Source organism: Colletotrichum chrysophilum, assembly GCF_026319265.1.
Source record: "Colletotrichum chrysophilum strain AFK26 chromosome Unknown scaffold_40, whole genome shotgun sequence".
NCBI lineage: Eukaryota > Fungi > Ascomycota > Sordariomycetes > Glomerellales > Glomerellaceae > Colletotrichum > Colletotrichum chrysophilum.
Window position 1 is genome coordinate 26,702 of NW_026517327.1, and position 269,546 is coordinate 296,247.

At 53.8% G+C, this 269,546-nt stretch overlaps 79 protein-coding genes and 4 non-coding genes across 83 annotated transcripts; 42 read left to right on the forward strand and 41 right to left on the reverse strand.

Moving 5' to 3' along the window:
- Positions 1 to 1,568: 1,568 nt before the first annotated feature.
- COL26b_005737 (uncharacterized protein) lies at positions 1,569 to 1,860 on the forward strand (the record flags this gene model as incomplete). Its single annotated transcript, XM_053178576.1, has 2 exons — positions 1,569 to 1,744; positions 1,824 to 1,860. The coding sequence occupies 2 exons, from the start codon at positions 1,569 to 1,571 to the stop codon at positions 1,858 to 1,860; spliced, it is 213 nt and encodes a 70-aa protein (XP_053037396.1).
- A 23,805-nt stretch (positions 1,861 to 25,665) lies between these two features.
- COL26b_005738 (uncharacterized protein) lies at positions 25,666 to 26,568 on the forward strand (the record flags this gene model as incomplete). Its single annotated transcript, XM_053178577.1, has 4 exons — positions 25,666 to 25,771; positions 25,836 to 26,051; positions 26,112 to 26,408; positions 26,462 to 26,568. The coding sequence occupies 4 exons, from the start codon at positions 25,666 to 25,668 to the stop codon at positions 26,566 to 26,568; spliced, it is 726 nt and encodes a 241-aa protein (XP_053037397.1).
- A 3,764-nt stretch (positions 26,569 to 30,332) lies between these two features.
- COL26b_005739 (uncharacterized protein) lies at positions 30,333 to 31,763 on the forward strand (the record flags this gene model as incomplete). The annotated part of the gene is made up of 1 exon (XM_053178578.1): positions 30,333 to 31,763. The coding sequence occupies one exon, from the start codon at positions 30,333 to 30,335 to the stop codon at positions 31,761 to 31,763; it is 1,431 nt and encodes a 476-aa protein (XP_053037398.1).
- Positions 31,764 to 31,886: 123 nt separating this feature from the next.
- COL26b_005740 (uncharacterized protein) lies at positions 31,887 to 33,067 on the reverse strand (the record flags this gene model as incomplete). The annotated part of the gene is made up of 5 exons (XM_053178579.1): positions 31,887 to 32,301; positions 32,356 to 32,523; positions 32,629 to 32,809; positions 32,881 to 32,933; positions 33,027 to 33,067. The coding sequence occupies 5 exons, from the start codon at positions 33,065 to 33,067 to the stop codon at positions 31,887 to 31,889; spliced, it is 858 nt and encodes a 285-aa protein (XP_053037399.1).
- Positions 33,068 to 34,642: 1,575 nt separating this feature from the next.
- Positions 34,643 to 37,276, forward strand: COL26b_005741 (uncharacterized protein; the record flags this gene model as incomplete). Its single annotated transcript, XM_053178580.1, has 1 exon — positions 34,643 to 37,276. The coding sequence occupies one exon, from the start codon at positions 34,643 to 34,645 to the stop codon at positions 37,274 to 37,276; it is 2,634 nt and encodes an 877-aa protein (XP_053037400.1).
- Positions 37,277 to 37,872: 596 nt separating this feature from the next.
- COL26b_005742 (uncharacterized protein) lies at positions 37,873 to 38,335 on the reverse strand (the record flags this gene model as incomplete). The annotated part of the gene is made up of 2 exons (XM_053178581.1): positions 37,873 to 38,207; positions 38,260 to 38,335. 2 exons carry the CDS (start codon positions 38,333 to 38,335, stop codon positions 37,873 to 37,875), a joined length of 411 nt encoding a protein of 136 aa, XP_053037401.1.
- A 2,993-nt stretch (positions 38,336 to 41,328) lies between these two features.
- On the forward strand, positions 41,329 to 41,576 carry NOP10 (snoRNP complex protein; the record flags this gene model as incomplete). The annotated part of the gene is made up of 2 exons (XM_053178582.1): positions 41,329 to 41,503; positions 41,566 to 41,576. 2 exons carry the CDS (start codon positions 41,329 to 41,331, stop codon positions 41,574 to 41,576), a joined length of 186 nt encoding a protein of 61 aa, XP_053037402.1.
- Positions 41,577 to 42,012: 436 nt separating this feature from the next.
- Positions 42,013 to 43,365, reverse strand: COL26b_005744 (uncharacterized protein; the record flags this gene model as incomplete). The annotated part of the gene is made up of 1 exon (XM_053178583.1): positions 42,013 to 43,365. One exon carries the CDS (start codon positions 43,363 to 43,365, stop codon positions 42,013 to 42,015), a length of 1,353 nt encoding a protein of 450 aa, XP_053037403.1.
- A 2,737-nt stretch (positions 43,366 to 46,102) lies between these two features.
- On the forward strand, positions 46,103 to 47,895 carry COL26b_005745 (uncharacterized protein; the record flags this gene model as incomplete). The annotated part of the gene is made up of 4 exons (XM_053178584.1): positions 46,103 to 46,140; positions 46,192 to 47,066; positions 47,148 to 47,419; positions 47,470 to 47,895. The coding sequence occupies 4 exons, from the start codon at positions 46,103 to 46,105 to the stop codon at positions 47,893 to 47,895; spliced, it is 1,611 nt and encodes a 536-aa protein (XP_053037404.1).
- A 652-nt stretch (positions 47,896 to 48,547) lies between these two features.
- On the reverse strand, positions 48,548 to 50,153 carry COL26b_005746 (uncharacterized protein; the record flags this gene model as incomplete). The annotated part of the gene is made up of 2 exons (XM_053178585.1): positions 48,548 to 49,766; positions 49,846 to 50,153. 2 exons carry the CDS (start codon positions 50,151 to 50,153, stop codon positions 48,548 to 48,550), a joined length of 1,527 nt encoding a protein of 508 aa, XP_053037405.1.
- Positions 50,154 to 51,191: 1,038 nt separating this feature from the next.
- On the reverse strand, positions 51,192 to 53,615 carry COL26b_005747 (uncharacterized protein; the record flags this gene model as incomplete). Its single annotated transcript, XM_053178586.1, has 1 exon — positions 51,192 to 53,615. The coding sequence occupies one exon, from the start codon at positions 53,613 to 53,615 to the stop codon at positions 51,192 to 51,194; it is 2,424 nt and encodes an 807-aa protein (XP_053037406.1).
- Positions 53,616 to 54,868: 1,253 nt separating this feature from the next.
- CFD1 (cytosolic Fe-S cluster assembly factor cfd1) lies at positions 54,869 to 55,826 on the forward strand (the record flags this gene model as incomplete). The annotated part of the gene is made up of 2 exons (XM_053178587.1): positions 54,869 to 54,901; positions 54,960 to 55,826. 2 exons carry the CDS (start codon positions 54,869 to 54,871, stop codon positions 55,824 to 55,826), a joined length of 900 nt encoding a protein of 299 aa, XP_053037407.1.
- A 2,297-nt stretch (positions 55,827 to 58,123) lies between these two features.
- COL26b_005749 (uncharacterized protein) lies at positions 58,124 to 59,689 on the forward strand (the record flags this gene model as incomplete). Its single annotated transcript, XM_053178588.1, has 1 exon — positions 58,124 to 59,689. The coding sequence occupies one exon, from the start codon at positions 58,124 to 58,126 to the stop codon at positions 59,687 to 59,689; it is 1,566 nt and encodes a 521-aa protein (XP_053037408.1).
- An 802-nt stretch (positions 59,690 to 60,491) lies between these two features.
- Positions 60,492 to 61,760, forward strand: COL26b_005750 (uncharacterized protein; the record flags this gene model as incomplete). The annotated part of the gene is made up of 3 exons (XM_053178589.1): positions 60,492 to 60,734; positions 60,794 to 61,035; positions 61,088 to 61,760. The coding sequence occupies 3 exons, from the start codon at positions 60,492 to 60,494 to the stop codon at positions 61,758 to 61,760; spliced, it is 1,158 nt and encodes a 385-aa protein (XP_053037409.1).
- Positions 61,761 to 62,706: 946 nt separating this feature from the next.
- Positions 62,707 to 64,187, forward strand: COL26b_005751 (uncharacterized protein; the record flags this gene model as incomplete). The annotated part of the gene is made up of 4 exons (XM_053178590.1): positions 62,707 to 62,730; positions 62,791 to 62,973; positions 63,112 to 63,729; positions 63,777 to 64,187. The coding sequence occupies 4 exons, from the start codon at positions 62,707 to 62,709 to the stop codon at positions 64,185 to 64,187; spliced, it is 1,236 nt and encodes a 411-aa protein (XP_053037410.1).
- A 242-nt stretch (positions 64,188 to 64,429) lies between these two features.
- Positions 64,430 to 68,017, reverse strand: COL26b_005752 (uncharacterized protein; the record flags this gene model as incomplete). The annotated part of the gene is made up of 5 exons (XM_053178591.1): positions 64,430 to 65,003; positions 65,056 to 66,099; positions 66,148 to 67,050; positions 67,101 to 67,324; positions 67,379 to 68,017. 5 exons carry the CDS (start codon positions 68,015 to 68,017, stop codon positions 64,430 to 64,432), a joined length of 3,384 nt encoding a protein of 1,127 aa, XP_053037411.1.
- Positions 68,018 to 73,823: 5,806 nt separating this feature from the next.
- On the forward strand, positions 73,824 to 75,356 carry COL26b_005753 (uncharacterized protein; the record flags this gene model as incomplete). Its single annotated transcript, XM_053178592.1, has 1 exon — positions 73,824 to 75,356. The coding sequence occupies one exon, from the start codon at positions 73,824 to 73,826 to the stop codon at positions 75,354 to 75,356; it is 1,533 nt and encodes a 510-aa protein (XP_053037412.1).
- A 1,948-nt stretch (positions 75,357 to 77,304) lies between these two features.
- COL26b_005754 (uncharacterized protein) lies at positions 77,305 to 78,461 on the forward strand (the record flags this gene model as incomplete). Its single annotated transcript, XM_053178593.1, has 4 exons — positions 77,305 to 77,844; positions 77,926 to 78,079; positions 78,139 to 78,252; positions 78,316 to 78,461. 4 exons carry the CDS (start codon positions 77,305 to 77,307, stop codon positions 78,459 to 78,461), a joined length of 954 nt encoding a protein of 317 aa, XP_053037413.1.
- A 149-nt stretch (positions 78,462 to 78,610) lies between these two features.
- On the reverse strand, positions 78,611 to 79,695 carry COL26b_005755 (uncharacterized protein; the record flags this gene model as incomplete). The annotated part of the gene is made up of 4 exons (XM_053178594.1): positions 78,611 to 78,688; positions 78,739 to 78,902; positions 78,966 to 79,065; positions 79,123 to 79,695. 4 exons carry the CDS (start codon positions 79,693 to 79,695, stop codon positions 78,611 to 78,613), a joined length of 915 nt encoding a protein of 304 aa, XP_053037414.1.
- A 2,752-nt stretch (positions 79,696 to 82,447) lies between these two features.
- Positions 82,448 to 82,711, forward strand: COL26b_005756 (uncharacterized protein; the record flags this gene model as incomplete). The annotated part of the gene is made up of 1 exon (XM_053178595.1): positions 82,448 to 82,711. One exon carries the CDS (start codon positions 82,448 to 82,450, stop codon positions 82,709 to 82,711), a length of 264 nt encoding a protein of 87 aa, XP_053037415.1.
- Positions 82,712 to 89,943: 7,232 nt separating this feature from the next.
- Positions 89,944 to 91,395, forward strand: COL26b_005757 (uncharacterized protein; the record flags this gene model as incomplete). The annotated part of the gene is made up of 2 exons (XM_053178596.1): positions 89,944 to 90,028; positions 90,275 to 91,395. 2 exons carry the CDS (start codon positions 89,944 to 89,946, stop codon positions 91,393 to 91,395), a joined length of 1,206 nt encoding a protein of 401 aa, XP_053037416.1.
- A 777-nt stretch (positions 91,396 to 92,172) lies between these two features.
- On the forward strand, positions 92,173 to 93,093 carry COL26b_005758 (uncharacterized protein; the record flags this gene model as incomplete). Its single annotated transcript, XM_053178597.1, has 3 exons — positions 92,173 to 92,389; positions 92,451 to 92,559; positions 92,619 to 93,093. 3 exons carry the CDS (start codon positions 92,173 to 92,175, stop codon positions 93,091 to 93,093), a joined length of 801 nt encoding a protein of 266 aa, XP_053037417.1.
- A 376-nt stretch (positions 93,094 to 93,469) lies between these two features.
- On the forward strand, positions 93,470 to 93,557 carry COL26b_005759. Its single transcript has one exon. It is a non-coding gene; the product is annotated as a tRNA-Tyr (tRNA).
- Positions 93,558 to 93,721: 164 nt separating this feature from the next.
- Positions 93,722 to 94,739, forward strand: COL26b_005760 (uncharacterized protein; the record flags this gene model as incomplete). The annotated part of the gene is made up of 3 exons (XM_053178598.1): positions 93,722 to 93,766; positions 93,888 to 94,091; positions 94,143 to 94,739. The coding sequence occupies 3 exons, from the start codon at positions 93,722 to 93,724 to the stop codon at positions 94,737 to 94,739; spliced, it is 846 nt and encodes a 281-aa protein (XP_053037418.1).
- Positions 94,740 to 95,016: 277 nt separating this feature from the next.
- Positions 95,017 to 95,724, reverse strand: COL26b_005761 (uncharacterized protein; the record flags this gene model as incomplete). The annotated part of the gene is made up of 1 exon (XM_053178599.1): positions 95,017 to 95,724. One exon carries the CDS (start codon positions 95,722 to 95,724, stop codon positions 95,017 to 95,019), a length of 708 nt encoding a protein of 235 aa, XP_053037419.1.
- Positions 95,725 to 98,618: 2,894 nt separating this feature from the next.
- COL26b_005762 (uncharacterized protein) lies at positions 98,619 to 99,682 on the reverse strand (the record flags this gene model as incomplete). The annotated part of the gene is made up of 2 exons (XM_053178600.1): positions 98,619 to 98,999; positions 99,080 to 99,682. The coding sequence occupies 2 exons, from the start codon at positions 99,680 to 99,682 to the stop codon at positions 98,619 to 98,621; spliced, it is 984 nt and encodes a 327-aa protein (XP_053037420.1).
- A 715-nt stretch (positions 99,683 to 100,397) lies between these two features.
- Positions 100,398 to 101,475, forward strand: GCH1 (GTP cyclohydrolase 1; the record flags this gene model as incomplete). The annotated part of the gene is made up of 3 exons (XM_053178601.1): positions 100,398 to 100,743; positions 100,806 to 101,110; positions 101,170 to 101,475. 3 exons carry the CDS (start codon positions 100,398 to 100,400, stop codon positions 101,473 to 101,475), a joined length of 957 nt encoding a protein of 318 aa, XP_053037421.1.
- A 601-nt stretch (positions 101,476 to 102,076) lies between these two features.
- COL26b_005764 lies at positions 102,077 to 102,164 on the reverse strand. Its single transcript has one exon. It is a non-coding gene; the product is annotated as a tRNA-Tyr (tRNA).
- Positions 102,165 to 102,420: 256 nt separating this feature from the next.
- Positions 102,421 to 104,461, reverse strand: COL26b_005765 (uncharacterized protein; the record flags this gene model as incomplete). The annotated part of the gene is made up of 4 exons (XM_053178602.1): positions 102,421 to 103,339; positions 103,417 to 103,767; positions 103,823 to 103,894; positions 103,947 to 104,461. The coding sequence occupies 4 exons, from the start codon at positions 104,459 to 104,461 to the stop codon at positions 102,421 to 102,423; spliced, it is 1,857 nt and encodes a 618-aa protein (XP_053037422.1).
- A 1,344-nt stretch (positions 104,462 to 105,805) lies between these two features.
- MUS18 (UV-damage endonuclease) lies at positions 105,806 to 107,804 on the reverse strand (the record flags this gene model as incomplete). Its single annotated transcript, XM_053178603.1, has 2 exons — positions 105,806 to 107,113; positions 107,166 to 107,804. 2 exons carry the CDS (start codon positions 107,802 to 107,804, stop codon positions 105,806 to 105,808), a joined length of 1,947 nt encoding a protein of 648 aa, XP_053037423.1.
- A 6,890-nt stretch (positions 107,805 to 114,694) lies between these two features.
- On the forward strand, positions 114,695 to 118,141 carry COL26b_005767 (uncharacterized protein; the record flags this gene model as incomplete). Its single annotated transcript, XM_053178604.1, has 4 exons — positions 114,695 to 114,952; positions 115,006 to 115,888; positions 115,937 to 117,396; positions 117,452 to 118,141. The coding sequence occupies 4 exons, from the start codon at positions 114,695 to 114,697 to the stop codon at positions 118,139 to 118,141; spliced, it is 3,291 nt and encodes a 1,096-aa protein (XP_053037424.1).
- A 428-nt stretch (positions 118,142 to 118,569) lies between these two features.
- Positions 118,570 to 118,656, forward strand: COL26b_005768. Its single transcript has one exon. It is a non-coding gene; the product is annotated as a tRNA-Glu (tRNA).
- Positions 118,657 to 118,868: 212 nt separating this feature from the next.
- On the reverse strand, positions 118,869 to 120,398 carry COL26b_005769 (uncharacterized protein; the record flags this gene model as incomplete). The annotated part of the gene is made up of 1 exon (XM_053178605.1): positions 118,869 to 120,398. The coding sequence occupies one exon, from the start codon at positions 120,396 to 120,398 to the stop codon at positions 118,869 to 118,871; it is 1,530 nt and encodes a 509-aa protein (XP_053037425.1).
- A 1,506-nt stretch (positions 120,399 to 121,904) lies between these two features.
- COL26b_005770 (uncharacterized protein) lies at positions 121,905 to 123,262 on the forward strand (the record flags this gene model as incomplete). The annotated part of the gene is made up of 2 exons (XM_053178606.1): positions 121,905 to 122,231; positions 122,285 to 123,262. The coding sequence occupies 2 exons, from the start codon at positions 121,905 to 121,907 to the stop codon at positions 123,260 to 123,262; spliced, it is 1,305 nt and encodes a 434-aa protein (XP_053037426.1).
- A 505-nt stretch (positions 123,263 to 123,767) lies between these two features.
- On the reverse strand, positions 123,768 to 125,249 carry COL26b_005771 (uncharacterized protein; the record flags this gene model as incomplete). The annotated part of the gene is made up of 1 exon (XM_053178607.1): positions 123,768 to 125,249. The coding sequence occupies one exon, from the start codon at positions 125,247 to 125,249 to the stop codon at positions 123,768 to 123,770; it is 1,482 nt and encodes a 493-aa protein (XP_053037427.1).
- Positions 125,250 to 126,767: 1,518 nt separating this feature from the next.
- On the reverse strand, positions 126,768 to 129,128 carry COL26b_005772 (uncharacterized protein; the record flags this gene model as incomplete). The annotated part of the gene is made up of 5 exons (XM_053178608.1): positions 126,768 to 126,806; positions 127,050 to 127,347; positions 127,402 to 127,563; positions 127,627 to 128,433; positions 129,124 to 129,128. The coding sequence occupies 5 exons, from the start codon at positions 129,126 to 129,128 to the stop codon at positions 126,768 to 126,770; spliced, it is 1,311 nt and encodes a 436-aa protein (XP_053037428.1).
- Positions 129,129 to 130,079: 951 nt separating this feature from the next.
- On the reverse strand, positions 130,080 to 131,337 carry COL26b_005773 (uncharacterized protein; the record flags this gene model as incomplete). The annotated part of the gene is made up of 4 exons (XM_053178609.1): positions 130,080 to 130,232; positions 130,290 to 131,084; positions 131,137 to 131,230; positions 131,285 to 131,337. The coding sequence occupies 4 exons, from the start codon at positions 131,335 to 131,337 to the stop codon at positions 130,080 to 130,082; spliced, it is 1,095 nt and encodes a 364-aa protein (XP_053037429.1).
- A 137-nt stretch (positions 131,338 to 131,474) lies between these two features.
- COL26b_005774 (uncharacterized protein) lies at positions 131,475 to 132,079 on the reverse strand (the record flags this gene model as incomplete). Its single annotated transcript, XM_053178610.1, has 4 exons — positions 131,475 to 131,649; positions 131,700 to 131,746; positions 131,798 to 131,838; positions 131,899 to 132,079. The coding sequence occupies 4 exons, from the start codon at positions 132,077 to 132,079 to the stop codon at positions 131,475 to 131,477; spliced, it is 444 nt and encodes a 147-aa protein (XP_053037430.1).
- Positions 132,080 to 133,378: 1,299 nt separating this feature from the next.
- On the forward strand, positions 133,379 to 136,624 carry COL26b_005775 (uncharacterized protein; the record flags this gene model as incomplete). The annotated part of the gene is made up of 3 exons (XM_053178611.1): positions 133,379 to 133,958; positions 134,017 to 135,406; positions 135,469 to 136,624. 3 exons carry the CDS (start codon positions 133,379 to 133,381, stop codon positions 136,622 to 136,624), a joined length of 3,126 nt encoding a protein of 1,041 aa, XP_053037431.1.
- A 326-nt stretch (positions 136,625 to 136,950) lies between these two features.
- Positions 136,951 to 137,033, forward strand: COL26b_005776. Its single transcript has one exon. It is a non-coding gene; the product is annotated as a tRNA-Arg (tRNA).
- A 1,577-nt stretch (positions 137,034 to 138,610) lies between these two features.
- On the reverse strand, positions 138,611 to 140,442 carry COL26b_005777 (uncharacterized protein; the record flags this gene model as incomplete). The annotated part of the gene is made up of 2 exons (XM_053178612.1): positions 138,611 to 140,150; positions 140,213 to 140,442. 2 exons carry the CDS (start codon positions 140,440 to 140,442, stop codon positions 138,611 to 138,613), a joined length of 1,770 nt encoding a protein of 589 aa, XP_053037432.1.
- Positions 140,443 to 141,200: 758 nt separating this feature from the next.
- Positions 141,201 to 142,790, reverse strand: COL26b_005778 (uncharacterized protein; the record flags this gene model as incomplete). The annotated part of the gene is made up of 4 exons (XM_053178613.1): positions 141,201 to 141,548; positions 141,613 to 141,904; positions 141,955 to 142,387; positions 142,493 to 142,790. 4 exons carry the CDS (start codon positions 142,788 to 142,790, stop codon positions 141,201 to 141,203), a joined length of 1,371 nt encoding a protein of 456 aa, XP_053037433.1.
- A 1,163-nt stretch (positions 142,791 to 143,953) lies between these two features.
- COL26b_005779 (uncharacterized protein) lies at positions 143,954 to 145,686 on the reverse strand (the record flags this gene model as incomplete). Its single annotated transcript, XM_053178614.1, is given in 4 exon segments — positions 143,954 to 144,252; positions 144,361 to 144,593; positions 144,640 to 145,623; positions 145,637 to 145,686. 4 exon segments carry the CDS (start codon positions 145,684 to 145,686, stop codon positions 143,954 to 143,956), a joined length of 1,566 nt encoding a protein of 521 aa, XP_053037434.1.
- A 1,853-nt stretch (positions 145,687 to 147,539) lies between these two features.
- On the forward strand, positions 147,540 to 148,253 carry COL26b_005780 (uncharacterized protein; the record flags this gene model as incomplete). Its single annotated transcript, XM_053178615.1, has 2 exons — positions 147,540 to 147,597; positions 148,075 to 148,253. 2 exons carry the CDS (start codon positions 147,540 to 147,542, stop codon positions 148,251 to 148,253), a joined length of 237 nt encoding a protein of 78 aa, XP_053037435.1.
- A 3,999-nt stretch (positions 148,254 to 152,252) lies between these two features.
- On the forward strand, positions 152,253 to 153,146 carry COL26b_005781 (uncharacterized protein; the record flags this gene model as incomplete). Its single annotated transcript, XM_053178616.1, has 2 exons — positions 152,253 to 152,322; positions 152,407 to 153,146. 2 exons carry the CDS (start codon positions 152,253 to 152,255, stop codon positions 153,144 to 153,146), a joined length of 810 nt encoding a protein of 269 aa, XP_053037436.1.
- Positions 153,147 to 153,693: 547 nt separating this feature from the next.
- Positions 153,694 to 154,107, reverse strand: LCL2 (Long chronological lifespan protein 2; the record flags this gene model as incomplete). The annotated part of the gene is made up of 2 exons (XM_053178617.1): positions 153,694 to 153,887; positions 153,945 to 154,107. The coding sequence occupies 2 exons, from the start codon at positions 154,105 to 154,107 to the stop codon at positions 153,694 to 153,696; spliced, it is 357 nt and encodes a 118-aa protein (XP_053037437.1).
- A 333-nt stretch (positions 154,108 to 154,440) lies between these two features.
- COL26b_005783 (uncharacterized protein) lies at positions 154,441 to 155,400 on the forward strand (the record flags this gene model as incomplete). Its single annotated transcript, XM_053178618.1, has 2 exons — positions 154,441 to 154,636; positions 154,736 to 155,400. The coding sequence occupies 2 exons, from the start codon at positions 154,441 to 154,443 to the stop codon at positions 155,398 to 155,400; spliced, it is 861 nt and encodes a 286-aa protein (XP_053037438.1).
- Positions 155,401 to 156,293: 893 nt separating this feature from the next.
- COL26b_005784 (uncharacterized protein) lies at positions 156,294 to 157,001 on the forward strand (the record flags this gene model as incomplete). Its single annotated transcript, XM_053178619.1, has 2 exons — positions 156,294 to 156,870; positions 156,982 to 157,001. 2 exons carry the CDS (start codon positions 156,294 to 156,296, stop codon positions 156,999 to 157,001), a joined length of 597 nt encoding a protein of 198 aa, XP_053037439.1.
- A 1,805-nt stretch (positions 157,002 to 158,806) lies between these two features.
- COL26b_005785 (uncharacterized protein) lies at positions 158,807 to 159,240 on the forward strand (the record flags this gene model as incomplete). Its single annotated transcript, XM_053178620.1, has 2 exons — positions 158,807 to 158,888; positions 158,942 to 159,240. The coding sequence occupies 2 exons, from the start codon at positions 158,807 to 158,809 to the stop codon at positions 159,238 to 159,240; spliced, it is 381 nt and encodes a 126-aa protein (XP_053037440.1).
- A 207-nt stretch (positions 159,241 to 159,447) lies between these two features.
- COL26b_005786 (uncharacterized protein) lies at positions 159,448 to 161,140 on the reverse strand (the record flags this gene model as incomplete). The annotated part of the gene is made up of 2 exons (XM_053178621.1): positions 159,448 to 159,936; positions 159,989 to 161,140. The coding sequence occupies 2 exons, from the start codon at positions 161,138 to 161,140 to the stop codon at positions 159,448 to 159,450; spliced, it is 1,641 nt and encodes a 546-aa protein (XP_053037441.1).
- Positions 161,141 to 162,070: 930 nt separating this feature from the next.
- On the forward strand, positions 162,071 to 163,259 carry COL26b_005787 (uncharacterized protein; the record flags this gene model as incomplete). The annotated part of the gene is made up of 2 exons (XM_053178622.1): positions 162,071 to 163,120; positions 163,170 to 163,259. 2 exons carry the CDS (start codon positions 162,071 to 162,073, stop codon positions 163,257 to 163,259), a joined length of 1,140 nt encoding a protein of 379 aa, XP_053037442.1.
- A 1,189-nt stretch (positions 163,260 to 164,448) lies between these two features.
- On the reverse strand, positions 164,449 to 165,711 carry COL26b_005788 (uncharacterized protein; the record flags this gene model as incomplete). The annotated part of the gene is made up of 2 exons (XM_053178623.1): positions 164,449 to 165,338; positions 165,405 to 165,711. 2 exons carry the CDS (start codon positions 165,709 to 165,711, stop codon positions 164,449 to 164,451), a joined length of 1,197 nt encoding a protein of 398 aa, XP_053037443.1.
- A 1,326-nt stretch (positions 165,712 to 167,037) lies between these two features.
- On the reverse strand, positions 167,038 to 167,861 carry COL26b_005789 (uncharacterized protein; the record flags this gene model as incomplete). Its single annotated transcript, XM_053178624.1, has 4 exons — positions 167,038 to 167,112; positions 167,169 to 167,339; positions 167,399 to 167,501; positions 167,581 to 167,861. The coding sequence occupies 4 exons, from the start codon at positions 167,859 to 167,861 to the stop codon at positions 167,038 to 167,040; spliced, it is 630 nt and encodes a 209-aa protein (XP_053037444.1).
- A 1,925-nt stretch (positions 167,862 to 169,786) lies between these two features.
- Positions 169,787 to 171,357, forward strand: COL26b_005790 (uncharacterized protein; the record flags this gene model as incomplete). Its single annotated transcript, XM_053178625.1, has 4 exons — positions 169,787 to 169,913; positions 169,967 to 170,571; positions 170,623 to 170,856; positions 170,908 to 171,357. 4 exons carry the CDS (start codon positions 169,787 to 169,789, stop codon positions 171,355 to 171,357), a joined length of 1,416 nt encoding a protein of 471 aa, XP_053037445.1.
- A 149-nt stretch (positions 171,358 to 171,506) lies between these two features.
- Positions 171,507 to 173,501, reverse strand: COL26b_005791 (uncharacterized protein; the record flags this gene model as incomplete). Its single annotated transcript, XM_053178626.1, has 1 exon — positions 171,507 to 173,501. One exon carries the CDS (start codon positions 173,499 to 173,501, stop codon positions 171,507 to 171,509), a length of 1,995 nt encoding a protein of 664 aa, XP_053037446.1.
- A 3,003-nt stretch (positions 173,502 to 176,504) lies between these two features.
- Positions 176,505 to 178,376, forward strand: COL26b_005792 (uncharacterized protein; the record flags this gene model as incomplete). The annotated part of the gene is made up of 1 exon (XM_053178627.1): positions 176,505 to 178,376. One exon carries the CDS (start codon positions 176,505 to 176,507, stop codon positions 178,374 to 178,376), a length of 1,872 nt encoding a protein of 623 aa, XP_053037447.1.
- Positions 178,377 to 182,486: 4,110 nt separating this feature from the next.
- APM1 (AP-1 complex subunit mu-like protein) lies at positions 182,487 to 184,009 on the reverse strand (the record flags this gene model as incomplete). The annotated part of the gene is made up of 4 exons (XM_053178628.1): positions 182,487 to 182,567; positions 182,621 to 183,727; positions 183,778 to 183,906; positions 183,971 to 184,009. The coding sequence occupies 4 exons, from the start codon at positions 184,007 to 184,009 to the stop codon at positions 182,487 to 182,489; spliced, it is 1,356 nt and encodes a 451-aa protein (XP_053037448.1).
- A 6,328-nt stretch (positions 184,010 to 190,337) lies between these two features.
- On the forward strand, positions 190,338 to 191,817 carry COL26b_005794 (uncharacterized protein; the record flags this gene model as incomplete). Its single annotated transcript, XM_053178629.1, has 2 exons — positions 190,338 to 190,476; positions 190,532 to 191,817. 2 exons carry the CDS (start codon positions 190,338 to 190,340, stop codon positions 191,815 to 191,817), a joined length of 1,425 nt encoding a protein of 474 aa, XP_053037449.1.
- Positions 191,818 to 193,884: 2,067 nt separating this feature from the next.
- Positions 193,885 to 194,883, forward strand: COL26b_005795 (uncharacterized protein; the record flags this gene model as incomplete). The annotated part of the gene is made up of 2 exons (XM_053178630.1): positions 193,885 to 194,271; positions 194,329 to 194,883. 2 exons carry the CDS (start codon positions 193,885 to 193,887, stop codon positions 194,881 to 194,883), a joined length of 942 nt encoding a protein of 313 aa, XP_053037450.1.
- A 1,023-nt stretch (positions 194,884 to 195,906) lies between these two features.
- COL26b_005796 (uncharacterized protein) lies at positions 195,907 to 196,716 on the reverse strand (the record flags this gene model as incomplete). Its single annotated transcript, XM_053178631.1, has 1 exon — positions 195,907 to 196,716. One exon carries the CDS (start codon positions 196,714 to 196,716, stop codon positions 195,907 to 195,909), a length of 810 nt encoding a protein of 269 aa, XP_053037451.1.
- Positions 196,717 to 197,802: 1,086 nt separating this feature from the next.
- COL26b_005797 (uncharacterized protein) lies at positions 197,803 to 199,931 on the reverse strand (the record flags this gene model as incomplete). Its single annotated transcript, XM_053178632.1, has 4 exons — positions 197,803 to 197,957; positions 198,009 to 198,716; positions 199,539 to 199,760; positions 199,811 to 199,931. The coding sequence occupies 4 exons, from the start codon at positions 199,929 to 199,931 to the stop codon at positions 197,803 to 197,805; spliced, it is 1,206 nt and encodes a 401-aa protein (XP_053037452.1).
- A 2,518-nt stretch (positions 199,932 to 202,449) lies between these two features.
- On the forward strand, positions 202,450 to 203,127 carry COL26b_005798 (uncharacterized protein; the record flags this gene model as incomplete). The annotated part of the gene is made up of 1 exon (XM_053178633.1): positions 202,450 to 203,127. The coding sequence occupies one exon, from the start codon at positions 202,450 to 202,452 to the stop codon at positions 203,125 to 203,127; it is 678 nt and encodes a 225-aa protein (XP_053037453.1).
- Positions 203,128 to 205,838: 2,711 nt separating this feature from the next.
- Positions 205,839 to 206,831, forward strand: COL26b_005799 (uncharacterized protein; the record flags this gene model as incomplete). The annotated part of the gene is made up of 4 exons (XM_053178634.1): positions 205,839 to 206,120; positions 206,171 to 206,483; positions 206,574 to 206,705; positions 206,761 to 206,831. 4 exons carry the CDS (start codon positions 205,839 to 205,841, stop codon positions 206,829 to 206,831), a joined length of 798 nt encoding a protein of 265 aa, XP_053037454.1.
- Positions 206,832 to 207,062: 231 nt separating this feature from the next.
- COL26b_005800 (uncharacterized protein) lies at positions 207,063 to 207,629 on the reverse strand (the record flags this gene model as incomplete). Its single annotated transcript, XM_053178635.1, has 1 exon — positions 207,063 to 207,629. One exon carries the CDS (start codon positions 207,627 to 207,629, stop codon positions 207,063 to 207,065), a length of 567 nt encoding a protein of 188 aa, XP_053037455.1.
- A 1,684-nt stretch (positions 207,630 to 209,313) lies between these two features.
- COL26b_005801 (uncharacterized protein) lies at positions 209,314 to 210,465 on the reverse strand (the record flags this gene model as incomplete). Its single annotated transcript, XM_053178636.1, has 1 exon — positions 209,314 to 210,465. The coding sequence occupies one exon, from the start codon at positions 210,463 to 210,465 to the stop codon at positions 209,314 to 209,316; it is 1,152 nt and encodes a 383-aa protein (XP_053037456.1).
- Positions 210,466 to 211,815: 1,350 nt separating this feature from the next.
- On the reverse strand, positions 211,816 to 213,618 carry COL26b_005802 (uncharacterized protein; the record flags this gene model as incomplete). Its single annotated transcript, XM_053178637.1, has 1 exon — positions 211,816 to 213,618. One exon carries the CDS (start codon positions 213,616 to 213,618, stop codon positions 211,816 to 211,818), a length of 1,803 nt encoding a protein of 600 aa, XP_053037457.1.
- Positions 213,619 to 214,092: 474 nt separating this feature from the next.
- Positions 214,093 to 215,124, forward strand: COL26b_005803 (uncharacterized protein; the record flags this gene model as incomplete). The annotated part of the gene is made up of 3 exons (XM_053178638.1): positions 214,093 to 214,528; positions 214,641 to 214,867; positions 214,975 to 215,124. 3 exons carry the CDS (start codon positions 214,093 to 214,095, stop codon positions 215,122 to 215,124), a joined length of 813 nt encoding a protein of 270 aa, XP_053037458.1.
- Positions 215,125 to 215,433: 309 nt separating this feature from the next.
- On the reverse strand, positions 215,434 to 216,231 carry COL26b_005804 (uncharacterized protein; the record flags this gene model as incomplete). Its single annotated transcript, XM_053178639.1, has 1 exon — positions 215,434 to 216,231. The coding sequence occupies one exon, from the start codon at positions 216,229 to 216,231 to the stop codon at positions 215,434 to 215,436; it is 798 nt and encodes a 265-aa protein (XP_053037459.1).
- Positions 216,232 to 219,121: 2,890 nt separating this feature from the next.
- On the forward strand, positions 219,122 to 222,241 carry COL26b_005805 (uncharacterized protein; the record flags this gene model as incomplete). The annotated part of the gene is made up of 3 exons (XM_053178640.1): positions 219,122 to 221,447; positions 221,504 to 221,727; positions 221,783 to 222,241. The coding sequence occupies 3 exons, from the start codon at positions 219,122 to 219,124 to the stop codon at positions 222,239 to 222,241; spliced, it is 3,009 nt and encodes a 1,002-aa protein (XP_053037460.1).
- A 480-nt stretch (positions 222,242 to 222,721) lies between these two features.
- Positions 222,722 to 224,455, reverse strand: COL26b_005806 (uncharacterized protein; the record flags this gene model as incomplete). The annotated part of the gene is made up of 2 exons (XM_053178641.1): positions 222,722 to 223,349; positions 223,386 to 224,455. 2 exons carry the CDS (start codon positions 224,453 to 224,455, stop codon positions 222,722 to 222,724), a joined length of 1,698 nt encoding a protein of 565 aa, XP_053037461.1.
- A 3,000-nt stretch (positions 224,456 to 227,455) lies between these two features.
- COL26b_005807 (uncharacterized protein) lies at positions 227,456 to 229,591 on the reverse strand (the record flags this gene model as incomplete). Its single annotated transcript, XM_053178642.1, has 1 exon — positions 227,456 to 229,591. The coding sequence occupies one exon, from the start codon at positions 229,589 to 229,591 to the stop codon at positions 227,456 to 227,458; it is 2,136 nt and encodes a 711-aa protein (XP_053037462.1).
- A 4,158-nt stretch (positions 229,592 to 233,749) lies between these two features.
- Positions 233,750 to 235,392, reverse strand: COL26b_005808 (uncharacterized protein; the record flags this gene model as incomplete). The annotated part of the gene is made up of 3 exons (XM_053178643.1): positions 233,750 to 234,208; positions 234,266 to 235,258; positions 235,372 to 235,392. 3 exons carry the CDS (start codon positions 235,390 to 235,392, stop codon positions 233,750 to 233,752), a joined length of 1,473 nt encoding a protein of 490 aa, XP_053037463.1.
- A 5,146-nt stretch (positions 235,393 to 240,538) lies between these two features.
- Positions 240,539 to 241,261, forward strand: COL26b_005809 (uncharacterized protein; the record flags this gene model as incomplete). Its single annotated transcript, XM_053178644.1, has 1 exon — positions 240,539 to 241,261. The coding sequence occupies one exon, from the start codon at positions 240,539 to 240,541 to the stop codon at positions 241,259 to 241,261; it is 723 nt and encodes a 240-aa protein (XP_053037464.1).
- A 218-nt stretch (positions 241,262 to 241,479) lies between these two features.
- COL26b_005810 (uncharacterized protein) lies at positions 241,480 to 242,664 on the reverse strand (the record flags this gene model as incomplete). Its single annotated transcript, XM_053178645.1, has 1 exon — positions 241,480 to 242,664. One exon carries the CDS (start codon positions 242,662 to 242,664, stop codon positions 241,480 to 241,482), a length of 1,185 nt encoding a protein of 394 aa, XP_053037465.1.
- Positions 242,665 to 243,509: 845 nt separating this feature from the next.
- Positions 243,510 to 244,940, forward strand: COL26b_005811 (uncharacterized protein; the record flags this gene model as incomplete). Its single annotated transcript, XM_053178646.1, has 1 exon — positions 243,510 to 244,940. The coding sequence occupies one exon, from the start codon at positions 243,510 to 243,512 to the stop codon at positions 244,938 to 244,940; it is 1,431 nt and encodes a 476-aa protein (XP_053037466.1).
- Positions 244,941 to 246,353: 1,413 nt separating this feature from the next.
- On the forward strand, positions 246,354 to 247,001 carry COL26b_005812 (uncharacterized protein; the record flags this gene model as incomplete). The annotated part of the gene is made up of 4 exons (XM_053178647.1): positions 246,354 to 246,423; positions 246,547 to 246,762; positions 246,820 to 246,905; positions 246,960 to 247,001. 4 exons carry the CDS (start codon positions 246,354 to 246,356, stop codon positions 246,999 to 247,001), a joined length of 414 nt encoding a protein of 137 aa, XP_053037467.1.
- A 1,920-nt stretch (positions 247,002 to 248,921) lies between these two features.
- Positions 248,922 to 250,217, reverse strand: COL26b_005813 (uncharacterized protein; the record flags this gene model as incomplete). Its single annotated transcript, XM_053178648.1, has 1 exon — positions 248,922 to 250,217. One exon carries the CDS (start codon positions 250,215 to 250,217, stop codon positions 248,922 to 248,924), a length of 1,296 nt encoding a protein of 431 aa, XP_053037468.1.
- Positions 250,218 to 253,862: 3,645 nt separating this feature from the next.
- COL26b_005814 (uncharacterized protein) lies at positions 253,863 to 255,429 on the reverse strand (the record flags this gene model as incomplete). The annotated part of the gene is made up of 2 exons (XM_053178649.1): positions 253,863 to 254,463; positions 254,525 to 255,429. The coding sequence occupies 2 exons, from the start codon at positions 255,427 to 255,429 to the stop codon at positions 253,863 to 253,865; spliced, it is 1,506 nt and encodes a 501-aa protein (XP_053037469.1).
- Positions 255,430 to 256,111: 682 nt separating this feature from the next.
- Positions 256,112 to 256,778, forward strand: YAH1 (mitochondrial matrix iron-sulfur protein; the record flags this gene model as incomplete). The annotated part of the gene is made up of 3 exons (XM_053178650.1): positions 256,112 to 256,329; positions 256,381 to 256,487; positions 256,543 to 256,778. 3 exons carry the CDS (start codon positions 256,112 to 256,114, stop codon positions 256,776 to 256,778), a joined length of 561 nt encoding a protein of 186 aa, XP_053037470.1.
- A 316-nt stretch (positions 256,779 to 257,094) lies between these two features.
- On the reverse strand, positions 257,095 to 257,958 carry COL26b_005816 (uncharacterized protein; the record flags this gene model as incomplete). Its single annotated transcript, XM_053178651.1, has 1 exon — positions 257,095 to 257,958. One exon carries the CDS (start codon positions 257,956 to 257,958, stop codon positions 257,095 to 257,097), a length of 864 nt encoding a protein of 287 aa, XP_053037471.1.
- A 3,046-nt stretch (positions 257,959 to 261,004) lies between these two features.
- COL26b_005817 (uncharacterized protein) lies at positions 261,005 to 262,669 on the reverse strand (the record flags this gene model as incomplete). The annotated part of the gene is made up of 2 exons (XM_053178652.1): positions 261,005 to 262,130; positions 262,197 to 262,669. The coding sequence occupies 2 exons, from the start codon at positions 262,667 to 262,669 to the stop codon at positions 261,005 to 261,007; spliced, it is 1,599 nt and encodes a 532-aa protein (XP_053037472.1).
- A 3,223-nt stretch (positions 262,670 to 265,892) lies between these two features.
- COL26b_005818 (uncharacterized protein) lies at positions 265,893 to 266,568 on the forward strand (the record flags this gene model as incomplete). The annotated part of the gene is made up of 3 exons (XM_053178653.1): positions 265,893 to 266,096; positions 266,168 to 266,196; positions 266,451 to 266,568. The coding sequence occupies 3 exons, from the start codon at positions 265,893 to 265,895 to the stop codon at positions 266,566 to 266,568; spliced, it is 351 nt and encodes a 116-aa protein (XP_053037473.1).
- A 196-nt stretch (positions 266,569 to 266,764) lies between these two features.
- COL26b_005819 (uncharacterized protein) lies at positions 266,765 to 268,330 on the reverse strand (the record flags this gene model as incomplete). Its single annotated transcript, XM_053178654.1, has 1 exon — positions 266,765 to 268,330. The coding sequence occupies one exon, from the start codon at positions 268,328 to 268,330 to the stop codon at positions 266,765 to 266,767; it is 1,566 nt and encodes a 521-aa protein (XP_053037474.1).
- Positions 268,331 to 269,546: the final 1,216 nt, after the last annotated feature.

The following is a 269,546-nucleotide window of genomic DNA, read 5'->3' on the forward strand; positions in this document are numbered from 1 at the left end:
GGACGAACTCTGCAGAGTTTGAAATGGCAATCGAATGTGGTCGTCTGCTTCTGCCACGCCTGGTGCCACTTGACATATCCAATCAGCGTTACCTTGTCCGTCGGGATGGGATCGTACATGATGAAGAGCCCAACAACTCGTGTCTCACAGTGCTAGGCGCAGTCGAAAACTTTCTCACATACCATCCAGATGCAGTTTCAAGCTCCCGCCCTGTTCCTGAGTCTGATGGTTCTCTGGCTCAATTGACACCGCCTTTATCCACAGAACGCGAATGCTTTCCAGCAGCCAGTTCAAGTTATCGTCTTTCTCTGACACATTCACGCTGTGTTCAGTTTTATTCGACGGGAGATGATCAATTCTATGTCTCCCTAGGTCAACCTGACGTAACGGCACTCGGTGAACCAGAGAAATCCATCATCCTTACCCCTAGGCGTCCGAAAAAACACCTTCACAGCTCGGAATGTGCCCTGAAAATTCCTCTTCGATATGAAGGCCTTGAACCCTTCACACTAATCGATCAAGACGTCGTGTTTCTGTCGGTTCTAAGAGACACCATCGCGGCACGCACGTTGTGCCGACTGGCGGTGGAGGCATTCCCTGCTTCAGCAGCGATAATGATCGTCGAGCCCAATTACGCTTTCGAGGTTGCAATTTCAGAACTTGCTCAGGAACATGACATGAGGCTGTACGTGGTTACCGCACGGGAAAAAATGGCAAGGGTACTACCCGGACGTTGTGGAATCGCCTCTTACGTTCACCCATGTGTTTCAACTCAACGACTGAGGTCCCAGCTCCGCAGACATACATCCGGTATCTATGTCGATTGGACATCCATCCGAGACCCAGATGTCGCTTCCGGAGTCAACTCAGAGAAACCTCACTTTCTCCTTCCGAATGGATGGTTCGAAATTTTAGAATCACAACCCGTCGACGACAATTTGCCCCGGCTGAAGTCAAAACCTGCAATTGGTACAATGTGGACGGATATGAATTCTGATCAACCATATTCCATCGTTGACCAGAGTATATCCTTGGCCTCCCGAATTTTGCAGCTTCATCTGCAGACTTCATCGGACGACATCTGTCAGTTGAAAGCGCCAAAGCGCGTGGCAGTTTCCGACGCGACCATCTACCTACTGGCCAAAGATCCGCAAATTTTGGACTGGTCTCTGGCTGGAGGAGACGAAAGTCCTACGGGCCAACTCAGTAGTGCGCTTCTTCCCAATCCAGCATGTCTTTTCAGTCCCAAGAAAACGTACCTCTTTGCTGGAATCACAAGCGATCTAGGGTTGTCGGTTGCGAAGTGGATGATTCAGAACGGTGCGCGATCTGTGGCACTTGCAAGTCGAGCGCCCAATATTCCAAAAGTGTGGCTTGAAGAAATGGAGAGTCTGGGAGCAACCATCGTGCGTTCTTTCTCTATGGATGTCACCAACGCCCACTCAGTTAAAGACGTTTGTGATCGCATTCGAGACTCTATGTACCCTGTGGCTGGAGTCGTTTTCGGGGCCATGGTTCTCAACGACACTTTGTTAGAAAACATGTCGTTCCAGACACTTCAGGCAACAATGGCCCCAAAGGTCAGAGGAACTTACTTGGTTGAGCAATACTACCACGAGACCGACTTGGACTTTTTCATCTTCATGTCCAGCATGTCCGCGATCGTTGGAATCAGAGGCCAGTCCAACTACTGCGCTGGCAATATGTATGGACGCGCTGTTGTCGCCGGTCGCCGCGCTAGAGGGTTAGCTGCATCGACTGTCGATCTCTCAACAGTTTTCGGCGTTGGCTATTTCGCTAATGCAGGAGCATCAAGCCTGCAGACAGTTCACGCGAACCTACGTGGATTCAACACTCTAGCCATCGGAGAAGGAGATGTCTTGGATGCCTTCCATGAGGCCATTTTGAGAGGGTCACCAAACGCATCCGCTACTGGTGACGTGATTGTTGGTCTCGGGTCCGAAACTGCTGTCGCAATCGATCAGCCTCCTGTATCGGCAGCATGGCACAAAGATCCTAGGTTCGGGCATTTCACAGCCCGGGCGGGTCAGAAATTTGATGATCGGGCCGCGGGTGGGTCTGCGGGCGGCACCTCCGACATGGCCAAGAATGTACGCGAGAAATTATCGAAAACGACCACTGACGAGGAGCGACTGGCGACCTTGAGCAGCTGCTTCTCTGCGCAGATACAAGACACAATGCAGCTTTCAAGCTCGTCACTGCGCGCAGATGTACCCCTGATGGATCTTGGGATTGATTCACTGGTTGCCGTTGATCTAAGAGCGTGGTTTTTCAAGGAGTTGGAGGTGACTGTGCCTGTCTTGAGTATCTTGAACGGCGAGAGTGTCAGAGATCTCTGCAAAGTTGTTTTATCCCAGGTTTGAATAGTCCATTCGGTAGAGAACAGCTCGAAATTGCAAACACAAGCCTAAACAGTGTCACTTCAACGTTGGATGTGAAGGATGAGCGATGACGGGATTGATGAAGCCTTCATTAGGCAGTACCGTGTTAATCAAGTAGCGCCGTTTAGACTCATATTACTTTGTGTCGCGCGGCAACGTTCATTCACAAACAGGTTTGCGTCGCTCGTTTAATTTTACCACAAACACCATCGTGTCATGAGGTAAACTGTTTATTGTTCCAGCTCAGATTGCGGATTTGAGAGACTCGATAGCATTAGCAACGCAAGCGCTGCACTCCCTAGCCGCATCAAAAATATGCAAGTTTCTGCTATCTGGACCACAGCCCTCGTCGCTAGCAAGGCTTACGTGCAATTTATCATCTATCAGAGGAACTCGAGTTGCTTAATATGCATGAATCTGATTGTTTTCTTGCCCAACGTCATTTTAACGGCCTATGAGTCACAGGCTTGAACCGTATCATTAGTGGTCGTTTCTCCCAAACACCGTAAATCTTCAAACTTTGCATCCAATCAATACTCTCTGACATCAGTTCCATATCAAACTCCACAAGAATCTTAGCGAGCAGTGTACGAACTTCAGCATACGCCAAATGTCTCCCTATGCAGTTCCGTGGTCCAGTGGAGAACGGCTTAAAAACGCCCTTTGCATCATGCTCGTACTTTGGTTCCTTGTTTTGGACATTCCACCTCTCTGGCCTGAATGATACAGATTCTGCGAAATGCTCCGGCCACCGATATGCCGCCAGTTGATTTACGAATACCTGCGTATTCCCTGGAACGAAGTTCCCGCAGATGAAATGACCTTCAGGCGGAGTGGCGCGTGGGAGTGTTGTTGGAACTGGGGGAAACAAACGAAGCGTTTCTTCGATAACGCCATGGAGGTAAGGGAGGTGACGATCAGTAGTGGTGGTCATTGCGATCCTTGCTGGATCGGCCCCAAATGCTTCTCGGACCTCTACAGTGACAGTTTCAAGCGCATGCTTATTCTTGCAAAGTAGATACGTGGCACCGGATAATGTCATTGCTGTTGTCTCGGCACCCGCCATGAGGAGATTGGACGATGTCATGAGCATCTCATCATAGGTGATGCCCGTCGGGGTATTGAGATTGCGAATGACATGCTCCATGAAATCGCTGCGTGGTTCTTTCCGCTCCAGCCGACGGTTCAACTTTTCGATGAGCATAAGTCGATGTTTGTTCTTCTTCAAGGGCAGTTTATCAGAAGTCATGACGATGAGCAACAGCTTGTCAAGACGGAAGAAATCTCGCATGAATCCGAGAAGGAACATAGCTTTCACAATGTAATACAAATTCTCAATCCATTTCTGTCGTTAATAAGTAAGCATTCCACCAGAAACCGTGGAACTTGACTTACGTGAAGGTCGCGCGCATCATCGTTCATGCAGCCGATATCTTCGCCATACGTGAGATCTCCAACAATATCGAATGTGGTAAGTTGATACCACCTCATCATATTGATTGGCTCGTGGTCATCACTTGACCGCCGAATTCTTGCGACAAGCTTTTCGAAATATCCTCCTATGATATCCTCTTGGTCACGCAGAGCCTTGTCGGAGAATCCGTGTGAAAAGTTTCGCCTCAGCCGTCCATGAGCATTGTCATCCTTGACAAATACCAGCCCTTGGGCTCCGTTCGGAGGGCTTGTCGGCACGAATTCCTTGGCCTTTTTCAATTGTTTCCGCCCATCGTGTCGGCCATGGATATCCTCCCAGGCCTTTTCATCAATGTAAGATACCGCAGACGGCCCCAGACGAACGACGGGGCCATACTTGGTATGTAAATCTGCGACCTTGAATGCAAACTCCCCACGCAAAGCGTAGAATGTCTGCACAAGACAAGTGGTTGCCCAGAGCTTCGGACCCGGGTAATGAGCCAGGGGGTGGAGAGTGATGCGGTAGATCCATACAAGGCACCAGTAGATAACAATGAGTAAGGTAACAATCTTCAGTGTTGCCTGGTAGTCGATGTGGCCCAACTGAACATGTCCAGTTTGCCTCAGAGAAGCTGAGATACTGCTAGGCATTGGTGTAGACATTAGCGTGTGTGGGTTTGCGTGGTGGCGGTCTTGATTGGGGTCCGGAACTAAAGTGAGTTGCGATGTTCGAATTGACATGCCAAAACCGTTATTGCTGGAGTGTCATGACAAAGGCTCCTTGAACCATAACATATCCAATTAGTTGGACACAACTGTTACGTCCGCGCCATCTGGGTCGAAAGTCAAGGAGCACCGTCGGTCGTTTTTCGGATCAATAGCCTTGAAGCGAATTTTGTCACGACAATTACCCGATAGACCTCTGGTGAGCTCGGGCATTTGCGGTGTCACCGCGACGGAAATTCGCCTGAACTTTACACCGTTTGCACTGTTTACCGACAAGATAATGCCGCGATGTAATACATGTATAAGCTACTACATTATATGTTTCAATGAGAATCAATTACCCGAAAGCGCCCGTGATGGACTCATCAAACAAACTCGTACAGGTAGATGTCTCGTGGAGGCTGTCTGAGCCTAATGTAATTATTGCAGGATCTTAAGTAAGATTCACCGTTTCCTTTCAAGCTGTAATCCCCGCCTTGAAAGAAAGACTGGTCTCTAACCCGTCACAGCCACAGCCACAGCAATAGCCAAGGGAAAATACTCGTGATGCCTGCCCAGCCAGTCCCCGTCAGAATTCTCCTTATCGGTGCGTCCGGTTACATAGGTGGCTCGATTCTTTCTCACCTGAGGTCTGTATCAAACGCTGCCACCCTTCGGGTCTCTGCACTTGTGCGATCGCCTTCAGCTGTCGAAACCATTACAACTTCATATCCGGAAGTCCATACACTACTCGGCGACCTGAGTAATGAGAAGCTTCTCTATGACGCTGCAACGGTGTCAGACATTATTATATACGCTGCACGAAACACCCAGGAGGGCGTCAAATCTCTTCTAGCCGGTCTTGCCGCGACAAAGGCTGGAGATGGACATGATGAGCAGCATGATGTGGGTCGGCGCCCAACCCTCTTCATCATGCTGAGTGCTATCATCTCTCTGGCAGATCCTAAGAATCTTCGACTCGGAGAGCCTCCCAATGGAAGATCAATGAGCGATGTCGCGGATCTCGACACAATTATGGCACTCCCTACTCACCATTGGCACGTGGCACAAGAACGAGCTTTTCTTCAACTTGTCGCCGCAGAGGGCAAAGGAGATATCACTGCAGTGATTATGGGTCTTCCGTTCGCCGTGGGAAATGGAACAGGGCCAGTGCGAACGAGGGGTTTCGTGCACAACTACGTTGATGCTGTCCTATGTCGTCAAGACAGATGTCCATTTATGATGGGAAATGGGCGCAACACTTGGAGCTGGGGGTCTCCTCAAGACCTGGCGTCGGCTGTTTATTTCATTGTCGATCGATGGAAAAGAGATGAGTCGAGACAAAGCCTGGGTGGATACTTCTTCGTCGAGGCAGGGCAACTCGAGATGGGAGATTTAGCACGTCACGCGGGGGGCACTATTCAATCGGCTCAATCTGCCGTGAATGGGGCAGATAATGGAATTTCCAGAGGCATGGAGTGCGAGTCACTTCAATATCCCCAGTTTGCCGATCTTATGCCTGAACTCCCGGGACTTTGGGGCGTTAGTGCGCAGTGTCGAGCTGATAGACTGAGAAATATGGGATGGGCACCGAATCACACGGAATGGAAACTACTAGTGGAAGACTGTGTGATAGCAAGACTATGCCGCTGAGGTATTCTAAATAGCAATCGACTATTCCGCAACTGAGCTGTTTACCACAGCACAACTAGTGATAAATGTCAATATATCACGAGGGGATGTCATGCCACTTGAAATTTATGAGATCAAGATGTCTTCTTTAAATGTCCGTCAAGGTACTCACTAGGTACGCTACCGGCTTGGTAATGTTCCAATAGACCCCTCAACGAACGAGCGCCCTGCAGTCATCCATTAAGAATACTTGGTTGCCGATCCAGAAAAGAAGTGAGAAGCAGAGGGGAAAGGAAACCTAACCAAAAAAAGGCACAATGACATACAGGCCAGCTTTCCTCCTTATGATCCCAGTGCATCATGGTTTACTAAGTCGCATGCTTTAAGAATCCTCATTGCAAGCTTTGCAATTGGAGTTGGTGCGAGGATCTCGAAAATAGAAAGATCGACATGGAATTCCCGGTTGATCCAATTCCTCATCTCCGTTGCCTTCAGAGAATCGACTGTGATAATTGTTAGCAGTGGTAAAGATCGCTAGTGGAGGGAGCTGGCGCCTCGGATGGAACTTACTCCCATAAGATCCCAAACTCTTCTCCTCGTCCACTCCTTCAACATCTAGCGTCATAGCTTGAGCAAGTTTTGCTTTCAAAAGGTCCTCTACCACAAGCCTACCCGAGCTCAAGTCCTGTGCCAAAGGAAGGGCCTCGTTGGCTCTTAGCAAGCTCGCTTTCGGGGCCAGATCACCTTCCCACCCCGCATCGTCTCCCCATGCAGCTCGATGGTCGAATTTACGATCCAAAGACCAATAGTTCAAAAGCTCTCTCGATCGCCTGATTCGGGACGATATACCCACTACCAATTGTGGGGGAATCTGGAGCGGACAAGACGTCAACGCCGTATTCTGCTTATTAGATGCAGCAATGGCCATCTTGACGCTTGCTAGCACCTCAGCAGTGCTGACCACAACAGGAGCCAGGTGTCCAAAAACGCGTAGATATTCGTCGATGTTTTTGAAAGATGACATAGTTCCCGTTCCAAAGTGATTAGAGTCCGAAACAAGCCCTATATTGAGACTTACTGCAGCCATTCCATTGGCACGGCGGTGGTGAGCGAGGACGTCTTCAAATGTGTTTCCGGCGCAGTAGTTTCCCTGAGCGCTGTTCCCGATGACGCCCGAGACAGAAGAGAGCAAGATGAAGAAGTCCAGGTCCTCAACATCATTTTCGGATGAAGAACTTCCTTCGGTCATAAAACGCTGAAGGTTGTGGAGATTCCAGCTTCCCTGGATTTTGGGAGCTGTAGCTTTCTGCCAGTTCTCAAATGTCATATTCGCAAACGTGCTGTCTGCGAGGACCATTGCAGACTGGATAATTCCTTTGAGGCGTGGTCTTGACTCTTCGCTGAATTTCGATCCCAGTCGTTTCATGTCCTCCATAGAGGTGATGTCGCATGCAACAACGTCGACATTGCAACCGTTTCTCTCCAGGTTCATCAGTGCAGCCAGTATGTCAGATGAATTCGCTTTTCCAGACCTAGAGAGAAGCATCAAATGTCTTGCCCCCAATTCATAAAGCATGTTGGCCATGTGCAGCCCCAGAGACCCAAGCCCACCTGAAATAATATAGGTTGCGTTACTATCCAGCATCGTTGCATTGTCGATTTTTCCAGGTGGTGATGCTGGTATCTTCCTGTGCATCAGAACCTCATCTGAATGTCCTAACGAGACGGCAATCTTGGCATCTTCTTGTTCTGTACCGTGTGTGGTAGACTCGAAAATCATTGCAAGGTCATTGGCGTTGCTGGTTGATGCTTGTCTCAATGCGTCGGGCAGCGTGAGGGTGCCGGTCTCAACCCAAGTCGAAACTCTAGAGATAGCCATTCTATACTCTTCTGAGGCAGAATGATCCCATAATTGGAGATCGAATTTGAAAATTTGAGAGCTTTTGGGGCATCGATTGTCTAGGCAGTCTTCCTGCTCTCTTGGGTCAAGTTGGATGAGACAACCATCGGAAGACAAGGTGCTTATCAACATGTCGAGGGTCTCCTTCGTTCTGGTGGTAGAGACCACAGCCTTCACTCCATTCGCGAGAGACTGCAAGTACCTAATCGTAGCTCGGTTAAGGCAAGAAATTCGTGAAATAATGACGTCCTCCGGCCCATCTGAATGAGCATCTTTGTCGACTTGCTCTGTGAGTCTTCCTCTTCCGATTATAAGTGCTTTTCTGGCACGAAGGTGATGTGCTACCATGGCGAAAGCCCGTTCAAGCGTCTGGCTTTCTCCCACGTCTATGACAACATAGTCACCCTGTGAGACGCTTCCTATCACTGAGAGAACGTGATATGCCGTGGAAATCGGTCCCAGCCAGTAAGCAGCAGCTGCGGGTGCCTTTGCAACAGACTTGGGCAGCTTTACCAGCTTTCTGACGTCATGCATCGATTCAGGCTGGATTGGTTGGGGGGTAGTGTTCAGCACCCAGTCACCAGTGCGATAGTCTGTTCGACTTGAATGAACTTCGTTCAAGCCCGTGATGACGCCCAGCGTGTGAAACGCCATGGGGACTTCAAAGCCATTCTCCATTTGCAGTCTGGGGCAGGTGCCAGGTTTGACAGTGAAATGGGACGCCCTGATTATTGCCGAGGTTCTTTTTTGCAAGCCCATCAATGGACTATTTTCTCTCGTATTCTCAGTGGCACGTTCCGGAAGAACCCAGTACCCTAGCCGAGACTCAGCAATCGTCTGCGACCAGAGATGTGGACTTTGAAGCCGCACTGATTCCAGGTGATTGAATGATCCCCGGAAGGTTGGAAGGAGAGGATTTCCATCCTGGCTCGATGTCTCCGATAAAACGTAGTTATCGGCTTCTGTGTGTGCCATGATCCTAGGTATGAGGAGACAGCCACTCTGTTCGATGTACTCAGACTCGTAGATTTCGAAGTGGGTTTCCAGGCTGTAGGAGGTTTCTTCGCTCACTCCACTCAAACGTAACGTCTCTGAGATGACTTCCACTATGGCTTCTGGTGTGTTAGAACATGTGGCTTCTGACACATCCAAATGGACCAACACCAACTGTGGGTACTCTGCTCTGAGCGCTCTTAGCAGCCCCACGGTTGGCGAATAAAGAAGGCTTGTTTCTGAATACGGGCACAGGAGACCACCTGTTGTAAGCCAGAGAATGTGTGACGCCGAGTCTACCAATTGTTGGAAGTCCGCGAAGTCCTGATGACCCCAATCATAAACGAACGGCTGTCCCAGCTCTAACAACGAGATAATCATCTTGTCTTTGAACTGGTCGCGGAGTGCTATTGCTTGTCTTAGAGTTGCACGAGAGATGCGGAACCCCGTTGATGCCAGTCGGTTCAACAGCGGTGCTGTAATGTGGCATGCTGCCCTTGTGTTCCGGCTATAATCTTGCTCTAGAATGATGATATCGGTGTGTCGGAAGCCTTCTTTGATGACGTCATCAGCCTGAAGTGCTTGTTCTTGCAGTGCTTTGATGCGTGGACGAATGGAAATCGGCTCATCTCCAATACAGTAGATATCCACAGACGCCTCGGATATGCGAATGCCTTTGATTTTTGAGCGAGTCCCCACCCCCGACATGATCTGAGACATTGGAAGAACTGACTTCTCGTCGCCTCCGAGCAAGACGAACCAAGCACCAGCAGCACAACCCTTACTCAGGGTTTTAAAGAACCAGTCTGAACTTCTCTGTGGGTCGTCGTGTAGGTCTTCCTCCGCCAGCATGTTCTCGTCTAACAGGATAAGATCAAACTTCTCGGTCGTAGGGTTCTCTAGAGTTGATGAGCTGGAAACTCCGATGACTGCGCTCCATTTCTCTAGGGATGTGACCAAAGTGCAGCGATCGAGAGGATGTGTCCGTCTAGTTCCAGAATAATTGACTGCGGGTTGAAGAAGTCGTTCATGCAGCTCCGTGCTGCCAATGCATACGGCGTTGGCATTCGGTCGTTTGTGGTAAAATCGATCCAAGAAGAAGGAGCACCGATCCAACCTGGTTGTTTTCGACAATATCAAATCTTTCCACAGGTCGAAGTCCTGATCAATATCCTCTTTCCAGAGGAACTGGGCCGTGCGCTCAATTCTGTTTTCGCGAGCGTCACTCCTGCTGTCCATGACAGCCTCGTATCCCGAACCGACCGGTAACTCGCGGAGTACGATGCCATCGATCATGACTGCAGGCTCATCTAAAGTGCCGTCGGAGAACACCAGGCTCCCAATGATTTCTCGTGGTGCTGATTGACTTGCTTTCGCATCGCCGTCATACTCCGCGTCGGCCACACCGATCAGCTTTGAGTGGACACTTCTCGGCATTGATGACGCAATGAAGGCTCTCCGAAGCGATACGGGTACAGCAGCGTCTTTCATTCCCCCAGGACAAATGGCCTTGAGCGCGGCAAAGACCAACTGAAAGATGCCGTCGAGGGTTGCAGGGTGAATCAAATATTCACACTCATAGGCCCCAGGCATTGTAGACTGAGTGTCTGGAACCATAAGCTCGCCGTAGGCTTTACCAACCCTACAAGCTGTCGTTGCGGGCGTACAGCGGATCACATTGAGTCCTTGAAAAGTCGGGCCATACTTCAATCCAATCGCTGAGAGATTTGTATAAAAATTTGCCGGATCAACAACGTCAATTGTTGACCTCTGAACTTCCAGGAGCTGAGGACGTTTGACACTGCGCCACTCCGCTTCTCTCGATAAAGTCTCAAAATCGTCTTCTTTCTGACGTAGGACATTCGTGTTTCTTATACCCACAACGGTGCCTCTCACAAGTCGTCGCCATTCCTCGGGGGAGCTTGAAGTAGCGTATATGGTGAAGTCATATTCCCACTCATCCATAGCACGTGGTTTCAAGGTCAATCTGATGCCTTGCCCACGATTTGTGCTCTCCAAAGCACTCTCATGATCCTCCAGGGTCAGGCCTGTCTCAAACTGGACATCCAAGAGCTCAACGCCGTATAACGGATAATTCTTCTTGCGAGCGAGAGTGCGAAGTGCTTCCATAGCAATTACCAAGTAGCCAGCAGCTGGAAATAGGACGGCACCCATGACTGCGTGGTCCTCAAGCCAAGGTAGCTCATCCTGGCGAAGAACATTTTGCCATGACGGTTCAAAAGGGTTCTGTGGTGCGGTAGGAACACCAAGGAGGTCTGCCCGAGGTACAGTTAACGCACCCAGAGCTGTGGAGTTTGGAGACGTCTTATGCCAGTAAGATCTTGAATGATTCCAGGGATAGGACGGCAATATTGGAAGCTCGTTCAGCTTCAGCTTGTCGCAACGGGAGGACAGGTTATTGACCTTGTCCAAATCCACAGCTTGTCCCATAGCCCACAGCATTCCAGCCGCGGCTAGTGACGTATCCCTTGAGTCTTCCCCAGCCGAAAGTATTGACAAATATGAAAGACCCGTTGTAATCTTAGAATCGAAGGCAGCAGCCATTATTTGACCAACAGGCCCCGCAAGTGTTTTGGAAGGACCAATTTCGAGGACCGTGGTGTTGTGTATGCTTGGTGACAGACCATCTTGACCTTCATGCAATAAAAGATTGTGCAACGCCCCGGAAAAGCGCACGGATGAAGTCATGTTTGTGTACCAGTAATTGGCATTGAGCTCTGCCGCATCCAATATCAGACTCTCCGTCACCGAAGAGAACATTGCCACACTTAGAGGCCTGTGACGTAGCTTCAATGGGCCAAGAGCTTTCAAAAAGTCTTCGCCAACGATCTGCATGTCGGGAGAATGATATGCCACTCCGCCTGTTCGTAACAAGCGCGCAAAGTGACCGGCGTCCTTCAGACTAGCCTCAACTCGCGAGATCGATTGGGCGTCTCCGGAAAGAGTTACACCCTGCGGGCTGTTGATGCAGGCAACAGTGACAGTGTTTGCGAAATCGTGGCGTTGCAGGAACTCTCGACAGCTCTTCTCAGATAGACCCACCGCCAGCATTGCTCCTGGTCTCCCGAGGCGGCGGCTGACCTGGGTTGATAACAACCCGCGGTAGTATGCAACACGCATAGCTTCCTCGTGAGACACGGCGCCGGCAGCATATGCGGCTACCATCTCACCGGAAGAATGACCAATAACTGCTGCAGCTGTGACTCCCCAGTACCAAAGGACATGTACAAGCGCAATTTGCACTGCTGTGCACATAGGTTGCGAGAACTCTGGGTCGCTTATGGTTTCCGCGTCGCCATTCTTTAACAAGTCGATCAAATCCCACCTGCATCCCAAGTTTGACAAGTACGTTTGGCTGGTTGCAATACTGTTTCTGAAGGTGGGGCACTCCCTGACGAGCTCTTTTGCCATTCCTGGGCGTTGTGCGCCTTGGCCAGTGAATAGAAAGACTAGCCGTCGGCTCCGTGATGACCTGATTTTGAGAGGCTGCGCTTTCTCCTTGTTCACTGACAGAAGCTTAGAGACCAGCTCCTCTTGACTCTTGGCAGTGACAAAACTCCGGAATAGATGTGATGTCCGTCGAACGTTCAAGGTGTGCGCGAGTGATTCGAACTGGACAGGCTTCTTTTGACCCAAAAACTCTCCCAGAGATTGAGCAGTGCGCCCAAGACCCTGCCGATCGAACGACGATATCGCGAATAGAAGCTGCCTCATGTTTTCCGATGTGTCGAATGACTGATCGGTTGAATCTTGATTGCGATGTCCGGCCTTTTTTGTGATGTGTCTTCCCTTGATTCGCATCTCCTTCAAGTACGATCTTGCATCATCCAGTACAAGGTGGGCATTGGCGCCGCCAAAACCAAAGGAGTTGACGCTTGCTCGTCTGAGACCACTGCCGGGCCACGATTTTGTTGCCATTGGAAAGTTGATTAGATGGTTTTCGGCAGCTATCTCGGGATTGATTTGTTGCAGACCCGCGATTGGCGGTATAAGTCCAGCTTCGAGGCAAAGAACGGTTTTGATCAAGCCTGCCAAGCCAGCGCAGCCTTCAGTATGGCCAATGTTCGGCTTCACACTACCAACATCCAACCGCCCCATTCCAGAAGCCCGTCGAGCAGCACCGATGGTTGAACCTATTGCACGAATTTCGATAGGATCCTACCAGGCGAGCGTCAGTCGAGGGTATCCCTGATTCTTCCGCTCAAATGGGTACCAGAATGCATCATTTACATACCCCCTTTGGTGTGCCAGTTCCATGCGCTGGGAGAGTATCAGCAAACGTTCACAAGGTTTTCAAGGCCGTTACGGTTATTCTACCTTCAAAATAGGACGTTTGAGCCATGTCCAGTCCTGATCTCTCGTATACTTCCCTGATCAGGTCGGCTTGGGCTTCTTCACTTGGGACAGTAATCCCAGGAGTCTTGCCGTCAGAGTTAACTCCCGTGGCCCGGATCACGGCCCGAATGACATCGCCGTCAGCAATTGCAGTGGAAAGCCGCTTGACTACAACACCAGCCATGCCTTCTCCACGTCCATATCCGTTTGCTGAGGAGTCAAACGAGTGGCTGATTCCGTCTGGGCTAACCATGTGCATTGCAGAAAGTTGGGAAAAGAAATTCGGATTCAAAATAAGATTATGTCCCGTCACTAATGCCTATAGACGTTTAGCGCTGGACCGTTATCTGCAGCTATGTTCGTAATGGGAAAAAGGAAATGCACCCACCTGATGGCATTCTCCCGTTTTAATGGACTGGCAAGCCAAGTGCAACGCATACAAGGTTGACGAGCATGCAGTGTCGATCGTGAGACTAGGTCCGCGTAAATCAAAAAACCACGATATGCGGTTTGATAGCATCGACCGTCCAGTGCCAGCTGCAGAGTTGGTCCCTAAGGAAGACGGGTCCCCTTCTGCCAACATCTGGTAGTCATTGGTCATCACGCCACTATATACTCCAGTAGTGCTTCGTGCCAACTTTTCCATCGGAATTCCGGCTGTAGAAGTTAGCCACAATGACCAAGATTATATCTAGGTCATTCTTGGATGGCCTTCCCCGGGCTTGCATGGCGTGGGTGGCTGACCGTTTTCAAATGCCTCGTAGCCAATCTCAAGACCAAGACGCTGCATTGGATCCATGGATGCGGCATCATCGGCCGAGATTGAGAAGAATGGAGCATCGAAACTTGAAATATCGTCAAGAAAATGACCTGAAGTCGTGCAGATCTGGGGATATCTCTAGTGAGCAATCATTGCGAATAGTAAATAGGTGTTTTAGGGGGCAAAAGTCATCGCCAGCCTTCCTGGGGTTGCTGGGGCGAAATCACACAACGACGTACCTGCCCCGTCCGCTGCCTAGACGGATGGTACCAGGCTTCTGCATTCCAACTTCTCTCTGGAATCTTTGTCCGTCCTGTACGACCTGACGTGACGAGATCCCAAAGTTGGGAAGGTGATTCGACTTTGGAAAAGCGGCACGCCATTCCAACCACTGCGACTGGCTCATCATGAACTGTGCTTGGCGACCATGGAGCCAATGTGTTTTCGGGGAACGGACTCCGTCCAGCGCTGCTATCCGTTCCCAGGCCACTGTCGGAGTCAGATCCAACGATCGGTGAAAGACATGCCAAGTTCATGGTGCCCTGCTTCGCAGATAGAGAGATTGTAGAGGCCATAATACCGTGCTGTCAAGCTCTGGTGTGCTGTACGGTTGTTGGTCTAACGATGTAACTGTTTCAAGCCAGTTCAGCTATTGAAATGTCAAGAGACTTCACCACTTCCGGAACGCTATCTTTCTCTGGAAGAGGCTACATCATTAATTCAGTCGCCCAAGTTCTCCCATGCGTTCATGTTCCCAGGGATCCTAACGTGTTTCTGTCTTCCTTGTTTAACGTTATGTTCCGAGAAAATGGCGTATATTTCCCGCGCTGCTTCGTATCGGCGAATAAAATCCACGGCACTAACATCTCAGAGAAGTGGGGCAGGCGATTTTGCCCACCAAAAGATCTTTGCCGTTATTTTAATTTGTCAGCTTGGAAATCAGCTTCGGTCGGATGATCTAGGTTACTAATGGTCGGGCTTTTGTTCCTGGCGCTCCTTCTATCCCAGGATGATTGTTCGGCGGGAAACGAGATGTTCATGTGAGGCAAGGTTTCAAACAGCCTTTCTGCTTCGACTCGTCCGCGCGTGTGAAAAATGTTTTACTGCATCACATAGTAGGACATAGCATCCTCAGTAAACAACGTGGTATTTGAGCTTCGATTCTTGATCAGTGAGCTTATTCACCTCGCCTCAATAAGCCTCCCTCGCTTATACTAGCAAGGCGTTCTATAATTATTGGTGTGTGATGTGGTGAACTACCTGAAAATGTAGAAGATAGATGACAAGAGAAGAAAACCGACGTCTGATGTTCGTTCGGGATACATGCAATTTCTAGACTATGTTTTGAATCAAATATCACACAAACGACGATATACGCTAGATTTGGTCGATTGGTGGAGCAGGCTCTAGCTTGTACATATGACAGCCCGCCTTGATTGCAGCCCATGTGACAGGATGCATTTGAAGGATTCATCCTTCCTGCATATCCCATGCACTCTTGCTAAACTAAATTTTGTTGGATACTGCCGTTACGTCTAGGTTCTCAGACATCCAAACTGTCCGTCTATTAAGCGGTTCACTGACCCAAACCCTTTCGAGACTACGGACTACTCCTCTTCGTTTTCCCCTCTTCATTTCGCACCTTTCATGGGCAGCACAGACTCTAACCATTGCTCTGTTCCCAACATCAGATCGGATTTTAAGGCCGCATTGCCCAGATCACAAAGTTCGTCCGGTCGGGTCATGGTCGATCGCCTGGCAAGCATACGCCGAATGAACCTGGATTCCTCGGTGATTTCGGTACTTTCTTGTGATCCGATTGAACTGATGGTCTTTCCATCACCAAACCTTATCATTATCATCCGTTGCAATGTCTCTTGGCACTCTTTATGCGCGAGGGTTTGAACTTTCGTACACCAGGCAACTAGACGCTGCCTAAACAGTGTTGTTCCCGCCGGCTGCCACACAATGCCAGAAACCTCCCATGCGGAGGTGAGCCAATTACGATACGGAAAGGCACTGGATGCTTCTTAACCCATTTTTCAAAATTCACTTTCTCTTCATTTGGGGTAAAGTTGGGTTCATAACCGAGTCGTATCTTTTGGCGTCATGTGGCAGCCGATGGGATACCGCAGACTCGCGTTCGATTCGCAGAAAACCCTCCTTGTAAACCCCCCAGCACGCTTAACTGACTGGACCAAAAATCATAGACCGGGATGGAGCAGAGGAGACACCCACAGCTGCATGGACCCTGGCCAATAAGGTCCCTGTTGCAGCTTTGTGCAGATCTAACGAGAGTCTACGAACAGGATAGGTACGTGCGGTACGTTAAGCTACAGGGTTGTTGTGGCCGGATGCTGCCTCCGCTGCGGGGTCGCAGATGTTGCACGCACCGAATGCCTGGCTCAGGGTCCACTATGCGGGCGGGGTGCCGCCCTCGTTTCGTTCTCCGTGAGCCTATCGTGCCACGCAAGGAGGTCACTTCTCGGCCCACTCTTCCGTTCTGAACTGCTTGTTAAACCTTCTCGTTAAGCACATGATGAAAGACTGACGGACAATATCAAGCCCCCAGTGTAGTTTGACTCCAAAAAGAATTCTTCGTGTTGTGAATATCATGAAGAGTCTTGATCCAAAGTTGCAGTTTAGTTCTTCGCTAATGTAATTCAACTATGGCATAGGGTATTCTAGCAAGTTTGCCAAAGCTCTAGCATGCCAAAGAGAAACTCGATCTTGGAGTAAATATCTCCTGCTAGGCTTCTCACAGCCTTGTCGAGCGGGGATCGGGCATCGTAGTCCGTATCTTTCAGCGTGTTCCTCACGCGGTCCCTGATTCCTTCATGGTGAAAGACCTCCTCTAAGAGTAGCGACAGACGATTGAGTCTGGCCTTCAAGAGCTCTCGAATGCATATTTTCCAGAGCTCTCCCTCCAGTTGAAAAGACCCCAGGCTCAACGGAAGTGTGTCGTTCAGATCACCATATCCTCCAAGAGTGCCCTTTCCATTCGACCGTCCCGACACACCGTCAGCTCTGAGCTCTTCAATGCCAGATGCGGTCCCTTGCTTTCCTGGCAGGACTAAGGACTGGGTGCTTGAAACTGACGCCGGCGTTGAAAGACCAGGTAGGCCCGTCTCCAACGTCTCTTTCAGCACATCGACTAGCCAGTCGACGTGGAGGCAAAGTGTAAGCAATGCCCTCGGCGCGTTTCCACACACCCCGCATGAACGAACTGTTACAACTGTCTGGTATACGGCGTCGTCAAGAAAGACTAGTAAGTCGAGTGGCAATTGCCGAAGACGATTGTGGCCGTAGCGACGGTGTCCGGCCTGTCTTTGGGGAGACAATCGCGGGTGTATGGCCAGAAGTTGGAGCCTGCCAATGAGTGTTGGGCAAGAACATTTCTTGTCTGGTCCAAATGGACGAGACAATGCTGGCGCAATAGAGCCAACAACCCGCTGCAGCTTCGATGTGCCTGACATAATCTGGTTCCATATGTTTTCAAGGTCACCAATGACTGGGGTTTCCGACATCGCGTCGTCCTTCCATATCCCTTGCTGTGTCGAAGGTGATTGTGACTGAGGTGCGAGACATTCATTACTGGATATGAAATCGATGTCGATGTCGAAGTCGGGGTCCATGATGTCGTCAAATCCGAGGTCCATCATTTTCAAGTCTTCGTCTTGGAAACGGGTCGTGCCTGCCGGTGCAGAACTTGGCGTAATCACTCGAAGATCAAAAGCATCAAAGTCTAGGCCTTCCTCTTGTATGTAATCGCCATGTATTCCCGTCGGCTTAGTATTTTGAAACTTGCCGCTTACTGAAGTCATAGCTACCATGGAATCGTCCGATATTGGTGTCAGGAGATGTTGAATTCCGCTTGGAGAATCTTCATCACCGTGCGACGAAAGCCATGGATCTAGAAATATGGTTGTCTGTACCGATATACAGTCGTTTTCGTTACTCTCATGGGTTGATTCCTGGGATCGGATGTCATCTGAGCAGGCGGTCTTGAGATTATCTTTCGGCCGCCCCTTAGAATGACCAGAAGGCCCTTGGGTAGTATTCGTAAGGTCTTTGGTGGTTGGAAACTCATTGATCGTGGCACGGCGGTGACTCCTACTTGCTTTATTTCTTGCGGTGCAATGAGATTGGGCTTGGCCCGGCTGTGAGGCCGGTAGACGGGGAGGCCGTCCTACACGTCCTATGCGACTGTAGACACAGGACTCGTCCCGGTCGGAACACCGACCGCAGGATGGCTTGCCTCCGTCGCATCTAAGCTTGGATCGAGTACAAGAGTCGCACGAGGCTCTGAACCTTGGCAGTCTTTCGCTGCAGGTGCTGTTGTCCGCGTCGCGATTGTTGCCCTTGCAGCTACTGAGCGTTGTCTCCGGTTGTTGTTCCATGAGTGATTTCGAATGTCTAGCTGAGTAACAATTCAGGATGTGCTGGAGGACTTATGACTGTAGTTCTGGTTTTCTAGCAGTCTCAGCAGCTCTTATGAAAACATCCTCCAGGCCGGAATACGATTACAAAAAGTATCCGAATGCCGACGCCGAAGAGGGATGACAGGTTATGCAGGAACAGGGGGGCGAAACCGCAACCAGTAACTCTACTTTTGGTGGTTCGCTCGTCGAATCGTTCGCCAATCCAGCAGCCCTGGCGTAGGTGCAGTCGATGAAAAGTTGCCGTCTAGACTTCCTTGAGGCTGCATGGCAGGTAGCGGCCAGGGAAACATTTAGATTAGAGCTTGCATTTCCGCGACTAATGCGCTGCGTTGAGAATGGCGTTGTCTTCAACATATGGGCTTTCTCAAAACCCTATTGTTCTATCCGAGGCAATTTCTCCGCCACGCGTCGACCTCCTCTTAAGCTTTGGCGCAACCTCTCCTAGCGAGACACCGACTGAACGCTTGCTATAACTTTACGGAGAAATGGGGGAAAGGGTGAATTCATGACTCGCCCTACCGCTTTCTTGATGATGAAACGCCTCTTCCGAAGACCCAAGGATTGATTTCTTAATTTGGCTAGGATTCCTTCCCAAAGCCGTTCAACATCTTGTATATGTCTGCGGACTGCTCCGCAACTCCTCACGCTGATTCGGTGGGCAAGCCTCTGGCAGAACATTCACATCAAGTGGCCATCATGGGTACGAAAGACTCCAGCTGCTCTTGTCGTTTTGATCAGACCATGGGCGCCTTGAATATTGCATTCTACCGACCCCGGAACGAGGGCTTTCTCACCCTTGAACAAATAATCAGTTTGGACTGGAATATCTCATGTCTCATACAACAAACACGCGACTGCTCGCGCTGCTACGACGACTTGGCTGTAATGGCCACTATACACTCGACTTTGGAAACAATCCTGCTACTTTTGGAGGCAGCCCAAACAGCATATGCACATCGTGCAGATCGAGAGGGAAAACAGACGCCCCCTGAGATCATGAACGAACTATTGGATAGAAGATCGGATGGCAGAACCAAGGATGCTAGGAGTTCGCAATTTGTTCTCGGACGCGTTGCCCTAGGCGAAGACGACAGCAACATGATAGCACGTCGCCTGGTCACGACCGCAATTTCGCGCAAAGCCGGGGTAATCCGAGATCTGAGAGAGAGAATCAACAACTGTACAGGCGACCCGAGAGAATCGTCGCAGTCGGATGGTAGAGATTACACACTGTCTCGGCAGGCAAGGGACATGTATGATGAGCTTGATGGTAAGATGGCTTCGACCTCTGCTCGTGTTTGCTCTGCTGTCGCCAGAGCTAGCATGTATCAGTAGGATAAAGGCTACGAAAACGATACTGCATTTTCAATGACACATTTGAAACAACATATCAAAAAGGACAAGGGGCAGTTTGTTGTATTGCGCTAGGTCAAGATCCACGGCACTCAAGTTCCGCGTTAAGGACCTTTTGGAAGCCGACGACATGCTCTTTGGACAACGCTGTATAATGCCCGCCAGAAATGAAGTGGAAAGCCGCTCGATGACTCAGATCTTCCCAGGCCTTGATTCTCACCTGCCATTCTTCTTGTGATATGCCCCATTCAGGCAGCGGACAGGCCCAAAATGAGGTGTAAGATTCAATTTTACCTTCCGGGGTATATCCATCTGCCATGTGAGCCGTGCCAGAGAACACACGGTACCATGCCTCAAGCCTCTCACGCGTTATGCCCGCAGTCTGGAGTCGGGTCCGAAACCGGCGCATGACGAATTTGGGAAATGTTGCAGGGTCGGCATCGTGAAGTTCTTGCTTCAAACTAGCTTGTTCGGCAGTAGTGATCAGACGCCGCGTAGCGAGTAAGTCGATAATGAAAAATCGGAGTGCGGCAAAGCTCATCTGGGTGATGTACGGCGCGTTGTCAATGCCTCCAGTGAATTCAACAACTTCTCCCTGGTGTTCAAGCTCCTTGGCCACCTCGTACGCCACATTGCCTCCAAAACACATTCCTAATAGCGCGTATGGTCCTCGGCGTTTTACTCGGCGTATTTCCAGCACGTATGATCTTACCATTTCGTCAATGCTCTCGAATGCCGTTTCGCCCGGTTGAAGCCCACGAAGCCGGAGGCCATAGACGGGGCGGTTGGGCAAATAGCGGATTAGCTCAATCCAGCAATTCAATTCGCCCCCTCCAGGCGGGAAAAGGAATAACGGCGTCTTTGAGCCCTCTGTGGCGAACGGTAATAGTAGCCCGCGATTGCTTTGTATCGATGTTTTCATGATTTCGACCTCGACAGCACGCACCGTCTTGGCTGATATCAGCGCCGTTATTGGTATTGGCGATGGCAACGACAGTCGTTTCTCCAAAGCTGCCTTGAAAATAAGCAGGCCTGCGCTGTCCAGCCCACTATTGGTAAGGACCTCTGCAAGATCTGTGTCTGGCAAAACTTCCGCTTCAGGTACAAAGGAGCCAGCTTCCCTTAACGAGTTAATGATGGCATATTGCGTCTTGTTGATTTTGACCGGAACATGTTCGCCCGCATTAGCATCCACGCGTCCCTCATGGGTTCGTTTCCGTTGGGCGAAGCTGTTCAATGATTGTACCTCAACTCCGCGACGTGTCATGATGAAATTCAGAATTTGGAAGTGATTTTGGACGTTCCTAGGCGAAGATTTCTCATGCAAGATTGTTTATGGAACCAGCGAGCTTCTAATAAGATCTGGGTTAAGATTTGTTGTCAGTCACACTTTGACCAATTTCGTTAAAGTAGGACCACGTTCGCGTTGACTGTGCACACGGTTTGGTGACTTTCGGATGGTTTCTCCTTCCCACATGTACACCGGGCCTTTTTTTTTTCTTTTTTTTTTGTGGCACAGAACACAAACCGTTAGCTTCGAGAAGGTGTGGATGTGATACATCATCCTGGCTCGGTCTCAGCGTCTAAAATCTGCGATTGATCTTGTCACTCGATGGGAAATATAACTAACATATTGATTTCCGCGATTTGCTATTCCCAAGCACGTTCACCCACGTCTTTACCGTTTTGATGGCAACCGTTTCTCCCCCTCATCCGGCTGCAAGCTTCGTAGTCTCTATCCCATGGATGGAGCTTGAGCTGAATATCCTCACGACTCTGGGGGTTCTTTCTTCGACGTTGATGAGTATTTCGTGCAATGACTGCATGTACATTTTTAGGGATTTTGGTCTGGGTCATGCTTCGATGTAGAGGGGATATCGATCATGGAAGCTGTGTCTTTGACTGTCCAAGATGTTTGCACGAGACCTGGCAGCGATGCCTCCTTTGATCACCAGGTGCAGCAATTCATCTCATCACGATACATCATAAAACCACCTAGGAGTCAACACAGCAATGTTTCATAGGGAAGTCTGATTAGGTAGTTTATCCAACGATGCATAACACATGAAACCCATTGTTGGGGGTAACCCACCCAAGATCTGAATTGGTTTTACTAACAGCTTTGCAACTGCAGGTACACTGATCAGAAATGTTCCGAGGCCCATCACTCTCACCAGTGGCCGTTTCCTTCTGACGGGGTGCCAGGCTTCAAATCCAAGAAATGCTGAACCCAACATATGGCACTGTCCAGCCACACTTGAAGCCTGAGGAGGATCTTTCAAATTGCAGAGCGCGGAGGCTCGTGAGGCGGAAAGGGTTAGTGGATGTATGAGTATACATGGTTAGTAGTTTGTCGTGGAAGCCATCGCATTGATGATTGACGCCCTGTCCCTGAATCAGGTCAGAACAACTTTAGCCACGGAATTCACGATGGCTCCGGTCGCCAGATTGCATCCTGCTACTCAAAACAGTGCTTGCGGAGATCACCAATAACGGGTCTTAAAAGTTTCGTCCTTCGAAGCCAGTGACTTAGTAACTCCAACGCAGAAATTTCAGTGCATAGCAGCACACCAGAGATTACATGAAAAAGTCATAAGCAGACTACTTGGTGGTGAATGAACCACAAATCTGATCTCCTCACAGTGAATGACATTCACGTGGCCCCTGTGCTCACCATCTGACCCTTCAGCGTATTTTGCAAGGGCAGATGGCTCAGATGCTCCAGGTAATGTAGTTGAATCCCGAAGAGGTATTGTAGTCGGGTAATTAAGACAAGGCCTGGGTAGTCTATATCGCCGCATGAAAATGTTCCGAGGACCCGTAGGCAGAGCTTACGGCCCAAGCTTAAACTCAATACCGCTGAAACAGTAAATCCGCGGCTTTCACTGACTTCTACGCGCCTTTTTGTAGGCAAACGGCTTACCACAAAAGATTCGGTCTTAGTCGTTTAATACACCAGAGGCCCCTTGACCACAGCGTCTGCTGTCCACCGTCTGACCGCCAAAGCTTACTAGGTAACAAAGGACGTTACCAGCAGCATAGAGAAGATTGACCAAGAACACGATGCCGGTGACATTAGAAAAGCCATGCATGTGTCACAAAACCAGCGATGGACATAAAGCTCCAGCGTTCGGCTATCGTCGTGTTGCTAAGCACCGGTCTCTGCTTGGTCTTGTTCGCGGCTGCAATGGACAATATCATCCTTTTTCCGTAGTCAACATTGCAAAGCCAAGTATGAATCACTTGGCTAATGGACTGTCATGAGCAACGGCTATCCCGGGTATCAAGGATGATCTTCACCCGCTGGACGATGCTTGGTGGTGCCGGAGCTCGTATCCAGCTGTCCGTAGTAAACCACGTTACAACTTCCTTTGGGCAAATTTCACGCCTTACCTTACTGGTCTCATTACCTTTCGGGTCAGTTCACTAGTTTGTGCCCCTCGCTCGATAGCAACGATCGCCGGTCGTACTATTGCGGCTGTAGGAGGGGCTATGTTGTACTCTGGAGCAATTGATATCTTGGAGCTGGCCCTCCGATGAAGTTACGCCCCGTCTTGTTTTTCATGATCTCAAACAAGTATATTTGGCGTGGCATCGTTAGTGAGATCTCCTTTAGGTGGCTTATTGACAGACTCGGCCAGACTAATCTGGAGCATGGGTTTCTGGATCAATCTGCCCCTTGGCTCACCTTCGTTCTGCGTCATATTGGCTGGTCTTAGGGGATCACCCTTAGAGGCAGCAGTCTACCCTCCTGTCTCATACTCGAGTGGCGAGGCATCAAGCTCGGTGTCCGCAGATATGTCGAGATTGCAAATCGTTTAAATGAAAGGTAACAGCAACAAATCCGCTGCGGATTTGTTGCTTGCCCAGCGGATTATCCGCTGGGCACTGCCCTCCTGATACCTCCCATTGTGAGTTTGCCGCTTGCTCTTCAGTGAGATGAGATCATATATTCAAGGTCGTCTGAGCGGTTTTGTTGTGTTTTGCTTTCTTGACTGCCGCTGTCGTTCTTGTGCAGGTCGGGGCTATGATGCCTCCGCGGTCATTAAACAGGGTGCTGTTCCTGGGGAAGGGCTTCTGGTGACGTTCCCCTTGACGGCAATGTTTACGCGCAGCTTTTACTTGACATTCTACTTCCAGATTGTCCCAGGCCCGAGTACGACAGGCTCGGGGTTATTACACACTCACTACGTGGGGGCCTTCACCTTGAGCGACATTGCAGTGGGGACCGGGATGACTCGCACCGGCATTCACAAGCCATCCTCACAGACCAGCACAGCCATCTTTGTTGCCAGCGCAAGACTCTCTACTCTATCCGTACAGCCCGAGGCCAACATGGATACATACGTGGCTTAGTTATTAGCTCTCAGTATGTTAGCATCGGGGTTGGGGTTGCTTAGCAAGTCCCGTTCGTTACAGTGCAGCGGGCGCGCAGTCTAACCAACGAGGCTATTGCAAATGCGCATGGCTTTCGCCAACTGTCTGCGCCCAGAATGGCTTTGCGTCTACGCTCCATAGGTAACTCGTTGCAACTCCCGGTCTGCAGCCAGAGCAAGTGAGTATTGTGATTGCGAACACGGTAGACGCGGCCGAATTGAGAAACACGACGTTCCTCGCCCCAGACCTCTTGCGACCGGCGCGTTGCGTGCATTCAAGCATGCTATCATGTCAACTTTCATCGTGGCGATAGGTGCTAGTGGAAAGACATTTTTCTCCGGTTTCAACCTTGATCGAATACAGGCCATAGTAGGACAAGATCTGTCGAGATGCCAACGCACGAGCATCAATAGGAATCGGCGTGGGCGACTCTGGCACTCTGACGGGTCCAGGGGCAAGTGCTTTTGAAAACACCGCCTCCTTCCACCAGGATCGGAATGCATGCAGTCATAGGTATCCCTTGACCAAAGTTCCTTCACTGGTGGTTTGCTGATGTCGCATCCGTCGTGTTCCGCGTGCCCGTGCGGTGTCATGGCGTATGACAGGATGCTACCTCGCATAGCATACATAGCCTAAGCTTTTTTGTAGTTTATTAGACTTTTCGCCAGCGCCCAAGCTTCGCGGGCCGCTGCGGGACACATTGAGTGCGGACTTCATGGATGTAGCAGCTTCCAGGCCGCCATCGTACTGCGTACCTGATGGACTCGGGATATCTTGTGAACCGGCGGCATGAATGGGAAAAAATGAAAGACACGACAACGCGCGGGAGCAGTCCGAAAATAGAGCTCTCCGAAGTTACCGAGGCTTTTACCATGCTGATGATTACTTTCGAAAATGGTGCCATTGGCCAGAAAAAAACTTGGAAAGGGGTCTTTGGCAGCCCCGCTACCACCAGGCGATCGGGACAGCCCCTGATTCGGCATGTTCCCCATCATGATGTTCCTTGCAGATGCGATTCAGGGGTGGAGGTGCAATTTCATATCACGTATCGTCGCCCTGCATCTGTCACTACACACGGCTCTGGATACTAATGGGGAATCGCGTCACATTTGGTCACCTTTACCGGCAACTCCGCGAGCTGACAGCCTCAGTGGGTCATTTCTAGAACGGGCAGCGGCTCTGATCGACCACTGGGCTTTATCTACCCCACGATGTCCTGCCAGTTGCTACCATGGAGGACCCTTCTAACCACCGTTGCATCAAGCCCAGTCCTTCGTTCTTAGTTCCGGCCTGCTCGTTCCGTCTTTGCCAATCGCTATCCTCAAGTTCAAGATGATGTTCAAGTCCGCCCTCGTCCTCTCCGCTGCTCTCGCGGTGGATGCCTTCGCCGTGATACGTCGTGGAGCGAATGACTGGGCTCCTCCCACGTCCGATGACCGTAAGTAGACTCAGTGGAGATGGGTAGCTCTGGGGGGAAACACCCATTAATATTCTTTTGACAGGCCGAAGCCCGTGCCCGATGGTCAACACCCTTGCCAACCATGGCTACCTCCCTCGCAACGGATTGAACGTCTCCCTGGCCGACCTCATTACTGGCTTTACAGCAGCTGTGAACTTGGATCCTGCTGCAACCACTCTCGTTGGACAAAAAGCACTTCTTACGTCTACAACCGGGAACAACGCCACTTTCAACTTGGACGATCTTGATAAGCATGGAGGTAAGTCAATCTAAGGACTCGGACTTAATCCATACAAAGTGCTAATTATTACTCACCCAGTCATTGAGCATGATGGCAGTCTGAGCCGCAACGATGTTTATTTTGGTGACAACCACAGCTTCGACGAGGAAATCTGGGAGACCGTTGCCTCCCACTTCGTCAACGAGACCATCTCTATCCCTACTGCCGCCAAGGCTAGGGCTGCCCGCCTTCAGGCCGCGGCCGCCGCCAACCCCGAGTTCAGTCTGACTGCCGACGGTGTTCAGTTCAGTTTCATTGAGACTGCCCTTTACCTCTCCATCTTTGGCAACTTGGACGACGGTAACGCCAAGACTGAATGGGTCAAGGTTCTGTTCCGTAAGTTTAATGTCATGATATCTTGGGCAATCAAAGCTGATGTTCTACTCCAGAGGAAGAGCGCTTGCCGTTCGCTGAGGGCTTCGCTAGATCTAACACTTCCGTCACGGCTGCTGGAATTCTTGGACTTGTCAGCAAGGTTGCTGCTGCCAGTGTATGATCGATGAAAGTCATGGGTGATTTACGATCAGAAGTAATTAGAAAATTTGAGAGAAATTTTTCATCGTCACCCTTGGACTGTTGATTATTGCGGGATGTTTCCTAACTCAGTTGCAACTCCATCAGCCTTGTTCGCACGGAGGTCTTTCAAGCCCGCTCTACTTCGCTACTGAACATGAGGATGGTGATGAATACGCATTTTCTTCGTCTGCGATACGTTTGGCGACATCGCCCTCACCGCATCTCCAGAAATTTGGATAACCCTTTACCATTTCCATTTTCTGACTGCCGGGATAAGACCTTGTTTGTGGGTTTGGGAGGGGTGTGAGAGTGACATTCTTCCCATTCAAAAGCATTTACCTTCTCTCTTGCTTTTGTTGTTCTTAAATCTGGCTAGTTGAGGCGAAAGCTGGACACCGTTAGGGTTGACAACTACATGGGTGTTGACAGGAGAGGTACACCAATCTAGGTTTCCAGATAGACCTCGACAAACATAGCAACTTTAGAACTCTCTGAGTAGAGAATTGGTCTGCATTATGTGCTGTTCGATTGCGTCTTATGTTCTCTACTTACAGAGACACGTGTCAACTGCAGAATGATTTGCTTTATGCATTGTTCAATTCCACGTATGTCCCCTAATACCACTGATTCGCATAATCTCTTTTTTCCATAATGACGGAACAGGAAATCTTGTCGTGTCGCATACCAGACCACATGATGATTAATCGGGGATGTTCCCAGCATATGACAATTCTCGATTTTCGATGCGAAGTGAACTACGAACTGTTTGCACGTGCACTGCACATCTCATTTTTCTATGCATGACCTACAGAAGCTCCTTGGACTCAACCGAGAAAGTCAAATTCGTGAGCGCCACTCGTGATCGTCGATGTAGCCTAGAAGATTCTGTCAGCAGCATAGTAACCTGATCCCTGAGCGACCCGCTCAATCTTATGCTCGTAAATATCGTCATTCTCCCGAGGTCCAAATTCAGCCAAGAAACGAAGCACAAGCCATACATTCTTGTTTGTCATATTCCATGAAACAGACGAACATGTGAAAAATCTCGTGTATTGGTGCGAAGGTGAGGCATAAAGTCAAGTTGATAGATGCGTACTATATCCCCCGCAAGAGATTATTCTGTGTTGTCTTCTGGACAATGTTTCCATATCGCGATAACACGGCTGCTTTAGATGTTGATTGTTGCGATGCCCTGCGCTATCCACGGATCAAGACGCAACGCGTAGATCTTCCTCACAAATTATCTTGCTCGATCAGAATGCAGATCATCTTGAAAACACGTTGTCATCTGATATTTACTGGCGCGGCTATGCGAGTGCGAATGCCTCGGTCGAATGAAACAGTCGCCGGCACAGCCAGGGTCCAGGGAGAACAACGAAGACCCTGGCAGCGAACCCCAGAACACTCGGATGATGGTGCGTGAGGGGCAGGCAATAGGAAGTCCGTCTAACAACCTGACGTATTGTCCGAGCTTAACAGCTAGTATCAATGAAACACGTGAACGTGATAGAGCCGAGGGCGGCAATCAGACGAAACTATTAAATGAACCAGCCATCGTCCACGACTCCCATCGTGAATGAATAACCAGCCGCGAAAATTTTGCTTTGTGTGCCTAACCGCGAAGAATTTCCTCAAACTACCTCGTATTTTCAGAAACAATGAGCGAGAGCAAAGATCCTATGAAATCGACATGGCGCCTTCGCGATAGACGTCTATGGAAAGCTCATCATTGGATCATTGAACGACTCGGCCTACATCACGTGGACCTCGACAGGAAGGTCCCTATCCACGAGAAGGGCGATCCAGTCCCATACGTTCCGCACTGGCAGTTCCATCGATGGATTATCGTACACGCCTGTGCACCGCTCATTCTTCATCAACTTTTTGTGTCCTACACGGGGTATAATCTGCATCCTGTGGCCGCCTTTATCTTCTATAGTGCTTTCATCAAGCTTATCGCTATTCATCAAATTAATATCATGCGCGACCTCGGCCATATTCACGGGTTTCTGGATGGTGACAAGCACGAGCGCGACAGCGTACCGGACAGGAGCGTGAAGAAGGTCTTACGATCGTTGATTTCGACATCGACATTTCGGTCCATGATGGCCGTTATCCTTGCGTACCGGAGCTACGAGGCCCCAAATACTATCAACTGGAAATTGGTCCCCCTCGAGGTCGGTCTGTATGGGATTATCCTCGACTTTTGGTTCTATTGGTACCACCGACTTATGCATGAGGTCGACTCTCTATGGCAATACCACCGAACACATCATTTGACGAAACACCCAAATCCCCTCTTGGCTCTCTTTGCAGACTCCGAGCAAGAGTTCTGGGACATTGCCGGCATACCTTTGCTCACGTATGCGACTCTCAAGCTATTCGGCTTCCCCATGGGGTTTTATGAGTGGTGGCTGTGTCAGGAATACGTCATCTTCACCGAATTGAGTGGACACAGTGGCCTACGTATATACGCTACAACTCCGTCGCCCTTTGCTTGGCTTCTCAGACGGTTCAATTGCGATCTGCTCCTAGAAGATCACGACCTCCATCATCGGAAGGGCTGGAAAAAGAGCGGCAACTATGGCAAGCACACGAGATTATGGGACCGAGTTTTCGGAACTTGCATGGATCGCATCGAATGCCCCGATGAGACGATTGACTTTGAAAATACGGTAGTTTTTCCACTTCTTTGAAAAACAGCACTAGAGGCTTCGCTAGGTATTGCGCGGGGAGCTGGCCAACATGGGTTGGGTTGAGACGAGGTAGCTAGAACTCACCGTACGTTGATGCCTGTGGATAAATAAAGGAGATTGAGCTCACTGATTTCAAGGTGGTTGAGACGTGACTACATACTTATCACCCAAGAATATTTCCTCATAAGCTCCTCATTCTCTAAACGCCTCAGTTATGATTTGGAGGGTGACTCAGTATGATCCAAGTATGCCATGAACCCCTGCAGTGTTTTAGTAGTACGGAAAGGTGTCCAGCGCCTGCAATGGCCCTGGAATTAGGGCTGGATGCTGCTCTGACAAGGTTGTGCACAGAAAGGATCTTCAGCAGGGTTCCGTCCGAATGGACACCTGTCATGCACAACAACCTGCCGATGCTGTCAGCGAAACCATCAACTATTCGCCACATGACTTGACTTTCGAGATGACAGCCTCTGCTACATGAACACTCGATGCCGAGCCCTCGGAAAAGAGAAGAAAAACGTTGGTTGAATCTCCGAGTCGTTGCCCAGACCAGACGGCTGCTAAATTGCCGTCGGTGCCACTCCGCCGGCAAGATGGTGCCGGTCTTGTGCAACAGGCGTTGAGACGCGGCCGGGAGCAGGGGCCTGGGTAAAATTTTTAGTGTCGGATGCCACATCCCAATTGGCCTCAGCACTTGGCGTCGCACAAAGGTGAGGACTCAAAAGACGTTGGACAAGGATCGGCGACATCCAAGCTGACGACATTTGGACAATGGAGTCATGCCATTGGCAAAACAAAACGCCATCCAAGTGGCCTCATCCACGTGACCGCCCGTACAGGCAAAGAGTGGGCGAGTGCGTTTCGTTTGTTCCTTGCGCTGACCTCCGAGTCCTCCGACCTTCGCTATCATATCTCCGAGCCAACATTCCGACCCTGGACTTGAATTTTGAGCCTCCATCGACTTATAAGTGCCGGTATGCTGCGCGAAGGTTCGGCATTACAGAGACAGCATTCATTACAATTCAGCTAGACGAAACTCAAAGCCGTCATGTCGTCTGAAACGTCGTCTTGGCTGTCAAAGCTTGCTGCTGAGAGTGGTTTTACCGCCATTGCTCAATCATGCCGCGACACCAAGGTGCTCTGCTTACAGCGCTTCGTGCGACTCTTTGCCTACGGCGCCTCGTTTCTCATCCTTGTCCATTTTCTTTCCAGTCTTGGTTTCTCGGATGAGAGAATCGGTCTGTTCATGACATTGACTCTTCTTGGAGATGTTGTCATCAGCTTCTTTCTCACAACCATTACCGACCAAGTCGGCAGGCGCAAGATCTTGGCTGCAGGGGCCGCATTGATGGTTATGAGTGGCTTCGTGTTCGCGTACTTTGGCAACTATTGGGTCCTCGTTGTCGCCAGCATTGTTGGCGTTATTAGTCCCAGTGGGAACGAGATTGGACCATTTCGTGCTGTCGAGGAGTCCGTTCTGGCCCAGCTCACTCAGAGGGAGCACCGCAGCGACATCTTCGCGTGGTATACCCTCTTCGGAACTGCAGGTGCTGCTTTGGGAACCCTCACTTGCGGCTGGGTCGTTCAGATGCTCGAAGACAATGACTCGTGGACAACGAACGAGGCATACCGAGTTGTTTTCTTGATCTATGCGGCTCTGGGCCTCATTAAGTTGATGCTCATTTTGGGGCTCAGCTCCGCCGTCGAGGTCGGCTCAACTAGCTCAAAACCTGCCAACGACGAGACTCGACCACTTCTGCCCGACAACTCAGGCAACGGGGAAGACGAGAGCAGATTCAGCTCGCCCTCAACTTCAATTATCCAACGTTTGCGGTCTCTATTTCCACATATCTCTCCGCTCTCACAAACGATCCTCTTCCGGCTACTCATTCTCTTCTGTCTTGACTCGTTCGCCTCCGGAATGGCATCGCCCTCATGGCTCACCTACTTTTTCACGACGGTTCACTCGCTGCAGCCAGGATCATTGGGCATACTCTTCTTAGTGACGAACCTTCTCGCCACTATCTCCAACCTTGTCGCCCTCCCCCTCGCGCGACGACTCGGGCCCCTCAAGACGATGGTCTTTACGCACTTGCCATCGGCTGTGTTTCTGTCCATGATCCCCATCCCCGGGCCCGGCCCTTCTGGTACTTGGATTGCCATGGCATTCCTGTCCCTAAGAGCTTGCACGCAGAGCATGGATCAAGCCCCTCGACAGGCATTCTTGGCCGCTGCAGTCCTCCCCAACGAAAGAACTGCCGTTCTAGGCGTGGTCAACATCGTCAAGACTCTAGCACAAGCTGGAGGAATCGGCGCCGCCGGCGTCTTGTCTGGCAAGAATCTTTGGATAGTTGTTCTTACGGGAGCGGGAATTATGAAGGCTTGCTACGACTTATTGATGCTCGGAATGTTCCTTGGCCTGAGGGACCGAGAAGAAAGTACCGGAAAGTCTAGAACCAGGGACGAGGAAGAATCTTAACGTCACCTTAATACGGAGGAAAATGCTTCATACTGAATAGAATGCGTGGGCTGTTCAACTTATTTATAATCAATAGATTGCACATCGAACTATATCCCCCATGTAAGAATATACGCGTTAGTATCACTCAACTCTCTTGACCCCTTCCTTGCGCACAATGGCCTCCAGCTTTGGCAGCTCAAACTTCTTGTACGCAAGTTCATCCAAGAGCCATTCACCAAATAGCAATCTTGCCAACCAAACTGATCCTGCCATGCCACCAGCCCAGAACCAGTTCCTGGCACCGCCAAGCCAGCCTCCGAGCCAGCCTTCTCCCTTCAACGCTTCCGCCACCAGCTGACTCGCAAAGTCCTCTGTGCTGACAGTAGCATTGTTCTGGGAGAATTTCAGACGCTTTGCGTACAGGTCTTTGACGCGAGTATATAAAGAGTTGGGCGGGAGCTCGCGGTTAAGCTTAGCGATATCGCTCTTGACAGTGCCGGTCATGGATACCATCACTCGAACACCGAAAGGGCGCAACTCCTGGCGGAGTGTGCGGCTGTATGAATTCAACGCCCCTTTTGTTGCAGTATAGACTGAGCCAAAGACATACGGCGAAACTGATGACAGGGAGCTGATCATGATGATGAGACCTCGTGATGGGATCATGAGGGGTACGAAAGCCTGGACCATAGCCATGACACCGAACACGTTCGTCTCAAATGTCTGGCGCACCTCGTCCATATTGATGTCTGTAGCTGGGACGGTGTGGGTGAGGCCCCTATGCAAGAATTCGTCAGATATGTAGCAAGGCTTGGCGAATTTGTTCGCGCGCATCTGTCATCCGGCTTGGGGAAATTGCACTTCTGGGGTGGGATAGCCTCACGCGTTGTTGACGAGGAAATCGAGGCGTCCGCCTGTCAACTCCGTCACCTTCTGCTTGCACTCGGCAATGCTCTCGGCCTTGGTGACATCGAGAGCAATCGTTGTCATGCCTTTGTCCCCGAGGTCCTGGAGGACTTCCGGGCGCCGGGCGGTAGCGATGACATGAAGTCCTGAAAACGAAGCTGCGTGTGAGCATTCAGGCCGCCTATTGATTGAGGGTACTGGGGTGTTGGTGTGACACCAGACTGCCCACCTTTGGCGTGGAACTCCCCGGCCAGGGCGTGGCCAATTCCTCCCGGGGTGCAGCTACAGCAAAAAGCTTGTCAGCACTAGAGCCCTCTTTCGGCGACCATTCTAGCGAATCAGGCATGTCATTGGTGGCGGGCTGCGGTGGCATACCCGGTAATAAGGACCGTTTTCTTGTTGGCTGGGATGCCCATCTCTTCTGTTGGGCGGTCTGTTTCTGGGTGTTTGGTTGACGATGGGAGAAGCTTAGGGCAACAAAGATGCCCGTGTCGAAGACAAAACTCGAGAGGAACGACGATCACAGACCGTCTGGCCCAAATACCTATCCCGAGGCACACAATAATGGGGCTTTTTGAAGACAAACATGTGGGCCGACGGCGCCCGCGCACGCGTCCGCGGATTTCCCCCCAAAACCATGGAAATGCTTGCATGTAGCTTAGTCATCGCAGATTGTTTGTTTCTTCTTCATCCAAACCAGCCTGTCGTCAAAGCCTGTCGACACGCCGTGGTGGGTGGCTCGTGCTAGGCAGGAAAAGTCCGCCGTAGCAGTTAAACAGATTCATTAAAGCTCTTTGCCATGGTCGGGTGTGTGTGTTTCTGAAACCCCAGCGGAATCCATACATTTCGGCCGAGTACGGAGACATCAGCTGGTGCCCCTTGATCACGGGAGGCTGACCAGGGTGCTCGCTTTTCCATCTTTTCTGGGAGGACCATCGGTCGAATAACTCACTTTTATTCCTGCAGTTTCGGGAAATCCGAAGGTGTCTAGTCAAGAAACTCCAAATGGCGGGTGAGAAATCACTTGTCGGTCACGGGGAGTGTCGGCTCCGGGCCAAGCCTGTGCTGCAGGCTCTGGTGATGTGCTTCCTTGGCAGGATGGCCAATGTCCATACACGGTAAGATTAAACGCGTATTTCCTGTGGATACGACTCATCCAGGGACATTGCCGTATCGTTGAAGCGGTATTTTCACACCGTCTGTCAGCTGGTTGCATCCCCCCCGCACACTCAAATGCGGAGAAGCTGGGTCATGAAGCCCTGGCGTCGGGCTCTCCCCAACTACCGGCAACCGAGTTTGCGGGGTTGCCAGGTACTCAAGACTTCTCCGCGCTCCCTGTTTGTTTTGGCAGTTCATCCCATTGACTTCCTCGCTCTAGCTTCCCGGGAGCGCTCCCCTTCACTGGTTTTAAACATTCTACTTCCGATGAAGCTATGTGTTGAAGCCGTGAACATGTAGAAGTTACGAAATGGTCTCTGAGAGGAGAAGCAAGCAAACGCGATGTTCAAATAGTCTCGCCTCGATACAAAATCTCAATGGATCACGCAGACGTCGTCCCACCGGCACTGGTACCCTGGGCTCGGGATTTCCGACCAAAGATGCTGCCGCGCCGGAGATCATCATCCTTCTAAGCATATCGCCCCGTGGGGTTGGAGATCCCACCTTGTTGGTCTGGGGACCCCGCAAGCTAAACGGCCCGATCCCCAGAGATTTCGGGCATTGCAGGACGAGATGGAGGTTGGAATGAGCTCATCGAGCCAGCTTGAGCTCGTCTGCGGCACAAAGCCCACCGAAGATGACTGCCGCGAGTCTTCTCCGGGCTTGCCAACATCGACCTCAGGCAGAGGCAGCAACAAATTCACGGGTGAAGAAGGCCCGAGTTACCCTTGTTATTGTAAGATATATAATAATCTGCCATTTGGGAAAGCCATGTGAGGTCTAGTAGATTCCCAGGCGCAACTCCTCTTTGCCTTGCAGCTCCCTTCAATACAATGGCTGTCTCGATATCACAGCTATCTTTCGAGCACCACCGCCTGGCTCTTGGCATAGCCGAGTCAGAGCCTCGCATCTCGTGGAGGTTCGGAGGCAATGCTGTCGACTGGCAGCAGACTTCTTACGACCTCGAGGTCATCAGGGGTACCAGTGGCGCACCAAGCATTCACAGCGTCAACTCCTCCGACTCTCTGCTCGTCCCATGGCCCGAATCGCCTCTAAGCACGGCTGAACAAGCTACTGTGAGGGCCCGAGCCCATGGTCAATCGGGTCAGCCCTCGACACCGTGGTCCGACTGGGTCACTGTTGAAACTGGGCTCCTCAACAGCAGTGACTGGCTGGGCGCTGTTCCCATCGCCGCCGATAGAGACACCGAAATCGACGCTCCAAAGCGGCCCATCTACTTCAGAAAGACTTTCCCTGTGACGGCAAACGTATCAAGCGCTCGCCTTTACATCACTGCGTTGGGCTTATATGAAGCCGAGATCAACGGAAACAGGGTCGGAGATCTTGTGCTTGCCCCGGGCTGGCAATCATACAACTATCGGCACGTGTACGATACGTACGATGTTACTGAACTTGTCAACAGAGGGGATAACGCCATTGGCGTTGTCGTTGGTGAGGGCTGGTTTTCGGGTCGCTTGAGTTATGGAGGCGGCTTTCGTAACAACTACGGTGACACCATTGGTTTGATTTCTCTCCTCGTTGCCACTCTTGATGACGGCAGCACCGTTGAAATTCCCACCGACACCTCATGGCAAGCGAGCACCGGTCCGATTCTCACATCTGAGATCTACGACGGCGAGAAGTACGACTCCAGACTAGAGGCGGACCTGGAGGGCTGGTCTTCTGCGGCTTTCGAAGCCAGCGGCTGGCTTGCTACGAAGGAGCTAGATGCGCCCAAAGGCGATCTGGTTCCACCTGATGGACCACCCGTCAGGCGGGTTGAAGAGAAGAAGCCTGAAGCAATTTTTCAATCGCCCTCGGGAAAGACCATCATCGACTTCGGACAGAACCTTGTCGGCTGGCTCAGGCTTACTGTTTCTGGGCCCAGCGGGACAAACCTCACTCTCCACCATGCCGAAGTTCTGGAAGACGGTGAACTAGCCCTAAGACCCCTTCGGTACGCCACGGCAGAGGATTCCATCATCCTACATGGCAACGGTGACCAAACATGGGAACCTCGTTTCACATTCCACGGTTTTCGCTACGCTCAGATCGATGGTTGGCCGGCAGAGACCCCATTAACGCCCGAGTCAATCACGGCGGTCGTGGTTCACAGTGATATGGAAGAAACTGGTTGGTTCGATTGCTCGAATCAACTTCTCAACAAGTTTCATCACAATGTCCGATGGTCTATGAAGGGCAACTTCCTCTCTATCCCAACCGACTGCCCGCAACGCGATGAACGTCTTGGGTGGACTGGAGACGCACACGCATTTGCTCCCACTGCCAACTACCTGTACAACGCCGCCGGCTTTTTCAAGGGCTGGCACAAGGATATTTGGTCAGAAATGCAACGAAACGACTCCATGGTCGTTCCCTTCACTGTGCCAACCATCCCGCCGGAGTCTCCCGCCACGCCTGCTGCTGTGTGGGGTGATGTTGCCGTCGCTAATCCCTTCAATATTTACCAGGCCTACGGCGACCTTGATCTGTTGGAGGAGCAATATTCTCAAGCTCAGGCTTGGATTGATGAGGGTATCAGTCGCAACGAGGTTGGTCTCTGGAATCGCAGTTCGTTCCAGTTTGCGGATTGGCTTGACCCCAAAGCTCCCTCGGATGCACCTGGCAACGCTACGACTGCGAAGATTCTCGTTGCGGATGCTTATCTCATTCACATGACGGAGTTTCTGGCCAACATGTCAGCAGCTCTGGGTCGGGACGATGCCGCGACGGAATATCGCCGTCAACAGAACAACCTGACCGAGGAGTTCCATAATGCCTGGATTCAAGACGGCGCCCTCGCAAATAGGACTCAGACTGCGTATGCCATGGCTTTAGACTTTGGTCTTCACACCGACGAGGAGCAGCGTTCTGCTGCGGCGCAGACGCTGCGTGACATCGTAGCAGAAAATGACTACCTCGTCGGCACGGGCTTCGCCGGAACTCCTCCCTTAGGGTTCGCTCTCCGCAACATCGGAGCTACGGAGGACTTCTATCGCATGCTTCTACAGACTCGGGTTCCCTCGTGGCTTTACCAAGTTGTTCAGAATGGCACAACAACTTGGGAACGTTGGGACAGTCTGTTGTCGAACGGAAGCGTCAATCCTGGCGAGATGACGAGTTTCAACCATTACGCCTTTGGCTCTGTTGCCAATTGGATGCATCAAGTTATCGGTGGCATCGCTCCTGCTGAGCCTGGCTGGAAGAGAATCGCCGTCGCCCCCGTCCCAGGCGGAAACATCACCAGTGCGGACGCCAAGTTCATCAGTCCCTACGGAGAGGTCAAAGTTCAATGGTGGTTTGAGAACAACACGGAGGACAATGCTTTGCACCGCAACGGCTTTCATCTGAATGTTCAAGTCCCGCCCAACACCAGGGCCGACATCACGTTGCCTAATGGGGGCGCGACCACAGAAGTTGGGTCAGGTTATTACGAATTCCATGACCCCAATTACCAGCTGTCTTAGCAATCTTTACATTCTTTCACTTCCCCAGTATTGCGGGGCTTGTAATAATTTGATTCATCTGGTGTGATGAAACACAAGCTTTGCTTTCAGATGCCAGAACTTCGTGCAAGAGTGAACTAGGTTGGGACTTTTGTCAATGGAAACCCCCAGTGAAGCAATACTTCTATCCAATCAAACAGCTACATTTGACTTAAGCTCAGTCTCCGAAACCATGTAACAAAGGACTGTGCCTATTTATGTTCCATGTTGTTGATGTCCCTTCTTTATTCGGTCTCTGAGCCTTGGGAGCCGAAGGAGAGGTGACGAGTCAAAGTCAAGAAAGTCAACCCTGCCGCCGCAATCCTTTTCTGTAAACTAACATAGTCTCTAAACTCGCTAAAGATAGAGTCATACTCATATATGCGTCCATGTCTGTTTTTCTTTCGTCTGCTCGGGTCGGTGCAGTGCTCCTGTGACCTCAGCACTCTTCGGACCACGTCGGCGGGCGAGCAAACAGCGACTAACAATCATGAAACCAACGGCCTTGAACATGAATAAAATTATTTCCCTATAACTTTACTACTAAAGTACTAGTTTCCGAACCAGCAGGAGCTAGTTTACATAGGAAGATAGGACTCATCCGCACTGGTCTCGGCTCTCTTCATTGGCAGGTAAGATTCATCAGCGGTAGTCTCGGCACGCTTCATGGGCAAATACGACTCGTCAGCGCTGGCTTCGGCCCTCCTCATGGGATCGTAAGACTCGTCGGCACTGGTCTCAGCTCGTCGCATGGGATCATAAGACTCGTCGGCGCTCCTCTCGGCACGCTTCATTGGCAGATACGACTCGTCGGCACTGGTCTCGGCTCTTCTCATCGGGAGGTAAGACTCATCGGCACTGGTCTCCGTGCGAGCCTTCATCGGGAGGTAAGATTCATCGGCATTGGTCTGGGCTGTTAAGAGTCAATAGAGATCTATAGGGATTTCAAAAAGTTTCCAGCCCACCAAGTCCAATATGAGGTGCTGTTGGGAGAGAAACGACGCAGGCTGCTAGAGCTGCGAGGAGAAATGCGGTCTTCATCTTGAAGCAGCGAGATGTATGGAAAGCTTGATGGAAACTTCGAGAAATAACTTTGGCTCGAAGTGTCACGAGCTAATGAGATGTCAAAGAGGACTGGATTCATGAAGAGCTGGAGTAAGTGTCCGCTTGCCTCTTATGATGGAAGGCGTTTGCATTGGCAGCCTCTAGGGGCGACTGGTTCGGAGCCTAGGGGCCAGAGATAATGGCGAGAGGAACTTTCTCATAGGAGCTGATACCTTGCTTGCTGATCCAATGGATCAATCAGGCAGGTGACATGGAACGGCTTTGCGAGCTGACGAATCGCGATTCTTACCTCTGCTGCTAGAGGAGATGGTTGCACAAGCTATCAGCTCCACTTAGAGTCGGCCACGGAGTAAGCGTTTCCCAAACGTCGCAAGGCGGTCAATACAGGATCATGAAGTTGAAGGATTTTACCCCATCCGAAGTAGTCCTTTGGGAGAAAGAGTCACAGCTCTGATTGGGGGCGACCTTCCCCATTTACATTAGCTTGCTGACCCACAGCTGGGAGGATTCACGCATACCGCAGAGAAACCTGGAAAGATCGTGAGAGCAAGACCTTTTTGCAAAGTTTCGAGCAAGATGGGCCACTATAGATTTGTCGTCTTATTTAGTTGCAAAGCCTTCCTAGGCTACATGAAATGCAGGGAAACTCAAGATATCTAGCAATATGACAGCAAGATATTTTTGGAGCGACTGCGTGACAGACGCGCTCATCATTAACCATAATACTTCGGTAGACATCATTTCGTTCATGTACGTCTTCCGAACTCGATGCCTGCAGCAGCAAATGCTTATTTCAGCTAAGCTTGTACAAGGGGGATCGAGATGCAAATCGTGTGGCAAGCATGTTGTAGGCTACCTAGTTCAACGAATAGACATTTTCAGATCTTTCGAATGACCTGAGAGCTAGCATATCTGGTTTAGCTACTTTCTCGAAGGATTCGAGGACGCAGACACGGAAAGAGGTCATGCGTTTACAGACTGCTCCAGCCCAACTGGTTCAAAACGCCATCGTCAGATATCATGAGCGTATCGATAGTGACCTTCCAATTGCGGGAATAAGGATCAAAAGTTGAAGCCACTAGATATGCGATTGTCATCCAAGGCGTGATATGGATAGCAGGCAGGAAGCGTGGCTGCAGTCGTTCACAACCCCTCGAATCCTTCAGGATAGAACGGTGGCAAGTGACTGACTAGGCCATGTCCCCCCCCCCTTACTCTTGTTTCGTTCATTCGGTTTTTCATTCGGCTTGTTTACTAGAGACTCGCGTTCACATTTGGGTTTTCTGGTTCTTACCTCACGCCGGCAGCGTTTTGTGTAATATTTTATTCTGAAATTCTTGTGTTGCCTTTAAGATGGCCCGTCGAGAGAAGGGCTACACGCCCGTGTATTCAGACGAGCGATCCGCAACGAGTCTCGATAATGTTGAGGTCGAGCTGTCGGAAGCTCGAGCAAAGCAGCCGTCACAGTGGCACAGGTTCAGATCATGGACACTTCATGCTATCTTTATCATAGCATACTCAACGATATTCGTCATTTCAATGATCCGGGGCAGACTGAGTGCTGGAGTATTCAGTCAAATTGATTGTATGCTGATTAGCTTGGAGGCATTGTTTTGAAACCAAACGCTGATCTTGATAACAGCCCCCCCAAGAGCTATCGGCGATGAGACTCATCTTGAAGTCTTCCCCATTCAAGGACCTCCACATGGGAAATACACTGGGGAACCTCGACCTGAAGTTGATCAGGCTTGGAAAGATTTGCTGCAGTGTCCGTGAGTCTCTAGCTTATTCCACTGAGTCTATGCTGATCAAACGATACAGACAACAACATCAGAGTATCAGATGAATGGGTGCACCGCTGGGGCCGACAACATGAAGCTGTAAAGCTGCCAGATGGCGGATACCTGGGCATGTTGAGCGTTTTCCATGAGCTTCACTGCATCGTATGTTCTGCTCGCGGTTCCGAGTGTGTTAGGGTCGCTAATTTAGGGCATCAGAAACGGCTTTATCAGACTCTGTCACCCAAGTACTACTTCCCGAACGCAACGGACAAGGAAATCGCGATCAACAGAGAGCACAACCAGCACTGTTTGGAGGTGCTTAGAATGGGGGCAGCATGTCGAGGCGACATATCCATCATCACTCACATGTGGACCGACAAAGATGCCCAGCCCATCGTCAATCAGACGGCGCCTCACCAATGCGTGAATTTCAATCAGGTCATGGATTACTCGCGAGACAACGCCGTGGACGTTTATCAGGACAACTACATTGTCCATCCAAAGTTCGGTCAGTGGAAACATCTCATGAGAGGACAAGCATGAGCACCTGCTAATCACGCTGTTCAGGCCCCTCGTTCCCTCATGGGCATAGCATCAAACCGTTCAAAGAGCAGGCAATGGGACGTCACCACTGATAGACGCGATCGACGGTGTATTTGCGGGACTAAAATGGAATCCTGATGAGATGGAATGGAATGCCAAGAACGACCGAGGAGCCTGGTGCTTGCTTTTGGAGATGCCTTGTGTGAATGTCGCGTTGGTGATTGAGAATTTGAGATGTTTTCTAACAGCACGTAAAGTAAAGCAGAGGCGGGCAACATGTTACGAAAAAACAATATCAAAAGACTTAACAGACTGTGGTTAAAAAGATTTCAATCCCAAAAACAAGTGAGACAGACAGATATCTCCAAGAAAATGAAGAAATAACACTGGATGAGACGATGGCACTGGAGTGTTGACACTGATACCAAAAGTGGAGAACGGGCGGTGACCCCATATTTCGGTGAATATCCAATTCGTCCTTTCGGTTGAATCCTGACCGAGAGTCACGTGGCCTGAAATTTTCAGATCGCAGGGGGGAAAAAAAGTTCTTTGGCCTCCATAGCATCCACCCAAAGCCTGCGCCGGCCACCTTCTTCCGCCGACAACCACCACCACACTCACGCCAGTTTAAACGCCGACTTCAAGATGCATTTGATGTACACTCTCGACGAGGCGGGCAACCGTCTGTACACCTTGAAGAAGGTTGCCGACGGCAAGGTCACCAAGTCCGCGCACCCTGCCCGTTTCTCCCCCGACGACAAGTGGTCGCGCCAGCGCGTCACCCTCAAGCGTCGCTTCAACCTTCTTCTCACCCAGCAGAGTGAGTACATGATCTCTTCCCATCGTGGCCATTGGTTGCAGTGACTAATTACCCCTCCACAGAGACCGAGTAATTTCCTAAAACCAAACGAACGGCATCTTACCATCATATACCCGGCCGAGACACAACCGTTCCGACCAGCATCACATGACGGCGACGGATTGTTCGACTGGCAGGAGAGAGCGTCAGCACTGCGCAGCGTGGGGAAAGAGCATAACGGTTCGCGGGTGCTCCCCGATCCATGGCTCTGGCACATAAAAACTAAAGGCGTTGGGGGGGAAGGCTTGTGTTCATGGGGAAACCGGAGTCTGTTACACGGTCCGTTTTGGGGCAGACCGCTCTGCGATATCAAGCAGAAGCGACGCATTTAAGAATTCAACCTTATTTTGTCTTCCCAGTCCTATGAAGAGTGCCCTTTACCCATCCGTCCATCCTTTTTGAGGTCTATCATGGTATCATGCAGAACATTTAAACATCTCGTCGACCGCCACACAGCCAGACTATGCCGTCTACCTCTTCTTGCGCCCGTTCACGTTTCTTCCAGGGCCCAACCGCACCTTTCCGTTGTTGCTCGTACGATCACCCGTCAGGATGCTTGGTAGGTAATCCTCGTCCATGAGGTCCCTGCGACGGGCGCGACGGTTTTCACCAACAGCCTTCTCATACTCCCTCTGGTCCTCCGCAAAGATGAGGTTGGTACCCCAATTGTTCTTGCCGCCGGCATGTTTCGCCAGCTTGCCGCTGGAGGTTCCAGCGACCGGCTTGGGAATGCTGAAGACATTGCCTCTGTTGTTCCACTGGAAGTTGCGCTTCAGGTGGATTTTGAAGGAGCCGTCCTCCTCGGTGGTGCACGAGGTTCGCGTGAGCGTCGCTTGTCCGCAGCTGGGGCAAAACTGCTTGTCCATCTTTTTACAGACCTGGAAGCAGCCGTGGCAACGCAGAACCCAGGTCTTGAGCTGTGTAATGCGCGACATGGCAGGCGACAGCAGGTTGAGCCCAATTCTTAGGGCGACGTTCTGCATGGCATAGTCAGAGGTGAGAATGCCCACCTTGACGTCGACTGCCGGCTCCGTCGGTTGGAGCCTCTTGCTGTCCTTCTCCTTGTGCTTCTTGACGTTGGACGGCGTGATCCAGCCGTCCTCGTCGTCCGATGCGTCTTCCTTTGCGACGACTGCTTCGGCGGTACTCTCTTCGACCGCCGCTTGCTCCTCGTTGGGCTTGTCCTCTTGAACTTCCAGTTTCTCCATCTCTTGTGTGATGTCCGTCGCATCCGCAATCGCAGGCGGAGCTTGCGTTGCCTCGTCGCTTGCGGTCGCCTCAGTCTCGGTGCTGTCTGCATTCCCCTTCACCCCCGTAGAAGTCTCGTCTTCGACTGTCTCGCCTTGGACCGAGGACACCTCTTGGTTAGGCTTACCCTCGGCAGCATCGCTGGTGGCTGACTTTGGGGTGTTGGGGATGCGCTGATTGGGGTCCTTGCGAAGTCTAGAGTCGCCACCATTCTTCTCGACATCGAGCTCGTAGGTAAGAGCAAGCAGGTGCAAATCGGGTCTGCTGAGAACTTCGAGATCTCCAGTGCGGCGCGCAAAGTTGGTAACGAACTTGATGCTGTCGGGACGCGGGTTGCGCAGCTTGACGAAGGGCATGAGGGTAGTCTGGACGCGGGTGCGGGTGTTGACGTCGCGAATCTCGTCGATGATGGAAGGGAGCATGAACAGTTCGTCGGCCCGGGCGAGAAGAGTGCTCACGGGAGGGTCGTTCTTGATCAACGGACCGGTATCGAGGACGAGGGTGTGGATGGGCTTGCGCTCTTGGGTCGCCGCGGGGCTAGCGACCGCTGGAGCGGGCGCCGTTTCAATAGACATTTTGGCGGTAATGGATATTTCGCCAGTTACTCCAAGCAGTCCGGAAATATTATCGACAGTCGAAAACTTGCAGGGCCACTTCAAATGCAGTCGCAACGCGGGCGATGATTAGGAGAGGCGGCGAATTGATTTTGAAAGGTACGGGAAATTTCCTCTATCGCGGGGTTGTGGTGGGGTGTAATTTTTTTCGATAAGCCAGTGCTGCTGCGCCCGTACCTGTCGGTCAGTCACACCAGGTCCCCGGCCTCACCGCTCACCTCAGACCGCTTGCTCGGTGAACAGGTCGTACTCTAGCTCACCTCGGGTCCTCACCGCCCTGCACCCAAATTGCGATTGCAACATGGCCGCTCAGGTCAGGTGCAGATCAATTTGAACGTCACAGGGAATACCATGACAGCAGGAAGACGCCGACGCTACCGCCGCGTGCGCCGTAGGCATTGCTCAACATCTGCAAAGACCGATCACGACATCCCCAAGATCTGCGTCTCCTCAAGTCCGGCAATGGACAAATGACGGCTAGCTGATCCGCCTGAATGCTGCGGAAAAGTAAGATCCCGCCAACCAAGGTTGCGATGAAGCTTGTGACTGTAACTATGCCAAAGACACGTCGGCTGTCGGTCAGTGTTGAATGGAATTGACTCGTCTGTGAGGTGCATCTGTTGGCCAGAGCATCTCAAGCTTGCGATCAAATCAGAGTCAGTGATGGATGCTTTTCAACACGCAATATGCCTGTATCACATCTCTCCTCAAACCGTTCAGAAGAACAGAACGGTTCTATGAAAAGCAATCGGGCACATGTCAGATCAAGATGCTCATGCAGGCACCTCTGCGGCTCTCGGTGTCGGCTCTCGGCCAAACAGACCGACAGCCTGCCATGCGACAGAACAATGTGGAATATTTTGCGCTCTTCCCGGGTCTGTGTGTCGCGTGACCGTGCTCTCATCGGAGCCTCGAGTTTGAATGAAGCACCGTTGAAGTGATCCGTTACAAATGGTACGTGATTTATGTGTTCTAATCCAGCTGTTTCTTCTTCGGTCTCTGGTGTCTGGTGTCCAGTGACGACCGACTGCCGACCCGGGGATCTGGCGGTGGATGATGCTCCATTCAACACGGTGTAAGGTGAGTTCCTTGATCAAGGTATTCCTGACGTGGCTCTCAGTGGACCTGTTGGGCTTTTGCTTTCCGAAGCTGCCGTCAGGAGCGATGTGTGCTTCGTTAAGATGACATGAATTGTACAGCCTCATCTGTCCACCTAAGTAGCTATCAATGCCGAACAATGAAGACTCTGGGTTTACCGTGGTATGTAAGTTACCTAGGTAGTTTAGGAGCCAGCTCCGTCTCACTGGCTGCCCTGTCCGTTGCAGTCGGTGGCAATTTTCAGGGCAATCTTGACGAAGCTGGACCCCGTCATTCCCCGGAGAGTTTTTCGGGCAACCGAGTTGGGGGGACAAGGGGCCACTGTGAAGTACCTACTTCGTCGTCAGACACCCCCCTAGAGTGTCTCCGAAAGAGCCCCGGCTACCTACCATTTGTTGCTTTCGTCCGCGGGTAATGGTTGATGAAGAGAACGGTCACTCACTTGTGCCTGCATTCCGTTCCCTGCTTCCACCTGCCGTACTGCGTATGTACACAGCTGCTCATTGCCTTGCCTTGCCTTGCCATTGCTCCATTGCCTTGCCTGCCCCGAGCAGAAAATTGTTCTAGCTACGGATAGACCTCCTCCCATCACCTTTTGTTACACGTACAGCCACCGGCTACCTTGTTGTTCCCCGGATTTATCCTGCATGTTTGTACCTACCGTTCACAGTAAACACTCAGTCGCATACACACACGCGCGCGCGCGCAGAGAGAGGACTGGACACACAGGTCGCCGTGTTCTGAGTTGAGACCCACGCCGATTGTTCCCCGGAATGGGAAATCCATGAGCCCTTAGACCGAGCCTCATCCCTCTCCATGTCTGCAGCAGACGCCGCCGAGTTCCGGTGACAGGAATCGAGGCCGCGCCCACGCGTATTCGCTCGTGTCTGGGACAATGGCAGACTTATTCGGTAGTAGCAGCGGCAACAGTAACAATCACCCCCAAATCCCAAACACCATCAATCACAATAGCAACGACAACCTGGGACATCACCTCCGACCCGACGGACCACCGACAGCCGCACCCGCGACCACCACCAACAACATCCAGTCCGACCTGTCTGCTCCCTCGGCCTCAGCCTCAGCCGGTCCCGGTCCCGGTGCTGCCACTGCCGTGACAGCATCAGCCTCGTCCGTGTCTCCGAAGCCAACCAAGCGGTCCTCGACAACGACATGCGTCACTTGTCGAGCCCGAAAGGTCCGTTGTGATGGCCGCCGCGAAGTATGCAGCAACTGCGACCGTCTCGGCTTCAACTGCACCTACGAGGATCCCAACTCGGACCCCAATGGCCTCTCATCCGGTCCATCCTTCCCCTTACCCCGACGTCGCGTACGTCAAGCTTGTGAGAGCTGTCACTCCCGCAAGGCCCGGTGCAGCGGCGACACCCCGGCCTGCCAAAGATGTCGTAACCAGGGCATCGAGTGTGTTTACCGGGCATCCAAACGAGCTCGCCTGAGCATCCATCACGCTCCCCGTGTCGACCAAGTTGTAAGATCACCTACGACATCATCGGCTGCCGCTGCCCGTGAGCAGCAGGTGCGTCGGTCACAGTCTAGAGATGATGGCGCTCACGACTCCGATGCCGGTGGGCCGGAAGTCATGGCCTCCAACACCCCAAGTACTTTCAACCAGGAACTGTAGGCTGGCTCTCATTCAATTGAAATATAGCTGTTACTAACTATTCACAGCTCGGCGTCTGATCCCCAATTCGAGTCGCTCATCAGTCGAGCACTCGACAATTTCTTTCGTCATGTTCATCACATCCCCATGCTCTCATTCCTACATCGTGCTTCACTCATGCAAAGGCACCACGCCGGTGGTCTAGACCGACCACTGCTGCTCGCTCTCATCGGCATCACGAGTATGCTCACCGACCTGGGGCCAGGCACGAAAGAGTATGGTGAGAAGTGTGTCGATGAATCCGAGGCATTGATTCTGAAAAGCTTGGAGAACCCCTCAACCATCAAGGTTCAGACACTCGCCCTCATAATCAAATACCGCATCTTGACTCGGCGCTTCTCCAGCGCCTTTGTACTCGCCGCCACCGCTGCGAGATTTGCCATGGCACTGCGTCTTAATCACGAGAACAGCGACTTGTGCTTCTTGGCTCAGGAATCAAGACGTCGCCTCATGTGGGCGTTGTTCATGATCGACCAGGGCATGGCCGGCGGATACCGAGATCTCACCTTGTGGTCTCCCGAGCTCATCCATATCCCGCTTCCATGCAACGAGCGAGACTTTGAGTTTGATCTCGCACCACCTTCGATGCGAAGCTTGGTTCCTCAGCCCGACGAGTCCGAGAACGACGACATCGGCAGCCTCGCACTTCACGTACGTATCCTCTGGGTTCGCGGCCGGATCTTGAAGTTTGCCAAAAGAGCGGCGGCCTGCTCCAACGACGATGACCTGGCTCGCATGCGTGATCAGCTGCAAGCATTTGCCAAGGAGCTCTCAGAGTTCGCCGAAAGATTGCCCGTATCTTTCCGGTGGTCCGATAACAGCCTGCGGCTGCGAGCGTACTCGCCGCGACTCTGCGTGTTCATCATGATTCACATCTGGTGGCGTCAGTGCCATTGCGATCTGTACCGATTAGGACTCGTAGGACTGCGAGACTCCCTTTCACGCACTGCCGCTGAACGGCTAGGACCCGACTTTAGCGCCCAATGTCAACGGCAATGCTTCGAACATGCCCTGGAGATGTCCAACATGTTTACCTCCATTAAGCAGTTGGACCACTACCCTGTAGCAGACTTGGATATGCCTGTCTGTGCTTATCAGTGTGTCCGCATGCTATATTATATCTACCATCTCAACGCGGAGGAGTATGGTCTCACCCCTGACGTCCTCCGGAAGAAGGCTTCGATCTGTCTTGACGTCACTAAGGGTTGTTGTTCCGGAACAGCAGCAAACGCAATTGTGAGTCTTGCAATCACACTAGTTCCCTTCACCGCTGACTTCTCCCCCAGCAAACCGATCTACAGCGTCTCATGGACCACGGTCTCTCAATACAGGCCACGCCTAGCCGACTGGTCAGTGAAGAACCGCATGACGAGAGAAACGGAAACGGGCCGAAGCGCGTATCGCGACTGGGCCGGGCGAAGCAAGTGCAGCTCGTGGATGATCCGGACAGCGGTGCGCCCGCCGCCGACGAGCTCACCAATCGGCCTTTTGGCATCGGTGCCTGGGAAGACATTCAAGTCGTCGAGTCGGACAAGCCGGACGAGGAGATGTTGCCGGCGCCGCCGCCCGCTGGACCTGGCTCACTCGAGGTCAACAACGCTTTCGAGGGCGCGTTGGACAGCCTTGACTTTAACATGGAGCCCATGGGTCTAGAATCCCTTGCTTGGTTCTCCAACGAGTGGTCTCAAGGAGACTTTCAGGACTTTCAATGAAGCGGGGGATACTTCACAATCAGACGAAAAGCCCCGATGAGTTCGTAAACTCGGGTGAAACGGGAACGAAATTGCCGTCTTGCCGATGACAAAGGGGCAGAAACTGACAGCCGCGAACCTTGAGGTTGGTACTCGGCACGATATGACAAGAGTCAAATTGCAAAGTCAGGGATCTATCATTCATGTGTAAGTATTTTCTTATGAAGTACACAAGCAGCTTGCTAAAGGCGAGCCGCCAGATAAGCAGGATGTGCTACACACGTACAGCTAGTCTATTCCGTACCAATTATCCCACCGGCGATGGACCCGAAACCCTCGGGAGTTTAAGTGCCGCCGCGCTCTTTCTTGAGTCAATAACGGAGGCTTCGGCGGCATATCTCAGATGATAAGGGTCTTCAAATTACGCTGCAAACCTTGCTGGGAGATAGCAAGGTAACGTGCCAGACCATGAAGCAGATGGTCTGATGAATCCGGATGCAACTTGCGAAAAACCATGACAACCGGGTGTGGGCATTATTGGAGAGGCTTTGAATAAACTCATGAGAGTACTCATAGGATACATTCCTCTGTAACGTCTTAATGTATACCTACATCTCAAAAAGACACGCAGCGTCATGCCATTGTGCCAACATCCACCAGACCCATACTTATTCTACCGCCTGTGAATGCTAATGTTCAGTTCCAAGGGCTTTCTCAAGAATCCCTCCTTGGTATCCATGTAGTCTTGCTTCAATTCGACGCGGTAACGCCTCGCCCACGTAGCCACAATAAGCTTCATCTCCATCTCGGCAACATTTCTGCCCACACAGGCGCGGGGACCGTGGCTGAAAGGAATGAAGGCGTTCTTCTGCCTGGTCGTGACAGACTCCCATCTCTCCGGGCGGAAGTCGTCCGCGTCGGGGCCCCAGATCTCCTTGGAGTGGTGCATCGTGTACGACGGCACGCTGAGGACGGTGCCAGGTGGGAAGAAGTGGCCGCGGATCGACACGCCCTGGGAGTCGGCGGGAATCTCGCGCGGCAGACCGATACCGGATGTGGAGTGGAACCGGAGCGTCTCGTTGATCACCATGCCCAGGTAGGGCAAGTCGCGCACCATTTCGTAGGTAGGAACATCAACGCTAGCGGGAATCGCAGCGTCCAGCTCGGCCTGGAGCTTCTCGATGACACCGGGGGTTCTGGCAACGTGGAATAGCAGGGCGCATGATGAGTTGGACGTCGTGTCGCTGCCTGCAATGAGCTGCGTCAAGGCCTCGGCCGTGAGCTCCTCTCTACCAAGCGGCTGTCCCTTGTCGTCGCGACCCTCCATCAAGCGGGCAAGGAGATCCAGACGGTCGACATCGGGAGGGTTGTCCAGACGAGCCTTGACGCGAGCAATGGCCATTCCGGCGAGGTTCTGCACGGCCTCGAGACCTTGGCTGAAGAACGGGTCCGGAATGTACTTGGCCCAGGGCTTCATCTCGGGGTAGATTCCCAGCGTAGCAGACACCTCGCCACGGCGGTTGAGAATCTCAATGGCCGGGGCGTAGATGGGCGGGCTGTTTGGTGATTCACGGACCTCGGCAATGTCGGCACCAGCTGCCAGCATACCAAACGGCGCACCAAAGGCGAGGTCGCCGATCACGTCAAAGGCCAGATAGTTGAACCACTTGAGGCAGTCGAGCACGGCGCCCTGCTTGGCCGGGCTGTTCTGAATCAGCTCGTCCCACTTCTTGACGAAGAGCGCGAGGTTCTCGTGCATGTACGGCTCGAACTGGCCGATGGATTTGACAGAGAAGGTGTGCGAGACAATCTTGCGCTTGCGGGAGTGCTCATGGCGGTCTCGGGTGTTGAAGAGGCCTCGCTGGATGGAGACGAAGGCATCGTAGAAGTTGCTGGTGCGGGGTCAGCTAGTGTCTCTTCTGAGGAAGCATACGGGTGCGTATTGCTTTGCTCAGGTTCACATATACGTACGATTTCAGGAATCCATTTCCGTGTCCGTAGATAATGTTAATCGCATCGTCGTCCGCGATGCTCACGTGGTTGGGCTGGATCCGCACCACAGGACCCAGCTCCTTGTGAAGCTTATCAACCGTCTCGTATCTGTCTCCGCGCCGGACAATATACAGCAACCAGAAATTTGTGAACTGCGCCGGGAAGGGAGAGGGGATGCCACGCAAATGTGCGTACGTGACAAAGTACGGGTATAGGTAGTAGGCCACCAAGCCTGCAGCCAGCAGGGCCGGTGCCCATGGCGAGATGAGAAGCTCGATGAGGGCCATCGTGAGGGTCTGCTTTTCTCAGTGCGTCTCAATTCTCTCGGATCAGGAATTGTGTGAAGAGAAATATTGTAAAAATAAAATAAAAAAAGATGGGGAAGCGAAGAAGCGAGACTGATATAAACCAGTTGAGACCAGGTCATCCACACATCAGCAACGTTTACGGGAATAATCAAAAAGTGTCGAGACTGGGGCGCCGGGGCCTTCTTGTAGTCGTTTTGGTCCTCTCACATGAGTCTTTTTTGAAATAGAAGGGATGAAGGGGAAAATGCTAAAACTAGCACCGCCGAGACGGCCGTGACGCTATGCGTTAAGCTTTCTTCGGACCCTGCTGGGTGGATCTTGCGGGGATGCGCGGAGAACCGGTGTCTGTCCAGCCGCCGCCTCTCTGTGGCTCCTGGGCTCCTCTGGGCGCCTCCGAACTCGTTCTAGTGTAAGAGAAAGACGGTGCTGAGGCCAAGGAATGACCACGTCTAAACACGAAATGCCCCAAGACGCTCCCCTTGGAGCCCCCGCGCCCCCGCACCCGGCACTGAGCCCGGCAAGTACGGGCGAGACGGCAATGAATATCGGGATCACGACTCGGCCTACAACGGCGTTTGAAGACGGCGCGAGGTCGTCTTTCTTCCGTCTCTCCAACCGATCCCACCGCCTCAAGTGGGTTCGCTCCGTCATGCAGCTCGGCTTGGCCGCACGTCATATGCCCCCTAGACATGTGTCAGTCTGCAGTCACTGCGTGTCGTGTTTCCTCCCTGACGAGGCCTTGGAGATAGGAGAGGTTCAGTAATCGTTGGTGAAGTAGTGGTCCATATTTTTAGATTGCATACTAAACACGCCGTGAATATATCAACAAGCCACTTGCTAAAGCCCGTTTTCCAATGCCCCAAGAAACTCCGTAGCTGATGCGCTGAGTCTGAGTCGCATGGCTAAATGATGTGAAAATAACGAGAATATGAATGGCGCCGTGTCTCACGTCTTCTACGGTGAAGCAAGGCCGATGTCGCTCTCTTTCTATGTATAGAATCTCAAGATGCCCCAGTGTCATTTCAGCATGTATGATAGGTCAGGCAGATTCCGCAAAATCTGCTGCACCAGCTCAGAATCGTCGGTACTATTCCGCGGCTGAGCTGTGGACGGGGTCCCTAGGCCCGATGTTAGAGGCGTGTTCAGCAGCCCTCCCGCAGATACGCCGGCTTTACCATCGTGAGATGGGGCTGGCGGGTCGATCGAGTTTGGCGCTATGGAGATGTTCGGTGGTCGCTTCTTCACTGACGCCGGTCTGAAGGCGTACGTCGACTCTGGCGGCTTAATCGAACCGACTTGGCTATGGGGTGCGCCTGCTGGTGCAGCTGGTGTGGAGGCGGGGGCGGGGCGGATTACATTGCCAATATCCTTGACTCCTGATTTGCTCTCCTCCGCTGTCTTATTCCCGGTGCCGAGACTTTCGGGTCTGGGGTTGGAAGCCAAGGGGCCGTCAGAGGGCGCGGTCAGCAGTGCATCGGGTAGCGGGTTCGTCGAGAACGAATCCCAACTCGTCTTGGGAAGAGACGTCGAGTCTGTTGCTTCTGCAGTTGTCGGAGAAACCATGTCGCCCCATTCATCGTCCTCGTCTTCATCCTCTGCCTCTTTTTCAGACGGCTTATCGGCCGTTGAAGTCGCAGGCACGAATGGCTTAGTGGACGCAAAGACAGGCAAGGAGGCATGCGACTTTGGTGTGTTGTCAAAGCCTCGGAAACCGAGGGGAAGCGGTTTCGCGAAGTTAGTGCGCTCAGGTGCCTTTGCTTCTTCTCCTGCCTTTGTATCACCAGATGCAGTGCTCCAGCCGAACGAGGCCAGTCCTCCCCAATTGTCCTTGGCCTGAGCAGAAGCTGGCGTGCTCTCCTTGGACGCAGGAACCATGGGTGCCGTCGAAAGAGAAGGCAGAGCATGAATAGAGTGGGTAGGTCGATGCACGGAAGCTTGCCGCTTTGCTTTGCGTCCAAACACCCGATCCAAGTCAACTGGCGTCGACTCTGTTGTCGAGTCCCAGCCAAAGAACTTGCCGCCTGCTTTCCTAGCCAGACCTCCCCGGAAAGCGCGTCCTCCCATTGAGTCTTCCTCCATCCACCTGCGCACAATCTTCATCGTCTCATCTCGCATCGTGGAGTTCATCCAAGTGATACGGACATAATTCTCATCGTGTCCAACGTTGAATTTGCGAAGGGATTCGTGGCGCGACAGCCGATACCACATCTTGCGTTCTGATATGCCGGTGAAACTGTCGGTGATGATCCGGTCCGTCACGTCTCCCGGGTCTTCTGGTGTTGGTAGAGAGGTAGACTCAGGTACTAAGGCGTCTAGATTGCTTAAGTCGACCACGAAAGGATCGTGCTCTGGAACCTTTGGCTTTCGAAGCTCCTCCCATTCGTTTGCAACGTCGCTTTGAGTCTTGGCGGAATCCTTCTCAACGTCTTCAGTGGAGGATGCTTGCACCGGTCTTGATTCGTCGTCGTTCGAGGATATGGAGTCATCCAAGTCATGGATCGAGGCATCGTCTGTACTTGCGTTCAAATCTCTGCTGGCACTTCGCCGGGGGGGAGGCTGCCGCTCGGGAGTGACGGTTGTCCTCTTGGCTATTCCATCGTACATCTCTACCAAGGACTGGACCTTGGACGAGGCTTTCCTCTGTATGCTCTTGGCAATTGGGTTGTCTTCGATCGAAGTTATGGGGGAGTCGGCGTGTGGCACATCTTGAGGTTCGTCGTCGTCGTCATCTTCAACTTCGTCCTCTTCTCCAGATGATGCGGATGCTGAGGAAGGTGACGGCCCGTCAAACTGCGCAGGTTGATAGTCGTTCACGGGAATATCCGCGATGTCGTCGGGAGGCTTGGATATGGATTCGAGTATGTCTTGGTGGAAGTCGAAGATGGGGCGTCCGTTTGTTGAATTACTTTCAGGTATTATTTGTCTCGGGGTATCTGGTTCGAGCTCAATGGTGGGAGTGTCAAGTGCCGTCGACGGCACATCGGGTATCTGGGGCAGTTGCGCCAAAGGCTCGGGGTCGTCTTTGGTGAAGGAGGAAGCATTTGCCCATGGATCTGGTGAGAAGCGGCCTGACGATAGGCTATTTGGTGTAGTTGGTGCCCTCAGGCCTGGCGAAGCTGAGCGGCTCAAGGGCCATTTGGGAGTGCTGCTCTTGCGACGGGGCCTCGGCTCGTAGCTGGGGGTGAGCTGCTCAATTGGCGCAGGCTCGTTGCCCCAAGCCCATGGCGACGCGTTCGAAGCTTTGGCGGGGTCCGGAGACGCCCAATCGCCAAACGCATCGTCGTCTAGCCCCCATGGTGACTGGGCAGAAGGCAATGTCAGATTGCTCGGGGTGGAGAGGAAGGCGGCGGGCGGAGGTTCGAGGATGGTCTTGGAGGGACTGGTTGACGGCGCGGTGGGATTGTCGGAAGTTGCCCACGGGGAGCCCCATGGATCGTCCATAGTGTGGAACTACAGCTCATGTTGTTGTCGATGCTCAATCGAAGGGATCAGGCCTTCGCGCATCGGCGGATTGTGGTGATCGGAGTCCGAGATTAGATGGCCATGGTCGACGGTTCGCGATGCGCAGCTCGAGAGGTCGGTTCCTGGGGTTGGTGGCAATGGCTGAGGTATCAGCCTAGGTATCCGTACGGGATGACGGATGCGGCGTTGGAGGGGGGCGCAAATGTCTCAATCGGTCAGGAAACAGCGACGGCACCAGCGTGGAACATGGAAAAAAGGAGCTTCTGCAACGCAGGAGGGAATGGACTGTGATGGCAAGCGAGGACACTCGTGGAATGGACGGCTGCATGTCCCAGACCGCGACCAGTGGACTACCCATGTCCAGGGACTCCGGACCCACGTCCAAGACAACAGCGCTGTCTCACGGTTCCTCGGGAGCTTCAGCAGCGTCTATTTTGGCTGGCTGCGGCCGGCCTGAGCGTTGTCTTCAGCACCGGAGGATGCTGAGCTAAGCGAGTTGACTAAGCCTGTCACTGTCAACTCTCAGCTCTCATGGAGAATTATTTGCTTTCCAAGGTGCGTTATCGAATCCCAGGTTCTGGCTGCCTGCAACTTCACCCCTTTGTTTCGAGGAGGACAGCTCGAGTATCATCGCCAAGACGCCCCGGCAGTAGGTACACCGACCAAATGCAGGTCGCGACGTGGTATCGTTGGTTGGCTGCCCAGCCGTTTACTCGCTCAAAACAAATCGAGAGCTCGATGCCGAGGTTTAGCCAGCCGGAGGAGCAGGATAAGAAGATTAGATACGGAGGGGAGCAGTCACTGTCCATACACCTTTTAATTCACTACGGCCAGCGCCGATGACGGCATGTGAGAGGCGAAAAAAACCTTCCTTTTGGAATGGAAGTCTTCTAGAACGTGTCAAAATTCCGTTCAAAAGCAGCCTCACTGACAATCTGAACGGAGGCTAATCAAACCCTGATCAACCCAGCCACTGGCCAGAATTCCGTCTTTGACTGACCAGTGCTTACCAACCACGGCGCCGATTGATTGACCTGGCCGGCAGAGGCAGGGTGGGGACGGACATCGCAGCTTCGCCGTCTTTCGTTGATTTGAAATGTGCCGCCCTTGACTTGTCTGCATCCTCACATCTCAACAACCTTGGCTTCCTCCTGTGTAGACACAATATTGGAATACCTCGTCATCCGTGCCAGACATTCGACTCTTCTCTCCCTCGGAAACGTCAAACCAACATGTCGCTTTCCAAGGTCAAGCATATTGTGCTGGTACTACCCCGCCATCCCACTGTCCTCGCGACGATCGTACACTGACTGGCTTGTGCAGGTCTTGTCGGGCAAAGGCGGCGTCGGAAAGTCGTCCGTCACGACTCAGCTCGCCCTATCGCTTTCTTTGGCGGGCTTCTCTGTCGGCGTTCTCGATGTCGACCTCACAGGCCCTTCCATCCCGCGCATGCTTTCTACTGAAGCCTCCAAGGTCACCCAGGCACCCGGCGGCTGGCTTCCCGTACCCGTCCACGATGCCGTCGAAGAAAAGGGCATCGGCCCGTTCCGTGCAATGAGTCTCGGATTCCTTCTTCCTCGGCGCGGCGACGCTGTCGTCTGGCGCGGTCCCAAAAAGACGGCCATGGTCCGGCAATTCCTCTCGGACGTCCTCTGGGATGAGACCGACTACCTCCTCATCGACACCCCTCCCGGCACCAGTGACGAGCACATTTCTCTCGCAGAGACTCTCATGCGCGATGCTCGACCTGGCCAGGTGGCGGGCGCGGTGGTCGTCACAACCCCTCAAGCCGTCGCAACCGCCGACGTCAAGAAGGAGCTCAACTTTTGCGTCAAGACTGGCCTTAAAGTGCTCGGCGTCATCGAGAACATGAGCGGCTTCGTCTGCCCGCACTGCTCCGAGTGCACCAACATCTTCAGCTCTGGGGGCGGAGAGGTCATGGCTCAGGAGTTCTCGGTGCCTTTCCTTGGAACCGTCCCCATCGATCCTCAGTTTGGTGAGCTTGTCGAGTCGGGCAAGAGACCGCAGTACCCCCAAGGTACCCAAGTCAACGGTCAGGACCTCAGCCAGTCCAATATGCAGTCAGGCGATACTCTCGTTGAGAAATATCAGGACTGTTCACTCTCAGGTATCTTCAAGGAAATTACGACCAAGTTGACAACGACCGTCGAAAGTCAGGCCCAGTCATGAACGAGTTGAAGAAGCATCCATCACACAACCAAGCAGATGCCATCCGCGCACTTGGTGGCTCAAATGTCCAGGCGATGGTCCAGAGGGACTTGGGTTGAGAGAGCCTTCACGCCCTGCCTACTCCAACAAGATGAAGGCGCTGTGCAGAGACGCCAGCAGCAGCACAACCGGAAGAGTCCCCTGTTGACGCATCATCAAGTTCCCCTCAAATTGCAGCAGCATGACTGCTGCGGATCATGGCGATGCAACGCATTGTCGGCGACAACTGATGGGCAGCGTAGAATACGATGCATGGCATTGGGCAGGCTTGGAGTCAGGACATGTGAGGGTGGCTGAGATTGGCGGAATCCCTGGCCGGGCTGGCGTTCTCCCCAGAAAAAGCCCCGCCAACGTCTCGACGGTGCCTGATTGACATTGGATTGGCCTGCCCTGGAGCGGCCGAACTCAGGCTTCAGTCGCCGAGGGTACCTTATTAGTACTCGCGGTCTCACCGCATTATTGAAAGTGTACCTTACCTTGCGAAACAACGGAGAATACTACGTCGGTTGTTCAAGAGTCAGTGTACTAAACAAGACTCAACCCAATATCAATCGATTATTTACACAATTACTCGCCAGGAAGATTATGTACTCCCCTGACCCCTCTGTTCCCATTGCATGAGTGTGTCTCGGTGTCAAGCCCAGACCACGAGGTAAGGTACAGAGTACAGCAGGGGAGCTGACGAAAATGACGTCTCGCTCCATTCTTCACGGCGCGTCTCCTGCATGGCATAGTCGCCCCCTTCCGCGAGACAAGCCAATTGGCCGTACCTCACGAGCAGACGCATATTATCCGCTGCCCGTTCTCTCCCGGGCAGAGCTCCCCCATAAACCAATGATCTGGCGCGAACATGCGGACGGAAGCTACTGAACGGGAACAAGATGCAGCGAGGAAGGGCTGGTCAACAGAAAGAAACGACCAGATACATGAGATGAAAAACACCTCCTCATAAGGTTCCCTGTCGCTGTTTGGCTGTTTGGGCTGAAATTTTCCAGGTTAGGTGGGGGACGACAACGCGCCCAGCCCGCCGAGGGTGGACACTGGCCTGACGGGACGCTAGGGGAGGGGTACCTAGAAATACCTAACCTTACCTGGGTGTTCAAGACAGGGAACCGCCAATCGCCGATGCGCAGAATCAACTTTTTTTTCCACTTTGTGTTCCCCTCCACGGCCTCCACAGAAAACCACAACCACAACAACCTCGCGGAATCTAGCTGGAAGCTTCAAAATTCGAGCTTGATCCTGTCTTCCACCCTCAAGACACGTTGTGCGACTTGAAAACCCGTCCGCCTTGTTTCGTTCTGTCGAGAGCTGCTCTCTGACTAGTTCGATCACTTCAGCTTCAATTTTTGCCATCGCCGGCGCATCACTCTCTGCCGTCACGAGACTCCTCCTCGACACCTGTCCCCCGTATCGTGCCAGCGCATCAATCGGAAGCTTCTCCGGCCGACCTTTCTCGAGATACCCATCTAGAGATCCAAATCTTTCGATGATCAATCCTCGAATCTAACACCACATCACGGTGATACACACGTCGTTGGCCTGCTTCTGCCGCCTTCGCCCCTCCATCTCTGCCGATTTCTGGCCGTCTATGAACCGGATCGACCTCCTACGCTTCCTCTCCAAGCCCGCAAAGTACGTTTCTCCGTCCTTCTCCCATTCTCTCCCTCTTTGGGTCTGCTGTAAAGCTCCAAGCCGCCGGGAATGAGGTGTTGGTCCTTTGAGGACCAGCCATGCTTTTGCAATCTACCATCCTTCTTCTCCTCATGTTACTAACAGATTTTCCCAGGCCCAGATAACACCTGCTGATATTCCAAGCACCAACATACTTCGACTGACTGCCCATACGAGCCTCTTTGTCTTCCTCGTCCGTACCCTCAAACCCCGATCACGCAGATAACCTCGTCTGCTAGGTCCGATACTCCACCACAGGTATCGGTGTCTGCCAGAGCGAGGCCCTTCTATCGAGCCAACATTCCGCTCCCAAGGGTCTTTTTCCTACCCCTCCAAGCCCGGCCTCCCTAACGTCCTTTCGAGTGACGTTAAAACCCCTCTATCAATACCATTGCTGCTGGCTCCGCCAGCCTCAACGAACGTCCACCCTCCTGTGGGCCTACTCTCTCAAACGAACGCCGCAAAGTTCGTTTGAGTGGTAGCTAGTGTCCCGCGGACTTCTAGCCCTCCTGTTCCGAGAACACCACATCTCCATCTCGTCAATAATATCCCGGGTCGCGCCCAGATAGCCCGCCCCGCTGAAGATGGTCAACCTCTCGGTCCCCAACAACTACACCTTCTCTCCGTCTGAGGCAACTCCTCATCTGACTATCAATCACGATGTCGCTGCCGATCTAGACTCGAGCAACGCCTTCGAGGGCCCCGAGAAGCTCCTCGAAGTCTGGTTCGCTCCTGGTCCCGACGCTCTCCCCGCGAGCGCCCAGCCCGATGGACTGAAGGCTGTCTCCGCCGACACTTGGGTCACCATGCTCGACATGGTCAACTGCAAGATCTTGTCCGTCCTCGAGTCCGACTCCGTCGATGCCTACCTGCTCTCCGAGTCCAGCTTGTTTGTGTTCCCCCACAAGCTCATCCTCAAGACCTGCGGCACCACGACTTTGTTGCTGGGCTTGCAGCGTCTGCTCCATATCGCTGCTGAGCACGCTGGATTCCCCTTCCACAACGCAAAGGCGGCCACCGACATCAAGGCTGCCGCGACCCCCTACCGCGTCTTCTACAGTCGCAAGAACTTCCTGTTCCCTGATCGCCAGGAGGGTCCCCATCGCAGCTGGAAGTCGGAAGTCAAGTACCTCGACGACATGTTTGAAGGCGGCAGTGCTTACATGGTTGGCAAGATGAACGGAGACCATTGGTACCTGTACATCACCTCGCCCAACCAGACCTTGACACCTCCCCGCACTCCCGAGGAGAAGGAGACCCCTCTTGGGTCTGCGTCTCGTATCCCGACTGGCAGCGTTGCCAGCTTCAGCAGCGGTGTCGAGGAGCACAACGACGAAACTTTGGAGATTCTCATGACCGACCTCGACCCTGAGAATGCGAAGCAATTCTATTTGTCGCACGCGAGTGCGGTCGCTAGCGACAAATCGCATCTGCTGCAGACTCAGGCTGCTCGAGACAAGGCCCACGAGAGCTTGGGCGACCTTTCCCAGGTTCCTGAGAAGAGTTCTGATGAGGAGGTGGACGTTTTCAGCAACATTGGCGAGTCGGACCTCACCGATGCTGACCGCGCTGTCAAGGAGGCTATGACAACGGAGGGCCATGCTCTCGGTACCGTCGTGTCTGAGGGATGCGGTCTGTCCAGCGTCTACCCCACAAGCAAGTACCCCGGTGCGCGTGTCGATGCCTATCTCTTCAGCCCCTGTGGTTTCTCCGCCAACGGCGTCGTTCCTGCCATCACCGACGATGAGGACGCGTCCAAGAGCGAGAAGGGGGCCAACGCTGCTCACTACTTCACCGTCCATGTGACTCCTGAGCCCGACTGCTCGTTTGCCTCTTTCGAGACCAACGTGCCCGGCGGCCAGAGCGGCCGTACCACCGCGGAGATCATTGAGCACGTCGTAGAGATTTTCAAGCCTGGACGTTTCAGCGTTACCCTATTCGAGGCCAAGGGGAAGAGTGCCAACCCCTACGGTATGGGTGATTTTGTCTCCAGAACTACTGCGGCCCAGCGTTTGGTTGACCCTGTCCGGGGATACCGTCGTATCGACCGCATTGTCCATGACTTCGAGGACTACGATCTCGTGTTCCGTTTCTACGAGAAGGAGGACTGGGCGGGTGATCGTGAGGCCCGCCTCGGCGAGCTGATGTAGGATGAAAACGGGATTGCGGAGGATACAGTCTCTTCCGTCTTGCTGGACAACCTATTTCCTTGACTTGCCGTAGTTCATACTCCTAGGGCCCGCTCCCAACTTCCTCTCCTTCTCTCGGGGCACTTTGCGAGTAGCAAACCCCCTGCCATTTGCCATCCATCGGCCCGCGCCATATTTTGAACCGAGACAACCTTGGTCCACCACAATACATGATTTTGAGTTATCTTCAATTGCGGCATGATTCGTTGAGCCAATAATAACCTGGCTAGGTTGACTGCCCTGTCCACTAAACCTCGATAGACGTAGTCCATCTCGAGGCCATCTCGATTTAACGTGGAGGACGATCGTCATTCACGATGCTAGATAAGTTTTAGGTCCTCAACATCGATCCGCCAGCCTTTCTTTGGGGCTCTTGACTGACGGGAAATGTTCACGATGGTATGCTGTTCGCAACCGGCTGCATCTGGGGTCTCCAACCTCCAGCTGCTTTCCAGTCCAGCCAAAGTAATTGTTAGTACAGCCCTTGCGTGGAATGCACCAGGCTGATCTGCAGTTTGGGACCTTATCCCGTCGTAGACCCTGTCCTACAAAGGCCTCCGGCCCCCAAAGCTTGTCTTACATTGGAATGTTCCCAGGCCCACCCGCCACAACAGCAAGCGTTGGCCGTCATCGTGATGGACCAGCAATTTTCCAGCCATCCAATGCACAGCGATATATGAACTTGCGCAAGAACAGACAGATGAATCCCCGAAAAATCAAGCGAAACCTGCATGATCAAGTCAACCCAGCTCATCCTCATACCATGGCGCCTCCTCCGAAAGACGACGCCGTGAGCGTTGTCGAGTCGCTGGATGTCAAATCATCTGTATCTGGGAGCGATGTTTCCACAAAGTCTCCGCCGAAGCCTCTTCCCATTCTCTTGAGCATCGCCATGTTTCTCCTATTCATTGCGTCCGGCGGTGGTTTGACCACCTCCGCTCTTCAGTTCAGGCCTTCAAGATCGGGAAAGCGGGACTGTCTCACTCAAAGCTTCATCCTGTTCGCTGTAAGTCCTCGTTACTCGGCACACACGCTCACCGGAATGCTCGCTTAAATTATTGCTAGTCCATGATCTCGCCCATGTATCTCGTGCTACACCTGCTCGTCTCTTTCCGTAACTGCCAGTTCATCAGAAGACAGTCTCTCCAGTCACCTCTGGTCTCTTGGGCCATCATTGTCTCCCGCCTGGCCCTGCTCCTCTGGATTCCGGCAATTATCTTGTCGTGTGGCGCCGTTGCCCACTTCCCAGGGTTTCTCGCGGAGAGCCCCATCACGGAGCTCAACCTGGCGGTGTCCATCGTGGGGATGTAAGTGTTACCCAAACCTCGCAGTGCGTATCATAGTCTGACCTCCCCCCAGCGCCAGTGCCATAGTGGTTGTCCTAGTTCTGGAAATCGCGGCGCATCCCTTCGAGCTCCCCTGCTTCAAGCGGGCCACAACCGTCATCCTCGTCGAAGACGCAGACAAGGAAGCCAAGCCGGAAGAGGAGCCAAAGCCACCCAGCCGACCCCCGAGCCGACAACAAACCCCGCCGGCATACTACTACTTCCCTGCCAGCTACAGACATACCGTCCCGGCACCCGCACGCGCGAAACTCGTCCGCAAAGCCAGCTACCCCAAGCACCTTATGGCCCAGAACGTCCCGCCTGTCCCCGCCATGCCGTACCCGCACCCGGACTCGCTCGGCATCATGCTACCCATCCCGGAGCCGCTTCCCCCGCTGCCCGAGCTCGAACAGACGAACCCAAAACCCAAGATCAAAATCACACCGGCCCCTCCCGACATTCTGATTCCGGGAAAAGGCCTCCCGGCGGACAAGAATAAACCTTGCCCACCTCCGCCGGGAACTGCTTGGGCTAGGGATTGGGAACAGCTGGCGGTGGACGCTGGTGTCAGGCGGAACGGGTCTGTTAGCGACTATGGGTCCTCCGCCGGGACGGAGACTACGGAGGGGCGGTCGGAGGTGGGCGGGAGCGCGTTGAAGCCGCCTCTGCCGTCCATCATTGTCACGCACAGTCCTGAACCGGTTTGAGAATGGTAAGTATGTTGTCGTATGGATTATGGATGAGGTTACGGGTAACGAGGGATGAAGCGTGTTTCTTGTTTTCAACATTCGACCACCCTGTATTATTTCTTTTGTTCATCCCTTTTGTATAGTCGCTACGTGATGTCTGTCTAGTCTCAGTGAACAATCAAGTAATTTGGTTCCATTACCATGTTTCTAGGATCCATCGACACGTTTTCTCGCCCTGCCGAATTCCTCCATGTGGCTTGGTCTCGTATCTCGCATCGGCTCAGATCGTGCCCCGTCCTCTTGGGCATCAGCAAGCCACGTTTCTTGGCGTCGTGTTTCGTATTGCACCTTGTTTCCGCGCAATTCAGGATCTGCAGCTGAAATTTACCGGGGGCCAAGGGATCCTGTGTGAAATTACCCAATGCCACATTCATGTTTTGGTAACACGCTGGCCAAAGAGAGGCGTCAATCGGCGCCACATCGTGAGTTTTAAAGTAGCTGATCTTGGCGTGGAGGATCTTGCAAAGGGCACAGTTGAATAAGGGTGGCATCGCAAGATGCACTTACGTCAGATCATGCCGGGGCATTCTTACGACAAGCTTTGGCTACACGCTTTTTCGACGTATATAAAAGATGGACTACGACCTTTTGATAAACACGTTATTGTATTGCATGCTTTGTCGACATGTCAATTGCTCGAAAGCTGTAACCATGCGAGTGAATCAATCCCTTCTGCTGCCACTCATTGTGGTCTCCGCGCAACCGACTGTCACGATATCTTCAGGGGCCGTCCGAGGCATCTCAACGAACATTGGGGACGGGGTGGCGACAGTAAACAAGTTTCTCGGGATCCCGTACGCTACGACACCAGCCCGATTCTCCCGTCCGGAGTCTCCAGAGCCATGGACAGAGCCCCTTGATGCGACGGAATTTGGCCCAGCTTGCTATCAGAATTTCGGTCTCAATGGTTCGTCCACAATTCTCGAAGGTGACATAGTGTATACTAATCCACAATCTAGAACTTGGTCCTCGTCCCGAACTTTTGCAGACTTTGTTCAACACCCCAAAACCACCCGAGAGCGAGGATTGTCTGCGCATCAACGTCTTTGCGCCGGACTCTACGTCAAACGCCACCCGGGCAGTGTTGGTCTTCATCCATGGCGGGGGCTACCAGATGGGCCACGCAAGGATCGATCTCTCCCCTTTCGCAGCGTATGAGGACATCATCGTGGTGAGCCTCCAGTACAGAACAAACGGTCCGGGCTCCTCCTCCCTGTCATTACATGCGCTAATGTGACCTCAAGTCTTTGGTTTTCCCTCCTCGCCCGACGTCCCCATTCCGGAACGTAACTTGGGGCTCTATGATCAGCGTTTCGCTTTCGAGTGGATTCAGCAGAACATCGAGGCCTTTGGAGGTGATCCCACCAAGGTCACTATCTGGGGCCAGTCGGCAGGGGCTCTCTCAGTCGACCAGCATCTCAAGGCGTATGCCACCGAACTGCCTCTACCGTTTCGCGCCGCAATCATGTCGAGTGGCCAAACAAGCTTCGGTCTGCTCGCATCACCTCCTCCGAGTGATGGAAAAGAGTGGTCGGCACTTGCTTCCGCCGTTGGCTGTGCGAACTCGACTGGCGGCATGGATTGCATGAAGAAGATTCCGTCTGAGGACCTTGTCGAGGCCATGTCGAAACACAGCATTTCATTCGGGCCTGAACTAGATTATGTCACCGTCTGGGGTAGTCCTGCTGAGCTGTGGAGGAGCGGCCGGGTTACCAGAGTCCCAATACTGACCGGAACAGTGGCTGAAGAGGGAAGGAGCCTTGTGAATGATGAGGTTGACCTCGCGAGCTGGCTTGAAGCAAATCTACCGGATGGTCTGATCAAGGAAGAAGACAGAGAGGTGATAGTGTCAGTCTATCGCTCCACTGGCTTGACAACCGACTTCGATATTGCCTCAGCTATAACCACAGACTTCCTTTGGTTATGTGTACGTTTCCTGGTTTCTCGGATGATACAAAACTGACACTACGATAGCCTCAATCTATTCTGTCATCCACGGCAGCCTCCCACAAGATTCCATCATGGCGCTATTACTTCAACACCTCCATTCTCAACTTCTTCCCTGAGGAGTACGCTTGGCTCGGCAAGTTTCATGGCTCAGAGGCCATCCTTCTTTTCACTGATCCTAGCAACACGATCTATACACCCCAATCCTACGCAGTATATGAGTACCTCAGGGGCGCGATCGGGCGATTTGTCAAGGAACCTAATGCGGGCCCAGGATGGCCAGCCGTTGGTTCGCAATACGCACCTCTAGATCTTGTCGTTTTAGGGGATGTCGGCAACGTTCAAACTGCTGTGACGCCGTTCAATACCACCATCTTGGACGAGAGGTGTGGCTTGTACAAGGATATCTACTCAAAGTTGGAGGCCATGTCTGGCTAAAAGTATGTCCTCCCGATTGATAGGAGTGAGCTGATGTAGGCGTGTTTCGAGACAACACAGTCGGTGACTGACAACGTCAACTATTGTCACGGGAATGTGGGAGAGTTAAGATTCCTTTATACCCTGCAGTATTCTATTCAAAGGGCTATTCAAATCGCTATTCAAATCGAACCGATCATCATTCTCGTACAATTTTGCCGCATTACTCATACAAAAAAGTCCACACGCGCCAATTATTACACTTACTCATCCCATTGCACACGCATTGTCGTGGGGATAGGCCACAGCGAGCTTTGGTCAACAGTCATGAAGGCCCTCAGTCCAAGCCAAGGCTGCTGATGCGCCGCGCTTCCATTCTGGCCCTCCACACGCAGACCGACTTGTCCGTTCCACGGGGAGGCAGGGAAGTTCTTCATCTCGCCCCGTCCGCCGGGCGCGCGGCGCAGGTTTTTGAGGCCGACGATCTGCTTGAACAGACTCGTCTGTCCGACGCGAGACATCTCCTTGCCCGCGCACCAATGCGGGCCCAAGCCGAAGTGGACGTAAGAGTCCAGGGGGCGGTCGAGGCGAACCTCGTTGGGGTCCTCGAAGATGGCGGGGTCACGGCCGGCGGTGGCGAAGTTGCACACCACGCGGTAGCCCTTGGGGATCTTGACCTCGCGCTTGGTGCCCTCGATGTCGGGGTTGGTGATGGGGTCGCGACCGGTCGGGTCGGACTCGGAGGGCAGACAGGGGGAGTAGTCAGTGATGACCTGTGTGGACGTAGCTTCTCTGTAAACCGCGACGGGTCCGCGGAGACGGCAGCCCTCAAGCATGCTATACACTGTTAGCGGTATTCTTGAAAGAATGATTTTGGGATGCAACTTACTACTTCAGCAAGGTCTCGTCCGCCTCCGGTGTGTTCTCGTGCGCCAGGCGGTACAACTCGGGCAGATGCTTCTTGCCCTCCTTGTCGAGGTAGTAGTCGACGCAGAGAGAAGTGACCTGAGACTGGTTCGCGACGTTGGCCGTGATGACGGGCATGATGGTTCCCCAGACAACCTCCTCGACGTCCTTGCCGTCGGAGAGCATGCGCTCAATAAGATGGTTGCCGTACGTGGGAAGAGACGCCTCGCCCTCGCGAATCTTGGCGACGATGTCCGTAAGCAGGCCCGCCTTCTTGATTGTCTGAGCGATAAGCATAACAACCTTGCCGAGATCCTGAGCAAGCTCACGGGCGATTGTGCGAAGCTTGAAGCTGTTTCCAATGTCGGCATCCATGAACACGGCCTGGAAGAGGGCGCCAAGGACCGAGTACAGCTCCTGGTCGGTGTACACGCCCCACGGCGACTCCTCGTTCTTGATCGGCATGCAGAACAGCGCAGCGTTGAAGCGGGTGTTGGTGACGTTAATGACGTCCCGGACCAGGTCAATCTCCCTCTTGTTTCCGGGAATCGGGAAGCTGTTGAGGTTGAGGATCTTGGGCGTCATGTGAGTGTACCACTTCCAAATTTCCGTCTCCCACGGGCCAGAGATCAGAGACTTGCGGACGAGCGTGCGGTTTTTGGCGTGCTCCTTTCCATCGCCAGAGAGGCAGAAGTCCTTGCCGTAGTGGGGCTTGTTGGGCTGGGCGACCAGGTGGTTGATAGCGTCACCGGTGATGACCTTGAAGTCCTGCTGGTTGTAAAGGACCTCGCTGACGGCCTTGTGCGACAGGATAGGGATCAGCGGGGTCTTGGTCTTGGGCTCGTCCCAGGTGTACAGGTAGGCCTTGTCGATGCTCTCGAGGATCTTCTTGTTTTCTGAGGGGATGACGAAGGGAAAGTGGGCGTAGATGCTGTTGTTCTGGAAAGAGTTGGGGAAAGCGCGGAAGACCAGCTTGTAGAGAACGTGGCTCTGGTCGACATTCAGGTCGTAGCTGGCTTGGTTGAATCTGTAACGGTTAGCACCTCTCACTTTCCCGTAGAATATCGAAACTTACCCCCAGTTGGTCAGGTTCTTGGGCGTGTAGTCGATTGTGTAGAAGCGATCGCCGCGAACCAACGCGACCGCATCAGATAAGATGGCCCTAGTCATGGTGAAGTTACCGCAGAGACCACTGCCCGGCGCCATGGGCGGCTTCGCCTTCTCGGCCATCAGGCCGGGGTAAAGCTCGACTGCATCAGGGCTTCCGTACAGGAATCTGAGCTTCGCAGCAACCTCCTTATCGGGGTTGATGTCCTCGAATGTCGGGTGCCTAGTAAGGCCAAAGTGCTCACGGAACTCGTTGAGCGTGGCACAGTTCCAGGAGCGGGATGCCATGATTCCCATCAGCTCAATGGGCCTCATTACCTCGGGAATCCTGTTGGCGCCGTAGGAGCCGGCAACATCGTCGACGGACTCCTTGAAGATCTTGGCCAGATCCGCCTCGTTCAACGTGCCGTCGGCGTTGCGAGGCAGGTCCATGAAGCCTCTTTGCGCGGGGTCGTCAGGGATCTCTTGCTCCCAGTCTCTCATCGCATGGCCGAATTCCATCAGCGACATTTCTGTGGGGTCCTTTCCGAGAACCTTCTTCATAACATCCTTTGTCCACTGCTCATCCTTGGGGGAGATTGTGTTGTGCCACCTGTAGATGAGGTTGAACTCGACAGACACTTGGTTTCCAGTACCCTCAGGGGTCTGCTGGCTGAGAATGCTCTTGCCCTCGTTGGTGCGGGGATCCAAGGCCCAGCTTGATGCAGTGCGGTTCATACCCAGAATAGTGCGGACATAGTCGCGGAGAATGATGCTGACGTAAAGACCGCAAGTGATGAGGCGAGCAGTCTGGAACAAGTCGTTGTCATACTTTGCCGTCTTCTCCGGGTCGTCGCCAGTTGGCTTCTGGAATCGGCCACCCTCGTTGATTCTGCCGATTGTTAGCATTGAACGCAAGTACACAGAACTCGAGAAACTCACGTTGCCAAGTTGGTAGCGACGTAGTTGTGGTAACGGTTAAACATGATCAAAAGAGTACCAACGCCAGGAGGGAATCCCAGAACTCTCTTGGAAGAAAATGTGTCCGGCTTGAGCAGACCGTTCTTCTTCGTCCTCATGAGGTCCTGTTCGGCTTGGTTGCGACCGTACAGAGGAGCGAGGTCCAGGTACGAGGAAGTCTGGTTAATAGGTGAAGTTCCATTCTTCTGTAGCCATGTTGTTAGCACTGCTCTGGTATTCTCGACATTTGAAGATCTTACAGTCTGGAAAATGTCGTGGGTGATGATGGTAGCCAGGTAGAACATGAAGCTGGAGATCTTGTTGGGGTGAGGCTTGAATTCACCACCGCGGGCAAAGAGCATGTCAAAGATCATCTCCGGCTCGGGCTGGTTAGGGTTCTGGTAGCTCTTGGCTGGTGTTGAGCGGGCGTACGGCTGTCCCGCCGCACCCATCTTGGGATCATGAATGGCGTTGCCGGAGCCATCGGCGGCGCGGTATTTGTGGTCCTCTCCAAGCGTCGTCATGGGAGGGTGGTCGATGCCGTTCCATAGCTGGTTGATCAAGCCGTTCTCTAGCCTCTTGCCCTTGACTGAGTTCTGGGGCAGCTTGGCAAAGAGCTGGATGAGGTTCTCGAGCAATAACTCGTTGTCGTTGATCTGGCCCTCGACGGCCGAAGAAAAGAAGTGTACGAGGGTATCAAAGTCATCGAAGCCCAGCTTCTTGACATCTTGGAGCAAGTTGCTAGGCTCACCCTGGTCGGAATTTGGGCTGGGAAGAGGCTCTGGATGAGGAGGCACTGCTGAAATGGCCTTGGTGACAAGCTGGCGGGCTGATGCCAACCTCTCAGCCAGGGGCGGCTGGTTCTTGGGGAACTGCTCAGTATGTGACTGTTGAGACATGTTGTCGATAGATCAGTTCACAGAGGAACAGGTAAGGAGCGATGTCTAAGAACAAGAAGGAGCAGAAATTCTGATCTACTGTTGGGATGGCTGCTTCCTTCATATATAGACAGACAGGAACATAGCCTTTGGACTACAAGTACGGTTGCGGGACAAATCCACCCCAATTTAGGGCGAACATGGGGATACGGGTACCCTCCTCTCCATAGCCACGAGGACGAGGACGAGAACGAGGCGCGGATGAATGGGCCTCGAGGAACAAATGCTACCGAACTAACTGACGTTGAGGATCAGGCTCTGCACGAGGTAGACGGTAGCTTCAGGTTGGCGCTGAGGTCAGATGTTGGAGGTCCACAAAGGTGTCATGGGTGTTGCTAGCTCGATCATTGGAACTACGCCGTACCTAGACGATGATCCATTTGCGAACTAGAGTCCTGCCAGGGAGCCCGGCCTCTAGGGTTCCCGCCATTAGTCTTGTCAAGCTGCGCAAGTGCGTAGTTTCCGAGGCATGTCAATCGCTCGTCGGTCTTGACCGGAAGAAGCAGCCCCAAAAGGCCCCAAGATTGGTGAAGAAAGATGCAGTTGGTAAAACGCAGGCAGCCATTGGACGGGGTGCGACGCGAGGGACCAACGGGCCCCCTGTCTATCGTGCGTGGCCGAGCCAATAATGGACGATATCGCAGCGCATCTCCTGCATCGTGGGGGCTGCTAAGGCGCAGCTGAACGTACCCTGCGTGCCTGTCCGTCTGCCTATTTGCGCCGCTGGGGCCGAAGGAGAAGAGCAATGAGGTCGCAATAGAAGCAGCCGATGTTGATTTGTTTGAAATGTCCCTCATTGCCAGATTTGGAGGGGCAGATAGAACGAAAGCGGGCAACGCACCGCGCATGACACACCTGTTGGGTTAGGATGATTAGGATGCTGCGCTGGGGAGCGAGCGGCTGAAGACAATGAGTTCCTGAGGTCGCTGACGAGATGCAACGAGGGCCAATCGTTGGCGCCTTCTCGTACCTCGCCGGGTTGCCTTAAACCTCACCCTCACTGCGCAAGTCTCCATCTGCGTTCCGTCCATCCCTGTTGGCCGAACTATCTGCACCACCAGAGCGATTCGATGACTCTGTCTCAGATGGGGGGCTTTCGGTGAGTGTCTCTCGCGTGTCCGAGGAACTGTGGGAAAATGAGGACGCATTTGCGCAATATGAGTCGATCTTTCTTTCCCCCGGTTGCTAAACACACATGTGATTGCCGTGTCCGACAGAGGCAGCAAGGCTTGTGACTTCATTCTTGACCGTCGTCGTAACGGATATGGAGATACTCGGTAGCAACTGAAGTCCGCGGTCGAGAGGCTGCTTCTAGGCATACGCCATTCCCAGCAAGGCGTTGTAGGGCATCGTATTCTTCATGATGGCCCCCCAGCGCATGCAAGCCTATGGGGTCTGGTACCGCCCAATTCCGGCATGGTTCGGATTGGCGGACTTCGGGCCGTTGTTGATTTGTGTAGATGGCGTCCGTACCTGGGGCTGGGGGCCTTACCGACTGCAGTGTAATGGAGACGGACCCCAGGTAAATGACAGCCTGATGTGATATTTGTTGTTGCTGTTGGTGGTCGTCGTGGTGGACGTGACCAAAGTCCGATGTTTCTCTCACTTGTCAGTATTGCAGGCTCTGAGTCGGCAGCTCAGCACCGTGCTAGGTAGGGAGGTTTCACTGAGGCCCCCTCTGATGTGATGCGAATTGTAACTCTGCACCAACATGCATGTTACAATCGCGGAAGAGTGGCTCGAGGTTGAAGCCGGCCATGTCTCTCATCATATCAGTCAGCTTCTTGGCCCGTCAGCACTCTGTAAATGCGTCACACACACCTCGCGGGAGAGGCTGTGTGTAGTGGCTGCAGAAGAGAGGACCGCACTCTTTCAGTGGTCTCCTCCTCGTGCAGTGATGATCGGTTCGGGCCCTCTCGCCGGGCCCATCTGACCGGTCGCCTTTCCGTGCCGCTGGGCTGTGCAGCGGGCGTGGCGCCGGGGGGCTTTTCTGCAGAGTGTCATTGCTGACCGTCACTGGCCGCTGTCCGGTTTCGATCGAACGAGCCGAGGGCCTTTCTGACGCGCAAGTGAGGCCCTGCAGGCTGCAGCGACCTCCATTCACCGGATAGGGCCGCTGCCTGCCGTGTCCCCGGCCTCTCGTCTCGCCCCATCTTGCCTCGTCGTCCGCGTCGTCAACTCAGGTCGCCTCAATTGTAATTCGCATCTGCGCAATTTGCCATTGAGATGAGGTGGCATGCCTTGGGAATAATACCAAAACTCATGTTGTTAGTGGGCGGAGCACAGTTCCGTGGCCTTGGATGCGGGGTCCGAGACAAAGTGGTTCACCGCGCTCAGGGTCTTGGGATGGCTTCAATGGGAATGGGGGCCTTGGGGGCTCCGGGGAAAGAAAGAGCAAGTCCTTGCTGATCTCGTAGTTGAGGTCGAGTTCAGCCTCGATTCAGCCTCGGCCACACCTTTGAGTTGTCGAGCAAAGCGCCAGCCAGTCAGCCAGCCTCTACGATGCGATCAGAAGCCGTGTACCCGTCCCCCGAGACACACAGCTGACAGCTCCGTGAAGAGACACAACAACTCGGTGTACCCGGCTTGCATTGCTGACGATGACTAGTAGGTTTGGCGAGGTAAATCGCTGACTAGCATGGCCGGTCTCTTGCATCTCGATTTGCACCGGTGAAGCATGTCAGTGTTACGGCCGCTAGCGAGGGTTCCGGAGTGTAGGGCTGAGAGATGTTGGTTCTCCATCCCCATAGTCCCTGGAGCTTCAGGGAAGCAGTGGTGTGTGCGAGTATGTTAATACAGTATTGTGACTGGCGTCCTCCAACCCCGCGCAGTCAGCTTACTGCGCAAGCGCTGGAGTAACAACCAAGGTTTGTGCGCAGAATCTGTGATCATTGGCCAATTTCATCGCTTGGCGTCGTCTTAGGTGAGGGCGGTGGCACGGCCTGTGGTCTGAAATTGTGTTTGTTCCTGAACTTGCTGAGATATCGAATGAGAAGTGTCACATAGCGGCGGGTGGATAAGGGAAGGTCCGCTCGAGCTCTTTCCTCCAAAGGCGTGTAAATGCAGATGATTGTAGGGAAGAGAAAACATGCCGTGAACGCCACAAACAGTTGGAGCATGCGGGAGGCTGATGTGGCTAACCTGAGTTGACACACGTTCGTTGTGCCTGACCGGTATATCGCAAAAGGCCTAGTCTAGTGTTTTTGCCTGGTTTCAACAGCGAAGTATTAGGTGAGAGATGGGGCTTTCAGTGGATATCGGGCGACAACATGGCAGCTTCTGCACCTCTGAGCGTCTTCAAGCTTAGAAAGAAGGATGAGTACGGATAGAACTAGAGTTGGGATGACGCATGGTTCCCGGATGCTGAAAATAAACACACAGGTGATGCGTCTCGACACTCTCAGGTCCCGGCGGTCGTGCGCCCCAAACGTGAAAATGACGTCGGCAGGCTGATGTGTTTGCCGTTGTAGGCGTCCTCGAACAAGACACGTCTGGTCTGCGTCCCACGGGAGTGCTTCGCCATTGCAGGTGTTTCCGGACTCCTCCAGCAGACAGAGCCGGGCCATGCAGTCTGTTGCAGCTTGCAAGAGTAGTCTAAGACTGTTTGTTTTTGTTTGCTCTCCTGAGATTTGAAGCAAGGGGGGAAATGCGCCCGCAGTGTTTGTTGTCTCTCAAGTGTGTCTTGCGCCAAGCTCTTGCTGTCGGCTTTAAGGCATGGAAAAGGGTTTAAGGGGGTGGATGCCGAGCCGGAATTCGAGACGAGACGCGTGGTCAGTGTCGAACAAAGTTTGCGTGGATAATTAATAATGAAGAGTTTGCAAATACAATTATCCACCATGGAGAAGCCCGACTTTGACTCGGAGCACTGTGAGCTGAGACTGCGGTGCATTCAATATGGCAATTGAGTCCGCCATCACAGTCCGCGCTGTCTTGAGCCGTAGAACCGTTGATAAGTGTCTGCCCCAGGCTTAGTAAGTCTAAGTCCCTTGTGCATTAGTTTTCTTAGGGACTTCAGGCACACAACGGACAAGATCTCTGGGGAGCGCTAAGGAGAGATTGACATTCCTCAAACCGTGCTAGTGAGATCCGCTTGGCGGATGGCGAGATTGGCTTCAGAAGGACGGTGAAGATGGCGATGAGCACGTCAATGATTAATGTCAGAACCGGCTGCCACAGCAGATTGAGTTTGGCAGCGCGTCGCAGAGAAATGATGAATTATCAGACTGGGGCCTGCTCTGTGGACAGACGGTGGCATCCGCAGCTGTGAGTGGAAGACACGCAGAGTGCGAAAATACAGGCGGAATACAGTTTGCAAAGTCGCCGTGACAGGCGCCTCCCTAGCCGGACCCGAGCTTCAGGGTCGCAGTGCTAAGACGCATGGCATGGCTCCCGTTATTTTCCTTTTTAGCTCAACCTGGAACCCCAAACCGAATTCAAGACCCCAAGGACCCTCGTTCTTGGGTCGCTAGGTCGCAGTATGCATCTGGATAGGTGCGTACCTAAGGTATTAGGTTCAGTATTAGCAGGGAAGGAGAGTCCCATGTTGCACCTAACTGGGTACCTCTTGCCTTGCTGTGGCCTGGCTGTGTCTGGGGAAGGAGGAAGGGGGGATTTAAGGGAAAACGGGAAGGAAGGGAGGAGGAAGTTGCCGTCGCTCTTTCCTTATGTTTTGGTCTGAGGCGGGAAAGGAAGGAACAACCCAAGGGCAGCACCTTCTACCTTACGTTTAGGTTGGATTGCAGGGCAGCAAGGGGGGGGCGGCAGGAAGGAAGGAAGGAAGAAAGTAAGGAAGGAGGATGCCAATTTGCATTGATTGATTGTGATTGTTCTTGCTTGCCCCATGATGCAGTTGCATTTGCACTTGCACCTGCTCTCCTGCTCTTGTCGTCCTCGCACTTGCCGTCGCGCATCTCTCGTCTTGTTCGTGTTGCGTCTCATCTGATTCAGCAACTGCAGACAGTCCGTCGCGTATTCGTGTCCTCGACCCGACACCCTTCGTATCGCTGACCTTACCTGACTCTTCTCTACCGTTTGTCCTTCACCTGCATAACTGTGTCTTCACCTGCACACACCTGCTCACCTCGACTCGACATTGTCCACCTACCTACCTACCTTATCTCGCGTCGAATCGAGTCTCGTGCGAACTGGGAGCTGCAAGCCATCGAACGCCTCCTCCTCTTCCCTGCGTCCCCTCCCTTCCCCTCCTCGTTGGGACTTCAATACTTCCGCCACACACAAACCACGACAAACGCCAATCAACCGAACCTTCTCCCGAAGAAGCAACCTGCATCACGCCAACCGCATCTTAGCTTGTCACCCCCTTTCCCGCTCTGAAACTAGCGCCCAAGAGACAATCCGTCAACCAGCAACCACGCGCCGGCTGAATTCACCCTCAAATTGCTCGCCCATCGCTGCGTGCCTCGACAAGTATCCCCAAACTGAAAAAAACCTCTACATTCCCCGACCCGTCTGCGTCCACCCGCTCGTCGCTCCTCGTCCTCCCCTCGGCTGCCTTCGCCCGCCGGATCCCGACGTGCTTCTGTGTTGTTGGCGTTGCTCCCGAGCCGCTCTTCGTCCACAAGCCACGACACTTGCGACACTCGTACTACCGAAACGAAGCGGCGCGAGAACTCTCCTGTCCCTCCTTGACGGCGGTATTCATAGGCGGTGACCAGCCGGAAGAGGATAACAAAAGTCGCAACGCCGCAACCGATCCCACCGCCTACAACGTCTCACGCCGCCATCCTTCGACGGGCATGCAATCGCAATGATTCCCTTGGTTATTCGTTCCATTCGCGGCGCCGTCGCCCGCTACTCGCCAAGCTCCCACTCCTACTCCCTCTTGACCACCTCCAACTCAGAGCCATCATCGCCTGGTGGCTCCAACAGTTCGCCCGCGCAGTCGCAATCCTTCTTGGCTAGGCTAACTGCCATACTCTTCTTCCTCCTGCCGTCCTTCGTCCAGCGCCGACTCCGACCGAACGATTTCAAGCACCGACGCTTATACCCCACCTCATGGCTTGATGGCCTGCGCGGTGTCGCCTCCCTGATTGTCTTCTTCTGTCACTTCACAGAGAAGCATGTGGGCTGGTACTCTCAGTCTTACGGCATCAGGGAAGAGGACGACCATGCCACATCGTCACCCATGCAGCTTCCGTTCCTGCGCGTCCTCTACTGTGGCAGGCCCATGGTCCACATCTTCTTCGTCATCTCCGGCTTCGTCCTCTCCCTCAAGGCCCTGAAACAGGCAAGGAAACATGACTTCGATGGACTACATCGTACACTGTCCAGCAGCGTATTCCGCCGTGGCTTTCGCCTGTTCCTCCCCACGACTGCCTCCACATTCATCATCATGATTATGATCCGATTGGGATGGACAGGAAAGCCGCTTCCCACACTATGGGAGCAGCTGATTGACTGGAAGAATGCGGTCTGGCAGATTACCTTTAGCTGGAAGTGGGACATCACCCAATTCTTGCCCTACGACGTTCATCTCTGGACCATCCCCATCGAATTCTCCAACTCACTGCTGCTCTTTGTGGTTTTGACTGGGCTGAGCCGCATGAAGACGTACTTGCGACTGGCCTCGGTTCTGGCCATCATGGTTTACTCCCTCAAGTGCGGCCACTGGGCAGCCTTCGAGTTCGTCGGCGGCATGGGCATTGCTGAGATCGGTCTCATCCAAGAGGCACGCCGCGAGCGCGCCGCAACCGTTGTGCAAGACAAGGAGGCGTCTGACATGGAAGCATCCGTGTCGTCCGAGTCAACATCAAACACCATCGGATCCCTCGTTTTCAAGTCTTTCCTCCTCGGCAACCTTGTCTTTGCCCTCTTCGTCGCGGGGTGGCCGAATCAGCATGCCGATGTTACACCAGGCATGTCGAGACTCTGGCACAACACCATGGAGCCCTTCTTCGGCATGGGTGGCGATCTCGTCTCCTTCCCCTGGTACGCGCTTGGCGCAATCCAAATCGTCGTCGCTCTGCAGCAGATCAAGATGCTGCAAAACCTCTTCGTGACGCCACTGGCGCAGTATCTCGCCGATATCAGCTATGCACTCTACCTCGTTCATGGACCCGTCTTGGACGTCTTCTCCCACCGCTGGATGCCGTACATTTGGGCTATCGTCGGTGGTAGGGACACTGCGGGCATGTTTGGGCGGCTGTTTGCCTGGCTGGTCGGAATCATTGTCCTCGGAGTTCCCACAATCATTGGCAGCGATCTCTTCTGGAGGACAATCGACGTCAAGAGCGTACAGCTGGCGCGCTGGATCGAGTCCCTTTGCACGAGAGAACAGTAGACGGGCAGTATCGGCGATCGATTGGGCGTTTGGGTTGCATATCGGCGTTTGGGTGGACGTGTCATTGTAGACATTCGTTTTCCCTTTGTACAAACTTATGAGACTCGTAGAGCCAACATAGGCATACCACAATGAGACTTTTTTCTCTGTTCAATTCCACATCTTTGGTGGACGTCGGTCGTTTAGAGCGCATGGTGAATCCCCCACCCGAGACAAGATTCAGGAAGCAAGTGGCACAATTTCGACGGGAAGCGGGAGCAAAACCAAGGAAAGGAAGAAAAACACGCACACACGAAGGGCGACACAGACGGGAGGACGTTGTTTTATGGACGGCAAGACCGGGTCAAGCCGTCTGGGTACGACGGCGCAGCGTGGCACGTCAATTAGTCCAAGTGCGACGAAGCCGCCGGGTCCGAGATGGAGGCTTCATTGGCCATCCCGCCTCCCGCGGTGCCCGGATCCCTGCCAAGACCCAGAATAATACCTGCAAGACGATAGGGGGCCGATGGGCCCTCCTCGGAAACTGATTCTCGACTGCGATGGCCAATAATTGCTCGTTCAAGATCACGTTTTGTTGGTTCCAACATGCCTGTCTTGCTGAGGGGCCCATGGTGTTTAGAGGACCATGCAAGTTATGGGGCGAGCCTCAGCGGTAGGATCCCTCAATTGCGCCCGGATTGTTGGCTGCCAATAATCTTGGCTACGGCACAGGCTGACGCCCAGAAGATTTTCCCACCGTCGAATTACTTATGATTGGGGTCCCCTATGAGTGGTCGCTACTTGGCCGGCCACGCGTACGTCGCACTGGACTGCCACTTGCGCGACGAGCTTCGCAATCATCAAATGTCTCAGCTTCAGCTTGGGTAAGTAGTGCTCGGGACAGTAACGGGAGTGTGGGGGTTCTGAAGACGAGAGCATCAGTACCTATCCCGGCAGCGTCCAGCAATGCCAAGATAAGTGCCGGCGGGCGTCCTCCACTTTACTGGGGCGCCTGTCCCGATGTGTCGACCGCCGGCGTCCGGGAGTCGGCAGGGGAAAGCAGGTTGTGACGTTGCAGTTTAGCGGTTGCTGATAACGAGTGTCAGGGCTTGAAGTGGGAATTCGATGATGGCGGCGCTGAGCCCTCAGGGATTGCTTTTTACTCTACCTACTCAGGTACCATGCCATGCAGACGTCAACTGCGATGTGAGTGGGCGGTGGCAGCCTACCTTCCTTTCAAATGTTGCTTTCTAATATTCAGGCTGCACTGGCCTACATAGGAAATAAATGGCCGGCTGGAAGCCAAACTATCTCCAAAGTCCGGCCAGAGAACACTGCAGTCACTCAGACACTGCTGTAGGAACATGCGCGAGGGGCGGTTTCGACGCTTGAATTAATAATTCAGGCTTCAAAGTCCGACGTGGTAGTGCAGCAGGCGATCGGCGATAGGCGAGCCAACTGCCTGCAAACGTCGTGAATGCCCTTGAATCCTTTGAATCACACCAACGTCCAACGGCGCCTAACGCCGATAGCCTGCGTCGTTCTACTCAACGCTAGTTGACAAGTTGATCCTGCAAGGCATGCGCCATCAACAATATCAAACACAAGGGGATCGAGAGCCTTGCGGATTGCACATTACCTCCGGCTAAAACCGTTCGAGCCGTGATTTCAAAGTCGTTTGCGAGGTCTATGATCTGACAGCATGGCTTGCTTACACATGGCTCGGATTGTCGATTTCTTGTAGATGGCGTTGTTGTAAGCCACTTGATGACGATGAGGCGTATCATCATCATCTTTGTTCATGTTTAAGGATCCTACATTGCAGCCCAAAATTACGATGTGCCACTACAAAGGATATAAAACTTGAATCCACCTCAGATAGATCCATTGATTGCATCACAACAAGCTGGACCTCATATAGCACGCTCCCAAATTCCCAATAACCAACGACGTAATACTACCACACAACATGGCCCCTCAACTCAGCAAGGATACCAACGGCAGCGATCTCGTCACCGCATACGCAGACCATATCAAGGGCAAGACGATTCTCGTGACAGGTGTTTCGCCTGGAGGACTAGGCGCCACCTTCGCAGAAACAGTCGCCGCCGCCTCACCGGCAACACTGATCCTCGCCGGCCGCAACACCACCAAAGTCCAGCAGACAGCAGACGCCATCACCGCAGCAAACCCATCTGTCCGCATCAAGACTCTGGAGCTCGACCTCGGTTTCTTGAAGAATGTCCGCAAAGCAGCCGAGACAGTCAATGCATGGGAAGATGTTCCGCACATCGATGTGTTGGTGAACAATGCGGGCATCATGGCCGTGCCGTTCTCGTTGACAGGGGATGGGTTTGAGAGCCACTTTGGCACGAACCACCTGGGCCCGTTCCTGTTTACGAATTTGATCATGGGAAAGGTGCTGGCTGCTGCGGAGCCGAGAGTTGTGACGGTCAGCAGTGATGGGCACCGGCTGGGTCATATTCGATGGTCGGATTACAACTTCAACGTATGTTCAACGCTGCTTGCTAGACATGTTGTTCCGGGATTGGACTGACTTGACCATCAGAATGGCAAACACTACAATCAGTGGCACGCTTATGGACAGTCCAAGACGGCCAACTGCCTCATGGCCATATCACTTGCCGAAAAGTTGGGTAGCAAGGGCCTCTTGAGCTTCAGTCTCCATCCTGGTGTCATTTTCACCAACCTCGGGACTCATCTAGAGAATTTTGATTCATTGAGTGCGTTTAACCGAATCCCGCGGCTTTGACAGATTGATTTAGCTGACTAGTCGCCGCAGGAGAACAAGATGTCAACGTTGGAAGCAAGCTCATGTGGGCCGAGTTCAAACCCAAGACGCCGGATCAAGGAGTCGCGACGCACATCTACACGGCTTTCAGCCCCGACCTCAAAGGTGAGAAAGATACCAGGACGGAGTCCTGTTTGCATAAGTACCGTAGCTGACGAAGGCATGTAGGGTTGAACGGCAAGTACTTTAATGACTGCCGCCTCGCCGACCAGTACAACGAGGAGGTGCATCCTTGGGCGACGGACAAGATCGACGCAGACAGGCTGTGGAAATTGAGCGAGAAGCTAGTTGGTGAAGAGTTCAAGTATGAGTAGTTCACGCACATGAAGACGAGCTGCCGGAGTAAGCCACAAGAATCACTGAAGATGGGTACCGGCCAACGTCAGTTCTGACCATCACCTATATAAGCCACATTATAATTAAATTTGTTTTTGATTATTTATGAATACTTTGTTCTACATTCTCATGGGGTTTGAGGAACAATGTCGCTTGGCTTCGGGGGGGTAGTGTAGTCCCCTGGGAGTTCATCCACCGGAGGTGCCTTCACAACGTCAGTCTAATTCTTGTCAATAACGAGAAATCGTTGCTTACCTGAAGCTTCTCAGACCACTCTCTAATAGCCTCGTAGTTTTTGCACTTGTGCTTCGTGTGAAAGTCGGGGAATGGGGCAGGCGGGTTGTTCGCCCAGACCTGGCCGAGGACGCCGGTGTCGAAGTTGCACATGAGAACCTGGCGGACGGCATCAAGACAATGTGCTGCCACAGATTAGTAAATCATCTATCAATGTGCATCCTGCAGGGAACTCGAAAACCACTCACAGACATGTAGCTTGACAATGTTGTCGTCGTTCGCAAATGCATGGGTTCCCATCCCCTTGTAGTAGCCATAATTGTAGTAAAGCGCTTTTCGTACCAAGTTCTGCATCAACGATTAGTCTTCGATCCTCATCAGGTTCTGATTTGGGGAGCAGCTCACCAGACAATGGAGGTGATGCATTCCTTCCACGTTGACGAAGAAGCCTGCGCCGTACTTCTCGGATCTCTGAACGAACGACATGTCCATGCCGCTCTTGAGGCCGTCCTCGATCGAAATCACACCGGCACGATCTACTTCTGTCAGCGTCCCGGTCCCTATGAAATAAAAGAATAAAGACTTGCAGTCTACTCCCAAAGCTTCCCACGCGGCGTCAACCTCCGGTGAGCCTTCTTTCCGGTAGACATCCTCCTGCAGAAACGACCCATTAAATTCTTTCCATTCATACTTGACGTCCACATCCTTCAGAAGAGGCGACCATTGTGTAGTATGCTCGGCACAAGCGCCATCGAGATTCGCCTTCCCTGAGGCGAAATGTGCACCGATACGCGCCGAGATGAAGTTGGTCACGATGAGGATGGCTGCTGCTGTAGCGTACATCCAAATCTTTTTCTTTCCGTCCCTGTGTTCCCAGAATCTGGGATTCGATTCGAGGGACTCGAGGTCCTCCTCGGCCTCGTCCACTCGCTCGGCGAGCGGTCTCGTGTAGGATTCGGACTCCTTTGACTGCATCATCGTCGATGAAGGGACTCGATGTTGCGATATCGAGATGTTCGAAGATCACCAGAGGTTAAATCAAGGATGAAAAAGAAAAGATTTCCGCGACATGGCCTGATGTTTTCTTTGAGCTTCACGAACGAGGGAGGGGCGGGTAAGAGAAACGCAGAGAGAAGCGCGATCGAGGAAAGGGAGAGGGCACCACAACGACCAAAATTGTCTGACCTCTGGAATGCCCACCCGCCGAGTCTCGGGGCACGAGAAGGGCTCTCTATGGAGTAGTCAGAAATGGTACCACATACTACGAGGCGTTGCAAATCATCGCCCCGATTCCCACGCGCAAGTCCGCATTCAGCTGGAATGCCCAACGACCGAAATTCACCGTCGCCCACCCACAGCTGCCGCCACCATCAGAACACGAAGCTCGCGGCAGGAATGTCGCCCGGTGGTGGTGTTGTCTGCAGCTGATTGAGACAGCGCATGCGGCTGATGGGCGGGAAAGGTGTTGGGCAAATCCCATGTGTCCGCGGAGACAGCAGTGACTGCGCGGCACAGCCAGTGCTTGTCTGCGGTCTCTGGCTCCGCGAAGGATTACAGAAGTGGCAGATCATCCTGCTAGCTGGGGAAAGTGACAAGCTTGACCAGGTTGACGGCTGCGGGCACCAATCGCAAAGGTTCCTGGGTGTCTTCCAACACGAAGGGAGGGCGCCTTGTAAGCTTGCGTGATATCGAGATTGACGGTCTGGGGTTGCGAGATCTCGTATCTGTGCGATGCTGATCGATTGAAACATCTCGGCCGGGAACTTTTGCTCCTCGTGTTGAAGATTGAATGTGTTGCAGTCGCTGGTGGTCGTGGCCGTTTGGACTCATGTCTCTCCTCCCTTGTTATGACGCTGATGAAGCTTATGGGAGACTGGTATCCATCGCAGGTTCATCCCGACTCGTGGCTGACATCTAGAACACAGAATCCCATCTTACCCAAGCCCGTAATACTCTGCTCATCCTAGCAACCAAAGAGGAACTGCCACAGAAGCATCTGAAGGACTCAGCCTCCATGCCACTTTGACAAGTGCTGCATGCCCAGGATCCCCAAAGTACAGCAGGCTGATGCCGGCGTATCAGCATTCGCATCCTTCATGTGTAGCTTCTGTTGCAACGAACCCGCTAAGATGACGCCAAATGCCAACTTAGGTATTCGGAGTTTACTAGGATTAGGCTTAGCCAGAGGCGCCCGAAATAACCTCTGTAAAAAGACTCTACCGCCTCCGCCTCTGTCTCCGTGCTGCCGCTTCCAAGCGACCTCCAATCCGGGCAATCCGGAAATCTCATGCCCAAGATGAGCACGAGGCACCCTCGCCAAGATGTTTCGACTGATAGACGGCTGACTGACACTGACTTCGGATCCCTGGCGGAAGGAGACTTGAAGAAAATTGCCGATCACCAGGAGGTGCTTCGATGGTAACGGTGTTGAATACAGAGACATGCCGAGCTGTTGCTGTTTCTCACGGCAGACATCTCTGCTGTCAAACATGCAGCTGTCCCAGCTTGCCAGCTCTGCCAGGTTCAAGCTTCAGCGATCTTTCCGCTGCAAAAAAGCAAAAGTTGCAGGGGTCTTTGGGCTCGGGATGGACGCTAACTCTAACGCCATGTTCCCGCAGCCAATTCCGCGTTAGTAGGGCTGATCCCCCATCCCGGGATTGGCCCGGAGAAGCTCCCGTTTGAGTAACCTCCCCTCCTCAAGGTCATATTGCTTTTACACGAGTTGAGACTACTCCATGATTAGCATCCATGCTTGATCAAGTCCCACGACAGTTGCCATGTGTACACGCACGTTAAAGGCTCAGCCCGGTAGCCACAGGGACGGTACCATCTGTCCTACCTTGGGCAACACCGGGTGTCAGTCACCGGTACCTCGTGGCTTCGCGCAAACCGAATTTCGCGGCCAAATTTGCTTCTCCAAAGTAGCCTGTGGCCGGGCAGCAAGACACTCGATATAGCATCCCGTCTCAAGATTTGACACTTTCATCTTGATCCCACGTCCGTGGAGGGAGGATTCGTACCGAGACTGCTTCGCCCTGGCTGACGTCTCCTGTTGCATGTAATCTTTCGGGCCTTTCACGTCTGCAGCTCTGACACCATCGTATCGAAAAAACACGGTGTCGATCCCCTGGTCAATTCAACGTCTCTTTCCAGCGGTGTGTTGGTGTTGAATGACACCTCGTCTACATGGCTGAATTATTCCCAGACACCGTGAAGCTCTCAATGCCCTTTCGGGATGCATTCGGCCCAATTTATGACGCCCATGTGAAGCCCAGTCAGCCGCTCATGTTCATCGTCTTGCATGTCTCCATTCGTCAAACACCGCATTCAGCAAGTATCTCTCTATACCCCTCGTCTGCTGAGATACGCCTCTCGTGGCATCCCTTGTCGCCGTTCTGCTTTAGCTTGGAGACCCTGGAACGGTGGAATATTTGCCAGGTTGGGGTTGGCCTCTCAGCGGAATTCCTTGCCATCGTTGGATAGATTGCTGAATCCGTGTGTGATCTCCATTCAAGCTCACTTGCAAAGAACTTACTGGGCCAACGACATACCCTCCGAGCCTGCTCTGCCTTTTCAGATTTTCCATAAGTAGCCCTCTGTCCGCCCTCCCATTAACCTTACTCTCACCATCAGCATCACCATCCTCCATCTTCATCAAAGAACCAGTCGTCAAGGTCACCCAGACAAGCTCAATCTACTCTATCCAACTTCCTTTCTCCAAATCATCAAAATGAAGGTCACCGCCATCCTCATGCTCACTGCCGCCTCGGCCGTCCTCGCCGCACCGGCCTCCGCTCCCGCGGATCCTACTCCCGTCCCTGCTGCCGTTGATGCCTACGCCGACTACGGAAAGTACACCTACGAGAAGTACGCAAGCTACGGCGACTACGGCAACGCGCCTCCTCCCCCTCCCCAACCTACCAACTACGGAATCTATGCCGGCTATGGTACCTACAAGCGCGCCTTGGACTGGATCAAGTCCAAATTGGAATAAGCTTGAGGATTAGCGGATGGATGATTCCCTGCTTCTTGAGTTTGCCAACGTCGTCGACACAACATCGAGCAAGGAGTTAGATTGCGATGGAATTTTCACTTTGACGACTATCCTTAACCTACCCCAGCCATATCGTGAGAACTATCGAGACTCGAGCGTTTGGGGTGGCTGATATAATCATAATATGGCTTGCATCTGGCGATTTTAAATACAGCAATTGAGACAAACTCACATCCCATGTGATTACTGCACAAGTTAATATCTTCAGAGTTGTCATTAGTTGTCCCGATGACTTGTCCAGACATGTCGAGCTCGTCTAGCTGCTTCCAGCGTGTGTGCCATCGATGATCACACCCCATATGGCACTCTCTAGACTGCAATACAACCAGAAGATTGTGATCGAAGCACTACGAATGATGTTTGCCATATTGTTCGAGAGCCGTCATTAGAGAGCCGTCTTGGAATATTGAATTTGGCAGTACCTTTAACGATGTTCTACTAATTCAACACCAAATGAACGCTGCATCCATGCAAGACTGGATATACCGTCACTCATGTTGTTCCCTCCTCGACCTTTTGTCTGATATTCTGATTCTCCAAGCTTTCCCCCAACGCACGACCGCCCAAACACCTACGGCCCCGCCGAACAGAAATGCAGCCGATACAGTATTGAACCAACCTACACCAATGCCCCTGATGGCTGGTAAAACGAGAGCTGACGCAGCCGCACCCAGGAAGTAACGGGCCATAAAGTTTCCCGCAACAACCTCTGCGGCTCTATCGCTATTCACATCCAAGCAGTACGCATTGAGACTGGGATAGCAGAAGAACTGACCTACGCCGCTCAGGACCATGGCTACAATGGGGACCGCAGCACCGCCGACGCGTTGATCTATGGTCCAACCATAAACCAACATGCAGGCAGGTAAGGCCACGCCCAAGAATGGTAGGCAGGAGCGCAATCGATCTTCCGGTATTCTGGTACCGTTACGGCGTCTTATCCAGCGCTGAACAGTTTTATCAGCCCACCGTCCCCCAAGTTGCGCGCCCAACAGACATCCAACGCCTGGGGCAAGATAGAAAAGCCCTGATTGGGTCGGTGATGTCAGGGAGAATCGGGGATTAAGAACGTAACGGATGGGCGTGAGCAATCCGTACATGTTCCAAATCAACGTCCCGCTACTAACCGCAGCAAGCATAAGATTGGGGTATCGGATCAGGAGCCAAACCACTCGTAGAGGGTTCACATGCTCTAGTATCTTCGCAGTGCGTTGACGGCAAGGAAGACTCTTGAACTGATCAATCTTGAGCACCAGAAGCGTCTCAGGCAAGCTGAGGGATGCAGCTAGCAAAGCAGCGCCGGCCAGCGCTGTCTGCAGCCAGAAGATGACTTGCCAGCTGCGGAATGTGATTATCACACCTCCAATCATGGGACCAACGGACGGACCAAAGACAGTGCCTGTCATGAACCAGCTCAGTGCCGCTCCTCGAGCTGTCGGGTGATAGATATCGCCAATCACTGCTGGGCCGGTAACCATAAAGGAGGTTCCGAAAAAGGCCGTAAACATGCGGAAGATGAAAAAGGCAGAAAGTTTGGGGGCGAGGGCGGTGCCGATTGAACAAGCCATTGTAAAGACAAGAGTCAACAGACAAATCTGGATAAGGTAAGCGAAACAGGTTCAGTTGGCTTTGATGCTTTCATCCAGAAAGACGTAGATAAACCGGGATGTATTACCTTACGTCGACCATATACTTGACTCAATGGGCCCCAGAAACAGGGGCTCAATCCCATGAATACTAAGTATAGCGCGTTGGATAACGCTATCACATCTCCGTTGGTGTTATACGTCCTTGCTACCTCTGGTATGGCTGACAAGATTGTTGTGCTCGAGACTTGAGTGATCAGGCCGCAAAAAGAAACGACGGCAACGATGATCACCTTGTGTCGAGTCGAGAAACGGGCATAAACTTCATACGGTGCTTGCTCATGGAGATCGGGATCTCTGTCTTCACCGTCGTCAATATCGAGTTGATGCGGAGCCGACGTCTTTGAGGTCCCAGGCTGAGGGTGGATATTGGCATCTGCGGCGTTCTCAGCTACCTCGTTGCTGAATCTTGCTTGATTGTCCTCGTTTCCGTTTTTGGTGCGAGAATCGTCGACATCCCTCATAACTGATCTGCCGTCGCCGCCCGTTTCCAAATCTCGGTACGATTCTGGCATTGCGGAATGGCCTGCCATAGCATTTAGCTTTGATTCGATGGGCTCAAACGTGAGTGGTCAAATTTGAGATTTCTTCTTTCTTCCTCGGCGTGGAGGTTTTGTTACTTGTCTCCCCTCGTTCTGAAACCGGATTTTGAGAAGTATGGAAGAAGATAATTGGAGTCATTTTGCTCTTAGAAGAGGCTCAAATGCATGGAGCAGGCACGGAGTAGTCCGCTTCACCAGTTGGATGACGTGATTGGAGAAGACGATCATCGGCTTTGTTCGGCATCGGCTTTATGCCGTAGTCAAGGTTGCCGGTGAAACTTTTGACACTCTGATTGGCATCCAGTAACAACATTGTTTTGCTATTTGATTTCGCCATGCTTCTTAGTAGCTGGGAAAAGATATCTAACAAGTTTTGTTTGGTGCAATGAGGTGCAATGAGGAGACGAGAGCCTCACAGCCAAAGTGCCACCAAATCTAATAAACCATGCTTATCGATTGATCAAATGACCACCGATTCGTTCGCGGCTGGTCCTCTTAATCTGCATTCGTTTGCCATTCAAACTGGGGTAAAGCAAGCAGCCTCAAGCCCTCCAAAGCACAGGTCCATCCGTACGGCATTGAATCCAGTGCAGCGGCAAAACCCAAAGACAAGCTAGCCACGTGTCAATCTCAATGGGCGCACTCACAGACGTGACATTCATCGCTCCCTCAAACAATGCATTCAATCGCAATGTCCCTAGCCGAAAGGCACCAAACCGGTTTGCCGTAGCTTCGTCCGCTGCCGGTCGGTCTGCAAGGGAGCATCGAAGCCCGCGTGGAAACCTGCATCCGACGAAATTTATTTGACCCCGCTTGAGCTGCAAGCACTTCCGCTCATGTCTCGCACGTTGCCACTCTATGAGAAAATTCGCGAGGCTGGTAGGAATCCCTGCTGGTTTCGCCTGAAAGAGGGAAAAATTGAGTCTTTCCCCAACCTCCTCAATTTTTGCCTATTGATAGTTTATCGGCCGAGATGTCGTCTGAAACGCCCGGCGTCCATGCACGCTGCGGCGTGCCCGCTAGCACCGGGTGGCTCCACACCCTTCTCCGATGGCTCGGCGGGGGACGATGATCATCGGGTTCAGCGGGCAGTAGTGAAGACGATGGAAGGAAGTGAAAAAGAAAGGGATTGTCTATTATTGGGTATGTATTACATGAGCCAACCTCCTGGATCGTTTGCCAGCGGTAGAAGGAGCCGGCTAGCATGAACCAGATGTCTCAACCTGGATCAGGAGATTGCGCCAACCTTTGCTTCCTATGCCGATGACGACGGGATCGAAGATTGATTTCTTACACCAGGACAAAGAATTGCATGTGTGGAGGAGGTGAATGCTCGAGGGCCATTGTTATGCAGCCCTTAGTTATAAGAGTGAAGGCTTCAGTGAGACAGAGCCTCTATCCGCGCGGATATCCAACGGATGATGTATGGTTGGTTTCCTCTTACCGTTGGCCGGCGCGGGCGCCCGAAAAGATCTCAGCAACTGATGAACACATTTTGCTTTTGGTGGGCCGTTATTCGATCCTTGCAGATGGAACGCTGACTTGCAGCAGTCGAAACACGCAACTCAGCCGTTCGAAGACCGTCTCGCCAGGTGAAGCGTCGAAGACCAGCCTCCAGGCTAGACTGGGCTGTGTAAGTCGTACTGAGCTACTGCATCACGTAGATGATTTGCATCATGATGAAGGAGAAGCGTCAGAGCCTCACATGAGAATCCTGTCTTGTGGTCTGCGTCAGGGCGGGCTGCCCTTATGCAGAAGAGATTGTGTGTGTGTGATGTGTGAGATGATGGGTTTGGCGACGTGGCGCGAGTCGCCGTCCATGACTATGCATGCATGAACTGTGTTAGCGAGGGTAACAGTCGACTGGCTGCATGCCCAATGGAACGATCAGGGCAGTTCAGGTGTGTTGGAGTCTGAAATGAGATTGGCAGTGCATTCTGCATCCGAGCCGTTGGCTTTACTGGAATGACCTGCGCTGGTGGTGTCCGTTTCGCATCAGGATATGTGCGGCACGACTGGCAGCGCTGGCTGGACCCAAGTTGATGGGCCTTGCATACCAGGTAGATAAAGATTCGGTCTGGGCTGAGTGATATCATAAGCTAGGCAAGACAGTCTGGCGGCTCAAAATATCTGCAGTAGTACAATAAGACCAAAGTACCCAGGCATTGTGGCATTGATGCTCAATAGTCATATCCCACCACATTCATGGTTGGCGTGTGGCGATTGTGGCCGCGGCAAACGGCCAACAATGAGCGGATGGGGGCAAGGGGCGAATGGCAACGCTCGTAGACGGCCGTGACCTACAAGATCGTCCGGCGAAAGCGAGAGATGGACCAAGGCTGGCGTCATCTCGAGGAGACAGAGAGCCAATGATGGGGTTACGCATGACGGGAGGTGAGTAGTAATGGTTGAGATTCTCAACTTTGTGGACGGCGCGGAGGCCCGCGATCCAACAGACCCGGACCGCGGGAGGCGAGAGGCCATGGACCGGTTGGCCATCCGTGGTGGGAGGCCGCGATGACAGACCTGGCGTGCCGTGGTTGTGGTATCACTGAGAGGTAATCAAGTAGGACGAAGTGCTATAATCAAGCGATGGACCGGAGCTTCCAATGGGGAAGGCAAAGCAGGGCATGTCATGTCATGTCAAGTCAAGTCAAGTCACTTGGCCTTGAATGCCTCGAGCGGGGAAGTGGAGGGCGAAGTACAGATACGAGGAGGGATTCAAGGGCAGCTCATCTCCCCTGCATCTTGACGGGCCGGGCTGTCTTGGACGGACAAGTGAGGGCGGCTAAGCCAACTGGCGGAGTCCAGCTGGCGTGGTGCTGAGGTGTGGCCATTGGATGAATGGAATGAGGGGTGAGTTAGACGTCCTGATGAGGTTGGAGAGACCAGAGCGAGCGGTGACCGTCATGATTCTGAATGGTTGTGGTTTGGAGGGAATTCCCTGGATGTTCGGTACGGGAATCTCTCTTGATGCGTAAGTAGGAAGTGGAAAGACGCATCCATGGATGATTGCTGCCAGTCAGAGGTATGGGTAGCTTGGAGCTTGGACCGGTGCATAAAGTTGAGGCGTGGTACGTATGTTCGCAGATTGGCATCTGAACTCCTTACGAAGGCAGACGGGAGTACAAATACAGATACAGATACAGATCCAGGATGGGCGGCAGTGGTTGCAGATGTGGGCGAATGTCATTTCGCGTCAGGTCGCGATTGCCGATGGAGACGTGGATGGACGGATGCGAGGGGGGAAGGTGGACTTTATCAACGCGTATCCCGACGTCTTTCCGTCTTTTGTCGAGTGTCGAATGTCGGCTCTGCCTCCTCCCTTGGCTGAAGATTAAAGAGACCGGGAGGGAAGCTGAGGGGAAGAGCGCTGAATGATCTGCGCTTGCCCGAAATGGGAACACGACGTGATTTTTGGCGACACGATTCGACGGCCGTGTCGCAGGTGCCCACTTAAACCACGACGCGTTTGATTGGGCGTCTGACGGCTGCACCACGACGCTGCAGTAGCACCGCCCTCGCGCCTGCCAATGAGAAGCGGCAAGTGCCCGTCGCATGAAGTTCGTTTTGCAGCGGTTCCACTTGACTTGGAAGGAACCTAAGTGAAGGAAGGAACCACTCACCTCAACTGGCAGTGACACTCACCACTGTCGAGTGGGAAGGAAGCAACCTGCCTCTGCCTCTGTCTCTGTCTGTCTCTCTCCTCCTCTCTTTCCCTCTGGGTGTCATGTCTCTCACCTGCGTCCTCTCCTGGACCTGATTGGCACTCATCACGAAAGTCACACGTTTTCACCACGTCCTCCAGTCCTGCCTTGGTCCTGCCTTGGTCTTTACCCAATTTCGTAGCTGCAGCCAGCCTGCATCCCAATGAAGCCAGGGCAGTCCATATTTCTTAGGGTGCCGTCTGAGGCCTGAGCGAGCCCTGCCAGTGATTGTCCCCTCCCTTGCTTCCCTACGAATGCCTACCCACCTTAGCTGGCCCCCCTGGTCTGGTCCACGTCTCCACCGAAAGCCGCCGATGGTGTTTTGGCGTGTCCGTCTTTTTTAGAGCAAGGTACCCGTCATCCCGTCTCTTAAACGGCCACCGCGTTTGTACTCTTCTCCTCCCACTGACAAGGCGACTACTCAGACACGCTTGCTTCCCACACCTCACACCTCACACCACACACACCACAAACGCACACCGTCGTCTTTCTTTCGTCGTTGCCCTCGGCGGTACAGACAGTAGCTTCTCCAAGCACGTACACCCAGGGCCTCGCATTAATCGACCAACACCGCCTGTTACCCATCCAAGACGATCCCCCTCAATCACTGGCCGACTCAGACCCGACCCGACCTGACCTTACCTTACCTTACACGCCCGCCCATCGATTCCCTGGCCCCGTGCGCGCGCGAAAAGAGAACGACATCCCGCCAAAGAGAGAGAGAGAGAGAGAGAGACAGAGAGACGCTGATCCCTGCTCCCTACCGATTCTCGCGGCCTCTCACACTCTTCTCTCCCTCTATCCCCCCCTTCCCACCCCACGCCAGCTCCTCCTCAAACTCCGTTTCTGTCACTCTTCCGCTCTCTCATCCACTTCCTGCAAGAAGCTCCAAAACACACCTCGATTCCTCTGCGTGGACGAGAACAACAAATAAACAAATACGCTCCTTACCCCATCACGCCCACCGCCGCCCTCCAATCCTATAGCCCCAACCAACGTCTGTCTGGCACCGACTTGCTTCACTGGGGAGAGACTGGTGTATCGACGGGACACCGCTTCAACCTGCCAGTCCCCCCCGCCTTACACCCCCGTGGTCCCCGTTCCCCACGAATCGAGTCTCGTCCGTCGATCAGGAGAGGAGTCTCTGTACTGTAGTCGGGCATCGACTCAATCTTGCCGACGCACAACAACACCACCGCACAACACCGCACCGCTGCGCACTTGCGCTCACATCCACTCGTCGCGCCCAAAGGACAACACCGCTGACGATCCACACGATGGCTACCATCTCCCGCCAACCCTTCGCGCCCCTCGATGGAGCAAGACTGCAGAACCTGACGAGCATCAAAAATAGACAGAATGGTATGTTTGATCACATCACGACCAAACACATCATTCCCCTTCCTCTCCATCCACCAGTGTCATGTCATCCCATGTCCTGCAAATGCAAACCCAAATCTTGTCGCCCAATGTGGCCTTGTGAGATGATCCGTCATACCACCTGAAAGGATGCGCCCAACTTGCCAGCTTAAGCAACAACCCCCAAAAACACACGAAATCAAAAAACTTCGCTCAGGAAAGGAACCCCAACTAACGCTGCGTTTTTAGCCATTTCTCCTGCTTCCGGCGCCAAGCGCAAGGCCTCCGACGTAGAAACCGACGACTTCGAAAATGTCGATCCATCCGTGTTTTCTAAGCGATCCAAGGGCCTCGACAGCTTCTTCCCCTCCAAGGACTCCCTCAAGCCGTCTTCCTTTATCCTGAAAAAGGCCGCGCCTCTGGCCGAAAGCCCCGCGTTGACCAGCTCGAAGCCGACTCTCCCCCGCCCTCGCAGTCTGCTGCAGCCCAAGTCGCCCGCTGCCAGAATCAACGCCGGCATTGTCAAGTCGTCCCCGCTCTCCGCGCCCGCCGGCCGCTCGCCGACCCGTGGCAAGCGCTCTGGCCTCCTCTCCAGCCGCCGCCGGACTGCCGGCCCCTACACCCGTGTAGACCCGCCCATGTTCAACCTGTCGTCTACGTCTTCTGGTGCTGCTCCTTTCAGTCTTGATGCCGCCCTCAAGGGCACCATCCCTAGCTATGCCGCCCGTTCGTCTGTCGCCTCGTCTTCGCGCAGCGCGCCCAAAGAGCTGCTTGAGCCCGAGATGAAGTCTTCATGGTTCTTTGACATTCACGAGGACACTCCCGAGCAGGAGATGACCAACATGCTTCAGCACGGTACCTGCGTCCTCGACATTAGCTCCGATGAGGAGAGCGAGCGCAAGCTCAGCCTGGATCGCGCCGAAGGTCGTGATAAGGAGAATGTGCCGCCATCAGATGATGTCAGCCAAACCTCGGCCAGACGCTCCGCCCGCCGCGCAAGCGAGGACGAAATGATCTTTGAAAAGGAGAGGACAGCACTGGGCGAGATGGACGCCAGCGAGTTCTACGCTCTCGGCTGCGACGAGTCATCGGTCATTATCATCCCAGCTGATGAGGACGAAGAGGAGGAGCCTGCTGCTTCCGCCCCAGTTCCCGAGGTGCACGACTGCCCGCCTGAAGTCCAGGCCGAGTCGGACGAGCCCGTCGTTGAGTCCAGAGATGTCGATGACCTGATGGGCAAGTCTACTGAGCCAGCAGCCAATGCAGCTGTTCTTGAGCCTATAGAAGGCACCGGGGAGAGTTTTGAGCTCTGGGAGAGCGGGAGCGCAAAAGATGACGCGGAAGTAGTTGCTGCTACTTCGGAGTGCTGATGTTTCCTCGCGGTTCGAATTGGGTCGATTGGCTTTCCTCTGCTTCGCTTCCAACTATTCACCATCCTTTTAATTACGGGACCATGATTCATGCGGTGTTGGTTAGGTTATTGTTTTTCAAGGGTACTCGGATGGGACTGGACGGCCGACAAGCGATAGGGACCCGGGACACTTTTGGTGTAGGATTTACGGGTGTACAAAGGTGGAATCGGAGTACTGTCGTCTTTTCGCTGTTTGCATTATTGATATCCCCATCAATAGAGTGCGTTAGCGTTTGAACTGTCTTGCAGCTATGTCGGTGATGTCTAGGAGTAATTGCACCGCAACGTGACGAGGCGCAGGCGTGATGCGATTCAGTATATAAGACACCCCTGGGTATGCGATCAGAATCCAAAGATTGCGATGCTCCGGCGCATCGCAAGGTCCATCCAAACCGCACGCCCAAAGACGTCGGCCGTCGCGCTCCACGTGACGCGACTTGCGCGGCCCGATGGCTTCAACGCGCTGAGGCGGCAGGTAACCCGGGCGGGGCCTCCACTGCTCTTGCCGCCGATCCAACACCACTAAGGTAAGGTAGCATTGACAGCTACAGTGGGTTGGCGCTGTGGCACCGTCTGAAGGTACCGCACCACTCAACGACAGCTGCGAACTTCACAACGTCAAAATCCACAGCATTAAGGTGGTCCGTTTGCAACGTCCAATATCCCTCACAGTTCAGGACTAGAAAACAGAAAACCCAATCACCTGTCGACCTTCTTGTCTTTACCCGCCGGACCAATGGCTTCCATCAACGACCTGGCCACGGCGGCCATAGCCTCGTCCACCGCAACGGGAGCTCCTGCGGAGGACGGCGGAGCCCCTCCCGCCGGCGTCACCCGTGGCGCCTTCATTGTGTTCGAGGGTCTCGACCGCAGTGGTAAGACGACACAAGTAAAGCTTCTCGAGCAGAGATTGGTCGAGCTGGGAAGGAAGACGAAGGCCATGCGCTTCCCTGGTGAGTCTTGGCTGTCTGGGCCCTTTGGGTTGGGGTTGGGCTGATGGGATTGAGGCAACAGACAGGACATCTCCTACCGGGAACATGATTGATCAGTATCTCAAGAGCAATTTGGAGATGGAGGACCACGTTATTCACTTGCTATTCAGCGCTAACAGGTGGGAGGCTGTGTAAGTCTCGTACCCGTCATCAAACTTGTACAGGAGGATTTCTTGCTGATATCAACCAGAGAAAACATCAAATCTCTCCTCGCATCAGGAACGACAGTCCTCTGCGATAGATACTACCTCTCGGGCATCGTCTACAGCGCCGCCAAGCAGAATCCCTCGCTCAACCTGCATTGGGCCCGCGCGCCGGAGCTGGGCCTGCCGAGGCCCGACCTTACCCTATTCCTGGACCTCGATGAGTCGGTCGCCAAGGAGCGTGGGGGCTGGGGAGGCGAGGTGTATGAGAAGGCTGAGTTCCAGCGCCGGGTGCGTGAGCTGTTCTGGGGTCTTCATCGTGGTCGGATTGGGCCTGATGGCACGTTGGGAGAGGAGGACCGCGAGGATGCCGATTTCCGCCAGGAGAAGGAGGACCTGGTTGTCGTTGATGCCGGTGCTAGTGTCGAGGAGGTCGCGGAGGAAATCTGGACAAAGGTCGGCCCTAGGCTCGAAGCGGTTGAGAAGGGTGAGTTTGGCGATACCCCGAGAACGGTGTCATAATGAGGTGAGGGCGCGAGGAAGTCTCTGGTGATGATACAAGAGTGCGATCAAGCATTCAATATCACGGAGAGGATGAATATCATAAAGCAGAACAGGGCAATGCGCCTCTAATACAGGGCAGTTCAACGAGACCACTCTGCCATGCACTACACGGGTGGGAACACTTCCCGCCTGGGAAGCACAGTGGTCTTGGCTGAGAACGCCGCAGAGGTATCTCCACGAGGCAGAATTACTTGAAAGTGAGAGATAACACATCACTGGTCCTCGACAACGGAGGTGAGAGCACCAAAACGAAGATGCCCCGCAGTAAGCCCTACTTAGTACGGCTCGCTAGGATTTCCTCCAACAGATCACCAAGCGGGGCTCAGCCCCGTTACTCCCCTTGGTGTAGTTGGTTTATCACGTTCGACTGTAATGGTTCCATTGTCATCGAAAGGTCTCTAGTTCGATTCTGGAAGGGGAGAACCATCCTTTTTGACTTTTGTCGAGCTTTCCTTGCCGATGCCGGCTGTCTCCTTTTTATTGCTTCAGCAGACTGATGAGAGAAGCTGGACTGCCTTATTACTCGTCCATCTGCACTACTCATGAAGAAGCCCCTCAATTAGAAAAGTCACCAAACGCATTTGCAATGGATGTCCCAGCTGCCGCTAACGCCCTGGGCACACTGGGCGCAGTAAGAATTTCACAACCACCAAAACATGAAGCCAAACTTACACATCGCAGGTCTGCTGGTCAATCCAGGTCCGTTGCATCTCTTATCTCCACCCACCATCGCCCGTCTGACTAGTAACCAGCTCATCCCGCAAATCATCATCAACTACCGTCGCCACAATGCGACCGGCCTGCAACCCTCCATGATGATGCTCTGGGCCTGGGCCGGTGTGCCGTTGGGTGTCTACAACATTGTCGAGGACTTCAACATCGCCCTTCGCATCCAGCCCCAGATTCTGACGTTCCTAAGTCTGGCAACCTGGATCCAGTGCTGCTACTACGAACGGGTAGGCATTCCGAATCCCGCGCTCTTCGTCTCGGACAGCTGACATGACCAGAACTGGTCCGTCCTCCGTTCCCTCGCGGTCGTGACTCCCATCGCGGCCGTCATGGCCGGGATCCAGGCAGCTCTCGTCTTCGCTCTGCGCATCCCCAAGTCCCGCGGCACCGAGTGGCCGATGATCGTCATGGCCGTGCTCTCCGCGGCCCTCCTCGCCGCCGGCGTGCTGCGGCATTATTGGGACATCTACGTCCACCGCACCGTCCGCGGCATCTCGTTCATCTTCGTCGCGATCGACGCCGCTGGAGACGTCTTCTCGCTTGCGTCAATCTTCTTCCAGCCTTCCGTTGACATACTCGGTGTCATTATCTACGCCACCGAATTCGTACTCTGGTGCGGCGTGTTCGCCTGCGGTGGATACTACAACTTTTTGCCGTGGTTCCGGAAGAAAATGCTTGCGAAGGAGGATGCCGGACGTCCCAGTCCCGCGGAAGTGAACTCAAACCATGCAGACGACGTTTCGGCAGGCAATGGAATTGCACTGCACGATATGCCCTCTTCAACATCCGTCTTTCGCACCGCTTCTGGCGAGGAGCCTGGCCTTCGCTCCAGGGCTATCACGTCTCGCGCCAGTCAAACTGATAACACAGACTGAGAATCGGCTCTGTTGAGGAGTCAAGATGAATTCAGTCCAACGAAGCAAGCTCCGCATTGTCTACCTGAACTCGTATGATACAGCGCATCGCCATTCTTCCAGCATGCCGACACACATAAAGAAGGTCCGCCATAGACAAATTTGAAAGTTTTCTTCTCCAAGTACCACCTTGTGCCTCGTTCCTGGAAGAAAAAAAAAAGGAAAATGAAATGAAACTCCTCCCAAACGCTTTCCTCCATTCTGCTTGTTGTTACGATCTAAATCTCTGCGTACGCGCTTACAGCAACAGGGTAGCGAATGCCGCCGCAGCGATGGCACCGATGCTAATGGAAACAGCGCTGGCGCCGGCCTTCGCAGGAGAAGATGTCTTGGGGCCGTTCATTGTGCCGTTGCTGGGCATGCCACCACCCATGCCGTTGGCGTTGTTGCACTTGCCAGGGGAGAAGTTGTCCTTGGAGTCGCTCAGAGACTTGGCGAAAGAACCGGCCAGCTGGCTGGCGACGGACTGAACGCTCTGCGGCACCTTCTTGACAACGGCATCAATGAGCTTCTGCGCGCTGGTGCCGGTCTGGTCGATCTGTGTGACGATGACGTTGCACAGGTTGGCCTTCTCGAACTCGGGCTTCTTGTCGTTGAGGCCCTTGATGAGGGCGTTGCCGTCGGACTGCAGGCCCGAGACGAACTGCTGGAGGTTGAGGGCCTCGTTGAGGGTGATCTCGCTCGTGGCGTCGACCTGCGTTGTGCCCTGCTGCAGGGTGCTGACGAGGCTGCCGGCCGCCGTGGCCAGGCCGTTGATGTCGCCGTTGAAGCCCTGGACGGCCGTGTTGAGGGACTTGAGCTGGTTGTCGACCTGCTGGATGACACCGGAGATGGTGGCCAGGTCGCGCTCGACTACGGAGGGGACGTCGCGCTGCACCCTTGTGGGCATCTCGGCGAAGGCGCCGGCAGCCAGGGTAAGGAGGGTGATCTCGGTGGTGAACTTCATCGTGACTTTTTTCTTTTTTTTTTTTGACGGTTGATGTTCCTTCGAAGAGGTGTAGCGTAGGATTAGGTGTGTAGGTTTAGAGAGGGGGTATAAGTCCGAAGGTATCTCTTTGTTCCGTGTTTGACCAGCAATCGTGGGGGATCAAAGAAAAATCGACGGAAAGGAAAGAGGGCTCTCAAAGGCTTATACGTATGGCACAGACTGGATCCGGGACCCAAGATTCGAAGACATGAGAGACACCCACACCCAGAACAGACAGAGGAGGGGGCAAAACAACCTTCATCGCACAGACGGTAACATTATCTGGAATCTCAGCTCATCACTTTCCCAAAAGCGTAATCCGTCTCACATGTAGCCCACGGTTCACCCTCGTAGCCCAACACCACCACATATGGTTTTGAACAAGCAGAGGAGGGGGGAAACTGCTTCGACGGCGCTTCTTCGAACCGGGGCAGGCCTCCCGTCCGCAATCGCATTGACTTGCTGTCTTCGCTACCTGACGTCAATGCATGGATCAGTTAGGGAGCCCAGCCCCGGCTGGCCTTCCAGGCGGGAACGCGAGAAGGAGAGTGAGTGCTTGCTGAGCCACTCGCATCGCACGAATCGTGAGACTTCTACGGCAGTATCGATGGATCAGTCTTCCTGGGGCGATCGTCGACCTGGGTGCCTCAACCCTGCTCAAGGTAAGGTGCTTATTCCACACAAGCTCGACGGGTAGTCCACTGACGGTGCTTCCTCCCTCCCCCGCTCTCATCCATACTACGATCCGCCGAAAAAGAAGTCAAGATGATTAAGCGTTCGCTTCACTTTTGATGATCCTGAAGGTGGCAACTCTGCTCATCCTGAAGAATGACTCCTGGCTGCTGCGGCTCAAGTTCTTTCCATCTTGCTGGCCAAGCCTCTGTGTATCGCCTGAACAACCACCACTTACACACACGGCGACCAGCACAACCACCGACGGAGTTATTTTAAAACATCAAACGGAACTGTCCCCGAAGCAAGTTGGGGGTTAACTGTTGTAAGGCAGCGGCAAGGTACGCTCCAACCCCATCGCCCCGCCCTCCAGCATGATACGAAGTGCCTCGCCGAAGTGAAACGTGAAACGTGCGGACAGATCCCTGCTCAACTCTCCCCGAGCCCAGGAGATCTGGCGATCCCCCACAGCCCCACGGCTGTATTCCACGGCTCTGCTGTGGATTTTCTCGCTCCAGAGTTCTCTTATTGGGGAATCGAGAGCTCCTTTCAGATTGATTGCTGGCTCGTTTTGTCAGGCCGACCCAAGTCGGCTCGACAAATCCATCGAAAATCACGGCAGGTTGAGCCCGAGAATCAGACCACGACCTGGCGCGAGCTCCTCTCGACCCTTTCGTCTTGGCCGTGTCTCTTCAATGTACGAAGGGTCTTGGCCCAGGGGTCCTACCAAACGGGGTAGAGGGATTCGACGATCCCCGGGCATAGCAGACGTGGGATATCGCAAGTTCTTAAACTCATGAGCTTTCAGTTGATTGAAAATCGACGCAGAGTCCGGGCCTTGCGACATTTCCATGTCTTGCAGTCTCTGTGCGGCCACCGACGATGGCTTCGTTGGCCGGTGCTGAAGGCCTTCGAGCATGCATGGCCACCTGTCAACGAGATGCCGATGAAGGAGCTTGCCTGACATGAATTGCAGGCGGACTTCCCGCAACTCAAAGGGCGGCGGTCTGAGTCAACCCCAAGAAACATGGCGCGTGAAGCCGAGGAACCACTCCCACGAACTCTTGCCGAATCCAACCAGTGTTTGGTGTGCCGTATGGTATGGACCGGTCTTTAGCACGCCAACCCCGTGGCTGCCAGTGGGTGTGATGGGAGACCTGAACCATCGACCGTGGGGGTGGCTGAGAGAGTGAGAGTTTGACGAGGGTTGAATCGTAGCCGACTGTACCAACGTCTCAGAGTCGGCTGAGTTGCTCCTGTTGCCTCTGAAGCTCTAGAGCAAGATTCTTGCTGCGAGTATCAGAGTCCAGGTGAAACGGAAAAAGGTACAGCTTAGACCGCGGCGGAGACGCGGGCAGCCAATGTATCGCCAGAGAGTCTCGAGGGGAGGGCAAGCTTCCGACCTTCGGCCGACTCTGCCGCGCAGAAACGCCAGACGAAACTGATTGGCCCGGTACGACCGCACCGTCGCACGGCGCGTCAAAGTGTAGGTGCCACATCGCTTGTCAGTTTCCAAACATGCTACTGCACGGAATGCAGAGACTCGGCCTCGGCTCCGCGTGCCCTTCGCATCGGGACGGCCAAAAAGGGAACCCCATAGTGTCGTTCTCACCAATGGCGACAGGACCTCCGGCTTCTATCCGTTTCTGGTTTCTTACATGCCCGTCGACTTCCCAGTCTCGGTCTCGCCATTTGTGTTTTTGGATGAAGAATCATGGGACGGCGAATTGCTATGTTTCCATGCTGCAACAGCCATTGGCAGCTGATTTCGAGTTGCATGAGACAATCAACTCCAGACGAACCCTTCAGCTGATTCTCCTGCCTGGACGTGGCCTGGACACACATCTTGAAAGCGAGAGGCGACAAAGATATAGTATCCTCACTTATTCCCGCAGTCGCTATGATTCCTCTGCCGCCCGGGCCGCGGCAGAGCGGCGGTTTGCGCGGACTGCGCTGGGACGTTGATACCGCGGAACAGACTCTCAGATATACGGTAAGGCATCTATCCGTAAGAACTGAGAACGCGGGGTGCTGAGCAGTGTTCTGATAGGCACGTCAAAAGTTGACGTGCGTGTCATCCATAATAATGCTAACTCATAGGTTAGATGGGTATCATGCGAATCCTCCAAGCCCTTCTTCCCCTTAGTCATCCCCTGTACTATCCCCTTTTTTTTGACCAACGCAAACGAGACCCTCGCTCATCACTTGAAGATTCGTCTGCCGCCGGTGCGCACAGGGAATCTTTCAACACCACTGGACTGCTGTTCGTGCCACAGACCCTGGATACCAACCCAGCCGCCGTCGCCTGACATTTTGTACCGCCGCCATGCCTCACGGAGATGATCCGGCCGCAAAGGACCTCGCTTGTCTTCCTTGGCGGCCTGACTGGCCTCGCCTTCTCCGTCTTTTGAGACGGGCGGTGGTGTCGGCAGCTCCGATTGCTTCTCGCCAGTTGCCTTGATCCACTCTCCTTGCACGTCTCGAGCTCTTTCGATGAGCTCGCCGATGAATAGTTTTGAGACTGACTTGACGGCGAGTGCGACGTTGGGCGGAACGGATTGCGATACGGTTGCGTTGACGACCTGGGCATTGTGAGTATGGTATAGCGTGGACGGCGGATGACAGGCCGTCAAAAGCAGCGGCAAGATGGGAGCAAACTTACTCTCTTGACCACGGACTCCGTAAGCTTCGCGGCGCGCCAGAGTTCGTAGCGGTCGTATTGTGCTGGGTCGAATGACTCGACCAACATGGCACGAAGTCTGATCTCTTCCTGCTTTTGCTCTTGCGTTCTGGCTGTAGTGTCCACCAAGGCCATGCGCATATCGTTGTCGTCGTCATCGTCGTTACCGCCATCCTCTTGTCCCTCAGCTCCTGCGCCTGTGCCACTGACCGTCGTCGGTGCGCGACCGCCAACTAGCGAGGGTGTCTGCTCTCTGGTTTCCACGTTCGTCTGGTTCTTGGGCTTCCGGCCGCGCTTCTTCTTAGGAGGCGCGCTAACCTGGCTGCCACTGACCACGCTCATGGTATCGGCTGACGGTGATCGCGGGAAGGGAGATCCAGCTCCATCGGGAGGGAAGGAAGTTTGACGGAGAGGATGGGCGGAGGCTGCGGAGGTGACTGAAAGGGTAGAGGCCTTGCGGCGCTTGAGAGAGGGCTGGGATCCGCCTTCGGAGGCGCGCTTCTTGTTCGTTGTTGGGAGCGGGGCCGATGTGGGATATGGGGGAGACAGAGCGGTCGGCGAGTTTGCGTACGGAGGAGAAGCCATCGTAGCGGCTATCGAAGTCGGTCGAGGTTGGTCTGGGCCGTCCTGTAGAAGCTACGCCTGCGCAGTCGAGAGTGACTGTCGGACGTTTCTAGAGAGTTTTTGTCGTGGATCTATCTCGAGAAGGAGCTTCCCGTTGTTCCTCAGAAGCTCGGGGGTGTTGTTGGAAGGCAGAAGTCGGGAACGTTGGCGTGGAGTCGAAATTCACGATTGGCAGACCAAACTGGAAGTGAGGCGCGACTTGAGGAAGGAAGCTACCCAAATGCCAGGCGCAGGAAGGTACAAGCTGACTAAGGTGAAGGCAGATCACATGACCACCTTGCTTTGGGCAGGTACGGAGGTACTGCGTACTTCTAGCTCAAGGTGCACTGGTCCAATGAGCCAGTCAACCTTGGCGGGTAAGCCACATGGCTGGCGAGTGCAAGGTGACTAAGCCGAAAGTTCCACTGGACTGGACCCTGACGCCAGAAAAGCTGGGGTGCAAAGGTGCTGCACCTCAAGAAGGAACTTTTGGTGCTACGTCGCGATAAGATAACGCTGCACGCCGCCCATAACCGAATTTTCTTCTCCGATTTAGCTCCAGGCGAATGACTCTCAGCGGGTCGCTTCCCGAGTGTCTTGGTCCTGGTTTCTTGCGCGGGAGCTCCATCATCCTCCTCCCACTTACACCTCTCAATCCCCTCCGCATCACCAATCCGCCCTCCTAATACCTCCAAAAATGACACAATCCGAGGGCGCCGAGCTCAAGAAGGGCAAGAAGACCAAGCACAGCCACCCCAACGGTCTCAGCGGATCCAGCGACGGAAGCGATGCCGAGACCGCGAGCCAGGCCAGCAGCAGCAAGCGGGGCAAGAAAGACAAGTCGAAGCGCAAGCGCGAGGGCGACGACGCCGAGCTCAACGGCAACTCCAAGAAACATCGTCGTCCCAGCTTGAGCCGTCCGGCTCGCGATCCCAGGGATACCACATCCTCCTCCTCCAAGAAGGTGAAGAAGCCCAAGAACGAGGGCGCCGTGACGAGGTCACCCAGCCCCGTTATTGACTTTGATGGCCTGAGTCGCCCGAGTAAGATCACACCATTGCCCCGCCCCGCGCCCGCCATTGACTAACTCTTTTGCCCTCACAAGGCATTGGAACTCGCGAGCGACTTGAGGAGAGCCCGGAGCAGGCCGCCGCGAGACTTGAGAAGCTCAAGGGCGCCGTCCGCACCATTCTCGAATGCGTCGGCGAAGACCCCGACCGGCCCGGTATCCTCGACACCCCGAGACGCTACGCCGAGGCCATGCTCTTCTTCACCAAGGGCTACCAGCAAAACGTTCGCGACATTGTCAACAACGCCATTTTCCAGGAGGGCCACAATGAGATGGTCATTGTCAAGGATATTGAGATCTTCAGTCAATGCGAGCACCATCTCGTTCCCTTCACAGGCAAGGTATGTAGAACCGCGTCGCATGACTGACTGGACGTAAAAGCTGACTGGGAACACCACAGATGCACATTGCCTACATCCCCAAGAACCAAGTCATTGGCCTGTCCAAGATCCCGCGCATTGCCGAGATGTTTGCCAGACGTCTCCAGATTCAGGAGCGCTTGACCAAGGAGGTGGCCAACGCTATCATGGAGATCCTGAAGCCTCAGGGTGTTGCTGTTGTCATGGAGTCCAGCCACCTGTGCATGGTCATGCGCGGAGTGCAGAAGACGACCACCAGCACAATTACCAGCTGCGTGCTCGGCGCATTCGAAAAGAAGGAGAAGACCAGGAACGAGTTCCTCAGCCTGGTGGGTCTGAAGACATAGAGGCGCATTCAGAGAAAATCACCCTGCCTGAGACAACCCCTCCTCCCTCCGAAGTGAGGGGCATGAGTGTGGCGGCTTTGGGTGCATGCTACTATTACTACGGCGTTTTGGTTTACAGGGTCATGCATTACGAATGGGAGAGACCATCTTTTCAACATTGGGTCAAGCATTGGCGATATTTCTGAGGGTAGATTTCATGAGAAGGGAGCTCAACGCTCGTTCTGGGTTTAAAATTTTTGTTTCAACAGCGCACGCATGCACTTTGTTTTTTCAACACGGAGCGCAGATACAATTGAACAAGGAGTTGCCGGCCGTTGGCTTGCTTGCTTACTTTCAGCCACCGCAACTACTAGCCTGCATCTACCGGCATACTATTCTGTCTTTGTGCTCGAACGTCGAAGCGGTCACGTCTCCCTGCGTATGCAGGAGGCCGATGCATCTGCAGGCCAAATGGTCTGCAGTAGGGTCAAGCTGTCTGCAGGAGGCCAAACGAAACAGAACAAAACTGATCGAAGTGCAGCGGAAACTTTTGGCACGGTTAGCAAAAGACGTTACAACACTATATCCACACCACGGAGCAGAAAGCGCAAAAAGAATTGGTTCTCCCCTTCCAGAATCGAACTAGAGACCTTTCGATGACAATGTAACCATTACAGTCGAACGTGATGAACCAACTACACCAAGGGGAGATATTAGGGGCTAAGCCTCTCTTGGTGAGATGCTCGGAAGGCCGGACTGTGGTCCCAAGAGGGGCGGGCTACATCCGAGTCATTTTTCTGCCTGCATGATGCCCGTTTAGAGCCGTATTGGTGTGGGCTGCGAGGTCCACGTGGAGCTCTGTCCTCCGCATTCAGTTCCGTGGGCAATTGTATTCGAAATTGAGAAATTACAGAATTGAAAGGTGAGAAATGTCGATAGCCAAGCCGCTAACCTCTCGTCTCCAGCCTACACCGGACTCGCACAACCGAAACTCGTGGCCTGCGACTTGCCGTTGAATGCCTCAATCAGCCCCTCAATGGACGAGTACATCCCCAGCGCCGTCGTGACCATGCCGCCAAGCATGTAGAAGATATTCCAGGAGTTGAAGAGCGGCTTCCTCATGAAGCCCCTCCAGTACCGCCAGAACCCGCCATCGACGTAGTGATAAATACCCGTCGCGGGGTCAAACCGTTCCTCCCCAGGCAACATCGCGTCCTTCCGGATCCAGTACCCGAGCCCAAGCAACGCCGGCAGCGTGTAAGTGAAGGACAGGATGAAAAGCGCGCCGATGAAGCCAGAGACGAGCGAGAACTGCGGCACCGCGGCGCCGACAATGAAGGCGATGACCCAGTACACCGGGATCACGGCCGCCCAGAGCATCTTCCCCGCCGATGCCGTCAGCGGCGGCGCCCCGAAGACGCCCTGCAGGAACTCGACGTAGAGCACCTTCATCCCGATGTTGCCGTACAGCCCGGCCGCGATGAGCCCCGTGATGAGGCTGAGGACGTTCGTGGCCGTCTGCCACGCGTAGGGCGATAGGCCCTGGATGACGGGGTTGAAGCTGTACTGGCCCTGGAACGAGTACACGTAGATGCCGAACATGAGGTAGATGGAGTAGATGAAGACCTCCCCGAGGAGGAGCGCCTTCCAGAAGTCCATCGGGTGCCGCATCTCGGACATGAAGGCGGCGAAGATGAGGCAGCCGCCGTAGGAGTAGACTGCCTGGTTCAGGCCGTTGAGAGAGGCCGAGAAGCCGGAGCCGCCCGATGCCATGCCGTTGGGCGGGGTGCCGGCGTACGTGTGGATTGGCCCGGGACCGAAGGCGTCGCCGAAGGAGGCTCTGGTCGCTGCGAAGTTCGGAGGGGAGTGTGCCACGACGCCCATGCTATGTCATGGTCAGTACATTCAGGGGACATTGCGCCAGGGTGCAAGAGTCTGGCTTGACTGCGCGACTGCACTCACCAGATGAAGATGATCAACAGGTTCACCCAAACAGCCAGGTTTGCGATCCACGAGAACCGCTGCAGCGTCCTAATCTGTCCCAGAATGAACCCTGCCGCCATGAAGATGATAAGGCATGCAACGAAACAAATCCCCGCGTCACCGTTGGGTCCCTTGGAAATCTGCGAGATCGACTGTCCGTTACCGAGGATGAGGACCGCGACAAAGAGCATGAGCTGCAGGCCCTGCGCAAAGTTGATGGCATGCCGCGCCCAGGTCCCAAATACGCGGAAGTACAGGTCACCGTAGCCTTTCAGAGGGTACCGGTCGGAGTCGAGGCCGAGGAAGGATTTGTAGAGGATCCAGCCCGAACTGGTTCTGTGAGCAGTCTGCGTGGGTGCTCGACCGAGAGATGAGGAGGACTTACTACAAGGACATGATGCCGAAGACGGTGTAGAGAGCCACGCCTGGGCCATATCCCATTTGCGCAAAGGCCCATCTAGAACCCGTCAGTCTGAAGTTGTGATAAAGCTGGAGAGATGAATACTCACGGCGTTGAGAAGGGTCCCAGGATATCCGTCGTGATGAGATAGAATATGGCACCCCAGCCGGCTGTTCTCATCGCCCTGCTAGCCCTCTTCCATTCTTCCTGCGTTACGCTTCCCACAACCCCTTCGCCGGGAGGAACCAAGGTCTTGTCGCTCCCGATGCTTTTCTCCCTCGTGTCCGGAGCGCCGCCGCTGCTCTCATACTGCCCGTGCTCGTCACCCTTCCTGAACCTGTCCTTGATCACGCTCTTGATGGTAACAGGCCCTCTGGCTTGGACGTATCTGGCATTCGCCTCTTGCTCTTCCGCGCGAGTGATGCTCGCCCAGTACAGGTACTCCTCGAACGTCACGTTCGGGTCGTGGATGTTTGGCGTCTCCTGCATGATGTCGACTACATGTCCGTTACCGCACCCGCTAGACCGCGAGTTGGATTTCTCGTGCTTAAGCTGTGAAATAGACAGGTCTCCAGCTTCTTGGCTGCCGTCCGTGACCGTGGGCGCGACCGGGTGGCCGGGCATGGTTGCTCCAGGTGTCTCAGAGACGGGACGACTTCAGGCGCACGATGTCATAGGGGCGAACCAGTATAGTTCTACCGGCGGAATGTCACACGAATTACCCCAAAGAGAAGGGATGGACTACGGTCTTTATGTTTCCTACAATCATACGTGGTGTGATGGCGGTTCATCCGAGTGCTTTTAATCAGAGTGCCCGCCGGGTGCGACCGTCCCGGATAACAGAGCCCACCACTTACCATCTACGCCGCGGTTCGAAACCCCCCGCGATATCGACTGGCGTGTTGGAAGAGATATGCCGGGGCGTCCTTGACGTCGTCCCGAGCTAAGCTTTGTGGCACCCCTGAAGGCGATGGAACCTAGATAAGGTGCCACGGCGCGCTGTAGCCCTCCCCCCGCGTGACGATGACAGCGGTTGGGGTTTTGATTCGAGGAATATGTGCTAAGCGACGGTATCATCGACGATACCTCGAGCGATGTGCGTGAGGTGATGGGGCTAGCGATTGCTGTTGGTGCTTGTTTGGCAGGTCAGAACTCTATCTTATCGTCATACATCGGATCAAGGGGTGGGAAGCTTCGATGTTGGTTCCATTTCGAGATGGCTGTGATAAGGCATGCCCCATCTGCAACGGATTCTCGGCAGTTTGGCATTTCGATATCTCGGGAGTCGGCTAGGACAGGCGAGACCAGATACGTGATGTGGGCAGTTGTGCCCATTTTCATCCTATTGGAAACTCAATCCCTTTGCTTCTCATCCCACTTGGTCGGGTCTTCATCAACGAATATGATGCGGATGGACTGCCAATGAACAAACCGAGCGGTACTCTATTATTGAGATGGAGTTCAGATTCTTCATCATCTCCTCTTCTGTGGTTCAGATACCTACAAGCGCAAGTTTCATGTCGCGAAAATATGGACGCAAGCCTGTTGTCATTGTTGCAACTCTGTTGATGTTTCTGTCAGTGTTGTGGTTGCACCGCATGCTGCATAAGACTGCTCCATTCTAAAAGAATTGTTCACTCGGCCCTCAGTTGCGTCTAGCAGAAAAAGACCTCGCCAGATCGATAATGCCTGTCAAAACCCGTGACCCCATACGTATACGTCAGTTCCTGGGCCCGAAAAGTTGGGCCACTCGCCACCCAATCGCCGACCTGGCGATCTCAGTCCACAAATACACCATATGATCATCACCAGGCCCACAACGCTGACTGAGTGAATTCTATACAATTTCATCTTTTGACCTACTCCATGGATGAACGCCGGTCGAAGCTCGTTTCTTCGTAGTGAGACATATTGATTGTTTGAAATGGCTATGATACAGGTTATACAGGTGATACATATGACGACCTCTCATGACTCGTCCTTGACAACCGTCGACTTCCGCTTGACCTCCCTCTTCTTAGGCTTCAGCCACTCTTCCATGCCTTCGGGCCAATACACCCGCCGTGTTGGGCCGCCCATAGCAAATTCCTCTGGAGGGATTGTCTTTGCTTCGGCCTCGGTTGGGCCAGCCTCGCCTACCCCCTCCTCCATTTCTTCATCGCCATCATCGTCCTTCTTCTTCTTCTTCGGCTTTCTCGGCTTCTTCTTAGCAGCCCCGTTCTTGTTTGCTCGATATTCATCCTCCCGTTCGTAAGGCACGACGTCGTTGAAAAGGTCATAACCAGGTAACTTGAATGTGCGCATGAGCTCGAAGACGGCTTGCTCCTTGTCCTTGGCCTCAATCATGAGATCCATATCGGGCAGACAGGGAGGTAGTGTTTTCACGCGTGGTGAGTGCTTCCTCCGGTCTCGTGGTGTGACAGCACCCGGACACGATTCGCTGTAGTGCATCTTCTGCCTGATTCCCTTGCGAGTCCATGTCGCGCGGATACGATCAAAAACTTGTCTGATATCCTCTGTGCCCTCACGCAATTCATTCGCGTCGAATATGATGTTATGATGATGGAAGTCGAGTACCATAGGAATGTTTAGTTCCTCGCAAATGGGCAACAGATCGTGCACCGACCAGGAAACGTCGTCATTTTCCAAGACGAGACGATTCTTGATAGACTGACTGAGCTTCGCATAGTTGGTTCGAAATCGATCCACAGTGGCGGGCTTGTCGCCGTATGTACCTCCCATATGAAGAATCATAATCGCATCCTTGTTCTGCTGTTCGGGAAGACGCAGAAGCGAGAGCAGCTCATCGTGATACTCCAAGTCGCGCACAGCGTTGGCTATGACCTCCTTACGTGGGGACCCAAGCTGTGTAAACTGGCCAGGGTGTGTTGTTAGTCGATGACCAAGTTGAGCAGCAACCTTGCCAGCCTCGGCAAGAGCATCTGCAGCAAATGTTGCGAGTCGATAACCGTATTCCTCGTGGCTGGCGAAAGGAAACATCTCTGAGCTGAGGCGCATGAACTTGATACCATACTTGTCGTTCCACTGAAGCATCTTGACAATATCTCGAGCATTTGCTAATCCCAACTCTTGGACGTATTTTTGGCCCAGCTTGATGTCAGCAGGCTGTGTGTCATCGGGTCGGTTCTTTGTGGCATGCTCAGGCTGACTTGGATCAGCGAGAGGATGCCGATGCTGTATGATAGATGCAATGCGACATGTCCTTGAGCTAAAGACCGGCGGGTTGGCGGCTCGTAGGTATGTGTTAAGACACGCCTTTGACGACATCAGCACGATTGATACAAGAACGAAGCCATGAAGCACTTACATAACCTAGACGTCCTGTCCAAGGCAGTGGAAGATAGTCACTATTCACTGGTGGTGCTCTCGCTGCGCCCCGCTCTGGGGCGTCTTCTTCTCGAAGCTTATCGTCTTCAACGTCTGCAATGGCACCCTCAGCCTCAGGGCCCTCGATAGGGGCGACATCCAAGTCCGGGGTCCCGGATCGTTGCTCTTCCACCTCACGGGCGCGCTCTTCAGGATTGGACAGCTCCGTTTTGACAACAGGACGCCAAGACTGATCCTCGGGACGTTTCTTATTGCCGCCAACGACGTGGCTGGTTTCAACGGCAAGACGCTGATTCCTGGTGGAATTTTGGAGACGGTGTTCCATCTCACTGAGCTCTCTCATGGCATGTCGAACGCCATCGTGGGATTTGAGCATCTTACGACTGAGCTGGCGACGCTTGGCAGGTGGCTCTTTGTCTAGGTCGGAAGGGGTGGGGCGCATGCCGGCGCCGGGCTCGGTGACTTTCTTGACGTCGTGAATGCGGCGACTGGACCTCCGGGGGGCAGGGGGGGCCTTTTCTGGATTGGTAGTCTCCTCAGGTTTGATGGCGGTGTCGGCAACAGCAGCAGCAGCAGCAGCAGCAGCAGTGGTAGACTTTCTTCGCTTGGGAGCAGCCATGACGAGAGAGTTAAGTAGCGGAGAGTTGTAAGTGTAGTCCACAGGCAATAGGGAAAGGCTGAATGAGCGGGCAAGTGATGAGCTCAGGGGCGGGACAGGTGACGGCACGGGTGTGGTGTTACGGAGAAGACGCTTTGCGCAAAGCCGTTGATTGGCTGTGGCGGACGAAAAGCTCCTCATGCAGTCAAAGACCGGGGAGGTACGGATGGAAGTAGAAGACGATGGATTGGGATGAGTGATGTATGAGTGTGTCTGGGCCGTTGGGGGGATGGATTATGCTCGAGAGTGGGTGTTTGTGTGTCTGTGTTTGTGCTGGTGGGCACTGTCTGAGGCATGTATCCCCTGGGTGTCAGATTGTACCTTGCCTTACATGGACTTCTTGCGACGGATAGCAGGCACGGGCGAGAAGCTATTGAGGACGGGAAGGGTCAGAAGAGGAGAGGTAGTCGGGAAGAGAGGATTGTGGACAGGAGGAAGAGAGAGAGAGAGAGCGTGAGAGAGAGCGTGAGAGAGAGCCGGGAAGACAAGACGAGGGCATGTTAGCGCGGAAGGAGAGGCAGAGGAGACTGGATGTCGTCAGGAGGCCTGAAGACGGGCATGGATGGCAACGAGGTAGGTAAGGTACCGTAGGTGCGTAGGCAGGAGGTGAGATGGAAGATGTAATGCCTGCCGGCGACGCTATGCAATTCTTCTTTGTGATGGGTCTAGTGCAATGGCGAATAGGCATTTCGATCTCGATAAGGAAAGGCCGCATCGATGAGCCACGCGCTCGTCCCCTCATGCCTGCCTGCCCTCCTGCCCTGAGAAACGGGCACACAAAGTAATGCAAATTCTTAGGCGAGGTAGGTGGGAAGCACGGAAGGCGAGGAAAGGCAGGTAGGTATCAAGCTGATGGGACGGGATGGCGGTTTCCTTCTGGAGGTTTCGCCCCTCGCCTTCTCAGACACGGGTCAGGCACGCGGCAAGGGTAGGTCTTTCCTTTTGCTTTTCTTTTTCTGGCCAGGTACCTGCCTTCGCTTCGGAAGGAACATACGAACAATGGAAGGCACGATGAAGTCACCCGTGGACCTGTCCTATGGGAAGGGAGGTGGAACGCGAAAGAGAGACAGAAGGCAGGTGCGCCGGTGGCAGGTGGAAGGCAAGTGGAAGGTGCGAGGTGGATTGTGGGGAGGAGCTTGGTCCATTTCACCTGCGTCATTGGTCCCCAAACGAATCGTCGGCAGGAGCTTCGACGTCACTGGGAAAGTCCAATGCACGTACAACGCCACCCGTCGACCAACCACCGCCACGGCATTATGTACTTGACCTACCAGCCTCATCTCTCCTTACCTTTACTTACCTTGACCCGAGAAGAGGATAGGAGCGAATTCTGACCTCGCTTCAGTCATCCACTGCAGCGAGTGCAGTGTCACATTGCAATGCGGCTCGTTTGGACAGTGGGGCACAATGTCTGGTCCGTTGGGCCTGGACGCGGATTTCACAGCGTTACGCCACGATGACAGCAGCGACCCGACGAGAACTGTGGTTCACTCCTTCCGCGTCCCGCCTGCCCTAGCGGATGTGTCTCACCGAGCACCCGGCCACTGCACTTGCCCCGTTCCAGACACCTCCCATCAGCCGCAATACTGCTCTTCGATGAAGCTCGATGGCCACACTCACCCACCTCAGGAACACAAGCTCCGCCAGCCCGTCAACCCGTCACCTTTCGCATTGGATCCAGATGCCTCATCCCCTGGTCCAACATGGACTTCGGCTCTGGCCGTTGACGAGCTCACCGAACCCAGCCCAGCATATCTATTAATGCTCCGGCGATACCACGACACCTGACCCAAGTCAATGCAGGACCTCACTGCAGATCGCCATCGATACCGTGCTCTGGCTCTGAGCTACGGTGCAACGCCCTGCGCCCCCCAAGTCTAAAGCGCCGGCCTAGCTGAGCAAAACCTCCGCCCATGACGACGCGATCTCGATTCCACCGGCGCTGCTGCGGTGTCACGGCACTCGTCGATCTCGGTCCCTCTGCATCGTCGCAGAAAATTCAATTGCGCTATCTCAGTCGCTGATCAAGAATGACAGTCACGTTTCTTCTGCGCTCCTCCGCCGGGTATCATCTGCAAAAGAAAAACAACGAAATCACCAATTGACAAGCCAATGACAAACCAATCATCACCCAGTCCTCACATCAAAAATTTGGCACGCTTAGTCGCTCAACCGTGAGCCCGCGAACCCTTGCAGGTGCCGGACTCGCAATTCCGGCATTGTGACCTCCACCGGCTCCCGGTGGTGCGGATGCCGCCCGGGCCCTCATTTCCCGCGTCTGCCAGTACGGGCTCCGGCAGACGGGACAGTCGTACCGCTCAATCAAGAACCACGATGAAAGACACTTGGCGTGAAATGCGTGGTGGCAGCTCTTGAGCGTCAGGATATCGTCATCGCCCGAGTCGCCCTGCGAGTTGCCCGTCTTCTCGTCCCACAGCTGCATCACACGCCAGTTGCAATTGCTCGCTGCAAGCTTCTCCCGGACACTGCGAATGCCAAAACCCCTATGCGTTTGTCGCCCTTCACTTTCTTCTGGAACATCGCTGCCCCCGCCCGAGCCCGAAGCATGCGAGGGCACTGCCTGCATCGGGCTTGAGCCAGTCGTATGGATGTTGCTTGGGACGAACAGTGGCCCGATGCATATGGGACTGTCAGCAACAACAGTCAGCGACAGCAACGGCATGCGAGGTGCTGACCAGCTCCCTGCCTGCCATCTCGCAGAGACAGGCCCATCCTAGTGTCCCACGCCGGGCTGGAGAAAATACGGCGAGTACTCACCACTCGGGCGCTGAGTCGTGTTGATTAAGACTCGACTCCATGTCCAGCTTTTCCGGGCTGATTGTCGTGCATTCCGATACAGTGCTCAGCTTTCGACGAGCATCTCTAACCCTGGACGATTTAGGATTGAATCTTCGGTGGTCCTTGACTCGCGAATATGTGACGCAGATTCTACTCGAGAGGGGCATGTCAGCTCTCGTCGCCCTGTGTTTGCGGGGAACTCAAGGCTTCAGCACGGTCTGTACAGTGGACCCAGGACGAGGAGGAAGAGGAACAGCGTGAGCAAGATTATGCCGACTTCGTCCATCCCGTCGCCTGTAGCGCTGCGTGGAGCATCGCAGCTTCCCACGACTATTTTATAATGATCTCGAGCTCTTTGATGGAGCTTTTAACAATTTCCCGATGCGACGACGTGCAATGGTTCACAGTTTTGCAGCTTCAACAGAATAGCAGTTGACCAATTGCTGCAGAAGCGATCTGAGCAAGCATTTAATAGAGGCAGGACAGCTGAAGAGGAGCTTGTTGGTCAGATGACCGCCAATGTTACCTGTGGTCGACAGCAGATAACGTACGCGGCAGGTACGGCACTTCAATCACTCGTCGAGCCAAGCAGTAAATCAAGAGCTCCCCCGCACACTATCTTACATACCGGTACGCTCACAAACCCAAAACACATTGCGAGGCGACTAAATATGTTGCAATGGCCGTGTCTTCTGTGACTCTGCCGTCGTTGTCTCTGCTCCCGGTCTCCTTTCGTTCCGTCTTCTTCGTCTATGTCGTCGTCGCTGGTTCCACTGTCGACTCTGTTGAAGCTCCAATCCTAGCAACAACTCCTCTACTTCGAGCCAAGAGCCTTGGCTGCAAATTGCAACGACTCAGGTGTGCATTGAACCGCAGATCCAGTGAGTGCACAAGAGAAGACTATTTTTCTTGTGACGTAAAGTTTGTTGGTGACACAGGTCTTGGTATCCTTGGTAAGCGGGGGGTTTCCTACGCATCCCACGATAGGTCAACGAAGCCGGTCTTCTCTGCGAAAGATACAGGCCAGGTGAGTCTGGATTTCTGGGCAAAGGGCACAGACAATCGGTAACGACACAGAGGAAGAAACAAAACATCGAAGGAGCTGGAGGTGTATGCTAACTTATCAGTGGATGGGCGGGGGAAATGCTGGGGTGACAAGGGTTGTTCTTCATGACCTCACCAGGGAGCGCCCCTCCATCGCCCCCCAAACAACAGCCCGCGAGCTCCCAGATGGTCGTATCCATGGATGATTGGAGTTGAGAATCAAAAGAATGGAATCTTGGCCCCGGAGTTTGAGTTATCACCCTCAAGATGAAGAGACGGAATGACCAGAACCGCCGACCGACGGCGCCGCTGGAGGAGAGGAAAGTGGACTCCCGACGAGCGGCGGCGGCGCCCAGCTCAGGAATTTTCAGTTGACGTGCCAAATGCCAAGCAACCGCCAAGTTGCCCAAAAACCCTTGGCTGGCCATCCAAGATCCAGCTGGCCCCCATCCGATGTCCCACCGCCGGGGCGGCCAAGACGTCCGCTGCCCAATACCATCGTCAGCCTACCCTCGAAACGCCGAAAGAAGGATGGCTGGCATGCTGGGAGACATTGGCGGAGAGGACCCGAAGTAATCTCCCCCGAGCATCCCGCAAGCATTGCAGCATCATGATACGCAGTTCTGGCATGGCTACAGCTGGTTAGTGACGGTCTTGGTCTTGGTCTTCTTGGGACCATCCCGCCATGACACCGAGCATCATCCTATCTGAGGATCCCACGATAACTTCGACACATTTCCATGAGTCCCCAAAACCGGGCCCCTTCTCTGCTCCTCCAGTCTCTTCCGCCGCCGAGCATCTGGGCGTCTCACTCGGGGTGGCTGTGTTTCTCGGCGGACCCGTCCTCCCCCGCCCGTATCGCGCCCGGGACGTCGTGTATCGCTTACACCGGGACAGTATCCCGGTTCCTCCTCTCTACTTCTCCACGGGGCTCGCAGCGACAATCTGGGCGCCTCTCTGGGCAGGCTTTCTCGTGTGCAGGGGGTCAAAAGCAAGCCTGACCGGCATTGGAGTCGAGAAACGGTACTATCAGAGACCACGATTGATGCTCTGCAGTGCAGAGATGGTGTGACGGAGCGCTGATGTTCGGGCAGAGGGAGAGACTGAGGCTCCCGATCTCATTCGATTTCGGATTTTCACGGTTGCCATGTTGGGTGCCCGGATGAGCTTCTCGGAGGTCTCGATTGTCTTTGGCTGTGGTGTTGTCTTCGAAGTTGACGGCCCTTCTCAAAGCCCCCAGTCGCCACCCCAAGGGCCGGACCAAACACGGCGCTTTATACTTGCGCAGCACTGCCAGAGGCCTCCTAAGCACCTGAGTACATGGTGCGCGCGTCGTATGGTGCGTACGTCACTTGCTCACAGCGACACTTACTTGGGACGTTAGCACCGGCCTGGGTTCCTGTTGTGAGAGGCCCCGTAAGGTTGTGTAGAACGCAACAAGTCGGACGTCGGCAACAAAACGCAGGGGTTGCGCCGGGTGGAGGGATGGCGCCGAGACGTGGTTCATTCCCAACTGCATGTCCGGGGTCCTCTTCTCCTCTCGGCTCTACAAGACCCTGGCGCAGGAACGCAAGTCTCGTCGAGCGGACTCCAACCCGCGCCGACAGGAAAGAGCCTCTGGGCATTATCTTGGCCGTCCAGAGCCCTTGCACCCGCCGCAATCACCGCCGCCGGCGTCTTCACATTCATCCTCTTACACTAAACGTGGACTTCTGTTGTTTGTGGTCCTCAACGTCCAGGTCTCCCCGGGAATCAGTTCGGCCAAATTGACCAGTTCACTGAAGTGAGATGGAGAACGAGATCCATCTCCCCGCGTGTCCGCCAGGCGCAGTGCATGCAGACAGAGACTTGAGGACTGGACTGACTGACCTTGGACAGACTTCAACCCTGCCGCGCTACGGAAGCTACGCCGCCATACGTATCCAATAAGGCTTGCATGCAGACAGACATCGATACACATAATATCTTGAGGCACACTACTGCAGACCTGGTAGCACCCTGGTAGCCTTCTAGAAGGAGTGGTCCCCCGCACCGGGCGTTCCTTGGAAGGCATACTCGTGTGCTAACTGGCCGAGGGCGTAGTGGAGAAAACCCAAAGTATCGTTCCTATCTTTCTGGGCGCGGCCATTTTGATCACCGAAAACATCACCACAGCATCCACCCCCTCCTTTCCCATGTCTCGGGGCAGTCTAGCATCTGGCGGAGTAGTTACTGATACACAATCAAGAGCGAATTACGACGCCCAGGCTCGCCCACGACCTCTCCGAATACAAAATGCCCAGAATGAGGCCCGCTGCCCAGACTCTCGGCGGCCAAACATGGCAGGCAGGAGCGTAGAGTTTCCACCGAAATCTGGATGGCGTGCTCGTGAATAGCTCGCGTGTCCTCGAGCAACTTTTGGACTTTGCAGCTCCAACGCCATGGAAAGCGAGCCCGGGGTCCTTACCCCAGGCAGACCCAGGCAGAGCCCCGCGAAGAGCCGCCAAGGCTGAAGGAGCATGTACCCAACGGACACTCACTCTTCGAAGAACGTTGCGGCTTCGAGGGGTAAGATACGCAGAAAGATGGGGGCGCGTTCTTCCGTATCCTTTGCTTGCCTATCGTTATGAAGTCATAACGCCGAGAGTCGTGTGGGCGCCTCTCCCGGCGGACCAAGACTACATCTTCTCCAAGCCCCCCGAATATTTTGGGCTTGTGTTTCCTCCAACTCTCGATATCAACAGACATCGTCTCTTCTCCTCGGCCACCTCTCTATCTTCCTCTTTCTTCCTATGCTCGCCTGTTCTCTTGATCTGAAGGGGGTAAAAGTGCTTGAACCTGGATAAGAGCACTCACACTTTTGCCCGTTCCATGCCGCATTCGTCAAGAGCCAAATAAACTCCCAACCCTCCGATTGGATCCGACGTCGAGTCTTGGCACCGCCCGGAGATCTAGTTGAGGATCGCACGACACCGCCCCTTAACCACCTTGGTCTGGACTACCCATACTTGAGTTGAAAAACATTTAACATGGGCAAGAAGGATCCCGAGGCCGAGGCAATGGCCAACCACATCTCTGGCCAGTCTAACAAGCCACTATCTCGTCCGGCACATGCCCTGTCTACTGAAGAAGTAATCCGGGAGCTCAGAGCCAACCCTGATGATGGTCTGACCCCAGAAGAGGCCAAGACTCGTCTCGACGAGTATGGCCGCAACGAATTTGGCGCTGACAAAGGCGTCCAACCCATCAAAATCCTCATCGGACAAATTGCCAATGCCATGACTTTGGTAAGAACCACGCTTGGTAGTCTCGTTTGAAACTGGCTAACTGGCTCGACTAGGTCCTCATCCTGGCCATGGGTGCTTCTTTTGGAATCAAATCTTGGATCGAAGGTGCCGTCGTAGCAGGCGTCATCACACTCAACATCGTCGTCGGCTTTCACCAAGAGTTTAAGGCCGCAAAGACCATGGATTCCCTCCGTTCTCTCAGCTCACCAACGGCCCAGGCGGTCCGCGAGGGCAGAAATGTCACAGTCCCTACCGTCGAGATTGTTCCTGGCGATATGGTTGAGCTCAAGACTGGTGACACAATCCCTGCCGATGTGCGCATCGTTGAAGCCGTCAACTTCGAGACTAATGAGGCCCTTTTGACGGGAGAGTCACTTCCCATCCGCAAGGAGGCTGCACAGACATTCGAGGACGACACCGGCCCCGGTGACCGCCTCAACGTCGCTTACAGCTCTTCAACGGTCACAAAGGGACGCGCTCGCGGCATCGTTTTCGCTACTGGAATGTACACCGAAATTGGTCAGATCGCCGCCGCCCTCAGAGGCAAGAACTCTCGTCGCCGCGACGTCAAGCGCAAGGAAGACGGCTCCGCCTCTTTTGCCCGCTACGTCCAGGCATGGGGGCTTACCCTCTCCGACGCTGTTGGACGCTTCCTTGGAGTGAATGTCGGAACGCCTCTGCAGAAAAAATTGTCTAAGCTTGCTATCCTGCTTTTCGGCACTGCTGTCGTCTGCGCCCTAATCGTTTTGGGTGCTAACGACTTCAACACGACACAAGAAGTTGTCATCTATGCTGTCGCTACTGGTCTCTCAATGATCCCCGCATCCTTGGTCGTCGTTTTGACTATCACCATGGCTGCTGGTACGAAGAGAATGGTCCAGCGCCATGTCATTGTCCGCCAACTGAAGAGTTTGGAGGCTCTTGGTGGTGTCACGAGTTAGTCTACTGCGCAGATTTCCATGTTTCGCTGCTAATACTTTCCAGACATTTGCTCTGATAAGACAGGCACTCTGACCCAAGGCAAGATGGTTGTTCGCAAGGCCTGGATTCCCGGAAAGGGAACCTTCTCTGTCAGCAATACTAAGGAGCCCTTCAACCCTACCGTTGGCGACCTCGGTCTTCGGCCGGCACAGCCCAAGGACATTGACTTCCAAGGCCAGGATGGTGAGGGCGAGCAGATCTCTGGCCCCGAAGAGATGGTCCTCCAGAGCAGAGTTCTCATTGACTACTTCAACATCGCCTCGCTTGCCAACCTGGCCAACGTTCACAAGACCGCCGAGGGCGAGTGGCATGCACGTGGCGACCCGACCGAAATTGCTATCCAGGTCTTCGCCTCCCGCTTCAACTGGAACCGCCTCCGCTTCTCCGGCGAGAACAGCCGATGGCGCCAAATCGCCGAGTTCCCCTTTGACTCCGACGTCAAGAAGATGTCCGTAATCTTCGAGGACACTGAGGCTGGCAGTGATGGGAAGGAGAGCAAGACCTGGCTTTTCACCAAGGGTGCCGTTGAGCGCGTCATCTCTTCCTGCCCCAAAATCCAAATGGGCGACGAGGTTGTCGACCTCACCAAGGACATTGAGAACGATATCTTGAGGAACATGGAGGCGCTTGCTCGCCTCGGTCTTCGTGTCCTTGCCTTTGCTAGCAAGTCTGACATTGGTACTGTTGACAACCACGAAAACTTGGACCGCGCAAACTTTGAGAAGGACCTTACCTTCCGTGGCCTCATCGGTCTTTACGACCCTCCTCGCCCTGAGTCTGCGCCTTCTGTCAAGCAATTCCACCAGGCTGGTGTCAGCGTCCACATGTTGACTGGCGACCACCCCGAAACTGCCCGCGCAATCGCTCTGGAAGTCGGAATCCTTCCCACCCGCATGAACGAGATCTCTTCCGATGTCGCAAGGACTATGGTGATGGCTGCTAGCGACTTTGACAAGCTCTCAGATGATGAGATTGACAAGCTGCCCCGTCTTCCTCTTGTCGTCGCACGCTGTGCGCCCCAGACCAAGGTGCGCATGATTGAGGCCCTCCACCGACGCAGGCGCTTCGTGGCCATGACTGGTGACGGTGTCAATGACTCCCCTAGTCTGAAGCGCGCGGATGTCGGTATCGCGATGGGCGAGAGTGGCTCTGATGTTGCTAAGGAGGCATCTGATATTATTCTCACGGACGATAACTTTGCCTCGATTCTTAACGCTGTCGAGGAAGGTCGTCGTATGTTCGACAACATCCAGAAATTCGTTTTGCACGTGTTGGCCTGTAACGTCGCCCAGGCTTGCACTCTGCTCATTGGTCTAGCATTCAAGGATGAGAGTGGTTTGTCCGTTTTCCCACTGGCTCCTGTGGAGGTTATGTGGATTATCATGATCACTTCCGGTCTTCCTGACATGGCGCTCGGTTTTGAAGTCGCTGCACCTGATATCATGGATCGACCGCCGCAAGACGTAAGTGGTGCTCACAACCCGTTATCTGTCGAATCAATGCTGACAACTCAAACAGATGAAGATTGGCGTCTTCACCTGGGAGCTTATGCTCGACATGCTCGTCTATGGTCTCTGGACCGCCGCCCTCTGCCTTGCGTCCTTTGTTCTCGTCATGTTCGGCTGGGGCAATGGTGACTTTGGCGTCAACTGCAACAACGAATATTCCGAACGCTGCGACACTGTATTCCGCGCCCGCGCTACCTGTTTCGCCGCACTCACCTGGTTCGCACTCTTCCTCGCCTGGGAGATGGTCAACATGCGACGATCCTTCTTCCGCATGCAGCCTAAGAGCAAGAAGTATTTTACGCAATGGTTCTGGGACACCTGGCGCAACAAGCTCCTGTTCTTCGCCATTATCATCGGCTTCGTGACCATCTTCCCGCTCACCTACATTCCCGTCCTCAACACCAAGGTGTTCAAGCATGCTCCCATCACCTGGGAGTGGGGCATCGTTTTCGTGTGCGCCGTTTTGTTCTTTGCCGGTATCGAGGCCTGGAAGTGGGCCAAGCGCATCTACTTCCGTCGCCAGTCGCACAAGCAGCATGGCGCCAACCCGGATCTCGAGAGTCGTGTCTTCGGTCACTACTACACTATTGGTGGCGTCGAGCTCGAGTCTTCGCCGACTCTGGGCAGCAGGACCATGACCAACGAGAAGGAGATGCGGGAGAAGGGTGGCAATGGGTACTCGAGCGCGGGTAGCCGGTGATGTTACCGTCTATTTGAACAAAAGTGATTCTAGCTGTAGGCGAATCCTGGAAGAGGAATAGGGGGTGGAGAGGAGACGAAAAGAGGCGCTTGTCAGATGACGATACCTCATGAGCACGATTCACGCCGGTTTGCTAGTATAGAGACGGGTTACATCAACCGAGAATGAAAAGTTCCTGCTTTGTCGAGAGCTTCAGTAGGACCGGCCGCAAGCATCGAATCAATAAATCCAGGTATGATCTAATACGCTTGGCGCGTCTTTTGCCTTAAAACGAATGATGACATGTGATCGTTCGCCTTGGAGCTGGCTTCTGGGAACATCCAGGTCACGGAAGCCCTCAAGTCGGTCCCACCCTTGCTGCACCTACGCTCAACTCCACAACGTCCCCCGCGATAATTATCACATTGTGCGCAGAAATTTCAACAACATCCGATATGGTGTAGTGGCCAACATGATGCCCTCTCATCTCTGTGAGAGGTTAGGCATAGCCCCGAGTTCGATTCTCGGTTTCGGAACGTTTCATTTTGCATTTTTGCACCATTCTTCAAGAACACTGAGAAGCAAGCACGCTTCCTCACTTTGGCCCGGCTCATGGCGACTCCAATCATTATGGGAAGAGCGAAATGTGTCCATAATCTAACATGCTATTTAAACAAAACATTTGTCGCCTCTACCAGTCAATCTAATAACCGTACGCCGTGTACACCACCCACCTAGCCCGACTCACTCAGAGCTTCGCGCGACCCCTCCAAGGTTGACCCATCTCATCCTTGTACGTCGCAAGCTCGTTACGCTTGCTGTCTCCGCCGTGGCTGACCTGCACCGGCTCGTCAAACACGGACTTGTTCTCCCTCTCCTTCCTCTGCGCGGCGTCGACGTACTCCCGCTCTCCCTCGCCAATGTACAGCTGCCTCGGGCGCCAGATCTTGACGCCGCCCTTCTGCAGCATCTGCTGCCTCCAGTGCGCCAGCCAGCCCACGCAGCGCGGCACGGCGAACAGCACCGGGTAGAAGTCGAGCGGGAAGCCCATGGCCTGGTAGATGAGGCCGGAGTAGAAGTCGACGTTGGGGTACAGGTTGCGCTTCTTCATGAACTCGCTCTCGCGCGCGTACTTTGCGAGCTCGAGCGCCGTGTCGAGCAGCTGGTTGCGGCCCGTGACGGCGAAGACCTCCTCGGCCAGCTGCCGGATGGCCGTCGAGCGCGGGTCGACGTTCTTGTACACGCGGTGGCCGAAGCCGACGAGCACGCGCTCGCGCTTCTCGACCTTGGCCATGAAGGCGGGCACGTTCTCGGGGCTGCCGATCTCCATCAGCATGCGGATGGCGCTCTCGCTGGCGCCGCCGTGGCTGGGGCCGTAGAGCGCGGCGCAGCCCGCGGAGACGACGCTGTACGGGTCGACGAGACTGGAGCCGACCTGGAGGACGGTCGCCGTGGAGCAGTTCACCTCGTGGTCGGCGTGGATGATGAAGAGCGCGTCCAGGGCCTTCTCGAGCACCGGGTGGGGCTGGTACTCGTGTCCGCTGAGGTGGTCGAGGAGGTAGAGGAAGTTGCCGGTGTAGCTAAGGCCCTGGGCGGGACGGTTGAACGGTCTGCCCTGGCGCATGCGGTAGGAAGCGGCCGCGAGCGTGGGAGCCTTGCCGATGATGCGGAGGATCTGCTTGTCGAGCATCTTGAGGGCTTCCGGGTCGCCTGACGCGGCGTTGGTGTAGAGCTTCTGACCCTGCAAGCTGGGGTTCGACTCCGGCGCGAAGGCACCGAGGGCGGAGAAGGAGGACTGCAGCATGGCCATGGGATGCGTGTCGTAACGGAACGACTTGAACATGCCCTCGATGTCGCTGTGGATGTAGGTGTGGTGCATGATCTCATCCTGCCACTTGCTGTACTGCGTCGACGTCGGCAGCTCGCCGTAAATGAGGAGGAACGCGCTCTCGAGGAAGTGCGACTTGTTCACCAGCTGCTGGATGGGGTACCCGCGGTACCGGAGGATTCCATCCTGGCCGTTGATGTATGTGATGTTGCTCTGCACGACGGCGGTGTTCATGTATGCCGGGTCGTACACGCGGAGACCCTGGTCCGTCTCATCCTCGGCGCGGTCGTTGCCTCTCGCGGCCTTGATCTTCTTGATGTCCGTAGCCTGGACGGAGTTGTGAGTGATGGGCAGCTCGTAAGACTTTCCGGTGCGGTTGTCGACGACAGTGAGAGACTGGCGCGGAGCGGGTATCGCGCCACGTGGCGCATTCTTCACAGTAGTGACCATTTTCCTTTTGAGTTATTCTGCCCAAATTCGAATTGAGTTAAGATAGAACAGATCAGGCAAAAAATGAGATGGCAGTTTCACACGATGGTCTTTGATGAGAGAGACTTCTTGTATCCGTACATGGGGAGACAATGCGCGTCACCCGGACAGCTGAAAGGAGGTCCGGCTGGCGTCGGGGGTCGGCAGTGCTGGCCCGAGTGCCGAGGTTGTTTTCCATGCTCCTAATACGGTAAGATCTGATGCCTGTAGCGTGGGAAGCTCAAGCACATGCCAGGGGTCCCAAAGTCTCGTTGGGTGTTTCGTCGATTGAGCTGCAAGAGACACATGCCATTGTGTGTTAACTTGATCACAGGTCCGACCCGTTGGTTCTGGATTGCTGGAAAACGGACGAGCGGATGAGCTTAATGGAGGGCGCTAGCAGAGTTGCATTTCCATTGCAGATACAGGGGAGGATCCTTGCATGATCAGCTAAAATGACGGGAGACGAACGGCCAACAGCGCTGGCGTCCTTCTAGAGAGCTTCATCAATCTGGGGTATGTATGGGCTGGGCACTAGGTCCTGGCCCCAGGATTGCACCAAGGACTCGCCTTTGATCAAGTGGGCTTGGCCTCTTTCATATGTAGGACCTCGGCAGTGACTGTTTGGGGGCGCAATGTATCGCGATTGACAATTATGACAAGTGACAGAGTTGGTTGGCTCTTGTGGTGCATAGTCATGCTCGTCGTGAACTGAGAATTTGTTTCTTTCCTGTCCTGTCAAGACGAGAAGCCCAATTTCGAGATCAACTCAAAACCGAACTTGAAAGTGGTATTCGTCTGTCCAGAACCGCAGGTTCAGTCATATTTAGCTCCTTTTATCTCTTCCCGCCATCTTTCCCATCGGGATAAACCCATGAACCCATCTTCAAGTCCCAGAACATCATGGCTCAGGCCCGACAAAACCCACCTCCGGTCCCCGCGGCCGCGACACGGCCGGAAATTCATCTCTTGGCGGAGACCCTCACCAGCCTGAATCCCGTCGGAGTCGGCATCGTCTCCGTCGCTTGAATTTGGTCCGACCGGAGTGGATTCACTCAAAGGATGATCTTTTGTAACGTTCGTGAATAGTTCATTGGCTGTCGACCCTTGAATGCATCCTGCAAGCGCATAAGCAGCTCCTCTCCGCGCATGACGTAAATCCGTTTGAGAACCTCCACAGCGGCGGCCCTGAACTATGTTTTGCGGAACCGAGGACACTACCGAACGCCATCCCCGCAGGACTCCAAACTCGGGACCTGACCCCTCATCTCAACATATATTCTGCTGAGGCTGAAGTCAGCAGAAGAATTATTTCGCAAGAGGACTATTAGGAACTCATCTTAACACTATCGAACTTACACCCGCCTGGTTCAGAAACTCAGACGAAGACATTGAGAGCTTCTTGTCTCACTAATACCTAGGCGTTCTCACGAATAGAACACAACTGAGACACTCACGCAGCACCCGCCAAACCGTCAGCAACTCAAAATGGCGGCGTTGGTGCCAGTTCTTGTGGCTGGTCTGGCCGTCTTTGGTGGCTACACCTACGGCCCAGCCATCAAGCAAACGGCGACGGTTCTCGGAGTATCGCGGACCGTCAATAACACACCTGTCGAGCACGGCGGCGACCTTGTCTACATCGGCGACACGATCCATTGCGAGGACATTCACCACCATGAGCCGAGTGGGCTCCTTTTCACCGCGTGCGAAGATGACACAGAGACGCGCAAGGCATGGTTTCCGCCGCTTGGAACTTTTGAAGACCCGGTCAAGGCAAGCAAGTCTACAGGCTCTATTCATATCATTGACCCCAAGGTAAGTTCAATGTGGCTGGAGTGTAATGCGCAAGTCAACTGACAGCCCGCCAGGACATGACCACTAAGCGCCTCAAGTTCGAGAAATTTGACAGCACTTTCATTACTCACGGCATCGATGTCATTTCCGACCCGGAAAAGACTGACGCCGTCTATGTGTTTGCCGTCAACCATGTTCCCCACGCCGAGTACCTCGCAACCAAGGCTGGTGGCCAAGGCGACCAGAAGGTGTTGGACAAGGCCCAATCTCGGATTGAAATCTTCCATCACATCCTGGGCTCATCCACCATCAGGCATGTGCGGTCAGTCCAGCACCCGCTTGTCAAGACGCCCAACGACATTTTCATCAAGGACCCGCACTCCTTTTACGTTACCAATGACCACTTCTACCGCGAGGGAACGATGCGCCTCATTGAGGACCTGTGGCCTGGAGCATCTTGGACAGACACTATCCACGTCACCATCGACAAGCTTTCTGCGCTGAAGCCCACAGACGGCGTCACGGCGCAGGTTGCCTACGAGGGAATGAGAAATAACAACGGCCTGGGTCACTACAAGCCTGGGTACATCCTGATTGACGATTGTTCCGGCGCCGCGATGCACATTGGCAAGCTGTCTTCGGATCCGAAGAACGTCACCATCGATATCGAAGATTCCGTCCATTTTGACTCCTACATCGATAACCCCAGCTATTTCAACGACCCGTACAAGTCCGAGACCCAGGATGCCAGCGGCTTCATCCTGCCAGGTCTCATCCGGCCCATTGATATTGTGAAGCAGATTGGCGATCCTACCTCTAACATCGGATCCATTGTCTGGTATGCGAAGCCGATCGCGAATTGCGACAGTGCCAAGGCCGAATGCTGGGAGAAGCGCGCTCTGTTTGAGGATGATGGAACCAGAATTCGTTCAGCTGCCGGCGCAGTCTTGGTGGGCATTGACCCGGCCAAGGAGAACAACAAGAAGAAGGCGTGGCTTTTTGTTACTGGCTTCTACTCGAGCGCCGTCGTGGCGGTCAAGGTCGATCTTTAAAGGCTGTCATTTGATGGCCAGACTGTAAAACAGTTCTTCAAATGAAGCTGGCGAAGTTTTGGTGGTGTGTTTTGAAGTCGTGGAAGGGGAATTCGGCATGTGTCCATTGTACTTGGTCTGGCAAGGCTCAAAAGTGGAAATAATGAAACAATGGGTGTAAAGAGAGTTGAAAGAGCAGCTTATGAGAGCCATGATGAAGTGAGAGATAATTACAAATCACCAACCTGAAGGCTGAGAACCTCGATTGAAACTTGATGATCACATGTGAGCGCTTTTCAATCTTGTTGGAGACGTTCTCTTTCAATCCACGATAGGATCGTAGCAACCAGACTATGTACCAAATGTTGCCAAAATATCTCAGGTATCTCATCCTTCAAGTATTAATACAGAATACGACAAAATACAATCTTGCCTCCCACTTCCAAACATGGGGGGAGTACGCATGAGTGAGCAAAAGGTATATATACACAAGCTTAGATTCCAACCTTGACGGTAAAGTGGCGCTCTATTGGTTCTCCAAAACATCAAAGATACCCTCCATGACAGGTGGCGTCGTGTCGGCCCTGATGGGCTTATCAAATGAGAAGGAGTCCATCGACAGGATGGGAGTCGTGGCGACGGAATTGCCCAGCGAGATTGATCTCGTCCCTACCGACGACGACGCCCGCGGCCGGGGTTCAAGCATGCCCAGGCCAATCTCTTCGGCGCCGGAGGCATTGCGCTCAGCGTCAAGCATCATGTCCAGTCTGGAAGAATGCCGCCGAAGAGGTCGAGACCCGGGCCAACTAGGCGTTTGGGTCATGGCTCGCCTGGCCGAGTTTGGGCGAGGCAAAGGGAGAGAGACGGGAGAAAGGTGGTTCGAAGACGGGATGGAAGAGAAGCTGGGAGTTCGTAGTAGAGGCTGCTGGGTAGTCGACGACTGGTACTCCAGCTCGAGAAGCATGAGAAGGTCTGTAACAGTGACACCATCAGGAAGGCTGAAGTCCGGCCGAGGAATGCGCTTGTATGCGACAGACTTCGTCCTGCTCCTGTTCTTGGGCGGCTGGAGAGAGCCGGTCTCAACAGCCAAGCCTTCCGGCCTTCCCCGGGGTACGGGGACCGGGACGTCCGGCTCGCTTGGTCGACGAACTTCGCTTGCACAACTAGGCCGGCGCGCATCACTTGCGTAACTCGGCCGGCGGGCGTCACCGCCGGCGAAGGTGGTGAAGCTCGCGTAGCTGGGCCGGCGATCGCCCGGTTCATCCGGCAGACTCGGGACGTCGCCGGCGAACCCAAAGTCAAAAGCAGGGTCATTGGGCTGGTTGCCAAAGGTGTCTCGCTTCTGTGGGGGCTGGAAGTCGATGGTGTCCGTCCGTCTTACGGGCCTGACCTCCGGTGCGACCTCGGGCTCAGTCTTCGGCTGAGCCACCGAATCGCGGGTTCCATTGCCGGAGAACCCGAAGTCGAATAATGAGAAGTCGGAAGCCCGCTTGTCATTCTGCTGAGCCGGCCTTGGCTCGGGGGACGGCGACGGCTTCTGCTCAGGTCGGGGGCTGAGCGGTTGGGTGAGAGACTGGGGTTCCGGGGTCTTGAGAGGCGAGCTATATAAGGGTTGATGCGTGGCAGGGCTCTCCGGGCGTGAGCGTTGGCGCAATGACGGCGACCTTTGGAATGCCGACTGCAGACGAAGCTGCCCTCGTTGAGACTTGGAGAGCTGTCGTTGTACGCCGAGCCCGGGCACCGCTGGTGAAGATGCATCCGATGCAGACACAGGTTGTGCAGCGGGCATCATGCTCATTCTCCTCAGGGAGCTGAGGGAGTCCGGGGTCTTGGTCTCGAATGCCGACACTGCCTTGGAAACGGGGACATTTTGATGGCCAGTATGGTTCATCTCCTGGATGAGATACTGCAGTTGGTTGTCGTCGAGGTCGGCCAGGACCTCGTACAGGGAGCCGAAGGACGATGAGGGCTTGTGTCCCTTGCGATGAGACGGCGCCGGAGACTCCATGGCGGCTGATGATTGCAGGTGGTAGTTACTGTAGTGGTGGTGGTGGTGGTAGTGGTAGTGGTAGTAATAGTACTGCGTCGACCTGGTCGAGAGCAACGTCTGTCGGCAGCGCTGGCCGTGAAACCGAATCTACACCGTCGCCTGTTACACTGGCGGCGGATGATGGACATGAACTCAGTCGAGGGGGACGACGAAGAAGGCGGAGGTCATTCAAGGTTGCTGTGACCTTGCTGGGCAGCGTGTTCGTGTCGCACCGCACCGATGTGCTCCCGTCAAAGCCCTGCTCGACAGGTTTGTGTGGAGTCGACGTGCAGCAAGGAGACAAGCTTGATTGCAAGGCGAAGAAAAAAAGAAAAGCAAAGCAAAGCGCAGAGTAGCAACAGAGATCCGCTTCCTCGATGACGGGTGGAGCAGCGAGTTTGAATTGGATGTCGTGAAAATGCCAAAAGTCCGAAGCAGTCGCACGTACACAGTGCCTTCCTTGCCTTACTCGCGAGGGGAGGGTAAAAAAAAAGGCTTGGGATAACTCGTGACAAGTCGGGATATCAAAGCCCATGCCTGCCAATGCCCCCTTTTCAAAAAGGTCGCGCCAAATCATTAAAGCGAAATGATGAGTAATTTGGCACGCTGGGGCGACATCGAGCCCGTCGCAGGGGTCTCGTGGCGCGTTTGGAGCGCGTTACAAAACCTCTTGTACATGGCCCGTGCCGGGCACGTGGAGATCAAACAGAGAGATGAAGGGGAGAGCCGTTATGGGGTCTGATTGACAGCTTACAGGAGGAAGAATGGGCGCTGTTTCTTTGAGTTGATTAAATTCCCGAAACTTTATTCCACACTATTGGCTTTGGCAATGACGTGAAACACAGGTGGGATGAGCTAGAGGTCGAGACTTTGGGCTGTCAGTGATATATCCCAGTGAAGAGTGAGTGAGTGAGAATAGCTCATTGAGATCTGAGACTCGGCGGAAGATAAGAATGAGATTGAGTGAGATGAAGCGAGGGGAAATAATTGAAGTTACATCATGTAATAAGAAAGAGGATAATGCAATCGGTCTAAGCATGCCATTCAGAAAATCAATAGTGAGATTGCCTATGTTTTCGCTTTTAGATAATGCTATTTTGTGGCCCCCAACGCCCTTAACATCGCTCTCACTCATAAGTCATTCACTCAAGTCACTCTCGATCACCCATTCAGTCTGCCTGTGCGAGCCAAGCACAGACTTCTAACGCCTCCTCATAGAGAACGAGTCTCCTGCGTGGTACACCTCCTGTATGAATCGATCTGCATCGCTAATCATCCTGATGCTCTGGTCCACGCTTGGGGAGGTCGGATCTCCCATGACGGACTGCCAGCTCTGCAGAAGCTGCTTTAAATGATCACCAGCTCCAAGCACATCAGAGGGGATCATGTCTTTAAGTTGCGGGATGCGGCAGGCTGCAAGCAAAACTAGCATTGCACCGGCCATCCTACACGCGCGACACCTTATTAGCTGGATTTATCCGTATGAGGTATGAGTGCTTACGAGAGCGAGCAGATCCACGTATCTACCAGAACCGTCTGTCCAAACCCCCTGAGGTTGAGGATGTGCAACAAACAAGCATCCAGACAAGCCTTGCAATTATTCAAAGAGTCTTGATTGATGAGAAGTTCAGAATTCGCCTCACCACGGCCAGCCCTACCGCTCAGCATCCACATCAGATATGGCCGGTATATCACACTCCGGCAGGTGAGGTATCTCTGCCGTAAGAAACCGCCGTGTTCTGTCGGAGTGCTCTGATTGCCGATGTGATTGAAGCCCACCTCAAACTTGAAGGCGGCCGGGAGGACGTCGCGCCACTCATCGAGTTGGTGGTTCAGCTCGGCCACAACATAGGGGAAGCGGGTGTGGTCGAGGGCGGTGCCGGTGTCGCGTGCGTAGAGGAGCTGGTGGACGCGATTGAGGAGGCGGCGCATGGAGATGCAGGCGAGGAAGTACAATGAAGACTTCTCTTCGACTTTGCTGTCACGATGGGTGTTGTATTGGCCCGGCAGGGCCGTGGAAGATTCGATGCGGGCAATGCCTGATTGGGGCAGGCCATTGAGCTCCGCGAGGTAGTCGCTGGATTTCGTCAGTCAAATTTGGCAGAGGCAAGGCCGTAAGGATGGTTATTACCTCTCCAGAATGTAGCACGACCAGAAGATCCTGCGAATGCGTTCCTGGTCTTCTTCTGATTCTGATTCCGGAGGATAAGACAGCAGTAGGAGACACTTGGCGGAGGCTGCATTGATGTACTCCCATGCCTGTAGCGGCCGACGGAGAAAGGCAAAGTACATACTGTGAGACCAATCGGGTCAGTTCCTGCATGAGATTTTCGCCATAAACGGGATGGGCGCTTACGCTGTAAAGAAGAGACAATGGGTTGCAGTGCTGCCCACATTAGTGTGTACGACATGCAGCTTCTTCAGCACGCTGTCAAAGTACATGTCGCCCATAGCCCGTCTGGCGAGCCTCCGTTTCCGCTCCTCCTCGCTCAGCGTCGTCCCGGTGGTCAGGCCGGCAGTTACTTGACCCGCACAGCCGAGTGCCATCGTCAGGAGTGCCAGGCATACGAGGATGCTGTCTTCTTCAGGGATCCCATCTGAAATCAGCTTCCGCACTTGCGCGAGCTGACCGCAGGACATGGTCGGGTACCAGAAGTTGATGGTGAGCTCGAACGACTCGATGATGCCATCAATCTCCTCGGCGGTCACGTAAGGGTACATGACCGTTGAGCGTGTCTTGACCACGGGCCGCGACTGCTCGAGGTGGAAGATGGAGACGTAGTCATCCTTCATGCTCGGGAAGGCCTCGAAGTGCGGCCATTGGAGGATGGACTCGGTGGTGCTCGTGTGCATGGAGTCCAGCACGGCGTTCTCGTAGTTGTTCTGGTACAGCGGCTCGGAGATGGGGGTGCGCTGCGGGTGGTGGATCTCGTTCAGGGGCGAGCCGGAGAAGGACCCGCGCGAGGCCGAGCGGAGAGCCGGCGAGACCACGGCCGGGCGACTGTCGGTGAACGGCGGCGCGCCCTTGAAGACCCCATCGTGAGACGGATTCGGTGAAAAGTGGAACGAGGAGGCGGCGGGACTGACGATGGTGGCCTTCATCTCGTGGAGGAACTTCTCCACCCTCAGTACGCCCTCGAGGATGAGGTCGCTCTTCCCACGTCTGATGACATGCAGCACATTAATGGTCAGAGCTTGGTCTCCTTTGTCTCTTCTCTTTGCGCGAGTCCCCGGGTGGGCTTGATTCGCCCGCCGGGGATCACGGCGCCGACAGCCGGGCGGGACTTACGAGTTCGCCTCGGATCCATAGGTGCATTCCTGCTGCGATGCAGAGCACGAGGCGCATGGCGTGTTGCCGTTGCATCTGGGCGAGACATCGTTAATCTTCTCTTGTTTTCCTGCAGATGGCGCGGACCCGAGAGTCTGGGACGACCTGGGCCTGGTTGCTTGGCCTTGGCCGTGCCGCACGTACCTGATCTTCCTGGCGCGGCATGTATCGCACTGCGGGACGTGACGTCGGTCAGCTTCATGGTTCTTCGGAGAGATTGCCGCTCGGTGCCAGGGGAGGTGCCATTGCGGCTGCTGCTAGCAGGATGGATGGCATTCTCCACAAGTGGCAGATCATGGGGATGACAAAGTCGAGGATAAGCGCCGTTGTGCGCATGCCATTCCGAGTGGAATTGGAACATCGTGAAAAACCTGGCATTCTTGGTCTTTGGTGGTGGTCTACACCCGAGTCTGTGCTGCGCATTTTGTCTCTCCCCCGAACACGGCCCGTAGCGACAACGCTTGGTCATGAACACCACAAAAGACAATTACTGAACATCAGACGAGACGATTAAATACAACTTACGGCATGGCTCGTCCTCAACCTCTTCCTCGACGGCTCAGTAATCGACTCATTATCCATCGTCTCCATTGAATCAGTCGCAATCACGGGGTGGCAGGCATGGCGTAGCACCCAATTCGGCCGTTGGAGGTCCTTCGATCCGAAGCGGACCGAGTGCAGAAGGCACTGGAGTTTGCAAGTGGAAAAAAAAAAAAAAAGAATGGATGCACAAGGGGGGGCAAACGAAGAATCCTGGCAGAGGGGGGAGGAAATGCATTGGATACATATGCAAACCCACGTGTGGTGCGGGGGAGACACGCTGTGGAGAAGGGGGTGGGTGAGAGAATTGGAGAAATTGGACGGGCTTGGCCCAGGAGGGAAGCCTTGAGGGGAAGCTAATTACGCGCTGCCTCGCTCCGCCATTCCCCGACTGCTTTCACGCGGTGAAGGTGACATTGGACGATGCTGTCGCTGGGGAACTGTCCGGGGATGTAGCCGTTCGAGGAAAGGCGGGCTGGACGAATTGGAGAAAACGCATGTGATGGCACCGCTTGGCGAAATTGCCTGACGTTATAAAGTGATCAGATGTTCTCTTCTTCATCGGTTGTGACATGGAACTCGGTACGGGAGTTTTGCTGTTGTTGGTCATGATGGTGCCGTCCTAGAGTCTGGTCTCACTCTTGCAGGAGGGCCGTGCCGCTCCAATCACGAAGCCTAGGCGGGCAAGGTTACCCCAATTATCCAATTATCCACCAGCACACAAGAACTCGGCCGACATGTCAATCTCAGTTATTTCGTGAGAAAGATGATTTCAAGAAATGTCTGGACAACATAGAGCACTGGAAGTATTATTATTTATGTGTACGCTAGCTGCGATAAGAGGCATGTGAACCGGTATTGCGGATTGGCCCGGGCATCGGACCGGGCCCCGAGCCGGTATCGCCCCACAAGCATCGCCAAACCCGGGCCGAGGTGGGTCCTCAGACACCGGCCAACTTCTCGTCCACGTTCATGGTGTTCAACACGGTCTGTGCGGACCGCTTCTCCAAACTCTTCTTGACAGGGTTGGGAGCACTGAAAACCTCCTCCAATTCCTCCAGAGTACGGTCCTTGGTCTCGGGGAAGAAGAAGTACTGGCCGAACAGTTAGCGATGCAACGTGAGGGTGGCTGCAATAGAACGGGTACTTACAATGAACACGGCCTCGAACAAGTCCCAGACAATGAACACAATGTAAAAGTAGTACTTGATGTTGAGGAACGCGGGTCCACTGGCGTACTGGATGATGGTGCTTCCGACGGCACTGGCAAAGTTGCCGACGGCAGTGCCCTTGGCACGGGTGGCCGTGTTGAGGGTTTCGGCAATGTACATGCTCTGGAGCGGTGTCCAGCCGAAACTGAAAACGATTCCAAAGATGTAAATGAAGGCGATCGTGGTGTTGGCAGCTGCCTCGTTGCTGGCGTCCTCCGTGGCAAGCTTCGAGGTTCCAGTGATGATGGCGAAGCAGAACGAGCAGAAGATTATGGAGTAGATCAAGAGGGGCCGGCGACCGACGACATCCGTCATACGGGCTCCAGCAAGGGCAGCTCCAAAGCACAGAATGGGGTTGATGGCGTTCAATGCCAAAACCTTCTTCTCGTCGTCGATTCCGGCGTTCTCTAGCAGAGCGGTCATGTAGTAGGAGCTCAGCGAGTTGCCAGACACCTGTCCAAAAACAGCCATGCCCAAGACGCAAATGAGTCTGCGACGAGCCGAGTGGGTGTTCCAAAGCTCGCTGTAGTCCCACCACTTCTTGTCAGACGCGTCGGTCCGGATCTGCTGTGCCATTTCCTTGAGCTGGAGCTGCACGATAGGGTGATCCATGGAGCCCTCGCCGTGGTAGGTCGCAAGGATCTTGGCGGCTTGTTCATGCTTGTCGTTTGCCATTAGCCATCGAGGAGACTCGGGGATGAAGAAGACGCCGACGCAAATGATGCCAGAAGTCACCTGGATTTCTGTTAGGGGAACTGTGGGTGAGGGTTGAAGAATGGGCACCAACCATCTGAATCCAGATCGGGATACGCCAGCCACCGTCATGTTCGATGTATGAACATCCGTAAACGGTCCAAGAGGCGATGATCGAGCCGACATACCTGGTACCATCCAGTCAGTACGCAGCAATGAACGCGATCGCTCCCAAAACGTACCAAGTGCAGTTGTATACACCCGTAATGGTTCCTCTCCACGCTGGGTGGGCCATCTCGGATACATAGGTGGGAGCGGAGACGCAAACGAAGCTGACGCCGAATCCTAGCACGAAACGTCCGGCAAGGAATTGACCGGCGCTGGAAGCCATCAGTATGCTGCATATTGCAATGCGTCGGTGGGTACCTATTCTCACGACTTGGTGGGGGCCTGGATGCAGGTGCCGATAATGACAATCAAGCTGCCGATAAACATGCCCCATCTGCGTCCGAGATAATCGTTCGTGGGTCCGGTGAAGAAGACGGCGGCGACACTGCCGATATTGTACATGGCAAAAATGATGCCGGTGCTCTGATCGACCGTCTCCCTATCAATCACGTTAGGTAGTTTACGAAAGTCCTGGTGGGGACTACTGACTTGTTGAAGTAATTCATGTACGACTTCATGCCGTTGAGGCCTCCCATCTACTGTGTGTTAACCATTGAGGAACTTGGGCTATTTGCGATAGCACTCACGAGAGAGCCATCGTAGCCGTTGAGAGCACCGCCAAGGTAAGCTAGGTACAGGTAGTTAGGAAAGCGCATCCTTGAGATATTCGAAGCATGGCACGACGCACCGATGATCAGAATGCCGTAAAGACGGAACATGGACTTTGTCCAAGGCGAGTACTGGCCTTCCTGGGACTCGTGGGCGATCTGGACGGCGGCATCGACATGGACCTCTGGCGAAGTACCGGCCGGGCCGGGCCTCTCGGCGACGTGTTCGCCGGCCGCCATGTCGGACTTCTCGGCGGACATTGTGGATTGAGCTGCAAGATAATACCAAGTACCACTCTATGCGTAGGCAGACCAACACGGGCTCAAACCAAGTGGACCAAGTGGTCAGGAACAGTGGAGAGACGTGGAGAGATCGAGTCTTGGATGGGTTCCATCGATGGAGACGAAGGATGGAGAGGGCGATGACATGGCCCTCTTAAATGCTGCGACGACCAACCCCAGCCTGTTCAAGACACAAGCTCTCCCCGCATTCGGGCCATCAGATCATTCGAAGAAGGTCACAAAAAAAGAAGAAAACCTGGGGTGTCAAGAGTCACGGCCGACCATCAGCCCGACAACACGGGTGCGCTTGCAGTTGTCGGCCCACATTAGCCGGGGGTCTAGACGGAATTCGATCTGGGGTAAAAAGACAAAAGAACTTTCCGTCCGTTGGAACATCAGACTAGACGAACAGGGTCTGCAGAATGGGATGGACGGAGGGTTGGAGGGTAAGGCACAGGGGAAGGGAGTGAGATGGATGGTTGGGGGGGTCGGGGGTGTGAGTGTGTGTGTGTGTGGCAGATGCAGCGGTGTTAGCCCCCGAGGTCCAGTGGTCCTCTGCTGCGAAGGTGCGGGGCCGGCCCCGACTTCCCCGAACCCACCTAAGGAGTGCCCACCACCCCCGGTCCGGGGAAGCTATGCCCCTTGTGGCCTTGGACTCTACTGCATAGTAGGTTGGTGCGGACCTTCTCCGACGAGGGGTGGAGGGGTAACGCGAAGACCTCCACTGCATGCCTTGCGAAGAGGTATCTCTCTCGGGGTAGTTTCCCTCGTTTCACCGACCACCCACCCGCCTGGCCGCCTGACTCGGAGCTACCCCGAACAGAGCAGAGCAGTGAGGGGCAGCAACTTGCAAGAAGCACCCGTGGACCTCACACTCACTCTGCACCGGCCTGCAGTTGCCCCACGTTCACTCGTCATACCTTAAGGTACCTATGGCGGGATAATGCTGCTTCACGAGAGCAAACTTGCAGATTGGATGGATAGCAGTCCCTTTCCCCAGACACGTTACTTCGCGTGGAGCTTTGAGCGTGAATAAATAACCCTACGACCGTGGGCTGCCGGTCGACTTGTCTGCCCTCCCCCTCCTCCTCCTCCTCCTTCGTTTGTCTCCCTCTCTCTTCTTCGTCCTTGGCCGTCGTCTCCATCGTCGTCTTCATCGTCGTCTCCATTGTCGTCTTCGTCGTCGTCGTCGTCGTCGTCGTCCTTACTCTCTGACACGCCCTTGGCCGTTCAATCCGTCTACCAAGCCATCGTTACCCCTCCTCCGAAACCGCCACGATGGCCCCCCAAAGCTTACCCCTCCAAGCAAAGGAGGGCGTCCACGACTACGAAAACCCTGAGGTGTTCCGTCGCAATACCCTCCCTGCTCGCGCATACTTCATTCCTGAGACCTCCATACTCCTCAATGGCGTTTGGGACTTCCACTACGCTGGCACTCCTGGCGAGGCCCCGTTGCCCGACGACAAGGACGACAAGTGGGAAACCATCAACGTCCCCGGACACTGGCAGCTCCAAGGCCATGACTACCCGTGGTACACCAACACCCAGTTCCCTATCCCCGTCGACCCGCCCTACGTTCCCAGCGAGAACCCCACCGGCACATACAGACGCACCTTCCACGTCCCCTCCACATGGGACGAGAAGTCTCAATTGCGCTTGAGATTCGACGGTGTCGACAGCGCCTATCACATCTGGGTCAACGGCGTCCTCATTGGTTTCGCCCAGGGCTCGCGCAACGCTTCCGAGTTCGACGTCACGAGCATGCTCAACCGGGATGGCCCCAACGAGGTCTTTGTGAGAGTCTACCAATGGTCTGACGCCACCTACATCGAGGACCAGGACCAGTGGTGGCTTTCCGGTATGGAACCCTTACCCCTGCTCATGTCCTCTTTCTTTCCTCTAACCAATTGGCATAGGTATCTTCCGCGATGTCACCCTCTTGGCCGTGCCTGAGCCTTCCAGAATCGAAGACTTCTTCCTTCGCACCGACCTAGACGACAAGTACGAGAATGCCACCCTTCTCGCCACCGTTGACGTCAAGGCCGCCGAAAAGGGCACCGTCAAGCTCACTCTCAGCGAGCTGGGCAAGAACGGCGGCGCCGTGATTGTCACCAAGGAGGCTGAAGTCAACGCCAACGACTCCAAGGTCGAGCTCAGCATCCCCGTCACAAACCCCAAGAAGTGGACTGCTGAGACGCCCTACCTCTACAGCGCCGAGATCACCTTCGCCTCTCATACAGTCTTCCAGAACATTGGCTTCCGCAAGGTCGAGCTCAAGAACGGATTGATCTCTGTCAACGGTACCCCTATCCGCATCCGCGGTACCAACCGCCACGAGCACCACGCCCACTTCGGTCGCGCTGTTCCCCTCGACTACGCCAAGCGCGATCTTCTCCTAATGAAGACTCACAACATCAACTCCCTGCGATGCTCACACTACCCCCCTCACCCCAAGCTCTTCGAGCTTGCCGACGAGCTCGGTTTGTGGGTCATGGACGAGGCCGATCTCGAGTGCCACGGCTTCTACGACTGCATCGCTCGTCCGCAGGACGTTCAGGAGGAGGCCGACTACGAGGAGCGCAAGGCCGTCACCTTCCCCAAGGCTGGCAAGTACACCAGCGAGAACCCCGTCTGGCGCGAGGCCTATCTTGACCGTATGGTCCAGCTGGTTCAGCGTGATAAGAACCACACTAGCATCATCATGTGGTCTCTCGGTAACGAGGCATTCTACGGCGAGAACCATAAGGTCATGTACCACTACGCCAAGAAGTTTGACCCCGGCCGTCCGATTCACTACGAGGGAGATGTCAATGCCGAGACCGCCGACATGTTCTCTTACATGTACCCTCCCATTGACCGCTTGACGCGTCTCGTCACAACCGAGCAAGTCAAAGAAGACGGCAAGTTTGACAAGCCAGTCATTCTGTGCGAGTACGGACACGCCATGGGCAACGGCCCTGGTGGTCTGGACGACTACATTGAGGTTTTTGAGAAGTTCCCTCGTCTCCAGGGTGGCTACATCTGGGAATGGGCCAACCACGGTATCTGGAAGGAAGATCCCGACGGCAAGAAGTACTACGCATATGGCGGAGACTTTGGCGAGCGTCCTCACGACGGAACCTTCGTCATGGATGGTCTTCTTCACAGCACCCATGACCCTACCCCTGGTCTGATTGAGCTGAAGAAGGCTTACCAGCCTCTCTCCCTCTCTGTTGAAGAGAACAAGCTCGTCATCTGGAACAAGTACGACTACGTTGGCGTCGACCACCTCTCCGCCTCCTACAAGGTGGAGGAGTTGGGTGAGAAGTAAGTCAACTACTACCTACGCCTAACGCACCGAAGCCAGAGTACTAACGATTGGACCATAGCTCTGCTCTCCTCGCCGCTGGCAACCTCGAGGTTCCCACGATCGCCGCTGGCGAGACGGCCAAGGTCGATCTGCCGTCCTCCCTTTCGAGCATTAAATCTGACAAGGAGGTCTACATCACCATCACCTTCCGTCTGAAGGACTCTACCAACTGGGCGGAGCCCGCTCACGAGATTGCCTGGATTCAGCACAAGCTGTCCGGCGTCGCCCTCGTTCCCAAACTCGGTCACGATACGCTCAGCTCCAAGCTGCAGGTCAAGCAAGTTCGCTCAACAGCAACCATCTCCGGTTCCGACTTCACCTTCACATTTGACACAGCCCGCGGCTACCTTACCTCTTGGACTGCCGCCGGAGTGCCGCTCCTCGAGAAGGATGCGTCCACTAATGCCTCTATTTCTCCCAACTTCTGGAGAGCCCCTACCGACAATGACAAGCCCAATGATGTACCCTACTGGGTCCGCTATGGCGTCAACGCCTTCGACAGCACTCTGCGTTCTCTCAAGATCAACGAGTCTGCTGAGAAGGTGGAGATCATTGCAACCACCTACCTCAGCCCTCGCATCTTGGATTGGGGCTGGAATACTGTGACCACCTATACTATTGACGCTGCCGGTCGTCTTACCATTGCCGTCGACCTGAAGCCAAGAGGCATCAAGCCTACGCACATCCCCCGCGTTGGTCTCAACCTCCGCCTGCCCAAGGCTCTTAACAACGTCAAGTACCTCGCCCTTGGCCCCGGCGAGTCATACCCCGACAAGAAGTCCAGTCAGCGCCTCGGCGTATACCAGACGACCGTTCCGGAGCTGCACCAGCACTACGAGGTGCCTCAGGAGGGCGGCAACCATCTGGAGACCCGCTATGTAAAGCTCACCGAGGGCTACGGCCGCGGTATCCGCGCCACCCCGGCTGATGCTGCGCTTTGGTCTGAGGAGGAGTGGCGCCAGTTCAGTTTCCAGGTCAGCCACTACAAGACCGAGACTGTCCAAAACGCCGCGCACCCGTGCGATCTCTTTGAGGAGGACGCCACCCTCCTGCGTCTTGATGCCCGCGTTGCCGGTGTAGGCACCGCCGCTTGTGGTCCTAACGTTCGTGAAGATCTCAAGGTGCATGTAGGAGACTTCAAGTTCGCCTTCGTGTTGGAGCGCGTTGGATTCTGATGGGCCGATGATGACTGAAGCGAAACTTGGCTAGAAGGGCCGCCGAGCCCTATGAATGTTCATGGCTAGAACTAGTAATGGTACGAAACGTTATGATGATGCATCTCTGAGGTGAATGACCACGTGACGACGACGATGACAGAGACGAAACGTCTGTGGAAAGCTGCCTGGTCTTGATGCTTCGGAGAGAGACGACAAAGATGCCATCCACTTTTTTGCGTGAAGGACATGACTCGGCGTTCGGGATGTGCACAAACACTACTTGTGTTGCCCCGCACTGCATGATGGCAACACAAGGACATCTCGTCTCCGGGATTTCCGCAACTGGCCGGTTGGCCCAATGGCAAGGCGTCTGACTACGATCGATCGTGACATCAGGAGATTCTGGGTTCGACCCCCAGGCTGGTCAATTCCTTTTGTATTTTCACGTCATCTTCACTTTTGCGAGGCATGGAAGCAAGTTCCATGATACAAATGTGATCTAGGGTAGACTGAATTCTAAGGCCAGCCTAATGATAATGGGACGTCGACGTACACGTTTGACTCGAGCTTGCACAGACAGGCTTACGAACGCGAACGCGCACTGCTTCTCTGAATCGCCTGCGCATTTGCAATTATTTGAGCAGTGCGGGCTGCCGCATGTTCGTATGCCCAGTGTTCGACCAACCATACTGTGAATCCAGTGACAGCCGCCATTGTTTCCCACCTCTCCCCGAAAACGCCAATCAGCCCTGTTCCGAAGAAGGTAAATTTGAGCCCCGCATTTAACATAGCAACGATCTCGCCGCCGTCGGAGCTGTGACCGACTGGTCTGTTCCTTCGCTTGCCCCCCGCACTGGGATTGAGGTTTGTTATCCGAACAAGCTCGTGTGCGGGTTGGCGTCTCCACCAATCGCGTGCCCTGCGCTCCTTGACCTTCGTCGCTCTCCATTCGAATGTCTCCGTCACCCCATTGATGTTCATCTTGAACGGCAAGCACTGGATGTTGCCGTCTCGGTCTCGCCTGAAGCGGTTGAGACTGGTGACTTCTTGATAGTACTCTTGCAAATCCCCAGCAGGGGGGAGCTTGAACAACAAGGGGCCCCACTGACTTCCAGAAACCATCGCCATTGAAGGGCTGTGTGCGTGAGGTCCGTCATGGAGGTCAAAATAAAATCTGTCAGATCCTCCAAAGTTGCTGGTCCAATAGTGGTGGGTTGTGGGAACAAAGGTTCCATTATGGCAGTGCACACTGAACAGAGGCCTATCTGGTGAAAGGCCCAGGAGGTAGTGTCCCTGTACGCGTCGGCGTCGCCACCGGTGTACCCTTGGTCCTTCCACGGAATAGCCGCAGAATGACGGCGGGAACTTGGCCAATGTTCCTGTTGAGCTGTGGGAATGGGACCTGTGGGGATGGGCACCGCCATCAACGCCGACGGCTTGCTCTTGGTGCGTGTTGTCACTTGTAGCCATGGCGTGTGTTGGTGGTGGCAGGTGCAGATACTAGTAAGGAAGGCCTAGGGTAGAGGCGAAGATGAAATAAAATACCACAAACGGTGGAAGAGAGTCAAGGAGATTGCTTCATAGGACTGGAGAGGTCGGCTGTAGGTTTGATATTGTGATGTGCGATGGAGGGAGAAGAAGGGCGGGAGAAGTGCAGCACAAATCAGGGATTACGTGCCTTCCTTAAGGTACCTTACCCAGGCAGGCAGGGTAGGATAGAGCGACTTTCCAGGCGCAGATGGTGCGAGGCAGGTAGGAGGTAGGTCCGAGGAAAGCCTCATCGGGAGCAGGACCGCTCCTCCCAACTGCGCAGCTGAAGATACGGTATGGCAGGTGCGTAAGGTAGACTTGGGAAGGCCGCCGCATCGGATGCGCTGGAGTCGAGTGCATGGAGGAGCACGCACTGCAATCCATAGGTATCTTCCACGTCTGCTTGCCCAAACATTGCTGTCTACCTCAGGTATCTCAAGGCGCTTTGGTTTCATACACTGGGACTGGAAATCATCAGCTGCGCCTACCGCCCTTGGCTTTCTTGACGTCAATATCCCGCCAGAACAGCACCGAAATCCACGCAGCCGCAAGAATGGATGTTCCAGCAATGAATATGACCCGCTGTGTCTCTCCATACGCCCGGTCGATCGCCATCCTGGCCTCGCTTCCGTCCGCGTACGAGGACTGCACCTCCAGACTCCCGTAAATACTGTCGAGCTTCGTGAGCTCCGACGAGGGCAGGTGCGCCGCCAGCTTCTTCCGGAACAGCCCGGTCCATATCGCTGTTGCGATGGCAGAGCCCGCCCCCTTGCCGCACGCCACGATCGTCGTCTCCACCGCCAGCAGAGCCGGAGTGTGCGCGTGCGACACGGCCATGAGCGTCAGTTGCTCGATCGGGTACATGACGCCGTTGCCAAACGAGATAAGGATCTGGCACAAGATCATGACACCGACGGATGGATTGGGGATGTGCAGGCCCACCATGAGGCCTTCGCCGAGGATGTAAAGGGGGACTCCGAGGAGGAGAGCGTAGTATTTGATGCGGCCGTTGTACCGCAACGCCACCCCGAGAAGCAGATTCGAGACGGAGGCGCCAACCATCTCAATGTTGTTGATGTAGGTGGCATTCGTGACAGACTGGTGGAACTCGACGATGAGCATGGAGTAGATGTATGCTGCGACCACGCCGTCGGACGTATACAGCGTTCCGGCCAGCAAGTTGGTGAACACCACAGTCCGGTCCGTGAGGAGGTGCCATGGGAGAAATGTGACGGGGGCGAGATACTTCTCATACATCAGGAATCCCACAATCATCAGAACGCCGATGACGATGAAGGAGATGATCATCGGCGAACCCCAGCCTTGGGACTGGTACGAGTAGATGCTGATTGCCAGCAACAAGAAGCAAAGACCCGAAGCCAGAAGCAGCAGTCCGATGACATCGAACTCCTTGCAGTAGTGAATGAAGTTCTCCTGCCAAGTCTGCTTGTGGATTGGCCTCGAAATAAGCCCGGCGTCCCGCGCCTGCTTGTCGTACTTGAACATCAAGTACAGCAGAGGCAGGGAGCAAACCGGGATCAGAATCGCCCAGATGCCGAATCCCCACCTGAAGCCGATGGTGTCCAGGACACTCTCTGCTGCCGGACCGCACGCCCATATCGACAGGAGCGACGGGGTTGCGAGGACGCCCATGACGAAGGCCCGGTGGCGCATGGGGATGGCATCGGCGATGAGGATTGTGAAGCTGAACTGGATGCCAAAGAAGCCAATGTAGTAAAAGACCTGCGCTGCACAGTAGGTCTCGACGTTCTGGCAAGCGGCCATCATGACAGCGCTGACGGTCGTGAATAGCACCATCGAGGCCATGCACTGGGGCCTTCCCCAGAGGTCCAGGAGCTTCGCATACGGCAGCTTGATGATACCGCTAGTGACGTTGGCCACGACAGCCGTCGTTGCTGTAAGAGCATGCTGGCTGAAGTCGCTCGTGACATACGGGGTCAAGACTTTGAAAATCCCAGAGGAAAAGCCCAACGTGAAGTTGTAGAACCAGACGCTGGTGAGAGTTAGCCAAAGTGCTTATTCAAAAGAATTCTGGGGTTGAGAGATAAGGGTTACACTGTGATCAAGATAACTAGTTGGCGAGTGCTGAGAATCTGTTGAAGCGGTCCGATTTCCTCCTTCTCGGACTCCACCGCAGTGTCTTTCTCGGTGTCGTAGTCCTTTTGTTCGTCTTTGACGCTTGAGTCCTCGCTCGCCGAACCAACGGCGGTAGCTACCGACGGCTCCCGCTTTGTGGCGTTCTCCATCGTGGAGACCGCGCGGCCGCTATCGCAGGGGGCCGTCATGGTTGTCAAAGATTTGGCGAGCGCCCCTGCTTGAAGTGTGCTGACTCGGGGTTTGTGAGGGGGGAAACCGAGCAGGCGCGGCGTTTACAAGATCATGTCCAAAGAGGATTGTTCTTCAACCGGATACGAAAAAAATCCAAGTTTACGATAACTCAAAGAAAGAGATACGTCGCCTTGTAAGGCACAGCTTCGGCACTGGAAAGATTTTGACATGCCCCTGATTGCGGGGCTTTGACGCGTCGTACTGTTGCTTCCCGGATAGTGCTCCTTTTAATAGCGCCCAATCAACGACACCAGGTACCGCTGGTGGAGCGAGTCAGGGGCCTTTACAGCGGTTGAGCCACGCTGTAGTCGCGTTCTTTAGGGGAATGTCTTGCCGAGACGGGAGATTGCAATGTTGTAGTGAGACAGCTACAGCTCTAACCGATTGCGAGCTTGCGATGAAGACTCGGTCTTGAGTCTTTGAACGAGACGAGTGACTGGTGGCCTCGTTGGCAACGAAGCTTGACATTTGACAACTCAGTTGAGTGATTAAAGGGACAAAGCAGAAACTGTCGCTTGGCTTTTTCTGCCTACGTAGCAATGGAAAGTAATTTCCGCTGGTGAGACAACTCGCTGTAGGGACTTTCCGCTCCTGCCTGTTTTGGGGGCGCCGATGCCAGCGCCGGCCGAAAAGGTGTTGCCGGTCGGAAGTGTGGGGGGCCACTCCCGGGACATCCTCCGAGATTTGAGCCGCCACATCCGGGACACGGCAGCATTCAAGTAAAATCTGGTCGCAGCCAGTCAAATGTGTCCATGAGATCAAAGTTGAAGTCCAGCTGCGCAGACACGTCCCAGCTTGAGATGTCCACAGGCATGGCATTGCCGACGGCGCCGGTATCGTTCAGTGCGTGGTCGAGTACGTGCTGGATCACGACTTTGCAGTCGGCGCAGAGGTCTGCGTTCGGAGCGGAGGGCTTGACCCAGGACAGGAAACCGACCAGCAGACTGAGCTGTTGAATGATATTGGAGCGGGAGGGTTTGGGGTTTTGAGGGTCACCGGTGGGTGTAGGCCGGAGAAGCTCCAGGCATAAAACACCTCCGCCCGGAGCGGCATACGCCATCACCTGCGATCAAGGTCAGAATCATCAAGAGAGGGTTCGTAAACCGTACAGAGAAGATTGAGCTCACCAGCCACATGAAATCCCAATGCAACGGGGTAAACCGATCCATGTTGGTCCAGAACATGACGGCAGTCGATACCATCTCGAAGCTCACTCGTAACAGGTCGTCGTTGTTCGTATGGCCCCCACGAAAGAGCAATTGTTCGACGAAAAACAGATTTTGCAGGTGCTCCAGGTGCACAACCATCAGTGTATAGAGCGTACCGTCATTCAGTGTCGAATTCTTCACCTCCGCGGTGTTCAAACGCATCGCTGACGGCAGCTGAGCATAAGCCTGCAGCTGTCGCTCTTTTATACCCCTGAAAACCAGTCAGCATCATACTCTGAAGACCCACGAGATAATACGTACATGAGAGTTTGTAGCGCTGGAACTACCACGGGTCTGACTGCCAGAGCAATCTCAAATATGTCATCGCGGATCATGGAGAAGCACACTCGGGCTCGCAGGTTACCTACAGGCGGAAGGGCGCCGTCTCTATTCCACCCGTAGCTGTCTAGGCCCTCTGCTGCCGCTTTTCGGGTATCCTCGTCTGCCAACAAGTCCTCGTCCCGTAGAGCAAGTGGCAAGGGTGTCGAAGTAAACTTGCCGCACAGAAGAGGAGGACGACCCGTGAAAGTAGATCCTGCTTTGTCGCTGTGGAAGACGTGGCCAAACAATCTTCGCCGTAGTTCAGACGCGAGGGTCGGCACGTATGGCTGGTTTGGCGCGCTGTCGTCGATGTGAAGCCCAAGAGATGTCAGGAGAGTCACGCACTCTCCGTGGGATTGCCAGCACGAAAGACCTGCGATCGTAGATCAGCCATGAAACTTGTCAAGAATTGGTGCCCAAGCGATGGTGTTCCCTGGACTTTTCGACAGCAAGAACAATGGTTGCGTTAAAAGCTTACTTGCATCTCCATCAGCGACAGAGTCAACGATTCCTCGCTTGTAATGAAGGTAGACCGACAACGTATTTCCTGCCTTCGAGGTCGTGGCTCTGGCGAGCAGAACGCAATCGTTGAGACATTTCCGCAGGACTGCTGCAGACTTCACTGTCTTTGGTGTATTCTTGACTCCCCGCGAACCGAGAAACCAGTACGCGAAAAGCAAGCCCAGAGTTTCCCAGCGGGTATTTTCTCCTGAAAATTGTTCAATGTAGCGGTTGCCGTCTGGCTCATTTTCCACAAATACCTTTGATGTGTTCATGCAAATGATCTCTGCCAAGTCTGATAGCTTACCTACGTTGTGATCCATCGTCTCAAAGAGCCTGCCATAGTGGTGATAAAAGCGGTCGAGGGCACGTGGCGCAATGAGCTGGAAAGCGATGTCACACTCGTTGAAGTGGGAGCCGAATAGAACTTGCGCATCCTCTCTTCGAGGAATACGTTGGAGAACAGAAATGCATGTCTTTAAAACTGCATCTGACACCCGTTTGTGTTCTGGTTCTGTGTTGGGTGTGTTGATACCGCTTCTGCGTGCCCTGCTTGTAAGTTGGGGTTGGAAAGGCGACAGAGCGTCCCGCGTTTCTTCGTATATGCCGAGGTAGGAAGTGAATCCAAGGAACCCAGGGGATTGCGCATCGACTGGGCTATCTGAACGAGGACTTTCACGTTCCTTCTCAGAACGATCGCGAGTCCCGGTGATTGAGCGACGGCGGGTTCGGGCTTCGGGGCTGGCTGAAGTAGGCGACGCACTTCTCGTTCTTCGCCCAACATGCTGCCGAGTCGTCGATGCAGGCGGCTCGGAATCCTCTGTCTCATAGTCACACGGCTCTCCCGGCCTTCTCCGTCTTCGACAGCTTCTGCAGACCGGGCGAGCGCGGTCGCAGGCAACCTTGCGCCGATGACATGGGCCGCAGGCGTGCGGCCGTCCATTTCTTCGGCGAGTATTCGGCGAACTGGGCGTGACCATAGGCATGTCGACTTTCGGCGATTCGATTTGGGCAAGAAAAGAGAAAGGCAAGACCTGCTACAAGATTAGAAGAAAAGACGGTTTGCTTCTTGACCTCGGTGCCGAGAACGTGGTGCGTTTGTGAGCGGGAAGAAATTTCGGGGTCGGCCTCGGCTGAACTGACTAAGGCCCACTAGTTCGGTGCCGAACTTTGGCTTTGCCGTGCCGAGAATCAGCGATGACATGCACACCTAGCTGACAGTCCTGATGAACAGGCTTGGGCGAGAGATTCTGCTTTTATTCATTTGTCAGAGTATCAAGTGAGTTGGGTGGCGAACCTTCCATGATCATGAAGCCGACGAACATATCCCACGCTCCCATCCCGTGATGCCGCCAAATACCGAAAAATACACGATGCCGAAGTGCAAGCAACCGGCAACCTATGCAACAATTTTGCTTCGCAAACCGCTCAAACGCCCTTATATGTCCCTGTACTGACGCACAAACTCATGCAATTCCACGAGAGACTCGTGGCCAACTTTTTGCATGTACGCCGAACTCCGATCCCCAGAGATGGCGACTTTGATGATCTGCTTCGCTGCCCAGCAGAGCTCAGTGTTGTATCTGACCATCCCACTCTTTTCGAATACAGTGGGATCCATGCGGCTTTGTATGGTCTCCCACATTGCCTCCCAACGTGAGATGGCGCGAGAGAGATTCCGAGTGCTGGGGCCCAGGACGCCCATCAAGTTTGCAGTGAGCACCATACCATTGATACCTGCGAATTGTCAGCTTCAAATTACCACATACGGCCGGGCTGACATACCAAATATGAGAATTTGTAGGTCCGTCGCATTAATGTCTTGAAAGGGGAAGCTCCCCATACCGTTCCAAGTGTCGCTCATCAACGCATCCATGCAGTGCTTAAGTGATACTATCCTCCTCGCAGGATTGAACCCCTTGGTATTGGCAGTTTCATAATACTCCTCTGCATTGCTGGCATCCCATAGTTCCAGCGGACAGGGGAGATCGCACGTTATCTCTGAGGTGGAGATCATGGACGGCACGTTGAACATGCCGGTTTGTTGCCAGTCTGCCAAAGCCATCCAAGTTGCCAGCCTGCAATCGTTAGATCAACCACGATGTCGGAGAGAGCATGACCTACCTAATGCGAGACTCGTTCCGCACAAATTCATCGTACTGAAATAGCGGCGCATGCCTCGTCTGAGCCAGCCCAAGACAACGCACAGCCTGGACCAACATCGGAAGCCTTTGCGTACGGTTCTTTCGCCGCGTTGCCATATCGTTTCGGAAGAATTGCACACTATGAATCATGACCGCTGCTTGAAGGCTCGCCTCCAGCTCAGGGGTCCACTCAGGCGTCACGCCGTTCGGGATCATCCTATGGAGCCTTCTGAAGATGTACTCCTCAATGAGACTCAGGTAGGCCCGTGCAGCTAGAGCGTCATCGCTGGGCGGTGATCTCAAGGCGCCAGAGACAGCAACAGCGATTAGGAGCTCTTTCGTCGTCCGGTCCGTGCCAAAGTCTGGCCGGTGCAGGATGGGAAAGTCGATATGGCTTACGCGGAAGTACGTGGCAGCAAACATGCAGAGATTCTCCGCCGAGAAGACGGAAGTCGCAGCAACGCGGTCAAAGGCTCCGTCATACCACGGGTCGCAGATCTTCAATGCATGGTGGAGCTCTTCAAGTTCAGAGACGATCATGGCTGCCCGCGACTCGAATATTGCCGGGTCGTACGATGAAGTTGGTGTATGTATTAGCGACGCTGTCAGTCCGGACGTTTCCGCGAGCCCGGACATGGCATAAAGGTAGTCAATTGACTCGGGGACGAAACCAGTTGCGAAAGGGTACGGTAGGAAGGCGGCAAAGTCCTGGTCGATAGACAAGCTCGGAGGGAACGGGGCAGGCACCACCGGTCTCATACTCGAATCAAGCCCGTCGCCTTCAGTCCTGGCGGCTGCTTCACTAGCGAGGAATTCGAGAATGTTTTCCGAGTTTGGGTTTGTGAGGCCGAGGAGGAAGGCGACTGTGATCTTTGTGCGGTCCTTGTCGTTGTTGTTGGTGGGAGTACCGACGGCTGTTGACGAAGCCGAGGAATCCGTCGCAACGGACGGCGCGTCTTCGAGCCTGTGGTAGGTACATGCTAGCTTGCGAGAGACGCAGCGCTCGCATGGATCGGATGTGTCGCATGATTGTTTGCTGTGGAAGCAAGCATCGCACGCCCGGGGCTTTTGGCCGCGCTTGAGAATGGGAATGGCTTCATGGTCTTTTTTGTTCGGGCAGTGAATAGTATGCTTGCGGCAGACGTCGCTGTGCTGGTTTAGAAAAATGGTTCTAAAAGAAGAGGGCCAAACATACCGTCTAGCAAACGACTTTTCGCAGTAAGGGCACTTATAGCTTGCGCCTTCGATATCTAGAGAGGTGTGAGCGTCAAGAACACCGAGATAGCATGTGAAGATGATGGCAGATGAGATGAACGGTTCACACTCGACTTCAGCTGGCAAGTCGATGACTGAACCTAAGCTACAAGGGATGAATGATCTCCACAAAATTATGAAGGCAGCCAAACCACATCAGGATAGCAAAAAAAAAAGGTCCCGTTCAGGGGGGCTCGCGAATGGCTTCATGGTCTCGAGAACAAAAGTCCCCCAATTGAGACAGATATATTACCCGTCACGCCCGGAACAAGCCGACGGAAGAGATCACAGATCGCAAGACTTACGTGTGGATTCGTGCCGTCGCAAATGAGCGCTCCGCTGATACTGCTTACCGCAGGTCGCGCAGGTGTACCCGCGGCCGCCGGTGCCAACGACAGACTCCGGCATCTCGGGTCGCAGCAGGCTCCCGAGGCCCAACGCTGATAGACTGGGAGATCAATCGAAATCGGGCATAGAACCGAGACAGATCACCCGGTGCTTGTTGGTGGGTTTGGACGGAAAGGGCGTGAAGGAATCGTCAACGGGGATGGTGAAAGGAGGTGGGTTTTATCCGAGCTAGTCGGAATCTCGCGGACTGGGCGGACTGCAATTGTCCTTGACGGAGTGAAACCCTGGACCTGGGCCCGGACAAATCCCACTGCCGGGGTCGTTGGCTGCGACGCCGGTGGGTTTTCACCTTAAATCCAGCGCGATCCACTCCTGACGGGTGGCTGGGCTAAGCCTGATTCGGATGTCTGGGCATGCCGTGTAAGTTGAGATCATGGGGGCATGAACGGCCATCGGGGACATTAGGAGTGCGGATGAGGTCCTTGAATATTCCGAGAGAGATATTCTCCCTATTTCGGTCTTTCTCTAGATTTTTAACGGGTTCTTCTGTTGAACATTGATGCTTTTGCGGCGTCAATCTGATTGTTGGATGTCAGTGCTTGTGTTTACTTCGTCTTCACTTGATCAATCGATATTTCGCATGAGTGTGCTATTGACAAGTCCTATCAATTTCATTGCATGAGATCCAATTTCTCCTGTTCTTTCCCACGATGTACGGTGTAAATTTGCAAAAAGGTAGGTTCGAACGAGTTGCCCGATAAGAGCCTTGACAAGAGTGAGCAATTCTAAAGTGACAAACAGCGATTTCCCGCCATGCGGCGCGAAATATTCTAGCAAAAGCTGGTACTCAAATCAGTCCGGGCATTCCGTTGCTTCCGCAGACATCAGCGCAGACAGAACGCTATCGACGAAACCACACCGACGCCAAAACGAAAGGGGCACCGCCGTTCAAGATTCCACCTAAATCAAAGGCATTGGCAAGAAAAGAACCTTCAAATGCCGTTGAATACGCCTTGTAAGCATCTCCTTAACGATTATTCTTTCTATCTTCTATTGTCCATGAACTGATGTGAGGGGGGCAGAACGACGCTCGATGCGATTGTCAACTGGGCCAGGCAAGGCTCCTTTTGGCCCCTGACCTTCGGTCTCGCGTGCTGCGGCGTCGAAATGATGCATGTTTCGATGCCGAGATATGATCAAGATCGATTGGGTATCATCTTTCGCGCGTCTCCCAGACAAGCTGATGTGATGATCGTGGCCGGCACTGTCACCAACAAAATGGCCCCTGCCGTCCGGCAATGCTACGACCAAATGCCGGAGCCGAGATGGGTTATCAGTATGGGCAGTTGCGCCAACGGTGGCGGGTACTATCATTACAGTTATTCGGTGGTCAGAGGGGTTGACCGCATCATCCCCGTGGACATTTTCGTTCCGGGCTGTCCGCCGACGCCCGAAGCGTTGATGTATGGCGTCTTCATGCTTCAGGCTAAGATGAGGAGAACGAAAATCACCAGGATGTGGTACAGAAAGTAGGGGTATAACTCTACTGTCCATCAAAGAAGCACATGGCAGATACGAAATGTCATGTTGATATCAAAAGAATGGACTACCAACCGCCACGAATCACGGGATGATATTCAACACTTTTTTGGTCTCTATGGTGAGATTATTTCTTGATAACGACATATCACCGTCTCTAAGCGAAGTACATACGTGCATTTTTGACCAGATAAACCACAAAGGCGTCTGCGTTTCGGGCAACCAATCGTTCAGCTCTTCGACCCTGCTTGAGACCATACTTGAAATCGAGCAGTTATGTCATCACAATGGTCATCATTTCCCGAAAAGGATGAGGACGACGACGAGGACGACGAGGACGACGGCGAGGACGACGACAAGGACGCCGACAAGGACGCCGACAAGGACGACGACAAGGACGACGACAAGGACGCCGACAAGGACGCCGACAAGGACGACGACAAGGACGACTAAATGAAAACAACGACAACAATAGAAGCGACGACGATGACGATGGTGGCAAAGTGATTAGAGTATAGCCATAGGAAAAGTAGCCGCTCTAGCACAGAAAAAATAGGCGTTCTCATCATCATATAACCCATTCGAGAAGTTCGGCCCATTTCGGGCCAGGCGAGATCTGGTGAGCATACGATTTCCAATGCCACCGGTTTGGCTTGAAGGAACATGCACGTTTTGGTATGCATGTTGTTTGCAAAAGTACTTGGCAGATGCTGCAGTTATATGCAAATACTCAGGCAGATTAGAGAATCATGCCTCAAACCTGTCAGCGAACAATGTCCACAGCCAGGGTGGTATTTGATCGGTTGCCGTTTTCAGCAGTGGCAGCTTACAATGTAAGTACGCGAGCATAGCATGAGCCTCAACTCAGCTACATCATACATGCTTCAATAGAAAACGAAGCTTGACGTCCAATCGACCGGAAGTATTTCTCGGGAAGAAACCTCATCAAATTTGGCCAAAGACGTATACACAAGTAACCTCGACCTCATTTCCACAAAGGACGCAAACAACTGCAGTGCTGCATCAAGTCAGACACCTTCACGTAAGCTGATGATATTACATGCCCTGGTCAACAGCCATCTGAAGTTTTTGTGTGGCCTTTGCATGCAAGAACGGGGTGGAGTGACCCGAATTGGCTCGTGCGACATGTGCCACTGGGGAGACCGCAGCAGTGTGTATCACTGATGAACGGAAGGATTCACGGATAAGCCCGCGTTCATAGCCTCGGAGGATGGGTGATGCTTCGAGGCTGTGCGTCGTCGTATTCAGCCGCATGAACACCTTCTAGAAGGAATACCGGAAGCTGGAGTTATCAGCTTCATTTTAAAGGTCCAGCCTTTTCCAAAGTCCCAAGAGATGCCAGCCATCAAGGGTTTCCAAAGGTACTGCGGGCTCAAGGCAGAGGGGTTGGATCTTCTTGATATGTGCTGTTCTAGTGTTCCAGGAAAGTGACAACACAAATGTGACTGACGAAAACAAAAACAGATATTATAACATGGACATGGGAGGGACGGGTATTGGCCGCAGATAAATTCACTGCTGAGTGGACCGCGATTTGAGCATTCTAGAACAGGTTTGTTTGCGACCCGCATCAGGATGTTTGTTTATTCCCAACTCAGGGAATGTTTCATGGAGATTCCATCCGGGATTCTAGTGGAACCCAGACGGGCGGTTCAACGGGGTCTCCCACGGGGATTAAACACACGGCGGATGAGCGGCCGGATGAGGAAGAAGAAACAACGGTAGAGAGCGGGCCGTTTGGGAAATCATGTGATGATAGTCGGAGGGTCAAAGCGACATAGCAACGGGGTTCCGAGACGTCGGACAGATTGGACGGACACCGAAGGCGGAAGGAGAGTGGCAGCGAGAAAGGCAATGTCTGACCACCGGGACCACGGCAGCGCGCACGCAGCAGAAGTTGACTGGCCGAGCGCGGAGCGGGGACGGATCGGCAACTGTTTTGGCGACAGAATTAAAAGAAGAACAACCAAGTGTTGACTTGCTGACTTGGATGCACCCCGGATTTTGGACTGGCGACGACGAAGATGGTTGCGTGCCGGCGCCGGGAGCCGTCCGTCGATGACGGAGTGATGAAGGGCGAATGGATCGATTAACTTCATTAGCTGGGAGGAAGGCCCCTACAGAGAGAGAATGGATAGGGCTTCCGGGCTAGGTTTAGCTGGAGTGCATGAAGTCTGGGGAAGAGTCTAGTTGAATTTGAGTGTCTGCATGAGGTCATGTTTTTGGGATGACAGGCGCGGTTTGCTGGATGCGATTGAGGGGAATCCAAGGTGAGGAAGGGACTGAGTCTGAGCTCAGCGTTGTATGGTTTGTGGGTGGTGGTGGTGGTGGTGTGAGAGGGGTGATGCATGTCGAATGACGTCGTCACGATGGGGGTAGCGAGGGAGGGAGGAGTAAGACGGATAATGTGAGGTTGGAGGCGGCAGCACTCAGGAAGCGACTTTGACGATGCAGCTCAGTCAATGGGAGCGGGCGGGCTCGAAATGCCGCGGCTGAAGCGTAGGTAAGTAAAATGGTCACTTCAAGCTGGCTCGGGCCTGGTGCGGATGGGATTCCGGAGGCGAGGGAAAGAGTCGGAAGAGGAGCGAGCCAGTGGCGCACTTGAGGTGAATTACAGCTTGCTTACCTTGTCGAACGCAGCAGGATGCAGATCTGGAAATAGGACAATTTTCGGGCGGTGCAATCACACACACAGCATTGCGCGGTGGACGAGGCAGCAGCGACCAAAAAAAAGCGCTCATCGCCTCGTTTCCAGCAGACGGCAGAGTCAGTTAGAGGTGCGCTTTTCTGATGCAGTGCGGCAATGCGGGCGATCGCGATGCAGTGGTCTCAGTCACCATGCAATAGGTAGGTAGCGACAGTAAAAGAAGGAACGGCCAACGGCTGAGGTCCTGCCCTGGACGTTGGACTCTGAAGGGAGGTCCTGCATGTTCCAGGGTCCACACCTGCCGGCCTCGTCCAATCCGGGCAGCGAACTGGTAACAAGAAGCAAGTAGCGGGTACTTTTGCCGGGCCGGGCTCCCTTTCGTCCAGCAGGTTCCACCAGTCGCCGTGTCCGAGAGTCTGGCGGCCAACGGGCGCTGGCAGTGGCAGCCCAAGCAGCCTGAGGCAAGCCCAACCCCGCCATGGGCACTCACGGTGCTGGCGGCCAATGTAGTCGAAACAGGCACCAAGATGCCCTCCCGTCAGTTCCATCCTGCTGCGCCTTGCTCGCCTCAGTTTATCTTGGGCGAGGCACGGTACCTTAACATAAGCTAGGGAGGTAGGTACCTAATAAGCTAGGTAGGTAGGTAAGCTACAGTACCTAAGCAGAGGCTAATGCTGCAGTGACACCCGACGTCAAGTTCTTAGGACGCTCCAACCGTGACTTTTGCAGTGAAGCCGCTCCAGCAGAGAGAGGCATCCCCAGCCTCCATCTCCACACCCTCACCCTCGATCGCGAAGCAGGGAGCCATCTTGTTGGATGAGGTTGAAAAAAAGCAGGAAGAAGACGACTTGTCGATGAGAGGCATCTGTAACGGACTTATTTGAGAGCATCCCTTCCCTCACGTGTCTTGTTAACTACACCTGCACCCGGCACCTGCTTCGTGCATCTTGTTCTCTTCTTATTCGAGAGTGTGATTGTATAAGACATCTCCAGCAGCAGCAATACCCCAAAAGCCTCACCTGCCACCCTCATCACCACCTCTGGGGCACCAGTGACCTCCATCACACCTCACCGTCTTTCGTCTCCTTTTCTATTCGTGCCGCATTCTCCAACTCTGAATCACCCATCCCCCTCTTCCGACACCCGCCCTTCGCCCCGACAACCTCGTCACATTCCTCCTCTGTCTTCTCGCCCTCGCCCTCGCCCTCGCCCTCTCTCACCATCATCCACCATCGCATTTCCCCTCTTGTTTCACAAACATCACGAGCCTCCATCTATCTTTCTCAGGTCTCTCTGTGAGGCATCCGTCTCTAGCAGTGCCAGTGTCAACCCCTGGTCCGGCGCACCCACCCTGCTGCACCACGCTGAGCGCACCACTGAGCGAACCGCACCACACCCGCACCATCCCTCCACAGGTACTGGTACTGGTACAGGTACCCATAACGCCCTCTGCAGGTCACGAACCACCCCGGCCTCGCCTGCACCACCCCCTTCTCCGTCCTGAGTCCTGTCCGTCGCCTTCAACTCCTCAAGACCCCCCCGGCAAACCGACCGACCACCTGCGTCACCAGATTTACGGAACCCCGCTATTTTTTACCTACTGCCTGCCCACATCTGTGACTACACAACTTCCCTGCTGGTAAACCAAAGCCAAAACACAACCTACACCACCACACCTCACGAGGTTCGCATCACGTCCGCAACTTCTCCCCTCTAGCAACAACACCAAACCATCAACCCTAAGCTCGTCCGGCCTAGTTCATCCACCCGCGAACTACTTCAAAATGGCAGCCGTCGTCGAACACAGCCCCCCGTCGCATTCCCCTCCGGGCCACAACGCGAAGCGACCCAAGGGTAAGTCCTCGCTCTCCCTCTGCCGACCGGCGCGAATCCCACCATACGCGATAGAGCTGCAAGACTGACTGAAATCGTTTGCAGGAATCCTCAAGAACTCATTTCAAAGATCTCCGCCCACCTCGCCCAGCGAAGAGCACCCTCTCACCGAGAAGGAGCTCACCATCGTCAACACCCAGTACAACGCCGGCCACCGTCGCTCATCTTCCGCCGCCCGCCCCTCCGGCTCCCGCCGCCAGTCCAGCCACACCCCTTCCGCCCACGGCGACGACGAGCAGGACTTGGAGTCCTCCCAGCGCCTCAAGTGGGACGAGGCGAACCTGTACCTCACCGAGCAGGAGCGCTCCTCGACCATGAAGATCGATGAGCCCAAGACCCCCTACGCTAAGCACTATGACCCCACCGAGGACCCCTCCGAAGACGAAGAGATGGAAGACCCGACCGTTGAGCGCAAGCCTCGCACGGCTCGTGCTGGCCCTGGCGTGGAAGATGATATCCCTGTCATGTCGCTTGGCGAGCCGGAAGAGGCGGTCCCGGAGAGCGAGTCGTCAAAAGAAAAGGCCCTCAAGGCCGTCCACGTCGAGGAAACCGACTCCTCTCACGGCGGCGACGAGGATGACCTGGCTGGTCTCTCCCCCGAGGAGAGGGAGAAGCACCATCGTTTCGAGCAGTTGCGCAAGAAGCACTACGAAATGAAGGATGTGGCCCACTTGTTGGGCCACCCCGAGGAACTACCCGAAGAGGAGGACGACGAAGACGCCGCCAACCCGCCTCCTGTCCCTGCTCTTCCACGACCCAGTCAGGCCACCAACGGCCAGGCCTGAGCCCCAACACCATCAACGACCATCGCGAATGAGTTTTGGCCGGCTGGCTCGGCGGTTCGTCCACCGTTTGGCTGCGCCCGCGTCAAGGAGAGAAGACATGTCACGGGAGACGTATTACGAGCATTTTAACGGATTGTTTACCTGTTTTGGGGTCGAGGTGGAGATCAGCATCCGGCAACGGCGTGGTGACACACGAAGGAGTTCTGGGTGGTTATCACGAATGGTTTTTGCGGCGTTCCGGGGCCTTCGTGTCTGTAATCGTCGCGATTCACCAGTATTGCAGCAGGCGCCCCTCCGTCCTGGTGGTCAGGTGGTTGCAACACCGCCACCAGGCAGGAGCGTATCAGCACGAGTAGGTAGGCTTTTTGCTTCCGCCAGCAAATGGCATATTCAATAGAGTCTCCATTGCCTAATAACTCCTGTCCCATTCGTGAAATAATAATTGTGACCTTCTGCTGGCCGCCCCGTGGGGACGTGTCCATTGGTATCCTGCGCCTGCGATGCTTGGTGTTCCCATCATTCTCTCTAGTCTAGCAATCATCATCTCTCAGAGCATGCCCTTACGCGCAAGCTCGACCTTCCTTGCCGCCTCGCCAGCAGCGAAGCCGCCCCTCGAAACGCAGATGCGGTTGCCCTCGGCGAGCTCGACTTTGTCTTGGTTCGCGGGCCAGGGGCAGGGGCAGTGGTGCGGGAAGTGGACGCAGGCGAGGGTGTCAGGGCATAGGTAGTGTTCGCAGTAGGCTGCAAGGCGTCAGCTTTTCAATCCTTATGATAACCAACCTCCTGGCAAGTACTCACATCCGTCATATCGTTGCTGGTATTGCGATGGGTCGCTGGGGACGTTCTGGGGCTGCTGTTGCTGCTGCTGGCCGCCGAACATTTGCTCAAAGAAGCCAAACTGGGCCTGCGTCGAGCTAATCAGGGAGAGCAAGACGATGGGGAGGGAGGCGAGGAGGCGCATCGTGGGTAATTGGTTTCAGAAGCAATTCGGCGATTGTAAACGTGTTTTGCAGTGATTTTAGGTGAGCGATTGTTTGTGCATTCGTTGTCTTTGTTCCTGCATCTGAATGCGCCCAGCTGTCCAAAAGACACATGCACCAAGAACACCCACCACCACCAACGGTCATCCTTATCGTTATCGCACCCCGCTGACTCAGCCGGAAAAATATCCTCAGGCGATCTCCCTGGGCAAACTCCCAAGGTCCGTCGAAATTCGCGATCGCCGAGCCAGCCAATCCATCCGACGACGAATGGGCAGCCCGTCCTCGAAACACACCTCATGCGTCTACTCCAAATGCAGCAGCCCTTGAGGGCCGCTGCCGCCGGTCTCCTCCGGCCGACGGTCCTCCCGACCCAGCAGCCCTCCGTCGTGGCAGCCGCGAATGCCCTCGTTGCGGGACGCCGATACGCCTCCGTCAAGTCGCAGGGTGCCTACAAGCTGCAGCCGAAGAGGACGATACCGAAGAAGCTGGGAGCGAAGCGGACGGGTGGTATGTGATCACACAATACACGGTCTCTCGGAGGAGGAGGGGGAGACTGCAATTGAGCCTTTTGGTTGGGTTTTGCTAACCTTTCCCCACACATCACAGACCAGTATGTCATCCCCGGCAACATCATCTACAAGCAGCGCGGCTCCCTCTGGTGGCCCGGCGAGAACTGCATCATGGGCCGCGACCACACGATCCACGCCATGGCCTCGGGCTACGTAAAGTACTACCGCGACCCGGCGCGGCACCCGGACCGCAAGTACATCGGCGTCGTCTTCAACAAGGACGACGTGCTGCCGTACCCGACGCACGCGGAGCGCAAGCGCAAGCTCAACATGGCGGCGCACCCGATCTCGAAGCCGGTCGAGACGCCCGCCGTGTCCGCCTCGGGCATCCCGACGCAGGTCGTGCGCGCGGCGCCGCGCACGACCAAGGGCGTGGCGACGCAGCCGCCGCGCGTGCTGAAGCTGCGCGACGACTACTCGTACCGCGAGGACAACTGGCGCATCGGGCGGCTGGTGAAGCTCAAGACGGGCGGGATGAGCCGCAAGGCGCGGTTCAGGCATAAGCGGTGGGCCAAGGAGAAGATGATGACCGGACAGAGGGCGGCGGCGGCCAAGTTTGCGGACATGGAGATTGACGAGTGGACCATTGCGGCGAGCAAGAGGCTTCAGGAGCAGAGGAACGCTGCCAGCAGGGCTAAGAACGTCAAGGCGAAGCAGAAGGCTGCTAAGAAGGCGGCCAAGGCCCAGAAGGCGAAGCGGTGATGTGGCAGGGCGGCTGCATCTGGTGAGGGGATGAGGGGGGTTGTGTAGTACGGCCTGAGATCTTGAGAGGTCTTGAGCGTAGATGTAGAATATCTTGTACAAATCATACGGACCATCCATGACACTGCGTTTGTGTGCTGTGTGTAGCGGAGCGGCTACCTTGATAACTCACCTCACTTCCCAAGACTGCCAACAATGGGCGAACAGACTGTCGCAAGATGGCCTAGAGGTGGATTGTATGCCTGGTTTCGGCAGAGGTCGATGGTTCGAGTTCTTGAGGTGGCCCTATATATCTCCGGTCGTAGTCCATTGTTTTTTCTTTCATCTTTTGAATTTCTTCTGAGGTTAGTGTTATTGAAGCGATACGTCTAGTGACAGTAACCCCCTAGGTATACTATAACTGAGTATGGGGCAAACAATTAAGTATTACAAAAGTCTTTTGGTAACACTGATAATTCACCTTTAGAATTAGAAGGAGTCTCTGCACCACGAGATTCACTCTTCCTTCCCTTTCATATGAGCTTGGAGATATTCCAAGTGGGGGTGGGTCTTGCCTTCCTTGTATCTCACTGCTGAATCCCCGCTGCAGGTACATGCCCTGGTCCCCGCCACTTTAGTCGCGTCCAGCGTCCCGGTCGCGTCTCCCACGAAACGTCAGTCTTCACTTCACTCCTACTATTCAACATCCAGAATCGCTCATTAAGATCGCCATCAACGGCCGGGAGGCGCCGATTTCGACGCAGATTTGACACGCTCACGATATTGAGGCCTCTGGGACTTTGAGGGCGCTTCGGCTTGTCGATAGAAACGTCGCCAGCTCCCACAGCAGGTACCCCGTGCAGCGCATGCTCGCTCAACGGGCATCGCATTCGCGACGACAAAGAAACCCGATGATGGCATCCAACCCCCCACGCATCACACCCATACCAATCCCTGTACCCGGCCATGCACCATCGCCTCAGTCGGCTCCCGCCACGTCGGCAACGAAGGTGCTGAATTCAACCGCCGCCAACCGCAATGCCTCACCATCGTCGGTTTCCAGCGCAGGAGAGGACCCCGCGAGGAAGATGAAGCGTACTAGTGCCAAGGTGAACGTCAAGCCCGGCGCATTCCTGCAGGCGCCTCCGTGGGCAGCTTCACTTCTGAGCTCCAAGCCCTCCACTTCAACTTCGACCGGACCATTAGTACCGCCAGTGCCCAACCTTGCCCCGCCAACTCAGGATCACAGCATGGTCCTGGACAGCCCGGAGCCCATTCGTATTGAGAGCGATATCCTGCCTCCAAATCCTGAAGGCCCCGTGAAGTCGGAATTCAGCCCCGAGGACACGCCATTGGAGGATGTAACACCTGCCAAGCCGTCGCTGTCGATGAGCTCCCAGATCCAGGCATTGCAGCAGTCGTGGCAGGCTAAGTCGACTTCAGCGGATTCTCAGGGATCGGAGGAGGTTATTAGACGGGTGTCAAGTGGTGGTGAGTGTGCCTTTGGATGATTCGAGGCTAAGCCTGGCATAGCTGAGGAGGCCAAAATCTGCTTGGATGAACCTCGGAGAGCACGATCTAACATGCACTGCAGATGTTCAGCCTTCAAGGCCGGCTCTTAATTGGACTCAGGCGTTACAAGCGAAGAGAAAACAGTCATCGGGTTTGCCGGGCGGTGACTCCAAACGCAGGCTGACCGAGAATGGCGTGGGATCTGGATCGGAGGATACCACGGCCCAACATGGGTCGAGTCGAAAGTCGATGCCAACATCAACGTCTGCTGAGCCAACGTCTAGTGCCAAACCGGGATTCATCCCCATCAAAAGGCAACCCCTATCTGTATCATCCTCGGACGACAATGGCATGCTTGACGATGATTCAACCGACTCCGACTCTGACTCTGAATCCGATGCTCCAGTCCAGCTTGACAGCGGAAACGCTGACCCTCCACCTCGCCCGTTCAAAATGTTACCAACGGTCAGTGAAACCAAGTCCTATCTCTTCAAACATATACTAATGGTGATTGCCTCGTTAGTTGTATGGGCGACCCGAAAATGAGCTTACAACTACCAACGATGGCGACCGGCTCTATTGCCAGTGGAAGGGGGAGAATACCCCGCTGGAAGCGTCATGCGGCGTGCTTTTGCCCACTGGATACACGCTGCACTCCGATCCCGAGTATCCCTTCATCTGCCCCGATCGCGTGTGTCGCTCCATCTTCAGGTCGATTCAGGGCCTCGGAAAGCACTTCGGGGTAAGTTGCGAGGTTGTATGCATAGGGCCACCGTGGCTGACAACATGATAGGCAAGGCACCGAAACACCATGTACAACGACAACTTAGATGGCACCGTTTCCGCTGTCAGCTTCTTTGACATTCCGGGAACAACACGAGCCTCACCAGTCATAGTTTCTAGAAACCCGCTTCAGGGTGACGAGCCGCCGATGCCAGAACCGCAGACCACAGTCTATAAGCCATATGGTTCAAAGGTTCAAGCGATGTCAACAGCAGCGGGGATGCCTCAATCTCAGCCTTTGTCACAACCTCTATCACAACCCCAACCACAAACGACAGCGACCAGGACAACACGCTCGCACGCTTCCCCTTACTCGACCCTACCAAACCACCACGAGCTGGCACAACCGTCATATTTCCAATCTGAAAAACCCATGACCTTATTGGAGTACCTCACCTCTCAACTGTCACCGACTTACAGACTCCCGGCTGAGAGACCGGACTTCAAGGCTCTATTGAAACTACCAATGGCAAGGCATTTCCCTCCCCAGTGGACGATGAAGCACTCGGGCGTTGGGAACTTGGCGCCCCTAACTGCACTTTCGCTCTTGGTGTTTTTGACTGGCGATCCTGCGCCTGTGTCATGCTCAACATGCAATGGGCCAGATCACGACGCGTTCGAAAACACTCTTCGCCCATGTATCGTCCTTTCCAGCAGAGCACCTTCGTGGCTGAAGGAGACCGTCAACGAAGCATGCGCATCCTGCCAGTGGCGGTGCAATTACAAAAGGCAAAAAGTGCAATGCGATTTTCTGCCAGCCTTTAGAGGGCGGACGTTGACTGCTTTACCATCCCCTGCACCTGCCGCAACTCCTACTTCTATTCCGCCTCCCGCCATCCCTCCCTCGTCTGCACCGCCATCCTACAGCCTGCCCCAAAACGCCAAATTTCCTTATGGAGGACCTGCGGGTGATAACCAATCCGGTGTGAATTCACCGGCTCTTCGTTCCCCAGCCATCACCACACCTCCCGTCGGTACAACGCCTGTGAATACGTCGAGACCAAGCAGCCCGCCGAGACGAGTTACGAGGCATTCTGCGGCCACAAAGACCGCTTCCGACTCTGCCCCTGCGTCGACCTCTTCTACCAAACCGGCTCCCGTCGCTATCGTCCCTCCCAATGCAGGTCAGACAATGCCAGCAGAGCTCTTGGACATGGAAGAGTGGGAAATCGCTCCTGGACGTGTTCGCGACGACCAGAGCCAGGAACCGACGAGTAAGTCGATGATTAGCCGTCACGCCATGCATCTTTCATTGACATACTCGCAGACGTGGCATTCTCGAATGCATATCTTACATCCAACCAAGCCGTCAGCGTCTCAGAAGATATTGCTTTTAACGTCATCGTTATTAAGCCTGGCGGCTCTCATCGTTGGACCGACGAGGAGGACAAGGTGCGCATATGCTCTGTCGCCGTGGGCAAAGTCAAGGTGAAGCTGGACATGACAGACCCTTTTCAGATTGGGCCGAATGGCATGTTCAAACTGAAGCTTGGCACGTCATGCTCCATCGAGAACAGGACATACATCGACGCCATCATCCACGTTACATCCGTGACGCTTTACTAGACCATCGGCAAATATCACAGGGCCAGAGAAATGTATTTATATGTAAACGACATTAGCGACTCATTTTAAGACACTTGCCGGGGGTATTCAGAGCCGGCGCAAACATATTAGACGTCATTCACCCACCAAAAGGGGGCATTTTCTATTTCAATCTTACACGGAGTCTCAACGTGCCTCATCCTCCGCACATGGCAGGGTCGGGCTGTTCTACACCTTCATCGCCACCTTCTCATCCGGGCCTTTCATGTCAACATTCTCGGGCATTGTTACAGCCTCGATAACCTGGGCATCGCCGTCTTCCTCAGGCCTCATATAGTCCCTGGGCTCCACCCACTTCTCCTCCATGATTGGCGGCGGCCAAATCTTGCACGTCACCCAGAAGGTGAAGCCCGACAGAGCAAGTCCAACCCAGTAAGCAAAGTAGTAGTATCTTGTGACGCCAATCGGCGCTGAAACACCCATGTTATTGAGGAAGCCGTAGAAATTAGGGATGATGCCGATGATGTAGGCAACGTAGGCGCGAATATTCCAGCCGTGAGTATAGTAATACGCTCCTGACTTCATCGAAGTGAAGGCGTCAGGAATGTGGATACGGCCGCGGCCGATGAGGTAGTAGTTCACAAGCAGCACGCCGGTGATGGCAGACAGGAAAGTCTGGTAGGACGAGAGGAAGGAGACAAACACCGACGCGGAGCCCTGCGTTTGTTAGCTTCTTAGGATTCGTTGAGACAGTCGGCACAAGACTTACCAGCAGAAACCAGGGGTTGATTGCAAACGAGATGACGGCGCAAACGAAGAAACCTCTCCTGACGGTGATGTACTTGGGGAACAATGCCGCGATATCGTTGCCGGCAGGCAGCGAGTTCTCGAAAATCGAGCTGAAGATGCAGCAGTACGCAAAGCATCCTGCAATGAAGAAGCAACCCGCGCGGTTCGCGGCGGTATACTCCGCCGTCTGCAGGTTATCCAGCAGCGTAACCGGATTCCACACCAGCTCCCCGAAAATCAGCTCGCTGCTCGCGCACACGAGGTTTCCCACGGCGGCGACGATCAAGTTGGCCACGGGGAACCCAAAGATGTTGCCCAGGATCACATCGTTCTTCTTCTGGGCGTACCGCTGGAAGTCTGCCGCGTTGGACGCGAAGGTCGCGCAGTTGGCCGCGCCGAGCATGAAGAACTGCACAATCAGCCACGCGCGGGTCGACCCGGTCGCGGTACCCCCGCGGCGGACGACAGGCCCGAGGCCGCCGGCCTTGGTCGCCGTCCACGCCAGCATCGCGACGGCGGAGACGACGAAGACGGCGAGCTTGGCGTAGACGAGGCCGCGCATCTTAGGAACGGGGATGACGAGGAAGGCGCAGGTGATGAGCCAGAAGATGACGAAGCCAATCATGCCCGCGGTGGTGAGCGCGCTGCCCTCGCCCATGGTGTTGGGTATGTCCGCGATGCCGGGGATGATGGCGTGCAGCATGACGTAGATGCACTGGCCGCCCTGGACGGCGTTGACGCCGTTCCAGACGATGGCCATGACGGCGCGGTTGAAGGTCGGCCACCAGGCGCCGTAGACGCCGAAGGCGGTGCGGCAGAAGACGGGGAAGCCGACGTGGTAGGTGGCGCCGGGGCGGCCGTTGAGGGTGATGATGACGGCGATGAGGCACTGGCCGCCGAAGGCGCAGCCGAGGGACTCCCACATGGAGAGGCCGAGGGCCTGGGCGGTCGAGGAGGCGTACCAGTTCGAGACGGTGGCGACGGCGGAGAACCAGAAGGTGAAGTAGGTCCATTGCGTCCAGGTGCGGTCGACGAGCTTGAGGGGCCGGATGTCGTCGTTGTTGAGGAGGGCGTCGCGGCCCTCGAGGGTGCCGGCGGCCGGGGGGACCCGGAGGCGGTTGAGCAGGCCCATCTTGGTCAACTCGTTTGTTGAAGTTCAGTCCGGTGTTCAGGGAGTTGATTAAAGTTGCCCGCCCAACCGCTGTACGAACAGCACGATGTTCGATGAACGTGGTGCAGGCATGATGGGAGGCAACATGTGTGCGAGCGACTTATACCAAATCATGGCGATTCAAATTCTAATCACATCAGAGTCTCTTCGTCAGCGGCAATGATAAACCCAAGATACTGGGTGCCGTCGACGCGGTGGGATGTGGGGGAGATAAGCTGCCCCTGCAAGGATTACACGCAGCGGCATGATCAGCGCGACTCGTAGGACGGCTTTCTCCGGGGCGCACGTGGTGTTCGCGATGGTTTCGAGAGGCGAACGGGGTGTAACTGATAGGTGCAAGCCGAATTATACTTATAAGAGCGTGATATCTCCAGCACGTGGTCTTTGAACCGCATAAAATCGTCCATTGCTTACAAGCAGAGGCTCGAGATGGGCCGCAGAACAAGCCCCGGGAAAGCACTCCTGACGCTCCGAAAACCGGGGTGAACCCCGTACCCCACACGGCCGTTGTCGGCCCAGACCTCCGACCGATAAGGGACCGACAAACCGCATCGCACGCCATTATCTACGCCAATCGTGCAATCTCCCGCAGCAGCTGCAGGTTAGGCGAGATCCGGTGAACTCCGCCGGAAATCGAAATAAAGCCTCATTGAGGCTTTACCACAATTGAGGCTCAAGCTGTTCGACGATCTGAGCCAGGGACCCTGTCGTCGGAGTTGAACGGCCTCATCCGTTCATCTGAAGCTATTTATCCGTGCGCCAGAACCTCGCAATCAGTCTTATCGCTACTGAAAGATGACGAGGCCGTAGAAGAAACAATCTCACCTGTACACATCCACAACTCATCACATAGTTTGCCTACACAGGCAGTTTAGACTCAACACCGCCAACATGTCGACCACGGTGACGGAAACGGCGCCGGAGAGCTACAAGCTTGAGCTCATGTCCGCCTACGGCCCCGTCTACCGCGACGTCCTCCGCACCCCGCCCCGGGACTGCTCCCCCTCCGAGGTCCCCGTCATCGACCTCTCCCACATCCGCGGCGCCGAGGCGGACCGCAAGGCCCTAGCTGCCACCATCCGCGACGCCGCCGAGAACACGGGCTTCTTCTACATCAAGAACCACGGCATCCCCAAGTCGACGATCGACGCAGCCTTCAAGCAGGCGCAGGCCTTCTTCTCGCAGCCCAACGAGAAAAAGGCCCTCGTCGCGCAGAAGAAGTCAAAGTTCTTCAACGGCTGGACGGAGAAGCGCGCCGCGCAGATCTCGCCGACCGAGACCAAGGACCACCGCGAGGGCTTCAGCTTCCGGTACGATCCGGCTCACGACCCGGAGCCCAAGGACCCGCAGGCCGTGCCGGAGGCGGTGCAGCCGTGGATGAAGCACGAGGACTTCGTGTGGGAGGGCACGAGCCACCTGCCCGGGTTCAAGGAGGACATGGTCACGTACTGGCGGGAGTGTCTGACGCTGGCGCGGAGCATGATCCGCATCTTTGCGCTGGCGCTGGACGTGCCGGAGAGCTACTTTGACGACGTCATCACGTACCCCGGCAGCGACAGCGTGTGCAACTACTACCCGAAGAACACGGAGCCGCAGGACGCGACGATCGACGTCGGGCTCGGGGCGCATACGGATCTGCAGTGCTTCACGCTGCTGTGGCAGGACAGCGTGGGCGGGCTGCAGGTGCTGACCAAGGACGGGCAGTGGATCAAGGTGCCGCCTGTGCCGGACACGTTTGTGATTAACATTGGCGACTTCCTGCAGAGGCTGTCGAACGACCGGTTCAAGTCGACTGTACACCGGGTGTTCAACTACGCGCCGACGGACCGGTACTCGATGCCGTTCTTTTTCGGGTTCAACCACAATGAGCAGTGCGCTGTGCTGCCTACGTGTGCGGATGAGAAGAACCCGCCCAAGTATGAGCCGATCAGCTGCGGAGAGGTGAGTTGAAGCGCTTCTTTATTTTTACATACTTACTGACGTTTACCAGTGGTGTCGTTTGAGATTTGAGAGGACCTTCGAGTTTTCGAGGAGGAAGAATCAACTCGAAGGCAAGACGGAAAACGTTGCACCGTATTGAGAGACACAGGGCAAATAGCGGTCGTTCTCAAAAGCTTGATTCATTATATCCAAAGCAGCGCTTGAAATAGAGTAAAACTATGAACTTCATTCATGGTCCAAGTACACAACTTCGGTCCACCACCCAAAAGTAGTCCTCACGTGCAATAGTAAAAGCCGTTGCAAGCCCGTTTACACTGGCTGAACTCCGAAATAATGCTGCAGTCCCCGCTTGAGTTACACTGCATCCCTCCCGGATGACATTTTGAGCTTGATGAGGTTGTGGTGTGCGCGGCCGCGGTGGTGGTGGTGGTAGTCCCGTCACTATTGCCGCTGCCGCTGCCGCTATTGCTCGTGGAGGCGCTGCTCCCAGACGGCGACGAATGTTGAGTAGAGACTCCAGCGGCAACACCGATGACAATGATAATGACGATAGCGAAGAACACAACGCCGAATATGATGGCCTTCTGGCGATTACGCCGGAACCAGGAGCCAATCGGAGGTTCCTCGGTCTCCCCGGGGCTTTCGTTCGCCGAAAGGTACGACTGCAGCTCGGTTACGCCAACAGTTTCAGTTTTGACAGGAAGACCATGATGTTGTTGCTGCTGTTGCTGTTGTACTGACGAAAAGACTTCTGGGCTGACTTGCTGAGGAGTTACTGGTTGAGGGGCTGCCATGTTTGTAGTGTAGATCTGGGCGCGGATACCAAAACCTGGGGAAATGAGTAGTGTGAGATTGCCGTGAGACAAAACTGCCAATGGAGCAGCTTTAAATGCCTTGGCAGGCCCAGGATCTTGGACCAGGCTGAATTTGGCTTTACGATGGTGGCGGGTCGCTCTTTGTTGCCAGCAGAATTCATCGCAGTCTAGCGTAACGCCTCCTACCAGCAGATCGACTTACAAGCCGGGAAGAACTCTGTTATTCATCGCCAAAATTGCGCTATGTTTTCAGCTGAACGCCTCAAGGTGCCCTACAGCCTTTCAGCTGAAAGAAAATATCGCCGTAACGGCCACAGGAGGCATCTTTTGGCTTTTTGACGATTATTGAACATGACCAGACGGGTGCAGCACTCGTTTCAGACGTTCAAACAGCCATGAATGTGAACAACTCTCGTGGTAAGATAAAGAATTAGAAACTACATCAGAAGAATGGAAAAAAGCGTTATGTGTTGGTTGGAAAGAAATCTGACAGATGGCCTCAAGAAGCTAGGCTCAAAGGAGGCGCTTGAAGTGCAGAGACCGTCTAGCCTTACAAGCCGACTTAGCCGGCCGAGAAGCAGAAGAAGTAGCATTGACTAAATGGGCAGCAGCAGACAAGAGACCAGAAGAAGTCGGTACGGCAGTGGGTGTCGGCGCCAAGCCAGCAGTTCCATTGACGCTCGGCGGCAGGGTTGGGAAAGCGGTGGAAGTGGATGATGCCGGAGGACTACTGCTGTTAAGCTTGCCAATACCAGCATTGGCCTTCACAAAATCCGGGACCTCGGAGACCTTCATTGGCTTCAGGAGAGACTCCGACGCATACTTGAGCTTGTCGATAGCAACGGTCTTGTTCAGGGGAAGCAGTTCGCCAGACTGGCCACCAACGCTGTTGGGCTCGCAAAGGCGTCCCATGGGATCCTGGCAGGCCGCGGCATCCGCGGAGGTCTCCACAACGAAGATCTCTCCGGCGCTGTTGTAGGTGTTGGGCTCGATGGGTCGGGAGACATTCTCGAAATGGTTGCCCTCGAGCAGGGCCTGGATATGGTCTCCGATGGCAAAGGCGTGGTCGTCGTCTCCCTCCCACAGATTGTTGACGCCCTGGAACATGACTTCCTCGGATCCTCCGACGTTTGGCGCGCGCCCAGAGACATGGTGAAGGTAGTTATAGGCGAAAGTGTAGTTCGCCTTCGAGGCGATGAGGAGGGCATTGTAGTAGTGTTGCTGGTTGCAGGAGAAGTCCGTCTTGCCGTCAAACTCGTGGTGGGAGATGGTGACAGCACCGGCAGGGCCCCATCCGGAGACGATGTGCTGGCGGCCAATCAAGGAAGTCTTGCAGTGATCGATCCAGATCTTGTCGGTGCCATCCATGGAGATGGCGTCGCCGCCCCAGATGTACTCGGGGTCTGCGAATGAGCTTCGTCAGCGCCATCAATCCTTTGGCACGGCAAAGCATAGGCGGGGCTACTTACTCAACTCCGTGATGTGGATGTTTTGGAAGATGACATTACTGACATCGTGGGACATGCGGAATCCCTTGCCTCGAATGACACCGCTTTCTCCAATACCGACAATGCTTTTGTTGCTGGCAACATAGATAGGTCGAGTCGGTGCGTTCCAGTAGGTGCAGGAGATCTTCTGCATGTCACCACAGTCGTCGCCAATGTACACCTGGCCATGACGGCTAGAGTCCTTGCATTGGTAGGATTTCTCGTCTCGACAGCATGTTCCGTCTGTGGATCCTTCGGTCTCGAGGAAGTCGAACAAACGATCAATCATGATGGTACGGGGCTGGCTGTCAGTGAGCCATTCGACAAGCCTTGAAATCGAGTCAATCTAGCGAAACGTCTCTGTCCTAAGCATTTACTTACTCCTCATTGCTCGATGGAACTTGAGGCTTTGCGTCGCCACCACCTGTGGTGCCGGCTGCAAAGCCAAATGCCTCTCCAGTGACTTGCGCAGCTACCTTGCCCGCAGCAGCCGCTGCAACAATAGAAAGAAAGAATGACTGCATGTTGGAATCAAAAGAGTGACAATGAATGAACGTGAGAATCCGCGAAGGACCAAAAGGAGTGGACTGAAGAATTGTACTGCCAAAAGAGCATTGATTCGAATTCCATTGCGTTTGAAATGTATTTAACACCGTGATCCTTCGACACGGAGGTTCCTGTAGGCTGGCCTGGGCCATCTGTACAATAAGATGAACGGATCGTATAGAGTGGGGTTACGTAGACCGATTTGGTGTAGATGTTCCGCGCTTTTCTGCTTAAGGTCAACACAGCAGGGCTCAAAGGCCTTAGTGAATCTCAGGTGGCCGTTTGTGGCCATCCGCTGCTCGAATGTCCGACAGCTAGTCAGCTAACACAGCAAACAATGATTACCGATATCCCTTGGTTTGCTTACACAGAATACGAAGTCTTCCCAATAGGTGTGTCTTGAGCCTTTCCCTAATAAAATGTCAAGCATCTATGGGTTGAAGAACGCCATGTTCCCTCCTTGTGGAGCCGGGCGGCTGTTCTCTTACCCGCTCACTACCTCTGTTCTCGATTTCGTTCTTCAAACGAGCCAGGAAAACACACTGCTCCCATTGTCTTTACCGTTGGTATAGTCATTCTCATTGCTTCTGTCGTCGTCTGTCATCCCTGGAGTCAACTCGCCCAGTGACCAACGACACCGAGAGCATTGTAGCCAGGAAAATGCTACTCAGCCAACCTTTTGAGGTACCGAGCTCTACAGAATCCTTTCAACATTTTTAACACACACAAGGGCCGAAGGTTTTTTAGAGATGAAATCCGACCACTTGCGGCACAGCCGTAGAAAATCATTCTCTTGCGAGATAAATCTGAGATTATGGCACATGTAAACATAAATTTTGTCAAAAGCATGCTTTGATTCAGACTTATATGTGAGTACGAGTGTATAAAATGAGTGTGGTAGAGGCTTCTTGGTTACAAGGACCAGAAGCCTTCAGAACAAATTGTTTCCAATCAAAATTTGCAACAATAAACATCGGATACATCCCATCTCCCAAACCAAGTTTCACTCAGATACCAGTCTGAGGGCACTTTCATGAACAGCGATTGGCAAATTAATTGCAGCAGGCCTTTAATGGCCATTGCCCTTGCACTTGCGCCACTGAACATAGTACTTCTGGGTAACCTTAAGATCGTTGGAATCGACCTTGAGTAGAGTTCAAGTAAGCTTTGAAGTAGGAAAGTAGCATGTCACAGACTTACAGTCATGAGGGAGGCTTTTGTACTGCTCAGAGGATTGAGCTCGATGGCAGTCTTGATGTTGAGCATGCCTTCGGTGCCACAGGGAGACCAGACGATTGACTCAAGACTGAACTTGTCGGTCTTGGTGTAGTCATCGTTGATCGGGCCCTTGAAGGACAAAGTTCGGTGGGCCTTATGAAAGGTAAGCATACGTTGTCTGCGATTGATGGTGAAAGAATTAATAGACTCACCGTCTTCTCATCTCCAGAGAAGTAGTAGGTCGCCTTGCAGTAACCCTCGACACCCTTGGCGAGGTTGACGTGGCCTCGCACCGTGGACTGGAAGATGGAGAATCTATACTGTGCATTAGTACGTGGAAGTATCCCTAGGGAAGCAATTTAGGTCTTGTGCAGAAAATCAGCGTGCTACTCACTGGTATCCTTGAGGATAGTGCATCTTGACATTGAGTTGACACGCCTTGCGGTGCTCGACAGGCTTGATATTGGGACCAGACTGGACGTTGTACTGGTCGAACATGAGGGTTACAATATCGCGGGTGTCACTGAAAGACTTGGCCACGCTCCCTGCAGGGCAACCAGAGCCACCGTAGTTCACGTCGACTAGCCTCACCTGGTCCAAGGGAGGAGTGTCACCTCCCATGGGGATTGCGGCAACGAGGCCCAGGGCAAAGGGAATGAGAGCGGCGACACGCATTTTGAGCTTCAGTGAAGTTGCTCTGTGAGAGAGTGCGTTGGTAGTGCGAATGAGAGTGTCTGGGGACGAGTAAGAGATTCAACTTGCCATGGTTGAGAAATCATCGTCCTTTTATAACGAGACCGCAACCCATAAAAAGGTCCAAGACGAAAGAGACTGACGCGCTTTCAGCTTTTGAGACACCCTAAATTGTCACCGACACTTGTTCTGGGCTTTGATCCAGCCCACGATAAACCTCATTCTCGCCAAGCTCGTATCTGGAGGTGCTTGCTAAGTGAACCAAAGGCAAATGTTAACTGAACCGGTCTCTCATCACCCCGGACTCGTAGAACGCTGACAGACCTTATGGGGAACAGCGGTGACTTCTTTCCCTAGCTACTGCATTAAGATTCGTCGGGTCTAAAGGCTGAAGAAGCTTGCATATAGCTGACGAAAAAAGGCTGTTTGAGCTGTGTTCAATAAGATCACTCATCGTATTTCTCCTGGTTTGTGCTTAACACACGAGCGTAGCTCACTTTGCCGTCCCACTACTCCTATAATTCGCTTTGAACTTCGCGGCTTCTCGCAGAAGCAAATCTCAACTCCTTGGTCAGACACCGAGAGAGTCATGTCGTCAGTCGCATATTGTATCCGTCATGTGACGAGCATGATGGACCGTGTATCGTGCAGCGCACTTGTATATGTTCAAGTAGTATCAATTAGTTCTTTTTGGAGAGGCGAACGCCGTATGTGTGAAATGTCGAACATAATGAGGCTAATGTGGTGTCTGGATGTCGACACCCGCGAGCTGAACGTTGTCTATAGCTGTCTAGTCACTAATATCCAACGGGGGAAGCACAGACGGGAATCGACCCTAGGAAACATGAGCCTAGACCTTTGCAAAGTGTCCTTACTTGGGCTGACATGTAAGCACTGCATGCAAGTACTCGGGCATTTTGAGGCTGAGTATGACGAGTGTCACTTCAAGTTAGTTGGCGACAAGCTGGAGAACAGGGAGTATGACAAGACATCCCCGAAGAGACTTAGCGGTCAGGATGTGCGCTGGCGAACGCTCCAAGCGAGACGTTTCACGACAGATTTGCGCGTTGATGAAACTATCCTAGCCATGCTAACGTTGGTTGGCCCGATTCAGCTCGTGGCCGTGAGGTGTAATTCGCTGCGTTGTTGGCCAGGCTAACATGTGTGTAGTGTTGAGTGGGTGTTCCACCACGCTTCGTGATACGGCTTGGCAAGTTGAGGACATCGATCAGGCAGTACAAAAATGAGCAACCGAATTCTCTTACGTTTCATTGTTCCGATCAAGCCTGCCTCATACGCTTAAGGGAGCAAGCAAGCTCTCCCGGTATGTTCAGCAAACTTGGGATTTGCGAGTGATTTGAAATTGGCGAAACAGCTTTGATCGAAGACTCAGCACGATTCCGCGGGCTTATCATTAATTGGCTCTCACTATCACAATTTCAGCTGATGAGCTGACTTAGAGTCAAAAGTAATGAAATACATATCTCTTCAGGTTTCTAATCGGATGAGGATACGACTGAATATTACTTAATGTTAAAGATTATAAAGAGAAAAAATGAAAATGAGTGAAACTCTTAAATAGACACCCAGAGCCGTATTTGACGGATTCATACTGCGGGTGTTGTCTGATGCGAGGGTGATCTTGGTAGTATGGAGCCGTGGGTAAGGTGACTTTATTAGACAGTGGATCGCCAACAACACAGTGAAATGTCACGAAATCTTTTCACACACTGTGCTTGCCAAAAAATTTGGTCACCGAGTCGCAGGAGACCTCTTCGAAAGCCAAACTCATGAGGCAATCACACACCAGAACTCTACCCGCGCAAACTCATTCAACTTACTGAGATCTCATCCAGACCTGAACCAATTTTATCTCATTGCGGTTAATCATTTAAACCGTAAACGCCATGGGTGACGAATTTCAGACCAAGTCGCAGGGTTTCCTGGCTTGGTTCAAGTCCCTGCCGGGTGCCACCTTCCACAACGACATCGAGATTGTCGATTTGCGTGGACAGAACGCTGGACGAGGAATCAGTTAGTCTAAGGACCGAAAAATTTCTGGCGAGTACCTACTAACAGTTTCATAGTCGCCACCAAGGACATACCGGCAGAGACAACGCTCTTCACAATTCCCAGGAGAAGCATCATCAACGTCGAGACATCTGAGCTCCCCAAGAAGATCCCCCAAGTTTTCACGGGAAATGATGGCGACGACGAGGACATGGAAAACGAGCCCTTGGACTCTTGGGGCTCTCTCATTCTAGTCATGATCTACGAGTTCCTTCAAGGTGCTGCGTCCCCTTGGAAGCCATACTTCGAGGTCCTCCCTGAGAAATTTCATACTCTCATGTTTTGGGAGTCATCCGACCTCGAGAACTTGAAAGGAAGCGCAGTGTTGTCTAAAATCGGCAAAGAGGAGGCCGACGAGATGTTACGCTCTCGCATCCTCTCAGTCATCGCGGCCAACCCAGCGATTTTCTATCCCGAGGGCTCTTCACCACTTGGAGAGGCAGAGCTATTGCAGCTGGCCCACCGCATGGGTAGCATAATCATGGCTTATGCCTTCGATCTGGACAATGAGGAAGAGCCTGAGCAAGAGGAGGACGACGAGTGGATCGAGGATCGTGACGGCAAGACCATGTTGGGCATGGTCCCCATGGCCGATATTTTGAACGCCGACGCCGAGTTCAACGTGAGTTTAGAAATGCTCTCTAACTCTTGAGCAACCACTGATAAACTTCAGGCACACGTAAACCACGGAGATGATGAGCTGACGGTAACCGCACTCCGTCCCATCCCCGCGGGAGAGGAGATTCTCAACTACTACGGCCCCCACCCGAACTCCGAGTTGCTTCGCAGATACGGCTACGTCACTCCCAAGCATTCAAGATACGACGTTGTGGAGATTCCTTGGGATCTTGTGCAGGCTAGCGTCTCAGAGCACTTGAAGATCGGGGACGACGTCTGGAAGCAAGTGGTACGTTGCCGTTTAACCCTCTCCACATTATCATGGCTAATGAGAAAATAGCAGGAGTACGTTGACCCCGAAGAACTTGAGGATGTCTTCGTTCTCGAGCGCGAATCGGGAGAGCCTGACTCCGAAGGCCAATTCAGGACGGTCGCAGAGGTCCGTGAGATCTCCGCTGAGCTCGAGGAGCAGCTCAAGGCCGTCTTGAAGGCTATCAAGAAGATTAACGGCGATCTGATCCCCGACAAGCGCAAGAGAGACGAGGTCTTCCACGCAGTAATTGTCTCGACATTGCAGAAGATCTTGAGCCAGTATCCCACATCTACTCAAGAGGACGAGGCCCTGCTTGCTACTAGCGATCTAACCAACAGACAGAGAATGGCCATTCACGTGCGTCTAGGTGAGAAGAAATTGCTCAAGGAGGCTCTTGAGTTTGCTGGATCCACTGCGCCTGCGGAAGGCGAGCAGGAGGAGCCCGAGAGGTCCTCCAAGAAGGCGAGAACGGCATAGAGGGGTCACCAAATCAGCACAAGCAACAAATAAGGCATTTGAGTTGTGGCGAAAAAAGATACCAACAATGTCAATAGACCTTTGAATTGAAGTGCAAACTTGCACAAGCTTGGTGGGGTCTACATAATTGTCTACATAAAAAGAGGGGCTTAAGTAGCGAAAGCTGTCTGTCCCGTCAGAACCGTGCTCAAGACACCCTTGTCCACCAACTCGTTGATCATGTTGAACAAAACAAAGTCGCAGCCCCTCTTGGCCACAAGGTTTACAGTCACCGGCATGATCTCCTCCTGGAAGGTGACATTGCTAAAGTAGGAGACCTGACCAATGGGCACAGTGAAATCCGCATCGCCAAAATACGAGGCCGAAGTCGATGCTGCCTTAGCGGTGGTGGGGTTGACAGGGAGGGTTGCCCCCGGACCGCTGTTGAGATCTTGCTCTCTGAACGTAGGAATACCGCCAGTTCCGACGTCGTAGACGAAAATCGACTCTGAGCAAGAATCATTGGTGGAGAAGAGAGTTTTCTCGTGCCAGGCAGCCGCGTCACGGGTTCTGTTGGCCATTGCGGACTTGTACGCGTTGTCGTCAACAGTGAGACTGTGAAAGACCTCACGGTATGGGTTGTCAAGAGCCGGAAAGCTAGGGCTGTACTTAGCCAGCAAGGGCTCTGAAGTTTGCCGGATCAGATCATGAGTCCAGAGAATGAACAAATCGCCGAGGACTTGCGAGATGGGCCGTCCTGTGGTCTCCTCGATCGTTTCCGTTAGGTTGAAATTCTCCACTGCGGCGCCTAAAGCTGCAGATGCGTCGCTCAAGAACTTTTGGAGAATAGTCTCAGCGGCAGCATTCTTCAGCGGCAAATGGTCGACGGGATAGAGAATACGCTTGGGAAACGTGCGGTCGTCGGGCACCGACAACTCAGGCAGGCCATTCAGCGAGGTGGCCTCGTGGAGTGACGGATCGTACCACGCCTTGGCGAAGGCTGCCCACTTGGCAGGATCGCGAGCAAATAATCCGGCAGTGTCGGCATTGAAAGCGTTGGTAATAACATTCTCCATGACAATCATACCCTGTGAGGGCCTATTACCAAAGGTACCAGAAAACGCAGCAGGCTGTCGGACCGAGAGACCAGTATCAGTACCAACGGCAAAGTCAAGCCAGTCATACGCGGCAACGGAGCAGCCAGCTCCAGCAGATGAGCCAGAGCAGCTCAAAAAGGTGTCGCCACGGGGATTGCGAGGATAAGAGGCGTCGTTCCAGTCCCAGGGGTTCTCCGGAGAAGCAAACTGAGCTGTCTTCTGCTTGCCCACGATGACTCCGCCGACATTGATAATCTGCTGGAGCGCTGGCGCAGTCTTGCTCGCGACATCGTTGACCGCAGCGTACGCTCGACTACCCGCAGTAGTCTGAATACCTTCCAGATCATAGATGTCCTTGACTCCAATACGCTGGCCTGCCAACGGGCTGTCATCCTCGGTACTGTAAAGTCTCGAGGGGACAGGAATCATGGGATATCCCCAGTCGGCCTCCGCCTGCGTCAAAGACTTGTAACTGCCATTCGACTCGTACACGCCAGTCACGAACGTTCTGTACGTGTCGACATACATGCGGTGAACCTTGCTGAGCCAAAGGCTTTCTCCGTCGGTAATGGCGAAGAAGGGGCAGGGGGTGAGAGTTGAGCTACCACAAGTGTTGGGCCCATCCGCGCCGGCATAGATGATAGTTGACCCGAGTCCTTCGAGATAAGTGATCACCGAATCATTGAGGTCATCGGAACCACTAGCGCTGACAACGACGTTTCCGAGGAAGTCCTGAGTGAAGACGTCGTCCTCTCCCAAGGCTTTTTCAACAGCCTGCTGAAGCTGCTCACCGGTACTTTCAACGGAAAGAGCGGATATATATGTGATAGGTCCTTGAGAGGGGTCCGAAACACAAGGAATAGATGACACAGGACCAGAGGTGACGGCGAGATACTGATTGTCTCCAACACGGAAGACTTGGTCCTGGTCGTCTGAAACGAAGTTTGATTGAAAAAGAGTGCCATTAAGGGGTGTGAGACCGTGTACTGGCATGAAAGCGACGGCTGCAGTAAGCCCGAGCGGCAAAAGAACGCTTTTCATCTTCATGATAAGGGCTGTGATGGCCATTGAATGCTGAGAGAATGATGCTGCAAAAGAACACTCTTGACCGTCTCGTCCGGATGTGCTTTTATAACATAATTATAGACGCTTAAAATCAATGAGCTCTCTCTGGTCATCCCAAAAAAATGAAGCAAACAGGTGATACTTCCAGGTTGACAAAATTTGCCATCACCTGCAGCTGGGGATATTGAGACTGAGAGCCCAAAGTGGCGTCGTTCCACAACGCGTTCCACAAGGCATTCCACAACGCGTTTTCCAGCGCGTTCCACGCGATAGTTTTCCTGCTTCCATGGATATCCTTCCACAAAGTGAGGGAATTAGAATTCAACTTACCCATCGTGATGGACATCGGTCTTACTACCTTGTATCACTGGATTCTACCCGATGCTAACGACAAAAAGCCCGCAATCAACACCACCGTAGTCGTCCTGGCTATGGGGACAGCTTCGAGGCATGCGGAGACAACTAGACTGAATTACTGCTAGCTCTGTGTTGTTGCCGGAGCTTGCCCTGAAAGGTATCTGGTGTCGAAGACTTGCATTCGAGGCACGTTGTGTGTCCCCACCCCCGCCGCCTTCAGCGATGCGCGCGGATGACAAGCTTTGAATTGGACCCTGATCTCTCATGTTCGCATGGGCGCCATGTAGAGTCGCTCCACTTCAAGAACTTTCTCATCAATTCCAGGGGCATAGCGGTGGGGCACATGATCGATGTCTTGATTGATGAGGCGGGCTGATTGGCGATAATATCCGAGAATTACCACGCGAATCCGCCGAAGATGTTCGTCGTTCATCGTCCAACCAGCCCCCATTTCAGGATCGCATCTTACGAATCAATATTGGCGATTGGGCTATTGTCTGTCTAGACCCTCAGGTACCAAACGAAGTCAAAACTTTCGCGGCAGCATCAGGGGACAACCAAGGCAGGACATGTGGCTATCCTTGTAAGGCACGGCGCCAAGCTGTCAAAATAACCATGTCTAGTGGAGATCACGGAAAGGGCCTCACGGAAGGGGCCGCTGCATGGACCCATCAGTGACCTACCCTGTTCCCCTGGATCCGCTCTCTACAGCGGCAGCAATCTAGCCAGACGACAAGGGCTGTCAGGGGCAAGTAGACTTTCTGAGTCAGTGGCATATGCCAGTTTGGTTGTTGAAATCGTAAGAAAATCATGCAGAGTGAATCTGATGAGTGATAACAATTGCAACTTTTTGCAACCCTTCCTCACGAGGCACTTGCACCCTTCCACAAGCATTGGGAAACTCCGCGCTATTGTTGAGCAAATTATCAGTTCACGACCCATCGAATGACTCGGCATACGTGATCCAGTCTATTCCCTTGTTTGCTATGCTCAGCCTCATAGTGAGCTTCAGTTGCCGCTGGATTCGAATTTCGCCAACATTGGTTGTCACGACCGGGACTATCAGCTTATGTATCGCATTCGTCTCTGAACGATTTGTACATCTGCTTCTAGCCTTCAACGAGCACAATGCCGTCTAGTATTGGTAACTCAAAATCACCACCAAGGGCTCTTTTCTTGAGTTTCCGAACTTCGGAAAGGATGTGCGTGTGATCACGAACGAATTGTACTTTTTATGCTTGATAGTTGCATAACTGTAACGCCTAGACGGAACTTCACGTCCTCTGTCGTGCTCCCTGTCCCAGGCTTTCCCAGCCCGATCTCCCTTGTGGACCACCTATTTAGAACATTCTCCACTGAGGGATTGTTTCAACTTGGGATGGCTTTTAGCGTGGGGTGGAGGAGAGCACAGGCGCGCAATGAGTTGGGATGAACTGTCATATTCGGAGTTTGTTAGAGTGGGGGTGAAGCGACGAATTCGGTAGGTTCCTGGCCGTTTGCCATGCGTCTTGTCAGACCTCGCGGGCCGCTTGCCCCTATTCCTAAATCGACTCAATTTTCAATTTTTTCACATCCATAATTCTTTAATGTTGCATCGACAATGCCACCTCTATTCAAACAACCATAAGGTATACAGCCAGTTCGTAGAATGCGAGAAGGAACCGCTACCGAGCAGAGTCGTTAGTTGTGTCCCGATGGCGAATTTAGGCTCTGTTCCAACCTGACCTTACTTCATCTCCTATGCACAACCTGGTGTTTCTCTCTCGATTCAGTAATCAACACATGCTATTGGGCTGTACATCAGCCATCTCAATGACGTTCAAATGCTGAGACTCGGATTTGCTACTATGCCAATGGAATTATCGATTATGCAAGGAACTAGAAGGTGAACTCTCCAAGAGTGTGTCATATGCTCAACTACGCAAACCCCTTGCACTTTTAGATAATCCTGGATATGAGGAGGGCACCCCTCGCCACTTCAGACAGGCCTTCATCTGAGTTGAGAGCTTCTGCGCAGCATTGGCTGACTCGAATCCAAATCCTACCCCAAAGAGCTCTCATCACTTCTCACCGGGACCATGTAAGTGTTTGTTAACATCCATTTGGGCTCTGCCCACACAAGAAGCATTTCTCGATGAGTGATCTTGTTCAAGAGTCGGTTCGTCACTGCATTGTCACAAACTCTATTCAAAGCTCGAAATCCCTCGTACGACAAAACCTTGGAAATTCTGAGCGCCGTCGAGCAGAAAAATGACCAAGTCAGTGGAGACATGGCTGCCTTCCAAGGAAGTCCGCACGGTGAAAGGAAGTTGGGCAGCCAAGGAGCAAGACGGATGCCCTCGCGCGCTGCAGGATTTTCTCCCGCGCCTGCAACATCCTGCCTCTGCGAACACACTCGAGATGCATACCGTTGTTGCAATCCTACGGCACAGAGTCGTATCCGGCGGTAAACTCGGCATCAAGATGATTGAGCTCACTATTTTTCTATTTTGTTGAGAACATCGGGGCTGAAGAACGACACAACATCGATGTATAAGAGGTAGGTATTTCCCTCTTCATCGAGAGAATCTTTTGGAAGACACCACGCTCGCTCAGTCTCAGACCTTCTTTCAAAAACTCATAGATAACAATCGATTCACTCTTTTCAAAATGATCCCCTCTTTCAACTACAAGAAGAACGCAGCCTACGCGCCTCTCACCGTCCGTGAGACTCCCTCTACCAACAAAAAGACCTCGTTTTCTCAGCTGGCCAAGAGACAATCAACCACTCCCACCGAGCAGAAAGCCCGCCCTCAGGCTTGGGTCGACACCCCTCAGCTGATCTACTCGGCTTGGCCTCAGGCTGCTGGCGACATTAACCAGCCCCTGGGCACGCTCCCCTCAGACTTCAAGATCGGTCTCGTCGGAGCGGGTATCACTAACGTGGTTCTCGCTTTCAACTTGGCCAAGGCTGGCGCCGATGTTACCTTGATCGAGGCGACTGATTCTGTTGGAGGTCGGCTCCGTTCCCTCCCAACTCCTGATGGGGTCAACGTCGCTGAGATGGGCGCCATGCGCTTCCCGCCCTCGGAGGACCTGCTCTACTACTACGCCAATGCCTTCAACTACACTTTCATTCAGAACTTCCCCGACCCTGGCAAGGTACCTACCATTGTCTTCTACGAGAACAATACCACTGACTGGGTTGACTCGAACACTCCCCCCTCTGGATTTGAGAAGGTCAACAACGGCTGGATCAAACTCATCTCTGGTGGCCTGACCAAGGGCGGTTCCTCTGCTCTGACGGCGGCCTCTAAGATGACCGAGTGGCTCAGCTCTTCAGATGCTACCACCCGAGCCCAGGCAGTCCCTGAGTGGCAGAAGTACCTGGATAACTTTGGAGACGACAGCTTCTATTCGGCTCTCCAGCGCATCTTTGGTGAGAACCACGAGTGGGACGTCCCAGGAGGCGAGGTCTGGACCGAGGATGACTTCACGCGCTTTGGAACCTTGGGCATTGGCTCTGGCGGCTTCGGTGCTGTGTACACCTCTGGCTTCAACTCCGTCTTCCGTCTCGTGGTCAATGGTCTTGAATCAGACCAGGCGGTCTTTGCGAAGAACACCACCAGCGGTCTCCAGCCAGCCGGCATCCGTGATCTCGCCACCACAATCTGGGACAAGGCCACAGAGCTTGGGGTCAAGACCAAGTTCTCTACTGTGGCTGAAGTTACAAGCGGTGGTGGAGACCCTCTGGGCGGACTTGCCGTCGGCGTCCGGGAGACCACGTCGTCTGGCACCACGGACACCGAGTATGACCTTGTCATCGTCGGAACCAGCAACAGAGCCATGACCTACGCTTTTACTCCAGTCTCGGAGACCACTGAGGACTCCATTCTTTCGAACGAAGTTCAGCGGGGTATCAACGACCTGCACATGACGGCTTCTTCCAAGCTGTTCATTCGCACCAAGAAGTTCTGGGAAAACCAGCCTGCTGGATTTCCTCGTGTCATTCTTTCGGACACCAACCTGCCCCAGACCTACACCCTCGACTACGGTCATCCTGACTACGGTATGGTCCTTGTCACCTATGCCTGGGAGGACCTTTCTCTGCAGATGATGGCCATCTCGGACCCTAAGGAGCTTCTGGCAGACCTCAAGACCCAAGTTGCCAGAATCATGCAGGAAACCGACTACGCCCAGTACGCCGACTACCTCACTCCCGTCACCGATGACGACCTCTACCTCATTCACTGGCCTCTTGATCGCTACTCCTACGGCGCCTTCTCCCTTGGACTGCCGGGACAGGACGACGATATCTCGGCCATGTTCTACGACTACGAGAAGTTTTCCATCAACAACCAGAGCTCTCGCGTTCTCATCAACAGCGACTGCACCTCCTTCCTCGGTGGATGGGTCGATGGTGGCTTGCAGCCTGCCCATAACACCCTCTCGGCTGTCTTTGAACAGTTTGGATCTTTGAACCCTTTGGCAGCTTCCTTGGCCCCATCCGCTCTTCTCAACTCTTCTTTGTACCAGTACTGATCATCTTTTTCATGACCATGCTGAGATCCTCGATGTCTTTCTTTCTTCAACGACCTTTTGACTTCTACCACTCATCTTTTTGGACCGTATTTTGAATTGAATTCCGTAGCTCAATGAGAAAATCTTGTCTTCCGAACCAACCACCTGCTTTGTGTATAACATTATGACCCCATATTGGTATTGCCAGACAAAAAACATACTGCCAGCTTGCAATTTGTGACTTTGAGTATAAATTGAGCAGGACTGAGTCAACTATCCAGTCCAGCTCTTTCCTTCCTGCACGCTTACCCTGGGTATACTTCTTCTGCACATACACAAAAGGGGCACACGTGGCGGGGAGATCAACGGAAAGACGAACAAATCAGGCAGGAGATGACGGGCGCGGACCACCTCCTTCTCGACAGATGACCAGCGCTAAACACTGCCAAATTCAACGTCACACAAACAACCAACACCGAACTCCAGCCTCAACATCGTCTTTCGGGAGCAATTTAGCTCCGCCGGAGCACCATCTGGCTGCATTCTCACTGTGACAACATGGAATAAACCGTACATTGTCCCCCAAAGACCGTCGGTAATGACAAGCTCGAAAGATCCACGCATCTTCCGAATTGGTCATGGTCTGCTGTACAGCCGACCACGTCAACGGCTCGAAGCCCAACGATGTCTGCCAAGCACCGGACGAACCCCGCATCACTTCTGCCCGAACCAAGCACGACGGTCTTTTCCTCATTGGCTCTGGACTTTTATCGGTCAATGCATCGCATACCGGTTTGGCTGACTGGCTGGAATGCAATCCATTTGGGCCTGTCACAGTCGATTGAGGCTTGCCAGCGGTCACCGATTTCCCGATTTCGTCCTGTGGTACTAAGGACAGCAATGTGTCGAAGTCATACACTGGATGACGGGCTCTGCAGGCGATATTCCGACAGCCTAGACTAAGATCCCCGCCGCCTATCAGACAGACAGGTAGAAGCAATCGTCGGCACTACCTCACCGAAGCTGCGCAATTAGGGCTTGAGAAATCAACACCCGACGGCTGAGGTAGGTAAAGATGCACGTGTTGAGTTTTCCAGCTACGGCGCTCGATTCTCGTCTGTGTTCTCATCACTTATAAGCCAACATTCCCTGCCCCAACTCAAGCTTGCTTCAACCCCTGTTTCTATCCAAGCCCGAGTGCTTAATCCAAAAGAATCCACAGATCAACCGTATCGATTCAACGGCATCACAATGCTGCATCTTTCCCACGCAGTACGAGCCTCCACACCCACACGTTTGGAAGTCTCCATCAAATGCCTGCCGGGGAGGTCCTCCCAACCGGCAGAGCACCCAGTTGGCTCGCGCTCGCATAGGGGGGGCAAAGCCAGAAGTTGCCAGACATCCTCATCTGATTATCAAAGCTCAGGGTGTCTGTCAACCTCCCACCCTAGACAGCGTGGGCGTGGGGAACCGTCACACAAGCTGACCAATATCTTTTGGAAAGCCGTCTGGTCTGCGAATGGACTTTGCGGCTGCTTTGTCCCGGAACCAAGACGGTTGGCGGCACTAACGTCATTGGTCAGAGTACTGAGACATCTCCCTTTGAGTCTGTCATTGACTCATTTGTACCTTAGGTAGTGTAGCAGGTTTGACGTACCCAAGGAAATTCCGCAGCGCCGAGTATCCCGCTGTCGAAGGCTTTGACGACTGAAATCATCGCATTTCCGAGCTCCCGAGCAACGCTGCTACCTTCTCATTGGCCTGGGAAATAGAAGTCCAGCATGTGGAAGTGGGAGCCCGGCTTCCATTGGCTACCATTCATGCAAGTCATCTCCATACTCTAGGTTCGAAAGAGGAAAACCCACACACTCTTTCCCAGCATGGGAGACAGCGCACCCCTGTGGCCAACTCAAGCTACTGCAATCAGTATCGACCATGACGACGTACTTGCAGAGAAACGTGGAGGTGCCGAACCTTGGAATTCACCAGATAACGACAGCCATGTCATTGAAGCTGTCTCCCCCATGCGGCAGCAATCGGCGGGATTATCGCAAACATTTATTCGTTGGGTTGAAGCGGCATAACTTCTGGAAAAGCCGAGGAGCCGCCAACGGCATTCCAGCATTGGTGGTCGCATATGGCCTCGGAATGTAGTCGAGCCATCGACAAACCACCGGGCATCATGCAGTCATTCTTCACCGAGACAACGTGGCGGCATGCAAGCCAAACAACATGTGACCACGGGGTGCCCGCCTCTGCTGTCATCGGGGACTACGAACAGTATCAGAGAAGCCATGATGATCTTCTGCAAAACAAGCATGTCTGCAGGGCGTCAACGCTGAAGAGTTGGGCTCGGATACTGCGTTGACTCTGAGCAGCCTCCAATCAGACGAAATACCGTCGAGGCGGTCGACGACGTTGTCCAAGCTGGCCTGAACGAGATATGCCAGGCTGTTGCTTTGGGCAAACGCAGCCTGGTTCGGGCCCTTAAGTGTGATGGTTGCATAAGAGGCGAAGGCAATCTTTCTCTGTCATTTCTGATCAGATCAGCCAACATATCGCGTGGCAGTCGCGGCTGTCGAACGGCTCAAACTCAGCCCCAAGGGTCCATCCACACCTTCTCCTACATAGCTTGATCCAACGTACGAGAGTCTACGAACTACACTGCGACGAAGATGTCTTTTTTGTTACCGGTAGGACGCAAGCTCTGTTGGACAGACATTCCAAGGCTGACAACGACAGAGGTCCCATCGACAGGGCAGAAAGAGCGAGAAGAGACCGAAGCCAAAAGAGAGCAGTAGTAAGAAGGGAAAAGCACCAGGCCAGACACAATTCAGCTTTGTCTTTGTCGTCAACGAACTGTCATTCATCGAAGAAGGAAATGGTGCCGTTCCAAACGTAGATCGATGGGGGAACCCGCTTCCACCAAACACATCCCAAAGCTACGGACCTGAGACGCCCGGCAAGATATGGCGATACAGAAACGGATCCATCAGTCTAGCAGGCGAAGGCTTCAGTTGGTATCGTGAAAGCCCCGGGCTGGAGGGAGCCATATGGGGTCCTGTGGACATGACCACCGATGACGGGCAGAGGTACTGGGGTACCGGACCCCTCGAAGAACACAGCACATTTAGCGTCTTCAACTGTTGGCGTTTCCTCCCCTGCCTCTACGCAGACGTCGATGTGACGACTGTTGGAGAGATGGGTGTGGATAACCGTTGGTTTCCACTCGAGTTCTCTCGAGATAGTCATGATCCAGGGGCAACTCGTATCCATGGTTGCATTGATACGTATCGGCACGTCGCGGGGCAGAACCCCTCATGGATACCCACCCTTCTGCCGCCGACCTACGCAGCTCTAGTTTCATCGGGTCCGAGATCGACAGGTCTAGGTGGCTGTTTACCGATCATACTTGCTTTGATCGCTCTCACCACAAGGCCAAGGCATGCGGACGACGCATTCAGTGGCGGTTTGTTCAATGGTCATTGCTGGGCAGGCCAACGGCATCATCGTGCCGGTAGGTTGTCTCGCGTTCCATAGGAATTCAAACCAGACGAGGCTAATATCAGAGATTGCCAGACCCTCCACCTACGGGCCCCGTTCGAGGAGTCCTGGTGCAGGTGTGTTGTGATCCGCTCAACCCTTACGGGTCAACCTTCGATGACATCGATTACTTCGAAGAGCATGGGAAACTGATCGTTGAGTGAACGAGGACGGGGAACCATTGGCCAAGGAAGATTCTGGCTTTCATCATTGCAGATGAGCCTTTCACGACTTGATGACCTTTCTTTGCTCAACAGATGGGACACTCAACGACAGTACACTTACATTCTAGGGGCGCAGAGCGATTGACAATTACCATGCCTGATTTTCCATCTCAGGGGTATAGCATTCAGCATTTCAGAACTTGATATATTTCATGCCTCCAACATCATGCGTCCCTCCTGTTCTATAGACTCCTGGTCATGGCGACCCTTTACTCAGGGTCCTTGCGTGAGCCTCCGACGTGTCTACCATCGCCCAGCAATCGAAGATGCATGACCCAATCCACCTTTTCGCTCAGTAAAATAGCTTGGGTTGTAATTAACGACCCCCTTTCCAAACCGCAAATCATATCCTCAACGTTGTGTCTTACACCGCGTCGGGCAGTCTCACGGCTATGTCTCCTGATTGAGTGATGTATCTGACCCATGGCAACGAGGGATATTGCAACTATGTATTGTTAGTTGTGTGCAATGGACGGAGGGGAATGGGAGTAAACGTACCTTGGGCTCTGTAATCTTGAGGTACCGCACTTGAATACCACTTGTCGTGAAATAGGGGATCTCAAACTTGACCTGGATCGGCCTCTTCGCGCCCTTGCCGGGAGCGCCAACACCACCCATACTGCCACCGAAACCACCAGTCATACCACCGCCGTGCTCGTCGTCGCCTCTAACAGATGGGAGACCGAGCTCTGCCCTCATCAAGAATTCCTTGTTACCACCAAACTGCTTAATCTTCCACACAATGGCACTCTGCTCAGGGGCATAGTGGACAGCACCAATGTTGGTCCTGAAGCGCGGGGTATCGGCGTCGTCAGGTACGGGAACGATAATTTCGACGTTGTTTGCCGTACTCCTCCGCTTGAACTGGGCCTTTGCCTTGAGCATGTACTCGATACGCGATCCGCTGTGGCTCTCGACGACGCACTCGACCCAGATCAGGGGCTTGACCTGGGTGTTGAGACGGTAGCTCATGAGCTCGAATTCGCCGTCGGGCGGGATAAAGGAGATTGTCCTGTCGTTCTCAAAACGTGAGAGGCGCACGCACTGGTGGAACTTGACGTCCTCCATCTCGATGGCCTTGCCGCGCGTCGTGCGGCCTGTCGTCTCAAACATGACCTTGTCATTGAGGCCGAGGCGCAGCTCGGGCATACCGGAGAGGTAGCACTTCATCTTGATCGCGCCGAGGATCTCGGATCGGAGGACGTTGCCGTTGGCGCTGACGAGGAGGTTCAGGGACTCGACGACGTCGAGGAAGACCTCGTTCTTGCGGTAGCGGATACCCTCGGAACGCCAAGAGACGGCGTTGGTAACGGCGATGGGCGGGCGGGCCTGGATCTCGAGCTTGTGCGACTCCTGGGTGATGTACTCCTGCAGGATCTTGGATTCCGTGGTCTGGGGGTAGCCGAAGTCCATCATCTCGTCGAGCAGTTCGTAGATGATGACAAAGTTGTCGCGGATGGATTCCTCCTCGAGGGCCTTGAAGTATTCCGTGAAGACTTCCACGATCTTGTGGAGGAAGAGGAGGATCTCGGCGGCGTTCGTGTTTCGTTTCGTGAGGGCGAGGAGGTAGAGGTTGTTGTGGCGGATGTAGAGATACTGGCGGTCCTTGGTCAGTCGAAGTTCGGAAAGACTAGGCCGTGGGCATCTATACGTACGTTGATACCCTCGTGGGAGAAGCATGGAGGCACAGCCGATGACTCTTCTTCGGCTTCACTAAGAAGGATAGGGAACTTCTCGACAGCTGACATGGGAATGTCACCGCGATAGTTTCGGGCAAGGAGGGTCTGTCGCACGTCTCGTCAGCAAATTTTGGTCCATCAGCATGCAGGCCAGCTTCGCCATGCGCACCTTGCCCTTCAAATCGAGAAAAAAGACGGCGGAAGCCATGGTGGGTGTGATGCCAAGGCGGGGGACGGATCGAGGGGCAGTCGCGGAGCGAGGCGGTGGATGTCAATTGGCACGCTGGCCAGACGAACTACGGCAGAAGAAAGACTCTTATCATGCAATTCGTTCAACTAAGCAGCTCGGCGATGTGTCAAGACGTTGGGAGAGGCAGTGGTTGGCAAGGTGTCATCAATTCGCGGGTCGTGTCGTGGTGACCGCGTGCAGGAAGCTGGCGACATTGAAACCACGATGTCTCCTTGGAAGGTACGGTGCACGGGCCAAGCAATGACAGCCTTACGTCTTGGGCAATAGGTGGCTGCGGTCGCTGAGGCGCATGTCTGTGGCGTAAGCAGGCAGAAGTCGGGCGGCTGCCTTAGGTAATCTTGCGGAGGCGACTGAAAGTGCTAGATCACGTGCTTTGACCGGACTGTGGGGCAGGCGGCTGGCCTACAACCTAAAATTTTCCTCACGGCCATTGCTTGTTGCTTTCTTCTCTTCTTCACCGCGTCCATTAGACAGTGCAGCGCATTATTCAAACCACGATTGGACTGGCATTCTGCTGGGATCAGTCGTGTCGTCGTTGATGTGATAACTGCGATTTCGAGACGCGTAGAGGAAAACTAATTGGTTCCATAAGAACTGCCCGCGTACCGTATTTCTTGCTTTCGGGCAAAAAATGCGACTGTTGCTTGGGCGGTGTCAGAGGGGCCAGACATGCTACGCCGGAATTTTCGTATTCGCCTTGTTTTTGACGCTTATGTTTTCCCTTGACATGATTTGCCGACGACGAGGTGTTGCCTCTCTGCGACAGACAGCTGCCAGATGACCCGTCGCAAGAACCCAACCTGTACGGCCAGAAAGGTTCTATCACAAGCGCGGCTTCCATGCATGGAATGCGGCTTTTCAGCCAGTTCCTGACGCCGAGGCTCACGAGCTGAAGGCTGGAGCTCCGCTGACAGGTGCCCTTCTGCCTTTTGGCTCGGAGCTAGCAGAAGGGTCCTGCTTGAGTTTCTGCGGCTGGCCTCCTGTGTAAACCCTCATGCAATGTCCTCCTGACAGCCATAAGGCAAGGGGAAGGTTGCGGTGGGCGACGCCCGACCCGCTGGCAGATCTTAGATGTTGGCTGCTACCCATGTGTGTGTATGTGTGCCGCACTTTTTGCAGGAGTACTGCGGTATACTTGGATAGAGGCTGCCGTGGGCATCACACCCCCCTCCCTCATCATCATTATTATCCAGCCACGCAGAGTTAGACGCCCCCCAATCTTGAGCCGGAGCCAACCTGCGAGTTTATCTTGTGAAAATCGGGAGGACGGGCAGTTTGGGAGCTCGTGCTCTGATGGGAAACGCGGCCGATCCACTTGTTCGGGTCTGAGATGTCATCACATGGCCAAAAATCGTGCCGGAAAACTAGTCAGGAGTAGCGGGTAGCAGATGCGCCTGAGTCGCGCATTGCAGTCGAACAACCGAACCGAACACTGAGCAGAAGCCGGATGGCGAGAGCGGTGGGATGAGGGCAGCAGGTAGGAGGCCTTGGAAATGGGGGAGTTTGTTTCCAAACACATGCAATACCAGGGACTCTTGGCGGAGGTGGTCGGGCACCTCAAGCAGGTCTTCTGCCACGGGCCATGGCTCATGGGAGAGTGCTGGCTCCGAGTTCCGTTGTCTCCGACGCTCCGCTGATGGTGGCCTCTATCGAAGCCGGAGTGTGTCCGGATATGCATGTGCGTGCGTGTATCGTGTCTATCTGTATCGTGTGGTGCCAATCAGTTCCCCACACTTGGGACCTGGCAAGGAACCGCAGGGTCAGGTCAGGGCCGTCAGTGGTTCACGAGAAATAAGCCAGTGGCGGGCTCCCAGCGAAACCGAAGGCAATGGGTGGGTTGCGTGAAGGCGACTCTTGCTAGCGGAAGCCGGCGGAGATGGCATTTTGTGTTTGGGAGGAATAAGGTAGGCATGGAAAATCCATGGAAAATAGTCAGTGTTCGGGACGTCAGCGAGAACCGACTGGACCCTTGGGCGGATCTTGACAAAATTGCATGGTCAGTTGATGGTCATCTGGCCCCTCTTTCTCCATTTCTCCAACTCCAAGTCTTTCGCACGTGATATTGCGTGTTGCGATCCGGTGTCGGTACGAGGGATCGAGACACAATGGCTGGGGGGGGGGAAACATCAGACAGTCCAAGGGAACAATAGGGACGGGTGGAGGAAGACAAGGGGAACGATGAGAAGAAAAAAAAAAAAACAGGAAAGTCAGGCTGTCTCCAAGTCTCAACATGGCGTGGGTGTCCCGTCTGGTGGATGGTCCTTCCGTCCATTTTTTACGCTTTCACATGGAAAGAAGGCGTCCGTGCCCGGGGTGACGTAGAGAGAGGCAAGAAACAGACCAATCAACAGACGCGCTGGCCTCTTTTGCGTCTGGGGCCGAATGCCGGCTGGGCGACCGTTGGTGTCCCGTGACGATTGACGGGGACAAGTGTTAGGCGCCGCCGTGGGCAATATATGGGAGCACTAACAGGGCCATTGCTGCACATGCTAAGAGACTTGTTCATCCCGTCCAGTCAGATGCATGTGATGACGGCCCCGAAGAGGTCTGACACGTGCTTCCCCAACTTTGGCCCTGATCTTCTCTTCACCCCTGAGACCATGTACCAACCACTGAACCAGCCCGACCTGTGTCAGGGCACTCCCTCGAGGACGGGCAACGAGGTACTTCCCTGCGGTGCGCTGATAGCAGCGGTTGAAAAAAATAATGGTAGGTAGGAGACTTGCAGAAGGATTCAAGCGATCAACAGCAGCAGCAAATGGGCATCGCCATTATTCCAAAGTTTTCCGCCGCTATTCTCCTGGTGGGCGCGCGTGCATGTGCCTTGAGGGGGCGTAGGTAAGCGGCTAGACACATTATTGTGTTGACCGAGGAAGAAGCAAATAATTCATGCGTGTGGTCGACGCACAAAGATGCGGTCTGCAGCCGTCAGGCCAGAGGTGTCGGCGCATCGTGAGACTGAGACTGGGTGAGACTTTTGGAGACAGACGTTGGGCCACCAACGTGTCGCTCAGCGCTGCTGTTCAGCACTCAGCACTCAGCACCGCCCGCGCCAGGGAGTAATCATCTGTCAGCTGCAACGCGAGGCAAGGTTAGGTTTTGGGGACTCGGGGAGGGGAGGGAAGGGGATGGGGGGTTGCCGCCTGTCTGACGGATGGACTGGGGTTCTGAGTCCTGACAACAAGCTGACTCCCCGAGTTTGAATTTGTTTCTTGGTGTAACCGACTCCCACCCCAACGTCGTCGGCTATTTCTGCGACCTCGTCGGGCGAGCTTGTCATGTCACCTCAGTGGGCAGAAACAACCACTAGGTAGATAGGTAGGTACCTAGTAGGTAGGACGGCAGCCAGCCGGTGCCTCGGACCCTGCAGGCTCCCAGCGAGATGGACAGCTGCTGGTTCTGCTATTGAATTTGCTGCTGCTGCCGCTGCTGTTGCACCAGCGATGCGGACGGGACGCAAGACTGCAGATGGAGGGCGGCTGACCTGTCCACAAAGGGGAACGTGGACGGGCAGTTGGCAGTTGATTGGATGTGCTGGGGGCAGGTTTGGGACCCCCATCACCGTCACTCGGAGGCTGTAAGTGCTGGAATGTGGGCATATGGAGGAGGTCGATCTGACAGAGGGCAGGGTGCTGATGAATTCTCTGAGTCTGAGTCTGAGTCTGACTGGTCCCGCCCTCTGGAGGCGTGTTATCACCCCCACCGAGGATAGAGTGATGAATCAAACAGCTGGGCAGACGAGAGGCGGGCAGAATACCGGAAGAATGTCACCCTCATATGGGTGTTGCAGATGTTGCAGTCGTGGAACTGAGATGGGCTGCATACCTTACCAGAGAGGAGAGTTGGCCATATCGTATCGTATCGTATTCATGCGTAAAATAGGCAACCTCGTCGTCGCTCGTGTCAAAACGAAGGAAGGAATCAGCGACTACGGTATCAAGCACCTGGCACCCACGCACCTACCTCAGTGTCGTGGTGTCGGGTGCCTTTTCATGCTCCCCGCCTCTTGCCTTGCAGTGCGGTCACCAGTGCAGTTGGTTCGTGTTGGGGCAGTCCCGTCCTAAAATGGCGCCTTCCCGGCAGCCGGTACCTTTAGTGCGTTGTTGGTGCCTACCCGGGACAGAAGGAAGGCAGCAGGTGGTCCCACTATCGCGCCTGCCCTCGCTTTCGACTGCCTTGGGGGGCACTTGCCTCGTTTTCCATGAGTGAGTGTGTCGTCGCGCCTGCTCCTGCTCCATATCCGCCGGGTTGGTGCACCTGGGCTGCGGCCGTTCCCCTCTGACCCCCGTCGCCTTCAAGGGCAATTCAATCAATCAGTCAATCAACAGCAGGCCGAGGGCCAGGGCCGGGTTACCAGGTCAGATCCATCAGCTATCTATCAATCATCGAGTCAACCCGTCATCCCTCCCTTCTTTCGTGTTGGTCTCCTCTGCTTGTACATACATCGTGCAAGCCAGGACGGCACCGACCTTGTTTCCCGCCCGCGCGCGCCCACCACACACCACAGACCAGACACAACCGCAGGAACAGAGACCAGTCACCAGAGACACACCACCACCAGCAGGACACCCAGAGAGAGACAGGCCGACAGACAGGCAGACAGACAGACGGATACACCCATCATCGCCATCTCCGTCCCATCTGGACCTGGGGAAAGCATCAACACTACACCATAATCTAAACCAACGCCAACTGTTCACACGTCCCAAATCTGGCGCTACTCGACGGACGGACTCTTCCTTCCCACCCCCATCCCGACCACCACCACCATCACCACCAACCAGCCATCCCGAACCGTCCACACATCCCATCCATCCATCAAGGGCAAAAGGCATCTCAAGCAAGCAACTAAGCAAGCACCCAAGCAAGCATCCGCCATACTCGCCATCACACTCACATCGACAGTCGGGCTCCTCCAGACACCAGACAGACAGGAGGCTCCAGTTGTTCGGCCTGTACCCCGAAACCCCCCATCCATCTCCAGGTCCTGCCGCCCTCCCTTGTCCGCGTGGGAATCCCCTCCGTCGTGTGAATTATCCTTCGCCACTTCTCCCAAACCGTACTACATGAACCTCTGTCGCGCCGCCCGCAGCCACCCTCACCCCTTCTTCTCTCCCTCGCTTCAAATCTGACCCGTCCCGCCGCTGCCCAATCTGCACACGCCCTCCACTCCACGTCGAAGCCAAAGCCTGTGTGTCTGCTGCAAGCACGTTGCAACTTTACCTCGAGGCCAGAAGGACGCAGCGAGCAAGAAAGAGGCTTGCGAAAAAAAAATTCCTCAACAATCTCAATCAAACCAAACGGCGCCGGGCAAGTCGCATCTCCACTCATGCCAGTCCAGAGTTGACCGCTGAGACACCCGCGCGCCGGTCTCGCTCCTGGTCCTCCTCCTCGGCCTGCCTCTCGAGTCTTTTCCTTCTCCCTTCTCTGCCGCCTGGGGAATTTTCCAGCTGGGGGAACCTGAGCAGAGTCCGGCCAGCCCAGCCTAGCCCGCAGGCTCTTCTCCGCTGACCCCTCCCCGCCAAAATATTCGACGCGCCGTCCGAATATACTTTGCGAGATGGACAAGAGTCTGAGCCAGAGCATGAGCATGAGCATGAGCCAAAATCACATGCTGCACGGGCCCAACTCTGGCGACCGCCAGCTGCCGCCATCTTCCTCGTCTGTCCCTCCTCTGCCCACTACGCACACGCACAACCACCACCACGACCACCACCCTCACACGCACTCTCGTCCTCGCCCTCACGCTACTACTTTTTCTCCTGCCGCTACCACCATTTCAGCTGCCGGCACCTCCTCAACTACCGCCGCTTCCTCTCCAGCAGAGCCTTCATCTTCCAAGACCAAGCACAATCTCTCTCACGCTCGCTACGACCCGACACACCTCCCGTCCCAGCTGCCTTCATATGCTCCTCCGAGCTATGCGCATGCCCAGTCCCACGATCCCAACTTGCTGAGGTTTCCCGACGCTCCGACTACTGAGCTTGCACCCATCCTTCCCGCCGCCAAACATAATGATAACGTCGGCCACAACCTCCCATCTCTGTCGTCTGTAACAGGTCCCCCGCCCCCGCGCTTTGCTCCTCCACCACCACCACCACCACCACCTTCGGCGCAGTCCCTCGAAGCCAAACATCGTCGACAAAAACCGCAACCACAACAACCTCCACCTGCTCTTACGCGAGCCTCGACGACAACCGTTCCTTTGACGCACTGGCCGAGCCTCAACCCCCTCACCACCTACTACACCCCCAGTCATGCTCAACCTGCCAACACTACAGCGAGAATGGACCTCGACCTAAGCAACAATACTCCTATGAGTGCCGCATCACCAGATCGATATTACGACACACGAGAACGTAGCGTTCTTCTCGAGGACCCGGATGTGCGAATGGCTGCTGAAGCGCTGGGCGATCTGAAAGCTGGTATGAGATTAGCGACTTGTTTGTGATTACTGTAACTTGCTGACGGCATTAATAGGTGATGATCACTCCATCAATTCACCACAACCATACCATACCCCGTTGCCAGTGGGCTCTCCGGCGATCTCAATTACTTCGAACCCGCAAGCGAGCTCGCAAACATCCGCCGAAGAGCCCCTCCTATCGCTTTTGACGACATCTCATCCTATGATCGCCAACACCATCAAGAATACCGCCGGACTCTACAACAATGGCAAGACCTTCTCTCCTCGATTCAAGACCAGCGCCGAATACGTTGAAGGATACATGACGCCAATCACAAACGTCGCTGGGAACATTAGTCGGAAGACGGGTATCGAGACTGGTGTTCGTTGGTGGCTGGGGGCGAATCGGCGACACCAATCCACAGACTTGGAAGCCGCTGATGGAGGGTCTCACAAGAGACGCAAGGTCGATGCTGGAGGCGACTTGGCTAGGCACTTGGCCGATTCGCAAACGAACGTCATGCCTGACATCGACTCTCCACGAGACCCCTACGTGTTCAAGCATGACCGCCGACTCTCCAGAGCGAGCACCATCGACACGCTGCCCGCGTACGACGACTACCGCTCACCCGCTTACACCGAAGACGAGAAGGCTGAGAGGCCCAACAGTTCTAACACTGCATGGCAATCTCGACTCATCATGTCTACGTCTGGTCTCAGTATAGCCATGAGTGAAGAAAGTCTTCGGAGCCTAAAGTACTGCCTGAGCTGGTTGCGGTGGGCTAACGGCCATCTTGGTGGTGTCATCAACAATCTCAAGACGGTTCTCGAGCAGTATGAGAAAGCTGGTCGATCTGAGAGCCAGGGTGAGAACGGCGACGGCGACCACGCCATGACCGACAGTGATACCGAGGCAGCGGAGTATCAAAAGCGTGCCCAGTTGGCGGGCCAGATCAGTGGCCTCAAGGGTGATATCTTGAAGACCTTGAAGAACTGCATTGAGACCGTCTCCAAGTATGCCGGTGGTGCTCTCCCCGAGAACGCGCGTCTCCTGGTCCATCGCCATTTGACCACGCTCCCGCAACGCTTCCGCTACGCCAGCGCCCTTGAAAAGCAACAGGGCGATAAGACTGGCGCCGAGGCACAAGAGGAGGCGATGCGTGAAGGTGCCCATCGTGTCCTGGTTCTCGCCAAGGAGGGTCTCGACATGATGTTCCAGGTTAGTGGTGTCCTTGATGGCACCATTGTCAGTGCTGAGGAATGGTGCGAACGCCTGGGCAAGAAGAAGAGGGAGCAGCCCGAAACCGATTCTCCTCAACCTCAACCTTTCAAGGGCGACGTCAAGTCCGCCCCCGTTTAAACAAGCGACGATTTTACTTTGTACGTGGCCAGGATTTACCAGACGACAGGGCGGCTAGTTCTTTTCCTTTATCCTTCAACAAAACCAAGTGGGTGATTGAACGGCGCAAAAACGGAACACGGAAAAAAGAAAACAAGAGAAAACCCCCGGGCAAGTTACTGCTGCGGCAGACAAGGGGCACAAACCAATGATACCATCCCGAGGATGCCCTCGTTCCCATTTCACTTCAAGTATACCATATCGTCACACATTTACAAACACCACAACTGTCACGGACATTTCATTCATCTCGTCTTGATACGCTTTTGCTCTTGGTTATTTGGCAGTTCATAGTCAATGCCTGATATTTTTTTATTTTTTTTGTCTCTTTGCCGTTTCCTTCTCAAGCCTTAATGGACGGTCCACAGAGTACTGAGGCGTCTGTCGAACCCAGGCCCACTTGGGCATAATTGGGTTTGCTGTGTATAGAGCTTTACGTTTCGTCCTAGTACAAAGCAAAGCTGATCTATGATTCAAATCAACTGGACAATTCACAAATCTTGAACTGTGGTTCCCTAGTGTTTCAATCACATGATTTGATCCTATCTGCGACTTGATACTCTGTTGTACATGCAGCAAGGCCCCGAAACTAGAACTTGACGGGACGAAATGCGATACATTACGAAAGAGACCAGCGTATGGCGAAAGGAGTTCAAACCCAATCTTCGGCACGCTTCGTGCCGTCAATTTAATTCCGTCGCACCGGCAGTCAAACACCGTCCGATTGAGTGAGCACGTCTACCGCGCGTACGGTGGTCTTGCGGAGATTACACGAGCAAATCCACGCTCACTTGATCCGAATACGGGAATGAAATTCCGAACGCGATAGGCTAATTGAAGACGGGCGGTCCACCCACGGTCACGAAATCCGACCAACTTCCCGAATATGCTAAGTAAACGTACCCGACGTGCCCGAAATTCGAGCGCCCATCGCCCGTGCCAACGAGGGATCATAGGGCTGAGCGGGAGGCTCTTCAGTTGCATTGCACCCTGAAAGCTTGGCTGGGAATGGCGATCTTGAATTGGACCATGGTTCATTTGGTAGATGCCAGCGTTGAATTCTCGTCGGTCAAGAGCCAGAACTCTCAACTTGTCACATGGAACACGCAATTGATGTCGCGACTTTCGGCAGACGGAATACTGGACATGCGAGATCCGCGTGGTCCATGAAACATGTTGTTTACGGTTGATCACATTCGCAGAGTGTTCGGAGCAGCGAAAATTGCCACTTGAGGTATCGTCGGGCGCCCTCCCCCACATGATGGGGGAAGTCCGGGAGCTACCGACGCGGGAGCACATGCTATTTCTTGATACTGTGCTCTTGGTCCCATGTTCGCTTCAGCGATTTATGATGAGTGAACGGATGGTCCGTCCTTCAATTTCTAGTGTTCTTGTCCGACCACATTCTATCATGTTGGGTACGCCGGAGTCGACTCCGCTCAAGGCATGTATCAAGACGTCTCTAGTAAATGCTGACGTGGCGCCCTTTTGAGTTCCACGATTCTGAGCATATCTGTCGTGTTTCCATCAACAGAGCCGAATCCCGCAGTCTTCGCAGTTGGCCCATAGCAACGGCCGCGAAACCAACGCTGTCCTGCTGAGCAATTTTCAGAGCCCAACTTCGGCATGCATTTAAATGCTGGCAGCTACTTCCTCATCCATGGATATTCAATCAGCCGCGTGTCTGAGTATGCATCACCAATATGGCCGTGATTACGAAATGGCACCTGCTTTTCAAACAGTTTTCCCCGCAGACCCCGATGCACCCCAGGTTTTCCGCGCGGTCACAAACAGCAGGGAGATCGACAAGGGTATCGCGGCATCCGACGTTCTCTCCCCCGCACTTGTCACCGCAGCGAACCCGGGAGATTCGGTTAGCAGAGTTTACCAATGCAGCTCTTTCTATAGGATACACTCGGCAGATGACAACCGGGGCATCTGTTTCTGGTAGATAAAGACTTGAACATGCAACGTTCGGTTTCTAATGACATGTGGTTCTGCCTCTATCGATCTCATTGACGGGCCATCATGTTTTCGTTATCCAAGTTGCCGAGTGATGCCCCAGCGTCTCTGGTCGGCCTGCTTCTGGGGGCTGTCGTAGCCGGCGTGTTTGCGTATGTGATATACCAGAGATACTTTCACCCCCTTGCTGCGTATCCGGGGCCCTTCTGGGCGTCTCTCACGGACTTATGGCAGGTGAATGAGTTTCTTTCGCTACAGCAGCCGTACAATCTGACTGCACTCCACGCGAAATATGGGGAATTTGTGCGTTATGGGCCAGATAAGTTGAGCATCACGGCCGAGGAGGTCGTTCCTCTGGTGTACCAGAAGGGCGGGCGGCGACTGCCCAAGACGGAGTACTATGACGCGTTCGGGGCCAAGATCCCGAACGTCTTTGGCATGAGAGACATTGAAGTAACTCCGCCCTTACCCGTCTTATTTTGAAAAATGTTTGTTGAACAAGGCCAACAGCTTCACTCCATCCGTCGACGTCACATGTCCAACTCATTCTCGTTATCCAGCGTCAAGTGCATGGAGCACTACCTCGATGACAACGTCAAGATCCTCCGCGATAAAATCACAAAGTTCGCGAGAGACGGGGAGGCCTTCGACCTGAAGAAGCTACTGCAGTACTACACCATCGATGTCCTCGGCGAGCTGGCCTTCAGCCGCTCCTTCGGCGCCCAGATCTCGGACGAGAGCGAGGCCCTCGTCCCGCCCGTCGTGCCGCATACGCTGCTCGGCTCGACGACGGGATCGTGGCCGGCGATGATGCAGACGCTGAAGAAGTGGCTGCCAGCAGTCCCGCATAGCGGGCTACGGTGGCTGTTTGAGGGGCGCGCGAAGTGTGCGAGGTTGGCGGCCGAATGTGTTGAGAGACGGCTTGGTGAGGTGGATCGTGATGCGGAGAAAGGGAGCATGCGCAGGACTGATTTGTTGACTAATTTGATATTGGCGAAGCATCCTGATACTGGGGAGAGACTGGCGAAGAGTGATCTTGAGGCGGAGGCTTTTGGGTTCATGTGAGTTTGGTTTCCACTCTCTTGAGATATCACCACAATACTTACTAAGGGCAGTATTGCGGGAACACATACGACAAGTGCGACGACGACGTTGCTGTTCTGGAATCTGCTTCACAGCCCTGACACTCTTCGTCGGTGTGTCGAGGAGATCGATGCGAACTTACAACCACTTGACAGAGAAAATGCGGCATATTCAGTCACCGAAGTCGAGAACTCGCTGCCGTTTCTACGAGCGTGTGTAAAGGAAAACTTCCGACTGACTCCCGTGTTTACCATGCCGTTAGCAAGACGCGTGACAGCACCAGAGGGCATCGTGATTGTAGGACGCCACATCAAGCAAGGGGTGAGTTGAGTTTCCCCGAACATACGAAAACGCTAACGGAAACTTGCTGAAAGACATCGGTTGCCGTCTGCAACCACGCCTTCCACCACAACCCACGTATCTGGGGCGATGACCATGACGTGTTCGACCCATCTCGCTGGGATCAAGAGGAGATAGCGGATCGAGCGCGGTATCTCATGCACTTTGGCCTGGGTAGCCGCCAGTGTATTGGGAAAGCACTTGCTCAGACGAATATCTACAAACTTGCCAGCACACTATTGCATGAATTTTACTTCCAGCTTGCCGATTCGCAAGAATTGGAGGAAGTTTCCAAAGGGCGCTTCTTGGGGAGGCTGCCCGAGATGATGAGTGTTGGAGTGAGTGATCTGAAGGGACCGCTGATGGTTACAGCGAAGACTAGGACTTAGACAATCGGCTGACTGGCTCGCGTTTGCCAATTACACTGCGAATCACGGAAGGAGAAGCTTCAATGTTAAGCAGCATCAAGCATCATTCATCAATTCTCATCTCTCGCTATCCAACCCTAAATACTATCCAATAATAAGAATGAGGGTGATGTCAGTCACTCCATCCCACGAAGAAAAGTCCTGTATGTCCATCTCCTCAAGTCTATGTACATGTGGTATGTTTGTGTATCTTTTGGCTCACGAAGCCAGTCTCTTAGTCAGATCAAAGAGGCTAAATTTAACCGGAGTAGGAGACAGTGACAGTGCTTCCGCTGACGGAGGCCTTGGCAAGGACGGTGTTGCCGCCGTCCTCGGAGATGTCGATGATGGTGGCGCCGGCGGGGGTGGTGGAGCCGGAGGTGCCGGAGGCAGCGGCGGCGGTGAACTTGACGGTGCCGAAGTCAGCGAGGGTGACCTGGCTGCCGTTCTCCTGGAAGGCCTCGACGATCCACTCGGCGTTGGTCTCGCAGAGGGTGGAGGGGGTGCTGGAGAAGGTGTGGGTGACGGTCTTGCCGGTGGTCAGGTTCTCGAGCTTGGCGGTGCCCTTGGTCTTGGAGGTGGCGTCGACGGTCATGCGGATGGAGTCGCCGACGCTGACGCTGAAGCCGCTGAAGCTGTAGGCGTAGTCGGGGATCCACTCGTACCAGGCGTCGAAGGTGCCGTCGGCGTAGAAGGAGACGCCGGTCTGGAGGATGGCGGTCTGGCAGGTGTCGCCGTCGATGCCGACCCAGGCGGAGGCGGCGGCGCCGCTGGAGCCGCTGACCTCGGGGACGACGATGGTGCCGGTGACGTGGTTGTAGCCGGTGCCGATCTTGACGGCGCCGCCCCAGTTGGAGGAGTACTCGACGTTCTTGTCGCCGGTGACGGCGTCGAGGGAGACGACGTCGGCGGGGGCGGTGGAGGTGCGGTTGATGGGCTTGGAGCTGAAGCGGGCGCGGCGGTCGGAGCGGGGAGTGACCGGGGAGTAGTCGCGCTGCTTGAGGGGAGTGCCCGGGGCAGCGGAGGCGAGGCCGGCGGCGGCGGCAGCGAGGAAGAGGGAGAACTTCATCTTGAAAGTTGTGGTGGGTGGAGTGAAGACCGGAGAGAGAGGACTTGAGGAGTGAAGTTGGATGCTTGAGGCTCTTGCTTTGCTGCTGAGGATTCTGCTGCTGCTGATTCCAACTTTCACTTGTCTTGGCGATTTGAGTCCATCTTTATACCTATTGACGATAAACTGACAGCAGTGTCTCGGCAGGTTGTCTTCAGCGAGGCCCGCGATGTTTCCAATGCCACTATCCTTCTTATCGCAGGTGAGTAGATACTGCGATGCCGGTTTGCCGAGTGTCGTTCGTTCGAGGCACGGGAGCGCGTCTACCACGCAGCACAGCTGTATCCATCGTGAACAAAGCTCCTCCCTAATCCGGAAGTATCGTGAGCGCCCCCCTGGTGTTGAAGTCGCATCAAGCTTTATTCCCATCGGGCAGCGGGGCGGCAACACGGGAGTTCGGCACCTGGGGACCCCACATCGGCTCCGGACGCGCCAAGACGGGAGTTGGTGATTGGAGGGCAACCAACACGGTACCCTCCTTTCATTTATTTGCTCTCCACACCCTATCAGCTACCCGTCAGGCCCGTCGAGGCCCTTGTCCAGCTGCCGGGTGTGAAGGATCGATTACCACTTTCCTAATCAGATCGACCTTTTGCAATCGCGCCATCACTCATAAGCATAAAGTGCCGAGAAAGTTTCCCGCATGTGGGGTTTCTCGGCCGACGGATAAGACTGGCGATCGCCGTTAATTGGAGGTAAGCTTCCTGCCAGACGGGGATTGGCTGGCGATTGGGGCCTGTTGGCCAGAAGATCTTTTGCTTGGCCCTCACGGACATCCAGCACCTTTGAAGAATAGTGCGCATGGTCCCTGGATACGCGGATCACGAGATAATACTGGGACATGGTGCGGGATGGCGCAATGTTCCCTGGACTGTAACACAATTCAAGAATACCATAATTGCATGTGGGGACAAGGTAATACGATTCCATTGATTGACTGTGGAGATGGCCAGCGGAGTGACATGTGAGGCTCGTATCGAGAACATTGTGCGGAATTCCTGCGATGAGAAGTCAACCACGCCAGCCTGTGTGGCAGAAAGCACAGTCTCAAGCAAGTCCCAGTTCTTGTATGATCATGTCTGCTGCCTTTTCTCCAAGCATCAGAGCCGTATTGTAGGTGTTCGCAGCAACTTGGTGTGGTGGCACGCTGAGATCGGCAATCTTGAGGCCGGAAACGCCATACACATTCAGATTGGCATCAACTGCAATACATCAGCAAAGACCTCAGCGATATCTTGGATTTCGTGTCTTACCAACTCCCGTAGCTTCCCGTGGTGCCATCTTGCAGGTCCCCAATGGATGCCTCGAAGTGCCGATGTTTTCTCGAATGTACTGCACGATGGCGGCCTCATCTTCAGCTGAGTACTCAATTTCCTCTCCAATCGGGCCATCTGCGACTTCTATGACAGCAGCCTGAGACCCTTCAGGAAACTTGGGCTGTCCTGAAGCAAGTTCGCCTCTGAAAATTTCCATCTGACGAGCCATCTTTCTCTGGGTCTTGTAGCCCCAGATGTGACTCTTCAGGTCGATGTCGTTTTCGTCCGACAGCCAGCCTGGGTCGAAATCGTAGTCATCGCCAATAGTAGGACCAGTAATGTGAACGTGTCCTCTGGCGTACGGATACGTCACCCAAGGCGCGGTAGTGACATACTCTGCATCGTCGGGCAAGATCGAAGGGTCACCGAAAAAAGCGTTGAAGAGACCCCAGATCATGAGAGGGCGGTTGGTTGAGTCTTTGAAGTCTCTGTCCCACACTTCCTGAAACTCAGGCCCCAAAGCTGCAATGTCTGCAGGAGATGGACGTAGCTTGCTGGAGGCGTCATGGCCGTTCCACCCTAGTTGTGGATCATCTGCGGCGATCATAGCGGGAACGTCACGACCGCGATCATTGCGGGCGATGCCGTTGATCGTCTCATTTTGGTTTAGAGATGTGCGGTAGACATAGCCGACAAAATGGTGGTCTGCAAGATGTTAGAATACAGGCCCACGAAAAGGAAGGAGACGTGCTCATGCCTTGAAAATCATTGCCTACTCCCGGAAGAGATTCAACCAAAGGTACTTTAGCGTTTTCGAGAACTGCGGGATCACCAACTCCTGAACGCTCGAGAAGAAGCGGCGTCCCAAAGGAGCCAGCAGAAGCAACCACAAGCTTCTTCGCCGAGATGGTCCTAGTACTATTATCTTGGCCCGCCTTCGCGAAATTGGGATTTGGTCGGAACTCGACGCCTGTAGCACGCTTGGCGTCATCGAATAACACGCGGAGAACTTGGGTCTCAACTAGCACGTGGAGGTTGGGGTACTCGCCGCTTTGAAGAAGAGGATGTAAGTATTGGTGACTGACGTCCTGGCGACGACCGTCTTCGGGTGATACGTAACGATACCATGGACCGGAACCATTGTTAGAATGTAGACTTTGAAGATCAACGATCTCTTCGAAGCCAGTCTTTGCAGCGCCTTCAATGAAACTGGCTTCAGCACGAGGTGCCTCGTGGGTTCCCTTGGATACGTGAATTGGTCCGTTGTAACCGTGGGTTGACTCGTTTGTTGTTGCTCCGTGGTATGTCTCTGTCTATAATTGCAACACGTTATTACCTTGTCGTCTAAACACAAAGAGATACTCGCGATGTAGCCGAAAACGCAGGCTCCGATCATCAAGCTTACCTTCTTCAGATAAGGCAGGACATCTTCAGCAGTCCACCCAGAAGTATTCCACGAGTCGAAGTCATCCCACTGCCCGCGAGTGTATACCATCCAATTGATCGATGACCCACCACCTAAAATACCTCCAGTCTCAACGATGGGTTCGCGATCTGCCAGCTGCGGCGATTTGTTTGCTTTCCAAAAGAGGGCTGTATCTGACCCAGGCAAGGTGTTGCGCTCAAACAAGGCCGGATAGATGACGTTCGTCACATTATAGCTGTCTCCCCCCTGCTCAATGACAAGGATAGTAGTAGAGGCGTCTGCTTCAGCAAGACGGGACGCAATTATGCTCCCAGCTGTGCCACCTGCAAGTATGTTAGTCGGGAATCAATCTTGGAAGAGGATCATGACTTACCTCCAGCTATTATAATATCGACCTCGGTCAAATCGCTAGGGAGCTCCGTATAGACGGACATAGCCACTCTCACAGTTGCGAGAGTGGCGATGATGGCCTTTGAAATACTCATGCGACCCATGGAGACTGTCAATCAATGTGTGACCAAATTTGTGTCGTAGGTCTCGAGGAAAAGAGACAAAGTAGGGCAGGTCTGACATATGCGGCAGTTCTTTTCAATAAGTACTCGATGCCCCTAGCACAGATGTTTGATAAAGCTTCTGATCTGCAAATCTTAGGTGATGGAATCAGCAGATGATGCTTTGCATCGTATTGTCCGGCCATCGTCAGGGGCATATGCGCGGGGTTGCATTTCATGTAGCAGTAATTTCTTGCTAAAAGTCTTGGTATTGACAAAATGCACTGCAAATGGTTTCTGAAGTGGAAGACCACTGTGACATTTCAAGTGAAGCTGCATGGCTTGGCTGCTGGGGGTTGGGTCCGGAGAGGGGAAGCTTGGTGCGAGTTGCTGATCTTCCGGTCAGCGTGGTAGCAAGCCCCACGTTAGCGCAGAAAAGATGCTGGAAGCGGGCATTAACTAGGTTTGAGCTTTGAATCAAGGCGATTGATTCGTTTGCTCGCATTCTAGATTCATTGTTGTCGGCTGACAGAGACAGGATCATGTCGCTTTTTGGCGGGCCCTCCAATCGGCGAAAAACTTGTTCTTTACTACAAAGTTCTAGTCGGTAAAACCCTCAAAGACAGCCGAACGAATGTTCCCTTCTGTTTCTAACTACATTGTGTTCTTTATTTGCTAAGTCATTCCGCTTTTTCGATATCGAGTCGTAAACTGCAATAAGAAGCAAATCTTCCATGATAACCGTGGCTTGAAGATAAGCAAACTGAGCAAATTATTGATCCTAATTGCAAATCAGTTTGTGCAGCAACACCTCTATGCTACCTGAGATACGTAAGCAACCGAATGAGCATCGAAATTTGTCTATATAAATCTTGATGTTTTGGAGATGTGCCATCTCACAGAACCTCAGGCGGCAAGACTTGGGGCGATTGTTTTCATGCGAGCGGGGATCAGTAATACTTGCGACCGCGCATAGCTAAACCCCCAGATGGGTTTCTGTCGCAAAATATTGCTTTCAAGCGTCACATTTGATCTTTGTTGTTCCTTCCAAAACCACTTTTAGGTTGATGAATTCCTGCTATACAACAAGAGGCTAGAGCAATGTTAACGGGTGTATTGGGCCCATAAATTACGATTCGAAAAACGTCGTACCCTCTTCAGTGCTCCACCTCACCTCCCGTAGATTCAGGAAGCGCTGTCGCAGCCTCGACATGCTATATCTATCTGTTTCGGGTGTCGATAGGTTACGCAGGTCAAGTTTGTGTATATCACTAAACCAGCTCGTGGGATTGCATTCGCGCCAGGAACTGCATTCGACCAGTCTGCCGATTATGAATATATCGACATTGAGTTGCAAATAATCAACTTCCCAATTAATTAATACATCTGGGACCGTTTCAACAGATGGAATAGTTGACCACGTTGAATCATAAGTCGGACTACTGCACCACATCGGGAGCCAGAACCGGGGCCGGATCTTCGTAGCCACCAAGTACGACTCGCGATTGATTGTTGTGTCGATGGCTGTAAAGTAATGACGCCGAGAGCCCACATGATGAATGGAATGATTTACGACATGTGCCCGAAGGTGTATGCTCGAAGATTTTATTCCACATTTCCAACGAACTTCGAAGTATCTTGGTTCGAGATAGAACTCCATCCATATCATGAGTCGTATTTCTGTTGGAAACTGTGAGAATTTGGGAAAGGCTGAAAGAGGCCTTGCAGTGGACATCCCCGAGTTAGAAATCTCAGTTGCCGTAGAGTTGATTTCCATCATGATTCAAATCAGCCCGTCTGGAAGCGAGCATGGGCGATGGAAAAGGTCGATGAAAGAGTTTTGCTAGCCGGGCAGTGTCAGCTGGCTATTCGGGCAGTGTCCCCTATGACTTTGATCGTAGCGTACCTAATTCTTCGATAGGGACGATGGTAGTAGAGAAAACGAAAGGGGTAGCGACGAGTTGCGATGATAAAAGACGATGATAGGACAGAAGGATCAAACGCGTGTGTCGTCGAGACTGCCGGAGTAGGCAACTGACAGTCGGCTAGCGAATCTCGAATGAAACCGCGAAATATGTTGGAAATCAGGATGGAGCAAAAGAAAGCAAAGTTTTGAGTACATTTCATCGGCTTGAATCACGTGCTGTCGAGACATTCGCACCACTCATTCCTTAGAACCACCCTTTGGGATGCGGTTGTTGCTCAAGGTCAAAACTCAAAAAGGCCGCACGCGTCTTCTACCTTGCTGCATTTCTCATCCCGAATCTCTCAAATAACTATCAAACACCCAGAATCTTTCTTATAACCGTTAGCAATAGAATGCAGCCGCACAAGTCCGGTACCGGACGGCGTGTTAACAGCTTCCCTTGCTAATTACACCCTAAATGCTTACGTGAACACCAAAGCTCCAGGCATTGCCGAGTCTTTAAATTCAATGCCAATCCGCTGGAATATCATCTACCATTTCTCAGTGACATATTCTCTACTTGCGTATACCCAGAATACTTCTTTGCCTGCAACTATGTCCACCACAACTTCACCGTCGTTCACTCCTAAAGCCATCATCTTCGATCTCCTAACGGCGCTGCTTGACTCATGGACTATATGGAATGCTTCGACGCCAACAGGGACGGCTGAGGAGGGCCGCAAATGGCGAGAACGTTATCTGGAATTGACCTTCGGTCAAGGAGCATATGCCCCGTACGAGGCTTTGGTGATGCAGGCTGCGGACGACGTCAACTTGCCACGATCTGCACCCGAGGCTCTGATCAGGGACTGGCCCAACCTGGCGGCATGGCCAGAGGTTGGCGATGTCCTGTCGCGTTTGCGGAAGAAGGGCTACAAGCTCGGCGTCGTCACGAATTGTTCCAGAGAGGAGGGCAATATGGCGGTGAAAAATGTGGAGAAGGCGGTTACGGAGAACGGGCAGAGGAACTTCAGGTTCGACGCGGCTATCACAGCTGAGGAGAGCGGGTTCTACAAGCCGGTGCTCCAGGCATACCATGCCATCTTACCTGAGCTTGGAGTTTCGGCGGACGAGGTACTATTTGTGGCTGGGAGTAACGGAGATGTCGAGGGTGCAACCGAGGCAGGTTTCAAGGTTGTCTGGCACAACAAGATAGGCCTACCTAAGAAGGGTCATGCGGAGCCGCTGAGGGAAAGCAGGACATTGGATGAAGCATTCAAGGATTTTATGTGAACTTTCCATCGACTTTAGGCTAGCCTTACTATCCGGGTAAATAATCGAGATGAATCTTGGGAAGCTTGACCTAACAGGTTCCAAGGCGACGGGTTGCTAATGTGCGAAGTGGTTAGGCATTGTGTGTGGCCGTGAGGGTGAAACCGCCAATCTTAAGTCGGGGTGGCCATGTTTTCTTCTAGCTTACTAACTGCTCATCTTCACTATGTTCTCATAAAATCGCTGTCTGGTGAAATAAATCATCAGAATCAGAGTCGCCCAGCCTTTGACGCTTATCCTTGTTTTCATTTGCCTGTTTCCTTCTCTGAAACTCCTTGGATTGCTCTTTCACAACCTCTTCGCAGTCAAACTCTTTCGACATAGTCATGATGTAACCCTTTATCGCAACTTTTCTGTCGAAGTCCTCGCTTACGATGAGAACTCGAAGTCCCGGGGACCCAAACCTTCGCATTTTCATCGCCCATTCAGCGATGATTGGCATCTCGGTAGGGTGATTCATAGTGACTACCAGTCGGAGTGTCCTTAGGGAGGGCGGTAAACAAAAATGTGGCATGCTGCGCGCCTCCTCGGCCCAGGGATGCGGGAGAACAATTTCGAAACTGGTCAGGTTGACCAACTCTCGCAGGGGTTCCAGGGCATCGTGATCTTGCGGCTGTGAACCTATCGGCATCGAAAGTGTCTGTAGCGTACTAGCATGCCGTCGAAGTGCCCTCAAGATAAGGCCTGCTTTTTGAGTACTCATAAACGCCTTGGTTTTGACTTCTAAATGAACAAGTCTGGAGATTGATGACACAACGTGCTCTGGTGCGTTGGATTGGGGGCGACTAGCGTCCAAGCTGAGCCTGCATGTGGTCAAATTTGGAGCTTTGAAAGGTCGTGAAGGATTAAAGGTGATCCCGCTTGTCTCTAGACTCGTAAGACTTGGTGCTTCGTCTAGAATGTGTTGAATTCCTTCGTCTCTAAAGAAGTTCTCATGAGGCATTTTCAGCAGATGTAAATGTCGAAGATTCCTAAAACGTGGCGGTCGAATGCTCATCCCCCCTGCACCCGGGACGAGACATTTGAAAAGAGTGCTACCAACGCGCCGAAAGTTCAATTCGAGGCTCTCTACATTGATAGCCCGAAGTGCCAGGATTTCAGTGGCCAGGTCAATGTTGTTATGCGATTGAGCCCAGCCATCTGGTAGTTCAGCATTCATGTCGGAAGCCGAACGAACTACGACAGCGGCGTCCTCTTCTGACATGTAGTCATCGGCAGATATAGGCTCACACACCAGCCGCCTGACATATTTCGATCTTGTTGGGCGTGAATCCCAACATCTCATGATGGACAGAAGCTGTCTAATCGTGGGCTGCGGAAGCCAAACAAAGCTGAAAAGAAACGGCTCCGCTAAGTCTCTGAGTGTGTGGCTCGTCCGGCAAAGAGCAGCCATGGCGGCCAAATCGCAATGCAGACGGGCCACATCAAGAGTGTTATCGCCACAAATTTTGCGATCATGGACAGATTGGTACCTTCCACGATCGGGATCAGCGAACTGTGAAATGACGTGTAGGAGGATTTCCGCTGGCAAGTCGAGAAGGTGAAGCATGTTGGCCAAACAGCATAATGTAAATGACACACCATGTGTCGGGCAGGTCGGATTATGCGCTTTTTTCGAGTGCTGCTTGAGGTGAACTTTTATCGAGTTGTCCTCGAGGTGTCAGCTGTTGTTTGCAAGGTCAGTTGACTCGCTCACAGCGAGATCGGCATCTAGTAAGGTCGTCAGTAGCCCCGCTACACAACCTAGCTGCATGGTCACCTCTCTTGTCGTTTGCTTGGATGCCACAACGGAGAACCTGAGATGAACTGGAATTGATTCTTGGTTGCCTTTTGTGCTTAGTATCGAGAAATATAACTAGAGACTTGTTGATTTAGGCAAGTCCCACTCAGCCGTTATTTTCCGTCAAGCCGATCTCGGCAGGTGCGTTCAACTTCGCGAGATGAGGAGTGCGATTGACAAATTTTGCAAGACAGCTCAAGAATTCTACAGACTCAAGCAGAAACAATTGAATAATGCATCAGCACGGGATTCAGCACAGGGAATCAATTAGTTTTGGTGGAGAATCTCCCGGGGCTTTGGTAAAAATGCAGAGGCTTTTTTGTTGAATGATGGCCAACTCGGATTAGATGTAGACATTAATTTATGTAAAAGTTGCACCTTGCAACATTCGAGTAATCCGAGTTTTTTTAAAAAGGGGGAAAAAAAACCAGCTAGAAATGACACGGATAAGTCTGTAGGTGGTCAGGATAGAGATCAGAGCCTGGGAAGCGGAGAGAAGATAGTCGAGCAGCTTATCTCCAGCAAACCAATTAACCGATGTATTGATTACGTTCAACACCAGAGCCGATGATGAGTAACGACGCCAGTTTAAGATCTCTGGGCTAACTCACTTAACTCCGGCAAGTCAAGTACTTCGGGCATGTTTTGGCCGGTCATACTTACTTTGGTCCGTTGCACTTCAAGTTTCTGAATGGTATCTCCATGTCCGTGGGCTCTTTGTTTGCGGCGCCCTTGAAACCCCGCACCAACGTCGGTGCCGAGCCGGCATCGATCTTAAACTCCCCGGCCCCATCCAAGACTACCTCAACTCGAGGAAACAACTCAAAAGCTCTACTAAACCTGCCCTCGATTGTGTTTCAATAACCAAATCGAAAGCCTTCGATTAACCAAAATGGCCCAAACCAAGTCCGACGATCAAGAGTACCTCGCAAAGCCACCCGGGCCATGCTGCTTCACAGGCACCATCCATGACGGCAACCCCGCCGGAAAGGTTGAGGACATAATTGAGGTGCCGACTTACGTCGTCCGGCCTGCCGACATGGGTTCCTCTCCCAACGGTCACGTCGTGCTCTACTTCCCGGACGTGTGGGGCCTCTCGGTCAACGCCAAGCTGCTGATGGACGGCTTCGCGTCCGCCGGGTACACGGCGCTTGGCATGGATTACTTCCGTGGTGTGGGTACATCACTCCGAGTCACAAACCGATACTAATCATCGGAACATAGGACCCCATTTCCAAGTACCGCACCAACAAGTCTGATCCGCTGCCGCCCGGGTTTGATCACGCTGCTTGGCGCACGAAGCACTGGACGTTTGCAACTGAGAACGTGCCCAAGTGGACAAATGCTGTGCGCGGGAAGTTTGGCGGCCAGGTGGCCGGCACGGAGACCCGCTATGCTTGCACGGGATACTGCTTCGGTGCACCATTTGTATGTGATCTTCTCGCTGGTGCGGCCGGAGATGGTGAGCCAGTGGTGTCGGCCGGTGCATTTGCCCACCCTACGGCCTTGAAGGAGGAGCATTTCTCAAATCTCAAGAGTAGGTTTTCCGGGGCAAGCTTCATCTAGATGATTTGAGGACTGACGTGACTAGAACCGTTGCTGCTTTCTTGTGCTGAGAATGATCAAGCGTTCAACACCGAGTCTCGACGGAAGGCCATCGACGTTCTTCAGCGCGAACAGAAGGCCTACCATGTGCAGCTTTTCTATGGCGTGGGGCACGGGTTTGCTGTGAAGGGCGACCCTGCTGATCCGTATCAACGTGAGTTTGTCCCGTTCTTGAGTGAGCACTGTTCGCTAATCTCATTTCACATTAGGCTGGTGCAAAGAGCAAAGTCTACGTGCTATGATTGACTGGCTTGATCTTTGGTTGGTGACAAAGCAGTAAAAGTCGCGGGATTATCAGAAGGTATGCAAATTTAGCAACGGAGAGAAGGTCGCCAGGCAGCGAATTCTCGCTGCAGGGACTGAATGAGAAGGATGTTTTGACATGCAATAAAGCTGCGAGACTACAATCACTAGTGAATTGTTTGGTCATAATTGGTGATGGTTCTATTTCGTTATTGTAAGGCGCCCTATCGTTTCCAAGCAACCCCGTACACCGAAGCAGAAGCACATCCTATGGCGGTGTGACCTTCATCATCGCCGCCACCAACATATCAACCTGATCACCAGTGACCTTGGTAGCCGAAGTCTTGAAACCCTCGTCAAATGGGAACCTCTCCTGCTCAAACATGACGTTCATGTACTTAGTCGGCGCCTGGGGGTTCTGGAAGTCTCCCGCAAGAACACCCAAGATAAATGCAGACTCGGCGAACGACAGCTTCAGCTGTGCCTCCGTCATGTTGAATGTCGGGTTTGTCTTCATCGCCACTGCAACCCTGTCCTTGCGCGCGATGGCCATTGTCTTTGTATCAATCGTCTCCCCGGTGAAGTGCGCCTTGACCCCGTTCCACACACGCGCATCAAACTTGTTCGCGTTGCCAGTCACGGCGACGTCTTCGCGCGAGAGACTTCCGTCGTGCTCAATGACGTTGTGTTTCTCCATGTCTTTCAGGTTGACCGTGCTCGAGTTGCCGGTAGTCGAGATGGGGAAGGTTGGTTCTGCAAGCTTGACGGTGACCTTCTCGTCGATGTTGAGGGCCTTTGTGAAGGCGAACTTCAGTTGCTCCATGTTGATGTTCATTCCGTCTCGTGGAAGGTAGCCATGGTTAGCTAATGCGTTGAGGACGGGGCATGGAGATCTGTTGGCGTCCAAGGCTGGGACTTTGAAGGGAAACTGGGGGTCTTCGGCGAGGGAAAACGCCAGAGCGGAGCGTGAGATTCCTCCCAGAAGCAAAAGAGCGACGTAGCCCTGCATTTTGGTTCAATGAATGTTGGAAATGCGTAGTTGGTGAGCGTGTAGTATGCAGGTGCTGTTACATGGATTCCGGAGCAAAGTCTTCGGCCGAGAAAATAAGTCAAGATGGCCCGAAGAGGATGATACTGTCTTAAATGGGATTCAAGAAAGTTGATCCCGCCTAACAGCTCACAATGACGAGTCAACGCTCTCGAGCAGAATATTAATATTCAAAGGGATATAGTAAACTCTCCAATCCCACGACGCCGGCATGTTTCCAACCGAATGCTTAATCCGCAGGCGAGAAGTGAGGGAACGGCACTGCGCTTTCTTTACCCAAGTACGGGTCGCTCCGTCGGACCTTTCCTAAAGTCCTTCTTACACACTGAAAATGCCGTGGGTAAGGTTAATTAGAGAGATTGTGCTGAGGATGGGGATTTAGGAAAGGGCGAAGAAACATGTTTAACTCTGTCCAACGGTCTTGGTCAAACATGAGGTGTTTTGCCTACTAGTATGAATAGAGTTCAGCAACGCCAAGCTTGTTTGTAGTGCTTCATCCCATGTCTTCTAAAGCATGTGTAAATGCTTAAATGTTCGGAGCAAGCCGATCCGCGAGGCGCACGGAGAGTCGGACGAAAGGGCTGAAAACTCCGCAATTGGGCAATCCGGGGCAGCTGGTCGGGCAGATGGGAGCATAGACTTCCAACTTGCACAGCTAGCGCCACCGGACGACGCCATCTGAAGCATCTCAATGCCAAGAAGAGAAATGGCTTCGGCCGATTTCGTGTATTGCGTGATTCAATTGGTAAACGGCCAAGAGGGGGCTGTCAACAAGTGATGGGCAACTCTCTTGCGATTTATGAGATTGATGCTATACGCGGGCAGAAAAAGCTCAACTTTCCGCAAAGCTGTCTGCTCTGGGTAGTTACCTCATCGAGATTCAATGACTGTTGATAACAGATCATTAATCACAGCTGTGAAACCAGCGCCTCTCAAATTCATTGATCATCACGGTACAATAATCGCAGACAGCTATTGTGGTCTTCATAAATGTCTACTGCATTGAACAGTGGGAAGAAAAGAAACCTGAGACATCTTTTCAGCCAAGACGTCTCCAATCATGAAGTCGTATTCTGTCTTGTGAGTCAGAGTAGTACTGTTCCAAAGGTTGCCTGTGCCACGCCTGAAACTTCAGAACATTATGAGAGACTCATTTACTATAAGTTACTAGAAGTCGGAAACGAAACAGAAAGTCAGACAATGTGGGGTTCGCAGTAAGGACAGCTAACCAGAAGCAACTCACCAATCATCATTACTCGTAGGTCATAGTCGACGTACAGTCACTTGCAAGTAAATATTATAGTCGGTTTAGTGTATTTGCATGAAGTTGAGCGAATGCTTTTCATACCAATGTGTACAAGAGACACCTTGCCATTTCATTTGTCGCGTTGTAACTTGTAGACACCAACTTATAGACACCATCATGACACATTAACAGCGTCAACACCACTCCAACACACTTCATGGCGACTCATTTCCTGAGATATTGCAAGTTGACCGGTGTGATCGGCTCTCCGCCGCCCAAAATAGCCATGATGTTCCTCATACTCAACTCCTCAAACCCAGCATGCGTCTCAACCGTCCCGCCGGCATTATGACAAGTCAGCATTGCCTTCGCCCCCGCCATAGCTACCAATCGCGGGTGCGGCTTCGGCTCGTTCTCGTGAACATCCAGCGCGACGGCGCTCAAACGTTCATCCTCAAGCGCATCCGCCAGCGCCTCCTCGTCCACAAGACTGCCCCGCGCGATGTTGACGAACCGCGCCCCGGGTTTGAACCACGCGAGCGACTCCTTGGTGATGACCTTGCCTCCCGCCGGCGTGCACAGAACAACGCAATCCGAGCTCTGCAACAGCGCCTCCAACGTCGGATGGAACGTCGCCTTATACGCCCCCTCCGTCGCCTCGTCCTTCCTGATCAGGTCGAAGTAATGCACCGCCATCCCAAATCCCACACCGAGCCTCTGCGCGATCTGCTGCCCAATGTTGCCGAAGCCAACGAGTCCCAGCACCTGACCCCGCAAAGTATGCGATACCCCCGTCGCCCGCGCGTGGCAGTCCCGGAAGGCGGCTTCGTCGCCCGCGGCCCCCATGCACCATGGTAAGTGCCTGAAGGTCGAGATGACCATGGCGACCGCGAAATCCGCGACGGCCTCCGCGGCCGCCAGGCCGGAGTTGCAATACACCACCCCGCGCTCGCCGAGGAGCTGGGTGTCGGCCCAGTCGAAGCCCGCGCCGGCGCTCGCGAAGACGCGGCAGGAGGGCGGGAGGAGCGGGACCAGCTCGGCGTCCCACTTGCCCATTTCGCCGCCGGTGCCCCAGAAGGGTCGGAAGACGGCGGAGAAGTCGCCCCACTTGCGGTCCCGGAGGGCGGCGGCGAAGGCGGGGCGCTGGCGGTCCGGGGTTGACGGGCGGATGACCTCGAATTGCGCGGCGAAGGCGGCGTACGTGTCCGGGTTGTATTTGATGGGATCGCCGATATGCAGGACCTTGGGCTTTTGGGTGCTGGGCAGGGGCGCTGGGGCAGGTGAGAGAATGGGTTGGGGCTGGTGGGGGGATGCAGAGCGCGGCGTTTGGGCGGCTGGTGTTGCCGGGGGATAAGGCGTATTGTTTGGTTCTGCCATGATTTGCGACTGAGTTGATTGAATTTGAAAGTGAAGATGGGAGTGAGGGTTTTGGAGCCGCGCAAGTTGGGTCGCGATGCGATAGATATGGGATGACAAGGGTAGCTCCCGATAGCTGGGCTAGTGAGAACAACTGATGGGAGATAATGCAGCCACGTGGGTAAACCACTTGAAGTCGTCCGATAAGGCTGCGACAATGGAAAAGGGTTCACATGCAATGGGTGGCCGATTATCCGCTATTTGGAGTGACACGAGAGCAAGGCAGCATTGGTGGAATCACGATTGGGGTGGTCGGTGAGGGGATGAGGCGAGATTGGGTGCGTCTTGCGCCTCTTGGAGGTGAACTCTCCCGATCTTGACCGCAGGATGGTCTCTCCACTCGCCCGGGCCGGTTCGCGTGCTGGTTGTGACACTTTCTTATTCTGTGGTGCGTTAAGCTGGGCTTCCACTATGTTTGGCTGGTTCAGATAACGCAAATTGCTTTGACTTCCCAAGATAACCATTCACCAGTCACAACCTTAAGAAGATTGCTTTGGCCTCCTAAGGACATGCTATTTGGTGGTATCTGGCTGTAATCGCCCATGATTTCCTAGAACATGAAATCGTATGAATTTGAACAACACTGGCCACAAGTGTTCGCGGGGAACAGCAAACCCAGCAGACCCCGCCGCGGGGGTGCAGCAGGGCAAAGTTGTGGGGTGAGGATGACGATCGGTCTAGGCTCGCCCAGCTGAGGCGGCTCTTGGCTATTTTCCCGACTTTTGCATCTCAGCCCATCCGTGTGGGGGGCAGGTGACGGCTCTGGGGCCCCGCGAACGTTAGCTGATGTATGAATGGTCTGATAATCTCTCCATCAGCAAGACGCTGCTGTCTCGACCCAACACGCGGTGAGATTGACCGAGGTGGTTTGCTCGAAGATTATCCATCAATCGATTTACTTAAAAAATATCCAGATAAAAATATGTGTCGCTCAAACAATAATCTGCCTAGATTGCCATAGTCCTATTGCCATGCTGCCTATTTCAGCCGGTGTCTGGCTTAGACAGACACCGGCTGCGTACATCGCCGGCCCGGGTCCGATGGTGTTGGCATCATTGGTGGCACATGGTTCTCTCTTTTTAATCAATGCCTCTATTATCAGAGGGATTTCAAGCAGCACTGTATTCTACGATACCCATTTATCGTGCGACGTGTTGTGCATGTTCTTCCGAGACCATCCCTGGGCCACAGACAGGTCTCGAATTCCCTTCCCATGGCGTTCCGTGGCATCCAACCTGAGCCAAGCCATCCTGATCCTGATATCTTACCAACGCCGTGCTTCCCAAGTAATCAATAAAATCCACAGGCAAGTTAAGCATCTGCCTTGACCGCCGGCACCTCTTCAGCCTTCTGGGCATCATCTGCCTTGGGCTTCTTGCGAATCAGTCCGCCACCCAGCACATTCACAGCCGGGGTCTCTTCAGCTTTCTTCTCATCCGCAGCCTCCTCCGTCTTGGGCTTCTTCCGAACGAGCCCGGTCGCAAGGACGTTAACCTTGTTGGCCGGCTCATCCTTTGCAGCATCATCGGGTCGCTTACGCTTAATCAAGCCGGACAGGTTATTCACCTCTCCAGCAGACGACTCGTTTGATACCGGCGCAGGAATCTCGCGCTTGCCCACCACATCTAGGCCCCAGGTCTCACCCATGCCGACCTCGTTGATCCAGCGGCGGGTGCTGCCAGTCGCGAGCTCCAGCTTCGAGAAGTCGAGGTGAAGAAGTAGCTCGTTCGTCCGTTTGTAGCCGGCCTCATCGACGATCCGGCGACCACGACCTTCAGCTGGCCAATAATAATACGCTGTGGAGATGGGCTTGTCGAGTAGGTAGTTGCGCTGGTGCTTCTTGATGCGAGGTTGACGGGTCATGACGATGCCGGTCTTCTTCTTTTTCTTCTGGCTCTTCTTGTCGTCAGCCTTCTTCTCCCCTGACTTCTTGGTCGGCGTCCCTGATGGCGACACGGGGAATAGCTTTCGCGGAGTCGACATGGGAGTGGTGGGCCGGACTGCCTTCTGACGGGACGGGGTCGTGGGTGGGTTGGACGGGTCGAACGACGGGTTTGGCGTGGGCAAAGTCGACGCTGCGCTTTCGCGCCGGGGCTGCTCATCCAAAGTCTCAGCTTCAGGGTCAAAAACTGCCCAGATGAAGCCCGTCAAACGTCCGCTCGAGCACTCTTGTCTGAAAGCCATCATCTCCCAGAACGTCTCAAGCGTCTTCACGCTCTTCCACAAACCAGTAGTCTTAACTTGTTTCGACTTGCCAGCCTCCTCATCTAGTTCATCTCTGAATCGGGACTTGGGATCGTCAGGGAATCGAGGGATGAGACACCTGGCCGGGACCCAGTCGTACTCCTTCGTGTAATGCGATATCTTCTCGAGAGCATGTCCCAGCACCCAATTGGCAGCACTCTTCGGTCCCCGGGGAATGAAAGCTTTCGTCTCGTAGTCGTCAAGGCCTGGAATGACGAGGTATCCTTTCACGGAACCCCATGGATCGCCATTGCCCACGGGAGGCTTCTCGAGGAGTGGGTCCAGCACCTTGCACCACCACTTGACGAGCCCCCTATCATCCAGCACATGCTTGCCGCTGTAGTCGACACTGCCGGGAAAAAGATATTGGTTCTGGGCGCGGGCGAACAGGCTGACGACTGTTTGGATGCCCTTGCGTCGGCGCTGCTCGACGAGGTATGTGACAAAGGCGCTGCTGATTTCCTTGACCGGGGAGGTTGTGCCTTTGGGAAGGTTGAGCAGCTTCAGGTAGCCGGTCGAATCCGCTTTGGCGACGAAGATGGTGCTCGAGTAAGCAGTCGTGTAGATGTACACCTCCAACGCCAAGACGAGAACCTGCTTCGCGTCGGTGTCCTTGGTCGTAATGTCTTTCGAGGTCTCGTCGGTCGTCTTTGGCCGGGAATCGATCGAAATGGCAAGGAAGTGCTTCTCGCAAAAAGTCCTGTCATCTCGCTCGTCTGGCGGCGCAGAGTAGAGTGCCTGCGACTTGGTGGGCGGTGTCGAGAGGTGGTAGACGCCGAACCGGTAGCCCTTTGGCAGGACTGCCGCCAGCTTCTCAACGAGCAGAGCGCTGCTCTGGGCGGTGGTTTTAGCTCGATTCGGTGTCGCCATGATGGATCAGAAGCAAAATATCGACGGGAGCCAGTTCTTCCCTAGCAATTGTCATACCATCGTAGTTGCAAAAAGCGCAAACGTCGTCGACCAACAAGCGAAAAAAAGGAGCCGTGTCTGCCAAACCCGTTCGACGCGTCGCTGACGGGAGCTGCTCCCTTCACATGCGTGTCAGAGTGGGGTGGAGACGCGAGTGGAGATTGAAATGTGAAAGGGAACGGAAGCTGCAACGTTCAGGGGGCCCTGCCGTTGGTTCGCACGGAAGCCCGCCAGCCCAGCCCATCACCAAAGCGGACTAGCGCCGGGGCTCGCATGATCCTCGCTCCGCGCGAAGACACGTGACCTTGAAAGTGGCCCGTGCAGCAGACCATCGCGAAAAAGTTCTGGAGCATCATGATGAAGCTGCCAGCTCCAGGCGGGATAAAAACCACCGGACCAGCACCACGATCCCGCAGCCAGCCGCCCGCCCTCCCAATGGCTACCACCACCTCCCGGTCAGCATACGGCCTCACGAGGCATGCCCTCAGGCATTGCCAATCGGCGCCCCGAGTTGCGTCCGCAGCATCCTCCCCCGCCCCGCAGTGCCTGCTCGCCGCCCGAACATTTGCGACGGCCGCCGCCGACAGCAAGATCAATGAACTGCCGAGGAGGGACGACACGTCGGAGCGGCCAAGATGGTCCTACACACCCGAGGGCATGAAGGCGCCCTTCTCACCGCACATCACTATCGACCCCAGGCGCAAGGTCTGGAAGGTGAACAACGACCCCAAGGTGCTGGACGAGATGTACGTGCGGTTTTTGGGACGGGGCGGAGACAGCATGTTGCCTGAGGAGGTCAAGTGGCTGGCGGTTACACACAAGAGCTTCGACCAGGGCCGCAGAGGTTTCAACGACAGGCTGGCATATGTCGGTAGGTTTTTTTCCCTCTCAGTGATTTGCTCTGGGCCTGGGGGAATTGGGAGGTTTGAAGCGAGAAGAAAGGATGTAATCGAAGCTGACTCGGCGTTTGCGTTCGCTTCCAGGTCGTCAAGCCATCATCTTCGAGACCACAAAAAGCATAGTGGCGGCAGAGAAGGAGGGCGCCATCGTCCCAGACGAGTATGGCCGTGAACCGTTCCAGCACCCGGCCCTGGCCCAGGTCGATAACCTCAACGTCGAGATGCCGGTCAAGGTCGTCAACAAGGAAAAGATTGAGCAGTTGGCCTTCGATGCGGGTATCGACAAGGTTTTGCGGTGGAAGCCGGCAAAGGTAAGCGCCGATCTCACCAACCGTCTCATGAGGCATGCCCCCTCTCAGGGGCGGAAACAAAACACACGCACACGTACACGTATGACTAACGAAGAAACGTTCCTCAGCCTGAAAACCTTGCCGGATCAGGTCAGCAGATTGTGCTCAACTCGGCAGTCTTTGCCATTGTAGGAGCCATCACCCTCCAGCACGGCGCCGATGTGGCAGGCAGAGTTATCAGGGAGAGAATATTGAAGCCGCTCTCACTCAGGCAATAACGCCGAGGGAAAAGAGAGACGTCTGTTGTATCATAGGTGTAAAACATTGATGAAAAAGATATCATCCCAATAACGCAACGCAATGAGAGAGACCGACGAAGTCACATTTCGTCATCAACTTTTTGCTTCTTTCCCCTTCGCATGACGCTGTGCCGACACCGGGCCGTGAGGAAGTTGTGGTAGCAGACAAGGAAACCCGCGAACAGTTATAGAAACCTACCCCAAAGGGGGGCAAGAGGAGAAGCATCGACGCTCGCCACTCATACCGTTAACGGCGCCGTGGTCAGGTGCATGACATGGGAAATCAACTCATACCGTTAACGGCGCCGTGGTCAGGTGCATGACATGGGAAATCTTGCGGTCCGGAGGCTGCCATGCCAGCTGGAGCACCCGGCCTGTTGCCGACGAGTCGAGTGCTTTCTGCACGGTGGTGCTGCGGAAGCGCGTGCTCATCTCCACCGTAACGAGGTCGTCGACCACACGCTGTTCTACGTCTTTGCTATGAACCAGAGTTCTCCTCACTTCGCTGTTGCTAAAGGTCCTCATCAGCATGCGCGAGTGCGACGCCCAGTCGATCATCTGCATGCCCTCCCGGCCAATCTCGCCCGCGACGGCATGGATGTAGCCCTCTCCCAGTGGACGGACCATGTCTGACGTATCAGCGGTGCACAAAACAAAGCTTTTGAGGAAGGCCAGCGATTCGCTCAGAGTGGCCATCCCGAAGCCGGGGTCTGGATTGACGTCCCTGATGCCCTGGGCCCCGTAGTGAGCCACGCCCTCGTGGTTGGGATCGTAGGCCAGGAGGTCGCTGGCAAGGATGGCCACCGAGCGGGTGGCTCCCTGGTAGAGGACGAGGTCCCAGTCGGGGTTGATGTAGATGCGGTCCCACGCCGGGTTTCGCTGATTCAGGGACGGGCGGCCGTGGCTGTCAGGATCGGGAGAGCGCATGGGCAGGTGGATCCTGAAGAAGGCCAGCGCCTCGCGGCGGGATTCGGAACACACGCGGAAGAGGACGGGGCTCCTGTTCTCGCAGTACCAGTGGGCGTTGCATGCAACATTGCCAAACTCGTTGCCGGAGGTCTCATTGCCGGGCACGTTGCAGTCCATGGAGCCGCGAATCACGACGATGCGCGGCCAGGAGAGGCACATGAGCCATATCCTGCAACGCAACTCGTAGGGCAGTTCCGGAAAACGGTGGAAGGCTGCGGTTGTGTCCGCGTTGATGTCTGCGGAGGACGCCAATGGGGACGAGGGCATCAACACCGACGATGAGCAAGGCGAAGTAGTTATTATCGGCTCACGTCCAGATGCGGCAACCCATGTGCGCAAGTCAAACCCTTTACAGGCTTTCAGATCCTTCCAAGGCGTCGGGGGCTTCACCCGCGCGGCGGACGGAGCAGGGATGGCCGTGGTTCGTTGGGTTTGATGGGCACCATGATCGTGCTCGGTCTCATCCGCGGCGTCATAACGGTCATGTCTTTGCGAAGCGCCAGATTGGTGGGTTGGGCGGACGTTCAAACCTATCGGTCGATGTGAGGGAGACGACGTCGAGCTCGAGCTTGGTAAGCCGGCCGTGTCAACAACAGCGTTGTGAGTTGGTTCCATTAGGGGGTGGTGGTGAAGCTTGGCGGCAGATAAGGTTGGACGTCAAGCAGAGTGTAAAGGCGTGACAGGTTCGACGAACGCCGACAACGGCGCTAGCAACGGGTCGGACGACGGTTGAAGGGCGGTGGAATAAGCCGCGGACGCTAGAAGGTGTCAAAGGTATCAAATGGGTGTGCAGGCGAACGAGGCCCCGTGGTGGGAGGGTGCGGCAGCGTGGTGCGTCCGGTGTATGTCGTGATGTTGGCTTCAGTGTGGGGAAACGCAGACGGGAGGCGAATGGGAAAGGAGGCTGTACAGATGTTGGAGCAGACGGCGTGTTTGACAGTCGAGCAAGGTTCCTTGAGAGAGTCGTGGTGTGTTTGTGCTTCATGATACGAACTCGGACACGATGAGCAGGTTCCCCAATCAGGCAATCAGGCGGGGGATTCGAGGCGCAAGGGTACGTACCGCGCCGGGCCACTCGACCGAGGGGAAGAGCCTCTGTGGCTGCCGGTAACGGGCCGCCATTAGTTAGGTAGCTGCTAACTGGCTGACTAAGGCTAGTGAGCCAACTGACTGTGGCTCTGTGGCTCAGTGGCTCTGAGAGCACTCTCTGCGTTCTAAGACACAGACGCTGCAATATGGATGGAGACATGTCAAGTGTCAAACATCAACCATGAGGTGGCAGGTAGGCAAGTCCCAGCAACCCGAGTACGGCTCGTTTTTGCAGGGTCTTTCCTCTCTGGGAAAGGTCTTGCGGGCATCTTGCGAGCTTTTCTTTTTTGAGAGGCTGGAGCTGTCAGCGTGGCTCAGGGACCCTGGGGCTGGCTGTCAGAGAGTGACTTGTTGCATGGCGCCTGAATGACGCTGTGGCCCACCAACACAACACAGCCAACTCCAACACTATGGGACACTAACACCGCTGCCTGCGCTGCGCTCCCCGAAGTACCTTCCCAATGGAGGGGGTTTGACGTCTTTACGCCTGTCTCTACGTCTCTCTCTCTCTCGTCTCTGCGTCTGTGTTCCTTGTCAGATCGTGTCACATCACCAACCCTCACTGCTGCCACTGAGGAACCGTTGTTGATCTGAGACGGGGGTGGCCCATGGACTGTTTCCTACCTCTACTGCGTAGTATTATCGAACATCCATGGAGCAAACAGCTTAATTCGTCCATTACATCAGCAACCACGGGTCAGCGAAAAGTGTCACTTACACCCGTCGACCAATCACCGAGTCACTGCCGCAACGTCACTCGACCGTCTGAAACTCCCATCGTGGGCCACTGCTTGACAATCGTGCTTCTTTTTTCTCTGCGCACCATATTGCATGGCAACTCTGCTCATCCCTTCTCCCTGCACATGTCACCCTCATACACACCATCAACCACCTTCTCCTATGACTGACTTGCCCTAAACAGTTCGTATCTCGTACACGTATTCAGCCCAACCTCGCATCGCACACACCTACTCTATTCAACCTTGTTTTGCTTCCCTTCCACTCTGTCTCTCACTCTCCCTCTCCTCTCTGTCGGGTCTCGGACGTGCAACCCCTGCAGACATAACTCTATCTACCTCTTGGGCTTTCTCAACCATACATAGTACATACTAACACGACAAGCGTTTTCTACCATACTCTTTAGCGTTCGGTTGACACATCTCTATAGCCTAACTGTAACCTCCCGGAAACACTCTTGGCTCCGGGAAGCCTGCCCGTCACTGACAGAACTCTCTAACCCCCCAACCCCGGTCCCCCGTTCCGACCACCGACGCCTACCTATGCGGTCTCTTCAATACCGGATGTAGTAGTAGTACATGACACCACGTAACGCGCAAGCCACCTTTCGCTGCAGTAGAAGTTGCTTCTGACGTCGTAGGACTGTATGTGCGCCTGTCAGTGGGCCACTTTCGGCCCCGGCAAAGAACGTCTGGGACGCTCGCAAGGGGGCTCCTCCTGGTTTCCACCACACAAATGTGTCCACCCCGGGCGGGCCACACCTAGGCCCCCGGTTGTAAGTCAGTCAATCACTGCCATGACCGAATGGGCCAATGGGATCTGTAAAGCAGGCGGAATCCCGCCGCAGAATGGACGACACACACCCCCTGGGGGCTTCCGGAGGGCTCCATATCACGGTGATCGTCACTCCATGTTTTAGACTCGAGATCCTACTCGACGGTGATGCATCTCTCCTATATCTCATCGTTCATCCCTCGGCGTTTCGATCCGGGTTCTTTTGTTTCTTCACCTTATCTGGTATTCTGTACCGGCTAAATTGACATAAATCCCCTTTTCCATCATCACGACTGCTGGCAGCCTCCTTTTATCTGTTTTTCGTATTTGCTTATTAGAGATACCCAGAACCCTTTCGTTTTAATGTCATCGTAGACGTTTGGTCATCTACCATTTGTCCACTACAATGGATTTCACCATGGAGATGAACAACAAGATATCACCATCAGAAGAGGCCCCGGAGAGGCAACCGCCTCCTCCTCCACCGCCCCGGAACACCTTGACGACCATCATGATAGGCTTCCTGATGGTCTTCTCCATCTTCAGCGTCGGCAGAGAGATCAGGGACCAACTGTACCCGCGTCCCAACATCAACAGCCGGACAGTGACAAAGCGGGAGTTGACCTCGTGGGGCCAGGCCCTCGACTCCATCGTTTCCGCAGAGACTATCGATGCGCTGGGCAGCGACCCCAAGCTGCGACGGACACTGATGTCCATGGTAGACTTCACCGTCGACCTGTCGGATACTCTCGCGGCCCGGTACGAGTCGCCCCAGCTCGACGAGACGAAGCAGCTCCTGCAGGACTACAAGGAGAAGATCAAGAGAAGCCTCGAGGGCTTGGGCGAGGCGGCCGACGAGACAGCAACGGAGGACTCGAGACCGGTCAAGAGACAATTTGGCGGCCTTGGTGACCTCTTCAGCTCGGCGGCCAACGCGTTAACCGGCGGGGCGACAGCACAAGCGAATGGTGCTGCTAGTGCTGCTGACGGAGGTGGTGCAGCTCCCGCTGCCCCTGGACTACCCGGCCTCCCAGGTCTCCCGGGAGCTCCTGCTCCTGGAGGAGGTGCAGGAGGTGGAGGTGGTGGTCTTCCTGGCCTCCCGGGACTTCCAGGACTTCCAGGAGCAGGTGGCGGCGCAGGCGGAGCCGGTGGTGACATCGGCGGCATCCTCTCACCCCTTCTCCAGCCCCTGAAAGACGGCCTCTCCAACATCGGCAACTCCCTCGTCAAGAACCTCGACGGTCCCGCCATGTTCCTCGGCATCGGCGTCGGCGCCGGCGCAGCCCAGGGCCTCAACCTCTCCTCGCAGGAGAAGACGATGGCCATCGCCGCCAAGGTAGCCGCGGACAACAAGATGGAAGCCACCGGCCTCAACCCAGCGATACAGAACCTCGGCGTCGGGCTCACCTCCACGCTCATCGGCTCCGTCGACATCTCCAGCCTCGGCGGCAACGTGACGAACCAGCTGCAGCCCATCGCCATGTCCCTCGCGCAGGGCCTCGGCAACGGCACCGTCGCCGGCCTCAAGCTCAACGCCAACGCGGCCGTCAGCCTCGAGCCCGTCAACGACTCCAGCATCCCCAACGTCATCGGCACCTTCGGCTTCGGGCTAACAAAGTCCGTCACCTCCAACCTCGACCTCAACTCGCTCTTCAACCAGGCCAGCAACCCCAACACCACGCGGACCATCATGCGCATCCTCCCCGCGGCGGCGTCCGGGTTCGGTAAGGGGCTGGGCCAGGGCGCGACGGTAGGCCTGGGGCTGCAGCCCGACGCGGCGATCCCGATGCAGCAGATGCCTGACGGGCAGATCGACTTTGGCGGCATCTCGCAGACCTTCGCCAAGGGGCTGACGAGCAGCTTCCTGCAGAACGGCACGGCGACGGAGCTGGTGAACAAGCTCGGCTCTTCGATGAACATGCAGAAGAACGGTGGCGGCATCCCCTCCACGATCGACTTCAATGGGCAAAAGATTGAGGTTTCCAAGGTCGCGCAGGGCTTCGCTCGCGGGTTCCTCCAGGGGGCGGGCGACGCGATCCAGGGGATGGGCGGCGTGGACTCCCTCATCAAGGGCAACGCGACGATGCCGGCCAACGGGTTGCCTGACTCCAAGGTCCAGTTCGACGACTCTCTGGGTGGAGCGGCCAGCGGGTTTGGTGTTGGTATTGGGGGACAGGGTGTTCTTGTCGTCTCTGCCCTCATCGCGAACCCCCAAGGCACGCCGATGCCTCAAGCGTCGACACCAGCACAAGGAGGAGCGCCGGCACCCGCAGCGCCAGCAGCGACGCCGAGTAACCCTCCCCAGCGCCGTGGACTTGGTCTCGTCCCGCGCCAGGACAACCAGAACGTGCCTCCCGTGGTGTCCGTCAACACGACGAACGGCTTCAACCTCTCCGTAGTGATCAATGCGCAAACGATCTCGATGGCGGCGCAGGCAGGCGTGAATGCCTTGACATGTCAAGGTGTCGGCGGTCTGGGACTCGTCTTCCTGGGTCTGTTGAAGAGCAAGACTGTCGCGCTGGACCAGTTCAACAATAACGGAAACGTGACGAAGGTGCTGAAGCAGGCCATCCCGACCGGTATCATCAAGATTGCGAACGATGGCAACTTCTACGCCATCGATGGCGGCATCGTCCGGGACTCTTTGGGCAACAATATCATTGGTGCTGCGAGTGGCGTGGAGATTAACGGGATGAAACTCCCAGGATGGATTGCTTTCCTCGTTCTTCACAGTAAGTATCCTTCTACCAACAGAAAGAAAGATTCGTGTGGCTAACCATATGTCCAGTCCTTTTCGCCATCGTTGCCTACATCAACGTCCTTCCCCTCGCCATCGGACTTGAACACGCGCGCAATATCCTGATCCGCATCAACGTTCCACACATCCTCCCCAACGTACATAGGTGGAATAACATAATGTGGCTGTTCATCATTGCGCCGTCGACCATTGTCGTCCTCATCTTCGGCGTCCTGGTCTTTGGCCAGTCGGGTCACTTCCGCACTGCCCACGGAGTACGTCCCATTCCTTCTGCGAATCCCCTAAATTGTCTACTAACACAAGAAACAGATCATCAGCCTCCTCACAACCCTCGTCGGCATCGGTGCATTCCTCCTCCATCTCGCCATCAAAGCCCGCGCGCCACCTCCGCTCCCCAACGCTCGCACCCCACCAATCCCCCTGACCGCCCTCCCAAACATCAGAGTCTACGTCAACCAGCTCTTCCTCATCCTCTCCTTCGCCTCCGTCATCAGCGGCTTCGCAGACCTGTCCTCCGTGGCGCTCTGCTTCACGCAAGTCGTCCCCTTCGACCTGGCTCTCATGCTCGGCTTCGGCCTTTCGACCGTCTTCGTCCTCGGGTCCTCCATCTCCGGGCTCGACATCGCGTTGACATTCCGCGACTTCCTCAAGCGCCGCAAGGGCGAGAAAGATATCGGCGCCATTGAAGGCGGCAAGGGTGTGATGAACGGCAAGATCTCACAACCAGTGGTCCGCGAAGAGAAGCTCAAGGGGAAGAGTTTTGCATAATTGACCCTCCTCATCAATGCGAGGCTTGAGCTGGGCTCAGCCTCGATGTATTTCTTCTGTACATATACCGGCGGCGTACATGTTTCTGGGATGGGACGACGGGGCCAGAGGTCATTGGAGTATGGGATGGAAAAGACTGGTTGAAATGCCTGTACAATGACGGACGTGTATGAGATCATGGACACGGATATACTCCCTACGTTGTGTTGTGCTGCAGAAAAAGGGCGGCCTTTACTCTCCTTATACCCGCTTGCTTCAGGAGGCAAGCCAAAAATTGCATTGTTGGTTCCCAAACACGCAGAGAAACTTTACTGTGAATACTGGCAATGCACAAAAGTGGACTGGTATTCCTAATTCTTGCTATTCGCCTGTGATCTGTTTCCCAGGCTTCTGTTCGAATGATGCCTGCGCGCAGATATGTGACCCTTACCAATCCTTCTTCAAACGCCATTAATTCATCAGCTTATCCATGAAAGTCCCCTAATCCTCGTCCCACAGATGCCAACTGCTGCTCGGGCGCACCTCGAGCGCTGATCTCCTCTTCTTTCGCGGCCCAGCTACCTCTCGTCCATTACTCAGGAAGAACTCTTCCGTCTCTCCTCCTGGAATCTGCCTGACCATACCCAACCCGGCGAGGTCCGTCTTAGTGCACTTCATCCGTAGATGGCGGAAATACTTGCGGTAGAACATTCTCTGCATCACCAAATTTTCCGCCACTTTATCAGGCAGGTAGTCTCCAAGCTGTGTCCGAAGTGCCTCGAGTGCGTTGCGCTGATTCGCCGCATCCGGAGGCTCGTAGTCGTTGCTGAGAAGCAGTCGGGGTACGTCATGGTAAAATGCGTCCTTCGCGGGGATTCCACTCGTTAGATAACCCTCGTGAATCATCCACACTGGAAACCGTGCAGCGGCGCGGTCATCCATCAGCTGAATCGCCTCTGTGTAAGATTCCAGGTTGGCCAAGCTCTTGGACAGCGGTGCGCACCCCGGCACCGGCGTCAGGTCCCATGTCTCGGGCCCGCCTCTGTCACGAGTGCCGAAATGGCGGATGCCCACACGCAAAGGGTCAAAAGCGAGACAATCGCTCAGGAAGATATCAAGCGGAATCTCGCTGCTCCAAGGGAAGGTAAATATGACTGTATCGTACTCTGGATTGATGATGACAGGCCAAGCGATCTTATTCGTTGGGTGCATCGGCAATTGCACGCGATAAAAGGCACGTGTCTCGGCACGGCATTCCCGGTTCACCCACATCAACGCGGGGAGGGTGTTGTCTGCGCTCCATGCAATGTTGGATGCAAGATTTCCCAGGGCATTTGGCGCAAAATGGATCTTCTTCAGATCGTTCATGCACCGAATTTCGACAATGCGGGGCCGTTCCAAGTAGAAGCGGAGAATTTTGGAACGGAGCTCCGGAGGCAGGCGGGAGAAGGGGTGGAATGCAGTGAGGGGTCCGGGAGCGGGTTCAGCTGCACATTCGACCTTGGTGGCTGGGGCGGGAACTTCGGACGGTTCGCTGCACACAGCTTGGGGTGCAGGAGTGCGCGGTGGGTGAGTGATGGTCCATGGTCCGTAAGGCACACCAGAGCGAAACTGGAAGCGGTCTTCGGGCTTCACGGGAGTCGGGGGTCGGTGGAGATCGACATGACGGCGCTGGCCACAGGTGGGACACGGTGCGGAGGAGGATGGAAAGTTGCCGATGGAGGCGCCGACGCTTACGCTGAGGGATGTCGAGGAGGAGGAGGACGAGGATGAGGGGACGGCGGTGGTCTGAGCGGTGGTGGAAGTCGCGGCCGAGTGCTGGGAAGCTGTCCCGGCGGTGGAGGGGTCGGAGTCCGTAAGACGATCTGACTCGCTTGGGTGCGCAAGCGTTTCTGATTGCTGCAGTGTTTGGTGACCCGTGGTGGTCTGGGTGCCCCTCTCGACGTTTCCCGCAGGCCCTTGTCCTTCAGCTATTGCTCCACGTGCAGGTGCTACTGCTCCTCCTCTTGCTGCTGCTGCTGGTGGCGTTGCTGCTCCAGGTGGTGTGGTAGTCGCACGTCGCGGAATGTCTTTGCGAGGCCGAATGCGGACCGACAACCCTCTAAGCCAAATCTTCTTCCATTTCCTCTTGAGTTGCTGCTGCTGCTGCTGTTGATGGTCTTGGTCCTGCTGAAGTGCCTGCGAATGAGAGCCAGACGGGGCGGCAATTGCATTTTTGTCCGGATCCGTCGCCATAACGGACTGAGTCGGGCGTTCCGCCCTCGTCCTTGTCGTGTCGTCTTGGTCGAGGTGGTGGTGTTCCGGGTGAGCTGAGGAAGTTTGATGTGAATCGTTTGAGTGGTGAGATGATGTTTGAGAGACGGTGGTGAGAGGAATGCCCCACGGGATTGGGGGGACGAGGATGTAACGCTCAATGAGCCATTCGGATGCCTGACGCAGGAAATGGGCGTCTTTGGCGGTGTTTCTGCTTCTTCGGGCGCGGGTTCCTGTCGCTGTCGGCGAGTTGGAGTTCGGGTGAGATGGAGGTGAATTGAGGGGAGATGCAGGTCCAGAAAGACTAGAAGAGGGAAGAAAAGAAATGTCGGCTTGAGCAGGACAGGCGGTCGCAGTGGAAGTGGAAGTTGGACGGCTGGGCGACGCGGGGGAGGGCGTGGAGGGCATGTTGGTTAAGATAGAGTTCGTCCATGTGCCCGTCCGCGTCTGGAAAGGTCAGTGTCAGTCCAGAGTCGCCTCGCTGCCTTGCTTGCTTCTGCGGTCGGTGTGTGTGTCTCTCTCTGTCCTGACCGGTGTCGTGTCGTGTCTTGTCGTGCCGGTGTCGCCTTCGGGAGATGATGGGCCTTGGTCTGCACCGTGCCTGCTTCTTGGACGGACCTCGGAGGCTGGCTTGGGCCTGTCGCGCAGTGCCTCGCCGGTGCGGAGCGGACGGGAGTGGGCGAGAGTCAGGTTGAGCGGCGGTATGGCCAAGCAACGTAAGTTCGGGTCTGTTGGGGAGGAGGGAGAAGAACGAGAGGCACGCGAGGAGAGACGAGGAATTGGCTTTGGGGAGCGAGCGATTGTGCATCAAGGTCTATGTTTTGCATGGCAAGTGCGTGCTGTGCGTTCGTTCGTTCGTTCGTTCGTTCGTTCTTGCCGTGTTCTGGTGCTTTTTCTTGGGGGGGGAGGCAGGTGCAGCTGTCCGGGTGTTTGGGCTGCACCTGCACCTTGCTGCACCTGCAACTGCAAACTGCAACAACAAGCCGTGGAAGGTCCAGGTCCAGGTCTAGGTCCAGGTCCTTCCTTCCTTTCCCCGCGTTAGTACCACCGCCTGCCACCTGCCTTTCCATTGAGGTGGCTTGAGTGGCACTTGCCCAAACACCTGCCACCCGCTCTAGCACCTCTTGGGCAGTTTGTCCGCCCAACCAGGCGTCGCTTAGCCGCAGAATAGCGCCCCGAGTCCGCTGTAGGCGTTTCTTCCAGGCATGGAACGCCGCCCATGAAGGAAAAGCCATTGGAACCGTGCCCCATCTCCACCTCATGCTTCCCAGCGCCGTTACAGCGCCGCCTGGACCCCCCGAGGGCTGAAACACGCAAAGGGGTATATGCGACGTCTGCTACCAAAGGATGACGCTGACAGCCTTTCGAGATGGAACTCAAACTTGGAATGTTGGCCATGAGCTCGACGGATATCTGATACATAAAACTGGATAACTTCTAGTGCACTGGGGCAGATGCGATTGTAAAAGTACCATGGATCCAGGGATAACGAACGGGACGCGTCTTATTCAATGGAATCGTTAATGCTTTGAAGGAATGTCTTAACGAGTAGACTTACGCACCATTTTACCCCTGCGGGTTGGATTCGGTGCTCCGACTGGACTGACGAACGGAACGAATAATTTGGGATGCCGGACAACACGGCCCCACCTCCGCCGTACTTCCGCACCGCAGTGGGGCGGTTGGTGCCGAAATGCCCGGACATCCTTCGGATTGCGACCCAACATCGCTCATGGTCAATATCGCATGCTCATGCTACATCGAAGTCCATTACATTGCGACTCAAAACAGCAATAGTTGAATTCTTGCTAGGCCCAAATTGGGTGCAAAGTTGTTTGTACACGCCGAATTTGGACCATACGCGGAATTTAGTCCTCCCCACCCTATGTGCCCTCTACGCCGTACAAACCAATGGAAACTCTGCCAGGCTTTTGAGAAGCCATTCGTTGCCCGACTGACGCCGGGCGGCCAATCGGCTGTCAGGCCAAGTGACCAAGCCGGGCCGAGTAGTAGTACTTCGGTTGCTGCGCCGCTCAGCTGGGTCTTTTGCCAAGAACCCCATTCACATCAAAAGAAGAGATCTGCCCGAGCCCACCAGCGCAGCATCACAAGTAGGCTTACATTTTGGTCATCCATCTGCCAAGACTGCACAGTGAACAATTGCGTTAGTCGAAGAGACCAAACAACAACCAGTGTAGGCTCACAAAGGATCACGAGGAGCGTCTCCCACTAAATCATCATTAGGAAAAAATGTCCGACTTGGATCCACAAGCCCCCATCACCTGTTACCCCGAGCCTGTCAACTGCCACTGCCCCCACGGCAACTACAATGGCCCGGCCGGCTTCTTCAGGGTCGTGGAGGCGCTCGTTCACTACTACGTCCCGCCGAGATGGGTCAGACAAGTCATAGGTATTACCCTATTCCTATGGTTTGTCATTGCAGCCACGAACCGATGGCTGGAGTTCTTCGTGAGGGTGGCCAGGTGCCGCAAAGTCAGAAGATTGGGTGGCGACTGGCCAGCTGCCCTGTCCGTCTTTGGGGACGAGTCTTCCGAGACTGTGAAGCAGAGAGAGGCTTGGGAACAGGAGAGAGTTCGTGAGTTGGGTAAGAAGTAGTGAAGGGCTGTCATCACTAGGAGATCCCAAGGCGATCAATACGAGGCTTTGGGTTCATCGTCCACCAGCCTGTAAGCATCATCAAAGCAAACTTCTACAAAAGGCGGTTCATGATTTAGTGCGAAACAAACGCTTTATTTTCTATATCGTCAGAATCATTTCTCAAGTCATCGGTAGCTAAACAGTGGGGTCCAAAGATAACCAATCCACGACCGCTAGCCCTCTGTCGAATAGAAACCGCCCTCCATACAGCTGCCCCAACCCACCGGTCCAAAGAATTATCAAGCCAGGCTCATCGAAATGAAGCCGAGCCGGAAGAAGAGAAAAAGGAAACATCGTCTCGTCGATTTACAGGAGGCCCCCTTCTTACAGGAGGAAGGCAACACCGAAAACGATGCTGAAGGCCAGGGCGCCGAAGCTGGCAACAGACTGGCTGGAGCCGGCGGTCACAACAGTGGAGGGTGTGCCAGGCGCGGGCGTACCCTGACCGCCGTTGCCACCGTTGCCTCCGTTACCGCCGTTGCCTCCATTGCCGCCGTTGCCGCCCTCGTTGCCAGAGCCTCCGTTGCCACCATTGCCACCGTTGCCGCCGTTTCCTCCGTTGCCGCCCTCACCACCGGGAGTGGTGCCAGAGGGAGCAGGGCCGGGGCCAGGAGCAGGGGCGCCAGAAGGAGCAGGGCCGGGAGCGGGAGCAGGGCCGGGAGCGGGAGCACCGGTAGGAGCGGGGCCAGGGGCGGGAGTGCCCTCGCCGCCGTTGCCACCGTTTCCGCCGTTGCCTCCGTTGCCGCCATTGCCACCGTTGCCTCCGTTACCTCCGTTGCCGCCATTGCCTCCGTTACCTCCGTTGCCGCCGTTTCCACCGTTGCCGCCATTGCCTCCGTTGCCGCCGTTTCCACCGTTGCCACCCATGCCGCCAGTAGGGGCAGGAGCAGGAGCAGGGCCAGTGGGGTAAGGAGTCTGGGTGACGGGAGGAGGAGTGACGACAACAGTCTTGCAGGCATCGCCGTTGCAGACGACCTGGGTGGTGGGGGGAGGGGTGATGATGATGTTGCAGGCGTCACCGGTGCAGGGGGGAGCGGGCTTGCAGGTCTCGCAGGGCTTGACCTCCTCGCACTTGCCGTCGGTGCAGTCGAAGTGCTTGTTGACGTCGGCGTAGGGGCAGGTCTGGTGCTGGCACGAGCCGTCGGAGCAGACGTACTTCTTGTTGCACTCGTCGCCCTCGCACTCCTCGACCTTGCAGACGTCGCCGTAGCAGGTGATCTTCTCCTTGTTGCAGGAGCCGTTGCAGGTGGCGTACTCGCAGTTGCCGTTGGAGCAGATGACCTTGCGGCCGCAGTCGTCGCCGTGGCAGACCTCGGGCTTCCAGCAGTCGTTCTCCCAGACGAGGCGGCGTCCGCAGGAGTCGCCGTAGCAGGGGTAGTCCCACGTGCACCAGTCACCGTAGCAGACAAGCTTCTTGTAGCAGTCGTCACCCCAGCAAGGCTGGCCAGGGACGAGGGGAGTCTTGGGCTTGTAGCAGAAGGGGCCCTGACAGTCGGCACAGACGGGGCAGTAGGTGGTGGTGACGACCTCGATGCCGGTGCCGGCGGTGCCAGTGGTGGTGACGGTGAAGGTGGTGGTGACGGTGGCGGTGGTGACGGCGCCGGTGCCGCTGGCACCATCGACACGAACGTAGATGGTGAAGCGAATGGTGGCGGCGATGATCTGGCGCTTGAGGACGGCCTCGGAGGCACGGCCACCGCAGCGCTGGGTAGGGTTGCCGCCGCAGGGGATGTTGCACTCGTCGTCAGAGACGGCAACCTCGTTGACATCATCGACGAAGTCACCGCAGAAGCAGTCGTTGCCGAAGAGAGCAGCGTAGCGCTTGCCGGCAGGGCAGGCAGCAATGCAGCGGTCGATGGTCATGGACTCGGCGGAGAGGGTCAGGTCGAAGGTGGGGAAGCTGGAAGGAGAGCCAAAGCAGCCCAGGAAAGTGAAGCCACCAACGTTCTGAGGGTTGGGAGCGACGGTGGCGCTCGGGGTGGAGGTGGAGTCGGATCCGGTGGAGGTCTCAGTGCCGGTGGCAGTAGTCTCGGTGCCGGTGGAGGAAATGGAGTCGGTGCCGGTGGTCTCAGAGGGGGTGCCGGTGGTCTCAGAGGGGATGTCGGTGGAGCTGATGGGCTCCTCCGTGCTCGTGATGTCGCCGGTCTCGGTGGCAGAGGGCGAGTCCGTGCTCGTGGGGAACTCCTCGGAGGACGTGCCGTCGTCAGTGGGGAAGGTGAAGCCACCATCATCGGTGGAAGCGGAGACGATCTCACTGACGCTGGTGGAGGTGATCGGGATCGCCGTGGTGATGGTGGAGCTTCCGGAGGTGATGACTGTCGGGATGGAGGAGACGATCACGGTGGTGGAGGAGGAGGTGAGCACAGTCGACGAGCGAGTCGTCGAAACGGTCGAGGAGTTGCTGAACAACTGGCCAGAAACGACCTGGCCCAAAAGGGCAAGAGCCGCCACACGATGCATTGCGAATGAACGAGCGAAAAAACACAGGTAAAGAGTGACTGAAGACCTCGGGTACTAAACGAAAGAATCGAGGCTGAAGCGAGAGTGAGTGGCGAAGGATGCCGGAGTAATGATGGTGAGGGTGAGGAGAGAAAGAAGAACGTTCTGAACTTGGAAACTCTCCAGTCTCTTATACATGCCGGACGCTCCCTTTCCCTCCAGCCAAAACAAACCAGAACTCCTCGTGTGTTGTCCCCGCCTCACGTCTATCCCTTCGTCTGGCATTGTCTCCTGTGTGACAAAATGAGCTTGCATGCCTCGCTGACACCAGCACACACTCCCCCGTCTCCCAATCGGCCCCCAGCCCTTAGTCAACAGACTGCAATTTCCTCGCTATCTTTTCCTGTACCTGATTTGATCATGTTGAGTTTAGCCAGGAGGTGAAGAATGGATCGCCTCGTCTGGGAACTCGCCGGTTCGCGGTGTCTCACCTTCCCCGCAATCCAACGAAGGGGGCGCACAACTCAGCAAGGGGCCAATCAATAGCCAAAGAGACCATCAGAGAAAAACAAATCCTCGTTCCCACACCTCAATAACCGTACATTCCCTCCGCCTAAGCTTGGAAATTGGGCCCTGTCCATGGCGTTCCGCCCGGCGCCCTCCCGAGCTTCTCCTTGACGACACTCTGCATTTCTCATCCCTAGGCGAGGAGGGAAAAAACGTTCCATTTCCAAATTTACTCCCCTCTCTTCGGCTTCGTACTCGGCCCAGCCAGATCTCCTGACTTTTCTTCCCGACCCCCGAGATTCCCTTTTCCCCTTTGAGGTTTGCCCCTGTCCATCACCATGCGGCTCCCGATCCCGATCTTTTGGATACCAACCCCCAGGCTGCGAGTCAGACTCGTTTATTTGGCTTGGCCTCGGCCCGTTGGATGTTTTGAAGCGGAGACGTTTCCGGAGGGTCTCATCCAACGATGTTCTCCCTCTCGGGCAATCATTTCTTATTTCTCGAGCTAGGAAGAGGCGACAACGGACCATGACAGCATCAAATCTCTGTCAAGGATCTTGATCTTACGAGATCAATGGGTTTGTTCATAGCGCAGCATTACTGGAGCGTCCTAGACCGGATATTCTCTCCACAACTCTCCACAGCGGTGGCATTATTCCCACTTGCAAGAACGTGAGGAGTCACTACCTGTCATGAAAGCATCTTGACGGAATGGCCCAGCTCTTCTCTCAGCATGCGGAATCCTTTTGGACTTTTGGCATTAGTTTCGATTCAAAAATAACTAAGCCTTGATCCGATGACAGCCTTGCTCCATATCACCATTACAAATATACACCTTCCTAATGGACATATTCTCATCTGATGCTTTGACTTCAACGTAGTCATTTTGACATTCGCCATTTCGATGACAACGGTCGACGAAAAAACCTGATTTATGACGTGCGGCTAGATAATGAACTGAGAAACTTCTACGCTCTTGGATCTTTGTAAAATTCCTCGCCATACCCCCAGACCTTGACCGAACGTAAACTCTACCTGCGCTCCTTAGATTGCTCTCGAGGTCAGGCGCCTATAACAGCTGTTGAATCGCATAAGCTTCGTGGCAAAGTTTTCAAGCCTACTATCATGTGGCTTACATCGAGTCCTGCTGCAACATGATCTTAAACATGGCATCTTGATGATGACTTTATACTTACCTCATGTTGTCCTTCAATTGGATTTAAAGTCCTCTTGTCGATCTCGTAGGATGTGACTATCATGTGCAAAATTCCCATATGATCTCACAAAGCCAACCAGCTTCACAAAACTGCCAGCCTTGCGCGGATTACACATCATCAATGACCCCCAATCAGGGTCGGCACTGAGCTCTTGGTCCAACAATGAAAAGTGAGATGGTTGCGGGGTAGCGTACGCTCTCTTACTTTTCTTTCTTGATGATGCCACATGGTATCTAAGCTGCAATTCTAGTCTTGATACTATCAAGTCCATAATAGGCAGCCAGGCCATGTTCCTGAGTCCGCTCGAGTCAGACCCAGGCTTCGCACAGCAAGGCTCCGTTGACTGGGTCGCACTTTCAAATACCACCATCCCAACATCGATGGCGGTTCTGGCCGAATTTTATCACGCCGGTCTTTGAACCACTGACCGCAGCAGTATGTCAGGGAATCTTTTCCCTAATCTCTATTGGCATGAAAGGGGAAAGGATTATCCACGATGCGTTATCAAGGACCAAAAGCCTACAGCAGCTTTGGTGATGTTCTTTGGTATGGAATTGGAGCTGGACACACTTTACACCAGATGCCGAAGACATCCGATGGCGCATCCAGTGTCGCAATTGTTGCAGCATTAGCAGAGGGCTTCTCAGTCGAATTCGGGACCGCAGTGCTTTGTGAGTAATAAGAAGTCCTCCTGAACTCACTCTCTCATATTCACAATGGCTGGTGTATTCAGAGATTTGCTTAAGGGTCCTTAGTACAATTGGATTTGGTGTGAGAGTGAACCAGCTCACCAAGGTTCTAGGGTTTACAAACACTCTTAGCCCCGTCGATTGTTGGCCTGTTGGCAGAGAGTTCGAGGATGAGGCAAATGACACAGGCAGAATAGCGAACTTCCTTCTCGCCTCAGGATCAATCAATAGGGTAGAAACTCGGGCGGTTCAAGAATCCGTCGGGTTCTCCTGTGTTTGGGCATCTATATGTTCTGTGCGACATGATTTTTGGGTTATGGGCAGCGATTCTCGACACACAACACGAGGGTCTCGGAATACTTTCACAGAACTATGGCCAAAGGAAGAACTCTTATCAAGTCTGTTTCATAGTTGATGGACCTGAGCCCCCCCAAAGAGATATTGCAAACCAAGTCGACATAACTCGCTACTACCCGTCGTTCCGGCCAAACATCTTAGCGACCGGGATGTCGGCTGCAAGCTTCGAGTCCCCTTAAACGAGACTCTTTCGTGCAGTTATGGAGATGAAATCCGCGGCGTTCTCCAGGAAGAACCACATCTACTGGCCGAGGCGCTTGGTCGATATGCATTGCTCAAATATTACGAATCTTCCACTCAACTCTCCATATACTTGGATAAACACGAGTCTCCACGGGATCTCATGGATTGTCTCGTTATTGCAATGCCAGAACTTGGCTTTGCTCGGGATTTTGCTGCAGAAGTCCTAGAAAAGCAGCAAGAAAACTACCAGGTAGCCAAAACCCGTCGTGGGAATTACTATTGGCCATCAATCGGCATTTACGTAGCACTACGCGGTATGTCCCTTGAGATTAGAGGGATATGGCTTGCTTCTAATCAACTCGCATACGCACTTTCCAACGTCATATTAGATGAGGCATTGCATCCAACAAGGATCGGGTTGCGTTTCTTCGAACAAAGTATGGACAGAGACTTCAAACACTTAACGGCAGACTTCACCCCCTATGCATTCGAGACTGAACAGTATGTCGTTCGGGATGCGGCTCTCGTGGACTACATAGGCTTGTTCTCTGGCGAGATACATGGAAGCTTCGTTCAAGACATGAGGAGATTCAGAACCGGGCGACAAGTAGGGAAGGTATCTATTGCTGTTATAAATATTTGGAAGACCCCTTTCAGTCTCATAAAGATGCGAAGAAGTCCACATAGGGCGCGGCAGCGTGTCAATCAGTCGCAGTGACCAATTATACCAGAACATTTGTGTCCTAATCGGAGCAAAATGAAGCCGTAATACGACAACCTACTCTGCAATATGCTTTTGACCACCGAGGCAATACTGATGGTCGATGCAAGCTTCGCGGGTCTGAAAGTATGATATGAGCAATGGGGCAAGACTCAAATCGTACATGCGGATAATGCTCATACTGACAAGCACGAAAGCAGGTAAGCAGTAAACCTTGGCGAGGACTTGAGGAGTGGCTGGCTGGGATTCAGGGGAGCCTGGAAAGGCCCTTACGGCACCACTGGGGATTCGGTCAACTCGCTTGAACACGAGACATTGGAACAATGGGGAACTGTCTTTTTGGCATAATAGACTTGCAAACACGCAAAATGAGAAGAGTATTTCACTTTCAACATCTTGAAGAATCCACGTGCTTTGATTGTTTTCCTTGTGGCTAGTCTCCACCGGAAATTCCATTCTGGTGCTAGCCCGCGGAGCATTCAAGGGAGACATTGGCGAGATGAGGCTACGTGTTCCAAGCTTCATGTAGTGTCGCGATATCGATCTTTCCAATCTCCCTTAAATAGCCTGTAATATCCTCCTCATCTCTCCTCACTTCTCTGGCTGTCAGCCCGTTGCCGAAGTACTCGAACCGATTCTTCTCAGCCCCAGGCCTCCGGATGAACTGGAAGTCCTCCCATCTGGGGTCGCGAAGAATGTCGGCGCGGTGATGGAATGTTCCCGGCCACGCGATAAGCACGTGAGTCGCGCCGGCTCCCTGCTTGAACCAGCTATTGCACTTATCAGTCGTCACCTTGTTGTCGAAGTAGCCGTTGGCTATGTCGTTGAAATCCCGTGCAGCTTCCTCGCGTGGATCGAGGGAAGCATAGCTCTGAGTTTGAACATTGCGGATGCACTTTGCGATGTAGGTGGCTGCAATCTCAATCTGCAGTGGTACGGTCCCCCCGCGAGCGTTGCCTTGGGCCTAGAGGTATGTTATGTCAGCCCAGTAGTCCTTTTACCATCCTTATGCTGACCGTACCTGCAGAACTGTGAAGTAGTTTGGGAATCCTGGTGCCATGATGCCCAGGTACGTCTCTGGATACCCAATTTTGCCATCCGGTGCCCACTTCTCGCGCAGATCGATGCCATCATTCCCGACCAGGGGGAATGCCGCAGAATAGGTCGTATCAAATCCCGTTGCTGCGATGATCATGTCCACCTCTCGTCGCTTGCCATCGGTTGTAACGATGCCTGTTTCATCGACAGACACAATGGAATCCGTCACATAGTCCACCTTCTCCGACTGTAGCCCTTCTAGGTATCCCGGCGCGGGGGTCAACCGTTTGCATCCCGGTGCATAGTCAGGGAGGACTCGCTGAAGCCAGTCTTCGTCCCCGTTGAGCCGCTCCCTCATACCTTTGATAATATTTTCCCGTTGCTCGGCATTTTCTTTGCTTCCAATAACATCTGCCGCAAAACGATTGTGAAACTTTCTCTCGAAAGCTCTGCGATGCTCAAGATAGTAGGCTGGATCTTCTCGAAAGCGTTGTCTCTCCTGATCAGTGTACTTTGGACCTCCAGGAGCATCTGCTGTTGCCTCATGAAGCTTTCCAGCGAAAGTTGGAGTAACCCACGTTTTGGTGCGAACGTAATGGTCTATATGAGAAACTTCAGTGAGGATATTTGGCAAGATCTGCTGACCGGAGGCACCATTTCCAATCACAGCCACCCTCTTTCCTGTAATTTTGAAACCTTCAGGCCACCGTGCAGTATGGACGACCTTTCCTCGGAAGATGTTTTGAAGTCCAGGAATTTTGGGGAACTTTGGGTTGCTGATGCGACCTTGCGCGTTCACGAAAAACGCCGCTGTGTTGACGAACACATCCCCGCTTCTCAAGTCGCGAATCTCAACGGCCCACTGAGATGCTTCTGAAAGCCAAGTCGCCTTGAGAATCTCGTGTTCGAGGTGGACCGAATCGTCTAATCCGTGCTTGCTTACAACCTGCTCGTAATATGCCTGGATCTCCGCGCCCTTGGGGTAGTATTCAGACCAGTTTGTGTTCGGTTCGCAGCTCAGTTCTGCGGTATCAAGTTAACGAATCGGAAACAATTTCAAGAGAGTCAAATGCGAAAGAGGAAACTCACGATAGGCATGAGAAGGCACATCGCATCGAACTCCCGGATACACGTTCACAGCCCATGTTCCTCCCTGGATCTAAAGTTAGAAGGGGGCTCGGAAGTAATCAGTCATTGAGGTGATAGTCTCACCACTCTACTTTGTCGTTCGTAGACTTCGATTGTCGAATTCTTCACCTTATGGGACAAGAGAACGGCAGACGCTATGCCTCCAATGCCAGTCCCCACAATGATGATCTACCTCGAATCAGCAACGGCATTAAGATGTTCGAACGCCACGTAATAAAACCTTAACAGAACGAAAAGGCTCCCAAGGTTTGTTCTTTGGGAAATATTTGGTACTCTCTCTTGACGGCTCGTTATCACTGTTGACTGACGGGCTCGCCTGCTCTTCCGTGTCACTGGGTATCTCCATCCGTGCCATGGTCCGCTCCAAGAAAGATGCTTATTGTGTCGTATGAGAAAACACGTTTACTCTCGAGAAGCTTTTGCCACTCAACTTCTGTACTGCAATTACTACCTTAGGTAGAGTAGAGCTGTGGTTCTGACCGAAAGGCGTCACCTATCCAAGACCCGTGGATGACAGCCGTCGCTGGAGATGACTTGACCGCGGGGAACATGATAAGCTTGCAGATGGACTTACGAGCAATCGAGCAATACAATGACAACCAGTATTGGACGCATTCTATTCGCGCTTGTAGCCCCGGCACCAACGTATGGTGATCATATTATCCAAAGAGCGACAGCCATTGCGACATACCGGCTCCACATCACACAAGACAAGACAAGAGGTTCAGATAAGGTGTGAACCAGCAAGGGTGATGACACAATTTGGAAAATTGTCCGTATTCACCCTGGTTGGCTTGCTTTACTGCAGATTTATCACTGGTAAGAGGCAACAATTTTAACATGGGTGTGATCGCGTCAACGGCGTGGCCCCCACGTGCTCAGCCGTTGTTACCCGGAAATAACGGTCATCATGTCTTGGCCTCAGACATAACGTTGCTGAAGATTCAGAAGCTCTCTTGGGTAACCGCTACGGGCAAGAGGGAACATCCCATTGCGCCATTCTGGGTGTTCTTTACGCAACAGAATGCGATTGCGGTATCGGAATTCTTGCGGGAATCCTGATTGGGCCTTTTGGGTTCGGCAGGAGCGTGTGCTCTTTGCCAGGTCCTCGGGACGGGTTCAGTGATCAAGCATTGAGGATTGAGTAACCAAGTCTCCAAGTTCGATCAGCAGCTGCGTATCTAGCCCATGCAAGACACAAAAATTGACAATACTCGTCACTCTGTTCTCAGAAAAGCGTTGCTTTGTATTCTAATTTCTGCAGATGCGAGCCATGGCAGAGAAACAGAGCTATGGTGTTGACGTAGCCGCAAAATACCGACCAGAGAACGCACGCGACGCGGGTCAACAAGAAGATACGGGTGGTCCCCCCGAGGAACACCGGCCGAACCGAAACTTCAGCAAAAAGTCATTCTTTGCCTGGTTCGACAGAAACGATGGACCCTTGGAGCTAAGAGTAATACTGAAGCTTGACTTTCTCATTTTGACATATGCTTTCGTGGGCTTCTGGGTATGCAGTTGATTGTCAAGTGATTTGTCTGGGTTGGGTTTCTTGCTAATCCTAGCAACAGATTTTGTACATCGACAGAGGAATCCTGACCAATGCGTTCATCAGTGGCATGCGAGAAGGTGCGAGGTATCCATCCTATTGAAAGCTTAAGATGACTCAACACCAGTCTAGATCTCGAGCTCTTGGGCAATGAGTTGGTGCAATTGGGGTCCATCTTCAGCGTGGGTTACTGTGTGTATGTTGCCTTCATTCCCTTCTACAAATCTCTTATATACAGACTCCTGATCGGGATTACAGATCTATGATACCAGCAACGCTCCTGGTCACCAAATATCCTGCTCAATATGTAATTCCGACTTCGATGACGATTTGGGGGATATTTACATTGTTGTGCTACCGTGCAAACAGCTTCGCAGAGCTGGCAGGCTATCGCTTCTTAGTTGGTCTTCTTGAAGGTGTGTTCCATGGTATCGCTGACAATGATGACGGCTAATTTAACAAGGACCTTACTTCTGCTCGATACATTATGTTCTCGGAAGCTGGTAAGTCACACCTGCTGCCAACCCCCAGGCTCTTTTAGGGCGACCTTCTGAAACCTAGGCTACAGGTATCGAGGCGACGAGCTTATGCGCCGAGGTGGAATATTCTACGTGTCAAGCGGCGTCGGCACGATGACAACCGGCCTTCTTGCCTCTCGTGTCTATCAATCCTTAGATGGCGCTCTGGGCCTTCCGGGGTGGAGATGGATGTACATTGTTGCGTCGATCATGACTTTCCCGATTGCCGCATGGGGGGCAATTACCTTCCCAGGTACACCAAAAGATGGGAAAAGATGGTACTTCACAGACGAAGAGTTTGCCTTGGCGAAACAAAGAATGATTCTTGAAGGTCGATTCGATCCTGAGGGACTGAGCTTATCTTGGCTTTCTGTCAAAAGATTCCTCGGCAGATGGCACTTTTGGGTGCTCGTCCCTTGGAATGTGATGTGGCTGATGGGGTATGAGAGTATGGTCACAGGGAGCCCAACTCTGTGGCTGCGAAGCAACGAACAATATTCTGTGGCACAGGTCAACAACTTCACCGTGAGTCCCGAAACCCCCTGGCGTAAACTACCATTGCAACTCATTGATTTGTATCTCTAGGCAATCAGTCCAAGCATCGGGATCTTATTCATTCTCGGGTTCTCATGGACAATTGATAAGGGTGGGCAGAAAGCAATCGCTCCCTTGACTTGATTGGAGCCGTCAGCCTGCTTCATTTCATATCCAAATTTGCTTGGATAGTTTACGATCACACTTCATTTGGTTTCAAGTGGTTCGCGGTGGCAATTAGTTACATCGAGGTCTCCGTCTCTCCCATTAACTACAGTCTGGCGAATCTTGCTTGCGCCGGCGATGCTGAAGAACGAGCCTTTGTCGTCAGTTCCATGTTAGCAATCAGTACAGCATTCGGAACATGGGTTCCTATCGTGGCGTTTCCAACGGTTGAAGCTCCTCGCTTTTTCAGGGGTTATATCATGGAGGCAGTCATGCAGGTGACATACTTTTCATGGACTTGTTTCGTGGTTTGGTACTCGGCGAGAGATCGGCGTCGTCAACAGAACGCAGAGGGCCCTACAAGTTATTCGTCTACATAGACGATTTTTCTGCGAGCCGAGAGGTCTAGATGGATCTCCTCAGAGCCACGACCAGCTTTTTCTGGTGTTAGTTGGCGGAGCCTTTGTATCCTCCCAATCGAAATCCACGCAAATGGACCAGATGCACGTAGTAGCCCTGAACGTAAAGCTTTATCAATTGCGCAAAAGCTCATCGTGTCCAATCATTATGTACGAAGTGACACGACCTTTATATATTAGTCGAAGCATACGCTTTGAACTTTGCTGTTCGGCCGGAACAAAGACGACGACGACAACAGCGAGAATACGGGCAGTCCTCCCTCCGCATTGCGCAAGTATAATCTGTACGAGATTTTCGCAAAATAGGCTGCTTGAATTCGTTAAAGACGTAATCAATCTCCATTTGCAACGATCACTTGGCCTTACGAGATAAGTTCCGTCAAAACTCCGATGTCGCAATTCCGTTTCATCAGAATTCGTTGCCAGAATTGATGATCAGGTTACTCGTATGGCTTGTTTTGATGCACCTTAGGATGGCACATTCGTGCGGAGTGCATACAATTGCGTGCTAGATGCACTACAGCGAATCGGAGGGGTTTGGATTCACTTATCAATGGCGCAATTTAACAAAACATCCCACATCCAAAGGATCAATCACGCAAGTTTTTTCAATGCCAGCAGACGGGGCATTCTTGAAATCAGCACACATACTCGAAGATTGGTACAAGTTCTTCTTCTATCTCTAGGAGGTCTACGTCACCTCCAGTCGTTCGGTGCCAACGTCGTTCACGACTCCTACTAGATCTCTTCCTTTTCACTTTCGCGAGATTTCGTTACATCCCAAGTACAAGAGCAGCAATTTTGGTTCCTTCAAAATTGTAGTTAACTCATTGCTGAATAAGTTTATTGACAGTTACTTCAACCCATCAGCTTCACCGAGACATAATGGCGCCGGACACCCCTCTCCACCCAGCAGAAGCCACGTCAATCGATCTTCTCAAGGGCAAGATTGATGGGGAGCGAATATATGGATATTACATAAACGTAAAACAGAAGAGAATTCTTTTAAACACTTTTGATATGAACGGCGTTGGACATATCTGTAAATTGGTTATACTCACTAGTACTGAAAGCATAGACAGTGGCAGAACCCAGAAGACAAGAGCTCACACAAAAGTCGCTTGCCCTACTGGATCGAGTTAGCGCAGCTCCTTGAGAAGGGAAAGTTCAACGCTTTATTCTTAGGTATGTCAAAATTCCATGTGCTTCCTTAAGCCGGGTAACTTATCTGTGAAAACCGACAACTTCGGAAGCCACGATGTATACCAGAAGAGCCATGCCCCTGCCATTAGATCGGGAACCCAATGGCCACTTTATGATCCATTCGTGGTAAGTTACGTCTCAACTTGGGGCCTCTCAACCATCAACTGACGCAGAAAAGGTCATCTCGGCTATGGCTGCTGTCACGAAGAGCCTCGCTTTCGGCGTCACAGCATGCACCACTTTTGAGCCCCCGTTCATTCTGGCCAAAAGATTTTCGACCTTGGATCATGTCACTGAAGGCAGAATTGCGTGGGTAAGGTTGTCGCAAAGCACAAGCCACTTTTGAGATAATTATTGACAGAGAACACGCAGAACATTGTCACCTCCTGGAGTGACAATGCTGCCCGAGCTATGGGCCTGGAAAAGCTTCCGGAACATGACCTTCGTTATAAATGGCGGATGAGTATTTAAGGCTAGTTTATAAGTTAGTAAACGTGCTCACGGTCATGTGCAGATATTGTTTGCCAGCTAACATGATAATTAGACTCTGGGAGGGGTCATGGGCAGATGATGCTGTGGTCAAAGACTCCACAACATCTACGTTTACTGATCCTTCTAAAGTCAAGAAGATCGTTCACCAAGGACGGTTTTTCAAATCCGAGAGTGCTCATCAGGTCGATCCCAGTCCTCAGAGAACCCCTCTTCTTTTCCAAGCTGGCATGTCGCCGGCTGGGTCAGCATTTGCTGCAAAGCACGCAGAGTGCATATTCATCGGCGACCCCAACCCGGCATTTCTTGCGGGCAAGATCAAGAAGACCCGAGACCTCGCCGCTTCACAGGGTCGAGATCCACACGACATCAAATTCTTCATTCAGTTTACCCCGATACTCGGTGCTACAGACGAGGAGGCTCAGGAGAAGTACGAACGATACAAGAAGTACGCAATTGGTGACGGAGGCCTCGCACTTCTCGGCGGCATCTCTGGCATTGATGTTAGCGAATTCCCTCTTGACGAAGAATTTCCTACGGATCCCAATCACCCCCTGATGGCAAAACTCACACCGCAGCAGCGGGAACGTCTCCTCTCTCGGCCACAGGGATATGAGAGGTGGACACCGCGAATTCTAGCCGAATTCCAATCCATAGGGGGGAGTGGAAACTTCAAGGTTGGCAGCGGCAAGACTGTGGCTGATGAGCTGGAAAAGTGGATCACGGTTGCTGACGTTGATGGCTTTAACATCGGACATGTTGTTGTTCCTGACGCCTGGGCAGACGTGATAGAATACCTCATTCCTGAGCTCGAAGCAAGGGGATGGTTGGGGAATGGGGATTACGCAGTCCCTGGAGGAACCGCAAGGGAGAACTTATACGCGACCCCTGGGGACCCCAAGCTAAGAGCATCTCATCCAGGCTACAAGTATAAGTTCAGCAGTCATGATTAGTATGTTAAGATGGCAATCCACTTTACTTCTCAATCCTTCAGAATGCAGAACTCATCACTTTCGGGCAATTTAGTGGCAGTTTATTATTAGGAACAGCGAGACTGAAGACGTTGCTGATGTACCAATGTTAAACGAATGGCCTGTCTGAGACAAGGTAAGACATCGTATTCTACTTCAAACTAGCAACACACTGAGAGAGTGATCCATTGACTTCCTACTCATCCTTCAAGTGCCTGGACAACCTGGGCCCAACTCTTATCGTTGTACGCACCTGGAACGCTGTGACCATCGAATAGACTGGCTAGAACCACACGATCTGATTGCTCGCCCTCCCAAGGCTGCCTTCCATGCTGAGCAATGATGTTGTCGTAAACAAGAATGTCGCCTCGCTGCCACTTATGAAGGACACGGATCTCATCCGTAATCTTCGACAAATGTTCCAGATACTTTTCTGGAATGGGAGTGCCGTCACCATACAGCTGTTTGGTCACCTCTTTCCTAGACCCGTTGCCCCCCTGCGCATTCTTCCAATATGCTGCCAGACCTGTGAACAGAGTCGGCAGATTTGTGCCGGGCTGCGTGCGTACTGCCGGAAGCCGGTGGGTCAAAACAACGCCATCTTCTATCCACTCCCATGTAGTATGCTCACCACGACCGTACCGGGAAATCTGAGCCTCAATTTTGGCCTTCTTGGTGGGATCATTGTCTCCTTCTTGAAAATATTTGCCGAAGGCCTGCTTAAGCGTTGATCCTCCCTCGTACTGACGGTCGAACTTGTACGTGACACGGCTGAGAATCCCCTTCTCGGTGATCTCGGCAATGAACTCCGGAATCTCATCCTTAGCGCGATTGAAAAGTTCGAGCGAAGATGAAATCGGGGTTTCCCCCCCTCTTTCAGGAGCCTTGTGGTTGTAAAAAAAGATGTACTCAGGAGCGTGTGGTACCTGAGGCGACTCGTTGTGGTTGTAAATCAAAACCTCCTTGGGCGCTTCGTTCGCAGGAGCTACATTGGGAGCCAGCAGCGGCCTGTTCACCACAATGCCAATGATTTCATGTGGCCTGTAACCGAAGGCATGGGCGAACTTGCTGAAGTCCTCGGCATTGTGGATGGGCAAACCTCGGAACAACAAAGTCCCATGAAGAGCAAGCTTCTCTGTGAGAATCCCACCGCGAGCCTGGAGCGACTTCACTGTCTGGATTATCGTCTCCAGTTCGACATCATCATCGTGACTTGATAGCCGTAGGGCAAGTGGGATCACCGTGCCTTCGGGGTGAGGAGCTCCCAGATTCCTCTGGTTGGTTGTTGGCAATTCAAAAGACTCAAACACCACTGTTTGTGACTCAGGGTCGACAGTGTCATTCGGAACGAACAATGACGAGTTCAGAGTGATTGCTGTTGCCATACTGTAGCGGGGCTGGGCTTGGTGGTCGAATTTGCAGATTAGTGGTAGTACTTCACGTAGTCTACTGGCGAGGGTGAAGATACGGAGACTGGCCGTTTAAATTTACCCTGAGAAACCGGCAGCGGTCCTCTGTATAATGAAACGCTGTCACACGTGCGACATGCATTCGGAACCAAAATCACGTTATCTTTGGGTTCAAAATCGTTGGATCCTTCTGATATGACGCAACACACCATCAGTAATGCTCTGGGATCCAGGATCAGCAGTTGGACGCATCAGCCGGTCAGGCGCCATCTTGAACGTTCTTCAATAACTCAACTCAACCTTCATGATTTGAAGCCGGCGATAAACCACCATCATGCAGCATTCACAAGCGACACTATGCGATGGATTATCAGAACTACTCACATCTATCTTTATCGTAAAATCAGGAAGTGACGGCGGATTTGCTGGGAACCTCCTCTGTGCGGGGTTCGGTCGCATTCGGTATCACAGTTGCCAGCCGAGTGGGCTTGGTGCACACTCCGATGAGGGGTGCCGATCATCGATATCGGTCGGGCCCTCCAGCCGGAGCACGCAATTCCTGTAGAGCTGGCGCAAGCCCTCCAATTATTGGATGCTAGATATCTCTTATCACCAACCACGTGGATGACAAGCAGCGATACCAGCAAGACACCGATAATGTCAATTTCTGGCCGTGTTACGTGATTATGGGCACCTGATTGAGAAGATGTTAAGCGGTGCGTCGGCGCTTCTTCAACAACTTCGATATCTGTATCATCACAACTTCGAACAGATTCCATTTAATCTCTTCAACCGCGATCATACTCGAACCTCCCGAATCGATGTCTCTCAAATCAGTGCAGAAAGGCGTTATTGAGTCCAATGAACCAACTACAACTATTGCTACTGGACAGGATCTTTCGGAGCCCAGTCAAGATGGTCCCTCGACGCCCCCATCCTCGATACCGTTCTTCAGAAGCACCCTATTTCAGATTCTGGTCGTTGGCATATGTGCCTTCAGTGCTCCCGGCATCTGGAGCGCCATGAATGGCTTGGGTGTGGGTGGCTCTCAGAGTCCGAATCTCGTCAATGCGGCCAATGCCCTTCTGTACGCCTTCATGACAATAACTTGCTTTGCTGGACCTTGGATGACGAACATCATTGGGTTCCGATGGACGCTTGCGATAGGCTCCTTGGGCTATCCGTTGTATGCCGCCGGCCTCTACGTCAACAACAGAACTGGCGCAACCTGGTTCGTTTACTTTGGTTCAGTTGCGTGTGGCCTGAGTGCGGGCTTCTTTTGGAGTGTTGAAGGAGCCATAAGTACAGGCTATCCGGAACAGCACAAGCGAGGACGCTACATCGCGACGTGGTTTACCTTCCGAAACTTTGGTAACATCATTGGAGGGGCGATATCCTTGGCCATCAACCACAAGGTCAACCAAAAAGGCAAAGTTGGGTACCACACATATCTAGGCTTCATCGCGATTCAGTGCTTGGGCTTCTTCTTCGGCCTCCTTTTGTCGAATCCTGAGAAGGTCAGACGCGATGACGGTACATCAATCGAAGCTCCGCGAGGAATTCACTGGCGGGAAGAGAGCAAGCAAATGTGGAAGCTGCTCAAGAGTCGATCCATCGTCCTCCTGATCCCCCTGTTCTGGTACTTCGGATGGATACAGGCCTATCCCGGCACCTACCTGGCCACTTACTTCACCGTCCGGTCTAGAGCTCTGGGCAGCTTCATGTCTGCAGTTGTGGGAACCTTCGCGACGTGGCTGGGCGGATCTCTTGTCGACCTACCCTGGACTAAGAATCGACAGACGCGAGCCATCGCGACTTATGCCCTGATTGCCTCACTCAATAGCGCGACATGGATATGGGCCGTCATCATCCAGAATGAGTATCGATTTACGCTTCCCGTGTTGGATTGGGCTCTTCAGGGCGAGTTTGGTCGAGGGTTCGGCGTCTACATGTTCGAGCGGATCAGTCTTGGAATGGTGGAAAACTACATTTACTGGTGTATCGGCAACCTCTCGGACTCCCCTGGCGACCAAATTCGGTATAGCTCTTTACTTCGGGGTAGTGAGACGGCCGCAGTTGCCGTTGGCTTCGGTGTTCAAGCCGTGCCAACCGCCCTCATTGCAACGGCAAGCATCAACCTGGGTCTTTGGTTCATTGCTTTGCCATTCAGCTACTTTGCCACCCTTCAGGTTGTACGGAAGTTCGACAAACTGGACCGCAAACGGGATGAGGCGGAGTCGGTGGGCCGGTAGTGCATATTTCGGTGAAAGCTGATGCAGCATACGAACTCCTTACCTCCTTGGTGTTGATTGCAAATGTTTACTGATCTGACAGTGGCACTACTCGTGTATGTATTGGAGCGGGTAGAGATGTGGTCTAATTGCTTTGACGTTATACTTCGATCCTGCAGGATGTTTGTTTGCTTTCATTCCGAGACCCACGCTCTATCCGGGATGCAAACTGCTCTTGGACATGTTGACAGACTAGCTTCTATTGGCCGCGGCGGTCTAGGCAACTCTCTGCAGTGCCTTTTTTGGCATCGCCAACTGTTCAAGCTGCATATTTCAGCCCTTACAAACAACCCCTGACATCATCTTGCGTCATGTATGTGAGTGGATAATGGATAGTCATATTCAAGCCTTACTCTTGAATAAGGGCAAGGAAGACGTCGATCATTGCCAGCGAAATGAGATATTTATCGAGATTGTTGAACGCCCAATCAGCTTCATTACGGGTGAAGTCTAGAACACCCATTCGAACCCGACACTCGGCAACCACTTGAGCATTAACAGGCACAGTAGAGATACAGTTCTGACATCCCCTCAGCTGTTAACGATTGGCATGGCCATATCCTGCCGCGCTGACTTTTCGGCTGAATATGGCCTCAATCAAATGCCAAGGTAACGTAAATTTCAAGAACCTTTTAATTCCCAGCCGTCTCAAAAAGAAACGCCGAAGGGCTTCTGCAGCCCATGTCGTTGCTTGCGGCCTGAGATTCTTCATGATATGATGCCCCAGAACTGGAGACTGGGTGAAAAGTCTGCTCACAGAGATGAACAGCGCAGCGACGATCATGCCTGTATGCCTGTAAGTGTAGGGTCGTATCCGTCAATTACCCACTGTGGAAGGCTGGCGCTGAAATGACTGTCGGCCTTGATTCGCTCACACTTCCAGCTGAAGGCGGGGAACGTTGCATTAAACAATACTAAATACACGGGAGCGGCTGCACCCGTGGTCAGGTCCTGGCTCTTCTCCACACGGGACGAGATTGCTGCTTCCGCGGTAGCGTCACGGACTCGCTCGGAATTTGCTTTTTTCGGGGATTTGAAGGATTCCCATCCTATTCAAGATCTTTAGTGGCGCCTTACTGGATACTGTGCTTCCAAACAACTCGTGTTGAGTGGAAGAATGTGACAGGTGCTAGAAGTTGAAGCCCAGCCCAAATAAAGTGGGAAGCCAAGCCAATATTGTAACGTGCAGCCATGTCATCCAAATAGGAAATGGGTCACTCTGTCCGGCATAGCCGGTATGCATACTATCGTGACTCTGAATGTTGAATGTGTTTGCCTCGAGGCCGGGACCATTGTGGCATGCTTCATGATGTGGCGAGACTTTTGCCTTGGGGGCCGGGGGAGGTTGTCTCCCGATCACAGTAGCCGGGCGCGATGAGGTCCAGGATCGACTTGAACAAGGCAAGCAAGAACTGCATCGGCCAGGACTGGTCTTCAACTGATGGTATGTAAACCAAGTATATAAACCGAGGTCGAAATCCCTTCCAAACATCTATTATCATCAGCATCAGCATTCATCTCGCCAGCCTCCAGTCAAACACCAGCCTTACAAGCTCCAATCGTTTAGTCTCCCGCCAGGAACTCTTTAAGAACATCAAAATGCAGTTCACCACCGCTCTCATTGCCATCTTCGCCAGCGTTGCGATCGCTGCCCCTACTGGTGACGGACACAACGGCGGCGGCTCTACTCCTGCCCCCTACGATCCTTGCTCTGGATTGTACGACAGTGCCCAGTGCTGCGCGACCGATGTCCTCGGAGTCGCTGACCTTGATTGTGCTTCCCGTAAGTTAAAAGCTATATTAATATTGATTAATTGAACCGCACCCTAATCATCCATAGCCACTTCGGTTCCCTCCTCTGCCAACGACTTCAGAAAGATCTGCGCGGTTGGTGGCCAGCGGGCTCGTTGCTGCGTTCTCCCTGTGGTAAGTGACTTCGAATCTTGAACCGATTTTGTGTTCGTGTCTAACAACGAACAGCTCGGACAGGCCGTTCTTTGCCAAACTCCTGTTGGCGTTTAGAGTAGTCGCATCCGACGCTCATAGGCAAGTAGTGCGCAGCACTCAGCTGACTGGTCTTGATCTGGAGGTACTGGTTGAGATGGATGTGGTAACTTCACTTCACTTGAGGAATTCTTGATCGAAATGGAACTATGTAAACGAAGCTCTGTTCCGTACCAATAGCAGCCCGTCTTTATGTTCTTTCAGTTTGTGCACCCGTGATTTGCGTTTCAAACGACGGCTTACATGTAGATGTAAAGAACAAGGCGAATGAAGCGGGCTTTCGCCTCCTCACCTCGTAGACAAACAGGATCAACGCCAGAGGTAACTTGACAAGTGGTTTGCAGCTATATCCCATGGCTATCAAGCGTGAAAGAATATGTTAATCTCTGAGTCTTCAACATCCCTTCCTTCGTACCGTAAAGTTGAGATTGTTCATGACCGTGACCATAGTAAACCGATTGGTGGTGGGGTACCCTCCTCTCGAGGTCCCAATCCTGATACCCCTGAGATTCTTCATCAACTTAACTTCGCATCGTAAAAGACTTGCATCCGCTCTCATCCAGTCGTCAGTGCAACTCTCAGACACATTGTCGCCATTTACAGATACTCCAGTGATTGTGATTTTGCATGGTCGCCGCTCTGGCTCGGACAACGTCCGGATGCATTTGTAGTCGAAGCCATCTAGATCGAAGTTCTCGACACGAGATCCGTTGTAATCTCTCCTTATGGCTCGTGTGCTAGACACTGATGTTCCTTCGTATGTCAAGCACTTTCTATCAGAGACGTCATTTGGGCCTGCCACTGCCTTGATGTCGAAGCCTTCGTAGGCGAGTTCGAAGTATGGAGTCGGAGGTGAGAGAGCTTGTTTATTAGGGCTCAATGGTGTGATGCCATTGAACTGTATTCAGATTAGGTCTTCGCTGTCTTGCTGCGCTTTTGGTCATTTCAAATGCTGACTTACGCCAATATTGTAGTTCGTTGTCACGATTCTGCAAGCGCTCTCTTGAGTTTGTCCAAAAGAAAAGCTCATGAAGAGAATCAACAAGAAAGGTAGATGGAAGAGTTGCTTCATTCTGGTTCAAGTCAACTCTGGTTTCAGTTGAGAAAATTGAGTGATAGTTTTCACTAATGTCGAAGAAGGTGATGTACTGACAAAAAGCGACGACCAACACATCGTGTCAAAAGGTGCGGAGGTTCTCTTAAATAGTCAGGGTGGCCTGTGACTCCTTTTGTGAGACTGGTGGTACAACAAAGCCCCGTGGAACCTACTGCCCGATGTCCGAAGTAAGGTTTCGATTCGTACGACTCAATTATCCTCAGGTCTCATTCATATTGGTTTCACTAAGACGCCGCCGCTTACATTCCCGCATTCATGATTGACCAGATGATCAGCTTCAGGGGATGATATCTGTTGAAAGTCTTTCTACTGAGTCTTAACAACCGAGCCTGGTTTTATGAATCACGTGTTTACTAGCACCTTTGACTTGGGTGGCAGCCCCAGATGTAATATGTATTGGCGATTTCCCACTGTTGTGTCACTGCGTTAGACTGTGTACTTGTGTTGGCCGAGTACAACTTGTATCAACATCACGACTTGATGTTTAGTATCAATTCCTAGATTCGTACCGCTCTTTGTCTTAGGCCGTGGGGGAACTTTTCGATGTTGAGTTGCAAGTTCAACTCGCACGGCTGCATGCTTGAACATTTACGTAGAATTCTAATTCAATGCAGAGACTCAGAGATTATAAGCCATTAAAGTTACGACTTAGACTATCCGTGCTCAACGCCCGAACTATACCAAGAACAAAACATCCCAAAGTCTTCCCAGAACTACACAACCTGCCATGCTTTCACGCTACGCTCCGAAAATACCCAAACCATCACACTTCTTGCATACTATGCCTGCTAGGCAAGAGTACGGCCAAACCACCGCTTTTCTCAAGGCAGACACTGGGAATACCAAGGGTTGATGACAGTGCACTGGGACCCCGACACACATTGAGTCTCTCCGGTGTATCCGTTTCCTCCACACTGCGCATACAAAGGCTGACCTCCACCAGCAGCTGGCGTAGGTCTGCACTGTGCGTAGTACGAGTCCATGGTGGAACAAGCGGCGTATGCTGGGCATGCCGTCGGACCGGTCCAGCCATTGCCGCCGCATTGCTGGTACAGACCCTGAGTGACCTCGCCGTTCGAGGGTGGTTTGGTGGTAGTCGGAGTCACGCTGGTGAGGGTTTTCAAGGTCGTCAGTGTCGAGGTGGATGTTCGGACAATGGTACTTGTCGGAGTGCTGCTACCGGTGTTCTTGCTCGATGTTGAAGTGGAAGCAGAAGAGCTGGCGGAAGAGCTAGTAGTAATCTCAGAGCTAGAGGCAGCAGCACTGCTCGCAGCCCGGGAAGATGAAGCAATAACCGTGGTGCCATACGGCGTCGCGCTTGCGGAAGCAGTGATCGCGATCCTGCTCTGTGGTACCATCGAGACACCACCAGAGATGATTGCTGGCCCAGGGATGACATAGTCATTGAGATTGTCACGGTAGATGTTGTAGTAGATACCAGGATCGTTCGCTCCATAAAGCGCGGTGCCTAGAACTCCAGGGGGGTTGTACGTGCCTTCACCCGTGATCTCCAGGTTGATGCACTGGGGATAGCTCTGGGCTCCGTTCTGTTGGCCGGCGCTGTGGAGGGCAATGATGTCGTGGCGGAGGACATAGTGGCCTGGTGCAATATTAGACGGGATGCGAACGAGCCACGCGTTCCCGTTGGCGATGAGGGCACTCGCAGCCCACTTGTTGGTTTGCTGAGGAGGGTCGATGAGGCCGGCACCGTCGATCTTGAAGAAACGGAGGGCTGTTTTGTCAATGGCATTGCATGGGCCGTTGCAGTTGGCCAGGAAGTCCATGACAGGGCCTTTATGACTGTCTGGCCACTCGGTCCATTGGAGCTGGATCGTATCGCCGGCAGCTACAGTGATGCGACCTTTGCCGGAGGCGGCTTGTTTGTGGCAGATAATATCGGGTGCGTTGTAAGCGCTTGGGTCGACAAAACCGTTGTCCTTCTGGTCAGCAGACCATCCGGCAACCAGAGGTGGGTTGTTGGTGTATGGGTCTTGTGTTGGGATGTAGTTACGGTAGGAGACGCCGTTGATGACGATGTTCGTTACATGGCCGTGTGCGGCAACGGATGCAACTGAAGCCAGTGCGGCTACGATACGGGACGTCTGACGGATGCCCATGGTGTCTTGAAAGAATGGAATGACGATGAAAAACGTCCAGTGAGAAGTGATCGACGAAGCTAGTAAAGAAAGACTAGTGGTTAGAGAACTGTGGATGGTGATATCCTAACTAGAATGCTTTCCATAAAGCGGCCGATCTTCAGCTCTTATACTCGCAAAGTCTTTCAAGTTGCGGATCTTCAACAACCGTGGTCGAACTAGGGATAAGGTGAGTCAAGCATCCCAAGGATTGACGGCCCCTGGAGGGGTCTTAAGTACGCGAAAGGGAGACGTGAGGCGCCTGTTGCCTCCCTCATCGGGCGTCAGAATGACTTGTCAAATTCACTGCAACGTTTAGAAAGCTGAGTGAAATTACTCTCCGAAGGCTCATCGGGCTGCGCCGAAAAACCTGTGTTTTGACGAGAATTTACCGAAACCAGAGGCGGCCGAGAAGCCTCAGAACACGCCACGACGGGTCGAAGACCACTCGGGAGCTTCCCTACGAACTAGTAAAGCGCAGATTCCAAGGCAAATAGGCTATAAGGTTTTGGAGCTATTCGCAACCGTCTATTTGTGGCGGCAACAACGGAAGCCATCGCGTCCAGACCACGACCATGTGGCTTTCTGGAGCTGGCAAGAATGACGTTGGAATCGGGCTACACTCATGGTGGATCCAGAGGATATCCAAACCTCAACCTGGGCTGCTTCGACGACAGGACTTTGCCCATTTCTCTCCGTACGAACTAGGAAGAAGAAACAATAGTTATTTCTTATTGCATCCCCGCGGACTGTTTGCGATGGGCGGCCCGTGGTGTCCATCGACAAGGGCGTCGGCCGGGCGAACCGATGCATCGTCCAACCAGACAGCCGAAAAGTCTCCAGAAAAGCCATCGAAAGTTCCACTTGAGACATCTAGGCTAATACGTCCGGTAAGAACGTCTCAGTCACCACGCCCAACTAGCGTCATCCCAGGGTCTAGCCTCCTGTTAAGATCGATAGTCAGGAGACGTGTAACCAGATGTCTCAACGTCACCTCTTTTCAAAAGACGCCGATGGCCAATCGCCTCTTTTCCATGGGAACAGAAGCCTCGGCAGGGCAATGGAGAAGAATTCTGACCGTCTCGTGAGTCCAAAAGGGAGATGGTAACCATCACCATGTCTTCGCCTGATTGCAGGAGATCAAATCACAAGTTAGCGACTTTGGAGCGGAAGCAAGCGAGGTTTCCATCCGAGCCACCGTTCTTGATAGCTCGTGTCAACTTGCGACGTCTCGTTGAATGTCCTTCGACATGCGATGACCACGCGAGAAATAGCGCTTCAATCTTCCCAGGGCTGTACCAAAGGGATAGAGAAAGTGGACCTGTCACGTCAAGCATGTCTTTGCCGCCGCAGTTCGCCGCAATCGGAGTCTCAACCCATCTTTAGCGTAGAAGTAACCGAATATGTCTCTCCTGTCGTCCGAATCCGTAAAAGGTCCACCCAGAAGGGGGTGACTAGGCGGATTCGAACAATCTCAGAACCTTGGCAAACAGATGATGTGCGGAATAATTTATTTCAATGAACTAGCTAGGCTCCAAGGCCGCAGCACCGGTAACAAATCTGACAGGTGCCAGGCGGCAACCACCCCAAAGGCAAATCTGCTGGTAAACAGCGATGTTTCCATCCCGGAACGGCCCCGCCGTTCGATCCTTGACCCGATCCATCATCAGCACAGCTGCCTGTCTGCCACATGGCTATGTGTGTGCAACAGCAAGATTTTAGCACCAAGACACAACAACCATCCCAAATGATGTCCCAGGTTCGCGTGGACTAGCAAGCGGCGCGGCAACCTGCGCATGGCCGTGCATGCGTATTTTACCCGCGGAGGAAAGCGCCGGGGATCACGGCCCCACAACGACCGGGCCCGGCGTAGGCTCCGTATAGGTGAACAAGAGCGCCTTGACGCGGCGTTCGAATCACCACTTGACTCAAGCCCGGAAGTGGGGACAAGACCGAAGCGATTCAGGCAGAGACAAGATGTTGAATCCGTTCAAGCGAGGGCGCCGAGACACGCAGCCTCGACACCGCCGGAACATTTCTCTTCCCTTGATTGCGCCAGGATGGTGGACAGGTATGATGAGGTGGCAGGCCGGGCGGCATCGTGGGTAGATCTGACGCCGCCCTTGAGTAACGAACGGAGTCGTCTGTCTCAGCCCTCGATGATGAGAATATGCAAGAGCATGACAGGGAACAGAACAACCATGCATGCGTGCCGCACTGTCGAGCGCGCGACGCCGATGGCGACGTGCTTGAGAATGATGCAGATGAGCAAAAAGGCATTGAGAGCCGATGTGATGGGGAATAGAGACGAGCGGGCCATCGTGCGATTGATTGATACCCGAACAACAAATAGAAGAGTGGAGCTTGCGGCCAAAGACAGTTTCGAAAAAGTCGACAGAATCATTGATTTTCCTTGGGACAATATACGAGACAGGCAGAAAGAGGACGGACCATCGCAGGACTTTTATCCAAGAATTGTTCCTGCGGTAGGCTGCGATGCAGACTCATCCTCGAGGGGGCGGCCGCCTGGCATCGCCTCTTCAGGTCGTTATCGGCCCCCAACCCTCCACGAGTTAGCGTGAGATATTTGCAGCACCCCGACTAAAACGCCAATGTCACCCCAGGACGACCAAAGTCCCATGACATGAACCCCAAATAAACCACGGCCTGGACGGCCCGGTCCACGGGATTCCTGGAGAGCCTCGGATACTGAGGCAAGGCTTGCAGACGACATGCCTTGGCACAAGGGCGGTGGTGATGGTGATGGGACGACGGAGGCGCGTAGTGCGGCAAACGCATCCCGCGCCCCTGGCTCGCCGTGCCTTCTTGTGCGTCCCCTCTTCTTGGTTCCTGTGACGATTGTGACGAACCTTTCTCAAACGAGCACTTAATCCGAGGGCTAGAGGGGACCTCGCGGCGGGAGTGACTGGTTGGGATGAGCCCCACGGTGTGTGACTGACAGGAGCCATCATGACATCCTGTATGCAGGCACCCGTACGACGCAGGCTTCGGTGTGCCTTCGCTCCAGGCTTTTATTCATTCTGCGCCAGGTTCCAGGTCGTACGGAAGGGAGGTTCTAGCGAAATTCCACAGATACGGACCACATCTAAATGTGACGGCGAGGTGACACGGCTTGCCGCACGACATGACGCACGTGAGGACGAGATGACGAGGAACACAGTAGGGAGTGGGTGAACTAAATTTAAAACACAAGAGTTTCTATTAGGGGTATGGCTCAGCGCGAGAGATGCTAGCTGAAGGTGAATTACGAGCGTTTTCTTGATTTTGCAGGTACGGCCGTTTCTTGTTTTGTCTTGTATTTCAGGAAAGGGGTTGTTCTTTTCTCATTGATGCGGGTTTGTACAATAGCAAAATCTTAGAAGGAGGATATCATACCGTATCTCATCATCGTCGTATAGGAGAGTGGTTCAGGGAGGTCCCAAAAATATGTCCCCGAACGCCTATTTTGTTTCCCGCGTCGTCCCAGTATACGTCTAGCACAACAGCAAAACAGCTTTTTCACGCACTCTCTTCCCACTCTCGCTCTTTCGAACTCGTACTCGGTTGTAACGACCAGTCGTTGTCTGTTGGCGTGTGGTTCTTTGTTGCTTACTTGAAGCTTGGCATCTAGAACTCGCCTTCGGCACTGTTTCCAATGATACCGGCGGTCCAGAGACCAACAAGCCCCCACCAGCTGACCTTCCAGCCCCGCCAAAGGCCTTCCTTGCCCTGTCCCTTTCGGAACACGGTCTCGGCGACCTTGGGCTTGGGTGCCCTGCCCCTTCTGACCGGGGCCGGCGGGACAGGAACCGCTCGCGTACCCTCCTCATTCATAATGTAAAGCATGGTGCCCAAGACGCCATTGTACCGTCCGGCCGGAATGATTGTCTCCATCAGCTGATCCTTGCTGGCAAGAGCACGGATGTATGTGGAGGTGCTCAGGACGGCGACCTGGCCACGACGCAGCACGGTCTCGAGGGGAAGCTTGACGAAGAGAGCAACTGAGGAAGCACAAAACTTGGCGACGGAGAAGGTCGTCGGCGACACTCGACTGTCGATTAGGAATCGTGTGCGGAGCACCAGGGGTGTAGAGAGGGTGAGCAGGGGGTGGATAAGCGAATGCAGAATCGTGGGGAGAACGAGCGGTGAGGGGCAGACGTAGGAGGGGAGGGCTCGGAGGGTCGCCAGCGTGCGGCGAGGCTGCTTCGAAGTCGGGGTGACGAGGAGTCTATCAAAGTATCAGCAACAACCCCCAAGAGCAGCTGGTTATCAAGGATGGCATGACATACCGTGTGCGGACCAGGTCCAGAGGTGCAAGAATCAGGCCGGTCGCTACGGCTGCGGCCGCGGCTACGCACAGCGAAGCCCACGGATAGGGCGATGCGATGTCAATGAGACGGTCGATATCCTCCTTCACGCCGAGGTCTGGGACGTTGAAGAGGGCACTGAGAGCACTTCTCGACCAGTTCTCGAACAAGGACGAGAGAATGGAGTATAGGAAGGTGGCATTTGAGCCCTTCCACACGCCCCACGCACCCTCCTTCTGCCACAGCTGCCCAATAACCTCCATCAACGAGTCTGGTCGTCGAATGCTGAGCTGATGTGGCGGCAGCGGCTGCTTCGCTGCCGGGGTGCGAGGAGGGGAGGGTTCGTGCTGCCGGGCATCCTTGGGTTGGGATGGCGTCGGCGTCGTCGGGATGTTGGAGGTGAAGTATGCAGGCTCGTCGAGGTCAGAGTCGGACTCAGATCCAGGCTCGTCCCAAACGTTCTTTCCAAAGACAGGTTGCTTCTTCTCCAGCACGGGAGAGGCGAGGGGCGTGGGTTGCTCGGAGGCGGGTGGTGCCAGAGTCAGATCATCATGGCTCCGGACCTGCAAAACCGTCTTGGCCACCTCGAAGGGCTGGGCCATGAGGACGGAGGTGTATTTCCATAGCAGCTCGTCGACGAGGTCCCTGACGGTTTGGACAACAGAGGGAGAAGGCTCGCTGATGTAGTCCTTGTAGTCGATATCGGAGAAGATGTCGCGTGCCTTGGACGCGTACCGCTCGCTGGTCGCATTTGCAGCATGGCGGGCGAAAGGCTTGGGCTGAGAGGCAGCAGCAGCAGCAGCAGACGTGGGATCGGGAGCCTCGCCAATGGTCGGCGGCCTGTAGTAAGGTCTGAGGGGGTTCACCCCTTCTCGCGGCGTCGACATTTTGGTGTTTGGCGGGTGAATTTTGCAGCTCAAGGCTGGTGGTGCATGATTTGAGGAGCTGCCCACCGCTCCAATTTTGCATGATGAAATGGAAATCGCTCGGAGATAAGATTAGCGGGGCTCTTAGCGGGAAGCCCAAGCACGACAACCAGCAAATGAGAAAAAAAAAACACACAATGACTGCCCAACACACGCGCTTGCCCGCTGCTTGCGTTGCGCTGGAGAGGGGTTCCTTGTGACGCTCGGGCCATCCGTCCTTCTTTCCGTCATTTGCCGTCAGCGCCCGCGAAATGGACCCTCCGGAGGCGGAACATCGCGAATCGCCGGCCGATAAGGCCGAGGGGTGTGGGCCTTATCGGAGCTCCCACCACCCAAAGGAGCCTATAGAAATTTCTCTGAATCCAATGACATCTCCACAGTGCCGCTTCCCTTGCGCATTTATTCAAGCGAAGGCTTTCCAACGCTTCTTCGGCCCCCGGCTTGCTCACAGCGCCAACCAACAGAGCAAACACCGACAAATTGCGGTCACATCAGCTCAACCGCCGTCTCTGAGGGGCATGCCTTTGTTTTTAAGCCGTCCGTAACGTCCGATCATTGTCCTTGTCCAGCGCATCCGATTGTTCTGCGCCCTCCCACGAATATCCCGAGCAAAAACCCGCCGAGAACCGGACCCTGCGATATTATGTCTTCCACCAGATCTCTCTACAGGCTCGCCGCCAGCGCAAGCAGGCAGGCTCGTCCTTTGCAGAAGCAAACCCGATCCATCTTCAGTTCGACAGCACCCTCAAGGACGATACGGTCATTCGCACTCAACAAGCTTCAATTGCCCTCGGCGCGCAGCTTCTCCGTCTCGGCCTTCAAGTCGCATGGCCACATTACCCCTCCCAAGGCGGGCGAAGAGTAAGGATGGACACATACAGGTTTTGAGAGCTCTTGCTGACAGATACGCAGGCTCTATGTCACTTTCATCGACAAGGACGGCGACGAGTACAAGATTGCCGTCAGCGAAGGAGACAACCTCCTTGACATCGCGCAAGATAATGACTTGGAGATGGAGGGTATGTGCTTGTATCTTTCACTTGCTAGAAGGCAGGGGCTGACTTGATGGATCAGGTGCGTGTGGAGGCTCCTGCGCCTGCTCGACCTGCCATGTTATTGTCGTCGACGAGGCGCACTACGACAAGATGCCCGAGCCCGAGGATGACGAGAACGACATGCTTGACCTCGCATTCGGCCTGACCGAGACGAGCAGGTTAGGATGTCAAGTCACAATGACAAAGGAGCTCGACGGTCTCAGGGTCAAGCTGCCGTCCATGACCCGCAACCTCCAGGCCAGCGACTTCTCATAAAAGGACTTTTAGCATGGGGGCGTTCGCTGCATACCACTTCATTTAATCACTCTGTACTATATTATACAATACCGCGCAAAAAAGGAGGGGTCACGGGGGAAAAGTATGGTGTGTTCTTAAGCAAGCACGGCATCACGGTTTCGGGACGGATACATCAAGCTTGGGCTTTTGCTAGACATTTGGCGGGTATCAAGGATGGTTGGGAGGGAATGAAATCACTCCTCTAAGAACATTTTTGCAGAAACGAGAAATTAAGCCGCGCCGCGATCGGGCAAACGGCATGATATTTTTGTTGTCTCAAACCCTCCTCTCCAAATCAAGCCTCCTCCAGTGCGCCCTTCTTCAGTCCTCCGCCGCCAGACGCAATCAGGTCCAGGAATCCCTTCTTCGACATGTCGTTGATCTTCTGCTCCCTCCGGTCAACACCGATTACACCATCCTTGCGCGCCTTCTTCTCCGCCTCGACAGCTTTAACCTGTGCCGCTCTCACGGCGTTGAACAGCTTCACCACACCTCTCTGCGCGACCTTGCGCAGCCTCTTCTCACCCTCCAACATCTCTCCTGTCGAGGTGCCCTCCTCCTCCGCCGCAACCAGCACATCGCGCACGCGACCCTTAGACTGCGCCTCCTTCTTCTGCGCTCTCAATTGCCTCTTCGCCTTAGCCTCAAGCGCGATATCGACAGCCGCCTTGGAGGCCTCGAAGGCCTCGGTACTGCGAGCCAGAACGGGATCCGCGCGTTTCGCGTTCGAGAGCTTGGTGGACAAAATCTTGGAGATAGAGGTCGAGAAGGCGGAGGGATCGTTGCGCCTGCTCTTCTTGCGCGGTGCGCCGTCCTCGTTGTCGCTCGCTGCTGCGTCGGAATCCGACTCGGACTCGTCCGTTTCGCGAGGGGCGTCCCTGGGCTTTTTGGACTTTGTCGTCTTGGTCGGCTTCTTCAGCTTCTTCGGTGCCGGGCGGTCATCGCCGGAGCTAGCGGAGTCGGAGTCTGAGGGGGCGCCGTCATCGACGGCTGCGTTCATAATATCATCGTCGTCGGAGTCGAGAAGGTTGACTGCGTTGAAGCCCTCCTCCTCGTCGGAAGCGGCCTCGGGTTGCTTCTTGAATTGTCTCTTTTGCTTCTTGGACGGCGGCGCGAGGCGACCGTCATTTTTCCTTTTCGTTGTCGAGGATCCGGCCATGATTGCGGTGATTTGCTGTCGCAATTGATGTGTGAGAAGTTGGAGTTGGATGAGGATAACGGGTACAATGTACTGGCGGCAGAAAAAGTTCCCAAGTAGCCGTACCAAAAGTCAAAATTTTGGGCGGTCTGAGTGGGGCGGCTACCTTATCACCGGTGAACAGACCGAGATAAGAGCTGTCGACCGAAGCACACCGAGAGGAGTGGAGATACTCACCCGGAGCCGAATCGGGTCACCTGTGCTCGCAATAGCCCCATCTCGGTGATCGGTGAGCCACACCATCAGGAATCACACCGAATCGACGGTCCATCAGTACCCGGGGCAGGCTTCCGCGGGGACACAGTTCGTTCGTAAAGTCAGCCGCAGAAAACATTCACCTCCATCATCTTTCGTCGGATTTGCGGGCAAGTTTCAGAAGCTCAGCCAACATCGGGCCAGCTATTCCGTCATCCGTCGGGGACCATCCCAAGTGTCGATTCTTACCATTTCGGGTCCTAGAGACCGAGCCGATCGCTAGGCAAGCCCAACCTCCACTTTCCGGCCGCGTGCTTCTAGATCAATTATTTATGGATCAAGCTTTCGCCTGCACCAAGCGACGGCTGCCTAGTCAAAGCCAAGGCGGCCACTGGACAGCATACCCTGTACAGTCGTGAGAGTTCAGATGTCCCCGGAATTACCGGGTGTTTAGATGGCTGCCAATGGTCGGGGACTTTACAGACTAGCGTTCGTAGGCATAGAGTTTAAGCGAAAGCTTGCGATTTGCATTCTAGGAGTATCTCAATCCCGCTTCTACGTCGTAATTCGTACAGCCCGTTGACTACATGATGCTGCTGAGTTGCTGAACGCGTCCGGACCGTGGAGTCCTCCGTCGAACAACCATGGACCTGATGCTCGGCCCTCGCTGCATCTCGGGTCGTGGCACCCATCAGCTGTAAGATCTTTCAGGGTGTTTCAGCTGTAGCACTTTGCATCACGACTAATGCTCCAGCGAGCCATACGCCTACTTTCCATACAGCATTGTATGAGGAAAGCCTCTACGCTTCAGCCAATGACAGATAATTGCGAGCCGCTCTCGACGCCGGTATCTGGCACCACATGATGGCCACCCCAGATACTTGATGATTACTTGAAGTTTGTTACACGTCTACTTTTCATCTTTCGTTTCACATCTTTATTCGTCGAATCGAATCGGCTCTCCTGAACACCGCCCTTGGTGAATCGTGACGCGCACCCTTGCCTTAGGGAATGGTAGCAGGATAGTTGCCGAAAGGCTGAGACTAATTGGATCCTCAGTTGACAGGCTATCGCTTCCAATCTGGGCCATTTTATCCAGGTTTCGAGTCGTACAAAACATAGTAACTTTCAAGATGATGCTGGGCTTTTGTGCTGCGTCTGTGATTTTTCGTATCGAATACGTTAGCCGAGTTCCGTAATTAGGTTCGAGTGTTGTCAACAGCCCTTAGTCGCAGCGCTACAGCGCCCTTATTCGACACGACTCCACATGCTCGTGCTCAAATGTAGTTCGCAAAGAAGATCCTCATCCGATCTCGTCTCAAATCTGCTGGTCGCCCAAGTACATCGTGCCAGTCGCTGCTTTAAGTGCCTCGTTAGTCGTAGATTGATCACAGTAACTACAATTGTAATATGTAGGCCGGGTGATGTCAGCGGCGTTTGCTGTTCTGTGTGTTCTGATATTTGGATGCTGCCAGGGACGCCAGGGGTTTCACTCTGGTGATGACGAACCGGAATGGGGATCAGGGGAAACCGTACTCCGGCCAACGACGGCGATGTTGTTCCAGATGAAGGCAGTTACTACACCGATGTTATTGCACAATTGCAGCATAGACACTGTAAAAGCTAAATGAATCATCTCACTGCGAGAAATCTGTAGATGGCTAGATGCACCCATCTCTTGCTGAGCTTTCGGGTGACTTGTGCATCAACAGCTCCTCATAGTTGTAGAGAGCACCTCAACGCCGCCTCATTAGTAGCGCCTTTTGCAACATACGCGCCCCACCATCTTCCGCCGGCTTCTCGAACGGGCCGTTTCATGACTGATGCGATTCAACTACTGGGCACTAATCTCGTCGGGCACTCCCGAGATAGTTTGGCGTCCTTTGTCTGTCGAAGCGACGGTCGGCTACGAAGCGCCAAATTGTAGTCTCCAGCCCCGTAACACAAACACGAAGTAGAATTTTATGCGGGCAAATAGATGCCCGACAAACGAAATGTCAATTTTTTGACCTTCATGACTACAGGAGAGCCTCGTCCCCAGTCGGACTCGAGTAAGAAGCCGTCTTACACTCTAGGCACGTACGCCTAGAAAGCAGCAGGCGGTCTTGACGCGAACGTCCTGATTAGGCAAGTCGCCTAACTACACGTGGTAAGCATTCCCGCGGAAGTAATTCTCGCCTGTGAGCCGACCCAGGCCAGTCCCTGTTTCGACCTCTCACAGGGCGTGTTTACGCTACGTGCCGTCAGAATGAGGACTGTTTAACTGGAGAACTAATAGCACGCGGTGTCCCATGAGATGGTCTGTGTGCATCAGAAGAGCTCCCGTAGCGCAGAAAATAGGTTCTCGGAGTGACATGTACACCAGCCCGAACTCGAGCCCGTGTCGACGGCGAGGGCACGGCGAGCGGAGGCCGGACGGGATAGCGGAATAGTGGGGGTGAAGGTAAATATTCCGAGGAACACCCCCGTCTTATTGAGTTATCCATCATCTCCCTGCCTCCAGAGAAACTCTCTACAGCATCTCGATATCGTTGCGAGGCCATCACCAAAGCCCACATGCTGTCGCACAAATTCTCGTCGTTTCTCTCGCAACACCAGGATAAACCGATACAGTTCGATTTCGTCTGAAGACAGTGGCAGCGGTAAGTGGATGATCTTCTTTGCATCTCGTCCGGCTTTAAGCTTATACACAGAGCACCGTCGGGCTCTACGCAGCGCCTTCCAAACCTCCCCCAAACACGCGAAAGCCGGGTTCGCCCCGCCATCACTCTCCTTTACGTCTGCGAATCTGAACTCTCTCAGCCCTACCCACCTACACCTTGACATCTTCAGTCGAAACCAATCCCATCTCTCTGTCGGCCTTCATCTGCCTCTGCAGCTGTCTCGCGCGCTTCACACCGAACCCGTGGTTGAAGACCTCGCGGATGTCCTCGAGCGTCATGTTCTTCACCTCGGGGTAGCAGAAGTAAATGGAGACCCATCCGAGCACGCAGATAGCTGCATAGAACCCAAACGCACCCGAGGGCGTCGTGTTCTCCATTTGCGTTAAGAACGTGGATGCCACAATGATGTTGGAGCCCCAGCAGGACATTGTAAGCATCATCGTGCCCATGGCACGCACCTCCATCGGGAAGAACTCACTGCTTAGCCACGCCGTGTTTCCGATACCCGACGAGTAGAAGCCGACAAAGAACACCATGCTCACGAGGACAATGATAGCCGGTGGCCCCACCGTGGCTCCTTCTCCGAGGGATAAGTCGTGATTGATCGGAATCCATTTGAAAGCCACCGCCGCAACGATCAAGAATAGCCCCATGAACTGCACCGTGCAGAGCAAAATTCTCCTCCGGCCGACTCTGTCAACGAGCAAAAGATTGACAACAGTGAAGATAAAGTTGGTTCCAGCGATGATGGTTCCGACGGCAACGGGGTTGTCGAATCCCACAAGAGAGAAGATGAGCGGGGAATAATACATAAGGGAGTTGAAGCCGCTTAGTTGGCTGATGGCCATCAAACCACAGGCCGAGATCAAGGCGCGAAGGTTTGCGGGAATCACGTACAGCTGCTTGAGCACCCACCACTGTGACTTGCCGGCGTTCATATTCTTCGCTTCCTCGACGTGGAATGTGATGTGTCGAACCTTCATCTGGACCTGCTCTTCCGTCCCGTTCGGGAAGATTTTTCGAATGACTTTCTCGGCCTCCTCAGACTTACCGTGATAGATGAGCTGTCTGGGAGACTCTGGGCAGAAAGGCAGCAAACAGGCAAGGATTATGGCTGGAATCACGCCTCCCCCAACCATGTACCGCCACCCGCCCTGTACGTGCGCAAAGCCAGCACCGACGCCATAGCTTACTAGCTGTCCACCCGTGATGCACATGTTGTCGAGACCAATCATGCGGCCCCTGTATTTGGCCGGAGATAACTCTGCAATGTACCTAGTCATGGTTAGTCTACGTTCGTTTTCGCTTCGTTTGTTACATAGGGTGGACTTCAAGGCTTACATGGGGATGATCATAGCTGCAGAGCCAACGCCGAAGCCGACTACAAGGCGGCCCACTGTCATAACTGCCAGGGAGAACGATGCGGCTTGGAGGATGGCCCCGGCGGTGAACAAGAAGCAGCCAACATAGATGGCAATCTTTCGTCCGAAGTGATCCGCCGTGGCTCCAGCAAAAATGGCACCGATGAAGGCCCCGCCGGAGGTGATCGAGGTGATAAGCTCTTTCTCGGATGAGCTAAGGGTGTGTCCAAGATCTTGACTAATGTACACCAATACAGCAGAGATGATGCCGGTGTCATAACCAAAGAGCATGCCTCCGATGGCCGCAGTGATAGACACCAGCCACGAGAACTTGCCAGTTTCGGTTTGTTCTATTGAGTCAAGCTCCTCTAGTGGAAGTCGGCCTTCGGAGGAGAGTTTGTCCAGCACAGACTCCTTGTGCTGGACAGATTCCTTGGGGTCTTTGGTGTCCATCTTGGCTTGCAGCATACCGGGGTAGACTAACAACAATCTTCCTTAGAGGAAGTAGAAGGCGGATTGGGGTGGGCTATGAGACAAGGTGGTTCTTAGATCTGGTGATAGCAGGCTTCTATGGAGCAGATGTCCGTTAGAATCTGGGGTAAACCAACATCTTATATCGTTGAAGAAGTCTGGTATTATTTTTGCGCTTGAGAGTGATCATTCGCACGTCTTCGTCCTTTTAGCGCGCGTTGGATGAACATCGATAACCCAGCTGAATGGTAACATGGCCGCCGTGCTGCCTTAAACCGCTCCAACAAGACATCGTCCGCGGTGATAATGACCCAAATCAGACAATGCCATCAATCCATCTGATATGAAATCCGGGGAAGAGGATGGCGATACGATGTTGCGAGCCAATCACGGGGAACCTAACCCAAATGACAAGCGTGCCGGCAGTTCTCCAATACCCAGCCCAGCCGAGCCGAGTCAGGCACCTTCACCCCAGATTTCCCCAGGCTTTATCTTTGACAACCTACCTAGACAGTCACTTGGCGGCCAACAGTTTATAAACCGCGGGATTCTTGGCCAAGTTCAGGGACGCATATGCATCCCCCGGGGGTCGATGCATCAGCTAATCGCCACGAGCTTAGAGCGGCGCCGGTGGAGTTTGTCGGTTTAGCGGTGATGCATGGCGTGCGGGGGAAAGTTGCCGTTTTAACAAGGAATAGGCAACTTGTGTGCTAATTCCCTCGCGTTTCCTATTTGACCCCCTTTCAATCCACCGTCTCCCTTGTTTTTTTCTACGAGGCCCCCGAAGGCCCAACATTCGCGCGCCAATTCGCCCTGTTACCCAAGACTTTCCCGCTTGGGCCGGGTTCAGTCAACCGGCCCCTACAACACCTCCGAACAGAGCAATTCCAAAGTTGTCATAAACCAAGAACCGCAGACTTCGCCGGGCGGACACCGCCGCAACACACGTCTCGCCTCCACCACCAAACCAGTTTACCACACACAATCGTCTCTCTGTGTCTCTGCTCCTCCCCCATGAATCCCACGTCGCCCTCCAGTAGCAAATCTCTGCCCACAGGCTCTCATACGTCACTGCCTTAGTACGGTGCATCCGCACGTCGGCGCATCGAAGAGATGCAGGATGCCTCTAGTACCCGGCGGGTCCAGAACATGAGCCGTATCCAGACTCGGACGAATCCGTGTAATGTGAGTCTTTCCTTCTCTGTCTTTTCTTTCCCTTTTCATCGCGCTCTGCAGTTTGTTTTTTTCGTGGCGTATCTCGGCCCTATCGCTGAGACCGGATGACATCTCTTGCATAATTGCCTGAAAGAGCCAGTTGAGGTTCAATACGCCGTTTAATACCTGTTTGCTGACAATTTATTGTGTTGTCAGATCTGCAGACTAAGGTGAGTTGTCTCCGGTGGGATATCAACCGGTGGGATGGATATTGTCCCTGCGCCTCTTCCTCCCTAGCCGCGCATCATCCACACCCTCAGGCCTATGTGCCCTTCATCTCCACGTTACTCGACATTGGCGTCTATCGTGCTATTGAAGACCTTGTTATCTGACTTTTTGATTGGTTCCACGCACTAGACATCTGAAATGTAAGCGAGCCCATGGTGCGATGTGCATTATCTGTCATCTCGCCGTGCCAGTCAACTGGGATCTGAACCGACCTCCTGGGGATGACTACCAAGCCCCCCTCTTCCTCAGACTCGGAGAAAATTCCCCTGATTGTCCAGCGCCTTGTTGACCCAGGCTAGGTGATTCCAATCGTTCAACATGTTCAAATTGCCGCAAGTCTGGCGTTGAATGTACGCGTGGCTATTCTGTCCGGTTCAGACATACGCTAAACCCCAGGTTCGTGACCAACCGCGTCTTTGACGTGACCAGCATCAAAAAGAGCAACTGAACTAAAGCAGAGACTTTCCGCAAAAGTGTTCAACCGGAAAGAGGGTCAGGGGCTGCCCGAAGCGAGTACAGTTTTGCCAACAATCAGACTTGGGTCCGGACTACGAATCGATCATTCAGCTTCGTCGACGAGACAGAAGATGTTGTCAACATTCACGCCTCTAGCGTCCCAAACGGCGAAGGTGACGGCCAGACCAATGTGTATCTTGGGGCGCCACGCCGGGCTGACTCTCCAGATTACCTGGCTTTGCTCTCGGCACCGAACTCACCGGTGCCGGAGCTAAGTTCCCGAAATTCGGGGTTGAGCACCCGAGGCTCTCACAGCGATCTACGCGGTGCGGATAGAAGGCAACGGCCAGCTAGACCGAGACGATCGACAAACTCGACGACTTCCGAGGCGGTGAATCGCTCACCAAAGCTACAGGCTCATGCTGAAACACCAAGCTCGAACGCAAATACGACTACCTCTTCCATCGTGATCCCATGGGAGCGCCTCGATCTCGGAAGCGAGATCACCTTGGATTTCCCAAATTTCCATCTCGCCCTCGAACCGATTGAACCAAATTTCGATGACACTCTTACCCCCCATGACCGAACCTACGTCGAAACGCCTTTGTGGCCTCTGCGAGACCGCCAAGAGGCGTTCTTGTACCGATACTTCATCGACAGCCTAGCGCCGCTTTTTGATTTGTGCGACAGCGGGAGACACTTTGCGAGAGTAGTCCCCAAACGTGCGGTGTATTGTCCAACCTTACTCAATGCCATGTTTTCGGCTGCGGCGAAGCGACTGAGTCGTACAATGGGCGTTGATGCCGTTATTGCGGATAGGTACCACCAAAGATGCCTTCGGTCATTGATTCCGGCCTTGTCTTCATCGACTGCAGTAGTTGACGACAACTTACTCGCAGCGGTGGTGATCCTTCGGTTCACGGAAGAGGTCGACATCGGTTCCATGACACTCGAGTCTCATTTGATGGGCACCAGGATCCTTCTAGCCGCGCAGGCGAATGCCGCCGACTTCAGTAGTCTTCGACTGTCAGCATTCTGGCTTGCACTCCGGCAGGAGATTTACATGGCTTTCGTTCACACTCGGCCCGTGCACCCGAACTTCTTTCCGAGCATCCGAAGGATATTGGAACGTAAAGAGGCTGACGATACTACGGCGGACTGCTACTACGCCAACAAGGTCATAGGTATATGCGCGGCATGCCTTAGCCACTGCTATGGCCAAGAAAACCACCATGGAAGGTCGTACGTCGAATTGAAGCAAGAGCTGGAAGACTGGTGGAGGGAAAAGCCATGGTACTTTCAACCCATGTGGGCGAACCAGGACGCCGGTTTATTCCTTCCGGAGGAACAGTACATTACGGATGCAGCGGTCACCGGTTTGCAACATTATCATCTGTCGCGCATGTTGTTGATTGCACACAATCCCAAGGTTCCGAGGCTCGGAACCGCTTTCCGAGTGATGGAGGAAGAATTGAAGCAAACTGTCCGAGTGATATGCGGGCTTGCAGTGGTAAGTCTATCTCGTTCAGTTGAGCTGCTCTACGTCAAAGATACTAGCGGCTAACGATACTTTGGACTCAGGCAAACGAACGAACCGCACCGGCTCATGTGTAAGTCTCCCGCTGGCCCCACACTGCCCGCTCCGAAAACAAGGTCCTAATATGCGGACAACAGCAACGGGTGTATAGCTATTGCCATGGCAGGCGACCGGTTTACCGACCGAAAAGAACAAGAGGAGTTGTATAGAATCCTCCTAAAAACCGATAGAAGACTAGGATGGCCTACTCACGCAGCGTGAGTCCCCCTGTTCGGCCCGATTACATTACACCCCCGGAACCTGCTTTGCTGACTGACTTGCTTTCAGACGAGCCCAACTTAGAGAAGCTTGGGGCTGGGAAGAAGACTCGCCCTCGCCCCCATCCATGCCCATTGCCGGCATGTTGAACGCCAATGCCCGGGCGCGCGACGCGGAAAGCACATAAGCTGAGAGATGGGACGAATGTGAACTGATGTTTTCCTTGTAGATACTATTTATAATCATCGATATTTCAAATTCCACCATCATAAAGTCAATTTCTATATCTCCTCGTCGCACTGTTTGTGCGACTTGTCTAATCCGTGCTGATGCGCTTTGTCGTCTACTCATTCCAGTCATGACCCATAGCATAGTTACCGAAATCATTCCTCCGACTTGATCTCTCGGCGCCATACCTTCAATGGCATTGCATTGGGCATACAGTTCATTGCTTCCCGCCGTTCGGGCTCCCATTCGGGGTATGGCAGGGCAAACTCGTACCTGTGCAACACACTCGCGAGCAGTACAGTCTGTTCGAGGTAGCTGATATTCCTACCAATACAGCCACGCGCTCCCGCACTGAAGCTGACAAAGTATGGCTGCAGATCTTTACCCTTATCACCAAGCCATCTTTCCGGTATGTACGACTCAGGCTCTGGGAAGATCTTGGGGTCCCTGTGAACGATATATGCCGATATGGAGACTGTCGTGTCTCCCGGGATGAAGTCCCCAAGAATGTAAGCGCCCTCCGTAGGTGTCCGACGGGGCAAACCGAAGGTGGTCGGCGGCACGATACGAAGGGACTCGTCTAAGCAGGCGCGCAGATACGGCAGATGTTTGATCTTGTCGTATGGTGCCACGATCTCATCCGGGTCGAGAACCGAGTCGATTTCTTCCCGCAGCTTGGCCATGCATCTTGGGTTCTTCAACAACCAATACATGACGTTGTTCATCGCGATTGCTGTTGTGTCGGATCCTGCGTTCATCATAATAGACACTTCGGCGACGATTTCACCCCAGTCGAGACCGTTTGGAGTTCCATTCTTATCTTCCATCAGAGCTTGAAAGAAGTCGGACAACTTCTCGCCTGCCTGATACCGCTTCAGGCGCTTGGTAGCTCGGTGATAGACAATACCGTCCCAACCCTTGTTAAGGCCCCACCACTTCCGCAAGGTTGGCGACAGGTAGGATGTGAGTCGTTGGTTGAACTTGTACCACTCTGCGGACCAGACCGTGATGGACTGGGCAAGTGCTGTGGAGTGCAGACAAGCTCGGAAGTTTACATCGTGGATGCTGCCATCCATACGTTCAGCACGAACAAGATCATGGCCTTGATCGAGGAACCCGAGACGCTCGCTCAAGCCAATGTCGGCAATAGCATCGAGGGTGAAGAAGTTGGTCCAGGCACGGTAGTCGAATGTGAGATCTTCGGACTCTGGACGAAGTCCACCTTTCAATGGCTCAGTGCAAGCCTTGTCGGCGCCACGGATGAATCGTTCCGCCTTGTCGGAGACCTTGTACTCCCAACTTTCCAGGTTCTTGAGGGCGTACGCGGCCGAAAGGACCTTGCGCTTTCGAGCATGTTCGGCCTTGTCGACAACATCTGCCAAATGGAAGTGGGTTCCGGACAGTGTGTCATAGAATTCCCCTTTAAGACACTTGGATCCATGGCCGTAGATGTCCTTGATGGCATCGACGGTTCCATATGAGAGGGAGTTGGGTCCGATGCGTAGCACAGGGTGCTTCTTGTGCTTCTCATAGAGAGTCTTCGATCGAAACCCGAGAGCGGCCTCTCGCATGAAGACGAGGTTTGTGAGGCCAGCCAGGGGCTTGAAGGCAGGGTAGCGTCGAAGCCTCTTGGGGTCGCGGAAGTACTCCACGACGGGATATACGATGAGGTAGAGGACGGCAAGCACCAATGCCACCGCGGGCACGAGTACGGAATACATGGTGGATGGCCTTTTGGTCACTTGAGACAGTATTTCCGCCGTGTTATGCTTGGGAGAGGAGGCAAAGAAGGCAAAGGGCGCTGAGGAGGAAGAGAACAAGACGACTCTAGTCAGAGAGGGCGAGCATTGAAATAGATATTCCAGAGCGACCTCAAGGCCAGCTGACTTCCCCACAAGGGCATGAACTTACGCGGGACTACCTCGATGTATCACAGTGCTGTCGTTGAGGCGAGGTAGCAATCCGCGGGTTTACCAAGGACATTCACGACATCCCGCACTCTGGGCTGAACTTCTAGCGCCGGCGAAGATGTCCAGAAGGACCAAAAGTTGCCTATTTGAAGTAATCACTTGCCTATCCTGTCAACGACTTTCCAATCCCATCATTAAAGTGCCGTTTATTGACGCAGACAGCGGCTCGAGCAGGGTCCAGAAACTAAGGGATATGGTTCTGCAGTGACAACCCCCACATGCTCCCCGCAATCCCCGCGCTCTACGACCGATCCTGCATCAAGACTTTCCAATCTCGGATGTCCAGGATAGGAAAGTTACCTATCCGAGTCAGTTCCCCATCTTTAAGGCCAGCCTCCCTTGGTTTCTGGTCCAAAATAGCAAGTTTTCTGGTCGCTGACGGAGAATCTTAGCTCCCGACTTGCCTTTTGAATGTCAGAAAGGCAAGTCGACTCTGAGATAGGAAAGTTCGCTAGCGCATGACGCGCCGCGAATTGCCAAACACAGCGTCCCACCCACACGGATAGTTGGCCGTCTACGGGGATGGTTGGGACGACGGCGCCTTGAAAATAAGCCTCATCGACGTCGCTAATGTCTCTCATTTAAGTGGTCAAGTAGGCCAACTTCCAACTTCTCCAGTCATACCTCCGTCACATCACACTGGAACTCCTGCATCCGCCACTCCCCCCCTCTCACCACTCGTAGACATCTCTCGCCAGTGATGGCTATCGCGACGCTCTCGTTCGCTGAAACCATTCAAGATTGGCGACGAGCCGCTCCGCATGTGACGAGGTCAGCCACTGTAGGAAATACGAGTATACAGGGGTAATTGCCAGCGGGTTATCGCCGGGTCTAGAGTGTTCCTAATGCCCGCTCCCTTGTTCACATTATGTGTTCCCAACAGATGTGAACAACACCAAACACGAGAGATATCTCAAGCTGTAATGTGTTTTTCATTACAACCGGGCTAACTATTATGACCGGGCTG